The 271,454-nt window shown below is 41.2% G+C and overlaps 5 protein-coding genes across 17 annotated transcripts; 1 reads left to right on the top strand and 4 right to left on the bottom strand.

The window, feature by feature from the left end:
- Positions 1 to 40,534: 40,534 nt before the first annotated feature.
- On the bottom strand, positions 40,535 to 61,428 carry MKKS (MKKS centrosomal shuttling protein). The gene is made up of 4 exons (XM_089519265.1): positions 60,429 to 61,428; positions 45,421 to 45,596; positions 43,114 to 43,224; positions 40,535 to 42,190 (listed from the first exon to the last, which is right to left on the bottom strand). Exons 1-4 carry the CDS (start codon positions 61,417 to 61,419, stop codon positions 41,750 to 41,752), a joined length of 1,719 nt encoding a protein of 572 aa, XP_089375391.1. The 5' UTR covers positions 61,420 to 61,428; the 3' UTR covers positions 40,535 to 41,749.
- A 32-nt stretch (positions 61,429 to 61,460) lies between these two features.
- On the bottom strand, positions 61,461 to 61,774 carry LOC149313537 (uncharacterized). The gene has a single exon (XM_089519275.1). It carries the CDS (start codon positions 61,772 to 61,774, stop codon positions 61,622 to 61,624), a length of 153 nt encoding a protein of 50 aa, XP_089375401.1. The 3' UTR covers positions 61,461 to 61,621.
- Positions 61,775 to 65,761: 3,987 nt separating this feature from the next.
- LOC149313536 (uncharacterized) lies at positions 65,762 to 78,279 on the bottom strand. 5 transcript variants are annotated; one of them, XM_089519272.1, is made up of 3 exons: positions 73,684 to 73,758; positions 71,458 to 71,579; positions 65,762 to 65,970 (listed from the first exon to the last, which is right to left on the bottom strand). In XM_089519272.1, exons 2-3 carry the CDS (start codon positions 71,465 to 71,467, stop codon positions 65,762 to 65,764), a joined length of 219 nt encoding a protein of 72 aa, XP_089375398.1. In that variant the 5' UTR covers positions 71,468 to 71,579; positions 73,684 to 73,758. The 5 variants fall into 5 exon arrangements, with proteins under 5 accessions (XP_089375398.1, XP_089375397.1, XP_089375400.1 ...); XM_089519271.1 differs by lacking the exons at positions 71,458 to 71,579; positions 73,684 to 73,758 and adding an exon at positions 78,199 to 78,279; XM_089519274.1 differs by lacking the exons at positions 71,458 to 71,579; positions 73,684 to 73,758 and adding an exon at positions 77,915 to 77,997.
- On the top strand, positions 76,930 to 182,326 carry SLX4IP (SLX4 interacting protein). 4 transcript variants are annotated; one of them, XR_016280842.1, is made up of 9 exons: positions 76,930 to 77,334; positions 95,710 to 95,763; positions 138,338 to 138,427; positions 140,291 to 140,414; positions 154,028 to 154,105; positions 157,507 to 157,595; positions 175,587 to 175,696; positions 180,617 to 180,908; positions 181,572 to 182,326. XR_016280842.1 is itself a non-coding variant. In XM_089519269.1 (9 exons), exons 2-8 carry the CDS (start codon positions 95,737 to 95,739, stop codon positions 175,660 to 175,662), a joined length of 528 nt encoding a protein of 175 aa, XP_089375395.1. In that variant the 5' UTR covers positions 76,930 to 77,334; positions 95,710 to 95,736; the 3' UTR covers positions 175,663 to 175,696; positions 180,617 to 180,704. The 4 variants fall into 4 exon arrangements, 3 of the variants coding, with proteins under 3 accessions (XP_089375395.1, XP_089375394.1, XP_089375392.1); XM_089519269.1 differs by lacking the exon at positions 181,572 to 182,326 and adding an exon at positions 170,708 to 170,751 and having other exon boundaries at positions 180,617 to 180,704; XM_089519268.1 differs by having other exon boundaries at positions 157,507 to 157,574; positions 180,617 to 182,326.
- A 19,140-nt stretch (positions 182,327 to 201,466) lies between these two features.
- LOC149313534 (protein jagged-1) lies at positions 201,467 to 258,212 on the bottom strand. Of its 6 annotated transcripts, none has more exons than XM_089519259.1 (26): positions 257,671 to 258,212; positions 256,319 to 256,624; positions 241,831 to 241,882; positions 233,296 to 233,550; positions 230,751 to 230,811; positions 225,117 to 225,247; positions 224,763 to 224,882; positions 223,591 to 223,704; positions 222,567 to 222,680; positions 220,248 to 220,361; positions 219,510 to 219,556; positions 217,756 to 217,929; positions 217,172 to 217,325; positions 216,407 to 216,571; positions 214,579 to 214,692; positions 212,763 to 212,876; positions 212,013 to 212,126; positions 211,793 to 211,909; positions 210,841 to 210,868; positions 210,231 to 210,316; positions 208,760 to 208,873; positions 208,193 to 208,302; positions 207,868 to 208,104; positions 207,066 to 207,197; positions 206,273 to 206,423; positions 201,467 to 205,415 (listed from the first exon to the last, which is right to left on the bottom strand). In XM_089519259.1, exons 1-26 carry the CDS (start codon positions 258,037 to 258,039, stop codon positions 204,958 to 204,960), a joined length of 3,951 nt encoding a protein of 1,316 aa, XP_089375385.1. In that variant the 5' UTR covers positions 258,040 to 258,212; the 3' UTR covers positions 201,467 to 204,957. The 6 variants fall into 6 exon arrangements, with proteins under 6 accessions (XP_089375385.1, XP_089375386.1, XP_089375387.1 ...); XM_089519260.1 differs by having other exon boundaries at positions 208,193 to 208,296; XM_089519261.1 differs by lacking the exon at positions 223,591 to 223,704.
- Between the last annotated feature and the right edge of the window lie 13,242 nt (positions 258,213 to 271,454).

Below are 271,454 nucleotides of genomic sequence, written 5' to 3'. Positions count from 1 at the left end.
GCCCAGCTGTCATATGGTGAGAAACTGGTATCCTCTGCACTAGAAGAGGAGGAGGGGAGGCCCTCCAGTGATGAGCCTGATAGGAGATGGCATGGAGAAGACCAAGGCCAGCAGAGGGAAAGGATTCCATCCAAAGCCAAGATCCCCTGATTCTGTCAAGCCACGCCCATATACCAGCTAGGGCTTGAAGGCTGCCTTTGATAGTAACCCCCAATAAGCTGTTATTCTTCTTAATGTAAGTTGGAGGTTTCATTTTTGAATGGGAGCATACCTTTCACTTCTAAGAAGCTAAGATGTGCTATGTGTTGGCACAGCTGGAGGGAGAAGCCACTGAGTGGCTGGTTGACCTACGTGATGTGGGCACAGCCGAATTAGACTTCACTATATTTAGGAATAGATTGTAAGCCAGGTTTGAAGACCCAGCAGGAAAAAGCGTCACCAGTCTCCAGCAGCTCTGGTAGGGAAGAAAGTGGGTGGTGGAGTATGTAGTTCAGGCATCTGGCAGGCTGCTTACCCTATTGGTCTGAAACAATCAAAGACCAACGCTTTCAGAATGGCCTGAACCCAGACATCCTGGAGTGGTCCCTGCAGCAGGGATATCCAGAGACCCTGCTCAGATGGATGCAGCTGGCCCGAGAAGTGTAAGTTAAGCAATTGAGCATAAAATTTCTGAAACAAAGGCAGTCATGGGGTATCAAGTCATGAGGAGGAAGCAGCACCATCAAGAAGCCCAGTCGACTCACCAACAAGCAAGCGGAGTTGGAGCACAAGAAGCAAATGTGACTGGTCTTGTGCCTACAGTGCAATGGGGAGAATCACCAGATCACCAACTGTCTGGTAGCCACAGCCTCCCTAAACCAAGAAGGCCAATTCCAAGACTCCAAAGGGGAAGGCTCAACATGGGACCATGACAGGACAAGACCAGGGAAGTGTCATGACAGTAAGTACCCAAACAATGGAGAAAGTAGTGTGGGAGGCTGACCAATCCTATGATAGCAGGAATGAGAAAGAGCTGTTGGGAAATGAATGGAGCCTGTCCTAAGTTGTGTCAGATGGCAGATATCACACAAAGGGTGCCCTAAGACCATGTTCAGTGGTTGTGCCCCCCTCGCCCCCATTTGGGTGAGATTGTGTGTCCCTGGAGGGTGGGGAGTAAATGCGGACATTGTCAGTATGGTGTCAATATGGTGGACTCTGGCTTCACCAGGTGCTTGATCCACCCCACTGCATTCACTGGATTACACCTACAGTAGAGGAATTATTACAACCCATTACATTTGCACAAATGAATGGCCACTCAATGATGAGTGATCTGGTCTAGTACAGTACAGTGCCAGTGTAATTGGATGTGGGGAGATAGGCACAAAAGCTACAATTCATGGTGGCCCCTATAGCAGCTCATGCCATCATTCTCAGACTGGATTGTCTTAGGTTCCATAACTCCCGCATTGACTGGGCTGCAGAGGAAATGAAATTCATGAGTCAGCAGTGCCAGGACTACTTGCACTGCTGATTGGCAGACCACTCAGCATGCAGTCCCAGGGCCAGGACCAGACTCAGACCTGATGTCTGTGGGCCTGATGGCTTTGTAGCACTAGGGGATTTTGGTGCCACCCCAGCAGCAAATAGGCACCCCTATGTTGGAACCAGAGGTGGCCTGGGAATATGCTGGCCTGAGGGAGATTTTCAAACAGAATGAATCTGATATCCCCTAATCATAAGTCAGGTTGTGCAACTGAATTGTTTCTGGGGGCCAAGTTACCCAAAACTAAGGTATATTCCATGATGCTAAAATAACTGGCAGCTTTAAGAGAATTCAAAGACAAATACCTGGCCAGGGGCTTTCTTTGGCTCACTACCCATTCAGTGGGTGCCCCAGTGTTGTTCCATTTCAAAAAAAAAATGTTCCTTGAAGTTGTGCACAGACTATTGAGGTTTAAATGCCATAAGCACCTCAAACAAATACTCGTTGCACCTAATGAAGGAAATGCTGGCATCCTTGGTGAAAGGGAAATGTTTTACTAAACTGGCCTTGAGGGAAGACTATTTTCACATGTACATCAAAGAAGGTGATCAGTGGAAAGCTGTTTTTAATTGCCAATTGGGGTCCCTTGAATATTTGATAATGCTGTTTGAACTGCGTGGATCCCCAGGAGTGTTTATGCATTCAATCAGTGAAGCCCTTCATGAGTTTTTCTACCATGGGGTGTTAGTATACCTAGATAATGTCTTAGTATACTCTGAGGACTAGCAATCCCATATGGAACTGGTAAGAAAAGTGTTGAAAACATTGCTGGACAATCTGTTATATGTGACATTTTTAAATTATGTGTTCCATAGAGAATCTAGAATACCACATTTCTAGTGTGGTGTGGGGGTGGGGGTGGGGGGATGGGGAAGGCTAGAAATGGACCTGGTGAAAATCCAGGATATAATAGGTTGGGGGGGGGTGCCTAATACCAGAAGCCAATTGCAAATCTTTTGGGGGTTTGCAAATTTATACCAATAATTCATCCCAAACCATGCCCAGATAGCCCTGCCCTTAACTGACTTGTTAAAGACTAAGACTAAGAAAGGGGGTGAAGAGGTGGGGAAAGCCAAATTACTGAATTCAGTGGAATGCAAAATGCTGAGCCCTTTGAGCCTCTAAAGAGGTTGTTTGCCTTGCATGTGCTTGTCAAAATAACCACAGAACACCAACATGGGAGAAAGGCCACAACTTTATTAAACCATTGGTAGGGTTGGCACAAAGCATAAGGTCAGAATCTGTGCAATCAAACAACCACCCTGTTGTTTGATTATCCAAAGCCGGGTCCCAACCCGGTGCTTGGGATGACCTAGGGGCTAAGGAACACCGCTAGAGCGCAAACCATGCCTTGCGTTCCCCAATTCACAAAGCCCCTAGTCACCGGGAGGCGCACCTGCGTTCTGGCCCCCGCAATGGCCAGACGCCTTCGCTCATCGCCCCCGGGTACCTTGTGACTCCCAAACCCGAACTCCATAGCCCTGGTACCACCAACGTTCAGATCCTGGCCTATGCTGCCGCCACAAAAGGCCTACTCAGAGGCCTGCCGCGAACCCTGCCAAGAGCGATTTAATGTCCGCCACACTGATCCAAATGTGGGCGAACATAGCCAGCAAAAGCCTTGGATGTCCAGCGTCCCACTTGCTCGATATCCCTGGCCGGCATGCCAGCCCCAGAAGCAGCAGTGGCCGCACCAATCCGAAAAGAATGTCCACCAAACTCCCTGGCAGGGAGTCCCAAACTTGAAATGACCATTTTGAGAACAGAAACAAATTGGTATCTTGTAAGGGGAGAGCCATCCACATGTATGAAAAGAAATTCGGCCAACAAAGGCCTAACATCCCAAAAGAGTCGAAGAGCTATAACTGGGCAAACAGGTGAACCATGAAAACGACGTAGCACCACATTCTGGCCAACCCCTAACTGGTCGCACTTGGAGCGACGCAAAGTTAAAGAGACACCGTGCTTTATAAATGTTAAGTCAGAAGCACGCAGTGCCCTGCCGGATAAATCGCTCTTGGACCCAGCAACTATTTCGCCTAAACGAAAGGCGCCAAAAAAGGCCACTGAAAATGCAGCACAACAGCTGAACTTCGTATTTTGAAGAACAAATAACAGGAAGAGTAGCACAAATTTTACCGAGCAATTGTAAACATATAGGTCGTCTTGTGTCCTTATTAGAAGCATAAGCACGTTTCCAACCTTCAACCGCCCTTTTTACCAAAAAGGAGGCACATGGATCAGCAAATCCCCCAGCCTTAGAGAAAAAAGAAATACCAGCCAAATGGATGGACATCGTCTTAGGAGCCACATTATTGTGGCGTAGCCAAACTAAAAAACGCAAAACCACCTCGGTGGTCAAAGGCCAAACATGCTGAGTTCTAGAGCCATTAAAATAATCTGCCAGCTTTCTTATGGCATTTTTGTAAGTCTTTAAAGTGGAAGGAGCAATGGATCCCAAAATCCCGTCCATTATTTCAGACAGCCAACCTCCCACATTGAAGCAGGACATTGGGTAGGTTGAAGGTCTGCCTCCGGGGCTAATTGTCGAAATCGCTGAAACTGAAAACGAGAAATTGCATCAGCAATGCCGTTATCTAAACCAGGAACATGTTTAGCTAGGAAGGAAATATTGTTAATCAAACAACACAACACAAACTTCCTTAACAAACTCACTACCTTCGGGGATTTTGCTGACTGCTTGTTGATAATTGATACCACAGCTTGGTTGTCGCACCAGAAAAGGACTCTCTTATTTGAAAATTGAGAGCACCAAATGTGAATGGCCACAACAATGGGAAAAAATTCCAAGAATGTCAGATCCCTGAGAATGTCTGACCCTTGCCAGGCCTCAGGCCAGCACTCGGCACACCAGTGGCCATTGAAAAATAAACCAAAACCGATGCTCCCAGCTGCATCTGAATGAACCTGCAAAGAATCATTAATGTGCCAGGTTCTCTGCCAAATGGCAATACCGTTGAAACTCTTGAGAAATTGGAGCCAAATGCGAAGGTCATCCTTAACACCTTTTGTGATCCTAATGTGATGGTGCGGCAGCCGAGGACCTGCTAAAGATCTGGCTAATCTAGCGCAAAAAGCTCTGCCAGGAGTCACCACCTTGCATGCAAAATTAAGATGTCCCAGCAGGGACTGAACCTGCTTAAGCGTAAGCTTGGGAGCCTGGAGAGCATGCTTCAAAAGTTCACATAGCACAACAATTTTTGAATGAGGTAAGGAAGAAAAACCATTGACCGAATCTAACTGAATGCCTAGAAAGGACATGGCCTTAGCTGGACCCTCCGTCTTGTCAGCCGCAAGCAGAACCCCAATTTCCGCAGCTAGGGATGAAAAGGCAGTTAATAAATCCAGACACATGTTAGAATTAGCAGGGCCAACAAACATAAAATCATCCAGATAATGAGTAACCAAAGATGAAGAAGCCCTACGCTTTAACTCCCACTCCAAAAAGGTGCTAAAGGTCTCAAAGGCTGAGCAGCTGATGGAGCAGCCCATAGGCATAGCCTTGTCAAAATAAAATTGACCTTCAAATTGGAAACCAAGGAAATGAAAATCGTCCGGTTGAACCGGAAGGAGTCTAAAAGCTGACTGAATGTCACACTTGGCCATAAGAGCACCTTTGCCGCAGGACCTGACCAAGCGAACTGCGTGATCAAATGAATCGTATTTTACTGAGCAAAGCTCATCGGGGATGGCATCATTGACAGAAGACCCTGGAGGGTGAGAAAGGTGATGGATAATCCTGAACTCCCCAGGAGGTTTTTTGGGTACGACACCCAAAGGAGAGATATGAAAATTATCAAAAGGAGGGGAAGGGAATGGGCCAGCAACCCGCCCCGCCTGGATCTCCTTATTGATCTTTAAACGGAGTACATCAGACATGGATCTGGCAGATAACAAGTTCTTGGGAAACTGATGTGACAAATGACCAGAAATCCTAAACCCAAATACAAAACCATTGGCCAAATAGGAGGCAGCTTGTTTATCAGGATAAGCTTCCAACAGTGGAATAAGAGCCTTAGGATTTACCGGAGAAAAGGCTAACGAAAATTCTAGAGTGGTAACAACCAAATTATTTTTGGCTCCCTGCTTGACCGGCACTTGGCCCCCCGGCCCCATCGCCTTTTCCGGTGGTTGAAGAAGCAGAGCGCCCCCCTCAAAAGGGCTGGGATGCTTGAGCAGTACGGGAACAAGAAATTTTAGGGTGGGACCCTCTACAATTAGAACAACAATGCTCATATTTACATTGAACACAAGTACAACGACTGGAATTGTAATCCCAACAAGACAGAAACTTAGAGTCCTTCTTAACGGGCCCTTTTTGAGAGCCCTTGAGCCTCGCAGACGTGCCCACTTCCAAGAGCCAAATCTCGTGATGAAGAAGGTCCCAACGTTCACAAGAGTTCTGTGAGGCATGTTGGCGAAAAGCGGCATCATAGGCAATAGCAGCTGCATCTCCAGCGAAAACCCTGGCACGCTGGACGTTCAAAAGATGGCTAAGCAGATGCCAAGCACGCTCAGGGAATGCCATGGAGACTACAGCCGCAAAGATGGTGAAGCCCTCCAACCAATTAGAAAAAGTAGGCTCAGCCGGAGCCACCTTGGGCTCATGTCTGTTCTTTTTGGTTGAAGTGACAGCAACCGCCTCCTTTCCTTTAGGTTGCAGCAAGGTAAAAACATCTACGTAGCAACCTCTAAGAATGTTGTTGCGTATCTTCTTAGACAGATGAGCTCCAGGAGGGCGCTCTCCAGGAGAGCAAACCGGGAATTCAGCTGCAAGAGGATCAACCCAAACTCCTTGCACCCCTGGTCGCCAAGCTCGCTTCTTAATGGCCCACCGTGGCAAACCCGGGACCATGGCATGGTCGACCCAAAAGCCATCCCTCCCCACTGGCACATCAGGTTGAAAACCACCTGTAGAAGCTGATTGTACAGAACCAGCCTTCCGCACTCTCCGTCGCTTCCTCTTAGCCTTGTGCTTTCTCTTCCTCTCCCGGCGCCGTTGTGTCGCTGAAAGTCCGGAAAGGTCGTCCTCATCCGATGACGACGATGAAGAGCTGGAACTAGAAGAGCTGGATGAGCTGGAAAGCTGAACCTCCTGACGACGGGAAGCAGCGCCGTACGACTGAGGGCCTTGAATAGCTGAAGAAGTGGATGGCTGTACAGACACGCTGGCATCCTGTTGTCTTGGCTGAAACCCCGGAACTGCATGCGTCGACGTGTAGGGCATCCGACCAGCATCAACAGCATGCTGAATGAATTCAGTGATGGATCTGGATAAGTTGGCAATAGCATCCGGATTCATCCCGGCAGGAACAGCCGGCTGTGCAAAGTCTGGCACAGGAGGAATGCTCACACTGTGCGGGCCAACATGAGCAGATGTAGTAATGGGAGACCCATGACTGGAGGCCTGAGACCGACTCGGCAAAACAGGAGGATTTATAACCGACCGAGCCTTACGAGCCTCAATCCTTTTTGACCTTTTTGGAGACATCTCGGTTCAGATGTAAAAACAAGCAACTGCTAAAAAGGCAGTATACAATCAGAGGCACTGGCAAGCAGAATTGATCAAAGTGTGGAAAGATCCCCACACAGCAAATGTCCAAGCCAAAAAGCACTAAGAAAAGTGTCCAATCACTGCCAAAGTAACCTAAAGGGTTAAAAAGGGGAGGGGGAAACAAGAATAAAGCCCCTTAGTTCAGCAAAATGGCGATTCCCGCCAAAATTCAAATTCAAAATGGCGCTCCCGCCAAAAATAAAAAACAAAATGGCGCTCCCGCCAAATTAGGGGCTAAAATGGCGGCTCCCGCCAAAACTGGGGCCCGAGAATGAGGCCTGGCTCCAGTAGCCGCCCCTTAATGGCGCCTCCTACCCCCAACAAGCACCCTGGGGGGTGGGGGGACTTACCCCAATGGCCGCCGGGCCGCGGAGAAGCCGGCAAAAAAGGAGGCCGCGGACCAAGGCAGATGCGCCCAGTGGAATGGGGGATCCGGGGAGGGAGCCTCCCCGAACCACACCACCCCACCAACCTTGGCCCAGTCAGCCCCCAAAGGAAGGGAGAAGCTCAATGCTAACTCCCTTCCAAGCTTGGCTCCGAACAGCTCGAAGCCAAGCGCCGACTGAAAGGGAGAGGCCTCCAAGCAGCAATATATACTGCTCGGCCCCTCCCCTCTGCGTCCTTTGCGGGGCCCCGCCCCCAAGGCCGAGCCCACCAATGGGCAGCCTTGGAGGACCGGAAGCCCCGCACCAGCAAGCCCGGCTCCTAGAGCGTCCCTGGGCCGGAAGGGCCGCCCCTTCCGTCCCTCCCAGCCAATCGGGAGCCGGGGCAAGCCCCAGAGCACACTGGGGCTTGTAGTTTTGCTGCGCTGCAGCGGCAAAGCAGTCTGCCCCGCGATCGGGGCGACTGCATTTAATCTCTGAACCCATTTTGAAACATCCCAACCCCATGGAACCTTTTGTGGTTCAAGTGGATGCATCAGATGTGGCAATTGCTGCAGAAGAGGAGGAATCGATTCAGCATGCCTTGATGGCATGGCTACATTTGCTGGAGGAGGCTTCCATTCCATTTGAGGTTTGGACTGATCATGAGAACTTGGAAGCACTGAAGACCTTCCACAAACTAAACCCCAAACAGATTAGGTGGGCTGAGTTCTTTTACAAATTAAACTTGCAATTAAAGTACCTGGCAGAGGGAATTCAAGACACCTTCGTTTTTTGTGGGCTTTTTGCGCTATGCGGCCATGTTCTATAAGAGAATGCTTGCCTGGAAAGGAGTTGGATACACACACACACACACACACACACACACACACACACACTGTGTGAACCTGGGAAGGCAGGAGTGATTTGCATGTGTATTGTTTTGTTGCTGTTGCTGAGAAACACCTTGTTTCTCAGTTTTAGGAATATGTCCCACTCAGCTCTCTACAACAACGGTAACAACTGTTTTGCAGTGAACTACAGTTGGTGGATCTTGGGGTTCTAGTAAAAACAAAATAGGTACCAGAAACCTGCAATCTGCTTGCACCGTGATCTATTGGAGGGCAATTGAAAGTGGAAAGGGCAATTCCTCCCCCAGCCACTGACTTCTATGGGCCATACAGACCTCATAGCAAAGCCCATATATCTTTGTTTTTCTATGCAGTCCCCTCAACATAGTGACAGTGAATGGCATTGCAGAAAGATTGCAGGAGAAAACAGTTATTTGTGGGTGGTATAGGATTTTATGATGCTTGTGGTGATGGCGATTTTCATACGTTTTCATGCCTTTGTGGGGGATGTCTGCATGTTTGGGAGAGAAAAATTCCCTGAAGATTGTGCTTGTGTAAAAAAAAAACCAACTTGAAAGTCAAAGAAATTTGCAGAACTAGTTGGAAGATTCCAGAGCCACAAAAGAAGTGTCTGGAAACTACATGCAGGCCACAGGATGTACTGTGCACACCTATGATCTATTAATCCCTTTCCAAATTCAGTGACATTCCAGAGATCAATGTTGTGTTGAACTAGGGCTTACTAGGGACTCTGGACTCTGATTACCAGGTACTATGGATTCCCCTGTTTCCTCTATTTTGAGATGCAGTTCCCACTGTAGCCCAAGGGGAAATGGATTATCCTAGCAACAACTGCACTGCTATGTGTTATTCCTGCTGTAGTCCAAAGTAGTTTGCAGTGGCTCAGTCTTGAGTGAGCAGGGATCATTAGCTTTATAAAAGACCTCCTCTTGGTGAAATGACTTGTCCTGGGTGTGTTGTGATAGAAGGAATAGATATGGAAATATTTATACTGTGAATCAACAAAAAAGACTGGTCTTCACATGCTTACTGATGGTCAAAATGTATTCTTTTAATAAGCATGTGGAGACTAGTCTCCTTTTTCTGACAGTGTTATGATAGGGACTGCCATCTTGAGAGTTTGAGGACTACACCACAGTTGAGGATCCCATTTCTGTTCTCATGGCAATTCTTGAAGTTCCTAAGATTCTTGCAATTCTTAAGATCCCATGATTCTATGACTTACCAGTACTTTTGAACTAAGGGATTTAACCTTTGTTATATGCCAAAATATCTTGAGCTAGCCCCTCACAGAAAGATGACAAACCCCCTTCTTTCCCACAACTTCAGAAAAGGGAGCATATGCGTGCTACTTCTCATCCTTCCATACTTCCTCATGGTATAACCATTTTTTCTTATTTTTATTTACTTATTAACCACCATCACTGAACATTGTGTTTAGCAGAATACACGATTGTGAAATTCCTTCGCCAAAAAGCTCACAGTCTAAAATTGGGCACAAGGCAGGGGGCGGAGGCAGGTGGAAGGGAGGTAGATGTCAAGAAGAGTAAATGAGACATTGTTGTTTCAGTTGCACTACTACACCTTTGGTTTAGATACAGATTCAGTTACAGATACAAACCTGTGCACACCAGTATGCTTACAGACTCCTCTCTTGGTACCCTCCAGGCTCTCATCCCCTTCTTACTTTTACTTTCATTAGAGTTTAGAGATTTTATGTGAAATATTATCTAGGCATTAATCAAGCAATCAACCAGCCTGAGAGGGGTAGGAAGCCCAAAGACAGGCATGCTGTAGAGCAAAGTGCTGCTCCCTGGCATCAGGTGTTTTCTCACGAAAGTCTCTGGGTTCTGTGTGGGTCGCAGAGGCAACCTTTGGAAATCAAAATAGCAAGTTGCTTCAGCCGAGTGCTTCATTTCAAAGGGTGCCCAGTCAGCCAGAAAAAAAGAAAATGGCAAAGTGATTTCTGGTAGGGGTGCCCTGAAGATGGCATCAGGGAACATCCTGTGGTTCTAGAGGGTGATGTTGTGGCACAAGGGGAACTACTTTGCCTATGCTCTGTATCTCTATGTATTTTGTAGAAGTGAGGTGTCAGCTTGCTAATTAACTAGCAAGTTTCTATGCTCCATCTTTTGGTATAGTGTGTTTTCTCTGGAATTTTGTGTGGCCAGTATGTGCCATTGTGTATGTATGTTTTGCCTTAGCTGGGAATAGGGTTACCAGATCGAAAACTAGGGGTGATTCCTGTCCCCTTCATAGTTATGTAGAAGAGGAAATTTCAGCATGTGTTGCATGCTACCTGGTTGTATGAGAAGGAACACCTACTGAAATTTCTTCTTCTGCAGAATCACTGAGAGCAAATGAACCATCTCCAGTTTTTTGATCTGGCAACCTTACTTGAGGAGGGCTGTGAGGTATGTGTTTTGCCTGTTCATGTGTGTACGTGTCTTCTGGCTGGCTTTTAGCATGATGTGTGTTTATTGAATGGCCTCCATTCTCCTCTCATGGGCAAGAATGTACTGGCCCATGACCATTCAAGATTGCTGTGCTAGGTGACCCTGAGCAGATGCAGCACTAGCAGAGAGAAAAATTACCTAGGCAAAATATTATCCTTAGAGCCAGGATGGTGAGACAGTCCACAATAAACAAGATTCTCCTCCTCCACTGCCATTTTACATTCTTACAAGCTGAATCTCTGTTTATATATTCTAAGACTAACAGAGGGAATGAGAGAAGTGAGGGGAAGAAATGAAAGAGAAATGATGAGACCAACTAGGCACAACCGAGGCAGACTATTTTAATATTCCTCTGAAGGCATGTGATGTGAATGTTGTCTCCTCAGGCATTCTGTTGTTTTTTGGAAGGAGACATTTGGAACAGCTTGTCTAGCATTTAGCTGGAGAGGTTAAATCATATATTTTAAAATGGTGGGATGCAAGAGCAAATCTTCCTGGTTGAGAGGATTCAGAAAAATTCTTTTTTTAAAGGTCATACCAGTTAACTAGCCTCAAATTGAAATACATGTTATCCAGCACCAGAACAGACATCTGAGGAGCGATTAAAAGTAGAAGTAATCAGAAGAGCATTAGTTCCCCGAAGGGCTTCATTGTAGGGACATTAGTAGGAGAAGATGAATTAGTCATCTGTGGAAATTGACTCATAAAAACATGGTTAGCACAGACTATGTGATGCAATGAAAGGCAAAGTGAACAGGATGCTAGTAGGAATCCCTTGAGTGTGTTGGTGATGATAAAGCACACTGCTCCTGTCAATGTCTTGGTAAATCACCAGTGGCTAGAGAGAGAAATTTCCATCTGAGCTTTATTCTAAAATATCTATGGGGCCTCTGTTGTATGTACTGTTTGCCTGTACTTTAAGGGAGGGAGGATGTGATTTTAGAGGTGTGGGGATGTGGGCCACAACAGGAGCGGACCTGTGCTTCCACTCTAAGAAAAAGTTAATCACATGATTCTGAACACTCACTGAGAGCTTTGGATCCTTTGTACAAGGGCCAATTCCTGCATACAATTTCATGAACACATTTATAAGGTATGATACGGTAGGAGTATCTGAAATACAAATGGTTTTAAATATTTGTATTAAGTTGGCTTCTTTATAGAAATGCTCACATTCAAGCCAACCCATGGCATTTGCTGCCTGAGACACAGCAGCAAATTCCCTTCCTTACTCACCTCAGATCACGGTACCCAGTAACAAGGCCAACCAAGTTATTGCAGCAATTGAGGCACCTCACTCAGTCTTCCTGGCAGTAAAAGCACAATTATAAATTGCAAATTGCCTGTGTTGCCTTTTTGTGATACCCCACAAAGCTGCCTCATTTTGCTTAATGGCAAGCCAGTCATGATCATATCAGGAAATGAAGAATATCCTGACATAAAAGTGTCTGAATTTATTTATTGTATTAGTGTCAAGACAGTAAATGTGTTTCCCCCTCTATTTCCTCCATTTAACACTCAAAATAATATTGACAAGTAAGTTATGGTGAGCAAGACACTGGAATCTGTGTTACCACAAATCTAAGTCATTATTGGCTATAGTGACTGGGAGCAGCAAGCTGGGGGTTTGGAAAGGACTCCTTCCAGCCCTAGCTGAAGACTCCGGGGACTGAAGACTCGCAGGACCTTTTGCAAAGAAAGCATGTGTTCTGTCACTGAGCTAGGACCATCCAAAGTGAGCAGCTGGAAATATTTAACCAGAAATTACCCACTGATAGTATTTCCAGGTCAACAGCATCTCACTCCTGGCAATTTCAGGGTCAAAACCTGAGATCTTTGTGATGCAATCGGGATAGATCCTTGTGATGTCACAAAGGCAGGCAAGTAGGCAGGCAAGGGTTGGAGTTTGGCTAAAATGGCTCCTTGGGCAGGTATCTGTGAAAGGGGGCATAAGGGAATCTGGATAAATGGATACAGGATCTGTTAAAACTTGGGAAACCAGGTACTATAGAAACCTAGAAGTAAGAAGGAAAAATGGCAGCCAAATCATCCCAGCAGCTGCGGTCGTTGCTATTCCTTCTGGGGCTCACATCCTATATGGCCTTACCTACAGTATACAAGACACATGAGGAGTTTTTACCAATTCCTGTGCATTTGGAAGGCTCCACATCAGCCCATGGGGAAGTTTTTCTCCACATTATTTCTGCTACTGGAGTTCCTGAAACAAAAATGCTTGTCAGTCATGGCACTATCCCTCCATTCCATGCCCTATTACAAATGGAACCATGGACCCAATTGCATCTCTTTCCAGTCCTCCTGTTTCTCTCTTTTGGGGACAAACACAACTTGCCTGCAAATGCAATTCATGTTCAGCTAATGAGCTCCACATAACTGGGGATATGTGGAGATGGATGCACAGACTTTAATGCCACCTTACTCTGGAGATGGGGGGATTAAACTTGTTCCTTCTCCAGTACCACCTGCTCTGAGAATTGTCTTCCCTACTGAAGACTCAGAGATGTACAGCAATTCTCTCAAACTTCAGCTCCTGCCCTGAAACCTGGTATCTTATTCACTAAGATTCATGGCAGACTGAGGAATAAAATCTAGGGCTGTAACTAAGATGCAGCATTAATACTGTTTGTTACTGCTTGAACTGCCATGACTCAATGTATGGAATTCTGGGATTTGTAGTTAGATATTTAGTCATCTCTGTCTGAGAGTTCTGGTAGCACAATAAATGACAAATCCCAGGATTCCATAGGATAGAGCTATGACAGTTAAAGCAGAGTCAAACTGCATTAATTCTGCATGGAGAGCAGCCATAAAGTTTCACTATCAAACGTCAGCACCCTGTCTAGCACACTTTCATCTACAGTGCTAGCCTGACACACACAGCAGTTAATCTGAAGAGCCTGGATATGAATTGATTTATCTTATAAGCAAGAGTAGACTCATTTAGGCATTGTTTAATCATAGATACTCAACACATGAGGAGGGTGACATGTTAGCCCTGCTCTCCCCTCCTCCCCAATTTTTGCTATTACTTTTCTACATATGGAGGACAACTTTCTCAACCAGAGAATTTCCTATATCATGGAAGTTCTTCATAGAGTTTGGAACTCTGAGAAATGAGATTCCAAATCAAAATAGAGAACATCCATAGATAGTGGATATTCTTCTTATTAGACTGTCATACTCAGCATATAGAAGGCTTTGGAATTTATGATAGTGCAGTGGAGGTAGCATATTCAACCACCTTGTATATTGAATAAACATCATGACACAATGACTGAACAGAGCTAGTGATTCCGTTTTACACATGAAAACAGAATGCTGATTATCTTCCTAGGCAAATGGATATGGGAGTGAAAGAAGTACTATGAAGAAGGTTTTACCACCATAGAGAAGCCTCTGATCTGGTCACCAACAATATAACTGCAGAAGCTGCCCAGGCGTCCCATGAAGATTTTACATAGTGGACAGGTTCATACAGAGCATTTTTCACACCTAAATTGGCTGACATTTCTGTCAAGGGTTCTCCAGTAGCTAGACTGGGCAAATCCTGATGTTGATGCTTATTGACCAAACCCCAGTGTGCAACTGCTCCTTATCTCACAGTTAATTGTGTCAAACTTTCAACTTTGGTGTCAAAATAACGACATGCCTATCAGAAGCAGAAGTTTTGCACCTTCTGCTTCAAGCCAAGTCATAAAATCCTCATAGAATGTTGCAATATTGATATTGACAAGATTTGGGAAATAATTACTTTTGAAAATAATTAGTTATAGGACACAAGGAAGGCTTGTAACAGTAACTAATTATTAATCCAGAGAAGCAATTCTCTTTTAAAACCAGTAATGTTGCAGACTACAGGAGCCTATGACCCCAAAGACAAACTTGAAGGCCACATGAGGCTCCACTCAACCTTAGACTTTGGTGAACCTGAGGAATAAGAGAGTTCCAAAGCTGAGGAGCAACCACCAAGAACATCTCTGGGACAACAAGTACATTTGCTGAATGGACAGAGATGATGCCCTACTTTATAATGGAAAGCTGATGGATTCTCGTCAAAGCCTAAGAGGGCTTTGGGCAGCATGACGCACTGCAACTTATACATTTCTGAGATTATCTAAATTTACATGTCTATCTCTGTACATTCAGAGTAACTTTCAGTATTTTGTTTTACTGTCAAGAAGATATACAGTCAGCCCTCCATATCCACAGATTTCGTATTCATGGATTCAACCATCCATGGCTTGATTTTTTTAAAAAAATTAAAAAATCCAAAAATCAAATCCTGATTTTGTCATTTTATGTAAAGGACAACATTTTACTGCCCTGTTGTATATAATGGGATTTGAGCACCCATGGATTTTGGTATCTACAGGGGGTCCAGGAACCAAATCCCAGCAGATATCAAGGGCACACTGTACTTATTTCCTGATCTTTATGTCATCATTTTTGCCATTTGCAGTATGTTGTATCCCGTTAGTTTTGAATGAAAAATTTGCTGACACATGTTGAACTGCTCCTTTTTTTGTGGTGTTGGAACGTATCTCTATTTTTTCCATGTTAATTAACTTGCTACCAAAGTTTCTCTTACAGAAATAAAGCCCAGGAATACATCTGCTTCATAAATTGAGGAATTCTGAGGTATAGCATTCTGGTAGCATGCCAGCAATTCATTAACCCTAATCTTCGCTCTCCATATTTCATGATTTAGTCTGCAGCCTACTGGGTTGATGCAATGTATAATATGGTAATGGGGGTAGGGAGGATGATGTACTCCCATCCATTAAAGTTTGACCTGAAAATGTACCCAACTGTTTTGTTTTTTAAATGCAGCTCTTTAAAGAAAGTGCAGGATTAAACTGGATTAGCTGCCAACGTCATTTAAGCGCACGCATCATGAATTATGTAATGTGATCCTCTTTGTAGAGAATACATACGGGACAAGAGCACCATTTCAAATAAAGACAGATATGAAATGGAAGCTCATGTGACTGTCATGACATTTCTCTCTAAACTGAACAGAACACACAATAGAATGCTGGACTCAATCCAAAGGAGAATGATTTATAGTAATCTTCTCCAGTGTGGTTCGAGCATTGGACTATGACTGTGGAGACCAGGGTTTGACTCCCCATTTGGCTATGGAAATCCACTGGGTGACCTTTGGCAAGTCACACAATCTCAGCCTCAGAGAAAGAAAAAGGCAAATCCCCTCTGAACAAATATTGCCAAGAAAACCCCATGATAAATTCACCTTAGGGTTGCCATACGTTAGAAACAACTTGAAGACAGACAAGAAGAAGAACAAGAACAAGATCTTTCCCAACCTAAATCACTCCAGATGTTAGAGCCCCATCAACTCTAATCATGGTCAATGCAGACTGGACTTGATTGAGAGAGGTAATACAAACATCTGAAAGCAAAATCTGACACATTGGAAAAGAGGCTTTCTCAAAAGTCATATTTTTAAGCGGCTTTCCATGAGTGGGAATTGGATATCCCTTTCATTGATTTGGTGGCCAAGCATGGAAAATTCACTTGTTTGGGTAGTACTCTCCTCTCCTTGGGTGGAGGAGGCTGATTTTTTGGCTGAAAGTTAAATCAATAGTAGTATGGCATGCCTTCCAGTCCATTGGAGAGGCACTATGTAGCCCAATGGGGTTGATGCAAGGGTGAAATTTGCCTCTATCCACAACAACATTGCCCACCCTGTATTAGAGGAGCCAGGATTCTGTTGTAATGACTATTCATAACTACAAAACTTTGACTGGATATGAAGAGCAAACACTCTTTTAGTTTGAAATTTTGGGCAGTCCCCAGCATGGCTGATCAAATGCACTTCCCAAGCAGTTCAGTAAGGCTTACACCCAGATAAATGGGAGTGGGGTGGCAGCCTGAATATCTTTCCAGATCAGAAAGAGGATATATTCTTGTCCATTGCTTCAGGCAACAAAATTTGCCAGGTTGACACAGTTGCTTCTTGCATGGCTAGCCTGACTTGTAGCCCTGAGTGGCTAATTCAGCTTTGCTGAGGATGACAGCCACACAAACGGCTGGAGGGCTGGCCGAGCATATTTTTCTGCCTTAGGCAAAGGAAAAGTTTCCAAAACTTTCAACATTTTGCTCACCCTCCCCTGGACTTGTTCCAGCTTGTCAATATCCCTCCTGAATTGTGGTCCCCAAAACTGGACACTGGATTCCAGGTGAGGTCTGACCAAAGCAGAATAGAGTGGTACTATTATTTTCCTCAAGCTAGACACCTTCAACTTCACACTATACTTCTTTTGCTGCAGCCTAGAATTCCACTGGCTTTCTTAGCTGCCATATCATACTGCTGAGCCATATCAATCCTTGGTCCATTAAGACTCCTAGATCTCCTTTGCATGTACTACTGTCAAGCCAAGTGTCACTCATCCTATATCTGAGCCTTTCCTCCTCCCCCCCCCCCCCCCCAAAGTGTAGTACCTTACATTTCTGCCTTGTGAAATTAAATTCATTCTGTTAGGTTTGGCTAAGCTCTGTTAAAAACATTTTGAATTCTGATCCTGCCCTCTGGGGTATTAGCTTTCCCTCCTAATTTGGTGTCATCTACAAAATTTCATGCCCTCTATTCCATCTTTCAAGTCATTGATAAAGATGTTGAATAGCACTGGGCCCAGGACAAAACCTTGTGGCACACCACTAGTCACTTGTCTCCAAGATGAAGAGGAGCCATTGGTGAGTCCATTGGGTTCAGTCATCCAACCAACCAGAAGGCGACTATTATTTTTATCAGAGATGGAAATGGTTCAGACCTCCAGATGTAGTTAGACTACAACTACCAGCATGTGTCACCATTACCTATGCGGGCTAGAGCTTGTGGAGGTTACTTCCCTCAGTCTAACTACAGTCCAACTATATCTAGAGGGCTGCATGACATCCACTCCTGGTTTATACTAAGGTGAAGGATGTCCTCTAATTGTGCAAACAATGCCACATGATTTTTGTACTTTTTAAAATTTAATTTTATCCTGTTACAAAAAGGTTTTATAAAAAATAATCATTGCAAGAAGAAATCCAAAATGCATCAGTCAGCATAGCAAGAAACACAAGAAACCACAACATCCTCCAGAGCTTACCAGTTAATAAAGAAACCTTTCCTGGTTACTCTGTGAAAAAGGGGACAATATTACTGACCACTACTATAGTTTGGATCATTAAACAGTGTCACAGGAAGCACAGCATATTACTTCTTCCTTCTTAACAAACACATATGTGAAAGGAAAAAAAATGGTACAGTAGTGCCTTTATTCCTCTTTGGGTCTGAACATTTCCATTTCTCAGGGACATCTCCATGTTAACTTGTGTCACCTTACCAGTCTCTAGCGAAAACAAGTGGGTGCAGTGAACAGAAGGGGCTCTGAAATCCACATTGATTTATAAGTGAGATATCACTGCCATATTGACAGCATAAATGGGTCATGGTGCCTTTTACGTGGAACATTCTTGGCAGGTTTCCTTGCCTGCAGAGTAATGCTTTGAATTCCAATGAAGCTCGCCTTCCTCTCCGAGGTTTCTAGAGAGAGCTCCGACTCTTAACAACACACAGTGCCACTGACACATCATCCCTTGATTTTCTTATGATTAGGTTACTGGGGAAAAGAAGAAAAAATTCTCCCCCACTTTTCCCCCTCTTTTGTTCAGACAAATAGGCCCATTTTTAATCAGACAACCACAATGAGATGCTCTGTTTTCTTCCCATTGTTGCAGATATGTTGCTATGGAGATATGTGCACTTTCTTCTCCAAATATGTAGGTGTGATAGCCTTTTTTTAAAAAAAATGTTGTTACTTTACTGAAATAAATACAGTCCAGGATGGAAATGAAAAGGCCTTGATGTTTGGTGTGATAACAACCAAGAGCTTTGTCCTACTATATCAAATCACCCATTTTTGAAAGAGAATGCGGGTCTGTGAATTCAGGGAGAGGTATGTCAGGGAGCTTCAGGAAATTCACATAGCCTATGGGATGTACTTTTCTCTCCTCAGTAATAATAGTGTAAATCTGCATTAATTCTGCAATGTGGCAGCAGAATATTTTGTAACTAACACTTTCTAGTGCTGTATAGGCATTCAAGAGTGACAGACACTCCACTGTTAGGCTTATAGTCGAAGGCTGCTGCCACACTACAGAATTAATGCAGTTTGACATCGCATTAACTGTCATGGCTCCATCCTATGGAATCCTGGGCCTTTTGTAGTTTGTTGTGCCACCAGAGCTCTCTGACAGAGAAGACTAAATATCTCACAAAGCTACAAATCCCAGAATTCAGAGCATTGGGCCATGGCAATTAAAGCCATGTCAGAGAACCATTTTTGTAAGTTTTTAATTGTACTGTGCTTTTAGACTGTAAGCCACTTCAGGTCCCAATTTTGGGGGAAAGCAGGATACAAGTAAGTATCATCATCATCATCATCATGATCATCATCATCATCATCATCATCATCATCATCATCATCATCATCTGCATTAATTCTGCAGTGTAAATTCAGCCTGTAATGAAATGGGAACTGTACTGCATCCAGACCACATGTGACACTGTGTACCACATATAATCCCACATAGCCCAAAGTCTGCCCAAAAAATCAGCTGAAGAAATACTCCCCACCACCGAGAACCATTTTAAAATGCTTTCTCAAGGACCTGCACCCCCAAATAACAGGGAAACCCCCCTGGAAAAACCCCAAAAGACAACTTGGAGTGATACAATATCACTCCTGTTACCCAAAATGATGGGTGTGGTATTCATTGTAGCTCTCTGGAGTTCTGGAAAAGGCCCAAATGCTTTGGAGTGTGCCCAGTCCAGTCTAGAAGATATGATTTAAAAAGGAAGGGGAGAGGAAAGATTAAAAAATAAATAAATCAGATACCAGATCAAGCCAGAAATCTCCCTGGAAGCCAATATGACAAAACTGAGGCTGTTGTACTTTGGAGAACTCATGACAAGTATGACTCACTGGAAAAGACAATAATGCTAGGAAAGGTGAAGCAGAAAGAGAGGAAGGCCACATGCTAGATGGATGGACTTTATCAAGGAGGTCATGGGTATGAATTTGCAGGACCTGAGCAGAGCAGTGAAGCATAGGGAGTCTTGGACATGTCTCATCCACAGGTTCGCCATGGGTCGAGATCAACTTAAGACTGGTTAACAACAACAGTAAACCAAAACATTTCAAACACATGATGATGATGATGATGATGATGATGATGATGATGATGATGATGAATGGCCATCGAGGAGAAAGTTTTGAGAGATAGGAAAAAATGACAATTTTAGCCTACCCTATGAAGTTGGCCTTTCTATCTCCCCTCTCCCTACAGCGCAACCTGAATCAGTTCCAGAAAAGGAGAAGCCCTTTGTAGCTGGGCTTTGCCTAAGCCAATTTTCTGACTTTAGACCTTCTTTCATCCTGCCTACCTCCTAACATCCTTCACTCTTATGAAGTAGTAGCTTTTCTTTAAGATTGTTTTCCCCTAGTACAGACACACCAAATATAAAAGACTGTGAGATAACCGGGGGAGGCTTTGGCTGCATCCACACTAAAGAAATAGTCCAGGTTGACACCACTTTCACTGCTGTGGTTCATTGCTATGGAATTCTGGGAAATGCAGTTTTGTGAGACATTTAGCCTACTCTGTCAGAGAGCTCTGGTGCCACAATGAACTATCATTCCCAGAATTCCATAGCACTGAGCCATGGCAGCTAAAGCAATGTCAAACTGGATTATTTCTGCAATGAGGATTTGTTAGACTTCTACTTTCTTATTTTTTTGCTACTTGAACTGCTTAAGTTCTATAGACCTCAGTGCACCAAGTACATTTTTGCATTGCTTTGCTTGTCAACTGCATAGTTAGTTTTTAAAGAGAACCATTTTTGACATTTCCTTAAGTGACCTAGACAGGTTTCACTGTGCTAAACTAACATTGAAACTGAATGAGGGGGATGTAATAAAGTGATAATCTCAAATGAATCCAGTCAGGCCTTTCAGAACTTTCTTGGTACAAAGCAGCCCTCTGTAACCCATTGCTCAAAAAACAAAACACATCCGCAGTGCACCTAATTTTTTTCAGAAACCAAACATTTCTGAGCCTTGGAGCAGGAATTACTGGGTTGTGCATGATTGAATGCATTCTTAAATGTGGTTCTACCGGATATTTTAAGCAAGGAAAAGATATCTGATGACAGCTAATTTTAAGCCTTCCAGTTTCTATTATTCAACAGAGATAGTCTTGAGTATCCTCTATTTTTTTTCAACTGCTTTGAAAATTCCAGAGTTTTCCCCCCCAACTATCCTTCCCCCTCCCTTTGTTTATTGCTTATTTCAATTGCGACAAACTGAGTTCAAAGTGCAAAAGTAGTTGAGACTCCATCAACTCAGGAGGACAGGGAGAGCACAAGAGGAGTAGAATATTGCCCTTCCCTGTATGCTAAGGTAAAAGTAATGCTACAAATCATTCTAGATTATATGTTCATCCTTATAAATAACTTACCCAATCTTGACCGCACACTGATAATGCTTGAGCTTATGTCCTGGTTTTCATCTATGAAATGTTGGAGGGTATGTGGTTATGACTTACTAAGACTCATTTTTGATCATCAGGGCTTCTCATTTGGTGCTTGTCAAGGGTTCTTAACCAGGCTAAATAAATAAACAAACAAAAACAAACAGCTTCATTTACATACTGCTTCATACTGAACTAACACTGTCTAAACAGTTTACAACTATAAGCTAACTGCCCCCAACAATCTGGGTACTCATTTTAGTGACCTTGGAAGGATGCAAGCCTAAGAAAAGCTTGAGCCCTTTCACTGGTATTGAACTCGCAACCTTATGGTTTTGAGTGAGTGGCTGCAGTACGGGCATTTAACCACTGTGCTACTTTCTTGTTTAGAATTAACAGGAGTCATGTCTTGTTCAAAATGTTGATTGTATCCTCCCTCTTGGTTTAAACTTCTTTCTTCTCTGTATATTTGGCTCAGACATGGTAGAGGCTGGCTACTTGGTGAGACCTCTCTTACAAACAGCACAACAAGGGAGAAGAGACAGATATCAAAAAGCTGATGACCATTGTGTAAGAGTCGCAATGTGAAACAGTACAACACTTTGCAGAAAAAGCTAACCTTGCACAATGACAGAGCAAGGAGAAAGGAGGCAACAATTCCTAACAAAGCCAAGGCTCACTGGTAACCCAGAATGGAAGGAAAGTGGAACCCATGAATGCCTTGTGCCTGGCCAGACAAATGTCCCAATCTTTTTGCGGTACAGTCGCCCCTCCTTATATACAGTATGCATCCACCGTTTGAAAATATTCCAAAAAAGAAGTATAAATTTCAAATACCAAACCTTGATTTTTCATTTTATATAAGGGACACCATTTTGCTCTGTCATTATATTTAATGGAACTAGAGCATCCACAGATTTTGTTATCCACGGGGGATCCTGGAACCAAACCCTAGTGGATAACAAGGGCCCACAGTACTTTGTACTCCTGTATGGTGCCATATTGTGCATTGTCAACATTCTCTAAGATGGATGCATATCCTATCAGTGAAGTAGCTCTGAAATCATAAAGTTGCCCATCACATCATGTGATGCATTATCTCAGCCATTGTTACTTGTTAATTTTCTTCTTGCCAATAACTGAGGTTTAGCCACATTATAACCTGTGTAGTGTTCCTATGGAAATGGGACACTGAACATACAATCAGTTGAAGCAAGCAAGATTCCAATCCCCTCCCCCATGTGTTTATTTGTATACTTCAGAAACATCTGCACCAGACTGTCATTCATTCCAGGTCAGCCACATTTCTTTTGTGGGAACCTACAACAGAAACTTCATATTGTGCAGATCTGCAGTACAAGCACAGTATAGCCTTTAGTAACAACTTGGAGATTGCTATCTTTACAGTCAGGTACATTCACAGCACCTTAACATACTTATTGCTAGAGATTAAAATAGTTTATGAACCAGCCAGGTGGATCTATATGATCCCTACAACTTTGTATCATTAAAAACCCTTGCATTGCCTCAACAGCTCTCTTGAGACTGAAGCATCCAATTGTTTCTGTCTATCTGTGTATTTATCTATTCACACAAACACATGACTGGACAGGTACATGTACATGTGCACAAATCCAGACAGAAGGGATTTGGAAATGGATTGAGTGAAAGTAATTAATTTGTCTTGGTGATGACAAACCCTTCTACCTTTGCATGCTTTGAATCTGAAATATGTGAGTCTCATAAAATGTTGCCTGCAGCAAAGCCAGGGCAGATAATGTAGCAGTACTGTGATGGGAGCTGGTCTTCTTGATACATGTGTGGAAATATTTGATGCTATATTGGTTTCTTTAAATACTAAAATCAGAATCATTCATGCTATGGTATGTCTGACTTCTACATATGCTTGTGAAAGGTGAACGATGAAAAATGCTGACAGGAAGATCAACTGATTTGAATTGTGATGTTGGAGGCGAGTTCCATGAGTAGCACAGACTGGCAGAAACAAAAATAAATGGGTCTAAGAGCAAATCACACCTGAACTCTCACTGTAAGCCAAAATTACTAAACTCAGACCGTTGTATTTTGAACATCTCATGAGACAACATTACACACTGGAAAAGACAATAATGCTTGATAAAGTAGAAGTCAGTAGGAAAAGATGAAGACTACAGTACAAGGAGATGCATGATCCAAGCAGAGCAGTTGATGACTGGGGATCTTGGAAGTCTTTCTTGTTGGCAAACAACAACAAATTGATTTCATCATGGGAGAAGACTCTGTTGAGCTTTAAGTCTTGTTCTCTCTCCCCCAACCCCAATGTTTTGCCCCCTTTTTTCTTTAAAACAGAAGAGGGAACATCTCATCCATTATACTTTGGATGGCTCAAGAAGAAAAGTTACCCATCTTATAACCCAGCTGGAGGCCCATCCCTCACCCAGCAGCTTGTGATAAAACACACATGACCAAGCTGCTGCAAAATGCCCCTGATAGCCATTTTCTGCATTATCTCCTCAGATGGTTAACATGTAAGGAAGAAGATAGGGTTCTCCCATTTGCTAGAATGGAGAGCCCAAGATATTTGGTGCCAGAAGTGTGACAATCCAAGGTGCACAGAATTAATCTTAGCCAATTTATTTTGGAGCAAGATGAAGACAAACCCCACAAATGCTTGTCCCCATCCCTGGTGATGCAAGGATAACAGTAAGTCAAATGATGTAACAATTGGCTGCCTTTTCATGACACCTCAAATCTGAAACAACTATCACACTTGCCTAACAGTAGCAACAGCCCTGGTCATAGCTCAAACCATGTCTTGCCATCCAAACATTAGGAGAAAAGTGTGAAAAGAGAAACTTACTTTGTGCTTGTTGCTTCCCCATCACATAAAACAACCTTGCACAATCTGAATTTTGCATCACAGAACTGTAAGTACATATAGCAAGCTCCTCTCTTCCAGTAACATTGTGTTGTCTCTAAGTCTGTGGACCAGTGAATCCATTCAGGGTTTTAACATTTAATTTAGATTCACTGTGTGTTGTAGAATAGTGTAGCCCTACACAGTCTGATATTTATCAATGTAAATAGGTATGTGCTACTCTCTATTCAACAGCAGCACTAAGGAGGTTTATGTGCAGTTGCTAAATGCCCTCACACCCTTCAAAAGCAAGGGGAGGGGGAAGCAACACACTAGAGGGAAAATATAAAACAATTCAAAACATTGTGTTTGTGTGCTTTAATTCTGTTATAATACATATTAAAGCTGGAAGAGGAAGCATATTCATTTATCGAAAGAGCTTCTGTCATATCTGCCTAAGCCATCTAGATCATGGATGGGCAGAAGGTAGATGGATTTAGGATTAGATCCATGGGTGATCCGTGGGTGATCCACAGTACAGTGGAAAGCATTTCTGACATTACTATTTAAAAAGTCAAAACCCCTTTGCAGTCTCAGTGGCTCTCAGGGTTCTGGTAAATGACAGCCAAATATCTCTGTCTTTTAGGTTTGCACATGGCCTACTGTTTATGTAGATAGTGCATCTTAGGGTTCTTTTAAACATTGTTGTTAACTACCCTTGAGTCGATCTCGACTCATGGTGGCCCTGTGTATGAGTCCTCCAAGATCCTCTGTTCTCTACTGCTCTGCTCAGGTCTTGCAGACCCATGGCCTCCCTGATTGAGTCTAACCATCTACCATGTAGTCTTCCTCTCTTTCTACTGCCTTTGACATTTCCTAGCATTATTGTATTTTCCAATGATTCATGCCATCTCTTGATGTGGCCAAAGTATGACACCCTCAATTTAGTCACCCTGGCTTCTAGTGAGAGTTCAGGCTTGATCTATTCTAGGGCCTATTTATTTGTATTTTTTTGCTTTACACTCTTCTTCAGCACCAACTTGCAAATAGGTTGATTTTCTTCCTATCGGTTTTCTTCACTGTTCAGTTTTCACATAGGTACATTGTGATGGGAATACAATGGCTTGGATGATCATAATTTTAGTGTTTAATGTTATACAGGTATATTTGAACTTCAGGATCTTGTCTAGTTCTTTCATAGCTGCCCTGCCCAATCCTAGTCTTCTGATTTCTTGATGGCAGTCTCTATTCTGATCGATATTTGATCCAAGTTATTGGAACTCTGACTATTTCAATTTTCTCATCATCTAAGATCATGTAGATCTTCCGTGGTCATTACTTTTGTTTTCTTAATGTTCAGCATTACGACTACCTTGGCACTTTCTTCTTTGACTTACTTTAGTAATTCTTTCAGGTCTTTGTTGTTTTCTTTTAGCGTATGGTATCATCTCCATATCTCATGTTTTTAATCTTCCTTCCAAAGTAGATTTCCCAGTGCCTGAAATCTGCTGATGAAATATTGATCCTCCTGGTAGAAACATGGAGAAAGTGGGGGATGCTCTGTCTGACTGAGCAGCATTTCCTTCAGGACTGGAATATGAGGTTTGCAGTTCCATCAATTCAATGGGCACACTGGCCAGAGAAGGTAGTTTAATTAACAAGATTTCTTCTATTCTTTTATAAATCCAAACAGTAAAAGGCATTGATCCTTTACTTGACCCTTTCCTAACTGTAACACATTATAATCTTTGCAACAAGCTCTTTTATTATTAATGTTTAAACTGCTCTACATTCTTTAAAAAAATCAGCCTATTTTTCCCCTCTATGGAGAGACAGAGGTCCTTTTCATGTGATTATGATAAAACCAAATGCATTTTACTTTCTCTGTACAAAAATAATCCTTTGCCTGAGGCACAGAAACAAGTTGTGTCTCTGCCTCCATTTGTTATTTGCAGATATCTATTTCTCTCTTTCTAAAATCCCCCACAACTTTTTTTGTGGAGCCTTAGTAATTACCACCAGCTTTAGTGCTCCCCTTGCCTATGCATTCCGTTGCTGCAGCCAAACGTTAAAAATTAAGGAGTGTAAATAAGATTTGGGTTGGATTGCCATAGATAAATGTTTATATATTGCCAACAGAAAGAAGACACTTATAGAAGGAATATCAAATATCTCATATAGCTTTAAAATGTCTACCATCTCATGCAGTGATAAAATAAATTATGACTTATAAGTGGATTTGTATATTTGTTTCCCAGCCCTGACATCTGCAGCTGAGTCGAGTGCTGCCATTTGTTTAAGATATTTTCCAGCTGTTGTACATGAGCAAAGTTTCTCAAGTTCTGGTCCATTGAAATTGCCAAAGGCAAGCCTAATTTTGTCTTCCTGATATTTGGAAAAGCCGATGTAGCTGAGCAAATCTGACTGGGATTTTAGTTTTACAAATCTCATGTGAAGTATTTCATAATGATTTGAAGCAAGTGTTTAATTTAGGGGAGGAAATATACAGCATACCTTCCTGCAAAAGAGGAAGAACATACAAACTAGGAGAGGCTACAGCAATTTGGTTTGGCCTGAGCATACTGAGGCTCCATTCCCACTACCTCATTTGCCCTGGGTAGATCCAGTCTGAATTCACTAACCCGGTACTGAATCTACCCGGAAAGAAATGCACACTACCTTTACCCCGATCGAAGCCCCTCGGTGCAATTTGCCCCACTGATGTTCACATTTCAAAAAGTAGCACTTTAAAATGGAGCCTCCTTGTTGTCAATCAAATGATTTCTAAATCACTTCTGCTCTTGTCATTGGTGTCATGCAGCCATTCACCAATGGCATGGGTGCTTCCCCCCCCTCCTTTTTTTAAAAAACATCTGGCGGTAGTTCGCATATTCTGTCAATTTGGCACATGAGAAAAGAGAGAGAGACATGGCGAGCCTTGGCCATTGGGACACCTTTGCCTTTAGTGCCTTTCAAAAATAGTGCCATTAGTGTCTTTTTTCAAAAAAATTCAGTGGCAACGTTGGTTAATGGCATGAATGCTTCCCCCCCCCCTTTTAAAAAAAATCTAGTGCCAATGTTCACATATTCTGTCAAATTGTGAAATTAACAACAACAACAACAACAAAAACCTCCCAAACGTCCTCCCTGGCAATGCCCAGGGTTAACCCCAAAGCACTCTCCTGGTGAAAGCAGAGCCAAAAGTGCTCTGCTTTTATTTTGGCTGCCGTGCCAAAAGGGAAATGTAGCACAAGCATACACATTCTATCAATATGTATCAATCTGTAGCACAAGTATTCGCATAATCTGTCAAAAATAAAAATTACAAAAAAGAGAGAAAAGGCTGCTTGCAAAGCAACTGATGCAAGAGGGGAGGCATGTTCCACCCACTGCCCACCCTCTGACCTAAATCCCTCCCCTGAACTTGACCCGATCATGACTGGGGCCAAGTTCACATTTGCCGGCAGCAGGGAAGAAACAGGTTTTCCAAAAAGAAACGGGAAATAATCCACTTTTGGAAAAACCACTGTAAGGGGGATTTTCCCTGGATCAGGTGTTCAAACCCCTGATCTGAGTGTGTTAAAACCAGCACTAGTGGGAACTTCCCACTTTTAATCCAGGTTACAATTCGGTGCAAAAGGTAGTCTGAATGGCCCCTGAGAAGGGCAAGAATACACCCATCCTTTCCTCATCCCCTACTGAATTGAGTCCTAACTACTTTTTCGCTTTGAACTCAATTTACAGCTATTGAAATAAGCTGAGGACAAAGGGATAAAGTGGGGGAAGGGGTTAGAGAAACTGGCATTTTAAAATTAACTGAAAAGGTAGCGCAGCAGAGGATTAATTTGAAGTATTCTTGCTAAATCAGGATATTTGGATAGTAGGATAGGAGCCCTGGTGGCGCAGTGGTTAAATGACTGTACTGCAGCCATTCACTCAAAACCACAAGGTTGCGAGTTCAAGACCAGCAAAAGGGCCCAAGCTTGACTCAGGCTTGCATCCTTCCGAGGTCGCTAAAATGAGTACCCAGACTGTTGGGGGCAAATTAGCTTACTTGCTAATTAGCCTACTTGCTGTTCACCGCTATGATCTTTGGAATAGCGGTATATAAATAAAACAAATTATTATTATTATTATTATTATTATTATTAGGATACAGTTTGATCCTAATCATGTTTACTGAGAAATATTGGAATATTTGATATTATACTAGAAGAGTGCAGTGGGCTAGTCCAGTAAGCCTGCAGTTATGAATCAAGAAAAATTATTCCTGATGGTCATAATATGGTAAATGTCCTCCAACTTTATAGTTTCAGGAAATCCATTCAAGGATAGGCACAGCAGGACAAAAACTAGACTGTTATAAAAGCCCCTCAATTTGGCTTCTATGTTCAAATCTGACCCAGAAGCTGTTTTAAAGACTCTGTGTACTAGTTGCCTGTTCCAGCTGAGAAAAGAAGACGCAGGGGGTGACTTCAAAGAAAGAGGCCAGGAAAGAAAGAATAAGTATAGCAAAAAAATGCACAGTAACAAAAAGAGAAGGGAAACCATCAGGATCTGTCAGCTGACTACAGGATTGGTATTTAAATTCTATACAAGAAGAAAACCTGATTCACACCTCATTCGAACTTCAGAAATAATCCATCTTGACATGACTTTTACTGCCCTGGCTCAGTGCTATGGGATTCTGGGAGTTGTAGACTCCCAGAATTCCATAGAATAGAGTCAGGGCAGTTAAAATTGTGTCAAGATGGATTATTTCTGCTGTGTGGATGCAGCCCGTTTGCTGATCAGTGGGGTTTGCTTACTTCCATATAGGATGTCCAGGATTGCTGCCTTAGGAACCTTTCTCTGTACTGCTATCATCATTTTCTAAACAGCGTTTCTAGATTCTGAAGACATTTTTGGGTTGCTGTACCAAAAGGAAATGGCTGAGTTTAACTCTAAGTTGTTTTGAAAACTCATTAAAGTAATTGGGAAAATATACCAGGGAAAAGCTATATTTTTAGCTGTACACTAACCAACTGCTCTACAGTACATTTTATCTATCATATACACTAAAAAGAATGTTTGGTGTGGTGCTTGATATATCTGAACTACATTAATGAGTGCTGGGTTTACATCCATGCTTACTCATGGTGTCTACTGAGTGAGATTGGACCAGTCACTCTTCAGTCTCAGCTTGGCATTCTTCACAAGATTATTGTGAGCATATAAACATGGAGTTGGGACAGTTATATCGTCTTGAGTTACTGCTTCTTGGGGAAAGTTATAATAGACATATAACAGGAAAATAATTGCTGCAGTGTAGTAGTGATGGTTTGGTGCTCTTTTTTAGCGCTAATTCATTGTATCATGTTGGAGAAGGGCTTATAGATCATATAATCCAGTGATGGTGAAACTATGGCACACGTGCCAGAGGTGGCACTCAGAGCCCTCTGTGCCTTCACCCCAGCACAGAGTTTACCAGAGTTTGTTACTAGAAAGCCAGAGGGAGACAGCACTTTGCAATAAATAAGTGGGTTTGGGGTTGCAGTTTGGGCACTCGGCCTCTAAAAGGTTCACCATCACTGATATAATCCAGTTACATGCAGGAAATGGAGAGGGTACTGCATCCTCAACAGATGGTGTCTCATCTTTGCTTTAAGAGCTTCATTGGAATCTATGTGCTACTGCATGCCATTCATTGTTGAGCTTCTTTTGCATCATGCTTATATTTTCAGTTGTGGTCTTGGAGGCATACAATATAAGCACACATCTACTTCTATCTAGCAGGAATAGTTTGCACACATCGAAAAACAGCACTGTATTGGGCATTGAGGTGTTCCATTCAGTATTCCATATAAATGCCAATAGAGCTCTTCAAGTTGAAGCTAAGTCACTGACTTCTGTAAAGGCTCTAGCTGTTGTTTTCCTGCACTGAGCGAGGAGTTGGATCTGATGAGCACAGTTTTGGTCCCCAATCTTTGTGCCCATTTGTGCATGTGATAACTTCCTGTGAAAGTCTCTTGTTAGTCCTTGTAAGAGCTGGAGTGGAGAATAGGCTTCTGGCAGGTTAGAAGTGCCCTAACAGAAATTGGATATTGATTTCCTACATCCAGAACTAAACATGCACCACTACATAATTTCTTCAAGGCAATAAAACTTTCACTGTTGAGTTGTATTTTATCAAAGCTGAGAAAATATAAAAGCTCCCACTCAGACAAAATAGATAAAACAGATAAAAGAAAGCAAAAATCATTGCTTGTTTCAGAATGATTTACATTTTGTTTGCATTTCAGATGGCAGGTGAGTCCTCACACATTTGTATTTTCACATATCGATAGGTCTATAGATCAGGGATTAGAAATAAATAGTCATATAGATATATAAATAGTTAACTGTGAACTTCTTGATAGCAATTTCATCTAACTCATTAGAAGCCTTCTCTCATGACAAAAGAAAGCTGAGATGGACTAGCAGAGAGGCAGTTTTCATCTTTCCTCTCTGCATGTTGTCGTAACAGTTGCATTCTCCTTCCTGAGGGAGACAGTCATAAAAACATGCCTTTTGCCAAACAGATTTTTCCAGTGTAACAAAGGACATGCTTTTACAACCATCTCCCTCAGGAAGAGAATGGAATTGCTTCAACAGCATGTGGAGAAGCAAGGAAAAAGCCGCTTCTCTGTTGCTCTGTCTTAGATTTCTTTTGTCATGTGATAAGGCTGTTAGTCTCTGAATTTACACTAATATTAGAAATATATTTTAAGTCATTTGAATTATCGTGGCTGCCTTTCCTTCTGTCTCAATGCCTGCTATCTCGGGTGAATATTAAGATCCATGCAAAACAAAAAACAAAAAAACACACACACACCACAATTTGTGCAAAAAAAAAAAAAAAACCCTAGTTATTTTGCACAAAACCCCAACATGCTTTTCCAAAGTGTTCTGTATGCAAAAAATGTATTTTTCGCACAAACCCCACAATTTTAATGCAAATCCCCACATTTCCAGAAACACATTTGTGTTTTTGTGCAACATTTCTAGTCAGTTTGCTTGCTTGCTTGTTTTGCACAACTTCCTGTGATTTTTTATGCAAAAGGAAACGCCCCCTCCCCAAAGAACACAAATGTCTTTTTGTGCACAAACTGATTAGGGAAGGGGGAGGATCAGGATGTGCCATTACTTAGTGAAAGCTGCACAAAATATTCAGCTCTGTGTTATGCTTCCCATCGGGGTTTCATGTGTAGTTAGAACTCAGCTTGGGCAGGAAATGAATAATGGGGAATATTCTTTCCCTCCCTAATTTAACTTTGTTAAATAAATTTTCAAACCTAGCATTCCATGCTGTGAGATACATTCAGAAAGATAACAAAGTCAAAGGAAACAGGCTTCAGCACCTTTTCTTGAAACTATCTCTTTCTTCCTTTCTGCCAATTTGTATGAGTTTCAATGGATGAACATTCATGAGTTATATCCTCCAGTACGGAGTGGCACAGCTTAAACCCAGGTTGACCAGCTCAGTGAGAATGAGGCCTCTGTGACCTTAATAATGGAGGTTTACTTTGTATAGATGTGAACCCAATTAAATACCCCCTGGAATGAGTTGCATACATCTACTGGATCAAGTCTAGGGAGAATTAAAGGAGATTGCCTCAGGTTACTGAGTCATGACATTTCCTGAGGTGAACATTTCCTAAGTGGTAAATAACCTACCACATGTAATGAGATGGTCGTGTGCCTTACTTTGTAAAGGATCGTCCTCTTTTTCAAGGCCTATCCTAAAGAAATCAAAGTAAGCATACAAAGCAGGCACCCTGAGGTTGCCCATCACCACCTGGAAAGCTAACAAAGCAGACATACAGTCTCCTGGGGCCCATTCATACTACACAATTATAGAATTATTCTTCCACTTTAATGCCATGCAAGATTCTACAGAATCCTGGCATTCGTGGGTTGGTCAGAGGCACTAGAGCTCTTTGGCAGAGAATTCTAAATGCCTCTTCCTACACTGAAAATCCCAACACTGTACAGGTTATTGCCATGGCAGGTAAGGTGAAATGCAGCCCTATAACTGTGTCATGTGAATGGGCCCCAAGTCATAGTCTCCCCGTCTATGCTGAGAAGTATTGCATTTCTATTTAAATTATAGTAATACTTTCTGCATTTGCATGTATCTGTCTCTCTGCCTCTTTTTCCATATTAGTGGACAAACATTTCTGTACGTGTGTGTGTGTGTGTGTGTGAGAGAGAGAGAGAGAGAGAGAGAGAGAGAGAGAGAGTGTTTTGGTCTATGTGGCCATGTTCTGGAAGAGTTTATTTCTGACGTTTCTCCGGCAGCTGTGGCTGGCATCTTCCTTTTTAAGCTTATGCATTTTCTTCTCTCTCTCTCTCTCTCTCTCTCTTGATGTATGTACAGTAGCTGCCTAAGCACATAATTCCTTTCATAAGGTAGTAATTTGAAGCATCCAGCCAAGGCAAAGAGAACCCCCTCCTGCAAATTTCTGATCCGTTCTCTTTTCTCCTCCATGTCTACCACTGACTTTTGGTTTGGGGGATGAGGGAGAGAGGGTTATTTGCACTGCTATTATGTCTCACATAACCGAATTATCAGGTGCATCAGTACTTAGTGTTGGAAGTGAAGACAGATCCTTAAAATCATTTCATAGCATATTATTCATGCATCACATATGTCTTGGAGGCAGAGAGCTTTGTTGCCCTACATAGAGATTTTCTGAATATATTTAGATTATTATTTCTTCCCAGCCCCTTGGTAAAGAAGGATGATGTGTTTTTCTTCAGTCCCTTCTCTTTTTCCATAGCCTCCAATGTGTGATATTAAGAAACGGAAGAATTTTCAGCAATAAAACTGGAGAGAGAGAAATGGAGCTGGAATGGGGAAGTTTGAAAGAAGTTAACTGGAGCTGAAATCATAGACTCAATAGAGAATATTAACCAATTCTCAACATGTCCTAATGGCAACAGGATATTAATAATTAAAAAAAAAATCTCCCTCAGGATCAAGCTTCTTGTTCTAAATGCCTAAAAGCAAGAGTGACATCTGCTGTTTACCAACTATATCTAAAGCATACTTTTTAACACCCCCCCCTCATTTAGTAACTTTTTTTTAATTAAGCACATGACAACATAATTTTTCTAGTTGTGTGTGACATTCCTACTAAAAGAGTGATTCTTTTGCACTACCAAGGGATGAGTAGTCTGCTTAGATGTTTGTTTTCAGCCTTGAATGTGCCAACAGACAAGGCATCTTTTGTGAAGAGTTGTTCGTGCCTGGGCTGGTAGCAAACACTTATCAAAATAAGTCACAGCACACAGCATTGGGAGAAGATGCAGAATAAATTTAATGTATGCAGTGAGGGCTGGGAGAGGAAGAGGGAAGGCTTGCAACTTTCACTCTTGCACCCACTGGATGCTGAGCAGACTTCTATATGGCAGAATCCAGATCTTCTAACATTTCATAGGTGAAAATTAAGACGTGTGGCCAAGCAACATCAGAGTGTGATCAAGGTGAAAAAAGTTATTATTGAGGAAGAACACACAAGCTAGAAACGTCTGTAACAGTTTGTTTTTGCCTCAGTATTCTGGGAAGGGCCTGATTCCACCACCTCCTCCACTCCTCCCCTCTCCCACTCTGAGTAAATTGAGTGTAAACTATTTTTACACTTTGAACTCAATTTGCAGTAATTGAAGTAAGCTGAGGACAAAGAGGAAAGTGGAAGGAAGCGGCAGAAATTAGGACATTAAAAAAAAACAGTTGAAAAAGTGTAGGATTCATTGGGACTGTCCCAATCAATTCAGGACAGTTGAAGGGTATGGAGAATCCTGTTGCATGTTTTTGGGGAGAACACAATAAAACAACTGTGTTCCACATTTTCTATTTTCTATTGGCTTGCAAGGAAAGGCCTTTTTAGATTTGGATAGAGATGCTAAGTACGTCTGTGTGAAAACATCTTGGCCCTACCATTAGGCACATTAGAGGTGTGCAGAGTTATTTTTACTCACAGGGAAGGAGGAAGGCACCTGTGGAATTTTCTGCTTCATCTGCTAAACAACATGGCTGGCAGTGGGTAAATGTGAACCCTTATTTGGGTGGTGAGGGGTATCAATTGCTTCTGAAGTCATGATGGTAGTGATTGCACTTTGGTACTGCAGTCCAAACACAGAGCTTTCTTCTGCATTTCATACACTTCCTTTCTCACAAGGATTAAATCATCTTTGTAGCACTAAAGTAGGGATCTGTGCATCATCAAATGCAGGCTTGCCATTTCAAAAGGTATTCTGCCTATGAGATGGACACGATGCAGCATAAGCTGTAATACAGTATGATAAGGGCTTGGGTCTTTGTATGGTATATTAATATGGTTAGTGCTTCTGTCTTCGTGCATACACACAAACACATATGTGGCTCTGGAACTCTGTGCAGCTCTGCTCACAACCACTGGGATGGATGCTCTGGATCATTCTTTTTCTGTCTTAAAAAAAGTAAACGGCTTTAAATACCCATGCCATAATCATATCATTTTGTTGTTGCTGCTACGTGCCTGCAAGTCATTTCTGACTTATGGCAACCCTAAGGCAAAGCTATCACAGGGTTTTCTTGGCAGGGTTTCTTCAGTGGTGGTTTGCCATTGCCAAATAGTAGCATGCCATTTTAATAGGCTGCACTCCTCCCCTTGCACAACTTAAAATGAGAAAATGCTAATTTTCCAAAAATTTGAACTCGACTTCTACACTTGCATAAATCAACAAAAACTTTTTGAACCTTCTAGAGACCACTTGAAGGCTTCATCCCAAATGCACCCTAACATGTTTTTTTTCCCTTTTCTTTCAGCAGTCTCCCCTTATGATTTCCATTTCTGTGACCAAACTTTTTAAAACATGGCAGGGGGATCTGATGAGTTGGGCTTACTGCATTAGTCTTTGCTCTCTGTTTTGCTGTTCACACATGCTCAGGAAAGGATTCTGGAGGAAGCTGCTGTTTACCTTCCTGTTGTATACAGGCAGACATGGCTACAGTAGGATTGGCTGATATATTCCCAGTCTTTCCTAGCTCAAGTTTTTATTGCATAGTTTACTGCAGTCATGCTGCTGCAACCCAATAATCAAAGTCCACAGACTTTCTCTAATTCTCCTTCACCAACCTTCTAGAGCCAATGCTGCTAAAAACACCCACTAGATGCTAGACAGAGGATAAGAAGAAAAAGGGACCAGAGGCATGTGAAAAGATTTGTAGAAAGGAGCTTGTCAGAAGGTTTGTTAACCGAGGTATGCCTGTTTATATTTTTCTGTGGTTTAGTTTACTAACTTCCTTCTCTCTTCCACTCATACACACAAGTGCAAAAGGAAGGGTGATAAGAGGCTGATTACTTGCTCCTAGCTACTGAAGTTGCAGGGTCAAGGAGAAAGTAAGTTTGAGGAGGAGGTGGAGAGAGGCAAGACAAGGGCTGGAAGATCAGTGCTTAATTATATGTTTCATTTTAAATTACACAAAACGGCTTCTTACAGTCGCATCCTTTGTACAAATTGGTAGGAGCATGAGACAAAAAGATTGCCTGCATGAGTAATTCAGACCTAGTTTATGGTAAAGAATGCTGAAAACAGCTTGTCCCATGTGGGCAGAAAATCAGGCAAATTGGATGGAAAGTGGGGGGAGAGTGGGAGTCTTAACAAGAACGGTTTGATCTTGCTTGGCAGCTGGAAATGTGAAGGGGAAAGAAAAGGATTTCTGCCACTCTAGCCTTCATGTGGGATCAAACTAAACAGAGCTGGCTTCAAGCTCTGCTTCCTTTCTTGAAGGGGCTTATGCATTCAAAGAGTGAACAATAATAAATGGGATGTTTATAAGTGTTAGGACCAGTGTTGCCCTTAGGCAGTGTGAGGCAAGCTTCTCAATCAGCCAATTAAAGGTGTGATGAAATGGCAGCCAGTGGATAGTAATGTCATGTTTGTTGTTGTTGTTAACTGCCTTCTAGTAGTCCCCGACTCATGTTGACCCTGTGAAACACACACACACCTTCTCTCCGCTGCTCTGCTTAGGTCTTGTAGAATCATGCCCATGACCTCCCTGAACAAGTCCATTCAGCTGACATGTGGTCATTCTCTCTTTCTTCTGCCCTCTGCCTTCCCCTCTTTTTTAATGAGTCATGCTTTCTCATGATGTGCCCAAAGAACGAGAGCCTTAATTTGGCAAAATTTCTGGCTTTATCTTCTTAAGAACCCACTTGTTTGTCTTTTTGGCTGTCATGGTATCCTCAGCACTCTTCTCCAGTACCACATCTCAAAAGCTAATTGTCCTTTTGTCTGCATTCTTAACTGTCCACCTCTCACATCTGTACATGGTAATGGGGAATACAACGGCTTGGACTATACTAACCTTAGTGTTCAGTTGAATATCTTTGCACTTTAGGATCTTGTCCTGTTCTTTCATAACTGACCTTCCCGTTCCTATTCTTGTCTGATTTCTTGATTGCACTGTCCATTCTGGTCAATGTTCAATCCAAAGCACAGTAAATCCTTAACTTTTTTGATTTCCTCATTGTCTAGTTTGAATTTATGTAGTCCCTCTGTGCTCATTATTTTTTACCTTCTTTATGTTTAGCATGAAATATGTCTTTGCACTTTCTTCTTTTACCTTATTTAGTAATTGTTCCAAATCTAGGATGTTTTCTACTAGTAACATGGTGTCATCTGCATATCTTAGATGTTTGGTGCTTCTTCCTCCAATCTTAACTCCTTCTTCTGGATCTAAACCTGTTCTTCTTATGATCTTCTCTGATACAAGTTAAACAAATAGGGTGATAGGATGTAGTGAACTTTCTTATTTCTCTTAGGTTTTTTTTTTTTTTACTGATATTGAGCAGGAGAATTATCTTTGTCAAAATAACTGTCACCTGTGCCAATTTTCTGTCACTTGTACCAAAGTAACACTGGGTACTATATCCAGGTATGGCTGTGTTTGCCATACAGCAAAATACAGGAGCATCTAAAAGCCACAGTGATACCTTTATCAGACCAACCAAAAATGTACAAACTACATCATGCAAGTTTTTAAAGCTCCACTGGCTTCTTCATCAGGCAAAGGTGTTAAAAATCATTCAGGAGAATTTAAAAAATGAGAATGTTAGTCACAGGTCTATATTTTATCAAGATTTTGTTTTTGTTGTCAGTTAAGATGATCTGCAGAGGTATCAATGCAGGCAGATGCTACTCCTCTCTTTGGCCATATGGGCTCTGGAAGACAAAGTCATAAAATCTGACTAGATTGCTATTATCAGCTATCAAAGAACCTAATATAAAGCTTACATCCTTTGCAGACTAGTGAAGATGAAGCAGAAATGGAAGAGATATTTTATTGTTTGTATGTACAGCACTGTGCAAATCTACAGCGCTATATAAATAAAGTATAATAATAATAATAATAATAATAGTCCAAAGACTGTTTGCAGTTACTGCTGCCCTTTTTAAAAAAACAAATACAATAACCTTGCAAATCAAAACAAAGCTTTTTAGATGAATTATTCTGACCCTATAGATACATCAATATTTAAAGTTGCCAGCATTAGATGTTTGCACTTTCCCTACCAATCTTGTGGTTTTGCTTTGATTTAGCAGGACTCCTTGGCATCACTCCATTGCTACCAGATGGGATGGCATGCCTTTTAAAATGACCAAGTGAATATTTCTTGCAAAGATGGATTTTTCCAAACAGCAAGCCCTTCTCAAAATAAAGGTGCCAATTTTGATCAAGTAAAGGTTTTATCTGTAAAAAAATAATATCTATTTCTGAAGAAAAGGCTCAATAATGAGAATTAAAATCTAGCGCACAAACCTAATTTAGAGCAACATTGACCTCCTCTGGTGCTCCTTTCCTTCCTTCTGGACCTGAGACATGTGCAAAAGAGACCACACAAGCAAAGTCAGCTTAGCAGAAGGAAGCAGTTGACATAAGTTCCTGTGCTCTGGAGGGGCAGCAGGACAACTGTCCCCTATGGCCAACAACAGACATTAGTCAGAAAATGTGGCACTGGGAATGTGAGGAGACAAGACTTCATCAATGAAGCCAGAATGCCATCAACATAGGAGGGAATCAAAGGAAGTAGCTACTGTGGAACACACATCCTCTGACATAGCTGCCTTTATTGCATAAAGGAAAGAGTGCTGGCAGTGACATAAATCCTCAGGCGTGGTTACTGATTATTTTGGATGAGTGCATAAATCATATTTAAAAACAAAAAGGGCAGGAACAACTGTATACTATCAAGCATAGTTAACATTACATTCTCTGCTTCTAAATTTACCCCACACTGAAGATGTTTGGGGGTTTCTGGAAACCTAGGACTGGACTCCAACTCTAAGAACAGGTGCATGTGGACTTCAGCCTTTCTGCTATATATTTCTATAATGTTGCTTGACCTGAGCCTGAATTAAGTTCAGATGTTTCTAGCTTTGCCTGAAGAAAGATTAGAGGATGCCATAGGTGTGCCAAGTAGAGAGGGCTTACAGCAGAGACAAGAAATGTGGGTCCTGGGATGCATCTATACTGTAAAAATGCAGTTGACATCACTTTAAGTGCTATAGCTCCATCCTATGGAATTATGGAATTTGTTGTTTTACAAGGTGTTTAGCCTTCTCTATCAGAGTTCAAAACAAGAAATGAACTTTTTCCTACTCCCCGTTATTTTGGAAGGGTGGGGAAAGAGGCATTTTTCATAGTGTCAGAATCCTCTGGAGAACATTGGTCTTCCACTTAGTTGAAGGTGCCCACTCCTGGCCTCCAGTCTATCATAATCAAAGTTAAGATGGAGGTTGCATCTCCATGAACGCAGAGTGGAGGAGAGCCACAAATGCCATCTTGAAGTCATTAAAAGAATGCTGGAATATAAATGTATCAGATAAGTAGGCAAGACCTTACAATCCAACATGATGCTGGCTGTTTTTGGCAAAACATGCCACTCTGTTATAGATGGTGAAATGAGAAACTGGGACATTTCCTAAAAAAACACTGAATTTGGCGATTGCTACTTAATGGATTAATTAGGAGTGGGAGGAAACATGCTTCTCAGCATTTCAATGACAGTTTATTTTATAGATGGTCTAGCATTCATGGTATGTGTGCACTCATCAATTAAGGGCTCTTCTCTGAATTTAACATTTCCCTCTGTACATAAGATAAAAGCTGACCAATGTGCTGACCTAAACCAGTTATACGCTGGTGTATGGTTTTCCTTTCCAGTGTTTTATTTTAAAAAAAACCTCAGCAGGCTATATTTATAACCATGTTAAGACCATCTATCTGTATGCTTGAGTGTATTGTTTTCATAAGAAAGAATATAACTTAATTGAATCATGATTTTGAAAGTTCCTGTACCTTAAAACCACTCCTCAAAAACAGAAGGTTAGCATAACAGGGAGTAGACTTTAGAAACAGAGAAATATGGGTGAATAACTGCAAATCAAATACATCATAGGCTAGTTTAGAAGCAGCAGTGGATGAGGGCTGCCCTATTTCTTTTTAATTCAGAAATAATCTGATTTCCTTTCTTCAAAATGGAGAAGAACTTGGATCTTTTTTCCAAGCCAGTATTTTCCAGATTTTACCACATGCCATTCCATTACAATGGGCTGTTGGTATTCGTTAGGTTTTGGTTCCAGAGCCCCCATGGATACCAAAATCCATGGATGATCAGGTCCCATTAAATGCAATGGTATAGTAAAATAATGTCCCCTGTGCTAAATAACAAAATTAAGGTTTGCTTTTTGGAATTTATATCTCTTCTGAATATTTTCAAGTTGTGGATTGTTGAATCCATGGATACAGAATCCACAGATCTAGAAGACCGACTGGACTAGGACTGAATAATATATCCAAACTGAAGAAGAATGGCAGGACTTCTTTGAAGTGAGTAAAACTGAGCTTCTAAAACATGGTTCCAGGCCTGAGCCCAGTGAGCTTCACTGCCATTTCTAAATAGGTGAACCCTAGACTGATGATATGTCCCATTCATAGAACCTGTTCTAAAAGCTGGATGAGCAGCTTTGACATAAACCTTCCACCTGGATACATTTGAGTATGAAAAATAAAAATTATATACCTTGTCAGGAAAAAAACACACACATGAAAGTTCATCACTAAGGGGTTGAATGAACCTCACTATATTCAGACTGTGCCTATCTCACTTGTAGTCATGGACAAATCCTGCAAATTTGTCAGGAGGAAAAGAACAAACACAATATAAGTTCCAGACAATGATGAAAACATGAGCAGGATTATCATGACAGGGAATAATTTTGTTATTTATTTTATTATAATATTTATAACTCATCCTATAACCCTAAGATCTCCTAGTGGCTTCCAATAAAATATGTATAAACAATTTAAAACTGAAAACAGTAAAAATAATGGAATGGAATGTAAAATAATGTAATGTAAACCTTCCAAAAAGGCGCCTCTTAACAATTTAAACTAAGTGTTATCATTGCACCAGTGTGAAACAGCACCAAAGCCAAGGTGGGGTATTTCACAATTTGGGTTGCCACAAATTAAACTGCTATACAATACGATTACTATTTCAAAAGCCAATTTAAATTGTACCACGTTACGAGATCCAATCTGGCTAATTTTAAAGTGGGTTTAGGAAAACACACAAGCATTTTAGTCTACTTTCTCATTGTAATTATTGGAAAGCTGATCATTTTTGAAAAGTAAGAACGATACAGATCTCCAAAGAAAACAGCAAGAGCAGCACGCAGTGGGATAAGAAATTTTCCTCTTTTGTTGTTGTTGTCTTGGTTAAACTATAATCACTGAACATGAACAACACTATGAAAAACATTTTGAAGTGTTGACAATTTCAATAGAATTAAAGCAATAAATATTAATTTGACAGCTTTATCTGATCTGCCTTTGACATAAATTCAAATGAATTAGATACAACCAACAATGATTTTGACACATAGCTTGGTTTTGCATTTTCTAATTAACTTACAATGAATACACAGCTCACTTATTTGACATTTTAGGCTGACAAGTCTCTGCTATTATTTGAACAGCAATAAGATAATCTTGGAAGGTGGCTAGAAAGTGACTTCAGCTCCATTCTCTCCAGTATCACCTTGACAGTCTTGATGTAATGTGATTGTGCTTAGCCTCTCATCATTTTCCACCAATGCCTTGCTAAATTCTAGGGCTTATTAGTTTGTAAGACTTTTCAATGAAATGCTTTATCCATGTGTGTACAGATTCACTGTGGGATGAGACAAAACACATGCACAAACAGAAATACATATTTTGAATCAAGGAAAGATTTTGTCCAGTCTTTGCAAGACACCATCTTTTGGCTATGTCAAATCAACACAGAAGGAGCCATGTGCAGAGTTCTTCCATGGGTACAAAAGACGGTGAGGGATATAGACTTGCCTTACACCTGCAGCTTCCACATTGAATGCCTTTTTTTTGACACGGGTGCCTCACAATCTTCATTAAGATACTCTTCCAGGAGGATGGCATGCCTGAGAAGGTCACTGTACATAGGATATTCAAACACAGCTAATTCTGATCTTCAATTACATATGAGATATCTAGAAGCAGATTGGCTGTCTCCACAGCAACCTGAAGACCATTCTTTTTGGCAGCAAAACAGTCCAGAATCAGACTGTCAGCGGAGGTTACAGAAGACTCATTGACACAACTTTGTGGGGGGAAAGGACTGGCACAACACTTCAGCATCCTCCAATGGAGGCTTTGCTCTTTGTCACAAAGACCACACCCACACTTCCAAATTAAGTCTGACCAGTCAGACCTGCTAGGAACATCAGGTGGAACAGACCAAAAATGACCCCACTTCGTATCGGTGAGAACGTTGCCACCATCATGGTCTAGGCAACAAGCTACAGACTCTAATGCAGAGCAAAAGGAGTCAGTCGCCATCTTGAACTCTGCCCGAGAACAGCACAGTTCTTCCAAAGTACCTCCTGCCACAGTAGAGCCCTAGAACAGGAAACAGAAGACTATTAAAAGTGTCACCCAATGGTCTAGCAAATTATGGTTAAGAGAAGAACAGGCAGCACAATTCTGTGTGTTCCATTATATTCAGTGGGTTATACTCTGGGTAGGAGTAGACACAGAAAACACATCCCATAGATTCCAATCCTTCTTTCTCCTTCTACCCATGACTGTCCTACCACCCTCCATACCCCTTGCACAATTGTCCTGGACTCCCTCTTCCCTCCATTGTTCACCAGTTTTGCTGCAAAGTTTTCATGCAGTGCCAATTTGACACACACATGGCCTTAGAAACTACAGTTCAAGATCTCAGATTATGAGAGGCCTCAAAACTCACATCCCCTTACATAAATAAATAAATAAGTTCTAAATTTCATAATACAATTTTCAGTGGTTATGCTGTATGCCTCTTACACTTAATACAGCTGGGGAGTTCAACATGTCAAAAGCCAACCCTCTTCTGGGAAATTATTCTGGCTCTCAGAGGCTTTTGGGGAAAATGTGCTTGGTTTTTCTGTCCATTACTGTGGTTGGGTAAAAAAGCCATACACACAATACAGTTACTTTAAATGAGGGAGGAATAGGCAGCTTTCTGGACACCAAGGCATGTGTCTGAGGGCACCCTGGCAGTCATGGGCACTGCATGGGATAAATGCGGTGATTTTGAGCTGAGAAAAAGAACCAAGGAATATGGGGCTGAACATCTTCCCTCTACACACCCTTCTGCTCTAGCTTGCAGCCTTTCCAGGGTGTTTTGTCTTTAAACACAGAAAAGCCTGAGCAGAAGTAAGAATCACAGACATACAGAGTCTCAGTAAGGTGTTTCACCCCTTCTCATAATCTCCTATAAACTGACTGGACTTAAGTACATTAAGGAGCCTTAAATATCCTCCCAAAGCTCTGCATACCGTGTGCCTGATGTATGAGGACAAATGAGTTTCTGTGCAGCCACCGCCAAGCAATACCCAGGGATCACGGAGGGTTAACTGCAAGACATGTTCTGCAGTTTGACAGGCAAGCTATAGGACAGAAACCAAACATTTTGTTATTGAAAACAAACAAACACACACACAAACAAAGGAAGGAAGAAGTCATCAGAAAAATGAAGACTCTTTAAGAGTCTATTTTCGAAGTGGAGGTCTCCTCTCACCCATCTCCACTTTCCAAAATTCAATAATTCCACTTTGTCCAAGGAGCATTATAGAGGGCTTATCCTGTTTTATCCACATAACCAACACAGTCACTTCTGGGACACAGCAATACAGCAGATGAGTTTTAAGTCTAGGTAAGGATTTTAACCCAGTTCTCCCAGATCCAGCCCCTTTATCAGATATGTCAAAGAAAAGACAGCAAGTTGCTTGTTTAATAGAAACATTGTGCCCAGTCCTGTACTAAGCTCTAGTTAATAAGAAATGCCACATCCTCATTTCATATATGAAAGTCAGAAATCCCAATTCAGTTCTTACTGAGGGGTAACACACACGTGACAAGGACAACGCCATACGGTGTTCATGTGTTTGTTCCATTGCTATAAGACATCTTTCTCTCTCTACATAGGCATTAAATGCCCACCCATTTCCAATCTGGCTTAGGCCCAAATTAGCATTTTTTTGGGGGAAAGTGACCTTTACTTTACTTTTGATTTCATAAAAATGGACACAGCCTGTGGAGGTTCAGGAGTGGTGAAAACTGAGGTAGATATGGCTTCGGGAACAACTGAGGTTGCCCACCCTGTCATACATGAACAGGGCAGATGTATGAATAAGGAAAGGTGGGTGAAGTTTGGCTCCCAGCTAGATGTTTGGTTTTGGCTTTGGGCAAATACCCATTCAGAGCTCAGGTCAAGTAGGAGTCATGTAGAAGTCACGAAGTTGAGACAGGAGTTAGACCAGGGCTGGGGAAACCTTTGACCCGGGCAATGTTTTATACCTCCGCTCCTACTGTCCCATAACACTGATCAGGCTGAAGTCCCAGTCATCTGAAAGGCCAAAGGTTCTTTATCCCTGAATTACATTAAGTCAAAATTAAATTTGTTCAGTGAAACTTTTATTTTGAACAGAAAACCCCTAAAACCCTTATTTTCAGAGCAAGCCTATATGCCAGGGCAAGGTATCTGGGAACCCTTCACTACCCAGGGAGATGGTCCACTTTGTAGTTCCTGATGGCTAACCCTACTATGCAACAGAGTCATGCATTCCTAATTCCTAGTTCTAGCCTCAGCAGTTCCTGATGTTATTCTCTCCCAACTTAACCTATCTCATAGAGTTGTTGAGGTTAAAATATTATTCTGCCCCCCCACGCCAAAGGAAATACAACCAATACATGATAAGTACAATATTAGAGCCAACATGGTGCAGTGGTCTGAGTGCTGGACTATGATTCTGGAGACCAGAGTCTGAATCCCCACTTGGTCATGGAAACCCATTGGGTAACCTTGGGCAAGTTACACTCTCTCAGCTTCAGAGGAAGGCAAAGGCAAACCCCCTCTGAATGAATCTTGCCATGAAAAAAAAAACATCAGAAATTACTCAAGGAACACAGCAATAAACTTGCTGTGGATGATTTTTCAATGCCTCACTGTCTACAATGGTAGAAATTTGGGGACTGAAGGAAAATTGCATGTTGAGGGAAGAATTCTTATTTCTCAAAGCAGCGGCCCTCATTTTTGCACACATAGTCTATTACATCCCTGGGAGGATGGTGAAATGAAGCAAGCAGTGCTAAGGAGTGATTCTTTGCTTCAATTGCAAATCTCCCAAAGAGAGGATAGATGTTTCCTCACTCATGACAGTGGTGTCGAAACAACAATCTGGACTGGGTTTATTAGAGGTGCAGACTAACAAAAGAGGGGAAAGATATCTATTTGTCATAGCTTGTGATTTTCCTCAGCTGTGTATCTTGCATTATATGTGCTTTGTTTTGTGACTCATCACTTGGAAGATAAGCATGATCTTAATTTGCAAATTCAACAGCTGAGGCATAAATCCTTGAGGAAATCCCACAGTCCAAAGTTAAAACAAGTTAATCCATGGGAATATACTTTTATTTTTAACATTTAGTTTGACTCTAAAATGCTTGATGAACTGTCTCTTTTCTGTCAGTTAGCTGAGATGAGCTAGCAGAGTTCTTCCAGTGATTCAACATTTAATCATAAGACCCTTCAAATGTTTATGAGAGTAGGCATTACAACAGATATTTATAGAGATTACTCCTACCTTCAGTTCATCCCATGCTGTTTCATTCCTGTTACACAGCATCAAGCTGCAGACAACTGGGTCATTAGGAATTAGATGAAAGAACCATTTTGAAGCAATACACTGAGTTTGCAAGTCCTTCAAATGGCCATAACAAGCAGGAGACACAAATTGTAGAGAAGGTATTGGCTGAGAATCTGTTCAGGACAGGCAAAAAATAATAATAATAATAATGACATGCATCATCTTAGAAACAGAAAAGCCAACTATTCTATAGTGTTGCATAAAACTGAATCCAAATCAGTGAATAGGAACTGAAATGTTTCAAGGTGTAACCTAGGATGGAAATCATGTCACCCTCCAGATGTTGTTGGACTGGAACTCCCAACATACTTCCCCATTGTCTATGTTAACTTAGGCTGCTGGGACGTAAAAGTCCAACAATATCTAAAGCAGCAGTTCTCCCCTTTAGGGGTTGAACGACCCTTTCACAGGTGTCGCCTAAGACCATCATAAAACACATATTTCCAATGGTCTTAAGAACCAAAACACTGCAGTTTTATGGCTGGGGGTCACCACAACATTAGGAATTGTATTAAAGGCTCACAGCATTAGGAAGGTTGAGAACCACTGCTCTAGAACTTTCCAAAGCCAGTTCTGATCATGGTTGAAGGGCTTTTCATTGGCATAAAGCAGAATGATACCCATGAAAGCATTTTGGTGTCCTATGTAGCCTGTTTTTGGATGCCACCTGGTGATCATCCTTTGAATCAATGATTCCCAAACTTTGGTCCTCCAGATGTTTTGGACTTCTGCTTCCAGAATCCCTGAACTTCATCCTAACTGGCTGAGGGGCTTCTGGGAGCTGAAGTCCAAAACACCTGGAAGACCAAAGTTTGGGAGCCAGTGCTTTGAATCAACGAACTGGCAAACCAGCTCCATTCCTTTCTTTAAAGTACACCATTTCAATGTGGGTGAATGCCCCAAAGGAACCAGATCTGACCTGATTTTGGAAGCTAAGCAGGGTCAACCCTGGTTATCATTTGGTTGGTTGACCTGTCAATTAAATGGGTCTTTAAAACTGAGGGTCATAAAACCTTTTAAAAAAAAGTATGCTGGTTTTATAGGAATTCTTCTTCCTCCTCCTCCTCCTCCTCCTCCTCCTCCTCCTCCTCCTCCTCCTCATCTTCCTACTCTTCATCTTTCTCTTCGTCCCCTTACTCTTCTTCATCCTCCTCTCCTCCTTCTTCTTGCCCCTTCCTCCTCTTCATCATCTTCCTCCTCCTCCTCTTTCTCATTATCTCTGTCTCATTGCACTTGGGAGGGAGGTGCTGTCAAGGCATCTGGGCTGGACTGGGCAGCCTTGGTCCCCAGAGGGCCAGAGAGTGGAAGGGCCAGGGCAGAAGGGTCATTAGGGGCCCAGGATGGTGAACTTCCTGACCAAGGTCAGCACCAAGACCAGCAGCCCTGAAGATATTTCTAAGCAATGTTGGAAGAAAGACTTGGGAGAAAATAGCCAACCAGAAAAAGCAACCATGTCATCCCCAACCCAGGCCTCCTAACCTTCCATCTGGAACAAGGACCACATCTGTAGCCCACGTCTTGTACTGCTGGGGGGAGGGATGGAGGGAGTTGTGTCATCTCTGATTACAAGGGCAGGAAGGGAATCCTCAGCAAGATCTCTTCCTCTGGGCTCTTCTCCATGCAATTGCCTATTAACAGTTAACGTTCAAGAGCTATGCTCCATCCAATGAGACAAAGTAGCCGATGGGAAAGTCTGTTAGCACGCAGGTGAGTATTCCTCCCCTAGACCCTTTCATTGGATTGATCCCATGTAACAGCTGTGTATGATTTCTGAGTATGCCACATCTAACAAGCAAGGAAGATGGCAAGAACATGGCAAGGTCAAGTAGACAACAATGTCGCATTTACTGAAACACTGCAAGACATGACTTGGTATGAGCTCAAGCCATTTAAATGGTGGTGACTGTTCAGTTTTTAGGGATTCTCTTCTTTCCTGTGTTAACAGGACTTGCAAAGATATTCGAGGAACCAAAACATTTCATAGTTGTGGACATGTTGAAGATGGAGCCAACAAAGATCTATGCGAGATCTATGAAAATTTTGCTTCCCAAAAATGCATCAGAAAGGTTAAGAGCAATAACCATCAGCCTAGCTTTTACTGGACTCCATGTCAATAAAAACATTTCCACATTTCTTCAAAACTGTCTTCCTTCTTATTACCCTGATGATGTCTCCCACCACAACTCCTTTCCATTCAATTCACTTCTTCCAAACCAGCTATGAAGCCTGATTTGCTTGCTGGTTGGCATAACTAAGAGTCCAGTCAAGTGAAGCTTCATGAAACCCTCCTCATGGCTGGTAGATATGAAAGGATGAAGCTGTGCACCTATTAGAGCCAATAGTTTGGTTGGCTTCATTTCCAGGAAGGGAACCATGCTTCCAGAAATGTGAATATTCCTTAATCCCAAAGGCTGTCCAGGTAGACTTAGTCCTCCAGGTGAGTATTGTCCTCTTCACTTCTAGTCCCAGCTACTTTCTTTCAGTTTTTCTGCAAACCAACACCTGTGCATTGGTGGTTCTTCACCTCCATCTTGCAGACTTGGGTGACAACAGATGGACTGGAGCTTAGTATCCAAGAAAGCTAGGAGAATCTGAATGCAGCATAACATCACTCACCAAAAGGTGAAGCAAATGTTTGGCTCCAAAATTTTTGGAAGCCATTTGCAAGCTCACCCTTTTCTTTTTGGGAACTATAAACATTGCATAATAAATTATTTTCATTGTGGTATATCAGGCTCCTGTGGGTGACTGAAGAGAAGTCATCGAGAAAGACCATGAATTCATGTAAACATCTCGACAGAAGTCATCTTCAATGAAAACTATCACAAGGTAAGTGATGTCCAGAAATGAACCCTGTGGCTGCAGAACATTTGAGAATGACAGACAACATCTGAACAGAAGTTAACTTCAAGGAAATGTTACCAGGTGAGTGATTCTTGGAAATGAACCCTGTGGGTGCAGAACATTTAAAAATGAATGAAAACATGTCATAGGAAAGCCATAAACCCATGGGCCTACACCTGGAGGAATATGATGGCAGCCTATTTTCATGGATGAAATGCATCAGCAAGATGTCTAGAAGAAGAGAGGCACATCCAATCTTCAAACAACATAATAGCACCTTTTAAGAACTCCATGAGGTATTCTTACACATCTTTGTTCTTGATTGTTTTTCCTTCTCTTTCCTTTGTAGTCACTTTTGCTTGAAAGACAGAGGTGAACTCCATCATCTATCTGTTTTTGCTTTGCAGCATCCATTCAGATTTTCAGAAGAATCCAAAGTATAGGATGAAGATATTTCTAAGCAAAGTTGGAGCTGAGGAAGAAAGACTCTGAAAAAATTTCAGGATGCTCATCTGACTGTGGCCTAAACAGAGCAGGGATGATGCTCCATGACTTCCATTGTGATGCACTTATTGTTCTATGGCAGTTAAGGCTGTTCCAAGGTACCCAGGCTGAGGCAGTTAACTGCTGATACATGTCAAGAAAAGGCAGGTAATGGCTGGTTATTTCAAGTCTTTGTTATTTTAGCCTTCCTTCCGGGAAGGGAAACACGGTTTGTGGGATTTTTCGCTTTGGGTACCAACTTGTCTTCAGTGGCAGAGTTATATTTGCTCAAGGGAATGGAAGAGGGCATTTGTTGTTCAGCAAATCTCTTTGGTCAGCCTTGGCAGGGACAATGGTATTTGATCCATTCAAGACATTGGGCCAATTGGTGGAAAGGAGGAGAAAAGGCTGATGGAAGAGGATGGCTTAATGTTGGAAGATGAGAAGATCCAGAGGAAACCATCAAAGAAGATCTGGAGAGAACCATTCATGAAGAGTCTGACCTCCAAATGTCTCACTGCCCCTTTCCAGGTGGGCCTTACGTGACGTCCTCGTCATGTGCTAGGGTTGCCTCAGGGTACTCCGCCTACATGAGGCCTAACCCTAGCACGTGACAAGGGCATAATCATGGTGGCCTCCCGTCCAAACAGGGCCCACCATGATTACGTCACATGCGCGCCGCCTCCAAATGGGGCGGCGCGTGTGTGATGCCCTTCCACCATTTCCACCATCCCAGGCCGCTTATGGTGGCCTAGGCATGACGCTGGAAAGAGCTCTGAAACAGAGCTCCTTCTGGGGGAACGCCTCATTCCCGCAGCCACCAAACATCCCCTTTCTCTCCTGGCTGCGGCTCCCGGGGTGTCCTGGGGCATGAAGCCCCAAGGACACCCCTTTTCAGGTTCAGGGAGGAGCGGCATTTTACTGCTTCTCCCTGGTCCCGAAAAGTGCCGGATTGGGGCTTTTGGGCTGCCCCTGTGGCTGCCCAGGACCCAATCCATGCTTCAATGGAGCGGTTGCAGGCAACTGCAGCTCTAGAAGGTTGAGCAGATTTGCCTGTAAAGAATGGATAGACAGATAAAAATACATTTCCACGTTTCCTCCAAACTGTCTTACTTCTTACCTACTGCCACTATGATCCATGACTCATTTGTTTTGGACTCACTTCTTCCAAACCAGCTACCAAGTTTGGTTTGCTTACTGGTCTATATAACTTAAGAGATGACTCCAGTCAAGTGAAGTTGCATGAAACTCTCCTTATGGCCAAGATATGAATGGCTGAAGTTGTGCACCTTCAGATTCTCCAGTTGGGTTGGCTTCATCACCAGAATTGTGAGCAATTTTGCTCCCAGAAATGTGAGTATTCCTTAATCCCAAAAGTGACGGTTGTCCAGGTGGACTAAGTCCTCCAGGTGAGTATTCCCCACTTCATTTCTGCTCCCAGACCTCATCCTCTAATTTTTGTGCAAACTGAAAGCTGTGCAGAACAGAACAGAAACTATCAGCCTAGTCTTGACTGGTCTGCATGCCAGTAAAAACATGTTTCCAAGTTTTCTCCAGACTGTCTTCCTTCTGGGGCACATACTCTAAACTTCACTGGAGATGTTGGAAGTGGAGAAGACCTCAGGGTGTTCCAGTCACTCCTCTCTGACAAAGTAGTACTTCTTCTGACAGACAACACCTGTACTACCTCAACAAAGAAGGAGGAATGAAGTCCCGGATGATGCTCGAGATCAACTTCAGGATCTGGGACTGGTGCATCCACAACAGGATACTCCTCCAGTCCATTCACCTTCCAGGAGAGGAAAATAAACTGGTGGACCAGCTCAGCAGGTCTTCCAACCTGTGCCATGAGTGGTGCCTCCATCTTGAGACGGTCGCCTACCTCTTCCATCTGTGGGGTGAGTCAACAATCGACCTCTTTGCCTCTCCTCAGAACACTCACTATACAAGTTTCTGCTCTCAAAACAGGACACTGGATTTCCAGGGAGATGCCTTCCAGTTTGAGTGGTCAGAAGGACTAATTTATGCCTTTCCTTCCTTTCCACTCGTCACAAGGGTTGTGGCAAAGATGACATTGGATCGGTCCAATGCCATCCTCATCACACCATGATGGCTGAGGCAGCTGTGGTTCACCCTGCTTCTATACCTGTCTTAAAGGACCTACCTCCAGCTGGAGTTCTGTCCTGACCTTCTGTCCCTTCACAAAGGATTTGTCCTGCACCCAGACATAGAGACGTTCTCGTTGGTGGCATAGAGATTCATCCTTAGGGATTCTGCCTGATTTTATTAGGACTGTTATTCTGGCTGCCCAAAAGCCCTCAACACAAAAATCTTACCAATATAAGTGGAACAAGTTCCTGGACTTTCTCTCCAAGAGAGACATCTCTTCATCCCTAGCGTCAGTCCTGACGGTCCGGGAGTTCTTAATGTCCCTGGCGGACTTGGGACTGTGCCTGACGATCAATCAAGTGCTACCTGCTGACTATTTATTCTCATTACCATTTCAACGGTAGACCTTCCCTTTTCAAGGACCCTCTGGTAAGGAGATTCTTCATAGGATTTAACAACCTATCAGGGATGCTTTGAGTGAGAGTTCCTGCATGGCAGGGGGTTGAACTGGATGGCCCTTGTGGTCCATTCCAACTCTATGATTCTATGATTCTACTTAATGTCAATGTGGCCACGCCACATCTTCTTTCCTTTGGACTCACTTCTTCCAAATTGGCTCTGAAGCCTAGTTTGCTTGCTGGTCTGCATAACTTAAGAGATGACTCCTATCAAGTGAAGCTGCATAGACCCTTCCCTCTTTATGGCTGGTCGATATGAACAGCTGAGGGTATATTCCTTCAGATGCACCAACTGGGTAGGCTTCATGACCAGAGAGGGGATTTAGTTTCCAGAAACCTGAGTTTTCCTTATTCCCAGAGACGACGATTTTCCAGGTGAGTATTCTCCACTTCACTTCTGGTCCCACCCACCCCCCTTCCTCCTTTTTTTCCTGCAAACCAACAGCTGTGTATTGATGCTTCTTCTCCTCCATCTTGCATACTTGAATACTCAGAAGGACTAAAGCTCCAGTATCCAAGAAAGCTGAGGATATGTGGGCGCAGCATCCCATCATACACAACAAGGTGAAGCAAAAGTTTTGATCCTAAAATTTCTGGAAGCCATCTGCAATCTCACCCTTTTCTTTTCGTACACTATAAACATTGTGTAATGCATTGTTTTAATTGTTGTATATCAGGTTCCTGCAGATAAATGAAGAGAAGTCATTGGGAAAGTCCATTAATTCATAAAAATATCTCAGCAGACATTAACTTCAAATAAATTATCAGAAGGTAAATGATGTAGAAGGATGAAACTTGTGAATGCAGAATGTTTATGAAGGATGGAGAACATCTCAACAGAATTTAACTTCAAGGAAACTATCACATGGTAAGTGATGTCCAGAAATGAACCCTGTTGATGCAGAAAGAGGCTTATTCTGTGAGCTGTAAGATAAGAAGGAATAAGTTTGGCTTGAGCAAGAGCTGGCAGGTTAGTGGTCTGTGGTCCTTGCTGACATGCCCAGGGTAGCACTGACTGCCACTTTTGGGGTCGGGAAGGAATTTTCCTCCAGGGCAGATTGGCCCAAGATCCTGGAGGTTTTTCTCCTTCCTCTGGGCATCCAGCAGTGTCCACCTGTTAGGATGTTTGGAAAATTAATGTATTTTGTTACAGTTGTTGTTAACTGCCTTTAAGTCGACATTAAGTCAGGGTAACCCCATGGATGAAACACCCTCCATCCTCAACCACTCTGCACAGTTCTTTGAACTGTAGCCTCCTTAACTCAGTCTATCCATCTGGTATGTTGTCATTCCAAGCATTATTGTCTTCTCTAGTGAGTTGTGCCTTTTCATAATGTGACCAAAATACAACAACCTTAGTTTGCTGATCCTGGAAAACTAGGGAGGGTTCAGACTTGGTATGTTCCTGTACCCATGTCTTCCTGACCATCCATGGTATCCTCAGCACTCCTCCCCAGAACAACATCTCAAATGAGTTGATTTTCTATCAGCTCTCTTCACTGTCCATCTCCCACATTCGTACAGGTGATACAGGAAATACAATGGTATGGATGATGCTTTCTTTAGTGTTCAGTGTTATAGCTTTGCATTTAATGATCTTGTCCAGTTCTTTCATAGCTGCCCTTCCCAGTCCTTGTCTTCTTCTGATTCCTTGAATTCAATCTCTGTTCTGACTGTTGATGGATCCAGGCTATGAGAAAACTTTGTGATTTTCAGTGTCATCATTTTCTAGATTGAGTTTATGTAAGAAAGACCTCAGTGATCTTTACTGTTGTAAAAACCTGCCAAGCTGAACTCAGCAGAGAATGACAAGCCTCTGAAAGAAAATGAATAAAATATATGCATAGGGAATTTTTGAAATATGAAGCCCACTTTTGAAATAAGAAATGCTACAAGGTCTTCAGAGATCCAAATAAGAAAACTCTTACCATTTGGAAACAGGGTATAGCAAGATGTCAAATATCACTACAAATGATACTCCAGTAAGAATTTGCTGATCCATTTTTTAAAAAATCCTGCTTCCTAAAATATAATTAGATACAGTAGCAGCACTGTTTAATAAATTCAAAATAAAATCCAGAAGAAACATCACGCAGTCCAGACAGGATGGCTTTTCCTTGATGATGGCGATGGACTCTGGAAGATGCCAGCATGTCTTCTACACAGAGAGATGGAAGGAGGGAGCTTCACCATTTGTTTGCAAAAGGAAGGCTCTTGTCGACATGCCCAGGGTAGCACTGGCCGCCACTTTTGGGGTCGGGAAGGAATTTTCCTCCAGGGCAGATTGGCCTGAGACCCTGGAGGTTTTTTGCCTTCCTCTGGGCATCCGGCAGGGACCACCTGTTTGGCTGTTTGGGAGTTTCATAGGAATCAAATTAAACTTATAATTTTAAAACTTGCCAAATTGAACTTGGCAAATAGACATAACAACCATAATGCAAAATTAATAAAAATCAGAACCTTGGAAATAGTTCTGTTTCCTTCTCTTTTGTTTCTTCATTTTTGTGTTTACAAATACAGGTGGTTGTGCTTCTCTTGGAGTATCAGAAATTCAGAGAGAACAACATTTGCCCACCGTTTAGGTGAAATTTTATGTCACTTCAGAAACCATAGGGCTCTCCATCTGTTAATTTTTTTTTTTAATTCGGAGGCAGCCATTCCTAGATAAAAACCTGTAGATGAACATACTGAGGTGTTTAATCCCTTCACCCAGAGCCTTTTCACACTACAGTTACAACACTAGAATTCCATGGCAATTGTATGGATCCATCCAATGGACTATTATTCTTGCCTACTCAGGATTGCTCCAGTGGATGAATCCAGTGGGAAAAACAATTTCAGCACCCTCATGGCCTCAGGTTAACAATATTTAGGCAGAGGGCTGGACAAATGGATGTCCTTGTTGTGGGGAGGGAAGGCATTCTGGATCCCTGGAGCTGGAAACTGAAAAAACCAGGCAGCAACTCTTCCAATTTCCCTGCTTCCTTAGCAGAACAGATATTCCAGCCATGACAGCAGAAGAAAATGGTTTCATATGAGTTTATCACATGGGATGAAGCCTGTGCAGAAACTAAATTTAAACTGGAAACGATCCACATTTGTGGGATGTTCTTCAGACGACGTTTGTGTGATTTCTCTTTCATGCCAACGCATCTGACAAACAACACCCAGATTTTAAAATCCCGTTTGTGCATGGGATTTTACCAATTTGCCCTCCGTGTGATAAATTCCATAGTTGTTTATTTAAAAAAATTCTTAATGTGCTCTTGGGTGGTAGTGGCGTCTTGACCACCTTCTTGGAAACCTCCTGGGGAGCCAGCCATGGTTGTTACTTCATCTTGGTGCTCACTGCTTTGCCAGAGATCCCATAGACCCTCCCAGAAGCAATTTTGGTAATGGATGAAGGAAACAAAGATGATACACAGCGGTGAACAATAAAGTACACCCTCAGTGCGTGCCTGCCTGCCCACCTGCCCTTCCTGTAGAACAGTGATTCTCAACTTGTGGGTTGCGATCTCTTTGGGGCAGGTCAAACAACACTTTCACAGGGGTCACCTAAGACCATTGGAAAACACATATTTCCAATGGTCTCAGGAACCGAGACAACACAATTTTATGGTTTGGGGTCACCACAACATGAGGAACTGTATTAAAGGGTTGCAGCATTAGGAAGGTTGAAACCCACTGATCAAAAGGGATACATGATACACACTCATGGAACCGTGGATGAACATTGCAAGGGCTTCCAGGTGTTCCTAGACAGCAAGTTTCCATCATTCTTCATTCTGCATCATTGGCTCTGCCGACTAGAGTTGATGGAAGCTGCAGCTCAGCAACATCTAAAGGGCCACATATTGCCCAGTTAGCAGCTGGAGAGCCACACTTCTCTTGGTCCAAGGCTTTTCAACCATTCTGCAAGTCAAGAGAACAGCAGTGTTGTGAACAGTGGGCATTGAGACTAGGTCATTTGTGCAAAAGTAACATCAGGATAGAAAATTCTGGTTTCTCATCTGAAGAGGACATGGGAGAGAGCCTTCTTGGTGGCTGCTCCCACTGTTCCCAAGGGTGGCTTGGTTGGGCCCTTTCCTGCTCTTCTTTCATCTGCAGGAAAGAACCATTTTACTTCAAACAGATATTTAATGTGAAGTTGAAGGCTTTCATGGCTGGCATCCACAGTTTTTTGTGGGGTTTTCAGGTTATGAGACCATGTTCTAGAAGAGTTTATTCCTGACATTTCACCAGCAGCTGTGGCTGGCATCTTCAGAGAATGCTGGTACTGAAGAGAGTGGAGTATATAAACTGATCCATTGTCTGCTTGGAATCCCCCTCACCCTGGGTAGTTTTCACTTGCATTTGCTGGGTCGTGATTTTGGTGTTATTCAGGACTTGTAGCCAAACTTTTTTTACTTTAAGGGTTTCTTCTTTCCTGTCCAGGTGTTTATGTATTTCAGTTGCTTCACTCCTATAGGTCTGGCAGCCCTTCTGATGTCTGAGTTGGAGTAACCATTAGCCTGTAGAGCCCAGTCTAGGTGCTTCAATTCATCTTCCAGGAAGACATGCATCATTTAAACAGCATACCTCTGATATGACCTGAAGCAGCTTTATTTTGCCCTGTCTGTTTGGGCCCATAGTTCCCTTTACACAGCTCTGGAGAGGTTATACATATTAATGGGGTGGGGTAGCAAAACTGTTCATGGCTGTGCCCACTGCTGACATGCACCCCCTCCAACATATATCCTTGGTACTAATACAGCCTCAAGAACAGAATATTTTCCCCACTCCATATTGGAATGATCTGGTTAATCCCTGTGGGAAATGGAATGCTGGACTAAAATGAACCTTCAGATGCAATAAAGATCTCTTTCAGATTAAACAATTTATACCAAGTCGAACTTCTAAAAACTCTGTTTGAATAATAAATTGCTTTGGGGGGATTTGTTCTTGGGACTCTAAATATCGGTGGCAGCCTCAACCCAAAGCAGCCTAAACCAATCAGGGACTGGAAATAATCCATCCCACACTCCTGAAGTGGTATTTCCATTAAGATGCTGTTTCTGTGGGGTTCTTCAAGCAAACCTTGCTGAAATTAATGGAAGCATTGGAGCAACAAATCTTTCCTAATTGCTCCCTCCATTACATTTAGTCGTTTTCTGATCAGCCCTAATGAGGCAAGCAAAACAATTGTATGTATTGACAAGGGAGGAAGGAATTAGCCATTCTTCAGGACCTATGAAAGTGCTTTATTAGAAAGCCCAGACTACTGTCTATTCTGCTCGGGTAGCAGAGCTGGGAGAGATCCCAGATTGCTTCTATGTAGAAAGTGGAGGCTGACTCATATTACAGATTAACTAATTTTCACCAGTCTATGACATACAATCTAAGATTGTGATCATAAGCTCATATACAGTACTTAATGGCACTCGAAACAAATTACTTTTCTGGAAATGTGCTAGTAATTAAGATGGGAGGTTCTAAATGTTTGAACCTTACTACTATTCATTAACATTAATAAATTGTCAGCCTTTTATGAACTTGGATGCTTTTGCCTGGGGAATAGTCATTTCAACTGAATTCTTGAATGAAGTTGTATTTCTGCTATTTTAGTAGTACAGATATCACAAGTTCACATGAAATGCCTATGGTTGCTGATAACAAGATGAAAGAGTTTCACTAAAAACTACAGAAAGGGACAAAAGAAAAAGAGATTAAAATGGAGCACAAGAAGAAATACTTATACATATTCCTAACTGGCAACAATTGAAATATCCTCAGTGGAACAAATTAACATATTAGTTTACCCATCTCTGCCCAGCAGACCTTTAAACTTTCACAAATCCCATATAGAGGGTTAGGGAACCTAATGAATGGGATGATCTGAGGGAAAAGTGAGGTCTTCTTGAAGACTGGGTGAATGAGCCCTCAGCTTGTCGGTGGAATACAACTAAAAATATTTGCAAAATTGTTTTTAAAGCATTCAGCAGATTAAAGAGAGACTTCTGCATCTACCTTCCCATAAACTGAGCTACAATTTCTGCATCTGGTATAACTATATAGAAGAAAAATGATGAATGGACTCTTTGTACAGAAAACACTAATTTCTTCTGATTCTGCCTGCCAGATGTCCCTTTTACCAATCCGGGGTGGAGGGTGGTGTCCTCAACTTCCAGAAGCATGACTGAGGATTTACAATGCCTCATCAGTTGTCCACTGGAAGTCCCCTCATGTCTTTGTATTAAAGACACGGTATGATAATTATGCAGTAGAATGCCATAGATAGATTGGATTTCAGTTATAGGGTTAAGATTAAATGAAAAGCCACTATTTTCTTTATCAAAGTATCTGCTGCTGTAGATAAAATATTTTCTAGGATACTGTTGTGCAAGACAGTATGGTTTTCTCAAAACAAAATGTAAGTTTAACCATGACTAATGTTGCTCAGAAAGTACAGAGTGGCAATATTCAAGATGGACATTCGTCATTTTCTACAACTAGTAAGCAAGGAAAATGTGAAGTCAGGACTGCCCAACATTTTACCCAGCAGTTGCTAACTTCTTAAACGTAATCCGATATACACACATAAAAAAACTGCTTGTACAGTCAGCAAATCCTGTGCTTTCACCATGACCTTCTTAACTATTCTCACAATAATATTATACCAATCTAACGGTGGGGTGGCGAGCAGCCAGGTGGCAATCATAATGTGCAGAATTTCGATTTCTTTCTGCCAGCCAATGGCACTGAAAACAGCAAAGAGTGGCAAACAAATCATTTAAACAAATTGTAAACCCAAATTCAAAAAGGTGACAATGCCTTTTTAAGTAAATTTATCTTGTGTGTCGGTGTACTGAAGCATACTATAGGCAAACATGGGGAGTTAGTTCCAAAAATGATAGGTGGCAGAACTGCACATGGGTATTTCTGCCTTCCCACAACCTGTAGATGCTTTTCTCATAGGACCCTCTGGAAGTGGGCATGATGCAGCAGAGGACATGGTATCAGCAAGCTCTGACGGATGAACTGAAGCACAGTTCCTTTGAGCAAGAGATTCTTTGGATTTAAGCCAGCATCATGTGCCTTCATTTTTACAGTGCTGCCAGGGAGATGTAATGTTTCTACTCATATTTGCATTTTATAAACAGGAAAGCTTTGTGGTTTCTTGGGAGCTGTGGTTTTGCTGCAAGAGCTAGGATTCTCGAGGCTAGGGTGCAAACATTAGCTCTCCATTATGGATGGATGAATATAGTGTCTTACGGAGCTAATAATGGAAAATGTCCATTGGCTTCCCCCCACCTCAGCATCCTGGAGACATTTTTCTTTGAACTTTCTGCCTTGTAGGCAGAAGACATAAATTTAGCTTCTGCATATCTGAAAGAGAACAGCACTGTACATCAACCTCACACAGGCAAACTTCAATTGCTAAACAAAATACATACACATGCTAATTAAGAGAAGGATTTGGATTATTCTGCCTCAGCAATTCTGCCCTCATTTTCATCAAGGCAGTAAATGACACATTTGTGTCATATGCAGAAAGCAGAAGAGAGTTCACATCATTTCTGTCTTACTCTCAAAACAAAATGTAAGTTTAACCATGACTAATGTTGCTCAAAAAGTACAGAGGGCACCACAATTCAAAAAAGACATTGAGAAACTGGAGCGTGTCCAGAGGGCGACTAAAATGGTGAAGGGTCTGGAAACCATGTCCTACGAGGAACAACTTAGGGAGATGGGGATGTTTAGCCTGGAGAAAATAAAGTTAAGAGGTGATATAATAGCCCTGTTTAAATATTTGAAGGGGTGTCATATTGAGGAGGGAGCAAGCTTGTTTTCTGCTGCTCCAGAGAACAGGACCCGGAACAATGGATGCAAGCTGCAGGAAAAGAGATTCCACCTCAACATTAGGAGGAACTTCCTGACAGTAAAGGCTGTTTGACAGTGGAACACACTCTCTCGGAGAGTGGTGGAGTCTCCTTCCTTGAAGGTCTTTAAACAGAGGCTGGATGGCCATCTGTTGAGGATGCTTTGATTGAGAATTCCTGCATGGCAGGGGGTTGGACTGGATGGCCCTTGTGGTCTCTTCCAACTCTATGATTCTATGATTTACTGCAGAGGTGGACAACCTGTCGCCCTCCAAAGGTTGTCAGCCCACAATTCCTATGAGCTCTAGCCAGCATATACAATTCAACAATTGAACTAATGTTTATTATTTTTAATAAGAAACAAAAGAAAATCCTACATAGGCAGCAGGAGTTAAGAGGAAAGATTTTCACCAAACCTTCTCTTGGTTATACTATTTATCCACAGGAGGGTTTTTCGGCATTCAGTCACTTCAGCCACCACTTGTACTCCAGTACAAATTCAATTGTTGGTCCCAGCCAGTTAATGGACCTTTCGTAAGTACTTGCTTAACAAGATCCCATTGATTCAATGGGCCACCTGTACTTGGGACTAACAACAAACGTGGTCTTTCAGGCTTGCTGCCACACTGCAGAAATAAAGCACCACTTTAACTGTCATAATTCAGTGCTATGGAACCCTGGGATTTATAGTTTGGTGAGACATTTAGCCTTTCCTGTCAAAGAGCTCTGGTGTCCCACCAAATTACAAATCCCAGAATTCCATAGTATTGAGTCATGACAAAGTGGTGTTAAATTGTTTTTTTTCTCTGCAGTGTGGCAGCACCCCTAGGCAATACAACCCAGACACAGCTTTACCATCTCAATGGGAACTAGAGCATTGATGGATCCAGATTCTAAAGAAAAGATAATGGGCAAGCAGGTTCTTTGAAAGTCTGAATACATATTCTTCTGATAGTGAAAGCAACTCTTTAAAAGATTAGGATGCTGGAGGTGATCTATTAAGGTGTCACAGTAGCATTTGCTTAGCTTTATACACCATATTCAAACAGCAAATATTAATTAACAACCCAATGGCATCTAATGGAGCTCATCAGAAGAATATTCATAGCAGATCTATGCTGATGGCATGTCAAATCACTCTTCCTTGAGAATCATATTATGCAGCTATTAAGGAGGAATGTGTAGTCATTACCTGTCATTTGTTTCAGGGGCTCCATCAACATCAGTCCAGCTCTTTCTATTGCAACAACATGGTTCTCCTTCAGGTACTGTTGCAAGGCTGGGTGGATGACCTTCTGACACACCAAAACGCCTACACCATCCTTTACTATTTGCTTGCCTACATGAAGCAACTGACCTAAGACTGCTGCTTCTAAAGAAACTCCTTGAGGTACAACAATGGCTCCTTCTCCACTGTTGGACAAGTCTCCAGACAGAGACATACAGAAAAGTGCCATCTTAATTGTGCCTGAAGTATCTCTTTTGATCAGAGGTATTCTTGCCAGGTGCAGTTCTGGTACTTCTATCAGAAGTCCAGGATATACAGCAGAATCCATAACCCGCTTATTCTTTACAGGGATGTAAAGACATTTTCCTAGCACCACATGGGTGCCAATGTTCTCTGGGATTGTAAATAGAAAGGCTTCTAACACCAAAATGCTGATGTGGTCGGCTTCCTTTCTGCTAAGCCTGCAGGCAGGTTTGCTGTTTAATACACTACGGACCAGAGTCAGAGGGATCTTAGAACTCCTAAAATCCACCGGTATTCTACAACCGCATGTTTCAGATGCAAGATAGTCAATGCACAGGCTCAAAAGGTGTTGGCTGATTTTAATAAAAGTACAAGGAGTGATGTTCAAGTCTTGAAATTTTTCAAGCAGGCTGCAGCAAAAGATGGCCGTAAACAAGCCACAGTCACTGAAGCGTGCAAGATGATTCTGCACGGAAGCTGTCAGAAGCTTTAACACCGGAGGAGTGACCGAAAGGCCACCAAGCAAAGCTGAGGACTGCGATGATGTGCGCACATATCCACCTACACCATTGTGAAGCTGTTTAAGCCTACCCGTGGGGCCATAGCAGGACCTCACCATTTGACTGAACACTGATAGAGCATGGCTAAGGGGTTCCTTAGCCAAAGGTTCACTGGTACATAAGGAAGGTGTTTTGAGATCAACATGAGCCATCTTCCTCGATAAATTTCCAGTCAAGAGTTAGATGCACCCTGTGACTATAAAACACTCTTTAATGAACAATATACACACAAGTGAGAACAAGGCTCCTGTTTTCATTTGCAGTCAAGGACAAAACATATGGATACAGCTGTGCTTATCTGATATTTAACAAACTGCTATATGAGAGATCTGTGTGACACTGGTGGAAACGGTGTCATTCATCGATATCTTTTGATTTAATTTCCAAGCCAGATTTAGCAGAGGACTTTGCGGCTCTCTGTATAATGTAGGTCCCCAAATGGACGCCAACAAAGGAAAGCCCAGCCACAAGTAGCCAGTTCTTTCTAATCCAGCTGATCTTCTTCATTTCTCTTGTCCAAGTGAAATCTATCTGCAGTTTTGAAAAAATAAAATAAAACAAGAGTTCATGAGACTGCAGTCAGAATCAAAAGTAGCCATTTTTCAATAAAAATTGTGAGCAAAATCAATAAAACCAGAAAACCAATATAGAAATGGAGTGCTAAACTATATAAAAGAGATAGAAAATATGTGGTCCGCAGAGGTTGTTGAACTACAACACTCATTATTCCTCACTGCTGGCAATGCTGCTCAGATGGCAGCTAGAGTCTAACAACATCTATTCTAGAGGGCTACATGCTACCCTATTATACATCTTAACGTTAACCTCCACATTAACCCTACAGGCACATCTGGTGGGAACATGAGAAAAGACCTTCTCGGTAGCTGCCCCAGGATCTGGAACACCTATCCAGAGAGGTCAGAGTGGCACCTTCTCTATTTTCATTCTGCAGAGAGGTGAAGATTTTTCTGTTTTGACAGGCCTTTGAGGACTGAATGTACAAGGTACATCACACCTAAACAATGCACTGGATGTTCTATCTGCTATTTTTATTGTGCTGGTTTTTTTTAATGATTTAATTTTTAATTGATGTTATTATTTTGATAATTTAATCATCTTTTACAAAACTGTAAGAAACTATGTGTTTTTAGCTGCCTTGAATTCCAAGCTGGGAAAACGTGAGATGATGATGATAGTTACGCAATGATGGCCAGCAGAAATCTAGCCAGACATTTTAAAAAGTCCTTCTATATCCTCAAAGTCTAAACTGTTCATATTGCTGTATTCTATTCCAGCCACAATTCAATCAAATATCTAGCAATAAGCATATCCACAAAAGAACACCATCTATATTACTTGGAACCCATCCGTGGATAATGAATATCATACGTAGCCTTGAGGTTACTTGTGTGGTCCTTTATCATTTATGTGCCTCTGACCTTCCAAATACTATACAGTAGTAGATGCTAAGAGTCGTTGTGCATGCAAACAGGAAAACGAACTAGGTTATCTATGATTTATAAATTGCCATGAGCCAAAGTCAAGGGGCAAACCACAATATGGTATCTACTGCGGCTTCCACAATTCATGCTGGTGTGGTGGGAGGAAGAGGGGAACTCTTTGGACTGATGCCACTAGTGGATATTTGTTTGGTCACTTTCAGGCACTAAACCAGCTACTGTTGTGCTAGTAGATATTCCCCATTTGTGGTTTTGCCTTGGCTGTCCTTTGTATATTACATCAATCATGCAGAAAAACGCTGCACACACGAGGCTGGATGCAAGGTGTTTTTGAGTGCTACACTTGCCTATATAGTTTTGCTGTGGGGTTGGTTATAGGCCAGTGTCTTAGGGCAAGGTTGGGCAACTGTGACCCTTCAGGTGTTTTTGGTCCCCAAATGCAGTATATGGATGCAAAGGATTAGCTCAGGCTTTTTTCCCTCTTCAATTTACACTGACATGCCCAAGTTTATTCATCTAGGGCTGCAAACTTGCACTTAACTTTAAAAAATACTGATAACTCTCCTTCTTCTGTACTCAAAGAAACAGGTTAGAGTAGAAAAAAATCACCATCACTTTTAATAATAATCACTGAAGCTTGAAGCCAAGAAGGTCAAGAAAAAAATATATTTTGAGACAGCAACAGGTATGCGCCCCATTTAATAGCTTCAGTGTATGCTGCTATGAATTATGCAGGAAGGCTTTATTTACAGCATCTTTGTGAAGGCAGGTGGCAACCACAGCTGCACTGCATCATTTTCATTACAGATGCGCAGCCGTGCCTGAATCCAGTTTTGCCACAAGTATGAAAATATAAACAGATGGAAAACATTAAAGCCTATAAATTCAAGCAGGCAGAAAACTACATTTCAATCTTAGATTACCTATATCTAGATCTATATATTTACATGTGTGCATGTTTTGACAATTCAGTGATGCCTTTAATTAAAGGCAGCAACTTCCATGTTTGAATTTACTGTATACACTTATGCATAAGTCTGGAAATTTAGTTCAAAAAATTGACCCAAAAAACCTGAGTCGACTTATCCATCCATCAATGTAGTTACTGTACTTTAACTGTCATTTTAAAAAAAGAGAGCCATCCCCTGGTGAAAGGAAAGAGTGTAATTTGTTTTGGAAGCACTGACCTCCCTTTATTCTCTCATCCATCCAGCCTTTAAAGTGAGCACCAAGTTATGTCTGCTGGAATTTTGTAAGTTCTTTGGTATTGTTTTCCTTTGCTTCATCATTTAGATCCTTTGTTACATATCCCTAACCTGCCGTCCACTTAACATGAGATTGACCTACAGTCGAGTATGTATGGTATTTTTGCAACTAGCTGGCACACGTTCTCAAGACATTTAGTTGCTCATTTCCTCGTTAACAGTTCCTAACCCCAATACATTTTCACAGGACACAGAGTCACCTAATTAAAAGGTAGAAAATAGAAACCAGGATTGTTATGAGCGTACAATCCCTTCTTGTAGTCTGATCCTATACCACAGTACAGCAAACATCAACAATAGCATTACTCTGCCTTTGGAAATTGTTTTGCAGAGGTTTCAGCATGCTTCACAATTTGTTTTATATAACAACCTTGTACAACAAGGGTTGGGAAAGTATGATTCATACAGTTTGGGCAGCCTGTAACTATTCCCCTCCAACTTTCCTTTTTCTGGTACAAAAGGGATGAACTGCTAGTGACCCACCTTTTAAATGGGCCACAGTCCCTCCCATTTAATATTTAAAATACCTGTTTTTCAAAAGCCAAGTGGATTGCTGGCCACACCATTGTTTTTGATTTTTTGGCAGTCTACATGGCCCATCCGGCAGAAAATAGGCCCTCAGACTATAGTTGCCCCTCCTACTGTAAAATATATGTTGTATGTATTACTGATTGAGGGGTCAGGATGAGAATGGTCTTGCTAGCTTCACCTACTGTGTACATAGCAGTATTCCTAATTTGTTGTTAACCGCCATACTGAATCAGCTCTCAAAGGCTTTGCTAATGCTGCTGCAGGTTGTGGTACTGCAAGCAAAACCATCCTCGAGTTGGAAGCACAGCAGATATGCAGTTTGCCCAACCTGTCATTAAAATGTTCCGGCTGGCTGTATTGATTTACACCAGGGCTGAGCACTGGAATTCACCAATTCACTGGTCATACTCCAGCCTAGCTGCCAAAATCACCATGACAAAATGGCTACTTTTAAAACAATTTTTGCATGTCAAAAGGTAGTGATGCTGCTCTCCTCCATCCGGCAAAATCAGCAGCCAGTGGTGAGAACTCCAGCAGGGGCTATAAATATGGCCAGGGGAATTGATGTGTGCTATCTGTCACCCATGCTGATCTGGATTGACTTAGGGTGTTGGGTATGTTTAGCCTGAGAAGAGATGGTTAAGAGGCGATATATTTAAATATTTGAAGGGACGTCGTATTGAAGATGGAACAAGCATGTTTTCTGCTGCTCCAGAGATTAGGACACAGAGCAATGGGTTCAAACTACAGGAAAAGAGATTCCACCTCAACATTAGGAAGAACATCCTGACAGTAAGGACTGTTCAACAGTGGAACACACTTCCCTGGAGAGTGGTGGAGTCTCCTTCTTTGGAAGTTTTTAAACAGAGGCTGGATGGATCTGCTGGGAGTGCTTTGATTGTGTATTCTTGCATGGTTGTGGGGTGAACTGGATGGTTCTTGAGGTCTCTTCCAACTCTATGATTCTTACTCCCAGAAAGTGGAAAAGTAAATCTAAGCCTGTGTTAGAGAATCACGGCCATCTGGAAGACTTGGGGACCTGATGCAATATGCCAAATATAGGCAGTTGAGGCAGGGGGAACCAAATTGCCATTATATGGGGGGGAGGGGGGCATAAAAAGTAAGATTAGGCTTGGATTTAGCCATGCAACAAAATTCTCTTTCATTTATATCACTTCTCTCATTTTGTTCTTGCTGCAACAGGAACTTACCTTTCAGTTACTCCACAGCACTATATGTTACTTTCCTTTATTTTGTTTCTCCTGTTGCAGCACATATGTCACAATGCCAGGCTCTGGAACAATGTCATCTGTCTTGGGTTGGAAAATAGGATGGGACTTGATGTTATACCAGCCCCAGTGTATCAACACAAGGCTCGTCCCCATAACAATCAAAACTCTGTAGTTCTTCCAAATCGTTTTAAGCCCCATAGCGTGTTGGCCTCTACCTACACAAAGAAGTTGAAGTTCTTGAATACGTTCTGCTGAACACAATTCAAGCACGCTGCCTCCTAACTGTAATGATAATAATAATAATCATCATAACAGCAATAATAGCAGATCAGTTAAGTAAAACCTAAATGCTCCCATTTTGGCAGCTTGGTCCTGACAATATGTTCTAAGGATACGAATAATCATAAGCAGGTCCTACTTCCAATGATGTTGGTGAATGCAGCTTTGACTATGTATCAGCATGAAAAATAAGTGAATGGGGAGAAAGGTGGGATAAAAATGCAATAAATAAATAAAATGTATACCTCTCACAGCTGAAGTTATCACGAGCCCGTTTACAGAAACCTTGGGGAGCCGAGTTATACCAGTCCTTGACTCATGGGTGCATCTACACTATAGAAATAATCCAGTTTGACACCACTTTAATTGCTGTAGCTCTATTCTGTAGAATCTTTAGATTTATAGTTTTACAAGTTCTTTAGCTTTCTCTGCCAAAATGTCCTGGTGCCTCACAAAACTACAAATCCTAGGATTGTGTAGGATGGTGGACCCTGGCAGTTAAAATGGTATCAAACTGCATTATTTGTACAGTGTAGATGCACCTTTTCTCCTTTTCATATAAGAAAAATACTGTTAAAAAACCCCTGATAAGCCACAAGAGAGTCACAGGCCCTTTTACTATGGAGGTCTGTATCACTGTTGTGCCGACAGAAGTAGGCAAAGTACAGCCTGCAGGATGCCTTTGGCCTCTAAGGAACAAATTATTTTATGCTGGGGAGGGGGTTTGCTCTAGAATGCCTCAAAATGACCTAAAGGGGTGTGGAGGGCATTTCTAAATTTGGAGGCTCCCTGAAAGAGAAAGCAGGAAGTCACTTCCGGTTGTTGTTATTGTTGTTGTTTTAAAGGGCCCCAACCAATGGGGGCATTTTGTGGCAAATGTCTTTTTGATTTGGGGAAGGGTGAAGGGGATTTAGGTCTGGCCCTTCGAGGAGCCCTGGTGGCACAATGGTTAAATGCCGGTACGGCAGCCATTCACAGCCACAAGGTTGTGAGTTCAATTCCAGGACTCCAGAGTCGACTCAGCCTTGCATCCTTCTATAGGCCAGTAAAATGAGTACCCAGCTTGTTGGGGGCAATTTGCCTACACACTGTAAACAGTTTAGGGAGTGCTTAAGTTCACGGATAAGAAGTATAGAAATGTACTTGTTACTGCTACTTGCTAAGGTCCCCTGGGGAAAGGCTATTGCAGCCCCCTAGAGCCAGAGTGGCATAACGGTTTGAGTGTTGAACTATGGCTCTGGAGACCCAGGGTTCGATTCTCAACTCAGCTATGAAACTCGCTGGGTGACCTTGGGCAAGTCACATGCTCTCAGCCTCAAAAGATGGCAATGGCAAACCTCCTCAGCTTCACACAGCTGTCACCAAAGTGGTCAACATGCATCTAGATTATACACCTTCAGGGTGCAGATGGAGGCTCAATAAGATGAAATGCTCTTCCATATAAAAAACAAAAAAGAAACAAAAACACCCACACCTACAAAAAAAGTAATTCCTCTACACATGGGGAAACAGCATGTCAAGGAAACATTTCCTCACATCTAACCATCCTTAGGATTAACTGTTCTGTTAACTTGCAGACCTTCTAATTTTAACTGACTACTCTTTTTCGTTAGTGATTTCTATTCAGAAACATTTGTCCTGTAAGTTGTACAAAATCTAGTGAAAAAACAAAATCTGAATCCAGATTGTTGTTGTGTTACACTATTATGTTAAGCCTACAATCATATGGTTGCTGAAGAGGGAGTAAGTGCCATTGAGTGCTATGTATAGAACTCCATTAGACAACTGCTTTATCACAAGTGAATGTTGCTTTTCATGCAAACCGACATGTTAACATTTCAAAAAATGAACCCAGGAACCTATCATGCACAATAAAGCATTAAAGTTTTCTTTTCTGTGTTAAAATAAAGAGATGAGGGTGGGAAGTAAGATCTGACTTTATACACCAAGCATTGTGACAAAACACGCTAGGCAAACAGCATGGGTATTTTGAATACAGTCAACCTACAGTTAAGGCATTTTAAGTTCAAAGGGGGAGTAAGGTTCATGTACCTGTCCTTGGTTACATAAAGGCTCCACTTAGTTGTAAACCATTATGTTACAGCTGCTACAGCAAGGCAATTACTTTGTCATGCGTGAATGCATGTATGAATTATGCAATGGGAAAAATGATATAAATCAAGGACTTAATTCTGTGTTGTTGTTTTTTCTTGGTGACTTTAATAAATCCATCTTGGTTGCATATGCCAACAGGACAATGGAGGCAAATATCACTGACTTCTCATCCACAGCCCTGAGGGGAAAAAAAATTGGTGGGCAGAGAGGGGCAGGGAGCTTCCTGGTCAGTGTGCAAAGTAGTGCTAGAGGCTACAGGGGGAAGTGACAGGACTCCTCCTTGCTGCCAGATAAGCCTTTGTGAGATCAAGAGGTCACAAATGAGCAGGTATGAGTCCAACTCACTGTACAGTATTTATTTGTGACTGGTCTCACAGAAATGTAGATGAGGGCATGTATTCAGATATTGATCCTTCTTCAAGTAATGAAATACAGATGGACAGTATACATATATCAGTCACATAAAGGGTCTTGGAGATGAACTAGTCCAAATTCCACCTGCAAGTACATGTCTTGCAGATCAGGATGCAGCTGACGTAATGGTTGGAGTGTTGCACTATGACTCTGGAGACCAGGGTTCAATTTGCTGTTCAGCCATGGAACACACAGGGTGACCTTAGGCATGTCAATTGTCTTTGCCTCAAAGGAAAGCAATGGCAAACCTCCTCTGAAAAAATCTTGCCAAGAAAACCCCATGATAGGTTTGTCTTAGGGTTGCCATAAGTCAGAAACGACTGGAAGGCACAAAACAACAACATGCAGGTATACTATCCAGTCTAACCTCTGCCTAAATGCCTTCTACAAAGTAAAGGCTGTTGCTTCTGGAAGCAGTTTGTTTCCTTGCCCAAGAGCTCTGACCGTTAAGATGTATCTCCTATTGCAGGATTTGGGAACTTGTAGACTCTCAACTGGGTGTTGTTAGACTGCAGCTGCACACTACAAAGTGAATAATAAGGGATAATGGGTATTGTCCAACTATATCTGGATGCCACAAATAGCCCGCCCCGTCCAGATGTTTAGCCAAAATGTGTTTCCTTGTGATTTTTAACCACTGGCTCTACATCTGGTCATCTGGAGAAAAGAGAATAAACTTATTCCATCCTCGACATGTTATTCTCTCTAATATTTGAAAACTACAACCATATCTGCCCTTAATTAGCTCTTTTTCATCATAAACATACCCCCCTCTTTTTAAATGAGCCTTGTAACTCCACATCATCTTGGTTGCTTTCTGTGGATTGATTCAAATGTGTCAAAATAGTCCATCCAAAACTGGATCCAATTACTAATCCCAACTGGAGTGGACCAATTTAATAAACTGCACACCTAAGTAAAGTCCACTGATAAAATGGAGCTACTACCGTTAGACTAGAGGCTACTATTCCAAATGCAACTTGACAAATGTACATTATGGCAGATCTATTACTTTCCATAACCCGGACACTATGTTTTGCTTAAGGCAGCCCAGGATGGCATTAGCATTCCTAGCTGTATTTCAGTACTAACCCTATACAGCCCTATTCATTAAGACATCAAATAGCCGGAACAGATGGCCCTGACGGGCTGGCTTGAAGCCACCCCACCAAAGATGGATTGGGGCTGAGGCAAACATGCTGCAGCTCCAATCCTCCTTGAGCCCATCCCAAATAGTAGCAGAAAAGATCCAGTCCTATTTGGGCTGGGAAAGAGGTTCCTTTCCCGGCCACGCTGCAGCCCCAGCGTGACTTCAAGATGCTCTGGCGGCATGTGGCGTGTAAATGTTGTACCACTGGAGCATCATGAAGCCACCCAGCTTCCAGGTGGCTTCATGATGTCTTCGGAGCATGCAGTGCATAAATGCCATGCTCCTAACACATCCAGAAGCAGGGCTGCCTGTTTTGGCCCAAAGTTATTTTTACTTGCAGTGCTTCCAAGCCAGATTCCCCCATCTTATAGTTGTGCACTTATATTTTTTGCATCCAAAAAGTGACAGTTCTTCTCAGTTGAATCTCATCATTATTACGTGTTCCAGCTGACTTGATTATTTTGACTCATTCCAGCATACGGAAGCTTCCTTTTGCAAGCAGCATGAATTTCCTAAATGTTGCTGGTGCAGCCTATATTTTGTGATAAGCCACTTTAATGAGTTTGCACTGTGGACCACATTATCTGAAGGACTGCTTGCATGCATTGTGCTCTGACACAAACTAAAAAAAAAATATCTGTATCTGAGGTCCTAGTTCCTAACCCACTAACAAGAAATGTGAGGTTGGCAAGTGTGAAAGATGAACTTTTCTGCGGTAGCACCTGTCATTGAAATACTGTGTTCCAAAAAGTGCATATAGCCACACTTTACTGACCTTCAGGATGATTGTAAAGATTTATTTATTTCAGTATCCATTTGATTGAGCTTAGTGGATTGTGCTTTTTGTTTGATTTCAGCTGTTGATGCACTGTTTGTTATGTAATGAACACTGCCTACAATTTATATGGTTTGATTATTTATTTTAAAATACATTGTAATCTATTCTGCTAGGTTTGAAATATGAAAGGAACTCTCATAAATAAAAAAAGCAACCGCCATCTCATTGAAACCTACAATACCGGACAAGACTGTCATTATGTTAAAATGCCTGGCCAGTCATGAAGCTTGCTGTGTTTTGGTTTTGTATTCTATTTTTAAACAAATGATCTGTTTTAATACTGTAGTAGTTTAATTCCGTTTTAAATGTCCTTTTCCTAAGGTTTTAATTGTACTGTGTTTTTAGACTGTAAGATGCTTTGAACCTCATTTTTTTTGGGGGGGGGGGGAAGTGGAGTACAAATAAATATAATCATAATAATTCTGTTGTTGTGTGCCTTCAGGTCATTTCTGACTTATGCTGACTTCTGACTCTACGGTGAACCATGGGGGTTTCTTTGTAAGTTTCTTCAGAAGGGGTTTGCCATGGCTATCCTTTTGAGGTTGAGAGAGTGTTACTTGCTTAATCTATCCCAGAGCACTCTTGTCTGACATGCATGGAAGAGGAGAAAAGAGTACCTCTTGTGTACAAATGGCTATGCCTCTCTCAACTCATTCCCCTCAAGCAACCAGGGCATAAAATAGCAATAGCAAGTACATTTCTAAGCACTCCCTAAGCAATTTGCAATGTGTAATCCAAGTGCCCCCAACAAACTGGGGATTCATTTTAGCAACCTCAGAAGGATGCAAGCCTGAGTTGACCCTGAAACTCTGGCTAGTATTGAACTCACAACCTTGTGGTATTGAACTCACAACCTTGTGGCATTTAACCACTGCACCACCAGGGCTCTTACAACAAGCTACCTACCAAGCAACATGGTGAAATGGGCAGACCTTCCTGACCATAATCCTCTCTGATGATCCCAGATCCTCCCTTCTTCATCCTCTCACCCACCATAGTAGGTCAGATGCTTAGACAACTGCAGGAGGCTGGATAAAAATGAAGGGTCATTAGAAATTTGGAGTTGTGGGCAGGAAGCACATGAGCGTTTGGCTGCATCTACACTGTAGAAAGAATGTAATTTGATACCACTTTAAGTGCTCTAGCTCCATCCTCTGCAATCCTGGGATTTGTAGTTTTACAAGGTCTATAGCCTTCTGTGCCAAAGGGTGCTGGTGCTTCACAAGTACTGCAAATCCCAGGATTCTCTAGGATGTAGCCATGTCAGTTAAAGTGGTGTCAAGCTGCATTATTTCTACCGTGTAGGTCCATCTGAGCATCTTTATAAAAATATATAAAAAATAAATCATCATGGTTAGAAACTCACTGTGTGACCTTAGCCAAGTCACACCCTCTCAGCCCCAGAAAACCTCATGATAGGTTTGCCTTAGGGTTGCCATAAGCTGGAAACGACTTGAAGGCCCACAACAACAACAATGTTCATTAAATCCCCATATATACAAATACACGTCTCACATCTCTCTCTCTCTCTCTCTGGTAAGATTTTTCATAGAACACAATGACAATCTGTATGGACTCAGTAACCAAGATTTTAAAAGGTGGGAGGTAGAGAGAGAAATAGCTGCCTTTATTTGTTTCTCTTTATATCCCACATTTCCTCTAGTTGGTTCAAGACATCCTACATTTCCCTTCTCCCTACTTTTATCCAAAACTGTGCAATATGTAGGTCAGGGTGAGAAGGATGCAAGGCCCAAGATCACCCAGCCAGGTTCAGAACCCTGGGAAAACCCAAACCCAAGTTCTAGTTGAGCATTGCAATTACTACAGAAACGTCCCCCATCTTTTGCACGCAAGAGATGTCTGAAAATTTTGCATGGAAAAAGTGTTTCACTTGCTCTTCTCCGGCATTGACAAGTTCGTAAAATAAACGATAACACAGAATATTACTGGGATGTCAATGGGAGGTGGAATGTTGTTGTTCTGTGCCTTCAAGTCATTTCTGACTTGTGGAAACCCTATCATAGGATTTTCTTGGCAAGTTTCTTTCAGAGGTGGTTTGCCATTGCCTGCCCCTGAGGCCGAGAGAGTGTGACATGCCCAAGGTCACATAGATGGGAGAAATCTTTCCTTCCTCTCCTACTTGTTGTTGTGCACCTTCAAGTCTTTTCTTTTACATCAACCCTAAAGTGAACCTATATTGGGGTTTTCTTGGCAAGATTTGCCATTGCCTTCCTCTGAGGCTGAGAGCATGTCACTTTGCCCAAGGTCACCCAGTGGGTTTCATGGCTGAGCAGAAATCAAATCCCGACCTCCAGAGTCCTAGTCCAGGACGCAAACCACTATGCCATGCTGGCTTTCTAGGAGGAAAAAGAAGAAAGGCAAATCATTATACTGTGGGTCCTTGTTATCCGCTGGGGTTTGGTTCCAGCATTCCCTGTGGATAACAAAATCAGTGGATGCTCAAGTCCCATTAAATATAATGGCACAGAAAAATGGTGTTCCTTATATAAAGTGGAAAATCCAGGTTTGCTATTTGGAATTTATACTTGCCATGGATGCTTGAATCTGTGGATAAAAAAATCAGTGGATAAGGAGGGCCGACTGCATTTGCAGAATATCTCTTATTTGCTTGGAAAATATAATGGTCAAGTAAATAAAATGATCTGGTGGGACAAATGGGGTTGTTGGATCAAGAAAGGTAAAGTTGAAAAGGGGGTACGATGAAGTTAGGAAAACTATTAATTATTATTACTTTGTATTTAAGTATTATTAAATATGATTAGCTTGTACCCACCATGTGGAATTATTATTATTATTTATTATCTTTTACCTATAATGTGGAATATCTTATTAGTAATTAATAAGATATTCCACATTGTAGGCACAAGACACATTAAGTTACATTGGAGGGTTTCTTTGAAAAGCATGTGTTGTAATATAGGGTATATTTATTATTATTATTATTATTGTTGTTGTTGTTGTTATTATTATTATTATTATATTTAGTAAGGGTTTATGATATAGCTTGCATGGTATTACAGACCATAAAGCTAACAAATAAAGCAATTAAAAATGCAACATAAAAAAGGGGGGGAAGCAAATAGTTTTCCAGCTGCAAACCCTTCCCAGTACCTCTGAAGTTGTGCAGCAAAGCAATGCAAATCCTCTGCAAAACGTGATGCCCTCTCTTTCTCTCCAATACTCACACTTCCCTGCTTTCCCCGGAACTGGAATCAAGGGGGTGGAGACTACAGATCCCAGGGTGCACCAGGAGCACCAAGACCTAGGACGTGGTAAAGCTCTTCTCACGGCATACTGGGAACTGTAGTAGCTGCCCCAACCAAAGCCAGATTGCACAGAGAGAGAGCTGAGTTTGTTATTGTACAGTAGAGTAGTGCAAAAAGGAAAGGGAGAGTGGGAAATGGAGGGGTCAGGGTGAGCAGAGATGTCCTCACCACAAAGGAGGACAAGGCATGGCAAAGTGGAGGACATGCAAGAAAAAAAGGAGGACAATTCAAAGCTCAGAACACCCCAGAGATGTAAATGCATGCTTTCTGAGTCATGCTCAAAATGGAGGGAGTTTTGCAATGCTGGAAATGGAGGACTTGCTCTGAGAAAGGAGGACTCTGATCAAGGAAGACATTTTAAATGAACTTGATTTCTTTTCTCTTGGGGGAAAAAACCTGGGTGCATCAGGAGAAGAAGTGGGCTGATCTCCAGGGAAAGTCATGGCAAAAGAAATCAGTCTCAAAGGAGCTGCTCAGTTCTTTCAATTTCCCCTATTTTAGCTTTTCCATTTTAAGCTAAAGCTAGAAATAGGAAAGAAGATAGGGAAAATGTCCTTTCACACACTGAACAAAACTGTCACAGCTTCCTTCTTTAAACTGCATTAAAAACTTTTTTATCACAACTAAGGCCCAGAAAATAACACACACATATATAGTGTGTAATCTATCTATCTATCTATCTATCTATCTATCTATCTATCTATCCATATACTGTATTATTATATTATATTATACACTATGTATATATGTTTTCTGAGCCTCCTAGCTGCAACAAAAATATTGTTAAAATATATTTTATATTATATAATATAAATGCAGATATATGTAATGTATGTGTGTGTACACACACACACAAAATGTTTTCTCAAATATATATACGGTAACAGTAAACAACCAAGGCTAGTAAAACATTTAATCATACATATTTGAAGTCCTTTGTTGTTGTCTTCTAAAAATCCTTAAAGCCCCTTTGGTTTCCTTCCTCCACCTCAGTATCACTTTACAGTGGACCCTTTTTAATACACTGGGGTTTGGTTCCAAGTCCCCCCCCCCCCCCCCCGTGCCGTGTATAACAAAATCCGTGTATGGTCAAGTCCCATTCAATATAATGACATAGCAAAATGGTGTCACATAAAACATGGAAAATCAAGGTTTGATATTTGGATTTTATACTTTTTTGGAACATTTTCAAATCATGGATGCTTGAATCCATGTATAAAAAATCTGTGTATAAGAGGGTCTGACTGTATTTAGATTCCCTCTTCCTATATTCCCTTCTTATTGTTACCCTACATATTTATCATGGAATTTTCTATCTTTTTGCCATTTGGTTCCCAGGTCTTAAGATGAAAGTCAGCTTAACCCAAAGCACATACTGTATAAACATTTAGGCATATTCATATTTACCAGACCTATTGAATAGTTATCTATCTAGCTATTTATGTACTCCAATGTAGATTCTTATATTATTTTGTATGAAAAGGGAGTAAATACAGAGGTTTTCTTTAAACTGCATTCTGACCGATCAAGAAAACCCCCATGGGGAGAATTATTCTACTATACTTGAATCCTAGCCTAAAGTAATGCTTTGCCACAGCCATATTAAATGTACAGGAAATTATGATCCCACTTATGTGGATCTTGAATATATCCTCTATAAAAAAGAGCACAGATGTGTTCAAAATATCAATGCATACTAGAAAGGAGATGCTTTTCTAGGCATAATATTTTCATGCTGCGCATTGTCTCCCATTCCATCAAAGGAGGATCTCTATGGAGGAGCCTTTATTTTCCTCTGATTAATACAGTTGTGACAAAGATAAAACATCAATATTTTTCTTATTAATAATGCTCTATTAAAGTAACATTAATACTATTAATGTTTTCTTAACATAGCATTGTTAATAACAACAGCAACAGTTAGTGGGAAAATATGGTAGACATTTATTTGCGTCTTCACCCAGAAATATATATATTGGAGAGAAATCAAAACTAGAGATGGTTCTTCTGCTTTTAATGGTTTCCTCTTCTCCGTATCTTAAGAAAGCTAAAAGTAACTAGAACAAGGTTGTACAAAATCAGAAGGATTTAATGCTTGATGTTACTTTAATGTTACTTTAATACAGCATTATTAATAAGAAAAATATTGATGTTGCACCACAACTTTTTTGTTGTTCTTTTAAGTATTTCCCCCAATTTTTAAATATTACTTTTAAATATTAAACGCATGTTTTAAATATTAATAATTCTTTATTTTTTTTCAGAAGCAAGCGAGTTATTGTCTGCATCAGGCTTATGGTCTTTTAAATCAAGGATTTAAAGCAACTTTGAAAATATACTGAAAATGGCATGCAAACATGAATTGCAGGTATTTCAAGGAAAGTAACTGGTGGTGACACCGCTTCTTAGGATTCCTTGCCTAAGAAAACCCTATAGATATTTACTCCTATATATCTATTACTAGATATATGTTTATGTCTATATACTTATGACTATATATTATAGATGTATTAGATATATACATCTATATCTATTATATATATATATATATATATACACACACATACATATACACACATACATATACTGTATCTATATTATATATATATATATATGTATATATAGAGAGATACAGATATCTATAGATATCTATATAGATGTATCTAGATATATCTAGACCTGCTTTAATTTGTAAATAGGAATTATTTTAAATGGTTTTCCAAATAAAGACGCAAATCTCATGCCCAATTAGTTGGTGGGAATAATTGTGATTAAGTGTTTCTTTTCTGCTTATGTCTGACAGAGAGCCTGTACACTCAATGGCTGTGGGCATAGAAGTCACTCCTTTTGAGCCTGGAAGGCCTTGCAGGCCTCCACAGTCCACTGTCTCATTTGAACTGGAAGATTGCCTAGACGTTCCAAAGAGAGAAGAACCCCTATTGGCTGTCGCGCGTCACGTGGCCTCGAAGCGCCGCGATGTCATTCGTTCAAAGGTCGAAGCCGTTGCTGACATCTTTGAATCGGGTAAAAGGCACGGTTTGAAAAAAACGTTTTCGGCCAGCGGCCGCCATTTTAAACGTGGGCGGATCAGCTTCAGAATCAGAAGTGGCCCGGATGTAGGGCAAAGGAAGCGGATTTCCTAAGTCTTTATTTGAAGTCATGGCGCTCTTTTAGGATGTATATATACTGTAGAAACAATATAGTTTCACTCCACGTTAACTGTCACGTCTCCAGCCCTACAGAAACAGACTAACAAACTCTCTCATGTTGTGTTTTCAATTCTCCTCCCACTTATGCCGACCCTAAGGTTGTATCCACACTGGGGAAATAACCCGTTTTGGGACCGCTTTAACTCTGTGTGGCTGATGGCTATGGAATTCTGGGAGTTTGTTGTAGGGCCCTGAGCGGAGCTGCCGGAAACCAAGGATCCTCCTCTCGCCTTTCTCTCTCTCTCTCGGGGGAGGAAACGGAGGAGGACTGCTTGGGAGCTGCGCGGGTGAGTTCGCTAGGAACCTGACCCCAGAACCCGCTTAATCATAAACGGGGGGGGGGGGGGGAGAGATACTCCTTCAGCTTTATACACACACACACTATATAGATGTATATACATATACACTATATATATATACACATGCATACATACAATATATATATATACACACACACACTGTATACACATACATACTATATATATATACACACACACATTCTATATATATATACATGCATACATACACACCGTATATATACACACAGAGACATAATATATATGTATACACACACACTATATATATATATATATATATATATATATAAACACTCGCAAGCTATATATATGCTATATACACATGCATACATACACACTATATATATGCACACACACACACAAACATTATGTATACACACATACACACTATATATATATATATATATATATATAAACACTCACAATATATATATATATATAATACACATGCATACACACACACATATATATCTATATATACACACATACACACTTTATATACACAATGTGTGTGTGTGTATATATATATATAGTTTTGAAAGAGACTAACCCAGTTCTCTCCTTGCAAAGCATCAGTGGTTTCAAGTCTCCAAAGTGGGTTTTTCTTGTCTCTTTGTGTAGCTCTCCTCCCAAAGGCAACTGCATGGAGCTTCTGGTGCACCGCCTTTTCTCCCCCCCCCCCCCCCCGTGTTTGTGTATTGTGTCTAACTGCCAAGCCCTAACTTGTTTCTCTTAACCACCTGCAACTGACCAGATGCCATACAACTGCAATGGAAGGCAAGGCACTTCAAAATGTAGGACCTTCCAGCAGAATAGAGGACGTAACCCACTTACAAGCTCGAAACACTCCTGGATATGTAAATACATGCTTCTTCCTCATGCTCAAAATGGAGGGCATTTTCTAGATTACTGCACACTACCCTCTTACAGTGCTGCTCTTCCACTTTGACTGCCTCCTGTTGCATTCTGGGGTTTGCAGTTTAAGGAGGAGTATTTAGAATGCTCAGCCAGAGAGCTCTTAGGCCTCACTGGACTACAAACCCCAGAATGCAACAGGAGGCAGCCAGAGCAGTCAAAGTGGAAGAGCAGCATGAGAGAATAGTGTGGTAATTACTTTGACATTCCCAGATCCTGTGGTTTCTGCTTGGTCTCACCATGGGTCTCACCAATGATTATATTTATGCTTGGCCAGGAGGCAGGAAAAGCCTGAGGATTTTTTTTAATGTTGAATTGAAAACAATCATTTATAAAATCCACGAAGCAATAATATTTCCATTTGTTATTTACATTCATTCCGTAACATGTTGCGATCTTCATTGTGCTTCAATACTTCCTCATGATAACCCAGTTTGCAAATTGTATATGCCGAGGGCCCAGAATGGATCCCCCACAGATACGAAGGTGTTTCTGTACTGCCATACATCATTCTTATGCCATCTTCTCCTGTCTGTCTAACCTTTTCGAAATGTATTCCATAACCTCTGAGTATTATTAGTCCTCGTTGGTTTTATTTTGGATTTTTTCTTGTCTCATTAAGTACTCTTTTTTGTCGCATTGTGTTGTGTGTCTTCAAAATGTTTCCAATTTATGGCAACCCTGTCACAGGGTTTCTTGGTAAGTTTCTTCACAGTGGGTTTGCCATTGCCATCCTCTGAAGCTGAGAGAGTGTCATTGCCATCCTCTGAAGCTGAGAGAGTGTCATTGCCATCCTCTGAAGCTGAGAGAGTGTGACATGCCCAAGGTCACCCAGTGAGTTTTCATGGTCGAGATGGGAACCAAACCCTGTTCTCAAGAGTCATGCCAGTTTTTGTATGTTCCCATTCGTAATGTCTGATTTCTGTCCTTTATCCTCTGGTGCAGGGACTGGTCTGTTTGCCCGATATAGAGTGCTGATGGGCATTGATGACACAGTATGGTATAGTGTGTGGGTGATGTCATTAAATCTTGTGGTGACATTTCCTGGGTAAATGTGTGGCCCGAGCTGGCATCTTGGTTTGTGGCGAGGCTTAGTACCTGTGTCCATGTCTGTGTTGTGTGTCCTCCGGTAGATAAGTACCTGTTTGAGGTTTAAAGGCTGTCTGTAGGCAGGTAAAGGTCTTCCATCAAGAGCCCTTGAGAGGGCAGCACTATTGTCCAGAATGGGTTGTGGTTCACTGATGATGTGCCTGAGTAGTCTCACTCGGGAGCTGTATGTGACCACAGTGAGGTTCTGGCATTTTCTGTCTTCAGCCTGTTCTGTAATAGATCTGTTCTGGGTACAAGAACTGTACCCCGGCTATGTTTAGTTGTTGTTGTTGTTTTAATTCATGTGGTGGGTACTGTAGTTTGAGGAATGCTTGTTGTAATTCCTTGCGTTTGGCATCCCTGTCTTGTGGATCCGAACAGATTTGATTGTCCCATTAAGTAATTATTATTATTATTATTTGTATTCCGCCTCTTCCGGAGGATCAAGGCAGGTAACAATGAAAAGCAAATACAATTTATATAAACAATATTCTCTCAATTCCCCAGCCCTCCCCTTTCCCCAATTAAAATAAATAAAACTACAAATTAAAAAGAGAATGATAGAGGCCTTCAAACTTTTTAAAAAAATTACTTCGCCTTCAGCGATCTAATAATAAAAATAACATTTATTTATGATGTCCTTTCCACCAATGGGCGGTACATCAAAACATATACATTAAATAGCGAACAATAAACACGACACTTTAAAATACTAAAATAATATACTAATATGCTAAAAACAAAAACAAACTAAGTCTTCCTTGGTCACTGCCCATCTCGGCCACCCTGGGCATGCTCAGCGACTTAATCCGGCAAATCGAAAAGGAAAGTCTTCAACCCTTTATGAAAATGGATGAGATCCTCCTCCAGCCGGAGGTGCAAAGGACGGCTGTTCCACAAAATCGAAGCCAGATTCTGAAAGGCTCACAGCCTTGATAGAGCCATACGCATTGGTGGAACTGCTAATAGTCTTTGTCTGCAGATTGTAAATTTCTAGTTGGTACATACCATGCTAGCCGAGCTGCCAAAAACGGGGGAAGGATAAAGTGCAGGGCCTTAAATACTAGGACTAAAAGCTGATAATAACTGTTAATAATAATAATAATACGTTTTATTTATAGACCGCTATTCCGCAATGATCATAGCGGTGTACAGTGAAAATTGAATACAATACAAATACAATGTGACAATTAAAGCAGGGAGAAGTCTCGTCCTTCAGACAGTCCCTGATGTTGCTGGGTCTGCCTGATGGCTCCCTCTGAGGCCGAGATGACAGTTGAAGAGGGAGGGGCCTCTTCCTTCAGGCAGTCCTTGATGTTGCTGGTCTGCCTGATGGCTCCCTCTGAGGCCAAGATGACAGTTGAGGAGGGAGGGGCCTCTTCCTTCAGGCAGTCCTTGATGTTGCTGGTCTGCCTGATGGCTCCCTCTGAGGCCAAGATGACAGTTGAGGAGGGAGGGGCCTCATCCTTCAGGCAGTCCAAGATGTTTCTGGGTCTGCCTGATGGCTCCCTCTGAGGCCGAGATGACAGTTGAGGAGGGAGGGGCCTCATCCTTCAGGCAGTCCAAGATGTTTCTGGGTCTGCCTGATGGCTCCCTCTGAGGCCGAGATGACAGTTGAGGAGGGAGGGGCCTCTTCCTTCAGGCAGTCCTTGATGTTGCTGGTCTGCCTGATGGCTCCCTCTGAGGCCAAGATGACAGTTGAGGAGGGAGGGGCCTCTTCCTTCAGGCAGTCCAAGATGTTTCTGGGTCTGCCTGATGGCTCCCTCTGAGGCCGAGACGACAGTTGAAGAGGGAGGGGCCTCTTCCTTCAGACAGTCCCTGATGTTGCTGGGTCTGCCTGATGGCTCCCTCTGAGGCCAAGATGACAGTTGAGGAGGGAGGGGCCTCTTCCTTCAGGCAGTCCTTGATGTTGCTGGTCTGCCTGATGGCTCCCTCTGAGGCCAAGATGACAGTTGAGGAGGGAGGGGCCTCTTCCTTCAGGCAGTCCTTGATGTTGCTGGTCTGCCTGATGGCTCCCTCTGAGGCCAAGATGACAGTTGAGGAGGGAGGGGCCTCTTCCTTCAGGCAGTCCTTGATGTTGCTGGTCTGCCTGATGGCTCCCTCTGAGGCCAAGATGACAGTTGAGGAGGGAGGGGCCTCTTCCTTCAGGCAGTCCTTGATGTTGCTGGTCTGCCTGATGGCTCCCTCTGAGGCCGAGATGACAGTTGAGGAGGGAGGGGCCTCTTCCTTCAGGCAGTCCTTGATGTTGCTGGTCTGCCTGATGGCTCCCTCTGAGGCCGAGATGACAGTTGAGGAGGGAGGGGCCTCTTCCTTCAGGCAGTCCTTGATGTTGCTGGTCTGCCTGATGGCTCCCTCTGAGGCCGAGATGACAGTTGAGGAGGGAGGGGCCTCTTCCTTCAGGCACTCCCTGATGTTGCTGGGTCTGCCTGATGGCTCCCTCTGAGGCCAAGATGACAGTTGAGGAGGGAGGGGCCTCTTCCTTCAGGCAGTCCCTGATGTTGCTGGGTCTGCCTGATGGCTCCCTCTGAGGCCGAGATGACAGTTGAGGAGGGAGGGGCCTCTTCCTTCAGGCAGTCCAAGATGTTGCTGGGTCTGCCTGATGGCTCCCTCTGAGGCCAAGATGACAGTTGAGGAGGGAGGGGCCTCTTCCTTCAGGCAGTCCCTGATGTTGCTGGGTCTGCCTGATGGCTCCCTCTGAGGCCGAGATGACAGTTGAGGAGGGAGGGGCCTCTTCCTTCAGGCAGTCCAAGATGTTGCTGGGTCTGCCTGATGGCTCCCTCTGAGGCCGAGATGACAGTTGAGGAGGGAGGGGCCTCTTCCTTCAGGCAGTCCAAGATGTTGCTGGTCTGCCTGATGGCTCCCTCTGAGGCCGAGATGACAGTTGAGGAGGGAGGGGCCTCTTCCTTCAGGCAGTCCTTGATGTTGCTGGTCTGCCTGATGGCTCCCTCTGAGGCCAAGATGACAGTTGAGGAGGGAGGGGCCTCTTCCTTCAGGCAGTCCTTGATGTTGCTGGTCTGCCTGATGGCTCCCTCTGAGGCCAAGATGACAGTTGAGGAGGGAGGGGCCTCTTCCTTCAGGCAGTCCTTGATGTTGCTGGTCTGCCTGATGGCTCCCTCTGAGGCCGAGATGACAGTTGAGGAGGGAGGGGCCTCTTCCTTCAGGCAGTCCTTGATGTTGCTGGTCTGCCTGATGGCTCCCTCTGAGGCCGAGATGACAGTTGAGGAGGGAGGGGCCTCTTCCTTCAGGCACTCCCTGATGTTGCTGGGTCTGCCTGATGGCTCCCTCTGAGGCCAAGATGACAGTTGAGGAGGGAGGGGCCTCTTCCTTCAGGCAGTCCCTGATGTTGCTGGGTCTGCCTGATGGCTCCCTCTGAGGCCGAGATGACAGTTGAGGAGGGAGGGGCCTCTTCCTTCAGGCAGTCCAAGATGTTGCTGGGTCTGCCTGATGGCTCCCTCTGAGGCCAAGATGACAGTTGAGGAGGGAGGGGCCTCTTCCTTCAGGCAGTCCCTGATGTTGCTGGGTCTGCCTGATGGCTCCCTCTGAGGCCGAGATGACAGTTGAGGAGGGAGGGGCCTCTTCCTTCAGGCAGTCCAAGATGTTGCTGGGTCTGCCTGATGGCTCCCTCTGAGGCCAAGATGACAGTTGAGGAGGGAGAGGCCTCTTCCTTCAGGCAGTCCAAGATGTTGCTGGTCTGCCTGATGGCTCCCTCTGAGGCCGAGATGACAGTTGAGGAGGGAGGGGCCTCTTCCTTCAGGCAGTCCCTGATGTTGCTGGGTCTGCCTGATGGCTCCCTCTGAGGCCGAGATGACAGTTGAGGAGGGAGGGGCCTCTTCCTTCAGGCTGTCCCTGATGTTGCTGGGTCTGCCTGATGACTCCCTCTGAGGCCGAGATGACAGTTGAGGGGGGAGGGGCCTCTTCCTTCAGGCTGTCCCTGATGTTGCTGGGTCTGCCTGATGACTCCCTCTGAGGCCGAGATGACAGTTGAGGAGGGAGGGGCCTCTTCCTTCAGGCAGTCTAAGATGTTGCTGGTCTGCCTGATGGCTCCCTCTGAGGCCAAGATGACAGTTGAGGAGGGAGGGGCCTCTTCCTTCAGGCAGTCCTTGATGTTGCTGGTCTGCCTGATGGCTCCCTCTGAGGCCAAGATGACAGTTGAGGAGGGAGGGGCCTCTTCCTTCAGGCAGTCCCTGATGTTGCTGGGTCTGCCTGATGGCTCCCTCTGAGGCCGAGATGACAGTTGAGGAGGGAGGGGCCTCTTCCTTCAGGCAGTCCAAGATGTTGCTGGGTCTGCCTGATGGCTCCCTCTGAGGCCAAGATGACAGTTGAGGAGGGAGAGGCCTCTTCCTTCAGGCAGTCCAAGATGTTGCTGGTCTGCCTGATGGCTCCCTCTGAGGCCGAGATGACAGTTGAGGAGGGAGGGGCCTCTTCCTTCAGGCAGTCCCTGATGTTGCTGGGTCTGCCTGATGGCTCCCTCTGAGGCCGAGATGACAGTTGAGGAGGGAGGGGCCTCTTCCTTCAGGCTGTCCCTGATGTTGCTGGGTCTGCCTGATGACTCCCTCTGAGGCCGAGATGACAGTTGAGGGGGGAGGGGCCTCTTCCTTCAGGCTGTCCCTGATGTTGCTGGGTCTGCCTGATGACTCCCTCTGAGGCCGAGATGACAGTTGAGGAGGGAGGGGCCTCTTCCTTCAGGCAGTCTAAGATGTTGCTGGTCTGCCTGATGGCTCCCTCTGAGGCCAAGATGTTGTAAGTCACTAACTGTTGTAAGCCGCTTTGATTGTTTTAACAAAAAGCGGGGTATAAATAAAAGTTTTATTATATTATTTATTTATTTATAATGAACCCTGGCCCAAACTGGAAGCCAGTGGAGGAATCTACAAGACGAAGAGACATGTGAGTATTTGGGGAGATTTATACTTCAGCAAAAGAAAAGTAAACTGCTGATATAAATTTATTACCCATGTTTCTAGGTATGTCACCTTAAAAAAAGTGGTTCTTCCATATATAACCATTTTTTGTTAAATATAAGAGAATTAGATGCTGTTCTCTTTTTATTAGTAAAAATATTCCAATAAAATAATGTCAACATAAAGCTTTAAACTAATTTGATTATAATATTTAAACCAATTATATTAAATTAGATAACATTATAATGTAATTTAGATAACATTAGATAATAGTAAGTTAGATAACATAAATTAGATAACACTGGAAATTTTCCGGAAAACCCACATCTCTGTTAATCAGTGATGCTTAATGTGAAAATAGGAATATAAAGGCTGGAGGAGAGAAGATTAAGGGAAGACAATAGGAATCTTCAAATGGTTGAATAATCTTCAAATAACTGAAGAATTATCAGGCAGAAAAAGGGACAGGCTTGATGTTCCCAAGGGCAAGACAAGAACCAATGGATAGTGATTGTGAGGAAGTAGATTTCGGTTGGACATGAAGAAATTTCACATTGGCAAGAGCTTTTGGATAGCAGGATACGCTGACTCAGAAGGTAGTGTTTTCTCCTTCACTGGGGGCATTCAGCGCTTGTATTTGATGCGGTGGATCTATCATTAAGCAGGATGTACTGTAGATTATGGCCTGGTACAAATGGGCCAAAAGCAGTGGGCTGGCGCTGATTCTAGGGTTCTGGAGCACACAGCAACCGCATGTTCCAGAACCCTAGTTCATGCTGGTGGAGCCATGCCTGCGTGGCCCTGCCCATACGGGGTGCATGTCCATGAAGCAAGTGCGGTGCCGCATCCGCATGTCCAGGCACCGCGCTTGCATCATGGACGCACCAATGGTGCACTGATGATGTCGTCCATGTGCGCCACAAATAACCTGTTTTTTCCAGCTTTTTGGGGCGGAGGGATGCCGCACAATTTAGCTGCTGCGGCGTCCCTCCAGAGGAAAACTGAGCACCTCCAGCCCGCCCTTTTGGGGCAGTCTGGAAAGCCCTTATATAACATCTAACATCCCTTCTAACACTGTGATACACAAAACATATCCAGGGATAGCCATGTTGGCCATGTAATAAAGTACTATAATATCCAAAATCCACAAAACAGTGATACATTTATTGGCCAACGAAGATGCACAAAATACACATTGAAAGCTTTCGAAGATCCATCAGGCAAAGATGTTAAACATCTTACAGGAGAAAAAAATATATGACAATGTTTGTCTCACAAGTCTACATTTTGAAGATGTTATTGTTCTATGTTCAGGTGATGCTGATACAAGCTGGCCTCTCCTCCTTCTGGCCATGTGGGTACTTCAGGAAGAATTCTTTTAAAATAACATTAGCAGGACAAAAAGAGATGCTTCTGTTGAGATCCAGGTTGCCTCACTCTTCAGTGATACACAAGTTTTCTCATCTCTGGAGAAAACATTTTGCTGTAAGGGTGTGTGCATATGTCCAGCCAATCAGTGCAAACTAGTAAATTTAACTCATTTGAATTAAGAAACGTATCAGTTCCTTAATTGTTCAATGAACATATATAGCTGCAGCCCATCCTCAAACTGTGTAGCTGTTTATCAGGACAGCCAGATAGGGAGGGCTAAGCAAGGTGAGGAACAGTTATACAAAGACATGGGAAATCTTAATATGCTGGGACATTGACATCAGGAATATTGCAGGCAGATATCCCAATTTACAACAGTTAGACAAGTACACAAAAAAATGGTTTTGGTACCTGATACCTGAGCTATCCACTAGAAAGCAGCACTACCTTAATGGAGGACTACTGGATTCTGTGCATTCTAGTTTTGCAGTCTAAATAGAGATATCCTTTTAAAGGGATGTCTTCTCCTCTAAAGTTTGGTATTGGGGAGGTTCAGTGTGTGAACCATACATCTGGATGTATGTCTCTTTGTCTATCATCCTAGCTTCAAATTTTGCATCTGGTAGGAAGCCTTAGGCAAGCTTCTATAATCCTTTATCTGCAAAATGGGGATACTACTGTTAAGCCAATCTGGCTGTAAGAAGCTCCAAATCAGTCTATAATCCAGGGGTGTGGGGCTTGTAGCCCTCCAGATATTGGACTCCAGTTCCCATCAGATCCAGCCAGTATGACCAGTAAAAAGAAGTTATGTATTCCAGCAGATGCTGGAAGCCTACAAACACCGTAGAAATTGGAAACAGTAATTTTCATTGAGTATAAGCTTTCATGGCTAGGAGCTCATTCCATCAAATGCATGATTTGCTGTCCTATTAGAGTAGGTGAGCTATGTAATCAGTGGCATGAGAAGAAATGGAAATTGAGAAAGTATACATAATAACCATGTCTGATAAAAGTCTTTCTCTTTCAGGAAAATTGGTGATTTATACTAGGCCCTTGGTATCTGCTGAGGTTTGGTTCCAGGATCCACAAGGCTACCAAAATCTGTAGATGCTCAAGTCCCATTAAATATAATGGCATAGTAAGATGGTGACATAAAATGTATAAAATGACATAATCAAGGTTTGCATTTTTGAACACACACACATAGAGAGAGAGAGAATGTTTTCAAACCATGGATGCTTGAATCCATGGATATGGAGGACCAATTGTACTAGGTATGGAGAAGATGCAAAGATTTTCACCTGGGAGCTCATTTGCAGAAAACTCCAGATACCCAGCATCAGAGAACAATTGGAGCAGAAATAATAAAGCTGTGGTTTTATGTAACCAGCAACCCATCTTGCAGCGATAATTTTACTGAACACTAGATGTTGCTGTTGCATTACATGGAGAACTAAAATGGCCAGGTTTTCTTAATAATTTAGAATAAAATTCTGTACTGGTAAGGAGAAGGACAGAGAAGAACTTAGACTTACTTGAGATGTGAGCCTTCTGTTCTGTTCTGGCTTTGTACATTTTATTTATTTATTCATTCATTTTGTTGACTCAGGGACTGCAACATAGTGTCAAAACTGTATCTTCTCTGTTCCAGAGGTCTGATCGTGCTCAGATCTCTACTTGCATGTCTGACTCACCGTACTTTCTTTCTCACTCCCCTCCTTTCATTCTCCAACACTGAAATACACAGTAAGACTTCTGCTTATTATCTTAGAATATGAGGCAGGCTGATATGGGCAGAGGTGATGTTTCAGAAACCATGTTCTTGGGGCTTTGTAGGTCAAGACCAGCATCTTGCTTGGAAGCAAACTGGAAGCAATCTGAACATATTTAGTGTGTGTTGGGCTATCTCCACCACCACCACCCAGCTTCTTTTTAAACATCTGAAGATCTTTGATGAACCCGAGGCCTTCTTATAGCTGTCTCTTGGGCATGGATGGTGGCTACATAAGAATTCTCACTTGGAGAATGGGTTTGCTAATATGATATAGGAAACAAAGATACTGTATAGCTGTGTTAGTCTGTAGAATCAATATGTAGAGAGATCTTGTTGCACCTTTGAGACTAACTGAAAGAAAGAAGTTGGCTTTCATAGAGATTTTACAAAATCTCACCCTGCCAATGTCTTTCTTTCAGTTAGTCTCAAAGTTGCTACAAGATCTCTCTACATAATGATGTAGGATAGTGTAAGAGATAATAGAAAAGAGGATTCCCATAATCTTTTCTAGGGTAAGCTGTTTGTTCAGGGTAGGGATAAAAATAATCAATTGTTTAATTCTCACATGCAAGAATGAACAATTTCAAAAATGGTATTGGTGTGTTATATAATTTTAGCAGTTTTGTGCGTTTTTTTATATTTTATCCTATTTTATTTTCTATTTTCCTATTTGCAATTATTTTTGCAAATATCTTTGTTTTGGTACCATATTCTATTATCTGGGACCTATCTTATAGTAGCCTTATTCAGGTGAACTGCTTATGCTTTCTCTTGGGAGCAGGCCTTCCTCCCTAGCACACATGTACGTGAGAGGACTGGAGGAACCTGTTACCTGCATGGATTTCCCCAGAAGGTTTCGTCCTCTGCAGAAGTTCACTCTGGTGGGGCTTGTTTGGTATGGCCCAACTCATACTGAAAGATGTCACAAAAGGTTTCACCTGAAGAGAACTACTCTGAAGTGGTTTGTTATTGTTGTTGTTGTTGTTGTTGTTGTGTGCCTTCAAGACACTTCCTACTTATGGCGACCCTATCTCAGGGTTTTCTTCGCAAGATTTGTTCAGAGGAGGTTTGCCATTGCCTTCCCCTGAGGCTGAGAGTATGTGACTTGCCCAAAGTCAGCCAATGGGTTTCAGGGCTGAGCAGGAAATCGAACTCTGGTCTCCAGAGTTGTAGTCCAACACTCAAACCACTAAGCCACACCAGTATGACCCACAAAACTGTTTACCATTTTCACAGAGTGTGGCCTAGTCTCTGTCAAGCATGCAATTGAATCCCTGTAGTGTTTTATGCAATATGGTTTACCTGCTACTATGCCAATAAAATCCTTAATTTACTTATATAACTTAATTAGAGATGTGTTTTCTCTCTCTCTCTTAGAATCCAGAACAGGGTGAGATGACAGACGGCAGGGCATGTGAGTTGGGGAATGTATACCAGAGGAAACAGGTATATCCCCCAAATCATATGTCCATCTCGCACTGTCCTGGATTCTGTATAAACTAAATATATACCAAATTTAAGTAACCCAAATTATGGGGCCATGCTGCAAACCTATTGTTGTTCATGTTAATAAAATCTGTAGGACTTTAAAAAAATAGCCAAGGTAATAATTCCAGTCTTTACTCCTTCCACTCTGATGCTATTTATTATTTTAGATTTGTGACCTCTGTAGGTGGACTGAGAATCTAGATCTTCCCAGTCTTGGTCATGCTAGCCCGTAAGAATGTTTTTTGTGCAACAGAATTTGTGACGATAATCTAAATATCCTTATATGTTTGGTTGTCCCTTGAAAAGAAAGCAGCTTCACAGGTTTCATCCATCTTGTTGTATTTGGTTTGTCACTAGTGTTTAAACTTGGGATAATACAGTGTTCGGATGTGTTTTCTAAATCCTCCTCTCACTCATTGCCTCTATATGCCTGTTCTCCTAGCATCTGTACCACTTTGCATTCCTAACACATCATTTGTGATTCCATTATTGGTGGCAATGCCCCACTCTGGAGAGGAAATAATCTGGGATTAAAGCATGACCTGCTCTTCTGCCCTATGGAGGAGATGATCCTTGGCCTGATCAAGCAAGGATGTGACTAAGATGACATTTAGGAATAATGCCTCTAATTGAAAAGACATGGAGTTGCATTGGCAACTCTGATGAAATTGTCTCAAAGCATGGCTTTAATTTAAAGTTTCACTTTAATTATTTTGTATGTGAGCGCGCAGTTCTTGCTCGGGTCTCTGATGCACTTAGATCTGCATCAGAGCTTGCTAGTGGCATCTGCTTCAGAGTCATGTCAGATCCTAGTCTTGTAGGTGTCAGTGTGATAATTGAGAAAGTATTGTGACGTGAAAATTACCTGGATGAATACTACAGTACATGTAAAGATGACTCTGTTTTTCCAACTTCTTCCTGCCACCCTTTTAGGTGGCAACCATATAAAGTGCTGGAAAAGGAGGGCACCTCAAATTCCTTGGTGGCAACCACAAATTTTTGGCATGTGGGATTTTCCTAGTGCTTCTCTAAGCACTTTGCTGAATTGGTTGATGAATTATATCTTTATTCTTATTATATGGGGGCAGAATGACGGTTCATAAAGCACATCATTCATAGTTTAAAGAGGTTCTGAAATGTCCACTGTAAGCCGTATAGCATCTGTCACTGCAGTAGTAGCACAGACAACTAGAAAATTACTGCCCTGGAAAATCGTTCAGCATGCTCTTGCTGAACTCTTGATCAGACTTCCATTATAATTTTAGGCTTGTTTTTTTAAAATAAATAAATAAATTAGCAACTCCACCAACAAGAAGCATCTGAGCATTTTTAATTCTTTACAGTCATCCAAGGTTCTGTACAGTCTTTTTGTGTTCAACAATCCTAAATTTGTCTCACTAAGGTGAATAGGTCTTACTCCCAGCTAACATGAATAGGACTGCAGTCTTAATTGTTTAGAATTTACTTGACCACAAAGGACACAAGCAGGAATCGTAACATGAATGCAAGTGAAGCGTAAATATACAAATGCTGACTTCTTTTTCCTTTCCTTTTCTTTTTCTTTTTTGCGGTTTGAAGATGATGTGACATGCACTTGGAAAATGCTGAGATGGACATACTTGGGTTACAGATTAATTACTTCCCATGCTTGAGAAATGAAGCAAAACAAACAGTAGCAAAACAATTATTCTCGAATAATCCCAGCTTCTTTTTGCTCTTTGAGAGAAGAGGTTGTCTCAGTTGTTAAAAAAAAAAAACTTTGGAGAGACCTACTGTTTGGCTTTTGATCAGAGCTTAAACTTGGTGCAATATGACAGATTGGATTGTGATCCTGTTGGTAGGAAGAGGGTACCTTCTGTCACAGCAAGTGACTTGTTTGCTTGCTTGAGCAAAGTAAGATGTACAGTACTTGGGATCTAGGATATATGGCTTAGTTCATCAAAGGCAGTTTTGCAGATGAGCCTACCTTACTACATAAGTTTATTTGGGGCTATGCCATGCCTGTGCTTGGTTCCTACATCTCAGAAAAGTTTGGAATAGCAGTGAAGGCAGCTTGACCAGTATGGCTGCACTTTAGGAGACAACATAGCAGGGACACATCTGCTAGTTGAATAAGATTTGCAGTTGATTACCGCTTAGACACTGTTACTTCAGTATGAAGTGATATATAAATGAAGCTGTCTGTTTTATTTTTTGATTTCTCATGAAATGTCACTGTTGTACATGTAAAGATGTCTTTATTTTCCCATCTTCTCTTTGCCACCCTTTTTGGTGGCAATCATGCAGAGTGCTAGAAGTAGGGGGGGGGGCTCAAATTCTTAGGTGGAATTAGTCCATTTAGTGCCACGTCAGAAGAAGTGGGCTTATATCCATAAAAACTCATGAGAAAATAAACATTTCTTTCCCCTCCCTCTTCCTTCTTTCTTTTTTATGATGTAAAAGCTACTTTTTTAAAAAAAAAATGTAGTTGTGATGGTACCTAGTGGAGATGTGGCATGTTACAGAGCTGTAGAGGCAGTACCTGGAAAGAATCTTGAACATTTTCCAAATGTAGATCATCTTGTATTATTAAATAATGTGAGTGGCTGGCCAAGTAAGAGCAATATGAATACTTATCACATACCACAGCGGCGGCAGCTATACACCATTTGATCATAGTTTTCATACAGGTGGACAACTAATTATTTGGCTGTTCTGTCTGAGGTTGCAGGTGGGACTCATGACTGAAAGAGAATCTGCATTCGGTAACATTTCTGCACATAGAGAACTCAAACGTAGTGATGAGAGAGAAAAGATCTAGTGTAGAATTTCCCACTGCAGATTTTTCTGTACTATGTGTTGCTGCTGCCATCGCATCTGGTACAGGCCAGAAACATGTTAAGCAAACAAGGGCAGGGTGACCACACATTCTTTTTCCAGTACATGTCCTCCATTTCATCCTTCTGTCCAGGAGGAATTCCAAAATGTCCTCCTTTTTGAGCATTAAGAAGCATGCCCTTATATGAGTGTTCTTTGCTTTTATTTGGTAAAGTCCTACATTTTGTGGTGCCTTGTCTTCCTTTGGAGTGTGGACATCTGATCACCCTGAGCAAGAGTTACTTTCACATTATGTAATTATAGCACTATGATTCCATTCTAATTATCACGGTTCTATCTTCTGAGCTCCTGAGATTTGTATTTTAGGGAAGGGTTCTCAACCAGGGAATTCTAGTGCCTCACCAGACTACAAATCCCTGGATTCCACAGGATGTTGCCATGGGAGTGAAACTGGAATCATAACACTATAAATGCACAATGTGAAAGGACCTTAGTGCTTGATCTAAGGGTAAGCAGTCTACTCTCTCATGCCACCTAAGTTGCGTTGTCTCAAAACTTCTTGGCTAAAGTAATCTCAGTAATTGTATGACCCTTTAAAGTAGAATTGTGCCCTTAAGTTCTATTTCACTGTGTTCTTATTGAGTGCTGTGTTTGGTTTGCTGTTTTTTCTTAAGCCTTAAATAAATTCTGCCTGAATAGTTTGTTACAGCTGAGCCCTTTCCTGACACTGAATTGCTCTCCCCCTTGCTCTTTATTCCAAGGCTCTACTCCATAAGCTTTTATCCTGTCCTGTTTTATTTTGAATTCAGAAAAACATTTGCTTTTAATTACCGGCATTCGCCCTTCTGTCGGACTGTTTGAGTGTTGAAGTGCAAAGATAAGTAATAAAAAGAATCTACTCTATTTTTCCCATGGCTTGAGGAATGTAGAAAAGCATTTGAGTCTGCCTGATGAATGGCCTGTGTTTTCCCCTCCTTTAGCCTGAAGCATGATCAAGGGCAGCGGCTAGCAAGCCCAAAGGGAAGCTAAATACTTATGTAGTGTATGATACAGGATAAAGTATTTGGCAGCCTTTCAATCTAGGCTTGTCTTCTCTGTCAGAGGAAAATATAGGCCACGTATTACAGTGCCTAGAGAAATCCTATTCAGGCATTTTTTTCTGTCTATACCATTAACGTTCTGGCCAAGCCCATTTTGTATAATGCAGGGGTTCCCAATCTGGGGTGCAATATGGCATTTCAAGGGGTCCAACAATAAGTGTTTTGTGTCTTTGAGTAATGAGTCATCACTCAGCTCTATCCCAATGTGCCTTGAGCAGTGGTTGTGTTGCTGTGGTAGCAGGCATTAAAACAGGGCCCCCGAGTGCCCATATCTGGAGGAGGAAGCTTGTGAAGGAGAACTTCAGGAACTTCGAGAAGACGTGATGATACTGTAGGCAATGGTGCAAGTACTATTGCTGGAGAGGAATGATGGAGTCGCGGGAGTTGGTGATGGACAAGACATGGGCCTGGGGCAACAGCTACCCCAGGTGGAAATGGTTGGCAGGCAAAAGTCGGCAATCTTGCCATCTCTATCCCCAGCATTGCAGTAGCAACCCTGACCAGTCCCACAGCAACTTTAAACATCACAGCCACAAGGGGCACCCCAACCACCACCAACAGGGCCACCCCAACCTCAAGGCAACCAATGGCTGAGGGTTACATGCAATGGGAGTGCTGAGAGGCTGCCATTTTTAGACAATAGTGTCACTTGGTGACCACACCAGATGACACCCGAAAGACAGGGTGATCAGATACCTTCTTTTTCTCAGAAATGTCCTCCATTTCAAACTTCTGTCCAGGAGGAATTCCAAAATATCCTCAAAATATTTTGAGCCTAAGAAGCATGAATTTATATTTCTATGAGTGTTTCGAGCTTTTATTTGGTCATGTCCCCATTTTTTCCTGAGTATCCTACATTTCGAGGTGTCTTGTCTTCCTTTGTGGTTATGACATCTGATCACCCTGGTACATCCGGTGGGGCAATACACCCTGTGGGACTGGCGTGGCTGCTGGGTGAGCAAAAAAGCACATTGCATCCCTTTTCTGCTCGCCTAGGGACCGCTCATAACTTTGAAACAGCACTAGTCTGGAGTGGTGAGGAAACTAGCAGTTCTTGACACTATTTATTTTTTCAAATAATGACATTTATACTCTTTTTTCCAACGAGCTTAAAACAGTGTATACACCTTTCATTTTCCCCATCTTATTCTCACAAAAATTCTGTAAAGTGAATCAGGCTGAGGAAAATGGACTAACTCAAGATCCTTCACTGAGAGTCAGGTCTGTGGAGACTAGAACCTGGATCTCACAAGTTATTTTAACCAACTGAATGGCCCCACTAAGGACCCCAAGGCAGGATGCTTCAGCTATTTTCTGTAGCAGGACCCAGAGAACAAAGGTGGACCAAGCCTTCCTTTTGTAATTGTTTTGGGAACTTATACTCTTCTCCCACCAGCCCCCATTTTTCTTTTCCTATATGTTTATTTGTTTTGGAGCTCTGCTGTAAATCCATACGGTTAACCTATGTCCTTTTTGTCAGAAAAGGAGCAAATAGCATTTATGAAAATGCCTCCTCCTGCTGCTGCTTAGAGTCCTTTTTGAAATGTTTCCCAGTATAAAAAGGATAGATGATGTTGCTCCCTTAAAGCCATTATTTTTTCTTGTGAAAGACTTAGAGTGGTAGATACCCTGTTTTTAATGTTAACCAGATATTCAAGTAAAATCAAAAATGTTAATAAGAAAAATTAACATTCTCAGGCTGTTTCACACATGCTTATTTGTAGCACAGCCTCCATTGGTAAGGTGCATGAGTGAATTCAGATAACATTTTCATTTTTCCTAAATATAGGGCTTTTTAACAGAGGTATCATCATCTATTTCAGTGTGCATGCCCCAGAAAGGCACTGAAAACATTGCCCAACAGAAGATTGCACATCCCATGTTACTACAGTAAAGAATCTGAGTCTGCTCAGATTCAAACTAGGCAGCACATGAAAAACTTGGAACTATCTACTGGTGTTTTATTTTTGCTTTACTGCACAGCAGGGGGGCTCCAAATTTAATCATGGTATCTCTGAGATGAGATGTTTACATTTGCCTTCCCTCAATCTGCTTCCCTTTCCAGCAGGTGGGAAAGCAGTGGCTGGGGGTTGGGGTGATGGAGATTTTGATCAGAAACACAGCCCACCGGGATAGAGAAAAAAATAACTCTTTCTCTCCAATTATTTTTCTGAAACTATTTCTAGGCTTTCTTTCAGAGCAAAGCCCTCCCATGGAAGAATAGTATACATAATATTATAATACTGTATGATATTTAAAATAAAATGCAACAGCTTAAAACACTTATGGTAATTGTCCATACCAGTGTTCATCTAAAACTAATTATGACATTGGAACAGAATGTAAAAGCAGCAGAAAAACTATTGAATACTTAGTTAAACACAAATTAAAGTAGAATAGGTTTTGTGGCCCACTTAAAAGCCAGCATTGATTAAGTCAAATGCATATTCCCTTGGGAGGAAGTTCAACACCAGAAAGGCCCTGCCCTAGTTTACATTGTTGGGCCAATTAGATTAACAACTGTTTGTGGCTGCAGTATAAAGTAAAACACACACACCACAGAGATAGGCACTTGATTGGTCTCCCTTGTCTAGTCCAATTTGACTGCCAGTTGGACACAGCTTAGGAAAATAACTTTTCCCAGAATCAACCAGCCATCATGGTCATCACACAAAACACACAGGGTCAGAGTCAGGCGGGGGAATATTGGGAGTTTGTTGCCACTCTCTGCAACTGAGTTACCAAGTAAAAAGAAACCAGATGCTGTACACATATATGTACCAAAAGCCTCTCCATCTCTATCTGTTGTGAGCATTCTGACACTTAAGACTTTAGTGTCAATATTCATTGCCTCTTCCCTAATGTGACTCTTCCTTTATTTACCTTCCAGGCACCCTGTGAAATTGAAGAGCCTGTCATGACATCACACAAATTGGTTATTAAGGTAAGCTGCTCTTCCGAACATGAATAGCAACTGATTATTGGCTTAGTAAACTTTTCCGCCATTGAAGCCTTAAGATCCTAACTTATTCCAGTTCAGTGGCAGATTAGCATGGCAGGCGATGGCATCCGTCCAGCTGTGGCATCAGTCCAGCCACTGTTCCTGTGCACAGCACAAGCAAATTTTGTGCCTTAAGGTGGTATATTCTGTAAATTGAGGAAGGGTGTGTAAAGCAGTGATACTTATCACCATGAAAAACAAACCATATCTTTGTGATTGATGAGAGAGGAAAGGCCGCATACTGACTGTGCCATCAGATCTTGATGAAAGATATTAACGGGTTGGATCCTAAGAACGTGAGCAAAAGGTAAATAGCCAGAAGAGCTGTTCCACAAATCACTTACTGAAGAACACATACAGTGCTATAGTTTGCTGTGTAATTGGCTCTCTGCTTCTTAATGGCGTGGCTAGTGTACATGGTATTCCTTGCCTAAGAAAATCCTATGAAATTAATGGGGTTGCCATAAGTCAGCAGGCAATTTGAAAGCACGTATACACACCAACACTTGCATAAAGTACAGAAGTGCCTTTCTTGAGCTGAAGATGCTTTCTACATGTAGGAGAGCTCCTTTGGATCCTACCCAGTTTCATTTCTTTGGCTCATATCATAATTTGTTCTGTTTTTTAAATATTGCATTGAAATTAATACTTTTTTAAGGAGGGGAGGGTACCAGGGATTTTATGTTTTGTATTTTTAACTTTGTTAGCCACCCCGATTGTTCTCAGAGGGGTGGGATACAAATAAATTTTTATTATTATTATTATTATTATTATTATTATTTCATTTATTTTATGTTTTTTAAAAATGCTATGAATAATAACTTTAGTATTCATTACAACTTTGTTCTCTTATAATTCCTACATATCAACTATGAAAATCTTATATTAGATAACACATAATGTTGTCTTGGGAGTGATTATATTCTTGGGTGGTCAGTCTCTATTGCTTTACTAATGGTTGTATGGAATCTTTCATTTTCTCGCTTACACCTTTTATAGGATAGCAGATATTATTATCTTAACCCATTTGTTGGACTATCAGAGTTGAAACTTAAGGCTTTTATTTATGCTTTCCATGAACATCATAGCTAAGCTGTCTCAAGGAACAGACTAGTGGTGTTCATACTATCATTTTCTGTGACTATAAATTTACACAATGCGAAATAATTAGTGCTGCTGAACAGGTAGACTAGGGCAGAGTAGACTCGAGGTCATTAAAAACCTGTTGTCCTTAGTTTAAGAGGAGGACAGAACATGTGTAGAAGGCATTCAATACCCCGTGTATATACAGTTGGCTCTCCCCATAGGTGGGCTTGCCTTCTGCAGCTTTGCGCTTACGCAGAAGGCAAGCCCTAGAAGTAGTAATAGGGTGCATATCCGCACTGTCCCCCCCACACCGCAAGCATACACTCTATTATTTTCTATGGGGCTTGAGCATATGGTCTTTTCCCCATATGCGGGGGGGGGGGGGGGTCCAGAACAGACCCCTGCGTATAGGGAGGGTGGACTGTGTAGAATGCTTTGTCCTTGTCACTGCTTCTCTTCTCTTTTTCCACCTGGTATTTTGCGACTAATATGAAAGTATTAGGATTTTGACTTGCAAAGCTGAAACTTTGCAGTTGAAAATAATTCCAGTGATTTCAGCCTCCTTTCATTAAAGGTGTTCATCTTAAATCTTAAATGTTCTTAAGTGACAATTAAGGGTGTCATTCTTCACTGATTTCATTCTTGAAGGAAGCAACAAATAATATTAGCAATTTCTTCCAGCTCCAAGAACATCTTTGAAAACTGAAAACTCTTTCGAAGACTATTTGCAGTTTGGGTCTAATTCTGTACATAATCTGCAAAAGGAATTTTTACTCAGAAAATAGATTTGCTTTTATGTGAAACAGTGTTTTCTACACAGAGCAGTGTTTTGTACTATGTGTTTTCTATACAGTGTTTTCTACTAGGCGCAGAAGTATTATTTTCTCTTCAGAAAATGTTTTTTTCAGTGGCAAAAAAAATTGTGAATTTTGAATAGAATAAGTTCTCAATTGTGAAGAGTCTCATCAATCTAGGATTCTCCCCATCAGGGTTTCAAAACACTTGAGAAACACATATTTTGAATATTTCATAAAAACTGTATCTTTCCATTTAGTCACAGGGAGTAGGAGTGGATGTAAACAACTGAACTATGATTGCATTTTGCTGATTGAGGAGCCGTTAGAATAATAGAATCATAGAACAATAGAGTTGGAAGAGACCACAAGGGCCATCCAGTCCAACCCCCTGCCATGCAGGAAATCCAAATCAGTGCATCCCTGACAGATGGCCATCCAGCCTCTGCTTAAAGACATCCAAGGAGGGAGATTCCACTACACTCCGAGGGAGTTTGTTCCACTGTTGGACAGCCCTTACTGTCAGGAAGTTCTTCCTAATGTTGAGGTGGAATCTCTTTTCCTGTAGCTTGCATCCATTGTTCCAGATGATATTTCAAATGTCATTACAGGGTTGAGCAAAGTGTAGACCTTGGGCTGCATGTGTCTCTCCCTGGGTTCTTCCAGATCACACTGTTATGTGGCCAAAAACAGGGTGTAGTGCTCCTTTTTGAAGCGTCCTAGAGCAGCAATTCAACTTTTAATTGAGTAACTTTGTGAGTGTGCTCATGGGAGGCTGGTTCATCTCCTTCCACCAGTTTCCATGTTGACCACTGCAAGCACGTGGTTCCAATTTACTATTACCAAGTAATTTATTAATGTCCAGAATAACTTTCTTCTGGGCAGAGGGGGAGGGGGATAAAGAAGATAGTGACCAAAGACAACACATTACACACATAACTTATAAGAGTTTCCCCTGTTCCCCATTTCACTTTTCCTCAGACACTCCAACCCTGGGCTTTAACCTTTTCTAGAGGCTCCCACTCTACCTTCTCATTCCCCCAGGGGCCTAGCATGTCAGGGCCCTTCAGTTTCTAGAAATCTGACATCTGGAGATATAGGAGGGACCCATTGGTACTGTCATTTGGGACATCCATGGTTTGTTCCACCCATGGCAGATCTTACTCAAGAGGATCAGTCATAGGGTGTCTGAGGCAGTGGCCCTTCAGGGCTTCCCTTCCATACTCCTTCACTAACCTACTCTTTTCCCTTATTGTGACTGCTTCCCATTCCCCTTGGCTGCATTCCTGCCTTACCCCTAGTTCCTCCTCAACTGCCTCTCCCTCGTCTCTGTCTGGCCCCTCTTTCTCTGACCTTCCACCTGCTTCTTCCACATCTCATCCCTTTTTAACTCTCTCACTCTCACTGATTGCTCTGCCCTTTCCCCCTTTATCCGCCGATCTCTTCCCAATTTCTCTTGCTTCCTTGTTCCTTCCACCCTCCAGCCGTATATGGGTGTGATTTGTCCAGTGTTCAGTGTCAGATAAGGTCCGGGCAGGTTCTCGGTGACAATGGGCACCTGGCCACCCATGTACCAAAAATTGCATTTTTGGCAATCTTTGTGGATCATAGAGAGGAAAATCGGGACCTGGGTCCACCAAAGTTGTCTAGTATATGCTTATTCATTATTGGTTTCTTTTTTTGTTTATTGCATTTCCAAAGAGTAGCCATGATTGTTTGGGGAGCAGGAAGACAATGGGCTATGAGAATTGCAGAGAGAGGCAACTGGGTCCTTCAGATGTTTAGGACTACAGTTCCTTACCATTGGGTATACTGGTTGGCGCTTATGAGAGTTACGTATAATCAAAGACATATGGGAGTCACCCAGGTGTCTTCCCATGTCTTGGATATTAACCATAGTTCACTGCAACATGATTTTTGTGGCTGACAGTGTGGTTCACCAGAACTATGAACTAGGCATCCAAAGTCTGAAGGTAGCTTAATTTCCTCCAGAGAAACCATGCACTTTGTAAACCGCTTAGGGAGTCCTTAAGTGCACTGATAAGTGGTATAGAAATGTACAGTACTTGCTATTGCTATTGCTATCAACCTGTGCTGTGCATACAGCATAATATATATGGTGTCTTCCTGAGCCCATCCTACTATTACATAGCCATATCAAATAGCCGATTTTGGGTGTCATGAAAAGCCAACAAATTGTTAGTAGTCTAGTTATTCTGCCAGGAATGGAAAGAAGTAGTTGTGGGAATTTCTGCTTCATAATTCAAAAATAACATAGCTAGCAATGTGAAATACATGCTTGACCGCATTGAGGGCACCATAAGTTGCTTCATTTCAGGAACCAAAATGTTTTGAACCAACCATTACACTTTCCACACCCTGGTTTTGGACTTTGAGCCAGATAGCAATACACATTACTATATCTCTAGTTCATTCCTTGAAAATCTTGGATAGCTCTTTAACTATTCAGGATGCTAGAAAGTGGATAAAGGAGAGCTCATCCACACAAATTGATTGTTGAAAGTTCCTTCTGTGAAGTTTCTGAAAGACTTTCTGCCCCTATTTTAAACATCCAAAGTCTATATTGATGATATTTATATTAGGCCAACCAGAAGGTGTAAAAATCAATTTCATGTTTGTAATCACCTATATTTCAGTGTCTGAACAATCCTGGCAGAGTCCTGCCTCTGTTCTATGCCCCAGGTGGTGCTGGTGGCTTTTAGTATATTGGGGTCTCTCTCTCTCTCTCTCTCTCTCTCTCTCTGTGTGTGTGTGTAGTAATTCATTTAACAGTTTTAAGAGAACAGATGTTTCAAAATATATGTTATCTTAACAAGAAGAAATATTCTTACAGCACCCTGGCTAATGGTATTGAAGCTATGAGCTTTCACCATCGTTCTTGATGGAAGGCATGACAGTCCAGTGATCTGCTGTCAACATTCGGCATTGTTCATGGGCTACTGCATTTAATTTTCACCAGGAATGTGTTGAGTAGAGGCTGCTGCTGCCTTTTTAGATCCCCAGCAGAGCACAATGAAGTTTACCATTGACTTCCAAACACATTGTGGTCTGGAGACCGCTGACTTGTAAACAATAAACTCATCTCATGTGAACAGAGGAACAGTTTAAGAAGGGCTGTTAGCCTGACAGTGAGAGTCCTCCTGGTGTCCTTCAGAGACATGTAGCTGCCAAAGTCAATACATGGATCAAGTTTCCATACTGTATTGGGACTCCAGAAATAGTTATGGTTGTTGATCAGCCGTCTTGTGTGGACTCAGGGTACAATATAGAAATTCAGGCATTTGTTTTCCACCTCCTCATTTATTTTGGCAGTTCACTTTGACAGTGACAATATAGCAGCTTCTTCTAGAGTGCTGCTTCCTACCACACAAGTAAGTATTCTCTCAGCAGGATTTCTTCAGAACAAGAAAGACTTGTTTTAAAAAATTGTTCTTCCACTGTTCATTTAATGAAAACAAATCCAGAGGGCGGTGTACTTTGTTTGGCTTCTTTTTGGAAGAGGAAGAATTAGAACTGATCCATTGCTGCATTATTTATTCATTTATATTCTTTTATCATCTATTAGCCCAAGCTCTCTGTGATATCTTTAAGTATCTTTGACTGAGTGATGTGAGCTTCATTCAATATGGTTGCAGTCCTGAATTCTCATATGAGGGAGCAAATCCCTTTCAGTACAGTGGGATTTACTTCTGAATAGAGATCCCTAGGATATCACTGTTTTTCATTAATATTTATTCAGATCACAGATCCCAACCATTCAGATTTTATTCTGTTACTTAATTGAGGAAGCCAATGTTTTTTGTGCATACACATCTACAGCTCTATATTCCCCCCCTGAAAAAAATGTTCGTTCTTTTCTCCTTTTGAAGTGACTATATTTCACTTCCAAAAACTGTTTACTAAGAATGCCTGTCTTAATATTTTATGGTTGCCAAAACAGTAGAGGGAACGTGGGTGTATAAGTCTGTTCATTGCAATAGATTTCAGATTATAAATCAGTGCCAGTTTGTATGGTAATGTGTGTTTGATATCAAACTGAAGTACAGATTTTTGTTTTCTATGCAGATTGCAGTTTCTGCTCTGTAATATATTATTGGAAATGTTTTCACTAAGAACTGTTTGTGAGACTCTGGAAAATTCATCTGCTCATCTGTTTACATCTCAGTGGCTTCAAATGTAATTTAGGAAGAGAAGAACACCTACAGTCTTAATAGCTTTGCTTCACTGAAGCACATGGATCTTATTAGCTGTCTCTCAGAGGATTTCACAATATTTTCCTGTTGCAATAATGCAATATTTTCATTAGAGGGAGTAGTTGATCCATTTTGGGGTTTTAACCTGAAATTATCTGGTTGAAAATTAATAGTGGCTTAAATGAGGGTTGTTTTACTAATCTTTTGATGTGTTATGGGGGACTGTTTCATTCTAAATCCATGTGTTTTGGTTGCTTCTTGAACAAAGAACTATAATGTGTTGCAATAATGTACAGTACAATGTGATGCAAGTAGATGTATGTTGCAAAGCAGCCCTCGAGTCACTTAGTTGGATGTGAGCCCAGTTGATCTGAAAAGCAGTATAACCCTCTGAAATTTCAATATTATTGGCATTGGGAGCACTGCTGTTTCATTTCTGAATATTTTCCATGCCAGACTTTTCAATATGAACCTGCCACTAAAATACTATAGCAAATCAATATGGATTAGCTATAGTATTTTAGCTAATCCATATTGATTTGCTTAATGAAGTAGATATAATATAGATAGGCTGTATCATTCCACATATAGCAATTGTGTAAAATACAAGAATTATATGTAGTGCAGATGATGGTTACAGCCCCATAGACTAGGACCAGTTATAGTGGGTAGTGTAACATAGCCTTGTACAGACAGGTGCTATGTGCCAGCCTGGGGCAGATTTTAGGTCACGGCAGTTAAGCTGAAGAAGAAAGCAAAAACCATCATTATATCAAAATATGCCCTGAATAACATTTCAGATGAATTCAAGGACAATGTAAGAAACAGATTTGAACTATTGAATATAACCGACCAGGAACTTGAGGAACTGTGGACAGAAGTCAAAGACATAAGGATGAATGCAAGCAAACACTAACAGTGGCCAAACAAGAAAGATAAGAAACAATGGATAACAGATGAAACACTTCATACAATAAAGGAAAGAAGAAAAGCAAAAGCAAAGGGAGATAGGAACAAAGCCAGAATCATAGGCGGGATACAAACCGCCACTTTGCGGCGTTCCCCCGCCGGCGCCATTTGCTCCGCACGGGAGCTGCAGCAGCCAAACCGCGTGGCTCCCACGCGGAGCAAAAAAGAAGCTCCATTTCGGAGCTTCTTTCCGTGGCGCACTGATGATGTCGCGAAGCGCCAAGGGCGCATTCGTGACGTCATTAGCGCCGCGACACGTCTGGACGCTATGCGTCCAGTACGTAAAGATGGCGGCGCCCCTGTGGAAGGGGCGCCGCCATCTTGTACGTATTGTATACGTACTAGGGTTAGGGGGGTGCGGAAGCACCGCCCCTTCCTAACCCTAGTACGTATACAATACGTACTATATGGCGGTTTGTATCCTGCCCTAGAATCATAGAGTTGGAAGAGACCACAAGGGCCATCCAGTCCAACCCCCTGACATGCAGAAAATCTAAATCAAAGCATCCCCGACAGATAGCCATCCAGCTTCTGTTAAAGACCTCTAAGGAAGGAGACTCCACTACACTTTGAGGGAGTTTGTTCCACTGTCGAACAGCCCTTACTGTCAGGAAGTTCCTCCTGATGTTGAGGAGGAATCTCTTTTCCTGGAGCTTGCATCCATTGCTCTGGGTCCTAGTCTCTGGAGCAGCAGAAAACAAGCTTGCTCCCTCCTCAATATGACATCCCTTCAAATATTTAAACAGGGCTATCATATCACCCTTTAACCTTCTCTTCTCCAGGCTAAACATCCCCAGCTCCTAAGGCATTCCTCATAGGGCATGGTTTCCAAACCCTTCACCATTTTAGTCACTTTCCTTTGGACATGCTCCAGTTTCTCAACATCCTTTTTAAATTGTGGTGCCCAGATCTGGACACAGTATTCCAGGTGGAGCCTGACCAAAGCAGAATAGAGTGGCACTATTACTTCCCTTGATCTAGACACTATACCTCTATTGATGCAGTCTACAGTTGCATTGGACGTGTTAGCTGCTGCATCGCACTGTTGAGTCATGTTCAATTTGTGCTCTACTTGGACTCCTAGATCCCTTTCACACGTCTCATTCAGCCAGGTGTCCCCCATCCTATATTTGTTCATTTCATTTTTCCACTCTAAGTGCACATTTCTCTGTGTTGAAATTCATTTTGTTAGCTTTGGCCCAGCTTTCTAATCTATTAAGGTCTTTTTGAATTTTGATCTTGTCCTCTGGAGTATTAGCTACTCCTCCTAATTTGGTGTCATCTGCAAATTTGATAAGTATGCCCCCAATTCTGTCATCCAAGTCACTGATAAAGATGTTGAATAGCACTGGGCCCAGGACAGAACCCTGTGGAACTACACTGGTCACTTCTCTCCAGGATGAAAAGGAGCCATTGTTGAGCACCCTTTGGGTTCGGCCGGACAACCCATTACAAACCCATGTAACGGTTACCTTGTCTAGCCCACGATTCACTAGCTTGTTTGCAAGAATGTCATGGAGAACCTTGTCAAAAGCCTTACTCAAATCAAGATATACTATATCCACAGCATTCCCTTCATCTACCAAGCTGGTAATTTTATCAAAAAAAGAGATTAAATTTGTCTGGCATGACTTCTTTCTCTGAAACCCATGTTGACCTTTTGTGAACACAACTGTCCAACGTCTGACACGCAGGAATAAGGAGAAATACTACAATGATCAATGCAGAGAAATGGAAGAAATCAACAAAAAGGGAAGAATGACAGACCTCTATCAAAAAATCTGAGAAATTAAAGCCAAGTTTGAACCAAAGGCAGAGATGCTCTATGAAGAAAAAAGGAACATTATACAGGAACAGGAAGAAATAAAAAGACACTGGAAGCAAAACACAGAAGAGTTACATAAATGAGATAAGGGAAGATATGATATTTTGAATGAGGAGCCGTATGAAGATGAACCCCAAATTTTAAGAAGTGAAGTCAAATCTGCAATAAAGGAAATTGGGAGGGGGGAATCACCGGGAACAGATGATATCCCAGTTGAACTGCTACAGTGCCTACAGACAGATGCAACTTTAGTGCTAACTGAAATATGCCAACAAATATGGACAACACAGCGGTGGCCAACAGACTGGAAATGCTCAATATACATATCAATCCAAAGGAAAGGAGATACAAAAGACTGCAGCAACTATAGGAGAATAGCACTAATCTCACATGCAAGCAAAATAATGCTCAAAATTCTGCAGCATAGACTCCAACCATACATGGAGAGAGAAATTCCAGAGATGCAAGCAGGATTCAGAAAAAAAGGGGGCTCTAGGGAACACATTGCAAACATGCAGTAGCTAATGGAGCACACCAAAGATTTCCAGAAAAGAATCACCATGTGTTTTATAGACTACTGCAAAACATTTTATTGTATAGGTTATGAAAAGCTATGGAATGCCACTACATCTGATAGTCCTGATGAGGAATCTGTACCAAGGACAAGAGGCCATGTTCAGAAGAAAAATTGGGGAAACAGAATAGTTCCCAACAGGCAAAGGGGTCAGGCAAGGCTGCATCCTATCACCTTACTTGTTTGACTTATATGCTGAAAACATCATAAGAAAAGCAGAAGTAGAATCAGAAAAGGAGGAGTAAATATAGGAGGAAACAACATTAACAACCTAAGATATTCAGACGACACCATAACGTTAGCAGAAGACATTCAGAAATTGGAACAGTTAATAAGGAAGGTCAAATATGAAATTGCAAAAGCAGATCTGATGCTGAACATAAAGAAAACAAAAATAATGACCACAGAAGAAATACAAATTCAGGCTAGACAATGAGAAAATTGAAATAGTTAAATAATTCCCATATCTAGAATCAAACATTAACCAGAATGGAGACTGCAGTCAAGAAACAAGAAGAAGACTAGGAATGAGAAGGGCAGCTATGAAAGAACTGGAAAAGATACTGAAGAGCAAATACATACAACTGAGCACTAAAGTCAGAATCTCTATTTTTGGCACTGACTCTGTCACTTGCGCTTTTTAAAGATTGTACTGTGATTTGTGATTTATAAAATAATTAATCTGAACCAACTTTTTAAAAGGCCTGTGCACTTAGAAGAGATGCTCAATTAACAAAATAATTTAGCATTTCTTCCCTCGGCCTCAGTTTCATAGCTTGTAGGTACACTTGCCTGCCTATTTTGGCCTTAACACTGTTGTCAAAATATGGCTTTGTGCTACTGATGTAGTTTTGTCTTTCTTTGCCACAGCACCCCTTGAGGAAATGCTACTGCCTCCTTCTCAGCAAAGAAGCTCTTCCTTAACTAATGAAGATGCTGTTGTGATCTCTGATTAAAATTATAGGCTTTGATTAAAATATGAATGATCAAATGACTTCCCACAAAAACGAGTTTCGAGTTGTAAAGTCGAAGGCTTTCATGGCCGGCATCCATAGTTTTTTGTAGGGTTTTTGGGCTATGTGGCCATGTTCTAGCAGAGTTTCTTTCTGACGTTTTGCCAGCATATGTGGCTGGCATCTGGTACACAAATAATGACTTCTGAAAAGATCTTACATGCATATATGCTCACGTGAGATCAGAATTGGAATCTTCAGAGAATATCCTGCCTGATGGATGGATGATTCCCAGAAAGAACAAGCTTTCTATCTAACCCAAGGGTAGGAAACTTTTGACCTCCCAGATTTTGCTGGTTTCCAGCTCCCAACCACTGCCACCACCTTTGGCTATGTTATCTATTTGGGGGAGACTTAAGGAGTGTTACTGGTCTTTAAGACCACAAAGTGAACATCCTTGCCATAATTATTTTGATGTGTATGCATTCATGAGGTAACTTCAGAAATCATCCAAAGGTTAATTTACAATATCCTTAATCCACTCTACAAACAAAGCACAAAAGATGCTTGATACAAAGTTTATATTTTATTGTGTTTTTTATTATTGTATTATGTATTTTATTTTTTTAATTTTCTATTACTGCAGTTTGTTTCCTTTTTGTATTTTTATTTTGTATTTTATTTTGCAGTTATTTTTTAATATTTAAAGGAATCATTTCTATTTTCCCACTTAGCAAATCTCTCCCATTTCAGCTGTAAGTAGCAATTTGTCAGCAGAAATTCCATTTTAAAAGGCCCTTTCAAATAAAAAAAGTTTCATGTTACAGCGTGAGACAATATTTCCTGTGTCACAACCAAGATAAATGCAATATAATCTTCAACTGATTCACTATATGGAAGAATGAAAGATGGTATGTTTTGGCTGCAGACAGCCCTGCGCCTTTCTGCTGTAAGGAAGTATCCATGTGAACCAAGACAATATTCCAGTTGCTACAACAACAGGAATGGGAGTTCCCCAAGCTTCTTACAGAATAGTTCTGTGGGCTAAGAGAAGGAGTCTTCCTCTTCCATAACATGTGACTGAAAAAGAAACTGCAAGCCCTTGCTTGCAGAGGGAAAACAATACTCTTCAGAGGAACAATTTCTAAATATACAGAAAAGTTAAGATCATGACATCCTGAACTGACGAATAAAGTAGTCCAGACTTTGCCGACAACCAGCTGGTATAATTTGGGCTGGGCTGAGCAAACCCCACATGAAAAGTGCATGTCACTGAGAGATGTTAAAAAAAAATACATCCCTCTTCATATCCACAGATTATTTTTCCATGGAGTCAAACATCCACAGTTTGAAAATATTTTTAAAAATAGAAATTCCAAGAAGCAAACCTTGATTTTGCCACTTGATATAAAGGAATCATTTTACTGTGCCACTGTATATAATAGAACTTGAACATCCATGGATTTTGGCATCCACAGGAGATCCTGGAACCAAACCCCTGATGATACCAATTGCCCACTGTAATGTATTTTTCCTGCAAGTGAAATTAATATGTTTTAAACAGTCACACAAAAATTTAACAACAACAATAATAAAATGGTTAGAACAATCAATATACACATAGGTGGAAGATCAGTGGGTTGGATGCAGAAAATTCCTCCCATGGAGAGAAAGGCTCCAACCGAAACAAGGTGGGAGACTTCTAATAAAGCTGAGAAATCCCTCTGATGAAGCAGACGAGGCAGCAATCTTTGTCAGCCTTCTCCCCACCAGAGGATTGTAGGGAGAAGTGCATGACACTGAGGAGCTGCAGAGGGAGGGGTGAATTGTAGAAAATTGCTTGAGACTTATCTTCCTATTCCCCTGAGAAAGAGAACACAGTTCAGGGAATGCTCCTGCCAGCAGCAAAGAAGCTGGGCCAAACTACTGTTTAAAATATTGTTATGTTGGATTCAGGAGATCACTTCCAACAGCAACAACAAAAACCAAAGGGGGGAGTTAACTGCATCATTTCCTCCTGTATTTATGTTTATGCAATACTGTGTGTTGTACATACTGTAATAGATTATAATAGCTTACAAATGTAGCTGACAAATGGCAAGAATCTTCTATTTCATGGTTGTTAACAAGGTTAACACAGAAACTAAATATGTCTAACTGTTCTGCTTATATTATCTAATGGCAGCCTGAATCACACACACAGACTATAGTTTCTGGGCTTGGCTGATGCCCTGTAAAATCCTGTGACTTGGGGAGGCAACTGACCAATAAAAGCATTGCGTGGATAAACCTTTACACAATTCTTTGACTACAGTGAGCTCTAGGTATCCATGGGTTCAGTATCAACGGATTTGAGCAACTGTGGATTGAAATGAAGAAACATTCCTCTCTCTCTCTCTCTCTCTCTCTCTCTCTCTCTCTCTCTCTCTCTATCTCTATCTATCTTGCAATGGCCAGGCTGAGAAGCAGTCCTAGGGCAATAATGGAGACTGAATCTGGACCCTGGCAAACCTATGCCTCCCTCCCCCACTGGAAGTCAATCCCACCACAAAGCCTTAACTTTGTGAAGAAGCTAAACCTCTTCCTCATCCTCTTTCCCACCTTCACATCACAAAGCCACTGCCAAAATTTAAACCCCTGTTTTACTCTGTTTCCTATCCTCTCACAAGGAAACCACTGCCAGAATTTAAACTCTTGCTTTTCCACTTTCTCACAAGGAAGTCTCTTCCAGAATTTACACTTCTGCCTCACTCTGTTTCCCATTTTCTCACAAGAATGCCTCTTCCAGAATTTAAACCCTTTCCTTCTGATACACCTCCTTGCTCCATTCCTTTTGCTGCCTCTCACAGAGGCTTTTTGATGGGAATTGAGAAGGTGGGAAACAGAGTCAAGAAAGGGTTTAATTTTTGCAGAGGGTTTATGATGAGAAGGTAGGAAACACTGCAGAAAGAATGTCTTCCTGGTGCCCAGACTTTGGTGCGGGACAGACTGCCAAGAAACGGCGGTGTGCCAGCACCCATTTTTGCTCCTCAGGGATGGCACAGCCCCCAAACAGCATGCCACTACTGCGGAACAAAAAGAACCCGGAATTTCTGGGTTCTTTGTGCGCCGCTGCAGTGACGCCGTGATTGCACCATTGGCACGGGGGGCGCTGCCATTGTTACGCCTCCGCCACCACATAGTAGGGTTGCGGGGCATACAGTTGCTCTGCCCCCAGACAACCCTACTATGTGTCTAGGCCGGTGCAAAGTGCTGGTCTGGATCAGGTCTTTGTTAACCAGGTAATTTTCAATGCCAAATATTGACTATAGCAATAGTAACAGTAAGTACATTTCTATACCCTTTATCAATGAACTAACATTCCATAAGCGGTTTACAATGTATAAGCTAATTGCCCCCAACAAGCTAGGTACTCATTTTACCGACTTACGAAAGGATGGAAGGTTGAATGGACCGTGCAGCTTTGCCTGGGATTGAATTTACAACATTGTGGCTGCAGTACTGGCATTTAACCACTGCGCCACCAGGGCTCCTTGATTACAGCATCCATGGTTTTTGGTATCTGTGGATACCAAACCATGTGGAACCAAACCACTGTGAATACCAAGGCCCACGGTACATACTTAACTGAATTTAATGGGGTTTGCAACATAAATATGTAAAGGATGGGCTAGTCTCTCCTTCTTGTTATCAGTGGGATGGCCTCTTGGGAAGCAGAATGCTGGGTCATAAGGAATTTTTGTCTGACCAGCAAATCTCTTATATTGGATCAAAATATAGACCAGGCTGAGTTTCTGGTTTGTTCGTCATGTGGTGTTTTCGTAGAAAAGTTTGATATTTTTTCTGCACTTAATTCATTTTTCTTTTGTGACAATCTTGTATATTTAGCCGTGAATTAACAGAGAGAGTAAGAAAATTAAGTGAGGAAAAGGGATTTACTAGAAAAATGAGTGAGGTATAGGTAGCCACCACAGCCCAGTGCTTTCACTGTTTTGATCAATATAATATAGATGTGCATGGGTAGACAATCTAGCAAAACATGGCATATGTTCATAACTTGTGTTGACATATTTGCAAGATTAGGATAGATATGGCAATACAAAGAAATCCATCATGTACTATTTCATTTTTTAAAAACATCAATGAGAATGAAACTTGACTCCATCACAACACATTCCATGAGTCTAAACAAGCAATTGTTCTCAGGCACCATTAACGGGATGGTGAAGTAGTTTAGGTAAGATGCAGTTATTAAGGTTCGTTCTTCCTCAATGTCTATGTTCTCTTCAAAGGATGACATCCAATCTCCTATCAATCCTGTCTGCCAGAGATCATTATTATTAACTAATTTACACACACCTCTTCCCCAAATCAGAGATTATCTATCTGGGACCTTTTGCTAGGCTAGTGATACTGTATATACTCATGTATAAGTCTAGAAATTTTAGTCAAAAAACTGACCCAAAAAACCTGGGTGGACCTATTCATGGGTCAATGTAATGTAACTACTGTACTTTAACTTTTATATATGTATATATAAAAGGAGTCCTCCCCTTTCTCTGAATAGTGTGCTAAAAGGCAAGAGCTTACTCCATCCTAGGAGCACCAAAAAGAACCATGGATCCCCTCTACTCTCTCATCCATCCAGCCTTTAGGATTGGCATAAACAGTTATGCCTGACAGAATTTATTTGGCAATGTTTTCCTTTGCTTCGTCCTTTGCATCCTTTGTGACATGCCCCTAAGTTTTACTCTCGACTTATCCATGGGTCATATCAAAATCCATTATTTTGGCCCCCAAACCTGTCCTCAACTTATACATGAGGTTGACTTATTGTCGAGTATATACAGTAACTGTTGGCATCATTGTAATTCCTACTCTCCTCTCCCTTCTGCACCCTCTTCCTTTAAATTAGAAATAAAGTAAAAGGATGCTTGTAAGCATATAAATGTCCTCCTTGGAAATGTAGGCTTTTCTCTCTGTCTTATACTAGGACTCAAAAGGTTTTTTGGTTTAGTTTTGTGCTTATGGTTGGTTAGGAGATCACCAGAATGCTAAACAACCCATTGACCAAGTTTAGTCGACTGGGTCGGGTCAGATGCTTCACCAGCAGAAAGGGCCAAATAGGAGCAACTGAGTAGCACTAGCATGTTGCCTTGTTTACAATAAGCCAAAATTCTGAGCAATTCTGGCTTACTGTGATGTGTGAACTGGCCCTATAGCAACACTCATCAGAAAAACATTAAGTAGAACACTTTCCCATGGCAGATTCCTACCAGAATACTACTGTAGTTCCTCACTTTCAGAAAAGATTTTCATTTCCTTAACCTAAATAACAGGAATTTGTAGCCACTGTCTACCCTATCCCAATAAAGTAACTTGCACAATTATTGTTGCATATTAAAAATTAAGAGCATGTGCTCTTTGGTTAGATCAACAGTAACTAAGTAAAATATGAATGCACAGTTATTAACATCAGCTGACCATTAGTCAGCATTGTAAGGGGGCTTCTCTGTCATGAGTCAAAATGCTTACTAACTATAATGAAAGAAGGGAAACTACAAGAAGCGGTGTGAAATGTAGTCTAGACACATGTTGCAGAGTCATGGTACAATGTTAAAATTAGTTTGTGTGTGATGTTCAAGAACATCATGGTTGTTAGAGAAGTGAAACTAAACCCACATCCTCACCACAATGAACAAATGTAGCTTATTTGTAGACAGTGCAGTGTGGGTGGAGAAAGATCCATCAGCAAAAAATGTAAATAGCAAAAAGGAAGCTATGTGAAGAAATAGGTTCCTGTTGGAATTCAGTTTGCATGCATTACACCATGCACTGGTCCGCTCCTTTCTTTACAATGTATTGATGAGAAATGAGGAAAACAACAGGATACAGTGTTCTGGTTAAGAAATAATACTGTGGCATTATTTTGTGTTTAATGCACAAGCCTCATGTTTTTATGCTTTCCCTCTCTCCTCCCTCAGCCACAAAATTTAGAAGCATTCATTTCCATTTTCAACTAAACACAATATTTCATTACAGTTGAACTAGGAAAATCTGGTAAACACAATTTACTGAAACAAAACAGGATCATTAATCACTACTATAAGTTAGCTTGCTGAAATAAACCAGAAGCAACATTTACCACAATTTGCACAAGGCTAGGCATAACAACAAGTTACAGTTTCTTCAAAATGAAAGTTAATGTGTGTGTATGTGTCTTCGAGTCACCTGTCAATTTATGTCAGCCTCATTAATTTCATAGGGTTTTCTTATGTAAGGATTACTCAGAGGTGGTTTTGCTAGTCCTTTCCTCTGAAATATGGCCTACAACTCCTGGTATGTATTGGTGGTCTATCACCTAAGTATTAACCACAGGTGACCCTATTTAACTTCCAAGATCGGACAGGATCTGGTGCTTTTAGGCTATTACGGCCCTCAAAACGAGAGGAGGGGGCAAAATCTTATTTTGTTGTTTTTGTCTGCCCTTGAGTTGATCTCAACCCATGGCGACCCTATGGATGAGTAATCTCCAAGACCCTCTGTCTTCAACTGCTCTACTTAACTCCTGCAAATCCATACCCATGACCTCCTTAATAGAATCCATCCATTTAGCATGCAGCCTTCCTCTCTTTCTACTTCACTCCATCTTTCCTAGCATTATGTTTTTTCTAATGAGTCCTCTCTTCTCATGATATGTCCGAAGTATGACAGACCCAATTTTGTCATCTTGGTTTCCAGAGAGATCTGATCTGATCTAGGACCCATTTGTTTGGTTCTCCAGATGTTTTTGGTCTACGGCTTCCTGAAATATTTTAATGGGGTACTTTGTACAAGAACAGAGGTTGGCAACCTCTGGCCCGCGGGCCGGATGCGGCCCGCGGAGGCCTTTGAGCCAGCCCCCCGCTGCTCCTGCCACCTCCGACGACGGTTGTGGCTTTTCGCCGCTCTGGGCGCCGCCATTTTGGGAAAAAAAGTCTCAGGGAAGGTTGCACGAGATTTTGCCGTCATTTTTTTGCCCAAAATGGCAGTGCCCAGGGCTCCGACGGCGGCAGCGGGCCTCTGGGGCCTTCCAGGAGGGCTCCGATGGCAGCAGCGGGCCCATGGGAGGCCAGTTGCCGTCGCTGGGGCCCTCCAGGAGGGCTCCTGCGACAGCAGCGGGCCTCCCAGAGGCCCATAGCCTTCACTGGGGTCCTCCAGGAGGGCTCCGGCAGCAGCAGCGGGCCCCTGGGAGGCCCGTTGCCTTCGCTGGGGCCCTCCAGGAGGGCTCCTGCAGCAGCAGTGGGCCTCCCAGAGGCCCGTTGCCTTCACTGGGGTCCTCCAAGAGGGCTTCGGCGGCGGCAGCGGGCCACTGGGAGGAAGCTCCGCCCCCGGCTCAAAAAGGTTGCCTACCCCTGTACAAGAAGGTTTGTACACTGGTATTTGCTAGACTTGTTCGTGTACTGAAGCATACAAAGCTGAACACAAATTCTTCTCCCATTTACTCTTGTTCCACTTCTCTGGGAGGGTACAAGTCTGGGGAAATTTAGTGCCTTGAGGTATTCACCAACCCACCCATATTTTGTTGTGTTATGACCTGACAGTGAAATTGATTTGATTGGCATTGCTACCATTTCATGCAAACAAGACACACAAAACTCTGAAGGTATGAAATACTGCCAATTAAGTTCATTTCAGTTCCAGATTGTAACACAACAAAATGTGAAAAACTCAACGGTGGGGAATGAATGCTGCTGGAAGAGGTTGTAAGCAGGAAGTGGGCCTAAAAGGTAATAGAGTTAAGGGACCGAAGACCTGTTTTTAGAAAGAAATAAGGAATTTAGCAGGATATTGAAAACATGAGTACATTAGTATAGAAAATAAACTGATTAGGCCTGTTGTTTGTATACTAATTAGAGATAACCAGACAATTCTCTTTTCTGATCTTCATGAGTGTAATACGTGACTTGTATATATACACAAGCAAGCTTATGTATATGCTTGTATGCCACTAACATTATGAATGTTCTCAAAATCAGCTACCTATAAATCATTATCAATACAAGGTTGATCCCTTGTAATTGACAATCTGCTTCTCTTTAGAAGAACGAAGGCACTAGACTATATCAAAGGATGGACCATTGTATATATGGTGGAATTTCGCAGGGTAATCCTTACAGTGACTTTCTTCTAAATATAGCTTTTATTTATGTGAACATTTAAAAAAATACATTCTCTGTTGGGGAAAAAAGGCATCCGATAAAAGGTAGGTCATATTTCTGTTTTAGCTACACAGTTAGAAACTTTAACTTTATTAGGACCTTTAGTTTAGGCTTTTGAGACCAGCATATATGAGCTCTGCTTGATAGCAACATAGCCGTTGTATAGCTCTGACAGCACAGTACTCATTGCCCCATTTTCCCCTCGAAGTTAGTTGACATTCCTGTGCTCCATTCATCACCTGATATGTACACCACTTATAAAAGTGGTATAAAAGGCTCAGCCATTTTTATACCACCCACAGTTTATATACAGCTAAGTGATTCAGTCAGACAGAACTCTTCTGCAGGATTTATTATCTTAGCAACAACAACTACTGCTGTAATGGTGATAACTGTTTCATGTAGGTAAAGTTAAGATGGAAAACTCTGCCTCTTATCCGCCCTTTTGCGGATAGTTGGGGCATCTTGGTTTGACTTCTGTCTTCAGTAAACCCTGAAATCACTTGTTAGATTTCCTGTCTAGAGTTTATATTCTCTTGGATCATTTTTATTTAGCATGTGTGTGTTTAGAACATGCTTTAAGTTGTATCTGGAGAATTTAAGTAACCAAACTGTGGCCTCACTTGCAAGTAAAATGATTTCCATTCTGCTCTTCTTTATACTTAAAGTTATAATATTGAAAAATAGACCACACACAGACAGCCAAGGCTCTAGCTACTTCAGCATGTAAACAGTCTGGCTTCTTGCGAAGTGGAAAAATTTCTTGTGCACTGTTCTTAATATGATCAGCATGTTAAAATCCTGTGTGCAGCTATGTCAGCATTGCTTGGCATAATCTTCAGTTCTGTAGCTCCTGATAATGTGGAACTAAATTGTTTACTTGTGCAGGGTTTACGTAACAACCAGCGTCTGGAGTGAGTTAAGTGTTTTCAAAAGAAATCTGTAGTTTTGTATCGGCTGCTTTTAAAACAAAGCAATGCTCCCTACACTTGGAGAGGAGGTGACCAAAATCATGTGTTCTGAGAATGCATTTAAGAACAGTAGGGCTCTTCATACAGTCATAATGACAATATGATTGGCACACCTCACTTGTCTTTTGATAAAATTTATCTCTCACTAGTGGTGGCTAGTGGCTGCCATGTTACTGGGGTAATGCATCTGCTCTGGGGTTTGATCCAGACTCTAAAGGAGCTATTATTGAAGGTGCTGAACCAATGTTGGAGATAGGGCCCAGCACCTGAGATAGCTCCCTTCAAGTTCAAAGTAAAACCTGAAATTAATTTACTACCCCACTGACATACAAGCCACCAGCTGCCATTTGCTGTCTTTCACATCTGACATTTTTTGGGGGGTTAACTAACTACTCTCTATATTGTTTGTACTGGAAATCACTGCTTAGAACTCAGAAAATACCATCCTCTTGTCTACTCGGATATGGAATGCTGTATTTTGTTTTGCTGGCATAATTTTAGGACATCAGTGCAGGCCTTTTAGGGGTTATTCAGCTGTTTGTTTTAGTACGGCTCTGAGAATAATCTCACTCATACATTCTAGTTTTGTTGTTCACACTATTTTTTTTTTATTGGAACAGCATCTATGAGCATCTCTGCAAGTTCTGTTGCTCACATGTGTCAGCACTGCGAATAAAGATAGATGCAGTTCAAAGCATGCAGTTTTAGCCTGTTTTATCCTGGGTCTATTCGCATTGGTTATTCACTCAGCCAACAATGCAAATCTTTTAGGAAAACTCAGGAAAACCCCCCAGATCTATTATCCTGGGTTAAGTGGGGGGAGTTTGGCAGCTCCCCACAAAACTTACTCAAGTGCATTCAAAATTTTTGTAAACAACAAAGATTCAACCCACATTTTACCAGGATTATTTTCACCATCTGAATAACCCCTTAATAGGTTGATGATAACATTTTCACTCTTTTCTTGTCTTCTATGCAAACTGAGAAAGTGCTTTGTTAGCTTCGGTATGCAGTCCACCCTCTGTATTCACGGATTCAAGCATCACAGAGACCAAGCCGACAGTGAGGCTGCAGAGGAGGAAGAGGAAGAAGCAGGAGGAGGAAGAGGCGGGAGAAAGAGGAGGAGGAAGAAGAAGAAGCAGGGGGAGGAAGAGAAAGAGGAAGCGGAGGAGGCAGCTGCCCACTGGCCAGCCAGCTGCCTGCCGCCAATGAGAGCCAGGAGGGAGACGGAGGAACGAAAAACAAGTCGTATTGTCTCCAATGGTGGCCCGGCCATGTAGCCGAACCACCATTGGGGACAAAGCAGACATGACTGTCCACAGATTTTGGTATCCTCGAGGCAAGCGGGTCTGGAATGGATCCTCCATGGATACCGAGGGCTGATTGTACAGTCAGCCCTCGCCTTACGTGGGGATCTGTTCCGGATCCCTCCGCATAAGGCAAATTCCGCCTATGCTCAAGCCCCATTGGAAACAATGGGGCTCGTGCACGGCAGCGCAACGGGCGCGCACGCCCATTCAATTGAATGGGACGTGTTTCCCCTTCTGCCTTGTGTGTGCCCCGCGGCTTGAGCGCGTAAGCTCACGTCTGCGTAAAGCGCGCCCGCGTATGATGCGGGCACGCTGTATTTAGTGCAGAATAATAAGACTTACAGCACTAATTAAAATATAGTCCTAAGTTGCAACTACATTGTAGAAATAATGCACTTTGACACTACTTTAACTGCCATGGCTCCATTCTATACAATCCTGGGATTTGTGGTTTTGTGAGGCACCAGCACTCTTTGGCAGAGAAGGCTAAAGGCCTCATAAAACTACAGATGCCAGGATGCCTTAGAATGGAGCTACAGCACTTAATGTGGTGTCAAACTGTATTATTCCTACAATGTAGATGCATCCTTTTTTTTGTTTCATGCCTTGTTTCATGCACAATATATTTAAAATATGTGTAAAATGTTGTTGTTGTTGTTGTGTACCTCCAAGTCATTTTTTACTTATGGTGACTCTAAGGGTTTTCTTGACATGTTTCTTTAGCGGCTGTCATGCTATGTTTATAAGGTGTATATGAAGCATAAATGAATTTTGGGTTTAGACATGGGTCCCATCTCAAAGATATCTCATTTTGTTGGTGCTGTTGTTAACTGCCCCTGAGTTGACCTAGATTTGTAGCAACCCTGTGGATGAGACATCTCCCAGCTCTCCTGTCCTCTCCTGCTCTGGTTAGATTCAGGCCTGAGACCTCCCTGTTTGAGTCTATCCATCTGGTTCTTTCTAATATCTTCTACCTTTCTCAGCATTGTTGTCTTTTCTAACGAGTCATGCCTTCTCATGAAGTGGCCAAAGTATGACAGCCTCAATTTGATCATCTTTGGCGCTATACAGACCGGCCTGTAGTGCGCCCTCGTCACGTGCTAGGGGTTGGCCGAGGGTTCACCGCCCATACGTGCTTCATCCCTAGCACGTGACGAGGGTGTCAAAATGGCAGCGCCCTGTACACACGGGCACCACCATTTTGACACGACGGATGCTTAGCGTCTGCACGTCACGGCGTCATTGTGATGCCGCAAGTGCGCCATTGGCGCACTGCGGCGTCACAATCACGCCACAAGAAGAACCTGCTTTTTGCAGGCTCTTTCTGCTGCATGAGGGAGCTGCGCGGTTTGTCCGCTGCGGCTCCCTTACTCAGCAAAACAAGGCACCTGCAGACCACCCTTTTTGGGCGGTCTGTATCCCGCCTTTGCTTCCAGGGAGAGTTCAGGCCTAATCTGTTCAAAGACCCAATTGTTTGTGTTTTTGGCTGTCTAGAGTATACTCATCCCTCTTCTCAGCACCACATCTCAAATGAGTTGATTTTCTTTTTATCCACTTCTTCCTTATCCAGCTCTCACAGTCATACATGGTGATGTATGACAATGGCTTGGATGGTCCTAACTTTAGTGCTCAGTAGTATATCTTTACTCTTTAGGATCTTGTCTAGTTCTTTCATAGCTGCCTTTCCCATTCCTAGTCTTCTTCTGATTTCTTGGCTATAGTCTTCATTGTGTTCAATGTTTGATCAAAGGTATAGGAAATCTTTAATTATTTCTTCATTGTCTAGGTTGAATTTATGTAGATCCCTATGGTCATTATTTTTGTTTTCTTTAATTCAGCAAAAGCCTTCCTTTGCCCCTTTCTTCTTTGACTTTCATAGTATTTTTTCAATGTCTATGATGCTTTCTGCTAGTAGTATAGTGTCATCTGCATATCTTAGACTATTGATGTTCCTTCCTCATATCTTCACACCTCCTTCTTCTGAGTGTAATCTTGTTCTTCATATGATATTTTCTGCATACAAGTTATTTTACGAAGAATATTATGCAGCATTGGACCATGACTCAGGAGATCAGGGTTCAGTTCCCCACTTGGCCATGAAAACTGACCTTGGGTGAGTCACAAAGTCTCAGCCTGAGAAGACTCTGTGATAGGTTCCCTTTAGCATTGCCGTAAGTCAGAAATGACTTGAAGGCACACAACAACATATAGAATGCCAATATACTGATGAATACTAAAGTCATCCTTCACCTCAGTTATAATAATGTGACCTTTGGGGCAATTGTTCTAATCAGAAAAACAGAAGGTTTTTGGGTTTTTAGTATCAAACTGCTTTGTTTAATAGGGTAAATAATACTCATCAAAATGAAAGGGATTCTCAAATGTTATTTTACCCTTTCAGTAGCAAAATCCAAAGCTTCTGTTTCTGGATAAGATTGTTTTGAAGAGTGATAATTTTATCATTCTGTGACCGAGAATTTGTATAAAGGTTTGGATTTAATTAGAGTTCTTTATTTTATGTGTAAAATTTCAAAAAGATGTTCTGCTAATTTCAGAGTTGGATGAACAGCATTATCTATGGTGAGCAAGAACCATTCAGGGAAGCTGGACTTGAATTTAAAATGTATAATATATTATTATGCATTAAACAGAAAATTAAACATTTAATAAAGCTTCAGTTTCAAGATAACAAATCCCTGCAGAGGATATTATGTCTGTATGGCGGTGAAGGCTGGCTCTTCCCCCCCCCCCCCCCCCCCGTAAAATCTTGCTCAGATCCAGGCATCTTTTAGTTGTGTTAAAAGGCAGTCAGGCAGTGAGCAATAACACTGATCTTTACTAAAGCTTTTGCTCTGGCCATAGAGAATCTGCATTCGACAGTGGGAACCTCTGACAGAGATTTATAAAAGCTGAAAGGCACTTGGGAATCGAGACTGATGTAGACCAGATCTGTATTTCAACAAATAAGAGGGAGAAAACTAATCTTTAAAATTTAACGTGCCAGCAATTATTCATTGGTTGTATACAGGAGACTTTCTAATTTGTTTTAAAATTCAATTCTTGTTGCAATGATAGGTTTGTTTGTTGTTTTAATGGAAGAGTCAAACATTATTGGTTTTGTTGGCACCAAGACACATGGGGGTGAGGGAGGAGATTTTTCCTTGTTGAAAATCCATATTATATACTTTGAACAATGACACATATAAATGGTCTCTATCGTCTCTGAATCTCATTTATTACTTACTCCAGAGGGTACTATATGTACTCGACTATAAGTTGACCTTATATATAAGTTGAGGTCAGGTTTGGGGGCCAAAATTATGGATTTTAATATGACTTGTGAATAAGTTGAAGGTAAAATTTAGTGGCATTTAACAAAGGATGTAAAGGATGAAGCAAAGGAAAATGATAACTTACAAAATTCCATCAGACACAACTGTTTGAGCTTACCCTAAAGGCTGGATGGATGAGAAGGGAACTACAGTAAACTGTGTCTATGTGATGTGTGAGGGAGGCAATCAGACTCAGGTGAGGCTAAGAAAATGTGCAGATGTCAAAATGAATGAAGAGACCTAGCAAAGAAAATCGTGACTACATTAATATTGATTATAGCCTTTAACTTTAAGGTGATAACTTTGCCTGATTTTAACCCAGAAAAGCTGATAAACATACACAACTGTTATTCACATCTCTCAAAGCCCAATTCCTCTTGATGCTCCTTTCAGGGTAAGTGCAAAACAGCTGGCACCGCTGCCATTTTCCTGCCCAGGCATTCAAAAAGGTCAAAAGTGGTGCCATAGCGGAGAGGGTAGAAGGGCTCGGTGCTTCTGGGACAAAGTAAGTTCTTGCATTTTGCCACTCTGCTCAGAGAAGGGAATAGTTCCTTTTTAAAATAAGAGTTAAAATATGTATGTACATTGCCCCATGGATAAGTCAACTCAGGTTTTGGTAGATCAGGTTTATTTTACTAAAATTTCTAGACTTATACATGAGTAGCTACAGTATTTATTACAATGGTCCTACCTCTTAACACACACACTGAGCAGAGCCTCTGTTAATGGATTAGAGAAGGCTATGTTGTGGGGAAATTCAAAACTCTATGCATGCGGTGGCATACATGACACTCATGAAGGATGGGGAAAACCAAAAGAATTCAATAGAGCTGCCTTGTACAAGTTGAAGTACCTTTCTGTTTGAGCAAGGTATCCTTGGTGTAAAGCCAAGAATTACAGAAGAATACAGTAGTGGCTTTGGCAATGCTGGATGATTTCCAAGTGATTATTCATTTATTGATGGCAACAAAGATAATAATTACACAAGGAGGAAAAACAGCAGATTTATCTTCACTGACTGATAACCTATATTATGGGATCTGATCTTCATAATCAAACTCTGTAAGTCAGTGGTTCCCAAACTGTGCCCTTTAAGAGATTTTGGTCTTCAGCTCTCAGAAGCTGCAGCCATGTTGGCCAGTAGTGTGGGATTCTGGGAGCTGAAGTCAAAAATCCCTTAAAGAGCACAGTTTGGGGACCACTGCTGTAAGTTTGTATGCAGTAGAAAACAAAGTGAAGAGGAGAGAAAAAAAAAAAGGGGGGGTGATTTTGGCGCAGTGAAGTACAGTGAGTCCTCAGTATCTGATGGGGTTTGGTCCCAGGATGGTCAAAATCCATGGATGCCCAAGTCTCATTATATACAGTAATATATAATATAATATAAAAATGGTATCCCTTATATGAAATGGCCAAATCATGGTTTGCTTTTTGTGAATTTTTTTAAAAAAAATATTTTCAAGCCATGGATGGTTGAATCCGTGGATGTGGTGGGTCGACTGTACAATTTGTATGTAATACAAATCCGTTTTTTAGAATTATAGTTTACTACATGATTTAGTATAATCATATCTTTATCATGGCTATGATGTAGTTAAAACTATATTTCAATTAAATATTCAATTAAACGCTTAATAAAAATAGGGGATCAATTTATTTCATCAATTTCCCCCCCCCCTTTTTTTTTTTATAGCTCTCTTCATTGTAATCATAATCATCACGATTATTTGCATCCAGGGCTCTTTCTGAATTCCCCTGACAGGCTTGTATGGAAGGAATGTGTCAGGAGTCTTTCTCTGATGGGGTACATTGTGACTGTCTTTAGTAATTTTGTTATAACTAATTATATAACTAAAGTGAGATGGGTGTGAAGAAAAGTGGGCTTGTTAGATAACCTGATGTTTAAAACTGCAAATTCCACAGACTGTATTTGGGATCCCAGGCTTCTGCATGCAAAAACCTGTGCTCTGTCAGTGATCTTTGCCAGATCTTCTCTTGATTGGGAGTGGGGAGGCAGAAATGATGCAGTGAATCAGTTGTACAGAAGAATGTTCTACATGTGCTCAGATACTCAAAAAATGTTAGGTTAAGAATCTCTCCTCTTGACTCCTTGAATCAAGACCTAGCTGTACACGTGTTCCTGCATGGGTGATGGATCTGTGCCCTTTAACTGAAATAAATCATTCCCTGCTAACCTTTAACAGGCAAGGCATTTGAAGAGTCAGTGAAGTGTACATGTTAGTGGGGAAAGTTAAGAGAGATGCAGAGAAGTGACAAATTGAATTGAAGAGATTATAACATGAGATCCCATGCTTTGGGGCAGCCTTCCCCAACCTGACAGTTCCCAAACATAATGGATTTCCATAATTCTCAGGCAATAATCTTATTACAGGCTTTGTAGTCCACATGGGAAAAAATCCAAGTTGGGAAAATAAAAGGACAAAAAAGAAATTTTGAAGGAGCCAGTAACAAAATGTGGTCCTCTAAGGTGTACAATGACAACCTCCATGCCATTGTCTGTAATTCCATTGTCTGGCTCCATGGTAGTATTTGGATCAATGTGTTAACTGCAGTGGCCCTTGGTATCTGCTGTGGTTTGGTTCCAGATACTCCCAACCCCAACCCCAACGCTGTGGATACCAAAATCTGTAGATGCTCAATCCCATTAAATATAATGCCATAGCAAAATAGTCTCCCTTATATAAAATGGCAAAATCAAGATTTGCTTTCTGGAATGTATATATTTTTTGAATATTTTCAAACCATGGATGCTTGAATCTGTGGATAAAGAAACTGTGGATAAGGAGAGACAACAGTAGTAATACCTGGCCAAATGAAACCATTTTTATTATTAGTATTTCTGCTAATGAATTAACTTGTCAATTGTCACTATTTATCATTATTAAATAAATTTCAGACCTAATATCCCAAGCTCTGCATATGCCACTCCAGAGGGTCTTTTGGGTCTCAGGAGTAGCCTTGGAGAAGCACAAGGACCAGTCATTGGAGGCAGGGGGAGCTAGGAAAGTTGTGTTGCATGAGTTCATTTCCCTTTCGTCTCTTTCTGGCTCCAGCCCATTCTTTTTATTCAATGGTGCACCATATTGAGAAGGGCTCAACATCCAGGGATAGACTAAATCTGACACTTGAACTGCAATCATCATTGGGATTTTCAAAGGTGGATGGGAATTGTAGTCCAACAACATCTGAAAGGCCACCTTTTTCCAAACTTGATTTAAATAGAGAAATTGGGAAAGAGGAGAGATCTTTTAATTTATTTGGATTTCTGAATTGGATGGCACTTTCTCATCTATGAATTCAACAAGGTTCATCCATTTTTTACATCCACTTTTACATCCATTATTTTAGTTGGGCATATTTATGACACTACAAAAATACTGTATGTTGGGTTTTCACGATAAACTTTTCTTCATAAAAACTAAAAGGAAGCTATTAAAAAACAATGAAACCTGATATCCATCATTTGTTGGTGTGCCTTTCAGTTCTTGCTAATTGCTGCCCATTACCCCAACCTCTTGACTTTATAATCATTAACTGTGGGAAATATCGCTTACCTAGTAATAGAATGGAAATGAAAAAATAAGGCTTTGAAGTACTAAACCTGCAAGGGCAAGTTTGAAAATGCACTTCGCAAGAACAGCTTGCATCTTGCTTTGGCAGTATTTGTGGAAATAGTAGCCTTTGGTCAATACTATTTCTATAAATGGGACATGTGGATGCTTGAGAACATTTCTTAAATGGGAAGCCTGTGAAAATACTGACAAGTGTTGTTGTCCTTTCCCCCGCAGACAAGAGAGCTGGGACTGCGCTGCAGTCACTTAGGCTCTCAGCATGATCACTGCTAAGTTGTCTTCATCTTGGTACATGGACCTTAACCCCATCCTTTCTCTATAGCTTTGCTGGACTGGTTTTTGAAAGCACCTCATATGAAACATGTTCTGCTTCATTTCTACTGTACAATGCTTGTGTATTTGATCAATTGTAGTGAGTGCACACATGCATGAAAATCACCTTATTTCCTCTGTAACTATTGGCATTTGTCATACACTTGGTTTATCTAGTTCAGTATTGTCAATGCCCTGACTGCCAGTGGGATCTGGGATAAGAACCTTTTCTAGCCCTAGGTGGAGATGTCAGGAGTGAATGTAGAATCTTTGAGATGAGAAGAATACTTTCCCTTATTTGTTCTTAACTTGCATTTCGAAGGAATAGACTGTGATTCCTAAATGTTTATGTCCTTCATAATTAGCAAGATGAATATGCAAAGATACAGAATAAGTCGTTATAGTAGGTAGTCCTCTGTACTGCAAATGTGCATCTTGAAATAAAATTTGCATATCAAGACATTTATATGCCATTTCTCATAAAAATGTACCAGACAGCTAGCTGTCAATTAAGTATGCTGTAAGACAGTAAATTTGTAATGTAACTACTGAGAATAACATTAAGACATTATGCTTCATGTCATAATCCCACCTTAATGTCAGTCATCTTACCTTCCTCCCAGAATTGAAACTCAAGTGAGCTTACAGTTTAAAAGAGCAATACGGTTAAAAATGTACAAAAAGTGAACATTAAAGTAGAATTAAACCAGTCACAATGTTAAAAAACACTTAAGATCTCATGATAAAACAATATAATGCAATTAAAAAGATGTAAGATATTAAAAACAGCACAGTTTGAAACAATACAGCAGCCCCTAGTTGAACATATTTTCAAAAGCATATTTTCTTGAAACTGGTGTCTATAAAATATAAGTCCACTACTAAAGCAGTGAGATCTTCTGGCCACTGAAAAATAGATAGAGAATGGCCCTATACAGACTGCCCAAATAAAGCTGTTTTGGGTCACTTTGGAGGTTTGCTGTTTACTTAATGCATGCGTCCTGAGAGTCCAGAAGCTGCACCAAAGCATTCCTTAAGACTAGATTGTGGCTTTGGCATGGCTTCTGGACTCTTAGGATGCATGCAACATTTAAACAGCGTACCTCCAAAGTGACCCGAAGCAGCTTTATTTTGGCCTGTCTGTATGGCGCCACTAGCCTTGGTATACACTATAAGTATTTTAGCAACAGTAACAGCATCCAGAACCCAGCCACATTGACCGCTATTTAAATTCCCTGTGATGGGGATATAATTTAAAAGAACATGTGTGTCTATAAATATCAAAGATTTTTCCAGTACAAAATCAATACACTGCAATACACCTAACCAAAAAGGGGTAACCACTGAACATGTCCATACCATATGACATAGGTGAACGTTAGTTATTATAGTGCCAACATCAGCTGAGATGTAGGTTTTCTTTCTCAATAGGCATAATGGTATCCAATATACTTGAAACATCAATTTTGCTAAACCAAACAAAGTTTTAAGTCTAGAGAAATTTTAGATATTGAAATGAGTGCTATTTTCTGTTGGTTGATTTGTATAGCGCAATCTAAGGATCACATCTTTTGCTCAGGGATTGTTAAATGCAGCCTTTTCATCTTTCAAATGCTTTTAGTATTTTTGATCATCTGCATCCACACTGCAGAAATAATCCAATTTTGACACCATAGCTCAGTGCTATGGAATTCTGAGATTTGTAGTTTTGTAAGATATTTAGCCTTCTCTGTCAAAGAGGTGTGGTGCCACAACAAACTATAAATACCAGGATTCCATAGCATGGAGCCATGGCAATTAAAGTGGTATCAAACTGGATTATTTCTTCAGTGCAGATGCTGCCTTACTCAGTTTTGATATTTAGCTTTCTGTTGAAAATTTGAGTTTTTAATGGATTTATTATTTCATTCTTCCTCTCGTAACTGTACATGATGCTGTTCTGACAGCTCTAATGGAAATGAAGGGTGGGGTATTAAATTTTACAAACAAAACCTTCAATTGCCTTACAATGTCACATCTTCTCTTTCAAATAAAAATGTAAAATTGTTGTGTATGGCTCTGTGAATGCCCTGCTGGAAGGATGGGATTCAAGTAGCATAGGGACAAAAAACATTGTTAAGACTATCCGGCAAGGAGGAATATGAGTCAAAGACATAAGCTGAAACTGTGTAATGTTACAAGTTCATGCCTGTGTAATCAACACATCTTTTAATGCACTGAAATATTGGCATAGGAATTTAACATCTGCAGATGTTTTATGCTAGAATATGGTGTGCACATGATCACTTAATGAGTTGATTACTGCGGTAGGTAACTTCTTAAAATAATGGGAAAATGAAGAGAACTAAGTCACACGGGATATTTCCCTCCTCCTTCCTTGCATCAATCCAGTTGGGAAGCTGACTTTTCATGGGAATAATTAAGATAATTCCAAGTCTGATGATCCTGTAGTGGCAAGACTAAAAAATGAACTTCCTCTGCTTCCCAGTTTTATTTATTTACCAGACAGTTGGCATAAAAGTGCCTCGGGAGATTGACTCTTTCCAGATTTACTTGTGGGATGTGGGTACGTCCTGTTACCCTTTCATTTTGCTATTCCTTTATGAACCTGGCTTTGAAAGCGTTTTTCAGACTATGTCTGACTTTGGTGAGCTTCTTAGTATAGCAATAATGTACATCAAAAGCTGCAAAGATGATAATCTCCCTTTTCAAAATGTGTGTATTTTATTGTAATTTAATAATTGAATGTGCTGCCACACTTCATTAAAAGAGGAACTCCTAATAAACCCCTCCAGCCCTGTTGTTTATATTATTTATTTAAATGTTAAAAAAAAAAAAAAGAATTCTACCTTTACACTAAAGCAGCCCCAAAGGCAGCTGTTGTATATTTAATCTTTTTAATATAATCCTCATCATTTACAGCAGGTCTCTGAAAATCCAGCCAACTGGAATTTACGGCTTTTCCTCTTGCCTATGAACTTCTGTTTAGGTAACTTGCTTTGTATTTGTCAGGAAGACTGACAGCGTTTTAAAATGAGTTGGATGCAAAGTTGCATAACTGTGCAAGGCCATCTTTGATGTTCTGAACGACTTTTCTTCATCTTAAGGCCTCCTTCTTACGTTGGTTGTTTAGGGAAGTACATGGCAATTCCATGTGGCAATTGTACACCTCCTGTGCTAAAATTGTGTTACAAAGCAACAGCTGAGTTCCCCAAAGTAAAGGCACTGAGACAGACAAAGGCTTAGCACATTGTATGGAAGGTCCCCCAGCCACAGGGTGACCAGATATCCTGCTTTTCCAGAACATGCCCTACATTTCAACCTTCTGTCCAGGAGGAGGTTCAAAATGTCCTCCATTTTGAGCATGACTAAGAAGCAAGAATTTACATTTATATGAGCGTTATTAGCTTTTATTTTGTAACATCCTACGTTTTTCTTGAATGTCCTTGGGTGCCTTTTTCTCCTTCCCAGTTATGTCATCAAGTCACCCTACCCAGCCTGGTCTTTTCCAGATGGTTGAACTACAGCTCTCACAATACTCTAGCCAAAGTGGTCAGTGAATCTGCCATCGGTGGACCCATCCACTGGGTGTGCTTTGATTGTTTATTTCTACATGGCATGTGGTTGGACTGGATGGCCCTTGTGGTGTCTTCCTTCTCTATGATTCTATGAACCTGTATTGGAGTTCATTTTCTCTCTTTCTGTAGGTTCTTTGAGTTAAATGGGAGCTCTGACAATGCCACACTAAGATCCCTCCCTGGCCGAACTCCCATTCAAAAGAGCAGCTGCAGCAGCAATAGCAGTAAAATCCACAGTGGATTTGCTGACCTCCCACCATAGCAGATCTACTGGCTGCCCTTACCTCCAACCACCATAGCCAACACATTGGCAGTGTACCTGTTTGTGCAAGACAGGTGTACTATCATAAATTTCTGTATACAAGGGCAATGCCTCCTTCCTCCACTCCCCCACCCCAAATATTGGTGACATTGGCCTTTCCAAGGTGGGCCCAGAAATTCATAGCCTTGGATGCCTGACACTGTCTCCCTGCCCTTCAATCCCATTTTAGAATTACTTTTTTTGGACTTGGGTCCAGGATGTCCAGTCTGTTTGCAAGCTTCATGTTCTTTATGGGGTGAAGGAAGTCGGTCTGAGTTAGAGCTAACAAATTAACAAGCACATTAACTTTATTATTGCTTGTAGAATAGATGATGCATTAACAACTTCCAGTTCTCAGTTACAAACAAAGAACAATATTCAAACTGAGTTATGTCAGACTTTTTCCTTTAATCAATATAGACACCCAGCGCACATTCACTTCCCTCTGACTTTACCCGTTTTATCCTTCAGATATCTCTTTTTTAAAAAATCCCCCTTTATGTTTTTATTTCTGGTCTTCTAAAATTAGATACTGGCTTGTGTTTATCCCCTGCTGAACTTGGACATTCAGCTCCAGTTCTGATGAATTACTATACTTGTTCATGGCAGAAATGTATTAACATTTCTAGTTCATTATGTCCAATTCTTGTTTATGCATTTTTTTAATGTATTAACAATAGGGTCAACTTAGTTGTTATACCAGCGGATTTCACTTGGATTGCAGAAAGAATGTGTCTGAATTAAGCAGATATTTTAAGAGGTACATTTCCATACTCTATCGCTTTGGTGAAAGAGGTTTGCTCACCAACAAATCCTGGCATACACCATTTGGCTGATCTGCAGCCTTCAAGGCGCCTGGAAGCTAGATTTTGTTTGTTTGTTTTCATTTAGCATAATTCTAGCCCTGCTAATCGTGAAGCCACATCAAAGCAGTGTACAGCAGTAAAACAATAATAAATTCAAAACAATAAACAGCATATAACATCTAAAAAAATATAAAATCTGCAGTTAAAAGCTATGGAAAGTCTGAGAAAATCAGTGTATTTTCTGGAGACATTTCAAACACCTAGCAGATGATGTCTTCTATTTTGTTTAACAGCAGGCAGAATATTGCTAACTATGGACTGCACAACAAGAAAAGTTTGCTTCTGTGCCACTGTCAAATGGTTGTGGTACTATGGGCAAGATATTCCCAGATAACCTTAATGCACTTGTAAATCTGTAACACATGCTGAAAAAGAAAGGTCTTTTCCACAGGCAGCCTCAGTTATTAGCTATCATCAGCCATTGCAGATTTACTTTGGCATTGAAGTGCTTGGCAATATGATGCTCTAGTACACTCCCCTATTATCCTTTTTATACTGCAATGTCCATAGTAATATCAGAGCTTGTTTGATTTCTCCCATGCTTTGTTTATCTTCAAGATATTCTGATGGCATTCCCATCTCTATGTAACACAATACAAGAGCCACATGTACACACACACCCCTTGTGTTTTGCCACTGGCAAAAAAATAGATGTCATTTCCTTTATAAACAAAGCTTGTGGGAAGCATGTACTTTGTTTTCAGGCAGAATTGTTCTCATGGAAGCCTGAAGACAAGATGTATGTTCCCCATGCACCTTGTTTTTGAAAGGAAGCATTGCTTTTTCAGGCACAACTGCACTGCTAACTTTCAGCGGAAAATGTAGTACTATAGAGACAGGTAAAATGAAGGCCACAATGACTTTGGGATGAGGGAGCAGTATTTGGAGATTACTTTTACACCAAAGGATTGTGTAGACTGAGCATTAATAGCACAAACTTGTGCACATTTAATCAGGGGCATGCTGCACTGTATGTGGTGGGGCTTACTTCTAGTAAATAAGCATAAGATTGCTGCTACAATATGTCATGTTGATCCTAAACAGAAATGCCCTTTAAAAAACTGATCTACTAACTCAAGTGTTTTCTGTGTTCAGTTTTTACATGAAAGGAGCATTTAATCCAAAACAAAAAGAGGTTACATCAAGTGTGAATTTGAACAGTTTACTCCAAGAGTGGGCAGAACAGATTTGTAAGATCTACTTTGTTTTTCCCCCTGGCATACACATGTACAATTAAAGAACAGGGTCCCTGTGTCCCTAGGAATTTGTGTCGCTGGGAATTTGTTTCAAATGAACAGAGCACACAATCATTTCATACTAAAATACAATCCTGTCACACACACACAAAACAAGCTTTCTTCATTACTACAGCCACTTTTATCTGACAATTTTTTTATTGTTGCTGTTATTAACCAATTGAGAGTTGAAGGCAATTACCAATCTATTTCAAATCACTCAAAAGTCTAGTAGTAGACGTCAACATTATTTTTTACTCACCTCTCACTTGATCAGAATTTTTCTTCTTCTGGGATAGGATAGGCTTCTATTGCTTCATTAGACCTGTAATACAATCCTCCCATTTCTGTGTATGATTTTTAAAACAAAATAAACTTAGTCTGCATCTGTTACTGAGCAGATTTGGTGATTTGGCTTAGTGAAGCAGCAGTTGACTGGGATCCAAATATTCCTCCTTGGTTGCCTGGAGTTATTTTTACTTGCCATAGTCAACTAGTCTTTTGGGTCTTCATGAACTTCAGCAGCTAGGAAGCTGTCAGGCATGTAATGAGTTTCCAGGTCCAGATGTTATCAGTGTCTCTACCTTGCTCATACCCAGAGAGCGCATGCATTTCATCATCTTTTGGCATTAAGCAGTTGTTCTCTGGCAGCTTCAGAGAGGCTAACAGTTCCCAACAATTAAAATAACGAGATGAGTCTCTGGTTATGAAATACGACATCATTCATTTTGCAGATTTGGCTGCCTCGGATGTAACTGGCACTGAACTGAAACAGTGTCTGTGTGCATGGGAAGGGGGAGCAAAAATGTAGGAGAAGCACATCTCTGATACTGTTTTCATAAGAGAATCAATAACATCATATGCAATATATATCAAGGTTGTATGCTGGAAGTTGGGGGGAAGTTAGAGTCCACATCTGGCTTGGTGCATGGCTATTTTTTTTAGTTGATTAGGCTCAAACAGTGACTGGCCCAAGGCCACCTTGTCATCATCATCACCATCATCATGTTTATTTATAACACCCTTTTCACCAAAGGGCAGAACATCAGCCATATCCAATCAAGAACGAAACAATCTTTTAAAAATGACTTTTAAAATGAAGAGGAAACCTCTTAAAAACCTGGAACCCACTAGTTTGCCCCAGAGGGCTGGATTTGACTCAATTTCCCAACTCCTGATATAGATGTGTGTGTTTATATGGATACAGCTGTTTATATATCAACAGAACTGCCCACATTTTGAGGAGTGTAAGTACGACGAGTTCCTGCATTTGAAAATTTATTACTGTGGGGGCTTTGTGTTATAAATTCCCATTCCTCTTCTGACAGCTGTTTCAGCACTCCCTTACAGTGGGATGTGCATCCACATGCAGCTCACATGTTGTCAGCTCTAAGGTACAGGTATCTCACTTAATTGTATGCAAGAATGAGACACGATACATAACTGCAGCATTTGCTATTTCATTTTTGGAATCTTTTGGAAATGAATTGACAGCACATGATCCTTGTGCACACCTCTTATTTGCCTTTTCCCTCTGTTAATAACTAGCCAGCCTGAGGAGGGAAAAACAGTGGGTTGCTAAGGAAACTCCAGTTTCACTTATGCTCTAATTTGTGGCCAGTCATCAATGATTTCACAGTTCATCAGAGCAGAACTTGAGAAAGCAAAGCTGAATGTGGCTGATTGATTTCTTATTGGAAACTCTCCAAAGAAGATCCAAAAAAAGAAGCAAGCAACCATATTGGATCCATTTAGGGGGGGGGGGGGGATCCAAACAATACCAGTACTACCTGCCACAAGGAGACCTGAAAGCAATAGTGACTTTGTTTTTTGACTTTACAGAATTCTTGCCCATAGATTGGCTAAATTATATTATGTCATACAAACAAGCCCTATATAAAACTCCTTACACCATGGAGCTAAAAAAAGTCAGCTTGTCATATCATCCACCAAAATTATGCATGTTTATCAGAAGTAACTTCTGCCATGCTTAGTGAAGCTTACACTCTACTAAATGTGTTTAGGACTGCAGCCTTAAACAGTATTTTTCCTTGCTCTTAAGAGAGAACACACAGGTTAGTGGTCTCTTTTCCTGTTATTGAAATGTAGTGGCTCAGTACAGGTGTAAAAATAACAGTGCAACTACTGCATTGTCATACTGCTGCAACAATTGGCTTTAAAAAAACAACAACAGTCTTGATATCTTCCCATTATGCTGCAAGCAATTCAGATCTCCAAGAAAACACACATTTGAACATGTGGGTGTGTATGTGCCTTCCAGTTTCCGGTTGACTTATGGCAGTCCCGTTAATTTCATTGGGTTTTCTTACGCAAGGACTCACAGGTGTTTTTGTGAACTGCTACTCCAGAAATATAGCCTATGGCACCTGATATTTGTTGGCAATTTCCCATATACTAACCAGGGCTGACCCTGCTCAGCTTCCAAGATCAGATAGGATCTTGTGCCTTTAGGGTATTGAATAGACACAGAAATAAATGCACATTCATTGGAGAGAATGAAATATGTAGATAGCATCCATATGTGAGAAAGTGTATATAACATACATTCCTTATTTCTTAAAAGTTAGGATATCCAAGAAACTCTAGAGCATTTCTGTGGTTATCCAAAATGATGGGGTAGAAATGACAAAAACTCCATGTAGCAGAGAAGCTGCACACCTTAAATTAAACAATTCAAAACTCATCACAGATGGAGAAAACATTAGAAAGGCTTGGTGGGGTTGATATAAGTTGAGGGCAAGTTTGGGGGCCAAAATGATGGATTTTGCCATGACCCAGGGATAAGTCAAGGGTAAAACGTAGGGGCATATAGCAAAGTCTCTAAAGGATGAAACAAAACAATGGCCGGTTACAGACCGGCACTTTAGTGCGTGATGAGCACGCACTAGGGTTATAAAAGGGCGGTGCTTCCGCACCGCCCTAACCCTAGTGCATGCTCGTCATGCACTAAACTGCGGGGGCCCTTCCATACGGCCGCCGCCATGAGGACGTCATGGCCGCGCCGCCTCTAGACGGGGCGGCGCGGACGTGACGTCCTTGCACCACGCCAGGGCGCTTAGTGCGCCCTGAACACGGAGCAGGAAGGCGCTCCATTCCGGAGCTCCTTCCTGGTTTAGTCCGCTGGGCGCAGCCTTCAGACGGCTGCGCCCAGCGGACTAAAAGAGAAAGGGGCCAGGTGGCCCCTTTCTCTTCTCCCTGCCGCTGCGGGGTGTCCTTGGGGCTTGAAACCCCAGGGACACCCCTTTTCAGGCTGTGGGAAAGCGGCATTTTGCTGCTTCCCGCAGCCTGAAAAGCGGCAGATCGGGGCCTCAGCGGCTGCCGTTCTAGCCACTGAGGCCCCGATACTCCGGGGAAAGGGGCGGGTCCAGACCGCCCCAAATGGGCGGTCTATAACCCGCCAATGTCAAAGAACTTACAAAATTCAAGCAGACATAACTCTTTGTGCTCACTCTTAAGGATGGATGGATGAGAGAGTAGAGATGGTCAGCACGTCCAGGACAGATTATACTCTTGCTTTTCACCAGGGGATGGTTCCTTCTTTTAAATAAGAGTTCAGATATAGTACTTGCATTGACTCTTGGCTAAATTGACTCAGGGTTTTTGGGTCAATTTTTTGACCCAAATTTCTAGACTTATACATGAGCATATACAGTAAATCCATCCAGGCATGTTTCTACAATAAAAGTAGAGCACAAGACCAGTGTAGGAAAAAGCAGTAGCACAAAGTGTTATCTAGCCCATTGAAGTAAAATTGCCATGTTTCCCTCTCTTAGCACACAAATGCATATCTTGGTTGTGGCATCTCATGGAAATATAAAAAGAGCTCAAAGAGAGATAGTACAGTTCACTGAATGGTAGATTTTTTAAAAAGAGAAAGTGTTTGCTGCTAATCCAAACAGTGTACAGTCGTTATTTGGTATCAGTTAAGTCGGTGGTGCTTAGAGTTAGAAATGAAACATTTTATAAGCAAGTCTCTCTTACCTGTTCTTGTAACTGAATGAAGTGAAGCTAATCTCTCCAGGACACAGCCTCTATCACCCTGCAGTATGAAAAATGAACTGCTTTTGTGTTGGCATCTGCATTCACAGTTTTATTAATATTTCACATTACCTAAGCACTGAGTTAGGCCAGAAAGGTGTCCGCTTGCTGCTGCCATGTGTAAAAGAGAAGGAGGGAAACACACTACAGTGCAGTATTACCATTAACATCTTGGATTTCTCCTTTGATTTCTATTGATTTTCATTCTTATGTTTGACCTCTGAGATCAAGAAATCAGGGGCTGGGGGTGGCGAGATAGATTTATGTAAGAAAGGATGTATGCCTGATGTCTAATTCTATAACTGAAAATACAGCCTCAGGTGAGCATTTACTCAGAAATATCTTACTTTGCACCAGCTACTACATCTCAAGATTCTAGCAAAAAGGCTGCCCACTTTTGCCGGTTTTGTAAGGCACAAAAGTAAGGGGAAAAGATCTTTTGAAGGGTGTGTGAGAGAAGTATAGTGTCTAGATCAAGGGAAGTCATAGCGCTACTATATTCTGCTGTGGTCAGGCCCCACCTGGAATATTGTGCCCAGTTCTGGGCACCACAATTAAAAAGGGACATTGAGAAACTGGAGCGTGTCCAAAGGACAGTAACTAAAATGATGAAAGGTATGGAAACCATGCCCTACGAGGAACAACTTAGGGAGCTGGGGATGTTTAGCCTTGCGAAGAGAAGGTTAGGAGGTGATATGATAGCCCTGTTTAAATATTTGAAGGGATGTCATATTGAGGAGCGAACAAGTTGTTTTCTGCTGCTCCAGAGACTAGGACCCGGAACAATGGATGCAAGCTACAGCAAAAGAGATTTCATCTCAACATTAGGAAGAACTTCCTGACAGTAAAGGCTGTTTGACAGTAGAACAAACTCCCCTGGAGTGTAATGGAGTCTCCTTCCTTGGAGGTCTTTAAGCAGAGGCTAGATGGCCATCTGTCGGGAATGCTTTGATTGTGATTTCCTGCATGGCAGAATGGGGTTGGACTGGATGGCCCTTATGGTCTCTTCCAACTCTACGATTCTATGATTCTATTTTATTTTAGGGATTTATATACCACCTTTCTCCCAAAATTGAATTTAAGGTGGCTTATTTTAAAGCCAAGCTTCGTTGCCTGGAGAATTACGGTGACATGTCAGGTCTGTTTCAAAGTATTGTTAGATACAGAGAAGCAGTTATAGAAATGTATTAAATAATAATGAAGAAGAGAAGGTGCAGGAGCAGCATCTGTGGACAGTCTGAGGTCTGGCTGGAGGAGAGGCACTGAGAAAGACAAGATAAGTATTGACAGAGTCCCCCATCGTCAAAGAGCTGCCCTTTCGAAGTGCCTATTACTGCAAGCTGTTGCATTTTCTATACTAGATTAGCATTTTGGTGTCCCAGGTACCACTCATGAAGAGGCTTAACCTGAATCAGCCTAAACTCAATTACTCATCCCTTTTCTATGTACAGAATTATTTAAGGTAATATAAAAGTATTTAAAGTTATATGAGTACTAGGAATATCAGATCAACAGCTGGAATGTGTGTTTACAACTGAGTCATTGTGAAATCAGTTTGCTAAGCTTCCACATTACAGGTTTCACTCACTGAAAGAACAGAATGCTTTGATCTGTTTATCAAAAGCCTTCCTTCTGTTTTCTTCCAGAGAATAAAGAATTAACAGATGGCTGCTGAGTCAAAACTTAGATTCTTTTAAATTTGATGAGATAAAGAACTCATGAAAAAACACTACCAAGTCATTAGTTTGCACTGAACTAAATGTCATTACATGTTCTCTGATAATTTCCATGTACTGCCATTTAAATCATGTACTTGTGGTATAATATATTTGACAAGTGGGACCTGCAATAAAATCTTGCAATGCAGACTGCTCCCATTCAAGATATTCTGTTTAATTCCCCTTCCCTTCTGCTTTTCTTCCCTCTCCAATGTTTAGTCACTAATCAGTGCCCACTGAGCATGACAGTCCTCGCCAGTTTGTTTTAGGTTTCCTTTTTTGGATGTCCTTTCTTTCTCCTTTGAGTATTTTTTTCTCTAATGACAACCTGTTCTGCAAACCTTGGAGTTTGCCCATTGTTGTTGGTATCTGATTATTGTGTATCAATTGTGTTGTTTTTCAGCTTTCATAGAATCTGGCTTACTACTAATGCATGCAGTGATAAAATATTGGAAACAACTTAGGAATTACGTTTAGATCAAGATTGGGAAGAGTGCAGCCTGTGGGTCATGTGTGACTCTTGAAGGCCTTTTTGGGGGCCCTAAAGCCCCCCCCCCACAACATGCCCCCAAATTTCAAAACCAAGGTGCCATAGAGGGTCAAAGTCAATTGCTCCCCTAGCAGCTTTGAAACCCATGTTTAAGATAAATCACTTGATGTTTTGCTGTGTTTCTATATGCTTCCATCTAGTTTGTTTCAGTAATAGGAAAATGGGCTTTGGCTTGTATGTCAAGTTTTAAGGAGTAGCAAAAATACTGTTTCTTTAAAGCTGTGATGTTAAATGTACTTGATAAGAAGAACATAATTAGACACAGTGGAACTGGAATGGTTTCTTCAAATCTGTCTTACTTTCATTTGCTTACTATTGTGTGCCATGGGTTTTTTTAAAAAAAATATTTAAATTGTGAACTTAATAGAAAACATCCATGAGAAACTCTCTATAAATAGTACTTACGATAGGCTTGTCATGCAAACATTCCACTCTCTCTTCACAACTGAATTTATGGGATGTGCATAAATCTTTGCTGTCTGTCCCCCATTGCAAAAGAAAAGGAAAATAAAACCCATACCATTGTGAAATCCGCCAAATGTGTTTTGACACCTGTCTTCAGGAGATTTCCTACTTGTGTCATTGTTGGCTATAATAGCTCTCCCTGTGAACTTTTGAACTGGTGTAGTTGGATTCACTCATCAGCATAAAATCTTCCTGTAGGTATTTCTTCCAGTTACTGAAGTTAAACTTGTTGCCAGCTTCCTGATCCTAGCCCCAAGCTGTGGGAATGGAACAGTGGTCTGTAATTTAAAATCAGAAAGGAATGTCTCGATGCTCCCACGTAGACCTCAGCCACTGCAAGGCTACTGAAATGTAGGTTTATGAGACTGTGGAGGCGGGACACCACTTTGCATAGTGTGTTAAACCAGGGAGTTAATTCTCTGTACTGAGAAGCAGGCCACACAGGGCTTGGTTTTTCAAAAATCCACTGCATTGTGTTTCTTAGTCTTTAGTATTACATTGGCTTCTGAGCATCTGAATACAAATTAATGGTTAGAGCAGAACCCTGAGTAACTGCCATTTTTGTTTTTCTGCTTTTGATGTTGAAAGATGACATGGGCAATTGCAGTTAGTGAAGTGATTCAGTTTTACATGTGAGTCCACTGCCCTTGTGTGATGTCTATGGGGAACCCAATGATTTTGCTAGTGGGAATCACAAGGCATGAGCTGAAGATATGAGGCTTGTGAAGAGAGCTTTGTGTCAGTGTGTGGCCACTGAGTGACCAGGAGTACTGAGTATTGATCATGAATGTCTTGGGACCACAACTAAACTGAGCATTGAAAATTAGTAGCTGTATCTCTGCACAGCACTGATCTAGTACCAAGCCTCTTGCTCACGCAGTAATACATCTAACTGTAAGGATGCTGATGTCCACCTTTCCCTTGATTAATGTTTAGTGGCAGACTCCACTTACAAGTAAATATCCCTGTCAGCCACCACTGAAAAGGGGTACTCATGGGTCTTCACCACTGAGAAATCTTGGAGTTCAAAGTAATCTCTGGAGCACATTTAGCTTGCCACAAGTGAGAACTACAAGCCCCTACTTTTCCTATTACATCAATTGTGTGAGTCACAAAGACCACAAAAAAGAAGTACCATCTTTTTTATGTGTCTGTTTAGGCCAGGTTATCTTTAGGGCTGGTAATGCCAAAGGCTATCTGTTTTAAGTAGTATACATTTTCAAGTAGGATAACATGAAATGTGGAACAAAAATTGAGGTCTGTTCAAAGAAAAATCTATCAACTCACTTACATTAGAATAGTAGCTTAAATTCATGTTATAATTATCATTACTAATAGTACTGCTGCTATGATTGCTTGTGTATGTGAATTCATGCTTAAGCATTAAGATTCTAACGGTATTATATGAGACTATATTATAAGATACTGTAAGATTATATTATAAGGTTTTAGATTTGACACTATAAGATTGCCTTGCATCCCAGGGTAAATCTTCAGCCATATTTATGAACCAGTTAGGAAATTCAGGAATCATATTCTATCCAGTCTCATTGGTGTATTAAAAAACTTTTCTGTATTTAATCTTTTTCTCTACTATCCCTTCCAATTGACAAGTGTGGGAACTATGCAGTCCTAGTAGATGTCCACGTTACGCCCCAAGACTCCAGTAAAGACAATGTTTGGTTTTCTGATCATAAGAAAGAGGTAAGTTCAAGATATTTGTATTTTAAAAAATGTTTTCTGTTAAGGGGTGGGAGGAAGCATAGGACATCATTAGTTTATTCAGTTTGTGAAGATATCTAAAGGAGGTAGCGGTGAGATCTTTGTTGAAAAAGCCACCCCCAAATCCCTCTATAATGGATGATTATCAAGCAGTGTCCAACTTGCCATTTTTGGGCAAGGTATTGGAGCATGTCGTGGCCTCCCAGCTCCAGGGATTTCTAAATGAAACAAATTATCTTTCAATCCATTTCAATCTGGTGTCAGTCCTGGCTACAGGACAGAGACAGCTTTGCTCATCTTGATGGATGACCTACATATGGAACTTGACAGAAGAATGTGTGCCTGTGGTTCCTCTGGATCTCTCATCAGTTTTTGAAGCCATCAACTATGTTATAATTCTAGGTCACCTCACTGGGATGGGAGTGAAGTCAGTGAGCCATTTGTTTTATAGCAGCTCCATTACTTCCTGGTGGAATGAACCTGAAAGTGATGCTGGAGGACTCCTGCTTGACCCCTAGCTGTTGACTTATGGGGTCCCTTAGGGTTCTGTTTGGTCCCCCATGCTACTCAACATGTACATGAAACTGTTGGGAGAGGTCATCCAGAGTTTTGGGGTGAGGTGCCATCAATATGTGGATGAAACCCAAATCTACTACTCCTTTCCACCCATATCCAAAGAGGTTGCCCTGGTCCTAAACCAGTATCTGTTATCAGTAATGGACTGGATGAGGGCAAACAAATTGAAACTCAATCCAGACAAGACAGAGGTGCTGTTGGTCAGTTAAAAGGAAGATCAGGGAATAGGGATTCAGCCTGTGTTAGAGGTGGTTATACTCCTCCTGAAGTTGCAGGTTTGCAGTTTGGGTGTACTTCTTGCTCAGCTTTCAACCTGGAGGCCCAGGTTTCTGTGTTAGCCAAGAATGCTTTGCATATTTAAGGCTCATGTGCCAACTACAACTGTTACTTGAGGTGCCGGATCTGGCTGAGTTACATCCCATTTAGATTATTGTAAAATGTAACATCTACTATGGGTTGCCTTTGAAGAGTGTTTGGAAGCTTCAGCTGGTTCAAAGAGCTGTAGCCAAACTTAACTGGGACAAGTTACAAGGACCATTCTACATCCCTGTTAAAACAGTTCTGCTGGCTACTAGTTTGTTTCTGGGCACAATTCATAGTGCAGGATATGACCTATTAAGACCCATATGTCTCAGGTCTAGGTGATTTAGCAGATTAAATCCCTGTATAAGCCAGACTGTGTTTTGAGATCATAAGAAGAGGCCCTTCTCTCAGTCCTACCACTATCTCAAGCAAAGTTGGTGGGGAGACAAGAATGGGCCTTTTCAGTGGTTGCTATTGGACTCCTGAACTCCTTTCCCAGGGAAGTCAGAATGGCCCCCTCTTTGTTAGCCTTCCAATGGCAGGCTAAAACCTTTTTGTTCAGACAAAAATACTTATTTATTTGTATACAGTGATGTGAAGATAATTGATTTAATAGATTTTTAGCCATACCTAGCCCCAGATGCAAAATTACTTTGAGATAGATGAGCCAATAATCCTTTACTCTTTCTCTATATTTTCCTCTCTTCTGCTCCACTCTTCCCTGCCCCCAGCATTGCAGGCATGAGAACTTAGTAGTCTGGGTGTAGTAATGTTCTTCATATAAACTGTTACATTTATAAAGTGCTAAAATTGATTGAAATCAAGATTACCATTGCAATATTTTTTCTTGTTTCCATCTTTGCAAGCAACACTTTTCTCTGCAAAATAAATATATTTGAAAATACATGATTTTTCAAAACTTTATAGAATATAGTTAAACCTACCTGGAAACAAATTCTCTTGCAGGAAGTCTGCATGCTTCTCAAAGAGACTGTTGATTCAAGAGTGCAACAATACCTGAAAGCTCGTAAACGACCTGGTCAGTCGAAGCAAATGGAATATGCTAAAGCAACCCCTTTCTCTCTGCAAGGTAGTAGCTGCTTGTTAAAAATTAACACACCAATTTCATCTTTGGTGATTTTTAATTAACCTTTTGAATATTGAACTGTTTGATCACAATAGTTTGCTGTCAAAATGGCAGAACACTCACTTTTCAAATAGCCAAAGCTTAAAAGAAATGTTTATCAATTTATAATATGATATGCTGACATGTATGGGGGTGCAGTCATTGGATGAGGCCAACATTCCTATTAACTCAGGCATCACTGTTTAAGTATTTGTCTCATGAGTCAAGATAAAAAACAAGTTATCCCATGTGCCTACCCCATATGGCTATTCTTGTCCTCCTAAAAACAGTAGTAGATGGGGTAAGAGAAAAGATTATGCTGTACTTAGTGGGTGTAAGTGAATTAGCTGATGGGCATACGTAGGACAGATTGGAAAAATTTCAGGGCCAAATCTGTCCCTTTCTCCTTACATGTCTCTTTATTGGTTTCTGTCAGCCTCATAACTTCCAGAGGATAACAACTCCTTCAGAAAACATGAAAGCAGCTATAATAAATTAGGTGTTTATGAAAGAGTTGCTTGCTTGTTTAAAATAACCACCAATGTTGTGTAGATGTTCAATTATTCTTGTGAAAGACAGCAAGAAATTGCTCCAGGCTGCATTCTCAAGTGTTTCTTCCTGTTCTGGATTTCGTATTGTCCAGCCAGCTTTATTTTTTAGAAGCGGTATAACTGTCCATTTTGCTGTCCCAAGAGGCTACGTTCCCACAGAAGGCTAACTGCATCCCAAGTGTCTGCCCCCCTGCTCCTTCACCCAATATTGTTGCATCTGGAAGAGCTAAGTCCTAGAAGAGTTTATATATTCCTGCATGACAGGGCGTTGGACTGGATGGCCCTTGTGATATCTTCTAACTATGATTCTGGTGGTGGTTGTGGTAGTGTGTGCTTTCAAGTTGTTTCTGACTTATGACAACCCTAAGGTAAATCTATCACAGGGTTTTCTTGTCAAGTTTCTTTAGAGGGGGCTTGCCACTGCCATCCTCTGAGGCTGAGAGAGTATGGCTTGCCCCAGTGAGTATGGCTTGCCCCAATGGGTTTCCATGGCCAAGCTGGGAATCAAACCCTGGTCTCCAGAGTCTTAGGCCAGCACTCAAACCACTACACCACACAGGCTGTATGATTCTATGAGTCCTTTATCCATGTGAACCTCTCTGACTTATTAAGTCCAGAAATCTTAGTTGTTTCCCCTCCAGGAGAAGAGAGAAGGTTAGGCAGCCAGGAAAGAGAAAACCCCACTGACCTGGGAGATCCTGCTAGATCTTTCTCTGTTGCCTTATAGGCAGACCCTGAAACTTTATTTAATTTAACTATTTATTTTCATATATATATTTTTAAAAAATCTGGTTATTTTTAACTGAGAGGCTGCTTGCATTTCTTCCTTCTGGGCCTTCCATCTTATGACTGAATGGCTGGCTCAGTTGGAGTTGAATGACACCGTTTTATTAAACAACATAGTTTTATTGGTTTCCCCCTTCTTATTGCCATATTGCTTATTTTTAATACTGATGAAAAAGTATTAAATTGATTTTATCGTATCTAGCCTTGAAATAATATTCTGTTCAGAATGGCACAAATTCTCTAAGTAAACAAATAAAACATGTTATGGGCTTGCAAGTGTACACTCTAAAGGATAAAATGAGATTATGGAATGTTTGGTTTCATCACATAGAGAAACTCTCTTGTAAGTGAAACAGAAAAGCCTCATGGAATTTCTGTAGTGTGGATATAAATGGAAAATTTGCCCAGGCTGGCAAAACTCCAGGCATTTGGCTACTTCCTGTTCCTTTGTATGACCTATCCTGCATAAAAGAGACATAAATGTATCTCTAGTACCCAATAGAGATGGTGTTTTGTCTATGTTCATGGGCTGAAAGTGAAGAGTAATGGAAAAGACATTATAACATATTCGGGGTAGCTGTGTTGGCCATGCTGCACAATATAACAGGATACAAAATCCATGAAAGAGTAATAGCTTTATTGACCAACCAAAATGCACAAGAAGATGTGAGAAAGGAAGAATTAGTGTTTACTTGCAGGTGAGTGAAAGCAGGATCAGAGCTTACATTTCATTCAGGGGTATGAGATGGATCTCACCTTCTGAGAGCATGCTTTCTTGCAGATACAGCGGGTCCTTGTTATCTACTGGGGTTTAGTTCCAGAATCCCCCGTTGTAGTGAGGGAGGGGAAGGGGAGGGGAGGGTTGGTCAGGCAGAGATACAATCAGAAGGAAAGGAGGAACCAGGGGAGGAGGAAGTCGAGGAGGTGAGACCCTTGGGGAGAGGTATAAAAGGTAAGGGAGAGGTGAGCGCATGGTGGAGGGGAAGATGCAGAAGAACAGGACGCGGAGAGGCGGTCAGAACAGGGCTAGAGAAAGTAACGAGAAGCCCCCAGAGAGAAGGGTGCCCTGTGACTCTCCAAGGAAGGCACGGGTTGCTGAGAGTTGGCCCGCACGTGGAGGTAAAGTTAAGGAACCCTAAATAAGAGGAGGACTTTAGATATCCCCAGGAAGGGGAGTGGAGGAGAAAGGAAGGAGGAACTTTGGAAGGGGAGTGGTGAGACCCGAAAGGAGAACATTGGGAGCAGGGCCTGGTGCCTGCGGAACGAGACAAGTCAGAGCTGGAGTTGTTGAAAAAGTGCTTTGGGCCAAGAGCAGAGCTGGGTGAAGAGTCACTGTGAAGAAACGGAAAGTTAATTGAGAATGTGTTTATGTTCTGGGTTTGGGCGTTATTTTGTTAAGTTTGAGAAGTTCAGTAATGTTTGAGAGCATCCAAGCTACGTGTCTGCAAATTTGTAACCCATGTCTGGGGTTGAAAAGCCACATGGGTTCAAAATGTCGCAGGGTGCACAAGCCCTGCCCACACCCATGGATAACAAAATCTGTGGATGCTCAAGTCCCATTAAATATAATGGCAGAGCAAAATGGTGTCCCTTATATAAAATGGAAAATCAAGCTTTGCTATTTGGAATTTATACTTTTTTGGAATATTTTCAAGCCGTGGATGCTTGAATCCATGGGTAAAAAATCCGTGGATAAGGAGGGTCAATTGTACTTACATTCCATATTGCATCATTCAGCCCAGCTTAGAATATGTCTTCAGGACTCTTTGCAACAATTAAAGATTAGATATGTGTCTTATTTCCTGTACACACCGGCCTTAAAGGCTAGGTTGGGGGTGGAGTCGGGGCGTACTGTCTACAGGACCCCTGCCCCAGCTCCGCCCTGAGGGACATAGTGCCGAAGGAGTGCCATAAAGGGCTAAGGGTGCTACAAAGACCTGTTTTTTGTGGCTCCTTTTTGTGCCCTGGAAATGCCGGATCGGGACCATGGCGTGCGGTTGCCGCAGCCCCAATCCAGGGGAAATGGAGGCGCCTGCAGGCCGTCCCTTAGCCCTTAGTCTTCATATTTTCCCTTGCACTATGGTTAGATGTATCTGTGACAAGAAACACTTCTGGTTTTTTTGTTTTTGTTTGTTTTGTTTCGCTAAAGCGTTAAAACTTTTCAGGACTTTAAAAATAGGAATGACTTAACATGGTAACAAGAGAGAAGACATGAGAGAGAGAGAGAGAGAGAGAACTGTAAAACATCAGAACTGAAAAAAAGAAGTGGAAGTGTTAATTAAACATTTGATTTGAAGTTCAGTGGCAAGGTTAAGTTCATTTTCTCTAAGTAACTTTTACCTGCAAGCAAAAGGGCTACAGGGATAAGCAGATTTCTTCTTAAATTCATATACAGTTTCTAGAAATTGTCTACCTGAGTTAGCTTAAAACCATGTTTGCGGATCTGTAGCTAGAGTGGAAAGCTAAGGATGACAATAATGAAAATTGTTTTCTGATTTAGATGGACTGGATTTAATTGTAACCTAATCTGGGATCTGGCTTCCCAAGGTTTTTCCCCCCTTCATTATCCCTATTTTCATATTAATTACAATATGCCAGAGGTTTTTCTGACTGGCACAGCCAAAGTAAGTGGAAAAATCTTCAGTTGCAGAAGCTACAGGTGCAAAGTTATGTGCACACAGAGTCCTAGCACTCCTGTTATCAGGATCCTATGCAACAGACTGTTTGCCTCTCTGTCTCCACTTAGACTCATTGCATGGCACAGCTCTGCCAGACAGCCCAAGAAAGGAGGGGGCTGAAATCTGGTCCTTGTGCCTGCACAAAGAAGTGTATTGTCAAAGCATATCTTGTAGAATCTGGCCTTTAGAATAACTTCAGATGGCAGCATATTCATTAACAGTCTGATCATTGAAAGAGCTGTTTTGTGTGTGTTTATTTTTTAGTGCTTTGGGGTAATATATGGGCCCTGTAATTCTTATTAAACATAGCCTTAATATAAAGTAAAATGTTTAAAAATTGTTTTTCAGCAAGCAGCAAGCTTTGATGTTAATAATCAGAGCTAGGAAAATGCAAGGTATCTACACTGGTCGTCACCATGCTGGAATGAAGACTATATACTGTATATAGTTAACCAAGGGCTCGACTTGATTGAAAATCAGTAAGAAACCTACAGTGAGGAGAACATTTCAAAACACATTGAACTCTGAAACTCACTAGGGTAGGATTGTCAAAAGTTGAAAGCAAGAGCTAGGATGGCACTTTCCTGCTTCCCTTTATTTTAAGACCAGGTCTTCAGAAAGGCCTTTTTTGGACCAACTCTCTGAGATCTCAATTGGAGCTTTTCTAAGTGCTGAATGTGGATGAGATCATGCTGGTTTTAACACCCACATATGATAATAGATCTGTGTTTCTCTTAGATATTCACCTTAAAGGCAGAAAAAAGACTCGCCTTATGGCTGCTTCTACACATCTAGATAGCCTTAGATGGTGAGAGAAGATGCAAAAGACCCAAGGTAGCTCCTTTTCCACATTCTGCTCTTTCTGATTAGCTATGAAGCTAGTTGGATAAACATTTGCCAGTTATGACCAACATGCTGAGCCAAATCAGCCAATTTATGGGTGTTCATCGTGTTCCCCCCCATATCTCCCATCAGTCAATGAGAAAAACGTGTTCTTGATGTCGAGTTACAAGGATAGATGAAAAATTCCTATTCTGACCCAGCCACCGACTGGCTAATCCCATCCTGCTGATCAGGGTGAGGAGTGACCCTTCAGGGGATAATACTTTCCCAGCTAATTAGCTTTATGACCCTTGCAGCATCTTTAGGGTGATTAGTCCCATAGTTAACCCTACTAATGTTAGAGCAATAAATGTCCCACCCGCATGTTTCAAGCCAGAAAACGGCCATCTGAATATCTGTCATATCCAGAAATTTAACAGGATTAGGTATTCTGATTATTAATGGGAGAAATAATTAAGACTACTGTTTTTTTTTAAGGGGCATGGTTCTTAGATATAATTTGTTGTTGTTGTTAATTGCTGTCAAGTGGACTTCAACTTATGGCGACCCTATGAATGAGAGCCCTCCAAGTCACCTTATCTTCGACTGTCTGGCAAAGATCCTGCAGATTCAGGGCTGTGGCTTCCTTGATGAAGTCTATGCATCTTGAATGCCATCTTTTTTCCCCAACTGTCTTCTATCTTACAGTATCCGGGTTTAATACTGGAATAATATTAGGAGTAACAAATGTGGCACTTATCTACCAATCTGAATCTAAGCTTAAGCATGTTTAAATGGATTTGTGCATATTCATATCCTTTCTGTACCCAAAAATAATTTTCCCCCAGTTTCTGGGTTGTCAATGGAAGCTCATACAATTGGGCATAATAATTTTACATCTGGAAAACTCAAATGTTATTAGAAGAGCTCTTGGCAGGCTCCCTCACTGACTATTCATTTTTTTACATGGATGGGTTTTTTAATTTTTAATTTTGCTATAACTATTGATTATTTATAGCATTTTTTAAACCCTTCTCTCCCTCAAAAGGCTCTTGGAATGACTTGCATACAGTCAAGAAAAAGACAAGAGTTTATCCCTTCAGACTTACAGGCTGATAAGGCAGAACACCAAAGGAAGAAGTAATGGGGAGAAAAGAGGCAGGCCTTCAACAGACTAGTGGAATAGCCCTACTTCACCTCTTAGCACCCACTGCTACAGCCTGCGGAAATGGCTGCTTGTGAGGACAATATGTGTGAAGGAGCATTCTTTCTAATCCTATAAAGTCCCAAGTCCCGTCTGAAGAGTTCCAGTCCAGACAGAAATTTACCACTCCCTACTCTGTGAAAATTTAGCCAGTTTGTTGTTTAACTTGTTTCTGTATAGTATTTCCATCAAGAGCTTCAAAGCAGCATGTTCTGTGATACTGAAACAACAGCATCACCAGAAAACAGTTAGAAAAAGACAAAAACAATACGGTAGACTTTTAGCAAATTCTTCAGGAGCAAGAGGCATGAATTCCTTGGTTTCTTCTTTCCTGCCTTCCATCACAACACACCTCTCTTCATCTTCCTTCTCTCCTCTAAAGGAGGAGGAAGAAGAAAGATTAGCCTAACAATTTCAACAGGCCATTGATAATCCCTGAAAGAATTATACAGTCTGTCCTCGCCTTACGCAGGGATCCGTTCCGGATCCCTGCGCGTAAGGCGAATTCCACCTATGCTCAAGCCCCATTGGAAACAATGGGGCTCGGGCGCGCGCGGTGCGCGGTGCGCAACGGGCGCACGCACCATACAATTGAATGGGACGCGCCGCCCCTTCCGCCCCGCGCATGCGCCGTGGCTTAAGCGCATATGCTCAAGGCCACGTATGGCGCGCCCGTGTATGGCGCGGGTGCACTGTAGTTCTTTGTGGGTTTTTCGGGCTATGTGGCCGTGTTCTGGAAGAGTTTATTCCTGACGTTTCTCCAGTACCTGTGGCTAACATCTTCAGAGAATGCTGGCATGGGAGTGAGTGGGGTGTATAAACTGTGTGACCCTTGTTTGAGAGGAAGTGATTTATATGTTAATCTGTGTCTTGTAGCGATGGAGCTGCTCTGCTACGTACAAAACTCTGACCCAGAATCGGTTGTCTACAAATGATTTAGCACCAGGTTCCCTGCAAACATGCGCTGCTCTACAGGCTAGAAGCAGCACCCTTCTGGCTGCACTCAGTCAAGTGTCTAATTAATGGTCCATTGTCTGCTGGGAAAACCTCTGACCCTGGGTAGTTTTCATTTGCACTTGCTGGATCTTAATTTGGTGTTTTTCAGCACTGGTGGCCAGACTTTGTTTCCCTTAAGGGTTTCTTCTTTCCTGTTGAAGTTGTCTAGGTGTTTGTGGATTTCAACAGCTTCCCTGTGCATTCTGACTGGAAAGAACTGCTTGACCTTGGCTTCTTTCCTTTGCCTTCCATCACGGGATACAGATTTTTAAAGGATGAGTTTTTCTAACCTAATTATCTCATGTTATTAGGGGGGAGGCCTCTTGAGGCATAGAAAAATATCAGGGATCGGTCGTTCCATTTCAGATAACTATTACTTTTTATTGACTAGTGAGCCCAGTTGATGTATAAAGTAATGCAAGGCTGATATAATAGTAGAAAGCTGATGTGGTATAGTGGTTTGAGCATTGGACTATGACTCTGGAGACCAGGGTTTGAATCCCAACTCAGACATATAAATCCACTGGGTGACCCTGGTCAACTCACACTGTCTTAGCCTCTGAACAAATTGCAAATCCCCTCTGAAGAAATTTACCAAGAAAACCCTGAGATAGGTTCACCTTCAGGCCACCATAAGTTGGAAGCAACTTGAAGGCACACAACAATAAACAACAACAACATAGTTATTTTTACAATTACTTTTAATTTGAAACATGTGGAGCTTTTCTTGATGGTCCTAAACTGCTCCTTCCATGTGCTTTCCTCTCTGTATATGGGATGCCTTGAATTTTTGAAGCAGATTTTTTAAAAGGGCCAGCGTTTTCAATTCAATTGAAAGCTCTTTTCTGTAGCTCCATGCTCAGTGTTGAAATGTTCAGTGAAAAAAGATAATTAAGGGATTAGTTGTAATTGAAAGCACCAAAAATGTGGAGTAGTATATGCAAATAATGTTCACTACTGATATGTCTGTGTGAGTGAATGAATATTCTGTTTGGGGAAAAAAGCCAGAGTATACTAAAGTCAAGTATGTCTTTTAGCCCTTCCACTAGGTTTCCTTTTTTTAAAAAAAGAAAAAAAAACTTTCAGTTTTATCAATTTGTTCAGATATTAGAGTTTTTCAGCACCTCTCACACAGAAAACAAACACCTTTCAAATAAAAATGGAGGAACAGAGAATAGGTTATTTGAAATCTAAAATTGCTGGGTCATAAAGGGAGGAGGAATAGATGCTTTGGGAGGGGGAAGCATGAAGAAAGCCTTATGATCTGAAATATGGGAGTGTCAGGTACAGAAAACATTTTGTGAACACTGTGGGCCTCCTCAGTCCTGTCTTGTGGTTTTGGAGAAGACTTTGCTGAATTCAGTCACAGAGCTATTCAGGTGCCAGATTTTGCTGGGAAGTGAACACCTGCCAGGCTACTCCAGATAACTCAGCAGCTCAGAGGCATTTTCCCAGGCTCCCAGGTGAATGGTCTTTAATAGCCGTGGGAGACAGCTTTCCACTGTTATCCGCCATACCACAGACTCTTACTGGCAACCTTATAGATGCTCAAGTCAACTGGATTGTTGACTTCTTCAGTAAACACATGTTGCTAGGTGGCTTAACAGAGGAGGCTGACACGATGATACTTCCTCTGAGCCTTGGGACTATGCAGGCATACCAAGCAGGTTAAATTACTTCTTCTTTTGAAAACCTTACTTATGGTAAAATTCCACTACTTACAGCGCTGTGCTAAATCTATCAGGTTGTGGTTTCTCTTTAAAAAGAGGATTTAATGCATTTTTAAATGTTGAAAAAATTGCTGTTGGATGCCTGTCTCATTTCACCCTAACGTCCGAATTGTGAGCAAACAGTATTGCCTGAAAAGATATAGAGACTATTTCCCCTCCAAGGATGAAATTGCTGCTGCTGTTGTTCCCTTAACAATTCTGTATAGGATTATTCCCTATTACCATGTATGATGTATGGATGGTGAGAGCTGGACAGTTAAGAAAGAAGATAGGAAGGAAGTCCATTCATTTGAAGTATGATGCTGGAGAAGAGTCCTGAGAATACTGTGGTCAGCCAAAAAGACAAACAAATGGGCCCTAGAGCAGATCAAGCCAGAAATCTCCATGAAAGCCAAGTTGCCAAAACTGAGGCTGTCGTACTTCAGACACATCATGAGAAGAGAGGACTCATTACAGAAAACAATAATGCTAGGAAAGGTGGAGGAAAGTAGAAAGAGAGAAAGGCCGCATGCTAGATGGATGGGCTCAATTAAAGAGGTCATGTGTATGAGTTTGAAGGAACTAAGCAGAGCTACAGAGGACAAGGAGTCCTGGAGATGTCTCATCCACAGGGTAGCCATGGGTTAAGATCGATTTGAGGTCGGTTAACAACAAACAAACAAAAATAGGATCATTGGTTGAGTCTAGAAATGCAACCTTGCATTGTACAAAATGCTGTGATGCCTTCAAGAGTTACAAGAGTTTATTGTGACATAAGCCTTTGTGTCATGCCATAGCCTACTTGGTCAGCGTGCATGTAGTAAGATACCTGGGTAAGTGATTGCTTACAAAAGAGGTCCATCTGGCACTTAGAAACTGATATTTATTATTATCCTTTAAGGTGGCTTAAGTCACTTACGTTTACTGCTTGACAATAAGATGGCTGCCCCCTCTAGAATGTGTTCCTTTAACTGAAATGTATTCTATTTAAGTATCTCTTTAGAGTCATTCCAGTTAAGGCATCAATCACACCAGCAATGCAAGGTGAGGCTGTTGATTAGCCCCTGTTTTAATTTTCTAATCTCTAACCACAGGGGTGTGAAACAGAGTGATGAAGGCCTTTGTCTGTGGCTGTCATTTCTGAGGCACTTTTCCAAGTGAAATTTATATCATTTGAATGAGTTCCAACTCGCAGAGGAAAGCTTTCTCTCCCCCACCAACCCCACAATACAGTTCATATACTTTCCCCTCAAGCATCTATGCGGTGATGAGGAATCAGGCTTAATGGAAACTCTTAATTTTTGTGGATATTTTTAACCCTCCTAAAACAGTAAAGTAATATTTGATTGTTCAAATGGGTTTCCATAAGAGTGTATGCCAGGAATAGCAGTTTCTGTGATTGACCAACATGTGCCAATTGATTTGCAGCAGTTTCTTAGAGGAGCATAGACATAAAAGAAGAATCTGAAATGGAGGAATTCACATAGGGAGGCAGATAGTTTCCAAGTATAGTTGTCATTACAATACGAGCATCCTGAATGAGTCATTTGTATCGGACAAACAGGCTTGAGCAAAAGAGAAGGCCAGCTTGCTCAGGATACACATCTCTGTGCACATCAACAAAGTGTTTCTGTGTTCAGGGAATAAGCCTTTTCAGATCATGAATGACAGGTGAATCAGATATGCTGGGGTAAACTGTTTTCCCACCATGATCTTGGTTTTATTCCTCCAGAATCCTGTCTTGTCATCACAGCTGGCCCCAAAGCTAACACTTCCCCCCCAAATACATAAATACAGTGTGCATGGCTTCAATTTATTTAATCACAGTAGTAGAGTCCTCTTATAAGGTACACACAGTAGCCATGAAAACAGGATCAGAATTTTTCTTGAAGATGAGTTTTATTGAGAAAGTAACTATAATGGCAGAGTAATGGCTATCTATGTTAATTTTATGACAGTTGTCCCTGGAAGAGGGAGGGGATGATGAATAGTGAAATGTCTGTTAGACATGTAGACTACATAGTGATTAGTTAGAGTCTGAGAAGGAGAATTGTTGGTGAGAAAAGGAGTGAGGGAATGCTATGCCTTTCTTAATGTTCCGTCTGGACATAGGAAGTGGGAGCATTTGTAGCTGTGGTGTAAATCTAGATGAATCCAAAGACACAGTAGGGAAAAAAGACTTGGGATGTAAAGTAGGGTAGCAGAAAAGAACTCTCAGAACAAGGATTTCAGACCACCTTGGGTGATGCTTTTCATGGATCTTTCACCTAGAATTTTCTGAAGATAGGGAAGGGTGCAAAAGCAGTCAGCCAGAAATTCCAAAAATTTAGGCAAGGTGTTTGCTAGCAAACCCAATGGAAAACACTGTTGAAAGACTACAGAGAGATTCTTGGAGGATTCAGGACACTTATTGAGCTTAGAATGGCCCAGGGAAATGATTTCCAAATGCTCCTTCTTTACAAAGGAAAATATTGATCAAAGACAAAGGATTAATTACTGAGAATGGTTCCACAATCAAGTGATGTAACTCCTCAACTATTTTGTCCTTATATGTGAAGACAAATAATTAGGGGTATTTTTAAGAAGTGAAACATTTAAAAAATGTATATTTGAAAAAAACAAACACAAATGTTCCCTTGCAGTATTCTTCCTGTATTTGACTGTCCCAAAGTATTTCACAGGAATTATTATGCAAAGAACAACTACACTTTTGTCAATAATTTTTAATCATATAAAACAATATATAAAATGAAACTATGGCCCCATACAGACAGGCCAAAATAAAGCTGCTTAGGGTCACTTTGGACGTATGCTGTTTAAATGATGCATGCGTCCTAAGAGTCCAGAAGCTGTGCCAAAGTCACGATCCAGTCCTAAGGACTCGAGCACAGCTTTGGAGCAGCATCCGGACTCTTAGGACGCTTGCATCAATTAAACAGCATACATTCAAAGTTACCCAAAGCAGCTTTATTTTGGCAGTCTGTATGGGGCCTATATATGTACAATTATAAACAGAAGACCAACTCTTCTACACACTACCTACTAACCACACAAAATAACAACAACAAAGGGGAAAACATATGACTTCCAACTTGCCACCTAATGGTAATAATTGTGATGGTTGTAAAAATCACATTGTTTTAGCACAAAACCCCTGCAAAATTCTTAATGCTCTATTAGTCTTTCCAATAAAATGTCCTGACTGTTGAGAAACCTGTTTTCATCCTAAAAACGAATAATTGTGAATTTTTGCATTAATCAATTTCAAAAGAGGATTTTTGAGAGAAACCTTGCAGCCTATTTTGTGCAAGTTTCCTATATCCTTTCCAGAGGTCTCCAACCAAAACTGACCTCTTGTGTCAAAGTGTTTGTGAGAAGACATGTGAAATGGGAAAGGTGGGATGGATTTCTAGCAAAGCATCAATAAAGAACTTTTAAAATGAGATTAAATGCTAGATATCCACTGCATATTTTAATCACATATTGGCCCTGATGGGAGATAAACTGTGAATGAAGATGGCTCCATGGAATGCACTGGAACAGCAGAGCAGCTGTTGAGAGTTGCATTTCAGTTCTTTTAAAGTAGGGCACAATGAAGTGCCTTGCAGTTTCTCATCTGTGTGATTGGGACAAGTGTTTCAGTAAGCACAATGATGTTCACTTATCTCTGCACTGATCTGAGATGAGCTAGGAGCTTCTGAACAACGTGTAATTAATTTGGTGTTAAGGTGATAAAAAGTAAGTAACATGCAAATTAGTTATTTTAAATATATATGAAAAATATGAGTGGTTTAATACAAAGGTCCATTCAAGAAGCATGAATTGTGTCATTTGGTTTGTTTATTGAGTCAGTTGTTCACCAAACAGTCTGTTTACTGAATACAGAAAAGGCCATGGGAAACGATTCTGCTGTATTTTGTAACAACTTTGTCCATCTGAAATAAATTCTTGAAACAACCAATTCAAAAAATGGTAACAGCAGGTGCCATGATGAAAATGGCTGAGCATAGTTCTCTGTAATTGTATCCCCCCCCCCCAAATGGTTTCCACAGTTCTTTAACCTGCTCCCAAACTTCTTTGTAGGATATAACTTAACTCCTCATATCTTGACTTAATTTACGAAGGGCATTCAGATATAGAATTCACTTTCATAGGAAAAATGTAAGAAATTTTGATCAGGCAAGAATTCTCTATGGTTGTGGAACATGACAGGATGTTATTCTGGGAGGGGGCAAGAGTAATATAAGGCATGGATGAAGGAAGGATAGCTTCAAAACTAGGTCTCAAATTTTGTCATAGCACTCATACCTAGTTTGGAAATTTGAAACTCATCCAGAAATAAAGGCAAGGGAAAAAGGTAGAATTTAAAAGTAGCTAACCATTTGTCCACAGCATCATTAGGTGATGTAAGGGTGGTTCATTGCCTTATTTATGCCATTAAAGGTTGGAAAGGGAGAAGTTTGGTACCCTGCTTTTGTGACCCCAGTTATTTGACTGGCCAGCAATGATAAGGAAGGAACATTTGCTGCCCTTTTCCCAGTGTCTGATTAAGGTATAACATGTTTCTTGGGAAATGATAATGAATTCAATATCTTGTCTTTTAATTGTTATGTATTTTTATTTTACTTCAGGCTGGCTTTGGTGGCTGACGTTAAGATAGTTGGTACAGAGTTTCTCAACTTCCCTGCCTCTCTCTCTGTTATTTACTTCGTGTATTTTAATTACTTTGTTTTATATGTATGTTTTTAGTCCAGATAGCTTCCTCATAAATCTGTGCTTTTTGTGTGTAACTAATAGGACTAAATAAACCCGTCTTCCTTTTCTGTTGCAGCTGGTGACTTTCACATCGAAGCCTACTTTGTCAAAAGATGGGTCAATCTGCGATGTATTTGGGGACAGCAGAGTAGAGGTAAGCTATGTTTTTGTTATTTAGGGCATTTTGTAGAAATCAGAGAAAATAGGAGAAGTTTTGTTTTCATAAGGGCTCTGCTCCAGTGGTGGTCTTGAACAGAAAATATACAGTGTGGAAGGATCTCTGTCCCCACACAACTATCCTTGCTTGTAGTGTCTTCTCTGGGGCCACTAGCTATATCATTCGTTCATTCATGCAATCTTCCAGTTGGTTTGCAGTGATTAGAAAGTATAGCATGTGCAAAGCAAGAACCAGAGCTTGGAAGGAACAAGTTATATGTAATGCAGTTACCTATGAACTAGTCAGTTGTGGCAATGAAGTATATATATATTTATACAATTATAACCAACTTTATTGTTGTTATGAGTAACTAATTCTAGTTGCTTTCAAAAGTTACATTTAAAGAGTATTTTAGGAACATTTTAACTTTCTGTCCCATTCTCTCACCAATTAAAAGTTTTCCCTACAAAAAGAAAGGTGAGGAAGCCAATGGAAAAGTAAGAAGCAGCATGCTATGTAACATAAAAAGCTACTTTTCCAATAGTGTAACACTGTAGTTGCAACAGTTTCTTTTTCCAAGGCTATATTGGGAACACCCACATGAGTACCCAGGTTGTTGGGGCAATTAGCTTACACTTTATAAACCGCTTAGGGTTTAAGTACACCCTTAAGTACACTGATAAGCGGTATAAAAATGTATTTGCTATTGCTATGTTCAAAAATCAGGACCAAATAGCACAACCAGACCCTTTGGGAGCATGAGGCAATATCTGATGTTCCTTTCCACAGGGCAATTGCTGTCGGTTGGGCCTGTGGAGGTGTCAGGAACAATACCTTCAAGCAATCTACCATGCAGAGGCTGTGAGGAACTATCACACACTACACACAATGATAGCACTAAGATACCTCTAACTACCATGACTGCACAATATGGAATTCTGGGGTTTGTAGTTTGGTCAGAGGCACCCGAGGTGTTTCCTGTCTTTCTAAAGCTCCTCGCTCAACTGCCAATCCCAGGAATCCATTGGATGGAACTGTGCCAGCTAAATTGGAATCATAGTGGTATAAGTGGTACAAAAGGGCCCTTAGATTCTCTGCTCCCTACTGCCTTCCACAAAGAATATCATGGTGAGAGGGACTGGTCTTGCCCAGTGACCAAAGCAGGAGCAGCTGAAGACGTTTGCTTCCCCACTGCCCCCTGCCAGAAAGAACGCTTTGCTGCAGTGGCTCTTAATACAGCAGAACTGAATGCTGCTGTGTGGGTTTGGATCTCTGTGATTAAAATCTGTTGTAAGCTGCCTTTAGGATCATTCAGAAGATAGGAGATGAATCTTTTAAATAAATGAGTTCATTAATCATTTGTTAGGGCGTGGTTTGAGAAGATCCCTATGAACAGCAGCAAGTGCACAGGACTGTCTTTTCAACATGCATCTCTAAATCAGAGGTAGTGTATCTCAGCACTAGAAGCAGAGTTTGTTCTATCTGTGGGCATCTCATTGCATGCCAAGAGCCTGATCCTGAAGGGCAACCCACATCCAGACCGCATTTGCTTGCAAGTACTAGAGAATCCTGTCTACTGGACTGGGAGAAATATTTTTGTCACGATAATGTTCCAGTTGCTTTATGGTTTAGTATTTGCTATCTCATTAACTTTTCAAAGTTTGTTTATAAGTGCGATCAGAGTAATGGGCTGTGCCACATCACATCAACACAATGGTGAGACTCAGCATTTTGTCAAGTCTCTGGCTCTGAATCAGTAGAGGTTGCCATATGAGTCAGGCCTATTGTTAAAAGTTGGTACAAGTACATGCAAGAATCTACTTTTGTTCAGGCTGCTTCTATAATGCTGTTTCCAGGTGATGTCATTGTTTCATGTTTTCCCCAGCCTAGGAGCTCCAGGAGGAAGTGACATCAAATCACATGTTGCCAAACACAGCAAGCCACTCAAAATATTTAAGAATTAAGCTAAAAACCTACTGGAATCATGCCCATCGTTTAATATTATAATTTTTTAAGAACATTTGTTAAATCTACTAGATAGGTTAACATTTACTTGATAAAAGTGTTTAGTGTTTAATTGCAACAGACGGTTCCTATTCCCCTTCCCTTTTTAAAAAAGATTGCTGCTTATATGCCTTACTTGGGTTTTGGCCATTCATGCTGTGGTTACCTACAGGGTAGATTGCTTCAGTTAGTATTGCATGACATTGCCTTGGAAGAGAGTCCTGAAGCTACAGCTGATTCAAAATGTGCTTGTAAGGGTACTGAGAGAAATTGTCCATTCAAATTTTGCTGCATCAGTTCTCCCTGAATTTCCACAGATTGCCTCCAGGCTTGAATCAAGATTTTGGCTTTGGTCTTAATGGCCTGAGTGGGATTGGATCAGGGTATTTTTTGAATTATATCCCCAACACCACCTTTCCAAAACCTTTGTTCCACTTCAGTGGTCTTCCAACACCTTCTAACATGAGGCACATGAGTTTCCAGGAGCAAGCCATTTCACTGTGGTGTCAAGGATTTGGAAAAGCATGCAGAGCAGAAAAAAGTACTGAATCCCTTCATGTCAGCCTTTAGGCAAGCCATGAAGGGTATTTTATTTGATATGTGTGATAGGATTTCACTGTAAGCTTGTATCCCAATGCTATTTTACATGGTTATGGTGTTCCTACTGTGATTTGTGGTGGTTTTAGCTATGGTACCTTGTTTGGTAGTCATATGTTTGTTAAGATCCTTCCTGTGAGGAAAAAGTTTAGTGTTATTAAATAAATACATACATACATATATACATACATACATATCTCATCAGTTATCCCATCTGAGAAAAGGCAAGAGAGAAGCTTCTGCTGGCTGCAGTGGGAGTTTCCCTTGAAATAGAAATGGCAGCCTTGGAGATATTATTGCTATTGTTACAATGCTGGCATAGTGAAGCTTACTCACAGCTATTTACCTAAGGGGGGAAAAAGCTGCATTTTGATTGTGTTCATGCAATTAATGTCACATCTACCTTGTCCATTTTAATGCTACATAGTATGGTATGGTATGGTATGGTAGTCAGACAAAGAAACAGTACTTCAGGATGTGGTGAGGGGGAGGACTTGTATTGTAGTGGCTTTATAACTTTAGGAAAACTGGATTGTTTGGCCTATGTGTATGCATGTGGTAAAACCTTTCTATTTTGTAAGATCTTCCTCTTTTCTTAGGAGTTATTCTGGCAATGTGCTCTTCTCTATTCAAGGGGGAGTAAATAAGGAAGAAAGCCTGACTTTAGATTGAAAAAACAAAATGTAATGCATGCTAAAACATAACTCAGTTATTTTAGAGCCTGACATTTTCACTGCCAGAGAGGAGGGGGATATCTGAACATACACATGATATCTTTGCGCATTCTTCTTTTACAGAGTTGCGTGTATTTCCGGACCGATTTGTGATTTGTGTCACAAGGCTTGAATCCAGTCCACCTCCTTGGGTCAGTGAAAGTATGGCACCAGTATGTATGAAAGAGTATTAACAAATACCATATTTTACTGTGCACTGGTTAGGAAACGTGGGTGGCTTTATATAGGTCTTTGCCATTCATAGATTCTTGGCACATGCTTTGAGATGGAAAATGTTACATAAATGCTTGGGCCAAGATGTTTAAAAGTTGGAGTCAAAAATTGTTCGATGAACTCACAAGCTACACACCCAGGCAAAACTTCTGATGAGGACAGTTACTGCGAAGCTGACCACTTGTGAAAATCAGATTATTCCGTAAGGTTGCAGAATAAGACAATTTTTGAATTTGAATTATATAATTTAGTTCTGAGTACTGCTTCTACTCATAATTCAGCTATATTGGACTTCCCAGGAGGAAAATGTAGGATGAGCGAGGGAGGCCCTTTAACATCTTTTCCCCCTCTTCCAGCCCCGGACCAACTCGGCATGGGCGCGGGCCATAAAGCCTCAGGCGATACTATTATTTTGTTGTTAATTTTTAGTCTCCCCCCTTTTTAGGGTATTAGATTGTAATCTTTTAATTGTAACTTCTTAACTGTAATCTTGTAACTTGCTATGCTGTATTAGTTTTATTATTTCATTGTTTATTGGCATTTGCTTAGTTAATCTTTGAATGAGGGGTTGGAAATGGGATTTCCTTTTGATAATTATTGATTTGAATGTAATATTTTGTGTTATTCTTTGTTATTATTGAATTGTTATGAAATTATTATTCTTATTATGATTTACTATGTATTGCTATGTTATATTGTTTTATTATTTTCATGTCTATTGTTATTGCTTTGTATTATCCCCACAGTTGGATTCCCAGTGATTGGGCGGGATATAAATAAATCCTATTATTATTATTATTATTATTATTATTATATTAAATATTTGTCATGTGGCAGGAGGATTAAACTTGAAGTTAACTCTTCGATTCTTCAGTCTAATTAAGCATTAGTTGGGGATTTTTTTTTCAATTGTGTTTTACATTTTCATATTGGTCATAAAAAAATTATTAGGACTGGGTGTGTTTGTATGTTACATTGCAAACCTCCAAATTTAATGAATCAGGCACTGGAAATTATCACTTAACTCATCCTTGGTTCTGTTCTTGGCACTGCCAGAACCTAATTCAGATACAACAGAAGTTAAAAGTACTTCTGGGGTAGTTTTATTTAGGCCTGAAATGACAGCCAAATGACATGGCTTCCAGCAGCGTTTGGGGCATAATGTTTAGATGTTGCATACCCCAAACATGGGCAGAAACCACGCCAATGCTGTCTCTTCCGAGAAGAACTGAGCCAAAAAAGGAGCAGAAAAACCCACTTCTTTTTGGTGGCCCAGTTCAAGTCTATGACAACAGCTTGAATCAGGCCAGGGAACATGCGGTAACAGTGACCCCAGCACAAACCAGAATGGAGCTGTTGAAACTCTATTCACAACCCATTTTAGAACTGTTAGTGTGAAAACAACTGCTCCCTGACAGTTCTTTCAAAATTAATCCTAATTAGTTAATGATTTCCAAATAAAAATTGATTGGTTGGTTGATTGGACTCATATCCCGTCTTTCTCCCAAGCAGGGATCAAAGAGGCTGACAGGAGCTCCCATCAGTTTGTTAGGTACCAGGCCCAAGGTTGTGACCGTAGACAGGTTTTGTTACTCCCTGTCACTGTAGGAAGCGTTACTTTCAGTGGAAAAGAATTTGACACATAGGGCTCAAGCAGACGGGGCTAAAGGAGGGGCCAGAGGCTGCTCCTGGCCTGGGACCACAGCAACCAGATGCCACAGTCCTGAGGATGCCCACTGCCGTTGGTCCTCAACAGGCCATAAAAAGGAGCACTAAGAAACTACTCTTTCGCAGCTGCTTTTGGGCCATATTTGGCAGCCTTGATGCAGCCACCGAGCGATCCGAGTACATGCATTATGTGCATGCCCCACTCCTGGATCAGCCCAATAGCAGCCCTTTTGGGCTGTCTGTTTTAGGCCATACTTTTCCAGCATCCTCACATTTGTTACCACCTCCCTTTGTGATCAGCAAGGTGATCTTTAGACATGGGCTAGTGAGGGAGCTAATGGGATTCAAATATCCCAAACGCTAGTACTTTAGGGATTATTAATTGCAGTATAATCTTTATTCCTTTGTTTCTGGTCCTGTGCCTTCGTGAGCCATATAACAAGATTGTTGTTTGCAGACCACTGGTTGTGTTTATACTCCTATCATCATTTCTTGTTTCTATATTAACCCTGACCTTTGTTCTTGCTCTTGGCTCAACAATTTCACTTTCTTGGTACAGATCAAAGCACATTTCTTGTCTCTTTTTTGAAATGTAGATATCCATATGTGAGGTTCATTTAATGGGATTTTGAAAAATGTTTGGTAATAGTTGGTATAAAGTTCATAATAAGATAGGCTCTTACTTCATGCAAAGTATATGTTTTGTATGTCCAAGGATTTAGATTCAGTCTGTGGCATTTCAATGGAAGATGGTCTTGGGCAGAGGCAAGCTCTTGCCTGAGACCTGGAAGAGCTGTTGTCGACTGAATTCTGGGTTAAGTGGGCCCAGTGATCTTACTCACTATAACAGCTTTGTACACAATTTATTTTTTGCTTTGTATGTTGGATGTGTGTTACCTTGTTGGATGTATGTTACCTTGTGAACACTTTAGTCTAGCATCTTTGATTTCATATGTGCCACAAAATTGCTCCTTATATAGAGTAACAGAAAAATTAACACTTCATGACATGACTAGGTTCTATCCTTGATACTGAAGAGGGCAGATTTTGAGAAAAACTAAAATTTGTCATCTCTTGTGTTTATGTTTTCATAAATGAAGTGTTACATGAACAGCAAAACTCCTATTTTTCTGTTGAAAATGCATATGATGCCAGACTGTGGGGTGATGGTAACTCCTTAGAGTATTTTCCAAGCAGTAGGAATGTAGGGGGTGTCCTAATCCTGCGGTTAAGGTCCCTTGTGTCCATTGTTCATACCACTCTGTCCCTGGTCTGCAGAGTACAACAGCTGCATAGTACAGCAGCAATTGCCCCATCTCTTTCATGACAAACTCTTATTTCCTCCCCATTACATTGGGCTCAGAAATCACACATGCAGTATCTACATATTCACCCATCTTGATAGTTTTCAGTGCAGACAAACACAGAGGCACACAAAGAGAAAGAGGAACATAGCAGACTGCCTTCTGTTCAGTCAAAAACTGTTGGTCCATCAAGCTTCCACTGTCTGTTCTGACCAGGATCACCTCTGCAAGGCATTCTTTCCTACTTCTATCTAGATATCTCTGGTGGTCTCTAATCCAAGCGCTAATCAGCCACAGTACTTCATTGCTTCTGAAATCCAATTGGATGTATTCAGGGTAGCATACACACAAACAGAAAGAACATAGCACAAGTTGAATACATTATAGGGTCATTCAACAATAAAAATGGTAGTTGACCCAGTTAATCAAAGGCAGAAAATTTCAATAAAGAGTGGAGGTTTGTATTAAAATTCCTAGAGGAAAGTTGAGGAATGTTTGCAGTTTTGGAATTTAAGGATGTACAATTGACTGATTTAAATGTCTTAAATTTGAAAAGGCTGCAAAAGGGGAAAGGGAAACAATAATGTTAATTCACATAGGCATAAGAATATATTTATGCTTAAATAAGAAATGAAAAGCAATAGAGTCTCAATATAAAAATCCTAAAATAGCCAATAGATGAAAACACAGAAATGGTCATGTCTAGCAAGAAGGATGTCTGTATGGATGATGGGGTTTGTGAGAGAGGATAAGAGAAAATGTATAAGAGAATATGAAAAGGAAGGGAAAGGAAGAGGGACTTATTCTCATGAGAAGCAGGGAAGTGAGATGGGTGAGACGGATATTATGAATCAGTTTATGTGTGTGTAAATATCTTGATTTTGATAACAGCAGCAACAAAAAACCTAAAATGGTGATTGGAGACATTTTTGCTCCACCAAATGTTCAGAATGCCAACTGCCCTAAATAGAGCATAGCTTTTATATCCCATGACGTAAATTGAACTATGGCTTCTAGCTGGAGAACTCAGTTCTTGGTAAGTTTGTGTAATTCTCATTGATTCAAATGGTCTGTTCTAGTGGTGATTAACAGTTCATTTTAGACATAGATATTTGAAATATATCTGGTGTTTTATTTTTAAATAGATGACTTCTAAAATAACCAAGATCTATTTTTACACTTACAATACACTGCTCAGCCAAAGTTGGTAAGATCTATTTTAGATACAGTAAATCTTAAGTTTCCACTTTTCAAAATAGATAGAAACCACCACCACTTTATCCACGCACTTTTATAACATCATTAATGTTCTCAAAGATCAAGGAAAGTAAAAGCATCTTGATCTCAGGGAAAGATGGTGTTTTGCATTGCCAAGAAATAAACTTGAAGTAGTAAGAGAAGGTTTTATTTCGATCACAAGAGAAAGCAAGAAAGAAGGAAGGAGAAGGGGCTGTAAAAATGGAAAGCAAGTGAATTCTGGAAGGTGTTGTAGGAAGTGAGATCTTACTATGCAGGATGATATGTTACTGCATACTTGGTTGAGCAAGTACTTACCTGAGTAGTAATAGACTATAGAATGTAACTAATAGACAATTGAGAAAATAGGCAGATTATAAAGGTCAACTCACTTTCACCTCCTTGGATACACAGACCAAGTATCAAAGGATTTTTTTTAAGAGTCAAATTGAACACACACACACATATCTTACCATTAATGCCTTTAGCCTTAGGTGATCCATAGGGCCCTATTATAGCAAGAGTATATCTCTGACAAGCCACTTCATACTACAGTAAGAGGCTGTATGTCTCCTCTCCTCTCATTAAAATTATCATTATAATTATTTCATTCATTTATATCCCACCTTTTTTCTAGAGTAGGATTCAAGGCAGCTCACAAATTATTAAAACCTGTTCAGATTAAAAACCAGTCTCTTCAACAGTGTGATGCGGCAGCTAAAAAAGCCAATGCAATTTTAGGCTGCATCAATAAAAGTATAGTGTCTAGATCAAGAGAAGTAATAGTGCCACTGTATTCTGCTTTGGTCAGGCCCCACCTAGAATATTGTGTCCAGTTCTGGGCGCCACAATTCAGAAAGGACATTGAGAAACTGGAGCGTGTCCAAAGGAGGGCGACAAAAATGGTGAAGGGTCTGGAAACCATGTCCTATGAGGAACGACTTAGGGAGCTGGGGATGTTTAGCCTGGAGAAAAGAAGGTTAAGAGGTGATATGATAGCGCTATTTAAATATTTGAAGGGATGTCATATTGAGGGGGGAACAAGCTTGTTTTCTTTTGCTCCAGAGAACAGAACCCGGAACAATGGATGCAAGCTACAGGAAAAGAGATTCCACCTGAACATTAGGAGGAACTTCCTGACAGCAAGGGCTGTTCGACAGTGGAATGCACTCCCTCAGAGGGTGATAGAGTCTCCTTCCTTGGAGGTCTTTAAACAGAGGCTGGATGGCCATCTGTCAGGGATGCTTTGATTTGGATTTCCTGCATGGCAGGGGGTTGGACTGGATGGCCCTGGTGGTCTCTTCCAACTCTATGATTCTATGATTCTGTGTGTGTGCGTGCGTGTGTGTGTGTTATTCAGGAAAAAAAACTGTAGAATTAAAATCTGTAGAATTAAAATTAATTCAAAGACAAAATAATAACAAAAAAGCATACCTTTAAAACCCACCAAAGCCAATTCCTTAAAGCCTGAGAGAATATGAAAGTTTTCACTTGGTGGTGGAAGGAGTGCAAGGAGGGAGCCATCCTAGCCTCCCTAGGGAGGGAGTTCCAAAATCTGGGAGCAGCCACCAAGAAGACCTTCTCCCTTCTTCTTACCAAGAAAATTTAAGAAGGTAGTGGGACAAACTCATATAGGGAGGTCAAGTCATTCATATAACCTGAACCCAAGCTGCAGGCTGTGTAAGTCATAACCACGCAGCAAAGTTAAAATAATATGAGAAGAAGGATTTCAGTTAGATGTCTTCTTGGTATGATATTTTTCATTGTTCACAAGTTGTTGTTTTTATCATAGGGAATAATTAAAATAAGGGCCTTCACTCTGTAAACTGAAAAGTTGCAATCTAGTAAGAGATTGATTAAATGGCTAAATTGGCACATAGAGTAGTTGTAAATGTGAGAAAAAGTGAATTTGGACATGGATAAGATAAGTAGCAATGAAAGTACAGTTGGGAAATAATGATCACAGATATTTTGGAAATAATGCTGCATGAAAGAGCAGTTGAGACCCTTACACTAAGAAAATTATACATTAGACGATTTCAGCTTTTTCTGAAAAATCAATTTTGTGCAGTGCTGAAATAATAATGGAATAAGACAGTGAGAATGAAGAAACCGGAATAGTTTCCGAATGAAACAGTGTTACTTTGGGGGCACACCCATCCTTGGGTTAGTTTAGGAAAGAACTGAAAAAGTAATAATATATTTCACTATCTACAACCATGACTGATGGTTGTCAGTACCTGGGGCAGGAATAATTATCCAATGATGCCTTTTAATAGAGCTCTTGGAGAGTGGGCCACCAGAAAGAAAACTGTCTTTTTGCCATAGATCAGTTTACAAAGATTAGTGGTAGATCTCACATGAAGTTAACATTGTTTAAATTAGCACCAGAGTCCTTGTTTGTTGTTCAAAGATACCAAGATAGTAAGGAAAGGAAAGCAATCAGATTGTGTAACGTGTTCATGGTGTCTGCTTCAGTGTTAGCTGGAGCTTGACACGAGGAACATGTCTGTTTAGATTTGCTATATTAAGCCCCTTTCATTATCTCACTTTACAATCAGTGCTGAAATATCTGATCTTTATTTAGCTTTTTGGTGGTTGATTATAGCCTTCTTGTATGTTGAAAATCATGCTGTATAGGGAAGACTGTGCTGTGTTAGAATGAAAACAATTTCGTGAACATGTGTCCCTGCAGAGCCCTCTCATATTCTTGAAGTCAATATCTTGATTTCTAATGACTTGCAAAAAGAATTCACACTTGGAAAAACATCAGAACACGGGAAGAGCTGCATTGGGTTAGACCATATTGGGCCTTAGCTAGTCCAGCACTCAGTTGCTAATGAGGCTGACATGACTGCAACAGTACCCTCTTCAGCAACTATCGAGAGGTTTGCTGCCACTGACACTAGAGGGAGTATAGATCCATCATGGCTAATAGCTAGTGATAATCCCCATCCTCAAGACTCTATTTAATCTCTTTTTAAATCTGGATGAGTTGGCAGCCATCAATTAACTTGTGGTAGCAAATTCTACAGTTGAGTATGTGCCATGTGAAGAAATATTTCCTTTTATCTGCCTTTTAACTTCTCAGCAAGTTACCCCAAATTCTAGTATTATGAAAGGAGAGAAAAGCTTCTCCTATCCAGGTTTACCAAACTATGCATAATGTTACACCACTTATCATCCCTCTCATTATTCACCCTTTAAAATGGTAAGCAGCACCCAACATTGCAAATTTTCCTATATCTCTCTGAGTATCCTTTTTTTCCTAGTGTGGTGACTAATATTCCAAGCATGGATGTATCATAGATTTATATAACAATGGGATGAAGCAGATGGGGCAAAAGGAGTGGCCAGAGGCCACTTCAGCCCCAATCACTCCAAGACCATGGTGACCAGACGCTGCAGTCCTTAAGCTGGACACTGCTGCAGTACTGCACAGGCTACCGACAAAAGCAGCTTTTTGCCACCACTTTTTGGACCGTCTGTTTGGGAGTGTGCATCATTTGAACGCCATGCCCCCAAAGCACCTGGAAGGCACTGTTTGGCTGATATATTTTTGGCCAGCAGTATGATATGGGCAGTTAAAATATTTTCAATTTCTAAATATGTCTCAAGTGGAATTTGTCTTTTTAGAGCACCTACATACTGAGTTCATGTTCATTTTTAACATGTCCATCAAATGATACACTACACTGCAGAATCCCTTTCTTGATCTGTCACTACCACATCAGATCCCATCTATGTCAAGCTGAAGTTAGAGGTTTTTTATTTTTTGGCCCTGATATGTATCACTTCACAGTTGCTAGCACTGAATCTCATTTACCATGTTAATGTCCAAGTTTGGAGAGATCCTTCTTGAACTCTTTGCAATCTGTTTTTGTTTTCTTACTACCTTGAACATTTTGATGCCTTCAGCAAACTTGCCAACTGCACTACTGATGCCTAACTCCAGAAAGTTTATGAGCAAGTTATAAAACACTGGTCCCAGTACAGATCTCTGAATGACCCCACTGTTTGCACCCTCCATTGTAAGAAGCAGTCAACTACTTATTCCTATTCTCTGCTTCCCACTCTTTCACCAGTTTTCAGTCCATACAATGATTTCTTCTCTTTTTCCATGACTGCTACATTTTCTTAGGCGACTTTGATGAGGGACTTTTTCAAAAGGTTCTTGGAAGTCTAAATAAACATTGGCTGCTGGATCACTCTTGCTTTTGTGTTTATGGATATCTTCAAAGAATGTGAAGTTGAAACTTTCATGGCTGGCATCCATAGTTTTTTGTGGGTTTTTCAGGCTATGTGGCCATGTTCTAGAAGAGTTTATTCCAGATGTTTCACCAACATATATGGCTGGCATCTTCAGAGTCACAGATGCTGGCCAAACATCAGGAATAAATTATTCTAGCCCAAAAACTTACAAAAAACTATTTTCAAAGAACTTTATAAAACTGAATAATATCTTTACAGAACTGGCCAGTATTGATTTTTTTTCCAGAGGGCTTGCCCTTCTATATACTTGACAATATATAGGTGGTGGCGAGGATGGCTGAGGGGCAAGTGTGTCCCTTGTTGCTTTGCCACCACCCTGGCTCTTCCCCCAGCTTGGTGACACTTGCTTCTGCACGCTGCTAAAAGGACAAATAAATGGGCCCTAGAGAAAATTAAGTCTGAAATCTTCCTAGAAGCCACAATGACAAAACTTTGATTGTATCCTGAGAAGACATAACTCACTAGAAAAGAGAATAATGCTTGGTAAGCAATAAGAAAAGAGGAAGGCTACATTCCAGATGGATAGACTCAGTCAAGGAAGCTATGGCCCTGAGTCTGCAAGAGCTGAGCAGGGCTGTTGATGACAGGGTGACTTGGAGGTCTCTCATTCATGAGGTCAACATAAGTTGAAGTCGATGGAAGTTAACAACAACAAATTTGTCAGTAACGTCTAGAGCTTTCTTTTTTCTGTTTCCACTATTTGCCTTATCTAATTCTGTCCTCCAGTAACATCAGTTCAGGCATGGGTACCTGCCCTACATCCCCAGATAAAGGAAAAGAAAAAGAGGAAAAGAATTCATTTAGCTTCATGGCTGTCACCTTATCCACCTTTAAGTCAACTGCCATCCAGTGACCCAGCTGACTTTCCAGCTATATCAAGCAAAACTGAGAATTCAGGTGGGTTTTTTTGTCATCTTAAATGTCACGTGGTGGTTATTATTTTTAAAAGCAAGGTTTTCAGTGCAGATAATGACTTTGTGATCCAGAAATAAGAATTTTGCCCCTCCCCAAGAAATTTCCTTCAATCCCCAATTTTCTAACACTGAAAATCATTCACACCAACAGCTCTTACATTTGTGGCATTCGCATTTCTTTGATAACCTCGCCTGCCTAAACCATATTTCTGAATGCTCAACTGAAGGTTTGAATTACTAAAATGCTAGAAATCTGGGGACTGAAGGAATATTTAATTGGGGGGACAAAATTCTCCTCACATTTCCCTACACACACACACCTACACCCATGCCATAATCCCATCACTTGAGGCACTTTCCCCCCATTCAGGTTACTTACAATGTCAGAGCCAAGCTAAAGGAAAGGGATTAGTTCCTGTCATTGATATTCCCTTTTTGTTGAACATAAAGATAGATCCTCCTTCCCTGCATGATCTGTGAATGAGGTAGGCACATGTCTGGCCTTGTGAGTTCAGCATTCTGCTTCAAGCAAGAGAGAGGGAGATGATGAAAGGAAATCTCCAGAAATACAAGGAAAGGGTTATTTGTTTAAAGCAAAACACATTATAAAACATGCATCTGAGGAAGCAGGCTCAAGTCTATGAAAACTCATGCTACCAGCTTCTTTCGTTCAGTTAATCTCAAAGGTGCTAGTCTGATTTTCCAGACTAACATGGCTATGCCTTTGAATTCTTACATTATAAAACTGATATTCTTTCTTTGAGATCCCATGTATACAAACACATACAGTGGGCCCTTGTTATCTGCAGGGGTTTGGTTCCAGGACCCATCGTGGATACCAAAACCCATGGATTCTCATGTCCCATTAAATACTAAATAGTGTCCCTTATATAAAATAGCAAAATCAAGGTTTGCTATTTGGAATTTTATAAATATATATATTTTCAAGCCATGGATGCTTGAATCCATGGATAAAAAATCCATGGATATGGAAGGCTACTGTATAGTAAAACAATAGTAAATATAAAGCAAACCAAACATACAGAGCAAAACTACAAATATAGCTCATGAAACATAAAACGAGACTTTCAATACAAAATTAAAAATTATTCAACAAATTCAACATTTTAATATGCCTATATATTCAATATACTAATATGATCTCTAAATAATTATTATCCTAAAAGGATAAATAAGATTTCTTTAAAAAAGACTTTGCCTCATGTCAAAAAAGCAATTCTAAAACTAGGAAGAAGTAGGTCCCAAATAAAGCCTTAGTAACAAAGCTCAAATACAGGCATGTGTTGCTTAATATGGCAGGTTATGTTCCATACTATCACCATAAAGCAAATACCACTTTAAATATCACATTACAGCCTTTCCCCTCACTTACCAGTGCATATAAAAGCTTAAAAACATATGTACACTATCATTTATTAACTTCGCAATAGCTCTAGGCCTATGCAAAAGTAAAAATAATAAAACGAGGTCAGACAGTGACACTGAGACACAAAGTTCACAATTGATGTGAACAGACTGAGCATAGGTAACCAAAGGGTGCAATACCGTAAAATTGAAAAGCAGCACATTAGCGAAGTGCTCAAAAGTGAAGTGCCTCAAATCGAGGTACACTTTATAGCAAAAGGTCCTACCACTTACAAAAGGACCACTATCCTCCATTATCTTGTATCAAAATTGAAAGCCGTAACCACTGTCTTTGAAATGAATGCATGCATCATAAAAACTGAACATGCTCTTGAACAACAATTTTCATTCTAGCTAACTAATGTTATGGACATCCTATTTCTAAGGGAAGCAACCAGGATGATTGTCTGTTGCCTGCCGCTTGAGTTAGAACTAGGATAAAAGGCTGAAAGGTGGGATTTCTTTTCTTTAAGATGTTCTCCGTGTTTAACCACCATGCTTATCTGAGGCCAGTTGGCTCTGGCTTCTGAGTATAAGTAATCTAACTATAAATGGCAAGATCAAGGATAAGCACTGTTGACCTTTGAAGTCATCAACAGTTATTGTTCATGCTACCAGAATTAGAACAACAAGCAGCCGCTACTACTGCTGTTCTAGAATTTGCCCTTGTAAAATAACAAAAGTTTATTTCTAGCAACAGTTTTTAAGCTACATATACTCTGTTCAGAAATCTAACTTTTTTTTCCACCAAGAGAATAGTCTAGTGAGATACGGTCATGACAGATGTCTGGTGGTTGTTGCATAAATTAACACACTGCAAGTTGACTTGCAGAACTTGTAAATTGTGACGTCAATGTTTGGAAAGATGTAGCTTCTTTCAGGCTGCATGCACACCGCAGAAATAATCCAGTTTGACACCATTTTAAATGTCCTGGCTCAATGCCATGGTATTCTGGAAATTGTAGTTTTAGCCTTCTCTGTCAGAGAGCTCTGGTGCCAGAACAAACTTCAGTTCCCTGAATTCTATTGCATTGAGCCATGAATGGGAGTTAAAATGGGATTATTTCTGTAGTGTGGATGCATCCTTAGTGAACTTTATTCCATGTTGGAGTCCACATTTACATCTTGTTTGCAGGAGACATTTGCAAGTGAAAATCAGAAGGAGGTGGGCTTAATCATTATCCTAAGAGTTCACAATTCTCCTGCCCTCCCAGATCTGGAGTTACCAGTGTCTTGGAATTTGCTGGAGATAAATGAGGAAAATGGACTGCAGGGAAGAGGCGAGAGAAGCTGTGCCAGGGAAAGATTTGCCATGTCAAGGAAAAAATCAACACCTTTTCAGTGGCTGCCAGTCTTCACAGACCCATGACACAGCAGGAACTCTATATCTGCCATGGCATACGTAGTTCTTCTACAGTATACTAATATTTATTTGGATTCTGTGTTTTTGCTTCTGATGTAGACAAAAGTCGTTTGGCCTTCCTCAGTGTTTCTTTAACCAAACAGTAACAGAAAGCTTTCAAAATTGCTAAGCTAGAAATAGGAGGGTTTGATCTTCACCTCTTCCTAACCGTCTTCTTTCTGTACTCTAAAGAAAACTTCTGCCTGAAAGGGATAATAATTCAGGAAATAGAAGAACATCACAAAAAACCAGAAAAAGTAACACTCTAGGGATTGCTATGGCTTGAGTTTTCTCTGCATGCCATCAAGAGAATGTTGTCCTGACTTATTTTCTTTAAGTTAATGACCTTTACTCCTTTTTATGTTGTTAGTGAACAATAGATTCATTATCTGCAAATATTCCCTCTGGTTCCACTATGTATAGTCATGTGACCTCATCATCATGCAATCAGAAGTAATTCTGCCTGAATTAACATCTTAGCCTTGGAGTAATAATCCAAAGGGTGTGTTGCATATAGCACATAAATTGCATTATTTATTTGCACTTACCCACAAGTTCTTTTCTTGATGGTCAGCATAGCAGAGAAACAAACTATTCCTCCATAAAGTTAAAAAAAATACTGTACTTTGTCAATTTATTTTGAAAAACAGTGAAAACTTCTTTTTGTTTCTAAGTATATCAGTCCTCTGTGAAAGATTCATTCTATGCCCAACCTTTGGTGATCATGTGAATCCTAGTGTTCTAGCACATAGTAACACTGTATAGTTATTTATGTTCTACATTGCATAAAAATAACAGAAAATTCTTTTCTTGTTCTATTCCACGGCCAGATTTTCTATGTCATGTTCTTGTTGGGATATTCATCATCACTCAGGTATCCAAATTCAGACATTTCAAGTAGTGGTCAGTACATTTACTGTAGTAGTAGTCAATAATATATAATAAATTGTCCCTAATGTAAGGAGTATGCCATTCACTTACCTGTTGCTTGCTGGTTGCTTGCAATTAATTTCCCATTCTTTTGACAATAGTCAGAATATAGTCAAAAGATAAGGATAATTTGTATATTCCTTCCACAAAATATGTCTAATCTAATTAAATGCAAACTCAACTTTCCATGGAAAAACTGAAAAGTAATGTTAGAATTTCAAGGATAACTTTAAAATAACCTTCCTTGCCCTGGCTGTGGTAGCTGAGGATGATGAAAGTTGTACAGTTGAACTTATATGCAGAGGACTAGGTTGGAGGTATTTGCTGTAAATTATCTAGGAAGGGCTTTAGGTGATGCTTTAAGATAAATAGAAAGGATCTGGGCAAACACAGGAGACCACATCTCCTTAAGCACCTCTTCTTTCTACATAGTGTGATACACATTCCAGAACACAGAAGAGGAGAACAAAGTCCAAAAAGGCTGTACTTGCATAGGTGTGGAAACTAACCTCGAGTCAGGAAATGAATCTTCTTGCCTCATTTACTCTTAGTAACCATTATCTAGCTCAAATCACAGACAATCTCTAAGTTTGTGGGGGGGGGGGGGGCGCACGCGCCATTAAGTTACCTGTCAACTTATGATGACGCCATGAATTTCAAAGGGTTTTCTTAGCCAGGAATGCTCACAGGTGATTTTGTCAGTTCCTTCCTTTGAAATGTAGCCTACAGCACCAGCTAGTCTTTGACTCTCTCCAGTCCAAGCACTAACCACAGTGGACCCTGCTTAGCTTCAAAAATGGGATCTGGTGTCTTTGTTTTGTATAGGCTTTTGTCTTTGGAGACCCAAGCTGCTCAGGGTAGATATACAACCATGGTATAGGGGAAATTGGGAGTTATTACTCAGTGATGCAATGGTCACTTTTACAATAGGTGTCCACAACACCGAAAAATAAGTAAAATCCCTTGCTAGTTGAGAAAAGAAATAGCATTTTCCTAGCATTATTGTGAATGTGACATTTTGTGTGTTAGGCAAATTTGATATATTTGAAAGAAAACTATTTCTTTGGGGAAAGACTTATGGAGCCAGCAGTGTATTTCTTGCACAGGAAAAGAGATGCAGTGGCTTAGTGGTTAAGATGCCAATTCAGAAGATCGGAAGCTTGGCAGTTCAAGGCCCATGTCCTGCATGATGCAGTGAGCTCCTGTCATTAGTCCCAGCTTCTGCCAACCTAGCAGTTTGAAAGCAAACAAATGCAAGTAGATAGATAGGTACCACTTCTCAGTGGGAAAGTAACAGCGTTTGATGAAGCCATGCTGGCCACATGACCACCAGAGCAGTCCTCGGACAATGCTGGCTCTTTGGCTTAGAAACAGAGATGAACACCATCCCCTACAGTTGGTTACGAGTAGACATTCATGTCAAGGAACTACCTTTACCTTTTTAAATGGATAACATAAAAAACCCTTCTTTTCTCAATGTCTGTCAACTATGTCCAAAATAATAATAATAATAATAATTCTGAATATTGGGAATAACACCTTGCCTCATGGATATGGCACCCAAAAGGAGTAGGAAAGCAGCTGCATTTTTGATGTTCACTTCCCAAGCAGATATAAATACATTTGCCATAAGTTTTCCAAATGATGTGTTCTTAATTTATTGCTGCTACTGTTACCTCTCTGTCATTTCCTCCATTTCTTTATCAAAGAGTAATACCACTGTTTTTTGGCACATTTTGATATTTGAGTATGAGAAAAGGCCTGCCAAATCCAAGTGAACATACATTAACCTTAGCATCCTGCTTACAACAGTGGCTAGCCACCTGCTCCTAGGAAATTCACAAGAAGGTGGGGAGTCCATAACCCCTTTCTACTGTTTGCTTCCAGCAGTTGGTATTAAGAGAGAGAGACTGTGTTTGAATCAGAAACGTCCTTTTAGCTATATGGCATATTGATGCTTGTAGACTTCTTCTCTTCCATGGAGTTCTCTAATCCCTTTTTAAAACCATGTAAGCCAGTGGCCATCACTACACCTTGTGCTATTGAGTTCCACGAGTCTGTACTGTCTGTAGAAGGACTTCTTTTGTCTGTCCCAACTCCCAAGCATCTTGCTAGTCATTGAGTGGCCTCAATTCTATTTTTATGAGAACAGAAGGGTGGAAAAGTTCATACCATGCATATTTAAAAAACAACAACTCTGTAATATATCCTTTCTCCCATCATCCCCAACCATCCTTTTACAACTCACTCCCCCCTATAGCTTGTCCTCTTCTGCCGTGGTACTATTGTTTGTATAATGTCTATCTCTGGAATCCTTTTTATGTCTGTAATACTTGTCTTTATTTTACTGACTAAAAGGAATTTGGGATTACTGAACAGGATGAGAAAAGATTTAATCTTTCCTTTCTCTTCCACAAGACTAGGCATTCCCACAGGAAATAAACAACAGTACTCTCAAAACAAGCTTCCCCCTTCTCTCTTTCTCTCCCCATTTCACCATTTCCTAATTAACCAATTGTTAAATTGAGTGTCACTATTAATACTACATTGACCTTACTTATATTAAGCGTCTAGTTTTTACTAAAGTTTTTTTCCTCCTCCTCTGTTGTGGAGTTATTCCAGCCTCAGGCCACTTACATCCCTCCGAAAAGCAAGAGGCTCTCTGGTTCCCACAGAGTGGTTCAAAGAATGACTCATATTCCTTAGGTTAATTGTTCAGTTCTCAAAATATAGCACTTACAGGGTGTGGCTGGAAGGGGAAAATCTACTGTACTTATAGGACATGTTGAGAAGTGTTTCACATGTGCATCATTTTCTCCTTTTTAAATCACTAAGCTTTAACCATTTTCTGTCACTTCTTTAGGGGTCTGATATTTTAAAGCAAAACAAAAATCCAAGTGTGCCATATTTTTTACTTGGCAAAATCCTCAGCGTTTAAATAACTGGTTTCAAAGCAAATTTTAGGTTACAGCTGAAATAATATGTGAGGCACAGTCCAGGCTTCCCCATCCCAAAGGCTTCTGGATGTGTCAGACAGACTACAACTACCATCACACAGGCTCTGCTGGCTGCTGATACTCGACATTGTTGTCAGATGCATCAAAAAGTCTGATCTTTTGCACAAGTTGCTAAGGAGCAACTAGACTGACATGGGAAACCTTTGGAATGTCTCCAGAAACTTTGTTTGTTTGTTTTTACTTTAACACAGCTGTGAATAAAAGTTTCTCCATATTTTGATCAGTGCAGAGGTGATGGGGAAATGCAGAATTTCAAGCAAGCTATTTTTCCAATCAAAATAGCTCCAGACATGTTTATTTTTTTTTCTGCACAAGGGAAAACACAAATGAATGCAGCATGCCCCCCCCCCCCCTCCTTAGATGAAAAGGCAGACTGGGAAATGGAACAATTTTGATCCTTTGCCTTGGTTCTGATCATATTCTGATTCCTCTCCACAGCCAAATTGAAGTAGTAAAAACAAAAATCACCAGGTGACATTTCTATGTCTAGTATCAGTCAAATAAAAGAAAGTAAACAGGTTTCTCATTTTATGTCATCAGAGGGCTATAGGCTTACACAACTGAATGCTCCTTTGCATAGAAAACTGGATGGCAAGGAGAAAACTAGATAGACCTACACACAGATAGATAGGGCATCATTAAAGCATTTGAACTACCTTCCCCCAGCAGTCCGAAATAGCCTAGCTCAGAAACAAGCGGACCACCTTGTGGAAACCATGCCAATATCTCATACATTTCAAAAGCAGATTGCAGTGTGGCACAGCAGTAATTGGGGAAACATGTGTCTACTCTTCTCATTCTTCCCCTAATAGATCTTGTGTAGTAATTTGGATCTTAGAAACTGATTTTCACCTGCTGATAAATTGTCCTCGGCATTACTCTTTCTAGATCCATTGAAGCATTCCATTAGGTATTTATTATATTTGCTTTATAGGTCCAAAAATACACCGCACATCTTGGTATATTGACTCTTAACATGTTCAGCAGTTATGGAAGCAGTGAAACAATACACTGAACTTCCAGTTTGTTGAGTTTTAATTTTCATGAGAATCATCAAAGGTAGAGGCAACACTTGGAAAGTTAATGTTTAGAAGAGTGAATATAATGATGTGCTGAAGCCATCCATAACCGAGCAGCAGTAAGATAATACTCTGGGCCCCATAACTAAGAATTAGATTAGGTATGGGAATGTAATCTTTACAAGGACATTGGATAGAATGGGTAGCATTTTATGAATTAGATCTGATCCTGTTTTAAGCATCCTATTTGAATTATTAATTGAACAATCATGTAGGTGTGTGTTTCTTATGAAAGATACAAATATGTGATAATGTTTCATTGTATCCATGTAGTAAATATGGACATCCTTCAGAGAACTGTGGTGGAGACCACTGCCTAACTTTGTCTCTCTCCTAGTAACTGAAAAAGTCTCCTGCTGTCTGCTACACAGACTCCTGGCTTTTGTCACAGTTTGAGCCACAGTAACATCAAACAGTTGCCAACAGTTTCTTCACATGGCATGGAGTCTAGCTTGTTGACCCTGTTTGCTTGTGGCTCAATTTAATGGCTGAAAAATGTACAGCAAAAGATAGTTGCAGGAGAGTCATCCCAGGGTTTTTATAGGATTAAATAGTTCACTTTTGAGTCTGCTTCTCTTCATCTAGGAGAGCACAGGAAGCAACTTGCATTTGGTATCATTTAGGTAGCTGTATGGTTACTGACTGGAACATACCTTTAAAACCTGTGTTATCTTTTGTGTTAGAAACAGCCCCATTCCACTGGGACATCTGGATATTTTGGAGAATCAGCTGAAAATGGAAAGTGCAAGATTTCTCTGACTCAACAGGAAAAACAAGACATCCTGAAAAAGATGTAAGTGCTTTCCCACCACTGTCACACAGTGACTTATGCCTCTTTAAGATGTGAATATAAAACATAATAATTAATGTTAGGGCTTCAATAAGGTACTGAAGGTGCAGTGTCGCCTCCTTGCTGTAAACCCAGAGATACACATGTATGTTTGTGATGAAATTAACATTTACTAAAATCAGTTCTCTAGAAGGAAGTAACATGGACCAGCCAGAACCCTCGGGGAGCTAGAAAAAGGAAATCTAAAAAGATTCCCCCTTTTCACACAATGACATTATTAGGGGGTGAGGGAGGGAAAAACCTGCTCTGAAGCACTGATAATGGGCCTAGTCATCTTGGGTAAGAGAAAGTAAGAAGGATGAGAAATGGAGACGTGCCAAGGCCATCATGAGAAACAGAGAGAATCTGATTACAATAAGCCTAGTCTCTCTTCAGCTTTCTCTTCGTTATTTCAAGGCTAGAGGAAGGTTGCCTCACTCAGTGCCAAGAACAATTGTCTCAGGTGGTGATGGCGAACTGGGTTCATGAAAACCCACGTTTAAGTCTGTTCATCACCCACAATCATTTTGTAAGAAGTGAAGGATGATGATGATAATGACTAACAACAAGAACAATAGGAGGGGGAATCCCTTACTTCTTTTTCCCCGTGGGGGACAACAGATGTTTGTTTTATTCCAGAGGGATTATTTTATCCCAAACATTTCAGTATGGTGAGGGGCATATTTGTAACCAAAAGTAGGGCAAAGAGATAAAAGAAGACTCATAGAGGTTTTCATAGCATCCTGTTGAAAAAAATAGTCAACCTCTGCATTTTTTTCCCTGCATTTAGGGACTTATTTAGCAGAACATTTGCCCAAAATATACTTTTTCCTGTGCAAAAATGTTGGAGTGTATGAAAATGAAGTTTTCACATAAATGTCTTGAAATATAAATAAATAAATATGAAAACGCTCCCATATTATTAACTATTGGGAAGCAAAATGTTCACTCAGATTCTTCATTCTTGCATGAAAGAACAAATTATTCACCTCCCTAGTAGTGCATGACTGAAAGAACAGCATCAAGCACTTTGGAGGATGAAAGAAACCTGGCACCACCCTCCCTGAAGAATGACTTTTTCCAAACTTCCTCCAGTGAAGAAGAGAAGCCACTTGTGGTTGGAAAGGACAGTGCTTATACTTCCTTGGGCCTTGAGGGAATCAATGTCATTTAGGTTTGTCTGTGCCTCCTTCATGATTCCCATTCTAAAGGGCTTATACTAAACCAAAAGAAAGCAAGTGGCCTATTACCATGCAAGTAGCAAGCCCTAGCCATTTGAAGACAAGCTCCTGAGTGCTAGTCTCTGCTGTCAGCAATATTCTCTGGGAACACACAAAAGGCCCTTGCGATTAAAAGTTTTAGGAACCAGTTGAAGTTATTCTGCCCCCTCATTTTTTAAATATATTTTTGGAAGCTATAGAGTATGGGCGGGCAAAGTGCAGCCTGCAGGCCATAAGTGTTTCCCAAGGGTCATTTCCCCCCCCAAAAATGTTTTATTTATTATTATTATTATTATTATTATTATCATCATCAAAATACCCAAAAATTACCTCTAGATGGTATGGAGGCCATATTCACCACATTTTGTGTCTCCTTGGATTCCCGGGGGTCAAAACAAAGTTCTGCAAAATTTTCGTCAAAAAATGTTTCCCCCTGAAAATGACTCTGAACACCCCAAAACAATGTAAGAATGCCTATTTTGTCACCTAGAGGGCATTTAAGTGCAAAAAGAATTGATTTTTAGTAAGAGCTGGTGCAGTGGTGCGTATGCCCCCCCAAGCCCCCTAGCCTTCCACAGTTGCCCATCTCTTAATGTAGAGGAGAATTATCCAACTCTTTATGTGCTCCCATCACTGTACAGTGAACTGCTCTAACAGCAGCTAACTTTGGTTGAAAGTGATCACGTAAGTGTGAAATACATTGTCACTCAGTGGTTTCCATGTCAATTGTGTGGTAAACCATTCTCATAGAATAATAGAGTTGGAAGAGACCACAAGGGCCATCCAGTCCAACTCCCTGCCATGCAGGAAATCCAAATCAAAGCATTCCCAACAGATGGCCATCCAAGGACCTCCAAGGATGGAGATTGCACCACACTTCGAGGAAGAGTGTTCCACAGTCGAACAACCCTTACTGTCAGGAAGTTCCTCCTTATGTTGAGGTGGAATCTCTTTTCCTGTAGCTTGCATCCATTGCTCCGGGTCCTAGTCTCTGGAGCAGCAGAAAACGCTTGCTCCCTCCTCAATATGACATCCCTTCAAATATTTAAACAGGGCTATCATATCACCTCTTAACCTTCACTTCTCAGGATAAACATCCCCAGCTCCCTAAATGGTTCCTCATAGGACATAGTTTCCAGACCCTTCACCATTTTAGTTGCCCTCCTTTGGATACGCTCCACTTTCTCAACATCCTTCTTAAATTGTGATGCCCAGAACTGGACACAATATTCCAGTTGGGGCCTGACCAGAGCAGAATAGAGTGACACTATTACTTCCCTTGATTTAGACACTATACTACTATTGATGCAGCCTAAGATTGCATTGACCTTTTTAGCTGCCACATCACACTGTTGACTCATGTTCAACTTATGGTCTACTTGGACTTCCAGATCCTTTTCACATGTAGTCTCATTGAGCCAGGTGTCGCCCATCCTATATCTGTGCACTTCATTTTTCCGTCCTAAGTACAGTACCTTACATTTCTCCGTGTATTAGGTACTCCTCCTAGTTTGGTGTCATCTGCAAAATTGATAAGTATATTCTCAATTCTGTCATCCAAGTCACTGATAAAGATGGAGTCACATTCATACTTTCAATTTCAGATTAACAATTGAAGGTGCTGAAGCCTAGCTAGAAAAAAAAATTCAGCACACAAGTTAGCCTCTTTAAAGTTTGGAGTGAAACCTAATTTACTATCGCTCTAACGTGGACCACCATCTGCCACTGTGGAAATTTTTGGGGGGATTATGGGAGGACATCATATTCTAGATGAGCTTTCTTTACCTTGATGTCCACCAGAAGTGTTGGGCTTCAAATCCTATCGCCTTGCCCACTAGCCAGACTGACTGGGAATGGTAGGCAATCTGAAGGGCATTCCATTGGGGAAGGCTGCTCTAGAGGCAAGGGCAGAAGTGAGCCACTGTAAATCATGTGCCCAGTTACGTTAGTTGTGGGATTCTGAGAGCTATTATCCCCACACACATACACACACACATACATAAAAACCACCTAATGTTTCCAAGCTCTACCAAGAGGTTATTTAGGACATACTTTTTTTTAATCTTGTTAGTATTGGATGTGTATCAGGCTCTGTCCTTCACAAGAACAGGGATAAATTTGGTAAGAGTGAGAATATGAAATAGCATTAGGGAAATGGGGGATTTGTTTCCAGGGCTGGCTGAACCAACTTCTCAAATGTAGCTTAACATGATGATAGTGGGAAAGGTTGGAGATACAGCTCCAGCAGTGCCCATTAGCCAGCTTCTAGCTTGTCATGGGTAATGCAGTTCTGATTTTTCCTAGAGTTCTTAAGCCACCATATTTTCTTTTCTTTTAAGGAAGTTTATTCTGTGTTGTAATGTGCTAACACTGTGTGCCTGGTAGCTGCCTCAAGGGCCTGTCATCAGGAAGAAATCCAGGAGATGAAAGCGTGAATTAATTAATTAAATCAATAAAGAGCAGCAATAGGAAGACCTCTGTTTCAGTCCTTGGAGGACTGCTGTCAGTCAGATTAGACAATCCTAGGAGGGACCAGTGGTCCAACTCAGTGATTGTACAGTGGACCCTTGTTATATGCTGGGGTTTGGGTCCAAGATCCCCCACGGATAACAAAATCTGTGTATGCTCAAGTCCCATTAAATATAATGACATAGCAAAATGGTGTCCCTTATAAAAAATGGAAAATCAAGGTTTGATATTTGAAATTTATACTTTTTTTGGAACATTTTCAAACCGTGTATGCTTGAATCCATGTATAAAAAATCTGTGTATAAGAAGGGCCAACTGTATTGTATGTTTTGAAGCTATAATGCAAGCCAACATAGATACACTTAGAGCCAATAGGGAGCATGTACTGTACATCTTCATAAACAAATAAATATATCTCCAATAAGAAATAATTGGATTGGAAAATAAATGTGGTATGTTCACCTGCTATAGGATAACTTCTGTCATGTTCAGCCTTACACAGACTGTTGTCTCATGAGTGTACTGGACTATCACTTCATGTCACGAACTGCAACTGCATTCTAGATAGGAAGTATGGGAAATGTAGTATGGCACATCTGGAGAGTGCTAGGCTGGGGAGAATGGCTATATGCATGAAAAACAGCATGTGGTACATGGAAGTGAACTAGTCACACTGCTGTTTACCCTAGTTCTCTAAAAGTGAGATCTCTCTCTGTATACACAGAAGGATTTAAAAACTACATGCACTGGATATTATAACATCCACATAAAATCTCCTTCAGCCCTGTGTACTTAAATTCAAACTCTCGCACAACCCATTATTTACTCAATGGCTCAAGTTTGGAAGCATTACTTTTCAGACTACATGTTCCAGAGTCCTCTAGCCACCACAGTCACTGGTCATGCTGTCTGTGGGATCCTGGGAACTATAGTCCAAGACAGCAGATTTTCCAGGCATTAAATTAATTACACACACACAAACAGCATCAGTGGAGGTAGTTACTACTTGTTGTGTATTACTTGTTGCCCCTTGAATGATGAAAAGCAAGCTTAACATTTCTAGAAAATGAGACTGCCTTGGAGGCTATTCGTAGAAATGGTGAGCTAAATTCATAGAAAGGATGAACTGAAGCTGTCATGAGATCTGTGTTACGAAAACAAAACTTTAAATGTGTGTGTGTGTTGTTTTTATTAGAGTGAAGAGGACAAAAGCAAAGAAAACTAATGAGAGCAAACCTCAGACCAGCAAGGACACCATGAAAGTATATCTTGGCTCGCTGTGCTCAGACAGGGAGTAGGAAGAATGCATTTCAAGCTCCTTCCAATCCTGGGCCTGAAGCAAAATGTGGGCGTTCAGCACAACCAAAGGATTGCATAAATACAGCTGAGAGCAGCTTGGGGCTTCCTGTTTCAGAATGGGACACTGATGTGAACTGGAGACAGCCGAGCGATGCTTGCAGCCAGCAAAAACTTCATCTTGTGGCATGGTTAGACACAGTTTCTACGCAGGAGCCCTCAGTGGTGGCTGTGAGTCAGCACTGCCCCTTCCAAACCAAAGTCAAAGGGTGACTGAAACAGCAGAAATGCTGTTCTGAGCATGCAGGAGGAGTGAGGGTGTCTCTGAGGCAGGATCAGTCACTTCCCAGACATGCAACAGGGCTGGTTCTTTGGAGCCATCTTTTGGAGAAATCCCCACCAAATCCCACATTTGTTTTTTAAGTGAGGCTTGGCAGGATCTATGTCTGATGGAAGAGTTGCTTACTTAAAGAAAAAACTTCCCCCGAGACTTGTTTTTGTGAGAAATACTATAGCTGTTGTGCAGACAAACCCAAGCCAACCGCAGTCACCAAAGAATAACCCTTAATGCTGCTTTCCCCTATATGCCAAGCCTGAAGAGAGAGACATTTGAAAGGGTGGGGGCAGGGGACAGAAAGAAGAAATCCAAAAAACAGGAAAACAAATCCCTACATTCAAAGGAATGGGAAGAAACTAGTAATGTTTTGTATAATTGTACAGATGGTTGTGTCACTGTAGTTTTATATTTCGGCCCCAGACCTATATCTGCTTAGTTGCTCACAACCCAGTTTTCATTGTTTATTGTAATAGCGAATGAAAGGAAATTCATGACCCTTTGCCCATCTTTTTCTTAGGTTTTATTCCTGCTTTATCATATAACTTTTCAGAGGCAAAAGGAATTCAGAAGAAACACAGTATGCTTAAAATAATATATTAGCACAACTAGCAGGTTGGGAAAAGAAAGAGTGAATAGAGAAGATGAAATCAAACCACATTTGTGTCTCAATTCTACCTAAATTGGCTTTAAGCTAAATATCCATTATTCATTTATTATGAGCGTTGTCATTTACTTGACTCATTTTCCCTTCCTTCCTCTGCTGCAATAAACGTTTATGAGGAAATAAAACTCTGTCAGAATTGCTTTCATGAGGCTAAGAACCCTAGTGGCCACAAAACTCATCAGTGCAATTGATAATGGAAAGAATATACTTGTCTTGCTTTGTTTTCTTGTGCCTTTTGTCCTTCTTGAAGCAGCTCATTTCAAGGGGAGGTTACTTTTATTTTATTCTGACAAAAAAAAACCTATGAAATTGGTTAGGTTGATAGAGTATGACTAATCCAAGGTCACACAAGTGACTTTTTTTGGCAAGCGGAAATTCATACCCAGATTTTCAGTATCTGATACCATTACAGCCTCCTGATTGTGTGTCACCCTGTTCTGTCTAAGAATGCTCACCTTTGATGGTTTTGTTATTACTAATCATAAATCTTATTTGGTTTTAATTTGATATTTCAGCAGTATTCATTTTGCTTAATCTATACACTGCCTTTGGTACTTTCTGCACATAAAGTAAAGTAATAAACATATGCATAATAAAATTCAGCAGAGCTTCCAGGGATGTGTGCTTCTAAATTGTTGTTGTGATTGATTGATTGATTGATTGATTGATTTTATTGGTATGCTGCCTTTCTCCCAAAGTGAGACCTAAAGCAGCTCCCCAAAAGAGCTACTAAAAAAACCAGAACATTTTTTTAAAAAAATTAAAATCAACATAAAATAGTGTAAAATTATTTTAAAGGCATACACATTTTTTAAAAGAAAGATAATACCCACCCGATCTCGTAGAAGACACACAGATCCACGTTCTTGAACAGGATTGGAATATCTTACTTCACAGTCGCTTTTTGATACCTTGTTGTTAATTGTTAATTCTTTATGTATTCTATATTTGTGCTTATACTTGTATTTTTATACTAGGTTGTAATTTCACCTCGATCCACCTGGGAGAGGTGGGAAAATATAAATTAAAAAATATATATTATTATTATTTTTAAATAAAATTTCATAATAAAAAGCTTCCCTGCTTATACATTAAAAGCTGGTTTAAACAAAAAGGTCTTTACCTGCTGGTAAAAGAAAAGCAGGGAGGAAGACAGCTTAGTCTCATGGGAGAGAGTTCCAGGGGGTGAGAGGAGACACTGAAAAAGATCTCTCTTGTATCCTCACCAAGTGAGCCTATGGTAGTGATGGGACTGAGAGAAAGCCTGCCTTCATATAGGGAGATACAGTCTTTCAGCTACTGTATCATTAGCAATAGCAGCTTCATTTATATACTGCTTCATACTGAACTAAGTCCTAAGCAGTTTACAACTGTAAGCTAATTCCCCCAACAAGCTGGATACTCATTTTAGTGACCTCAGAAGGATGTAAGCCCAAGTCAAACTTGAGCCCTGGTTGGTATTGAACTAGCAACCTTATGCTTTGTGAGTGAATGACTGCAGTACAGGCATTTAACCACTCCACCATCAGGGCTAAACCATATAGGGCTTTATAGGTTATGACCAGCACTTTGAATTGTGCCCAGAAACAAACTTAGTGAGTGAAGCTGTTTTAAAATGAGTTATATGCTCCCTATAACTGGCCCATATCACCATTCTGGCTGCAGCATTTTGAACCTGCTTATCTCAGAACAGTTTCCAAAGGCAGCTCCATGAAGAGTGAGTTACAGTAGTCAAGAAACAGGTGCAGTTGGTGCATAGTTTTAGCTGTGCTAATACACTCCAGGTCACTTCTGGAACCTGGGCATCCATGCTCACAGATGAATCCAAGAGAACACTCAAACTGTGAGCCTGACATTCATTTCAGAGGGAGTGTGACCTCATCCATCACAGGCAGAGTCCCTATTCCTTGATCTTCCTTACAAGTGACCAGGACCACCTCTGTCTTGTCTGGATTAAGCTTCAGTTTGTTTTCCTTCATCTAGTCTATTACTGACAACAGACATTGATTCAATACCAAGACAACTTCCATGAAACCAGGTGGAAAGGAGAGGTAGTGTTGGGTGTCGTCAACATATTGGTGACACTGTACCCCAGAACTCCAGATGACCTCTCCAAGAGGTTTCATATAGATGTTAAAAAGCATGGGGAACAAAACAAAACCCTATGGGATCCCACAGGCCAATGGCCAAGGAGTCAAACAGCACTGAGTATGCCCCTCCAAGAAAGACCAGAACCATTGTATAACAGTACCTCCAAGTCCCATCCTTCAAGTTGACTCTGACTTATGGAAAAACTATTATAGGATTTTCCTGACAAGATTTATTCAGAGTATGGAAATTCTTCACTTGTTTAATTCTCAAAGGAAGCAAGAAGTAATTTTAGCAATTTTCTTCCAGCTGCAAGAAAGTCTTCGAAAAATGCAGTTTTCAGAGACTATTCACAGTTAAACTGTTAATAAAAGTTGCACCTTTTTTTTTTCACATAGAAAACAGAATTTTCTGTGCAGGAAACAGAAGCATCTATTGAGAAAATAATTTCTTCTTTGTAGCCTCTGCGAATCATACAAATGGGTTGTACTGTGCTTGCTCAGTGCTGCATAGAAAAAGCTGTTTCCAGTGCAGAAATACAGGGGCAGTAGTAGAAAATGCTGCAACTAGGTACTCAGTCTTTGCAAAAGTCACACATTTTGGTGCAGTAAATAGCATTTACAAAAATGCTTTTTCCAGTGCAAAAATGTGTTTTTCCCTATGCAAAAAAACCAAACAAACAAACAAACAAAAAAAGTGCAATTTTGGCACGGAATAAATCTTGAACTGTGAATATTGACATCAGTTCAGGATCCTCTGTCAGGGTTTATCAATACTCAAGAAATATTTTAACAGTTTTTTTTTTAATTCAATATGTTTTTCCTCACTGCTTCCGAGGAAGTTAGACAGGAAGGATCATGAGAAATTATTATGGGGGAAAAGGCCTTTACACCAGTCACAGTGGAGGTGCCCATCTTAGGATGGTGAGTTTGAAAGGGCCACATTGCAGGCAGAAAAATAAGTTTAGAATCCTCAGCAGGAGGAACATGTATTAAGGAAATACATTCTTGGATAGAATTAGCCTGATCCTTTCTTAAACTAGTCTAAAAGAGAAAAGGATGGGAGGGAAACATGTTGCAGCATGCCCTCATCAAAGAGCAGATGGGAAGAAAGCACAAGAGTTCAGTCTGGGATGCTTCTTTTTCGTTTACAACAGAGAGCAGTCACTTCATTAGCTCTAACTGAACCAAACCATGTTACCTGCCTATAAAACGTTTTGGATAGGTAAGGAAAAGCAAGCAGGAAAGGGAGACGAAAGATCCTAATCCCTCTGTCTAAGCCATTTCATCCCTAGTAGACAACAACATGAACAAGTTCAGAAGCTGCTGTTTCTTCCAACAGTGATTGCCTTCCTCTACATCTGCGGGAGGGTGATTTTCACAAGGGCACCCAATGTTCCCTGGCCAAATGGGCATTCAAATTCTCATCTCACAGAGTCCTAGTCCAGTACTCAAACTATAACACACTGGCTCTCACCACACTTCTGAATACAATACCTACATGAGACCTTGGCCCATTTGTAAGTCTCTCTTGAGTCAGAGTTCACAGTTTTCCCAGCAACGGGGAATCTGGAATCTCTGGTTTGGATGTTACATCCAGAGTTTTGCCCATAGTACATCTTGGCTCTCAAAATCCTATGTCAAAAGAAAATCTGATAGGTTGGTTTTGCAAGACTTTCTTCTCAGATGGAAATGCATGCAATTTTTTTTTTTAAAAAATACATCTTTCCTAATTTGAAGATGTCTGTGCACAGCTTGCATAATTTGCCTAGAAGACTTTCGGGGAATCTTACAGATTACAGTCAGCCCTTCTTATACACGGATTTGTTATACACGGATTCAAGCATACACGGTTTGAAAATGTTCCAAAAAAGTATAAATTTTAATGATCAAACCTTGATTTTCCATTTTTTATAAGGGACACCGTTTTGCTCTACCATTATATTTAATGGGACTTGAGCATACATGGATTTTGTTATACACGGGGGATCTTGGAACCATACACCAGCGTATAACAAGGGCCCACTGTACTAACAACAAGGTAGCCTTTGCCCTTTTACTTTCTATCTGAAAAAGAAAGAAAGGGAGAAGAATGAGTGTTAAGACTGTGGTCCAGCATCTGGAGGCCCAAGGTTGGCAACCACTGCTTTAAATTGGTCCCTTTGCTATTTCTCAGCAAATATGCATATTTTTTCCTAGGTTGACATACTCAGGTATACAAATTTCAGATAATGAATGTCAAATCATAATTCTTAAAGGGGGAGTTTTGATTGATTGATTGATTCTACCGTGATGATATTTATAAATGGTATGTTTTCTTTCAAAGCTTCAGCTGTTTAGATTCCACTTTAACCTTCAAAGTGCAGATACAGAAAACTGTTGACAGTCACTACGGTCTGCTGCCCACTTTGATTTCACTGTATTCTCCTCTTTCCCATGTGCATACCTGTATGTTTTGCCCCAAGTGATAAATAGCTGCTGTGGAAAGTGAATCCATGTAGGAAAATATTAAAGCCCATATCTGATATACCACAACCTTGGTAAGAATTAAGGGGTGGTGAGGTTGGTTTATGGCTGACTTCTTCATTTCTAACAAGCAACAGAAATCAGATCATGGGTTGACCAACATCCTGCCTACTTTGCCTCTAAATTGTAACAGAGAATTTCCTTTATTGAAAAAATTAAATGGGCATGCAATAACTTGAACATGGAAAATCACTCTAATCCCCCCACACACACATACTTTCTAAAAAATCTTTTTTTGTCTGTGAAGAGCTTCTCTGCCCAGTTTGTCAAAGCTCATTGACTAGATTTATTTTATGAGCTTTACCATGTCTGAGCAAGCTGGGCTCAAGCACCCCAGCATTAGTTCAAATCTTTCCCTTGCACGGGAAGAGAAAAATGACATAGTATGCCATTTAAACAATTACAGAAGGGAAATGTCTCATCACAGGTAGGTGCATCATATATTATTCATCTGAATATTTGGTCCAAGAAAATATTTTTCAAAGAAAAAAAATTGCTGCTTTTAATTAGATTTCTTAATTGATTAGGATGAAATGAATGTGTGTTTACCAAATATTTTCCATCATAAATTTAGGAAAGGGGTGCATCAATAAATTAATGCCAGAGCAAGCCTATACAAGTCTACTCAGAGGTAAGTCCCATTATGTTCAGTGGAGTTAATCTCAAATAAATAGGTAGAGGATTACTGTCTTAATCATGGTTTTGTCTAGAAATATTTAATTTTAGTGCTACAGTGCACCCTTGCTATCTGGGGGGGGGGGGATCAATTCTAGATCCTCCTGTGGATAGCCAAAAGTGTGGGACCTTAAATCCCATTCTCTTCAATGGGCAGACACCCCAGTTCATGATACCGCATGCGCATGCGCCCATTCATAAAGCCAGGGATAGAATAATTTAAAACCATTGTAACCAATTTATAACATAGGGAAGTGGGAATTATTTAAGATATGTGGGATCCATATATGTAATGCTTTGCCGTTTAAATGATGGCAGAACTAGTTCTGCTATAGAAAAGTTTCAGAAAGCCTGGATTTTTTTACCCAGATATCCTTCTTACATAGCCATACCCCAATCAAAAGCCACTTTCAGATTCAGGAGCCCGGTCTTTTAATTTACCAAAATCTGGTAAATTGGTTTGTAGAATGTCTAGCGTTCATAGAGGATTCTTTGCGTATTACTCCCATCACCTATATTATTGGAGATTTAAATAAACAATTTAAATAATACAGTGGGCCCTTGGTATCCATCACAGTTTGATTCTAGGACTTCCCTGTAGATACCAAAATCTGTGAATGCTCAAGTCCCATTTTATACCGTGGGGTAGTAAAATGTCGTTCTTCATATAAAATGGCAAAATCAAATATTGCTTTATAGATTTTTTCAAAGATATATATTTTCAAGCCATGGATGGCTGAATTCATGAATGCTGAATCCACAGATATGGTGGGCTGATGGTATAGCACAAACAGTTGTTATAAAAAGTTGTTTATCCATCAAGGAAGAAATCATGTGGCCCTCCAGATGTTGGTGAACTACAGCTTCCAGCACTGCTAGCCAATAGAGAGAAATGCTGGGAGTTGCTTTCAAACAGCATCTGGAGAACTTTATGGGCCTCAAGCCTGCTGTTAGTTATTTCTGATATATGCCTTCAACTTGCCCCCAATTTATGGCAACCCTATCAAGTTTGTTTTTCCTGCCCAGAATTGTTTAGAGGTGGTTTACCATTGCCTGGTGGGTTTCAGTGGCCGAGGGGGAATTTGAATCCTGGTCCTCCAGATTTGTAGTTCGGTCCTCAAACAACTGTACCATGTGGATCATAGAATCATAGAGTTGGAAGAGACCACAAGGGCCAGCTACCTTTGTTGTATGGTGTAGTTATTTTCCTAACCTTTGTATCCCTCCCACCAATCTGGACATGGCAAACTAACAGGCATAGATTAGCATTCAATGGTTATATTAGAATGGCTAAGATCCCACAATGAAGCTGTGTAGTATAAATATCTACATGGAGTTGCACACTGACTGGGCTGAGCATCGCTTGTGTTGAATGGCAACACTTTACAATTGAATGCACACTCAATTTTGTAACAAAATGCACAACTAAATAGACAGACCTCATCCCATGCACATCAGCATATGCAGTGGCATTGCATGTGCAAGCACTGCAGTCTTGAACTGAATATGTATATTCCATGTTGAACAAAAGCGCCCAGCCACCTTGCATTGTTGAACTTATGCACGCAGAGGACACAAGTGGGACTCTTGCCAGCATAGAATCAATCTATTCAATTTTAAAAACGTGGAGTAAATAATAGAGAGATATAAATTTACATTTTTTCAACATAATAAAGAAGATACAGATATTAAACAAACATTGGAAGTGAATTGAAGATTCTTTGGACTAACCTTGCCAAAATACTTCAGAAATAGATTCCAGATCCCCAAATATACTTCTCAATTACCCTTTTTTTCCATAAATAACTTTTCTCTCATTGCTCCATCTGTCAGTTGCACAAGCATTGTCAGGACTGAAGATAATCATCTGTCCCCTCCTCTCATAAAACCAGAGTGTCTTGGTATTGCACAGATCTGATGATCCGGTTCAGGAATTCTGGGCCCTTCTTAAACAGACAGACATCACTAAACATTTGCAGATTTCCCCATCAGAGGTAAAGTGGCCAAGAATCCAGGTAGAACCTCATATAAACAGGTAATATGGCGGTCCAGGGCTTGGGGGAAGGAAGGATATGTTTTAGCCAGTCAGACAGGTGGCAAAATATGTCCACCAGTTGTACTGGTTACCACCATCCACACTAATGCTCCCTGCTCATATCCCAGGTGGTCTTAGCTACAGCACACATGGGCCAGCATCCTGTTAGTGACATATGCAACCGTAAATCCAGTGTGCACCCGCATATGCTTTTTTGTGAGCATTGCAAAAGTTAGTATTTTCTTCTTTCCTCCCAAATGGCCAAATCACCTGCCAGACTTCTTGTTTAACACTGTAGCACCTCCAATGGTTGTTTAGTAGTTAATGGAATGGGCACAGGGAGTCAGAAATGTCAGTCTATGGAGATTATCACATGAAGAAAAAGGATGAGATAGAAACGGGATGTTCCTGTCTTATCACGTGATTGTGCAAAGTTTGTCACACGACATCCCATGATGTCTCACTTATTCCATCCTTCTCCTGTCAGTGAAGTGGAATGGTCCTGTCATTTTTTAAACAGTAGTTTCCCATTAATGAAAAGTGAAGGATCATTCCACTTCACTGACAGGAGAACGGGATGAGCATGGCATAGCAGGACATTGTGTGATAATCTTCATGCAATCACACAATAAGGACCAGAGCATCCCACTTCTCTTGCATCTTTTTTTCTCCATGTGATAATCTCCTATATCCTAAATAGGCAGATACAAAATGATTACATTATTCATCAGAGCCTCCAGAAGATCTCTACTGAGTCTTCTGATAAGATAATCTGAGCAGATGATGTCATTAAGGTTCACTTTCATCCTGTGATGCCAGGCTTGTGCAACAAGAAGACTTGTGAGTTGCAATAGTGGTGTATTCCTCCCTGCTTTGTTCTACATGGAATGGCTAGTGTGTCCAGAAATGGAAAGAGGAGAAGAACAAGGAAAGCCTATATAGGTGGGATAAAAGCCTAAACTCTTGGCACAGTCTGAGGGGGAAATCACCCAGCTACAGCCAAAATAATATACACAGCAGAGTACAAAAACAAAACCCTCCAGCTATTAGTATTAACAATATAATAATAATAATAATAATAATAATAATAATAATAATAATAAGCCCTCCTCTCCTTGCGGATTGAGACGGGTTTTGGCAGTGCACTGACCGCTTTTCACACTTAAAAGAAAAACTCACAGACAGTTGATTCATCCAAAGTTCTGGAGGCTTTTATCTTCAGGTTGCAAAGTGTAAAATATGATACAGTACATATATACACACACACTCCTGACTTCCAATCAACTCCAATGTCTGCTTTCCAGCTCCACAACAACACCCTGCTGCTTCAACAATAAGCCACAACTCACAACTGACAAGTGACAACAGCATCCTGGTCCACTTAAATAGAGTGTTGGCTATGAGTCATCGTTCAATGTCCCCATAGCATGATGTAGTCCTGTAGCAACCTTGCATCATGCCATGTGCTCATGATTTGGCAGTCAGTGGCTGCCTCACAGAATACATGTCATGTGTCAATCAAAATATTTAAAGACATATTACTCTAACGTGGTGTGTGTGTGCATAGATAGATAGATGATAGATAGATAGATAGATAGATAGATAGATAGATAGATAGATAGACAGACAGACAGACAGACACACACACACACACACACACACACACATATACCCACCATGTCTCTTCTCCATTCCCTGTCTCTGTCTTTTTGGTGCACCAATATTACAGTAGCACAACATAAATAAGCACTTTTGTGCTAAGCCAGAGAACCCTGGCATCAGCTGGAAATGGATAGAGGCAGGTGCCAAGGCTTTAATGCCACCTCACACTCAAAAGTTCAATCAATATATCAGTCAGTCTTTCTCCTCTGGCATTGCTTTCTCTGAAATTAATCTCCCTGCCCAGAGACTGGGAGAAGCATAACAATTCTTCAAAATCAGGCAGTGCCATGAGACTTGACAACCCTATCTGATGGTGGTGGTAGTGGTGGTGAGGAAGAAATAGAATATTGACAAAGGAGATAAGAGGGAAACTGTTATAGGAGGAAGTAGATGTAAAAGCTCCAAAAGGGGATGAAAGAAACAGGTAGGTAGAGATGTATGATCTAAGAAAAAAGGGAGAAGATATGACAAAGGATGAGTAAGAACATTTCAGGAAGAGTATAGAAAAGACAGGAAACAATATAAAATAACACATCCTCTCAACGTAGAACCCCTAGTTTAGTAAATTCTGCCTGAAATGGTATGGCTGAGTCATGACAACTCCAGGGCCAATAGCAGTATTTCACTTGAGGAAAGCTGAACTACACAATTCTCTGCTACTCTGAGATTGGTGCAGGAGAATTTTGGCTCTTTCAGTGCTAGCATAAAATGATACCAGGAATTTCTTACTGATTATGCTGATCACTGTCTCCAACTGCCACTGATTTATGACAAACTACACTAACATTTTGTGATTGGTGGACCTCAATCTTCATCTCTCTCAAGGAGGTCCTGTTCTGGGAGTACACTCTGTGAGAACCACGCTATAGAGAATTGAGTGATGATTGATTTTGCTGATTGTTATATACAAAAAAGGCTGTAGTGTGTAGCAAGTCTGCTGGAAGCACAGAGAAGCTGGATGGATGAGTCCAATTCTAGGTTGTGGGGAAAGGGGCTGAGATAGCCATCAGGGACACAACAAAAATAATCTAGAAATGTTAATGAGTAGGTGTCTAATGCTGTTCAACAGGGAGTGTCACTTCATCCTGGTTGGTCCAGATGCTTCCATCAGAGAACTAAGCTTTTATTATGTTCAGGATCATTGCCTTGTGAACTTTAGTTTGGCACCAGAAAACTTCAGCCTTCCAGTGCAAACATTCTTTTGGGAAGTCATCAGGGTGTGCTTGTAGGTAATCATGACAGTGGGGCATCTCTTTTAAAGCACAACTTAGCAGTATGTTGTGCAGAGAAAAACACTTTCTGAAGAAAAATCTGTTCTGCATATGCTTGTAACTTACTTCTTAAAAAAAAAGGCCAGAATTCTGCCTAGGCTAGTTATGTAGGTGTAACTAGGCATTGTCCTGGCACAGGTGTTGATATTTCCACACCTCTCTCACTTGTGAGCAAGGCTGCAACTTGGAAATGCATAAGTGTTGTGTTTCTGATTGTCATAGCCTTATTCACTGGCAGGGGGGAGAGGGAAACATCGTCCATCCACTCCTGAAGTAGCAGCAGAATAGGCCTCTTCAGTGTGGCTGATGCCAAGTAAAGTAGGTGGGGAGCTGGGGAAAGTTACAATTGTGCAATAGTAGAACGCTCATGACTCTGCAGAGATTGTAAATAGAGATCAGTTACAGATGCTTAATGCCAGATTACATATCCATAAGTGTGATAAAGTCAGTCTTCCTTACCCTTGGATTTTTTATCCATGGATTGAAGCATCGACAGCTTGAAAATACCTTAAAAATATATCAATTCCAATAGGCAAACCTTGATTTTGCCATTTTATATAAGGGACGCCATTGTACTATGCTATTAAATTTAATGGGGCTTGAGTATCTATGGATTTAGGTATCCATGGGAGGGGAGGTCCTGAAACCAAATCCCAGGGGATACCAAGGGCCTACTGTACTAAATTTTGGGCAGCGTCCGTCCGTCCGTCCATCCGTCTGTCGGATAAATATATGATTCATTTGTTTCTGGAGCACACATTAGAAGTGAACCAACAGTAGTCAAACTAAACATTTGGAGACACCTACAAAGTTTAGAGAATCTGAATGTGTATTATAAAGATGTACAACTGGGAGCCTGCATGAAACTGGTGGAGGCAAAGGACAGCTTCGAAATCCTTCTCTGCTGCCACTCCCTGTGCCAGTATTCCTAGGTAAATGTTGATCAGAGAAGTTACTTTTTGCAGCTGTTCCTAGGAACCTTAAGTCAACATTCACTTTGTGGGAGATGAAGCTTTTCTGGGAGATGAAGCTTAAAAAAAAGAAATGTTTCCAAGCTCTCTGGATTCCTGCTCACTTCTGGTGGGTCATTGAGGAGACCTTTTCAGATTAATCAGCCATTCTGCTTTGTAACATCAAAGCTAATAAAATTTAATGTTGGCTTAGCCTGCAGTAAAACTGTTTATATCTAAACTACTATGAATGAGCATGGCAGTGAGGAAAAGATTAATTCGGTTCCATAATCAGACGCCACTTTACATAGTGATCAGAGGAGTTTATTGTGACACTCTTGTCTTATATGCATATTAGAGATAATGACTAAGCTCTAGTTCCATTCACTCAGTCAATAAAGTGGATTAGAATCTCTTCTCTGTTATTTAAATAGCTTTTGAAAAGACTTTCACCATCCTGCCTGAGGGCCAGTTTGAACAGCTTGCTGTATCATGCACCATGGATAAAAGTTATGGTTATGCTAGAGATGGTGAACCAGTCTCCAGCAGCACTCATGGTATACCTCCAGAGATGTCATTTCAAAATTCAGGGTGGAAAGAGAGTTTAAAGAATGTGAGATTTTAATTCATGTGAGGTTGGTATGGGTAGAGGTTTTGAATAAGATTTAGTGCAAAAGCAACAGTGTGAAGAGAGAATTTTGTATGCAAGGGATCTTGCAGCACCTTTGAGACTAACTGTACAAAAGAAGTTCTAGCATAAGCTTTTGTAGACTTTGTTTACTTCCTCAGATGCATCCTCCATGAATTTCGTAGACCTGGTCTGTAAAAGCTTATTCTACAATTTTGTTCACACAGTCTCAAAAGGTGCTACAAGATCCCTTTCCATACTGATATTCCAGACTAACATGGCTATATCTATAAACTACCTGCAAGGAGACAACATGTTGTGGTAACACCATTATACTTTCTTATGGCTATTATCAACAGAGAGCACCCAGCTGAAGGAATGTGTGGCATTGGCGTAATTTATTGCACGTATATGTTACTCAAGACTTGTTTAACAGACTACTGCTTCCAAGGTTAGTCACTCTGCATGTAAGTGAGGCATTTATCAGGGCTGTCAAGAACAGGTTTGGGTCCAATGGTGGGGTGGGAGACCACTGGACAGCCTTCACAGCTGTTTGACAGCAGCAGATCTCCGTAATGGTTGGACCAGTGAACCAGCTAGTAAAGCACCTTTGGGCAAGGGAGGCAGCTTTGGACCAAGTGGGAAACAAGCTCCTGGCTGTGCATGAAGGAGGGAGACTGGAGGAAGAGGTTCTTCTCCCACTCTCTTCCCTCCTTGGCTTCTTGAAGGGTAAAAAAAGGCTCTGGTGGCATCCCCCTCCACTTCAGTTAAGCTCAGCTGAATAGCCAAAACTTCTTTTGAGTGGTAGGCTCTTCTCTAGAGCAAAAGCAGAGCATGCCTCTGAATATGTGCAGAACACATGTCCCTTGGATTAACCATGATCCCTGCATGCAGAGCTAGGATTAGGACTAAAGAGGCCAGATCAGTTTGTGTGACTGGCAAATTAACCTGATTTAAAAGAGGCACGTCTCTCTCCAAACATGTTGGTAGTTCCACCAAGTTTGAATAAATTAATTGAATAAATGGAGTGAAATACATTTAATTTTTTTTTTGTAGGAGTTTTGCAGAGGAAAGTGGATGAAGCTATTTTAATGCTAATGCCATTCCAGATATCACTGTTAATGCAAGATGTTCTCAATACTGGGAGCAGGCAAAGTTCATGGTTCGTTCTTCTTTCAGTGTGTCTTTATTTCCACACATGTATTGTAAGCAAAGGTCAGCTGTGACCGTCACAGTTTTGAAGCAAATTTATTTTTGAAGCTGAAGATGGAAGCTATGTTTCCCCTATATTATCCATGCCAATTCTTTCCCAAGCACAGGCTGAAAGAAGAGAACTCCATTGCTGCCTCCAACGCTTGCCAAGCCAGAGGCCAAGGGTGGTGATGAGGGGGCAGAAGGAAACAGCTTTTGCATTATGCTTGTTCCTTCCACTGTAAACCTGTTGATGAACCATATTCTCTTCTTTGTTCTTCTCTAGCTGACTCTAGAGTCTGCACCTACACTACAGAATTAATGTCATTTGAACCCTTTAACTGCTATGGTTTAATGCTATGGAAATCTGGGAATTGCCGTTTTGTGAGATATTTAGCTCTCTCTGTCAGGAAGCAGTGGTGCTACAACAAACTACAAATGAAACCATGGCAGTTAAGCAGGGTCAAACTGCATTAATTCCGCAGTGTGGCAGTAGCCTCTGTGGGAATTTGCTCAGCTGCTTGGAGTACATTTTCCTACAGGACAACATGAAATTGTGAGCATCTGTTTTGGTGTCCTTCCTGGTAAATGTAAGGCAATCTTTACAAGTCTTGCCCCAGTGATTAGCTCCTAAATGAAGGAGACAGGGTCTGTGACAACCCAGCAGTGGTATATTGCTGCTGCATGACTTATAGGCCTAAAAGGGCCACCACAAAACACACACAAATACACACACTTGACCAAAGATGAATAAAGGCTTGATCCTTGTGAGATTTTTAATCTTATCTGGCACAAGAGCTTCCTGAAATGGCTGTAGCAGTTGAAAGAGAAGTAAATGGAAAGTCAGAGCAATGCTCACTGAGATTAACTGAAAGACTGTGAGGCAGTATAGTCTCGCACTTTGTGCTGGCCTGACTGCATACTAAGGGTGAAGAAGGACTGAGTGTTCACACACTCCAAGCCCTTCTTCCTACACCGGGGCACCATCTTGGCATGTGCCCATTTACACAGGGTGTGCCAAGATGACGTCCCTCATGCACTGCTCCCAAACAGCGCCACATATAAGGGGTGTCATAATGCCACACCACGGCGGTTATGGCACCCTTCTATGGTGCAAAAATGCACTTCTGGTGCTGAAAGGGGTGGTGTTGAGCCGCCCATCTGTCAAGCCCCTGTATCTCCCTATATGAAACTGCCTGAACTTTAAGATTCTTGGGGAAGGGCTTTTTTTTTTGTCCTACCACCTTCACAGACCCAACATGGGAGAGAGCCTTCTCAGTGGAATTTCCCCCTTCCCAGAAAACTAGGCTACCCCCTTCCACTCTCCTTTAGCCAGTGCATAAAGATCTTTCCATTTAAATAGGCATTAATTGTTTGTAGGGAATCTATTTTATGTGTATTTTTTTTAAAGAAAACTTTATTATGATTTTAAAAGATTTTTTATTTGTTAAAATTAATGACATTTTAATATGACAATTTGTTTAATGGTGCCTTCTTATCAGGTTCTTAGCTTTAGCTTGTGTTAGCCTTGTTGGAAGGCACTTTGTGTCCCATGTTGGGAGAAAGGTAGAATATTAAATATATTAACTATATAGCCATTGATACAGCCCTCTGTGTCCATGAGTTTGGCATCCATGGATTCCACCATCCATGGCTAGAATATATATATATTTTAAATCCCAAAAGTAAACCTTGAGTGTTTTTTATATAAGGGTCACCATTTTGCTATGCCATTCTATATAATGGCGCTTGAACAGCCACAGATTTTGATATCCACAGGGGGTTCTGGAACCAAAACCCCATGGATAACAAGAGCCCACTGTATGTACATGCAATATCTCAATTATTTTCTGTGTAACATTTGGGTTGATGTATTCTCTGCTGGTGCTTGGGCCTAATGTATCTCTCTCTAATCTAAAGTCTCATATAATGCATTTTCAGATCAAGAAAAGAGGGCCCCCTTTTTAAAATCATCAACAGATGTGTTCCAGTATAGGCCACTGAACACACAGAGAGAGGGGAGGGGCTTCACCATGGCTGACCCATGCAAGTCATGAGGATAGTGTTGAATAGCCTTTCCCAAACCGCTGTTTACCAGCTCTTAAATCCAATTACTAGTGGAACCATGAATCAATGAGACTCAAGTAAGTGTTTCATTGGATCTACTCTAGTTCAGACCAAGAACTGGATTTAAGCCCAGATGTGCTGGACTGCATCTCCTTTCTTCCAAGCCATACAACCAACAGCCCTACCAACTGGCAACAGTGAAAATTGTAGACCAATGGAAGAACACCAAATTCCAAGGAAGCTAGGGCAACTCATGATCTTTTTTTCATCTCAGTTTGTCCTTTTCTATTTGTTGTACCATTACAAGATCAAGAGTTCTTGAGTTGGCTAGGAACCACAAACAAGCATGGAAAGAAGGCATATGCAATATCTGGCTCTATTTTACATAATGCTTGTTTGAGTAGGTGAGATTTCATTGAGGTGGATGGACTGCATTTCATGACAACAAAAGTGACAGAAAACAAATTTGTTGATTAAGTAACTCTAGGAACAAACTTTTTTCAGCTTTCCAGTGATTATTCGAAGCACAAATGTTTTTTATTCTGAATGAGGCTTCTAGTGATGTGCGTGTGTATCCTCATACAATCATCATAATCCCTGGGTGTCTTCCAGACTAGTATACTGTGACATAGCAATATGCAATTTCCATTCAAATAAACACATGTATATGTCTTGTTTCTTAATTTGAAACATTCATTTCCTTCCCTGTTGTTTCTACAGCAGTGGAAACTACTAACCACGATTGTAGTTTTGTATTTCAGAATCCTGTTTGTTTTGAATTCACTCCTTTGGCAATTGTGAAGCTGTTGAGCATCTGAAAACTTTTTCTTACATTACAAAGGGGGCACTGTGCCATTTTAAAGAGTGCAATTCCTTATCTCGTTTTTCTTCAAAATGATGCTATATAAGGTCAGAGTATTCCAGCTATCTTGCAGAGGAGAGAACTGAGGCTGGATGACTTGATCACAAAAAATCACAAAGAAAATGCAAAGAAACCCTGCTCAGTATGTCTCAGCAGAAGTCTGTATCAGAGATGTTCCTGAGCCCTTTCACGCCACACTGTTATAGTGCTATGGCTCCACTTTAATTTCATGGCAATACCTATAGAATATTGGAATTTGCAGTTTAGGGAGGGACATTCAAAATTCTCATGCCCTACCAAGGAGCCTTTCATAGTACACAGTTATAGTTCTATGATCCCACTTTAACTGTCATGGCTGTGTTCTATGGAGTCCTGGGATTTGTAGTTTGACCAGAGGCACCAAAAGAGCCATCTGGCTGAGAATTCAAAATACTTTTCACTAAACACCAAAGTCCAACAGGCTCAGCTTTAGATACGTTAAAGCAGTCTTGCTCTTGAACCCCAGAGATGCATTTGTCTGAATAGTCGAGGTATAGGCCTATGTTTATCTTCTATAGGACAGGAGTTGCAATTGTGCCTTCTTCCAGATACTATTGGATGCCAACTTTCCACATTCTTTATGCTTCTGGGATTCACGGGCCCACAAATTTGGAAGGCTGCATGATGGTAGTTTTCCCCACCCACCTCCATTCCCACTTATGGTACCTAGGTTTTTGATATTTCAGGGAAGGGGGTGAGCAGGTGGATCATTATTACAATTTGTTTTTCCCCCTCCTCTATTTGTGTAGAAAGGCAGGAACCACTGATCAGTGCAACATTTCAATACAGAAGAATTCTTGCTTTAGGGTTGGAGTGGGCAACATGTGGCCCTCTAAATATTGGCTGACATTCAGTTAGGGTCATAGGCATATGGAGCCAAAAAGTTATCATTGCACAATTGATGTATTCTGCTGATAGTTGTGGAAGTAGAGTTGTGCAGACTGTATGTTCCTTTATGCCTGGTCTTTGGAAGTTGCAATTTGCCTATTGTATGTTGCATTAACCCATTTGCATTGTGCATTTCAGTTTTGCATTGTGTATTATGCACTGCAGTTGTTCATCATATATTGTACTTTGTCGTTGTGTAGTGTATAATGTGTATTGTGCATTACACAATGGCACCTAGTAATAGACATGTGTTATTCTGCATGGGAGTTGCTAGTGGAGCATATCTCCATGTGAGGATATTTATGCTACATGTAAATATGTTGGACTACAGCCATTGTTGGACTCTACCTCCCAGCAGCCCTAGCCAGCATAGCTAATATCTGGAGGGCCACAGCTTGCTCACTCCTAGTTTAGAGTTTGCTTTTTCCTGTTATTTCTGCCATGCAAACCCAAAATTTACAAGGAAAAACCACCTGTTTCCATTGATCTTACACTGAATCATGACCCAGAGAAAATTAGTACAAAGAGCATGCCCATTCTTATCAAACTTTTCCAAGATATTTTGCTGCCTGTGGCAGAGGACAAGGGGACACTCTCACCCTAATTTTCTATCCAGCAGTTGACTAGACAGGCCATTGAAATAATGGTAACAGAACAGCATTACTTAGCACTAGATCTAAGGGCAGCAGGTGCAACACAGGCTTTGTGGCCCACAAAATGTCTGATAAGGAAAATGTTCATGGGATTTAGGAAAAACGACTTCCTTCCTCCTGGTGCAATGGCCTCACTTTGATGGAAGGGTTACCGTTAAAGAAAATGTTTATAGCAGGAACGTTCTGGATATTTTTCACTTACAATTCCCATGTCCCCCATCCAATATAGCTACAGATGAGGGATGATGGGAGCTGCAGTCCAAAACCAGCTGGAGGGTCACAGTTGCCCACCCTTGGTTTATAACAAGTAACAACTTTACATGAAGTGGTGTAAGTAGCCTATTGTCTTTGAGTCATTCAAATGTCATGTTTTTTAGTGTGATGATGCAAATCATTTCACTCACACCTTTTGGATTTGTTAGTCACACCATGGAATTGCATCAATGCACATCTCTGCAAGTTTGGTTGCCCGCACATGCAAGCATTCTAATCAAGATGGAGTCGACAATGCAAATGCATTCAGAACACTTTCAAGACATTTAGCATTTTATCCTGGGTCTGTTTGCATTGGTTATTCACACTACCAATGATGCGCATCTTTTTTAAAAAAAAATTGAGGAAAATCTGATATCGATTATCTCAGGTTAAGTGGGGGTTAGCCTCCCCAATCTTAATCAGGATTCACAAGCATCTGCAGAGATTCAACCCAGATTCATCCTGGATTATTTTCGCAGTGTGAATAACCCCTTTGTTCACAGAGGAGAATACCTTGCTCGCCTGGGTGATGCCCGTCAGGTTTCACAAAGGCAGAGGAGACATTTAGCATCTGCTCAGCTTGCTCTTCAGCCTGGTTCACACTGTGTGAGCATGATGTGTCAGCCAGTTAGAACTCATTATCTCTAATTGGTTTCTTTGAACCCGTAATGGGAGGCAGCCCAGCCATCAAATGAACCTTCCTTGTGACTATGGCAGTAGATGCAATCTGATGAGAAGAAGCAGGAGTTTGGTTTGAGCAGTGAACTGAAAACAGGGGTGAAGCTGCTGGGAGGGGAGGAGGCAAAATGAGGCCATTAGCTAAATAAAAGTTCTACTCCCTAAACAAAATTTTCAGTCTCCAAATTTCTAGCATTGCTGAAATACTGAAAATTGATCACAATTACAACTCCTTGATTTGCTGTATTTGCAGTTCCTTGGTAACTGTGCCTGCCCCTTTTCTTTGGATATCTAACCCTGTTTGTAAGTGCTTCCTGGAAGTTATAACTGCTAGAAATGTGAGGACTGAAGGAAAATTTCATTTGGCAGGGAAGCATTCTTATTTGGGGGAAATTATCATTTTGCCCCCCCCCCCCCAGCTACAACACTGAATGAAGCCAAGACTATGCTCCTTAACTGCAAGTATATTTCCTTAGGAAAGCAGTACAGCTACTCTAAGGAAGATCTGGAGGAGGCAATAATTTACCACCAGTTAAAATACAAGGACATTCTAGAAAAAAGTGCGGTCTGTAAGGAGAGGATAGCAGTACTATTTCCAAACCCATCTACAGACCTACAGGTGACAACTAAGAGAATTAGTTTTAACGCTAGCAACCTGACACTTGCTTTTATTTTAGGAGCTCATGGCCAGGATAGGAAGCACTGTGGCCATGACTCACTACAAAGTCAGAAAAATAATTTGTTGTTGCTATTTGCTGCAGTATTTTAAAAGCAACAAACTACATAGCTCATTATTTTTCAATGTTTTTTGTTACTTTAGCCAAGATCGTGTATGTGTGTGTGTGTGTGTGTGTGTGTATTATAAATGTATAACTACAATGCACATCTTCCACAAAGACCTATGGAAGAAACTGGGAGGCTCTAGAGGGTATTTGTTGTCATGCTTCCAGCCATAGGAAAATAGCTGGATGCTCCCCTCCCCACATCTCCACTGGCCAGGAAATGTTTGTGTTGGGGAAGAGAGGCTGCCGTAGGAAAAAGGTGGTGGTGGTGGTTTTTTGTTGCATCACCTCCCCAAAAAATGACTTTAGATCGTGTAAGTTGGGTGTGTGCCATCATAATTCACTAACAGGATGCTTTGCCTAATGGCCTGAAATAAAAGTATGGCTTGGAGTGTGTAACAAGATGCCAGCCTTTATTTTGAGGGGAAAAAACTGAGATGATTGGAAACAAAACATGAAACTTGAAAAATTCAGTTCAACACAGCTTTAACCCTTTAAAAGTAAGAAGAAAATGTTACCCACAGTGGATTTGCTCCCACTCAAACATTATTTCTGAAATGTAACTTAGGTGACCTTGGGCAAGTCACAACTTCTTAGCAATGGCAAAAGACCTTTGAGTAAATCTTGCCAAGAAAACTGTGATAGGTTCAGCTTAGGGTTGCCATAAGTTGGAAATTATTTGAATGTGCACAACAACTTCACTGTACCCTGAAGCTGCCAGAGTGTAAAGTGTACTTATGCTTCTCTGGTGAACTCCAGGGACATGTACCAGTGATTCTGTTTAGCTGCTGTTTCAGTGCACTATTGCATAAGGAGGTACTGGTACAGCAATTTTGAAAATGCTACTGATGGTAATTATTACAGCCAAACACAGTTTTCCAACACCGTATGTTGATGTATTCTTTGGCCAAAATACTCTTGCTTAATTTACAGTGATATAACTAGCAGTTGGGTGCAGCTCTGCCCTGTCTCCCAAGGAACAGATAGGTGCCACCCAGTTGTAATGCTGAGAGAGAGGGGTAGATTCTACCACTGAGGGCCACAGGTTCCATAACCCATCCTAGACTGTAGGTGGGATCAGAAATAACCTTTTTAAAAAAGTAATAATGGCCAATGTTGTTAGTTTTAAATGTTTTAATTACAATTAACTATAAGCTGGGGTGGGTGGGGTTTGCTATAAGGTCGGGTGGGGTTTGCAACAATACATTTTAATTCAAATTTTGGACCCCCACTTTACACCATTCTGTTGAACAGGGTTATAAAAACTAAAGCTGAGGATATGTTACTTGTGCAAAACACGTTATACATAGGTAAAAGCTAAGAAACAATATTGATTATAAGGTCTGGATCATAACGGAATAGATCTGAAAGGGCTTTTGTCGTTTTGCATATGCTGTGTTTTGTACAAAAATATCCAATTAATCCAGAGATACCAAGTGAAATTACAGATTCAAATAGTTTTCAAAAGGCAAGCTCAGGCACACTAGTAATGGCAGGGTACGGTGCTTCCCAACACAATAACAAGCACTGGCTGGAGAAAAGAATCCTTGTTCAAAGCCAAGGTATGGCCTGGAGGCACATGATACAGCAACCTTGCTGAAGCAAAGCCAGTCTGGCCAGTGCTGGGATATTCTGTGCCTGCCACCTTAAGTCATAGGATGTGAAAAAGGCAAGATATAAATAGTCTTCAGGCTTAAGAAAGCCAGGCCAAAGGCCATTAAGAGACAACTGGGATCATTCCATCTGTTTCAAGCTTCAGTGCAAAATGGTAATGGAACAGAGATTCAACAAAAATGAGGTTAAGTACAATGTGCCTGCGTCATACGTGGCTTTCATCTTATGCTGAAGCTGCATGACGGAAGGAGCAATAGTGCGCACGCCAAATGCACAAGCCCCATTGTTTTCAATGGGGCTTGAGCATATGCGGTATTTCCCTTATGTGGGGGTCCAGAACAGATCCTTGCATTAAGGGAAAGGCTGACTGTACTACCATTAGTACTGCCAAACATGGATTTTCAATACACATATATTGGAGTAGTTCCATTGGGCTCAGTAGCCATACACCAGAATCCCTTTAAGCAAGTTTACCACGCAAGGTGGTCCTATTCTGGATTGGTATACAGAGCATAAATCTTAAAATGCATACATGCAACCCATCAAAGCTTAGCACAGTGGAAATACAGGCCTACATGTGAGATGTCTCATGACAGGAGCCGCTGGTGGAGAAGAAGTCATAAGGGTGTTGACATTATCCCTTCTAGTCTACTTGTGGGTGATACTCAAATTGAAAGCATCTCAAATGAAGCTCAACCTTCACACTTTTTTATACAAAAAAAATTTAATAAATATCTTTCAAGATTTATTGCCAGGAATAACACATCAGAGATGTATTTTCATGTTCATGTAACACTAATATTTCCATACTAAGATATCCTCATGATCTCAGTGGTTACCCCACAGAGATAACGATGTGTGAAGCCTTTTAAATTCCAATTTTTTGTAATAGCACTTTGATTTCCTCACTTTTTCTTTTTAAATTTAAGGCGGGCAGTGGAATCTATGGCAAATCTACACAGTGATCTTACTGGACATTCTACTGTTCAAGTATTCAGCAACTAGCTTATTAGAATACTTTCTACATACAGTAGATTACAAAGAAAAGAAATCAAATCTACAAGTGGTTCAGCATTACCTATTCGTGGTGGGGCAAGGAAAAAAAATCAAGAGTTTACAAAATAAGATTTCGGTGCTTCCAACTTCACATACTAATTTGGTATTTTTAATTACATGCAACCACTCACATCTCACATTTCATCTACAGAAGGTTATAACTCCTTTGTGTTCCCATAAACTGCTCTGAAGCAGATCATCTGCCTGTCATCCTTTCCTTCCCCCCCACCCTATGTCTAAAGCAGCCAGAAAAAAAAAATCTAACCTAATTCTAAACTGCCTCAGCTGGTATTTAACAAATAGTCTTAAAGTGATACTATGGAAGGTGTTTTCAAAGGACAAAAAAGAGACAACACACTTGACATTGTACAAAAAGCCAGCATCAAAGGCTTGATTGAAAGCCTTTCCTATTGTGTTAAAAATTAAACAAATCTGATTTTTTTTCAGAACACCTTAAATTTTGGCATGTAGGCAACAACATGTAACAATAAAAAAACACAAGGAAAAATAGTAAAAAACGTAAAGAAACTTTTAAGCTTACAATGCTATGAAAAAAAACCTTCAACTCTAAACACATACACATAAATAAAAAAGGAATGATATTTAAGGCTCTTGATTATTAAGTTAATAAATCAAATATACACAGTGATTAATAAAAAAGAATTATTTACATAACTATACAAACTTCTACTTTTGACACATTTTCCTCTCAATTCTTCATTTTTTTACCAGCAATTGCTGACAAGAAGCCCCCTTCCCACCCCATCCCTTCCCAAACATAAAAATACAATAAAAAAAAATAAATAATAAACTTTTCCGATAGTTGCTGTGGTTCTGAGCTGCAAAGGCACTTTCAAATACAGAACTAGTTGTACGTCATCATAAAACCAATATACAAAAGAATTCTAATTCAATAAATAAATAAAATGTATTTTTTCTAAGACTATAAATTGTGACATCTTGAGAAAAAAGATGAGAAACGGTGGGGTGGAGGGTGTTTTGCTACAAGAAAGAGCTAAATAAAAGACTACAACATACCTTAGGAAAACTCTGCAGGACGCATCAGCTGCAGCTGAATTGACACGGGGCACTTTTGACTAGTTTTGCATAGATGTGAAATGCAGCACTTGGTAGTCCAGCCAACCACAGCAACTATCACTGCCAGTGTAAGCCAGCTTGTCAAAACTTAAATTAACACAGGGATTCTAAGCAAATAATAGCCTTAGACTCAAAATATTACACAACCATTTTAAGAACTACAAGCTCCAAGTTGCCTTGAATGGATAGGTAAAGGCCCTGCATAGCAGCACCTGCTGTCTGCTATACAATGTATTCCATTCGGTTTAAGCTTTGTGCGCTTTCTAAGTCCCGGTTGTCTTGTTTGTTTGTCCAGTTCGGGTGTTTTGGGGGAGTGCCGTTGGGTGGCTTTTCGTCTCTATCTACCAGTGTGTACGTTGCCTGTTTGGCAAATCGGGTTTTTTGCTGGTGCTTGTCCATGTCGTCTTCCTCCACCTCAGAGTTGTGTGTCCTTATTTTGGCAATTTTTGAGTTCTTGTTTTCATAGTCTTTGATAGGGACGGCATTCGCACCATGTTTCTCTATAGGGTTCTTGATCTGGTTCAGCTGTTCCCGCACATTGTTGGTGGTGTTGTCGTCTGACGCTGTGTGAGTGTGGCTGCTCTGCTTTCGGCGCTTCCGAATGCACCAGTAGAAAGCAGTCACCAGACAACAGATCCAAGCCACAGTCAAAACAGAACTCAGTAAAGGAACCAAGAAATCTGCAAGGGAAATTGGACTTACATTACCACAAAAATCCTTCAAAGCAGCATACGTGATTGCTTTTGGGAAACACCAAAACATCCTTTAACTTTAAAAAAGAGGGCATTAACAAAAGGAAATTTTGTATATTTTATTCATGGTGCTTATAGACCAGGCAGTAATTGTAGATAATAGGTTAAACAAGTCTCCAAAGGTGAACAGGAATCCTACTGTTATTTCCTTTGTTGTTGTTTTTAAATTAAAATAAAAACCCTCAAAGTCAAGGAGATCTCTTTTTCTCAGCAAAAGTGACAGAACAGGATTGACAGAATGAAATCAAGGATCTGAAGGCTTTTTCCTGGCTTAAAGGTAATTGGCTCCACACTCCCATTTTCTACTATCGCACTTTCAATTGAGTTATTGATGTACTCTGATCAATATTCTAGGAAAAGCAGAGCTCTTCTTAGCATATCCACTAACTAAGGAAACTGAAACCATCCAAATGAGTACATCTTCCCTCAATACAGTATGTATTTTGTTAAAAGCTGAGGAAATCAGTAGTCTTGGCCATGAGGGTAGAAAAAAAGTATATCAAGGCTCCTCATAGCTCTGATTCAAATTTAGAATTTTTTGCAAGGGTATTTTCCCCAAGGCCAAAAACAATACAAGCTTCAGGATGTATGGCAAGTTTATTCAGTTGCAAAAACAATAATCATTTAAAGTCATTCAATTAAAGCTTAAATGGGTACTTTCACTTGGAAGCATGTATGTCTAGAAACGAATAAAGTTATTTTTTAAGAAGGAAAATGCATCACTTTATTATTGTTTTAAACATGGGAAGAGAAAACCATCACTCAATCTTCTTCTGAAGACTCACCTGTTTTATTTTTAATTGGCCGCTTCTGTACTCGGACTTCTGCAACTGCAGCAATAAGCGTGCTGTTTCCATCACGCTTGCTCACCAGATCAATTATTTTATCAGTTATTTCTTTTATTGGGTTTTCTTCTTCCTGGATATCTTCAGCAGACTGGGAAAAAGTATGGTTGCATATTAGAGACAATCTGGTTTCATTACAAAGTATAAACCAGTGCTTGCAACAGAGGTACATGGATTCCAGAAGAAGCCAGAATGTAGTACATGGCTCAAACCCTGAACATAGGAAAGCACTGACTTCTACCATCACAGACATGCTTAAAAGGCAACAAATGACCAGGTGCCAACAGCAAGCCTGTTAATCATGCTGTTAAACCAACTTTCCATTTTCCAAGATCATTTGACTCAAACACATCACACAGTTTAAGACAGTTGCCAGTGTTCGTTCATTCATTCATTCATTCATTCATTCATTCATTTATTCATTCAAATGAATATGGACAAAAGAAAGCTAATGGCTAAATAAATAAAAAAACCCACCAAGTTTAATAAAGGAACACAAAGCAATCACTGTACCAAGAAAAGGGAAAGACACTTGAGAAAATGGAGGATGTGACCCCACCAGTGCTGCCAAAAATGACAGCAATTTATGGATGTAGGAGAGAAGAAAAATGGAAAGGTCCCTTGCTTCGCTGGCCTAAATCCAAATTAAATCCAGATCCATCCTAACTGTGTGATAGCACAAACCATTTCAAAAGCCAGGTAGGAACATACATTAACCAGAAGGCAGACTTACAATTGCAACATGAATTTCATTGTTTGCCAAGTGTGATGGTTCACATGTGATGTAGATGGAATATTCAACAGAGACGTTCTTCAAGATACTCAGATTCCGCAGCTCATTACAGATATGCTCAGTAGTAAGGCCCTGGAGGAAAATATAGAGTGTGAAACTGGACAGGGAAGGATTCAGGAAGAATATAAATCACCTGTGTTTCTTTTCACTACCAACTGTACCTGGCTGCAATCACATACAACTCCTTGTCCCTACCTACGAGACCAGATGCACTGACCACAAACTTGCCCTTCAACAGACAGGATCATTACACATAGGCAAAAGCAAGTTCAAGGAATATAAACTGAATGCAAAGATGAAACTTATCTCAGTGCCCAAAGAAGTGATGTCCTTATAAGCACACTAAATATTGTTAAGGTAGGCTTTTTTAAAAAATGCAGTGTGTGACATGGTCCTGGGACAGTTAAAATGAGAATTTGGCTAGGGGAAATCCCAATGCGTCTTGAAAGAGCTTACAGTGCTTCATGAAGCTTCTTAAATAATCTTGGACAAATTGCATCCCTTTACCTAAAACAACATCAAAGAGTTGCTGCAAGGATATAGAGAAATAGTGCACCTGGTCTTGCTCAAGGCATGTCACTCATACAGAGATAAAATGCACATTGTGGAGATACAAATGTTTTTACCAGTTCTTCTATGCCATTGATACAAGTCAGATTATAACATGGTGATTCCAATAAAGTTACCTGTATATTTGAGTTGTTTGGTGGGGCTATATAAACTGTAGTGAAAATTTACGTACCGGAGTCATCATCTCTTTGTTAAAGGTGAAGGTGATATTAGCACAATTGTCTTGGTAATAAGAATCAGAATTGCATGTTGTTTTCACTGGCTGTTGATTTGAAGGCCAACATTCACCAATGTTGTCACAGGGACGTACAAAGCAGTGGTCATCTTTAACGGGCTGACAGGTATGGCCTGCAGGACATTCACTGTGACCTTTGCCATTTATCAGGCAAGGCTTAGGACCACACCAGACCTAAAGGATATTGAACACTCTATTAGTAACTGTACTTTTGCATGAAAAAGGAATAAGAACAAGCTATGTAGGAGTCACAGGGCAGTACCTTAGAACAGGTGACCTTTCCATTCACACACTGACAGGCATTGCATTCATCATCCCATTTTGATCCATCTGGAATAATATGCCCACTGGAAATACAAGGCCTTCCTGAAACTAAGAGACAAAGAAATTAAGGTACTAATCAAAGATCAACAACTCAAATTTATATGAACTGCAATATTGGCCTAAATCCTATTATATGTCCCATTTAGATCAGACCAAGGATTCAATGGGATTTGCAAACATTTTGAGTCAGTATTCAACAACTGATTCAATGGTCTGTTCTAATTGGGATTAACCAACGGGATTCAGGCCACTGTCTGTCAAATATTTGAGGAGTACTGAAAGGAAGTTTCCATGTTACTATAATACCTTGCAGATTGGACACATGGGGAATGTGAGATGAGGATCTACTGACTTCCACTAATGTTTGCTGTCTGATTAACCCCACTGCCAACTGGAAGGGCCAGACAGCGGGCATATTTTTATAATGGTGTGCCAGATACAAATTTCACAAAATATACTTTGTTCCAACTAATTCCATTATGAAATTTATTCTGTTTTGGGCTACCTTCTTGGCATCTTGGACCACTGCGACCAGCTGGACAGATGCAACGGTATCCATTGATTTCATCGACACATGTGGCTCCAAAAGCACAAGGAGAAGACTGACATTCATTGATATCTGATGTGTGGTGACGACAGAAAGACAAGGGGGGAAATAAAAACACACCATTATTATTATAGACTACAGAGATATATCCAGAGACAAAATCTAAAGTTCAGAACATTGCTTATTAAATGTTAAAAAGGGGAGGGGGGGTGTTCGGGAATCAGGATCTAAGACAACATTGTTATTTCAGAATGAACACCAGTTATTTGTGGACATCAGAAGCATCCTCATGCTGGGTCAGAATGACAACCTTGGAAAAATTCTTTTTTGTCCTGTAACTTCCAGAAATCCCCAGCCAGCACAGCTTGTGTTGGTGCCAGATGAGGTATTTTAGAAGCTGTAGTCAAACTCTCCCCCCCCCCCCACCACCAAGTTCCCTAGCTCTGGACTCAAAACCATGTGCAGTATGTGGGATTTCTCATGTGGAATTTTAGGTATAGCAACTGGAGAGTGAGTCTGGATCCTTCTAGCATTTTCTATACTACTAATTAAGTGTCTTCCCTTCAACATATATAAACTTTCAACATAGTATCTACCTCTGATTTTTACTACCAATTCTATCTTCACTGTTATCACTCTTGTAATTAAATACTAATTACAGGGAAGCAGGCAGACTATCTCAAGTTCTCAAGGCAAAAATAATAATAAATGAAGTATGCTTTCTTTTGTGCATTTCCCCATCAAAAGAAAGCTCATAAGCAACAGGCAAAGAGATTATTTCAAAGCCCCCCAAATTACTTCTCTTTGGACAGATGGAGCTGTGACTCTCAGTGAAACATATGGGACTCAAAAAGGTAATACCCAGTATCACCTAATGAAGCTTAATGGCAAATTGTTTGCTTATGCCATAGGTGTCTCTGTCAACTTTTTTTACTCTGGACGAACCTTGAAATAATTTTCACATTCTAGGAAGCTCTCCATAAAAGTTGCATCTACATCTTAAAAAAAAAAAAACCTTCTCCTGTCTGATCACAATCTCTCACGAGTCCCTAACAATCTCTTGTGGAACTCCAGGGTTCCAGGAAGCCCTGGCTAAGAAACCCTGTGCCACAGAATTCAATACACTCATGGCCACTAACACAGATAACATTTTTGTGGTTAGCCAAAGATGGCGGCTATAGGCTACCTCCAGTATCAGAAACAGCCCATCTCTCAATTTCAGCTGCTAGACAATGATGAAATTGCATTTTTGTTTCATCTAGTAAAGATCACCAAGGGAAATCCATTTGATATGAGTCAATTCCACCGCACTTTTTGCTCAGATGACTCAAGGGATTGCTTTGCAAATCATAATTTAACAAAACCTCATAGTCTTCTTCTATTAAATGTTAGGTTAGACATGAGGATAAACTGAAATACAGCCACGTACTTATCCTGCAGTCAGGACCTGCAAAACCTGGAGCACATTCACAACGGTACCAATTGTCTCCATCTACACATGTTCCACTGTTATAGCTGTATGGCATGAAAGGATGGGAGAGAGGGAGAGAAACCAAGCAAAGATCATCATCTTAAGTTCTTATGTTTACAAAACACACTATAACACTCAAAGTTATGAAAACGTTAGTCTGAACAATATCTCTAAAGCTACTAGAAAGCTCTAAATAACAGACATACCATCTACTATAAACAACATTAATTTCACTAACTATAACAACTGAGATGCTGTCCAGCCAGGTGAAGTGGAAGAATGTTTAATAGATCAATTAAACTATTTGTTAGTGGGTTACGGGTAAATTGAAAAAAGTGAAGTAGAAAGCATGGGAGAGCTGAAGACAACACACTTAAGTACAGTCAAAAGACTGAAGGCGGGGGAGAAGGTCACTTCCCCCCCTTTTAATCTGCCCTCCCCACTCTCAAAAAAAAAATCCAATTCCTTCTAAAGGTCCCTCAAAATAAACAGAAGTGCCTTTCTAAATAATGATTTATGAGGTACAAACAAATAAAAGCCCAACTTGCTGCCAGGTCTTACTGCTTACCAAGGGTGCGGGCTGCAATCATTTGTATCTGCAAAAAGATCAGAGAAATGTAAAATTAGGGGACTGTTCTCAATGTTAAAGCAAGAAGTTATTAAGAAAAGTGGCAGGTCCTAGCTTCAGATTATCTGCAGAGAGCTGGACTAGAAGATTACCAAACATTTCACACTCTGGATTTCTACAGTGTTGAATTCTAACTACCACTTCCAAATCAATTTGAACTATACTGCTCACCACTAAGTGATCAGAAGCTAGATCTAGATCACCCAGGAGATACTTGGGCGATCTCTACTACACCAAGAACAATTTCTGTCTCTGAACTGCTTAGGAAGAGCAACAATTAAAAGCCTCTCCCACCCTATTATAAGACTGAAATGAAGAAAGCATGGGGTATAATTGGTAGTGAGCTTTTTCTAGGAAGGATAGTGAGCTCAGTTCTAGCACTCAAAAATGAATTCTTGGAATTTGTTTAAGTTTAAATATGTGATTTTTTGCACCAAGTCCTGGTTGGTGAATTTGGAGTCTGCAAAAACAAAACATATCAACAAAAAATCACCCCCTAAATGAAACAAAAATAGCTACAAGCCCAATTTTCCCCTTCCTCTAGCTTCATATACACAAGCATAGAGAAAAAAGTGAACAAGAGGCAAAACTGGGTGGTGGCTGCAAGCAAATGGGTAATGCAAACCCATGTGAGGGAAGCAGCAGTGTGAAAAAGACGACATCTGTCTCCACTTATCTCATTTGCAACTTTCTCATGCCCAGGTCAGAACTCCATCCTACAATGTCATTAAAGCCAAACGATTCAGGTGATGCTAAAACCCCACATCAAACAGTTTGCCTCTTCTGGTTTCAATCTCAAAACCCCAAGGGCAAACAGATGAGACAGTTTTCTCATCAACCACCCCTTCAGAAGTATTTGGGTAGGGAAAAAAAAGAGATGGAGAGAACTTACTCTGAGTGCAAGTCGGTCCTTCCCAGCCCTCTTTGCAAACACATGTAAAAGAATCTCCACTGACCACACAAGTCCCACCATTATGACAGGGGTTTGGTAAGCAACTGCTGTTTCTTGCTGTAACAGAAAACAGACCAAAAACATTTGTTGCTAAGTTCTCAAAAAGAAAAATAGCTGAACACATGGTGAACAGAGATCTCCCTCTCTCACACACACATACCTATGTTGCAAGTGGCTCCTTCCCACCCTACAGGACACATGCATTTAAAGGCATCGCCCTCATCGTAACAAGTTCCTCCATTATTGCATGTGGCTTCATCACACTGGCTGTCACCTGAAAGAAAGTGAAAAACTAAGTAACTGAGAACTAATATCTGTGACAATTTACTACCCATTTGAAAGTGATTCAAGACCAAGCAGATCTCTGACAAGTGTTATGGGGAAAAATCTGTTTGTCTGAGAATTACTACATTTTTATCCCACTTCATGATCATAGAATCAGTACACATGGGTCCAGTGCAACACATAGATGAGATCTGACCCACAGGAGCAGCAGTTTGATTGGGTACCTTAAGTGTCACCAGAATGTGCTCTGAAGGTGAGCACAGCAAGTGTACTGGCCTAAATACCCTCTCTTCGTCCTGGCCCCCAGTTTATTTGTTCAACCAACACATAAATACTGTGTAAAATTACATGCTAATTTAATTTAACATGCCATTTAAAAGAAGATTTGCATCAGTAAGTGGGAAAGACTTGCATTAAAGAACTCCTGTTAAAACAGCTAGATCTGAGATTTGATCTGATGAACACCAATGACATTTGGGGTTTGGGTGAGAGACAGAAATGACACTTCTGTTTGGAAAAATTGCAAGTCATCTGAACTGGTCAAGGTTTTTCACTGAACCAGGTACTTCTGACTTTTATGGACAGTGCCAATCTGGGGGTATAACTAGTCTCTAAAAACACTCACGTGAGTGGCAGGTTTTCCCTTTCCAGCCGTTTTTACATTCACAGAAGAAATCGTTGACCAAGTCTCGACATGTCCCTCCATTGTGGCAAGGGTTTTTACTGCAGTCATTAATATCTGGAAGTAACAGGATAGGAAAGCTAATTGAAAAAAAAAATGGCATTTGCAAAAACTAGGAAGTCTGATTTGTCCACATGTAGGCTTGATCCCTCTTTCAAGCCTCCAGTCCCAAGCCCAAATTATTAAATGCTTGAAAATGTCATCACCAACTATATCATGTTTATCCTGAAAATCTCTACAAACATCAGCTGAGTCCCTTTCAAAAAAGATAGCAAATTAAGCTAAAATCAAAGGAGGTCTTATTACATAATTATACAGTTTCTAGGCCAAAGGATAGCTGTTCAAGTGTTCTTTTTTTTTTCCTGCACTAAAAAAAAAAAAATAGATATTCCAAAATGGAAAACTTTTGTATTTTGGATTAGGACTACTGCCTTGGAATTATCTAAAAATTAAGATAACTCCCTTCTCCTTTTGTGTCGTGTCTTCTTAGATTGTAAGCCTGAGGGCAGGGAACCGTCTAACTAAAAGATTGTATGTACAGCACTGTGTAAATTTACAGCGCTTTATATATAAATAAATAAATAAATAAATAAATAAATAAATAAATAAATAATAACAACAACTCTCTTTCCCAGCTTTCTTCTGACTGAACTTCCCTAGGTCATTGCCTTTACATTTATTTTTTCCTAGACATGTTCTGTTTCTGACATGGAAATTTTAACTGGGTTAGTAACAGGTGAGTTAGCAACAAAATTATTCCATTCTTAAGACACTCAGCCCTTCTGGACAAAAATCACTGGAAGGATAATCATGTTCGCCTAACTGTGAAATCCTTCTTTAAAAAGGCATCTTCAGTGACAGAAGAGCAAAAATCTTGTTAATGACTCTGGCACAAATTAGCAAGATTAAAAGGGGCTGGTCTGGCAAGCCAAATTCAGGTTGTAGGTGATGATTGAGGTGGCTTGGTCAAACAAAGCTCCAGCCCTCCATGTTGGGTTGAGGGAGAGGAGACAGGGCAGCAAAGGGGCTTAGTGAAGCAGCAGCACAAAGTAGTCGTCTACTGTCACTTTCTGGCTCCAGCATTAATTTCTTCCTAATCCTGGATGGCTCACAAGAAACACAATCAACAGGAGGAGGCAGTGTGACTGCAAGGCTTCATAGGAGCATGAGGAGGGCACCTGCTACTAAGTCCCTCCACTGTTTTGTTTTGTGTGGCTTTAAGGTGAGACCTCCTCCTGAGCTAAGGCATTAATGCAAAAGTGGGACAGCGTGGTTAACCAGTGATGGCACAGAGCTGCAATGCCATCTTGTTCTGCAGTGTGCCTTTGTACCAGCAGTGTTAAGTGGCAATGGTGATGTGTATTGGCATCAGCCACTAAGCAACAGCTTATCTTTCTGCTTCCCAAGCCTTGTGGCTGTGGTGCTTCCTCCCCTTTCTTAGATTATGCATTTTGCTGCTGATTTTTGTCCAAAGATTACACCACTGATTTTTCAGCTGTAGTTTTTGAAATTTCTGGTTTTGTTTCCATGGGAGCTTGGGGGGGGGGCATAAAAAGTGATGGGGAGCAACCTTTTCCTAAAAGCCACATTTCACACACCCCTTCCTTTAAAAATCTACCTCTTTGCAGGGGACTGTGCCTCAAATTGTGCAAGGCAATCAAGCGTGAAAGGTCCCAAGACTAGCAGAATCCCTCCCTTCCACATACACCCTCCACACACACACACCATTCATTAGCTGGGGAAAGAGGACCCTACTTACTTGCTTCACAGAAGGTGCCCTCCCATCCATCACTACAGATGCATTTGTAAGAGTTGATGCCATCAATGCACGTGCCACCATTTTTACATGGGTTGCTCTCACAGTCGTTGATATCTGTAATTAATTAATTAATTAATGAAAGAAAAGGTTTTAAAAACAGGGGCTGGGGGTAGAGAGGGGAACCTTTTAAAGTTAAAACAAAAAATGTGTGTGTGTGTGTGGGGGGGGGGAATCCTCTTTTGCAAGACTTGAACACAGAGAATCTGCCAGCCAGCATGACCACTGGTTTCCCTGATTCCCATTATATATTTCTAGAAGGAAATACAAATGTATGTCCGTGGTTGAATAAAGCAATTGAACAGCACCATTTTCAGAACAACTTGGTATCATAAAATTGAAAGAGATTTAATAAAGTGATTGAAATTAGTATTCTACATTAATAATTTATCCAATGTTTCAGCTTCTCTTTCCCTTGGTAATGTCAGTTAAAGAAATGGGAGAGAAAAACAGCATCCAGTAGCAGCTATGGAATTCCCAGGGTCTCAGAATGGAATTCAGAGTGGTTGTGTCCTCTCAATAAAGGCCATATGGGTCAAGATATTCTGTTCATTTTGTTTTATTCATATCTCATCTTGGTCCAGGATGCAAGGCAGCCACCATCCAAATTTCTCTTTCCTTAAGCATGGTAATATCATATACATTTGTGTCCCCTTTCCTTTTCATAAATGTAGATGTATGTGTTTATACATATGGATATGGATATATCCATTGATTTTGGAAATTCTAGCTGTGTTCCATCTGTTTTGAGCTTCAGGTGAGCTGCTAAAATGGTGCTGTTCTACATGCTCTATTGTGTCTAAAACCACATGGTCTGTTTTAATAGTTTGTTGTAAAATTATTTTAAAGACTAATTTTAAATGTTCTTAACATAGCATTTTAATTTGTTTTTGTCTCTGCATTCTTTTAAATGTTTTCACCTGTTGTATATCACCTTAGGGGGCCTGACAGTTTGGGAGCCAATATATAAATACTTTAAAATAAATAAGTATGTATGTATGTAAGACTGTATTCTGGATAGACTCAATCAGAGAAGCCAGGGCCCTGGGTCTGCAGGAGCTGACCAGCATAGTTAAGGATAGGGTGACTTGGACTTCTCTCATACATAAGTTTGCCATGGGTTGAGTTCGACTCAAAGGCAATTAACAACCACCAACAAATATAAATGAATATTTTATTTATTTGTAGAAGGAAGAATCTTGCCCAGTACTGTCTATTCCATTCAGTTCTCCAGGGTCTCCTCCTAGCCTTACTACATCGAATTCTTTGTAATAGAGATGTCAAGATCACAACCCAATTCTTCCTATATGTAAAAACATGCATGTTACTAAGCCATTCCCTGAAAGATGGTAACAGTAAGAGAGCTGGCCTAATAAAAGCCAATAAACTCTTAATATCTCTATCTTTTAAACTCTTTTAAAGGCAAGTCATAACCTGTCAGTGTAAATTTGCTATATGCTATCCCCAGGCCTTCTGTACATAACACAAAGTGGAAGTTACAATATATAAATGGTTGCATGTTTAAGGGCAGGGGCCTTTTAAAAGGAGCTTCCACAAGGCCAAGAAAACTTGGGCCTCAATTCACGTAAGGAGGAAAGAAAGAGCCAAAAGCAAAGTTCAGAATGTTCATTGTGCATTACAGTCAACCCTTTGCTTCCAAGGACAAATAGGCTATTATTTCCAAGGTATTTACACAGGCTGCTATAAAATAAAACTCAGGTTTAAATGAAAGAGGGATGGAAAGGGGGAGAGGGGATTGTTCAAACCTTACTTTCATGACAGTAGGTGCCAGTGAAGCCTTTGTTACATTCGCAAGTAAATTTGCCTCCTGCCTGGCTCTTACACTTGCCGTGTGGGCCACAAACATTGGAAGAGATGTAGCGAACCCCTTCTGGGGTGCTGTTGGAAGCCACCGCTACTGTGCAGCTGTCAATCACTACAGAAGGAAGAAGACATGCATACAGAGTGTGCTCGTGTTGTTTCCTCACAATATTCTGACTTCCTATACCCAACCTGCTGCGAGTGGTTTTCTCTGTTGTTAAAATAAGCGTTTGGAAAAGAAATAAGCCTTGTATTTTCTGACCACTCACAACAGAAGTGACCAAAGAGATACAAGAGACAGTGACTACAGCCATGCTGTGTGGGGGGGGGGGGAGGGAACAGGGGAAGGGCTTCACAATGAATGGCATCCTCATAAAGTCAGAAAGTCTTTGGCACATGAACTGGGACAGAAAGTTTCTTTCCCCCCAACCTCAAAAGCTATTGTGAGGAAAACAAACAATCTTGCTTTCTTTTGGACAGAACTAGTAATATGATAGTTGGGAAAAGAGGAGTCAGACCACAGGTCCATCCAGCTAAGTACCATCTACACTGGCAACAGTTCTTCATGGTTTCATGGAGAGGTCTTCTCTAGCCCTACTCAGGCACATTGGGCCTTCGTATGAAAACTATGGGCTCCACTTCTCCCACCCAGCGACCTGGCCTTGACTAAACTATGTTGTCAAATGGCTTGGCAAACTGCCCAATGTAAACATACCTTCACAAGGAGTCGAACGACAGTGATCTTTGAGATGGGAGCAATTCTTTCCTTCATAATCTTCAGGACAGTTGCTACAGAAATAATCGTTCTCGTAATTGAAGCACTGGGCCCCATTCTGGCAAGGATTGGGTTCGCAATAATCTATGTCCAACTGGAAGCAGTGAGGTAGAGAGCAAAGAGGAAGAGAGAGTCAGTCTTAAAACAAAGGGGTTATTATTACTCATCCCACTGCCACAGGCAGGAAACACTATGGAATCTGACCTTTTTTTAATCTGCTGCCTTTATTACTTGTGTACAACACAGTCAACATGACGATTGCCAACTTCATTAAAATAAAAAGCTTATCAAGCAGCAGGCAAAACTTTAATTTGCAACTTTTAAGCATGCAAGCTATACACAATTCAGGTATTTTCCAAACCTGGGACAATTTCTTTTTTAAAAAATATCCCAAATACAGTTTGCTGATATATACATACACATACACATAGACATATATACATACACATACACAATAAACAGGTCCAGAGACTGTGAAGCTTAAGGTGCCTCTTATCTGGAGCTTGTATTTCACCAGACCTCACCTGACAGACATTTCCTGAGAATCCAGCAGGGCAGAGACATTGGAATCCATTGATTTCATCCTGGCAATGACCCCCATTCAAACAAGGGTTGCTTACACATTCATTGATGTCTCTTTCGCAGTGATCCCCGGCATAGCCAGATGGACAGGCACAGCGATAACCATTAACCAAGTCCTGAATGGGGAAAAGAGGGCGTGAAGCTCAGGTCAGTCCATTCAGAGCTGTCAACTCATCTGAAGCTTTTTTACAAACAGAATATTGAGTAAGATGGGGGAGAACTGGGCCCAAAGTCCCAAATGGAGTCCAAATTGATGGGATGGTGGCAGGTGGGCACTATAATATTTAAGATTTCCTTCCCCACACTTTGCAGTTCTGAGAATTTTTTTCTCCTAACATTTTTAGTGCCAACAGTGGAACAGCTGGGTAGAGAACACAGATCTAATGCAGGAGTAACATAGGAGGTTGAAGCAGCACAAAGTACAGTATCCTCACCCATGTCTCTCTCAAGCTGCTGCCACACTGCAGAATTAATGCATTCTGACACAGCTTTAACTGCCATGCCTCCATCCTATGGGATTCTAGGATTTGCAATTTGTTGTGGTACCAGAGCTCTCTGACAGAGAAGACTAAATATCTGATGCAACTACAAATCCCAAAATTCCATACCATTGAGCCATGGCAGTTAAAGCAGCATCAAGCTGCATTAATTCCTCGGCATAGATGCAGCCTCAACTGCAGAACATTCTCAAAGTGCCCTGTCACCACTCCTGCAAGTGTACATGCATAAAGGAACAAATTAATGCAATAATGTATATTATTTCCAACAAGAAAGACTTGGTGATTAAAAGATTGACAAAGAGACAGATGTATACAAGCACACACACATATAATATAATATTCCTATTTTACATTCTAAAACACAGAGTGTTTTAGAAATGCTCCAATCACTGTTAACCCTCACTGCACACTTGGGAGATAACTTAGTGTGTCAACACCAAGAGTGAAGTAATGATATTAAAGCAGACAAGTGTAGTGAGAATGGGAAGAGAGTAATTGTTCTGTTCATTTAGGGAAGGAAATGGAAGGATAAGGAAAGATATCTGTCAGAGAGAAGGGGGAAAAAGCTCTGAGTGGAAGTAATCTAGTAATACAGTAAGCTTCTGAAATCTCTGATTCTGATACTCTGGAGGTTTTAAAAAGAAATCTCTGGACAGAGATTTATCTGGGATACTTTGGGGATGGAAGGTTTTGTCTTGGAGCAAGACAGATGGACCTCCAATATGGTCTTCTGTAGGAATGATTTAATTGTTCTATCCTTGGAACTTATAGTAGGAACTAGCATGATCCAGACCTCCCAAAGTGTGGATCAGAACTATATTTGCTATTTTTCACACTTCCTCCAATGATCCGAAGTACAGAGCAGTCTGCTTTAATAGAAAACGCATTTAGAAATCACTATTTAAATGAGGATTTTATGGAAATACTTTAAATAGAAAATAGAAAATTAATGCAGAACAGGACTGGACCAATGAAAGCAACACAGCTGCACCTCCTATTTTGCTGGACTATTTTCTGTTAAAAATTGCTTCAAAGGATACTTTTCTGAACAACAATTCCCAGATTCCTGCAGTCAGTTTCCATGCTGGCTTGGGAAGTGTGACCATAGTAGACCAAAAAGGTACTTTTCCAAGTTTTGCAACTTTCTATTAAAACCCTGGTACTGAAGCCATATCCCACAACTAAAAATGACTTACCCTGCAAGTCCCTCCATTCTGACATTGTCCAATACAATCATCAATATCTGCAATTAAAAAAACAAACAAACCACACACGCGGAGTTAGCCAAGCCTGCAGAAGGCAATGCACATTGAAATCCAAGAGAAAGAATCCAAGTGTCTCCACAACACAAGCTAGATAAACCCTTTGTCAAGCTTCCTGCATGCTTTCCTCCCGATAAGGTTATTATAATGGGTGGGAACCTTCAGCAATTCTTGCAGTGGAGTTAAGCTGAAACTTCACATCATTGTTTCTAGTCACCTTATCTGAATATAGCCATGTTGAGGACTAATGGATTTGATAAAATTGCCTCTCATTCATGCCAGAATGACTACTCCCTTTCTAATAACATCAGCTACTGTTCCCCTCCCCCGTCCTTTTGCAGGCCAATGCCAAAGGCTGAGTTGCAAACTCAATGTCTGGAACACAGAGTGACATTTTTGCCTCTGGAAACCCAAGGAGAGCGAATGACAAATGTACTATTATTTACATTGTGTATCAGGGGTGGAGAAGGTCATGGAGTACCTCCAGATATTGTTGAACTTCAGTTGCAATCATCGCTGACCATTTGTCATGCTGGCAGCTGGGGATGATGAGAACTGGAGTCCACAACCTGGGCCTAGTGAAAGCTTAAGTCTATTAACCCTGGAGGGATGCATGTTCTCCTAAGGCTGCCGAGATAGCTCTATCCACATACTGCTTTCATAAACACTTACTTATATCACAGTTCTGGCCAGTCCAGCCAGCAATGCAGTCACAATAGTAGCTGCCAATCAGGTTCCTGCAGGAATTTGCATTAAGACAAGGTTTCCCTTCACATTCATTTGCATCTGAAAAGAGAAGGTGAATTTTTCAATACAGTAAACAGGGAAGGGGAGATGCATCCATCTCTTGTTTGCATAGCAAACAGTATTTAAGTTTATTAAAGACAAATGGATGCTTAAAGATTACAGGAGCGGACTGGCAAGAACTCAAAAAAGGAAAAAGAAAAAGGCAGTGTTTTAAATGCTGAAGGACCTTTCTTCATTACAGCCTCCATTACAGCTTTCTCTCTCCATTACAACTTCAATAATTAGTAGCACCCTTATTTATTTTAAAGAATGGAAAAGAGATGGGTGGGTGAGTAGGAGAGAAAGAGACCAGCGAGGTGGAGAATGCCAAAGCAGTGGAGCAACCTTAGTCACTGGGATTAATAAATTGCACTAAGAATGTAGACGGCTCATTCTCCATGAGATCATCCACAACTTGGAATGCAGCTGTGAATTCTCCAGTCTGAAGGAGTTAATGTGACTGGAGAGATGGAGTGACTTTCCCACAAGACTGAAAGGGAGGGGAAAAGAGGTGGGAGAGGCAGCAGAAGTACACGATGGTTTGGGAAGAAATGTCAGCATTAGGCTTAGGAAGACTAATCACAACAGATCCTGTGAAGATAAATGAAACTGCTTCAGACTTCAAAGGAGCCACTTCCCATGCTGCAAGTCAGGGGCAAAAGACTGCTGCAAGCAATGCTCCTGTGCCCATGAACAGATTGCAGGAAGCCTCCCTCCTCTTTTTGTTTTCAAGGCAGACAAGAACACTCCCAGATCTGCAGATCAGTGCTTCCCTCCTACAAGAGCCAAGGATTTATGGCTTCAGTGTTCCCTCAGCCCAGTGCATCCCAATCACATAGGCTCGGTTAGATCCTAGCCCCAATGCAGGCATAATCACTGCCTTCTGTTTCTGTGATGGCTGTGGCTGGGTAAGGGAGGAGGAAATGGGAGGGGGAGGGAGAAGAGAAAATACAATATCCACAGGTGACCACAAATACAGAAACAGCTTCTGGAAGGCTGCCACTGAAATCATGGAAGAGCTGGGAAACACTCTCTCTGTGAGACTGTTCCTCCAGGGATGGCCAACATCTACCACAGAAGCAAAAGTCCAGATGTCTCTGAACAGTCCAAGAGATCAGTAACTCTCAATCTTTAGTCCTCCAGACATTTTGGATTAGCTCCAGTGAACAAGGACAAGAGTCGGGGAAACTGGAAGTCTAAAACACCTGGAGGACCAAAGGTTGAGAAATACTGACACAAAACTTACACCCATTTCATTGTTGAAATTCAAGAACAATAGACCGGAACACTTCAATGGTTCTGACATACAGGGTGATAAGAAGTCCTCAAACTCCTAAGCCTTGTATTAGTTGTGAGAATTATGTGGCCTTCCAGATGTTGCAGAACTGCAAATCTCAGTATTCCTTCAATGGGCTAGGTTGGCTAGGACTGCTGGGATAGGTTGGCTAGGACTGCTGGGATTTGCACTAAAACATCTAGAAGGCCACATGATTTCCCATTACTACCTTATATGCTCAGTGTCAACACATTTGATACTATGTTGAAGATGCAGTATCCTCAATCCTCTAAATAATATACCTTAAAATAGGTAGGGGGAAAATGAACTTTGAAATAGGGGCAAGTGAGGAGAGGAGACAGAAAATGACTTAACACCTTCTCTATACCTTGATAGTTCATAATCTCAATACATTGAGGACTTTTAATTTGCCATAGCTTCAAAAGCATGGGCAGGTGTTTTGTGAACTCTTGAGTTTAATACCATTTCTGTATCAGTTATTTAAGAGGAATATTGATCCAAGACCTGTAAGTACTCTAAACTGGGCAGGCCGCAGCTGACTTTTTGCACTGAACATGAATGTTCCTCACAATTAAATATTTACACTTCTTTTCAGAGCAAAAGCTTTCTCCAGTGTCTTATATTTCTGTTCCATAAATCTACAGTTAGCCACCTAAATACCCTAAGGGCACCAGATTCTACCTCATCTTGGAAGTTAAGCAGGGCCAGGCCTGGTTATTACTTGGATGGGAGACCATAAATAAATACCAGGGATTGTAGGATATGTTTCAGAGAAAGGAACTGGCAAGATCACCTCTGAGTATTCCTTGCCTAAGAAAATCCTATGAAATTCATGGGATCACCATAAGTCAACAGGTGACCTGGAGGCAGGCACACACACACACTACAACCCTACAGTTAATACTTACCTATCTGGCATGTTTTGCCAGTCCACTGAGATGGGCAAATACACTTAAACCCATCTACTAGATCCTGGCAAGTCCCTCCATGGCCACAGGGATTTGGAGAACAGTCATCAATATCTACCAAGAGAGATTGAACTTCAGATCAGAAAGCCAACACCTGGCAGTCATATTAAGCAGCCGTGCACATCTTTGTCAAAGGCCATCCTTGAGCATTTTGGACCAGATTCAGGACATGTCTGCAGCTTTGCTTCCAATGTCTCCTCTACCCCCTCCACAGCCAAATCTTTAAAAGTTGAGACAGTTCACTTCAGTGGTTAACACAAGGAACTCCAAATAGATCTATCAACCCTCCATTTAATATCCGAGTCCCACAAAATCTCTTTGAAAGATGCAAATGGCAACAAGGAAGCCCATTAAACAAACACCAAAGTCAGAAGGTCCCAATCCATCTTTTCTCTGTATCAGTTGTTCACCTTTACAGCAACTTTATAGATAAATAAACTTTAAAATGTTATGCAGATCACAGTTAGAATAAGTTATACAGCTGGCCCTCTGTATCCACAGATTCTTTATCCACAGATTCAAATATTCACGTCTTGAATATATATTCCAAAAGCAAACCTGAATTTTGCCATTTTATATAAAGGACACCATTTTACTATGCTATTGTATTCAATGGGACTTGATCATCCATGGATTTTGTTATCCAAGGGTAGTCCTGCAATTAATCCCCAGTGGATACCAAGGGCCCACTGTATAAGTCTGTAGAGTTGAGACTTTACAGAATTATAGACTACCATGCCAAGCAGTTTGTGTAGCATAGTGGGATTTTAAAGGTATTAGGACATCCAGTGTGCAAACCATACAGTTAAAAAAATAAAAAGAACTGAAAGTTGTACTGCTTTTCTGGTACTCTTATAAGAGCCACCATGAAAAGCCACCTGGAAATCTATACTGTTCTCAAGATGCATGCAAACCCATTTAGTGAGATTTAAAGTTATTAAGGTGGAAATTTACATGAACTTACTAAGTGTGCATGTTGGTGCTGCCCAGCCTGGAGCACAGACACACTCAAACCCTGTAGAGGTTTCAAGGCAGCTTCCTCCATTGTGGCAAGGATCCGAAAGACAGGCATGCTCAGCTGCAATGGGAACAGAACCCTTTTCAGCATAGCCAAGGCCAGCACTATGAGTAACTACCCTTTTTATCATGCCATTGAGATTTCCTGCCTTCAGGAGGGGCAGGATTTGGACTCTGATGGAAGATATACCATTGTGCCTAATACTGGAAAACAACCACTACCTCTATATGAGCCCTGGTGGCGCAGTGGTTAAATGCCTGTACTTCAGCCACTCACTCAAAACCATAAGGTTGCGAGTTCAATACCAACAAAAGAGCTCAAGCTTGACTCAGGCTTGCATCCTTCCAAGGTCACTAAAATGAGTAGCCAGATTGTTGGGGCAATCAGCTTACAGTTGTAAACCGCTTAGACACTGTTAGTTCAGTATGAAGTCATATATAAATGAAGCTGTTTATTTTGTTTGTTTGTTTGTTTGTTTGCTATTGTGTGTAAAGATGACAAATACTGTCACGGCTCCTGCCATCCCCCTATTACCCATCTCCAAGCATTATCTGGAGGAGGACAATGGGCTACAGATATCAAACGCTCATCATGACAACCCGCCATTCCTATCATTCAGGGACTCAAAACAGAGTTCATTTTTCCACTTTTCACAGACATTATTCACATTCAGTGCTTGCCACCAGGAATTATATACCCTAAGGTTTTCTTCCTCTTCTAAAATGCATTGGGCAAATCCAACAGTAATTCAATCCTAAACAAACAGCTGTTGCAGCACCGTGGGGAAAAATGTTAACTCCCTACCAGATTTTTCTAGAGGAAAACTTCCATCAGCCTTAGTTAGCATAGCCAATAGGAAGGGATGGTGGGAGACGCACCTTTTAGATGTTACTGGAAAGCACTCACCATTGGGTCTAGCTACCATGGATTATAAGGGCAAATGATGGGAGTTGCCATACAAAAACACTTTGAAGGCCATACATCACTATCTAGTATTGGAAACAAGTTTTTGTTTTCTTCTCCTTTAATTCTGTCATGTTCTGCTCAGCATGCAACCTAAATATGCAGCCAATAACATGTACCTGAAGATAAAAATTGCAAATGCTTTAAGTCCTTACCAATTTCACAATTTTGTCCTGAGTAGCCCTCTGGACAGGAACACTGATATTTGTCAGGTCCAGTGTTGCTGCAAGTACCTCCGTTCAGACAAGGGGGGTGGGTGCCACAATAATTGAGATCTGCAACACAAGCCAAAGAATGATCAAGAGTTGCCTTGCATATATTCTATCGTCTCTGCAAAGCAACCAAAGCACAGAATGCTGAACAACCCATAGACATACATCTGAGACCTAGAATCAAAGTTAAGGGCAGAATTGATTCTCAGGGCATCTTTCACCCCCAGTCTCCAATCACCATCAGGCTTAGCAGCAGTTAATGTTTCACACGTGGCTTCCTGTTGGTTTCAGCCTTACCTTTATTGCAGAATTGGCCACCCCAGTTGGTTTCACAGAGGCACTGCCACGGTTCATTGCAAGTGCCATGGACACAGCCCGGGTGTGGAATGCATTTGTCACAGTATTGGCCTTGCCATCCATACTGACACCTTCAAAGAAACAGAGCTTGCAATTATTTCTCTCTCTCTTTCTATCTCTCGCTACAGACAAAGACTACAAATCCTTACTTTTATTTTCTATTTAAAGATAATTTTTCAAGGGCTATTTTGGTGGTTCCTTATAAACAAACAGTTTTAACCAAGGTCTCTAAAGGCAGCCTTTTCACAAAAGAATAACTGTTCTGGGAGGCCCAGTGTGGTGCCATTGAAGACAATACTAGGCTATTCTGAAATGCATACAAATGGAGGCAGGGGGAGAGTGAGTGGGTGCACACTATAGATCAATCTCTGGGCTTTGACAAATGGATTATTAAAAAAAGTGTGGGAGGAGAAAAAGTGACAGGAGGAGCAACAATTCTCTAGGGATCCTCGTGAATTTTAGGACCTGGAGACACTTTAGCAGAAATACAAACAACTCAAGTAGCAGCTAACTAAAGCTGTCCTGACACAGCACCTCACCATGCTGCTGAATTGCTTTTTTTTTTCTTTTGTTCAATGAGCATCATATGTTAGGAGAAAAAGGAGCAGCTTCTTCCACGAAAGAGATATTCATCTGTGACAGCAGTCACAGTACAACTAAAGTTATGCGACTGTTTCCATTTTGATAACATTTAGCTGCATATCCATTACAAAATTGGTTATTTAATTTTTATTAATTTTTTAAAGTATTTTAACTGTAATTTTCTCCTCCAGATATAGCTGAGCACAGAAAATCCATACCCAAGATGATTTTATCTCAAGTTTGGCTCAAGAGCTTATGTCTTCAGCTAAATTATTATTTTGGTGCAAGAAACCAATCTGATATAATAACAGAGCAGGCAAAAGTAATCCATTATCTAAAAACTAAATAAAACAAAAAACCCAGACTCTTCCCCCCACACATACTCTCGCAAAGCAAACATGAAGCTTTAAAGAAAACTCTCTGGTATGAATATATTTCATGATGAGATACTGCCATCTTGTTTTAAAGTTCAATAATATTTCAAAGATGGAAAAAAGTGAAAAAGTTTGAAGCATGAAATCATGGGTTAGCTGAAAGTGCATTTCATTACTGAGACCTGGGAAGCAGCGATCAGCAGCAATTACTCCCTAAGCTGGCCCTAACTTATCAAAATAAACCTTTTCCATCCAAGTCAGTAGGGCTTTTGATTTTCAAAGACCTCCCCTGCCCAGCAAATCCTTGTCATGGGAAAAGCGATAGGGATCTTTCAAAGGACTAATCACTCACAGCAAGCAACCAGGTTTAACTCTCCTTCCAAAAACCTCAGACGACAAACCACTCCCCTAATTAATTTTTAAGAGCAACTCTGAGGGAAAGACCTGTTCAAAAGCCTCTGGATGTCTTGATGCTCCTGATAAAAACAAAAATGAAGCAAAAAATGCCAGGCCCAAACTATGCAGCCTCCTTTGTCAGAGGAAACAGAGGTCTCCTTTTTGTTACAGAAGCCACACAGGACATAAAAAGAAGAGATTCCATTCTCAGTCCAGCAAACTTCCACTGAACTCTTTGCATGCATTAAGTTGTTGCCAAACAAAAGCTTACAGAACAGACAAGCCGAGAGTGCTTCAGTAGCCTCTGCAGCATGCATGGCTTGGACCAAGAGAGGAGCAGAACTCCTTTAAAAATAAATTTTCTTCAAGCTTTAGAGCGTGCCTCCAAAATAGTCTGACCTTACTTTTAAAATGCTGGGCATAGCTCATCTTGATAGATCCGTTCCAAGAACAAGTGATGGCCAATTTGAGAAAAGCCAAGCTGTGCTAATATTAGCAGAAAAAATTATTAAGTCTTTCCACATTAACAACATACGCCATCATCCTGTCATGTGAAGCAAACCTGGCTTATAAAAAGGGTCGGGAATCCATTTTTCATTTGATCAGACAGTCCCTTTCTGCTCCAAGTTGCTTCCAAAATCAATCAGAGAGAGAGGGGGGGAGGGAGACAGAGGGAGAGAGAGAGAGAGACTGCGACTTCTATGCATTATTGTTTCAGATCTTAGAACAGCTTTGGCTGGTGTTTTATTTTTAAATGGTTGCATTTGTAACATAACAGACCATGAGTCATCCTAACTTAATGGAAAAAGAATTATAATCTTGTTCCGCTGAGTCCAAAAAGATAATTGAGGCTGGGGGTATCAGGAAGGACAGCTAAACCGCTAGAGGACTATGCAAGAGAAGTGTGGGAAAGTTGCACCTTAAGTAAATAAGGGCACTAGTGCATGTCTGGGCAGTGAGTGGGAGGTGAGAGACACAGTAAGGCTTGAATTCTGGAAACAAAGCCTGTTGTTCTGGCTAGCAAAGAATGTGGGCAAACCCCCGTAAGGCACTTTCTAGCTGGATGACAGAAGCACAAATCTTCTGGAGCTCTGGCTCAGGCACCTCTTGGTATCCAGCCCAACTAAAACGAGGGGAAAATAAATACTACAGCCTGATGTGGCACAGAGAAGAGAAAGCTGCAGAAACCCACCACGCCCCTCTGCTCTTCTGCGCTAGGGAGTGTCAGATTTTAACACTACCATTGTCTGAGGGCTGATTCATGGCTTACCAAGGGCTCTGGTGTCAGGGGAAGGAAGCAAGCTAACACAGGTTTATTACCCGGTGAGAAAAGAAGAGGCTCATCCAAGCCCAGTTCCCTGAACATATAACTGTACATGGCATGCACATGACAGGGCTCAGGATACAATGTAATTCAGCACCCACTTACGGCCCATGGCCACCTGTATAAAAACCACACAGGAAAATCACAGGTCACATGGGATTGCATGCTCTTGCTCTCTCTGGCATCAGATTGTGCATACTTTGAGCTCTGAGGGAGAAAGGGGGTGATAGCAGAAAGGGTACTTTGCTCTCTCTCAGTCTCTCTGCAGTGGTATGAACCTAGTCTCACAATATATCTGGAAGTGGAACACATTGGTTAAGACAGACTCTGCCTAGAACTCTCAACAGCTGCTCTGTTTTCAGGACTCCGGACAGACACAAAGCACAGACACAAACTTCACTCAAAAAACTGGATATGCCAGAAGAGAGCATTCTGTCAGGGAAAGACATGTTTGAATAGTGGTGCACAGAAACCTGCTGCCAATTCCTGTGCACCTACAAAACTGGAGGGATGCCCTCCCCCACTTTTCCCCTGATGAGGGGGCTACTGGGAGAACATTGTTCCTGGGTTCACAAGATCTAGCTTGTCCTGGTCCTGATAGCAGGAGCAGTCTCAGTGGTGATCAGTGAGGAAATGGGAGAGGCTTTTATTATTTATTATTATTTATTTATTTAGAGTATTTATACTCTGTTCTTCAACCACAAAAGCTCTCAGGATGGCTTACAGATTGTTCATTTGACAGTTCCCTGCCCTCAGGCTTACAATCCAAAGAGACAGCCTCCTTCATCCCACCTGGGATCCCCAAATCTCAGCATGGAGGAAAGAAATGGTTGAACATCTCCATCACTGCATGCTGGAAGCTGTGTGTGTGTTTTTGTGTGTGACCCTTGATGCTACCCCCCACAACTGATACTAAATGTAATCTTTGTGAGAGAGAACGTTGTGCACCCCTGCTGCAGTGTGTAACATGTGATGCCCACTGTGCATCCCCCTGCTGTGGCACGAAAGCATCTCCCTTAACCTCTTTGTGATATGTGAATAATGTGTTTCATTTGAAACCCCACTTTCCAGTACATAACAAGGCAGCAGCAGCAGCCAGGGTAAGTATTTCTCACCACATGCAAGAAAGTGCCACTGTAATCATTGCTACTGCTGGCCAAATCCTTCTGATGCCTTACAAAGGCTGCATCCACAGAAATGAACAGGGACTGTACAGACTGTGTATTACTGTAGCCTCCAGCTCAGCCAAGGCAAGATGAGTCCAGATCAATGCCTGAGCATCTAGAGGGCTATCATTTCTCTCTACTCACTCATCTCTTCCCACAACCCTACTGTGTCTCTACATCCAGGGACTACATGCTCCAGTTTTTGTCTATAGCTCATGATTCATTGCAGACCTCTTTGGCCTTCACAGGCTACTTCTCACTGGATACAAAATCCACTTCCTTATCTCCATGTTGACACAAAGGGATGCCTATGCCAGGACCAACAGCGGACTCCCCTGGTGGTTCTACTGTGGGATTTCAGGCAGGCTCCTCTACCTTTGGAAGATGTATAGTAGGCCAATGTGTACCAGGTGAAAATGATTCCACTTTAATTGCCATGGTTGCATCCTTTCAAATCCTGGGATTTGTAGTACCCTTCCTTCAACTCCCTATCCCTGGATTCCACAAGTTGGAACCATGACAGATAAAGTGGAATCATAGTACCATAACTGTGTAAGGTGAAAGGGCCCTGGATACTGGGCCCAGGACAGGATGAGGACAACATTGTGCCAGAAGCCTCTCATTGACCAACAGGGGAACTGCTCTATGATACTTCCATGTTCAGTGTTGTCAGTCTTTTATGAAGCATGAAAAATTGATGGTGGTGGTGCAGCCATCCCCCCATCACAAGGGGGCTGAGGCTCTCATTTGACATATAATGATGAAAAGACAATAATGCCAGGAAATGTGGAGGGCAGTAGAAAGAAAAGAATACCACATGCCAGATGGATAGATTCAATCAAGGAGGTCATGGGCTGGGGACAACTACATGGCTGTTAACAACAACAACATGCCCTATGCACTTGAGCCCCTGGAAGGATGGAGGTGGTTTCATGGTGTGTTTGAAGTTCATTCATGAGAGACAAACATTATGCCAATCCGGAAAGACCTAATCAAAAGATGAGGAGGAAGAGAAGGAGAAACAAAGCCCTGCTATCCAACAACCCTACCTAAATCCAAAAAAGGAAATAAAAAATCCAACTCCTAGAGTATCGAAGGAACACACCATGATTCTTAGCTTTCTAAAGGAAACACTTCTAGTGCTTGGCTGCAGGCAAGCCATTTCTTCCCCTCTGTCTGTTCGCCAGAACAGAGGAGAGACTTCAAAGAACAACAGCAATGCTGGGCCTTCATCAGTATCTACAGACAAGATTCCATCCCAGCTATTAACCTCTCATCACTCTGAAGTCTGGCTCCCAAGAGCAGAGGAACCAAGAGGCTGCATTAATCCTATTCTAAAGAATGGCTGACTTTTGCCTATTGATGGGAAAAGCTGAGGGCAGGGGGTGAAAGGAGGGAAGAAGTAATGTCATTAAATTTACTCGAGGAAAATGCCTTGATCAGCAGATTATACACCAAGTTGCACAGAGAATGTAGTCGCAGCCCATTGTTATACAATCACAATGCATTTGTCTGTTTGCCTCAATACTCTAAATTTATCCAACGCTGACATTCTTAGGCAAGCTTCCCAAAGATAGGTCTCCAAAACATTTATATTTTACCTCACCAACAATGGCATGAAAAACATGCACTTAACATTAGAAATGTAGAAGGGAGGAGTGAGGCCTTAGTCCTTCCCTAGCGTTTAATTCAAACAGTTTTCCCTAGTAAAAAGAAGGTTGGTTTGGTTTACCTGCACTCTCCTGGAATTTTGCAAGTGCCATGTTTGGGGCTGCAACCTTGACGACAGATGGCTGCAAACAGAAAAGAAGGGAGGGAAATGAAGAAGTGGGTGAATGGCACAACAGAGATCCTTTCCCGGACTCTCACCCTCGTGGGAACATTTTAATCTCTGGCTAGTACTATAATCCCACCAAATCCAAGGTTTAAACTACTCCTTGGATCAAGTCTACCGGAAAAGCAACTGAGGTAGTCAATGCATCATGACAGTAAATCCAGCAAACTACAAAAATGGGATCACATAATGATCCTGATCAAAGGCCTTGTATTTGCACAGAAAGACTACTTAAAACCAGTTTTTAAAATGTAGAGCCTTTAGTATCCTGTAACATTCCCCCTCTCAACATTCTCACAAAAGACTGTTCGCGTATGTGTGTTCATGCAGTATGTGAGTGTATAACCAAAATAATTATCCATTTAAACTGATCCATTATTTTCATGTCCTGCCATTCTGATAAAGCAACAGTTTTTTAAAATGAATCTTCCACTGAAATCAGGGCACACATTATCAATGAATGCACATCAGGGTTTACTGTTTCCAAGCACCACTGTCAACATGAGGTAACAAAACCTGAAATATCAAGTGTTTTGTACTTGCAATCTCAATATTAAAAGAAAGAAGTTCCGATTCTCCCTATACCACATGTGACCACATGAAGTTGTGTCAGAGCAGAGGAAGGGAACCACCACACAGTCTATATTGTATTGTGGTTAACCTTCCAGAGTGTGCATGACAGATGTTGCTGAAGCCCCCTGAAATAGATGGAGGCCAAAGATAAAGCAATCATAGCCATTCTACTTCTCATATACATACTACCCCTTCTCCCCCTTTGTTAAACACACACACACAAAAGCTCCCGTATTGTCCCACTGGAGCAATGACATTTGAAAAGAGCTTCTTACTAAAGACAATGTGGGAGATTCAGCAAGAAGGCTGTAGTTCATGGAGACTGAAAACTCTCCCCGCACAATTTCTTCTTTACAATTTGATAAGGCTGTTTTTAAGCCCAATGGAGAAATATGGGTAGTGGAAAGAAGTAGGTAGGATCACTATAATAGCTATGTGATTCTTTGCTAATTTTCCTCTCAAAGGGAGCAACAAATAATTTTACAATTTTCTTTCTACTGTGAGACAGTCTTTGAAAACTATGCTGTTTGGGACTCTTCACAAATTTTGCCCAATGCATTTTTGCATAAAAAGCATTTTCTGCATGGAAAACAATAATTCTGTGCACAACTACGCCACATGCAAATTTTGCACAGACTATGTGCCAAAATGTGAAGATTTTTGTCAGTCCAGTATTCTTCTCATTAAGGTTTCTCAACTCTGGAGATATGCTTTTTCCAACCATTCTTCAAATATTTTGAATATTCCTTCCATCCCTATAGTGTGATGTATGAAGAGGGCTTGTTGTGACAGGGACTCCATGTTTCCAGAATGCACTACTAACTGAAGTCCATTAAACCTTGTGGAAAGCTGTGGAAAGCTGTGGAGAGCTTTAAGGATGGTTCATAAACCTAATATGGCACAGAATGAGGATGCCAGGTATAAGGTGCATGCAACATCTATACTCCATCAGCTCAACAATTGCCCTGTGTTTCAAAAGCCCAGTATAAAATCTTTAAACCTTCAGAGTCTCAAATCTATCTGGGATCACATGACCTGAAAGAGTGTCATCATCCATACATGGCTTTTCTCATCCTGCCACATCTGAGAGGTGTCAAGCTGTAAAGTAAACGAGGAGGGCCTTCTCTGCAGTGACTCCAAATCTCTGCAATGCACTGACACTGAAGCCTTTTAAATCTAAAGGCTTAACGGAAAGCCTTCAAGGCTCATGTGTTTTTCTTGATCTTATTCTGGGACTTCTGATGGTTTGAGTTACAATTGTTTTTGATTTTACTATTTTGAGGCCATAATGTCTGTTTTGATATTGTCAGTGGTGTTTGTTAATTCTCATGTTTATACCTGCATTAATTTTATCTTGTGATAGAGCTGCAAAGAATATTCATAAATGTTCTCATACCTGATGAGAAAGGTGCCTCAACATGTCAACAAGAAATGAAAACAAAAAAACCTGTTGTCAGAGCAGCAGCAATTAAAAAAAAGTTGGGTTTTGCTTCCCCCCCCCCCAATTCCTTGTGTCAAGAATTATTATTTTTTTGTTGAAATGCCAGGAAATTTTCAGTAAATGCGCTCCAAACACTCAGAACTCACCTAAGCATGGAGAAATCTTAAATTTTTGATTCTCACATGCAAGAACAAAATAATCTAACATTTACATCCCAAATTTATGAGCTAACATGCCACTGAGGTTTGGATTTTGCAAGGGAGTCTAAAGTGTGTGTATGTAATCCAACTTTGTCCAGAGATGCAGAAAAAAATCCTTCCAAGTATTTGGTTGTTTATTTGGTCTGTTATGTTTCAGTAAGCCTCAACTGATCACACTGAACAAAGATACTATACCCAGCCAAGGAAACAAAATGTTGGAATCACAAACCTTTGTTACAGTCAGGGCCCATCCAGCCTTCCAGACATGTTTTGTTACCATTCTGATCACAGGTATAGTGTCCAAAGAAGTCATCTCTTGGTCGACAAAACTTGTTGCAGCCAAAACCATAATAATGTTCATCACAAGTGACACGGATCTGGTATTCAAAATGGGCCACCCCTGCATTTTGCTTCAAGACCTGCCACTGACGGCTTGGGTTGATCATACCAGAGTGAGATGCTTTCTCAATAATGCTATCTGCATCTAAAGGGAAAGAAAATAAACAAAGATCAATAGGAAAAAAAGAACATATTCTAAAGTGTTCAGATTAATGCAGGAGGATTGAAACAAAAAAAACATAACCAAGTGAATTAGAGTCCAATGATGTTGTTGGACTACAGCTCCCCACTGTCCCTAGCCAATATGGCTGAATATGAAGAATACCTAAAGATCTAGAGGGCCTCGTGTTCCCTGTTTCTGATTAAGTTGGTAAGTGTGTGGCTTCCAAATAAGATTAGGACCATCTCCAAAGCTCAGACCTGCTTGACACATTCATTCCCTCTGCTTGCTTTCCTATGTGCTACATGTGTGCAATCCTGTGCACTAATTTCACATCTTCCAATTTGTTTGCACACTGCAGGAAACCACTGGTGGACACGGATTTATTTCTCATGTAAGACAGACAAGAGTTTTAAGCACAGCTTCATTTAGCTGCATAGCAAGACACCCAAATCACTTAGAGCGCTACTTACGCAAGACTCATTTGCTTGTGGGAATCTTAGATAATATTTACCCCCATTAAACTATAAATTAGGAACTGTCCTGAGGTTTAGGCACTGTTGAAAAATAAGACTGGTCCTTCCTGTAGGCTTAAAATCTTGTGACTGAAAGATATGCCATGTTTATTCCAGCTGTGTCTGCCCAACATGGGAATGGGCCCTCTTAAGGAAACACATTCTCTTTCTGTCAAGTATTCCCATCTGTATCTGCTTCCTTGGGTTGGAAAACCACCTGGAGCAGCTTTGGGGAGGTAGAGCAGGAGAAAAGAGAAGACTGCCCATGAAACGTTGGATAAAACCTTTATTCTTCTCATACTTTGATGTTATCTCCTCTCCTTGCTTGTGCTCTATTAGCTCTGACAATTGATATCCTTCTGCACATTAAACCACTCAGACATTCAAACAGAAGTCAGAGTCAACATGGCCAAAACAACTCTTATGGAGAATACTCAGTCTAAAGTCAGAGATAGAAAGAAACTCAGAATATGGGGGGCAGGCAGCCAAGCAAACAGGCAGATGGCCTCGCAATTTGGCCTAAAAGCTGGAGCTGCATGTCTAAGAACATGAACAGACCTCTCTAGTTATTATACCCTGCATTTCACTGTAAGAACTCATCCAAACATTCAGGCATCCTTCTTCGGAAGAGTACAGTACTTTTAAAGCCCTCAGGCCATATACAGTAGTAGCACTGTTACAACAGCCTATTTGCTCTTGGCAGGCAAAGTCCAAAACTTTCCAGGCAAGCAGGTAGAAGCTTCTAGGGGACACAATCCTTTTTGAACAAAGCAATGACATTATTTACATTTTTCAGGTGCCAGAGCTCAAACAACAGCTTGCAGTCCTGGTACACATACCTACCTGGGGGTTAAGTCCCACTGAACTCAATAGGGCTTACTTCTGAATAGACATGTACAAGAATGTGCTAGAAACGTGTGTTAAAGAAAATTATGACAAAGATTTCCTCCATGCTCCCTTTCAAAACAGAGACCCACATCAGGCTGTTCTTCCTAATGTTTAAAGAAAGCCCTGCAAAGCTAAATAATATGCCCCCCAAACTCTGGATTTCACATTTGCTTGGAACATTGTGTATACATCTGTGGTATTTCACTTTACAGTCCAGTCTTGTGACTTCAATGATCTGACACTGCCTTACTACTTGCTTTCTGGTAGTATTTGACTGCAGTATGAAAATCTGTCATAAAATAGCTAAAAGTTACCTGCAGACAGTGTGCAATGACAGAAGGTGGGGGGGGGGGGGAGAGAATGGGTGGGGGGGGGAAGTCAGATATAATAAAGTTTGTGGAAGGCCAATTATATGAAATATGAAATACCATTCAGAATGACAACAAACTGCTGAGAAGTGGGGTTATTTTGTAATGATATATATATATCATTCACCCTGCTCCTTTACACCATCCCTGAACGGAGGGTCATGATGCTTGCAAAAACATGCCACAAACCATGGGCTGTGTGCCAATTCAATCAGCAGCAGCCAGCCCTTTTCCCAGGCTCCTGCTGGCATGCCAGTCCCCAGAGGCTACTGCTGCCACTGCAGTCATAGCCACACAGGGCTCTGTTTGCACTGAGGTTTCCAGACCATGCTCTGTCCAGGCAAAATCAAGAAGGATCTTGTGGAAAAATCAAAGGAATGGGGTGAACCTGTGTACATGCACTGCCCCCCTTGTACGTGGCACTGCCAGCCAGTTATTAGCAACCACACAAGAAAAAGCAGACAGACACTCTAGTAACCAGATGTGGTCAATATATTTTCCACATATCCTTCATTCCCTCAGCCCCCCCCCCCTTTCCCTGGCAGCACACCCTAACCAAAAGGAAATTAGTTCAGCACTCTGCAAACCTTCCATTACTAGGCCACAAAGAGGGAAGGTTAATGACTAGCAATCCCGTGGCGGCAGACAGGGTAACGCTAAAGTCAGTCAGCCTAGAGAGAAAACAGTCATCCTACTTCTCATCATTTACATGGGAATCAGAACTGAATCCAAAGGGTCAACAATTGGGGGTACGGAAAGAGGGGATGCTACTCATGGAGTCAAATATCTGAGAATATTTTGTGGTAAGCTAATGCATAAGTCCATTCCTACTGATGCTGAAAATCAAGATCCACAGAATCCACAATAAGATTTCAATCACAGCATACATTCTAACTCAACCGTATTGACACCTCAGACTTCAGACAGGCTTGCAGAGAGTAAGTAAGAGCACTGGTCCACTTAGCCCTTATTGTCTACTTTCAGACATTTGCCTTTTTCCCAACAGGTGTTTCTTGCACCCTGACTACCAAAATCCTTTAAACATGAGATCCCAGGAAATGAACCTAGATTTTTGTGCTTATTGGGTAAGTGCACTACAACAAAAACACACTCATTTTCACAATATGTTGTCTCAGTTTCAGTTTGAAGATGCCCAATGATGTTCCTTTTGTGGTGTTTTGTTGCTTGTGACTGAAAGGTATGCTTCATGGGGGAAAACTGTAACCACACCTACCATACCACAATCCCCAGCACAGGTGCTATTTTGTTGGCTATGGTGCTTTGAAAAAGCCAAAGATTTTCACTAATGTCCACAACCAAGTACGTCAGCTTGGTCAGAAACACTTGCTATGACAAACGCCAACAAATAACTGTTCAGGACAAAAGAGCCTTTACCTGGATCCATGTAGATGACAAGTCCAAATATATGCAAGCAGTGCTTTTAATTTAAGGGTAATGTCCCATCTACTCTACTCTGGAAGAGCCGTTACAGAATCAGTGACTGAAGTCAGGAACAAGATATAAAAAGAGCCTCAATACCATCTTCATACCAAAGTATCAGTCATATTGGCAGCAAACCAAAGGTCTGTGAGGTCATACTAGCAGACCTCTAGTCATACCTTTTGAGTATCTGAAATTCACCCAAATGGGAAAAACAGTAGCAGGCAGGCAGGGTGAATGGCAGAAGCAAAGGTGATCAAACTGAGCCAAGAGAAAAACACGAAACTGTTCCTTTCACAGTGGAGAAAGCTATCAACGAAGACATGATAGGCCCACATGACCTTCAATATCAGGAGCAGTATGGCTCTTTCAGCATCAGTTACTGAGGAACTATGAGCAGGAAGGTGCTATGGGGCTCATGTCTTTCTTATGGGCTACCAAGAAGGCACCTGGCTAGTCACTATTAGAAGAGAATGCTGGAATAGCAAGACCTTTAGTTAGATCAAGCAGGTCTTATGCTTTTATGAGTCCTACCAACAATTTGACCTACTAATACAGTCGCCCCTCCTTTCTTGCGGACTTGAGATCTGTATTCTTGATTACTCACGGAGGGGTGACCTTTGCTATCCTCAATGGGGCACAACCCATTCAAGCCTATGGGGCTTGAATATGCGTGAGTCTCAATTTTCACATGGAGAATGGATTCCCCATGAAAACGGAGGGCCGACTGTACATCCAACAATGCACACATCTGAATAAGAGACTCAGAACAACTGTCTTTATTATACACCTCTCTTCAGCCAACAGACGGAAACACATTTCCTCCCACACTGTTTTAAAGAGGGTGTTCCAATCCTGTGTTCAATCACACTAGTAAGCGAGAATAAGATAATCACGTGCCATGTTTGAACAGAATAGCACATAGAGAAAGATATGCATTGGATACCTTGCAATAACAAAACTTCCTTTCCTCCAGGATTGGCAAATATATATATATATATATATATATATATATATATATATATAATGAGGGGAGAGGAGGTTGACTTGATTTTTTGCTTGAGGTCTTCTTGCTAACCATTGTTGGAAGTAAGTTCTCAAACTAAACAGGTCTTCATATTCTGGTCAAGCAAAGATTCTCTAATTGATTCAGTTTTGGAAACTAATACTGTACTTTGAGAGATTTAGGCCTCTGATTAATTGTTAACTTTGTACTTGGCAAAAAATGTGGTTTGCTATTTAATCTGTCATCCAATATAACAACTGGAGATGAGAAAAAGCATGCATCCACTTAAAAAAGAGCACTCTCTCTCTCTCTCTCTCTCTGTGTGTATAGTTTCTATAAAAACGTATAGAAGTTGAACCATGCTGTTCTTAAAAAATGAGGTAAGAACTAATAATAATAATAAAACTAGGATAACTGTATTCTAATTCATCACCAGATTCAATGAGACATGAGAGGTTTGCCAACAGCAAATAAGTTACAAACTAAGGAAATGAGGAAGTATTCACTGGATGGGTAATCAGTGTGATCAAATTAAAATATACAACACTGAATCTATTGCAAGTTTAATCATGAACATGTGCAAATCTACATCTGAACTTGGTCAAACATGTTTTTCAGGGGGAAAATGCATTTTAACATTTTGTTGGAAGACAGCTTTACTTCCAGAATGTTAGAACAAATAAAGGATTCATTGTGAAGTCTTGGAAATTCAGTTTCATGAAATAAAGATGAGATCTATTCAAAGGAGAGATAGTACAGACTCTGAATGAAAAGAACTGGGATTCTCCAGCAAACAAGAGCTTCTTTCAAATGCAGGCATTTCCCAATACAGCCAATTGAACAACACCTGTAAAAGATTTTCCTAGCTTTCATATATTGTTCAGAAAGGGGCCGACATAAGCATCTGTGCCCACATATGAGCCTCATCAGTGCATGAAAAGTATACTTGGTTGGAATCTTCCTGGACCTTATGCAACAATATTGTGACAAGAATCTTAAGGCTGAAGAGAATTTTAATGGAAAAATTGACAACAAGATAAAAAGTTCACCTTATGGGGTCCACTTGGGATACACCATCCAGAAAGCTCTCCATAGAGGAGAATCTTTCACAGTGAATTGGCAATAGAAAAATCAAGACTTCATAGATGGAAATGACAGGCACAAGGACATCACAATGAATAGACACTGTTCCTGGTTCTCAAGACACAGTGTGCCCTTTTTATTTTATTCACTTAACAAGGTATACAGTGATGCTTTCCTAAGGCTTCAGATAACTGTGTGGACCACAGTGGTTAAAGCATAGGCATTTGAATAGCCTTCCTCAAACTGCTGCTCTCCAAATTTCGGACTACAGCCCTTGGGAATGATGAAGGTTGTAGTTCCAAATGTTGGGAAGGTGCCTGACTAGGGAAGGTTGTGCTAGAGACTTCCCATTCCTTTTATTTTATCTCTGTTATGAATTCATAGGGTGGCCATGGGGAAGACACTACCACCCACCCGCTGACTCCAATAATATGGGATTAATAGCAATACTGGTCTTATAAGGCTCTTTTAAAGGTCAAGGGCAAAGACTCAAAGCAGTTCATACACATCAGGAAAACTGCTCTGTTAAATGTAAGTATTTATACAATTTTGGCCAAACCACATTGATTTCATCTACCTTCAGTTACAGAGCCTGCTATAAACAGCAACCTAAAAAAAGTTAGACATTTTTATCTTTGAAAGCTGGAGGTGGGGGTGTCTGGAGAAAGCACTTCAATCCAACTCAGTGTAAACAATTCTGACATATACACCATTTAACATTTAAGGCTTTAAAAGAAGGAGGGCAGAAAAAAGGAGCAGCAGCACAGCAAACCTCAGAAAGCCATTTACTTTTGTATTCAAGCCAAGATGCAACACTCACAGCAAGCCTCAAACACACTGTGGAAGTTTCAACATTAGAAAGAGGGTCTCCAAGGTTCCTCTTCCCCATGAATTCTTGACTTCTGAAAAATAAGGGAGGCTGCAGATGCTGCTAAGGTCGCCTCTACAGGGGGGAAAAAACCATCCCCTTCTTCCCACCACTGAACTGCCAAGTTTTGAGAGCAGTCTGACAACACCTCTCCACACAATCATTTCCACCACAAATGGCACCCACTGCCACTCATTGTGGGATTTACCCAGTTTTCCTTACTGCAGCATGAAGCTTTGGAATCAGCCACTGGGATATCCATAAAGTGCAACAGGACAACTGTATGGTCAGGAATCCAGGAGGGTTCATGTGCAGGAGCTTTTCATCAACCTGGTGCTTTCCAGATGGGAGTTGTAGTCCAACTCATTTGGAAGAGGGCACAAGGTTTTAAAAGAGCTGATGCAAAGGAAGGGCGAATGACATCTGTGTAAAGTGGAAACTATACATTTCAACGGGGGAAAATAGAAAGATTTTTGTGGGACAATGTCTCCTGAGCATACAAAAAATAAAGAGAACTTATACATTTTCAGTGCATTTTTGAGAAGCAGCACCCACTGGGACTCATGTGGACTTGTTGGACTGCAACTCCCAGTAGCCTTCGTTAACACAGTCAAAGATGAGGAACACAGGATGGCTTGCACTTAGTTCACCACAGTTACTCTCTTGTGGGAACACTTCAAATGACATGTGTGACTTCATTGCTTGTGGAGATGAAGTTCTCTGAGAAACAGAAGGGTGGGTAAAAACTGAGATTCCAGATGATCTGTAGAAATGACTGTAGTGGAGCCACAGTAGCTGTATGTCAAACTTCTTCTAGGTGGCCTCTATGGAATATAGATAGCTTTAATGTTCCTCAGCAGGGTTACAGCAAGCTAATTTGTGAAAAGATGACAGACAGTGCCAATTATTTCACTACTTAAAGTTAAGTCTTAAGATCAGAGTCATCCATGGGTGGGAGGCCCACCATCCACAGCCTTGAGAACCTTCAGCTGAAACATTGGGGAGAGAGAAAGGAGCTTCCCGCATCCTTCTCTCATAATGCTAAAACCCATAGTACTAAAACTCAGGGCTATTCATTCAAACTGAATGCTGGGAGAATCAGGACAAAGAAGAGGAAGGCATGTTGCTCAAAGAAACTCACTGCCAGAAGATGAAGTAATGGCTGCCAACTTGGACAACTGTAAAACAGGGATGGGAAAATTTTGTGAGGATGGTGTTATATGGACACTAGTTGGGAGGGATACATGTTCCCTCCAATACCAGAGGTAGTATGCCCCTGGATCTCAGTTGCTGGGGAGGAAGCTGCTGTAGGACCCTGTGGGCTACCCATGAGGCAACTGGGTTGGCCACTGTGAGAAAAAGGAATCTGGACTCAATCCAAGCATGGCTTTTTGTGTAGTTTTAATAAGACATTCCCTTTCCTTCCTGGATCTCTTTCGTGGGATAAAAACCCTTCTTTTCCTAGATTTCCACCACATGGTTTTCCTGAGGGCAGCCTCGGGTCCACATTCCCCTACCTTTGGCTTCAATCTATATCACTTCTCTTTAGGTGAGCCTAGGCTTGGACAGTAGCCCCCTGCCCTGATGAGGCTCCTTTTAAGTAGGGTTTGCCATGAAATTCTGGGAAGGAATTGTCTGTATGAAAGTAAGGCCAAGAGAGGTATGTTCTACCCACATCATTCTCCCTTTTGCCACCAAGGGCCTGGTATATGGTGTTCTGATCCAAAACCCCCACAGAGGCACATTTTTTTTTCTCTAAGAAGTGTGCTTCTCAGAAAAAGTCTGTTTTTTTTTTTAAAAAAAATCACTACTGAGGCTGTCATACTTCAGATGCATCATGAGAAGGCAGGACTCATAGGAAAAAACAATAATGGTGGAGGGAAGTAGAAGGAGAGGGAGGCCACATGCTAGATGGATGGACGCTGTTAGGGAGGCCATAAGTACGACTTAGCAGGAACTAAGTAAACAGTGGAGGATGCACAACCTTGGAGATGTCTCATCCACGGTGTTGCCATGGAATCGACTCAAGGGCAGTTGACAACAATAAACTTGCTTTTAAGTAATTTTAAGAAATAAATTAAAACAGGTCATACTTACTAGCACTGTCGTTGCTGTAATCCCAGGCCTCAACAAGCAAAGTGTAGGATCTCTGCAAGACAGTAACAAGTTATCCGTTAGCATTTTTTAAAAAAAAATATGGTAATGACAAGAAACTTGGTTAGAGTTACCACCTTAATTTCTGACATGCAAATTTTATGAAGGCACACCATGCATCTTCTTTAAAATTGTTGCTGCTTTAAAACATAAATAGGCAATAGATTATAGCCGAGACAAATGTGATCCTCTTGCAGCTGCTTAAGCTACCTTATCCAGTCTGACTAAGCTACCTTATCCAGTCTGACTGAGCAATTTAAGGTGAAAGGTCTCTTATCTTTGTCATCACTAATGCATCTTACATACTTAACCAGGAAGTTCAACATCGACTGTTTGATGCCATACATAAGAAGGTGTTTATGTTGTTGTTGTTGTTCAAGTTAAACACATTGCAAAGAGAACAAAGTGGTCCAGGAGTGAGTGTATGTGTGATTAATATTTTGCACAACATAGAAATATTTCTCATTGAGAAAGCCTAGCAAGGTTGATAGGATTGTACTGGCAAGGTTCAGAATCATAATCTCTGGAGACTCAGGTTTTCAGCACCCCTTTGAACACTTTGTCTGCGCACAGGCATAGCAGCTCCCACAAGTATCAGATAACAAAAGGAAAGAAGGGATGAATTTGCAAAGGGAAGGGGTGTGGAAGAGCGAGAGAAATGCATAAAGGTTTTAAAGGAAAAAAGGAACTCATTACTCCCCCCTCGCCATGCAAATCTCAAACATACTTGTAAGAGGAAAGAAATGAAGGAACTAGTGGTTACTGCATGCTTAAGAGACCAATAAGCTGTGCAATTAAGGGATCCTAAATTTCACTAATCATTGCAATGCACAAGCCAAATGGATTCAGGCTGGAAGGATGCCAGCTACTCTAGCAGAACCACCTTCTCTTTAACCTTGAAAAGGGTATTAAATAAATAAAGAAATGATCATGGACAAATCTCACCTTCTTCATATATACAACCTGCTCCTAATATATTTCAGCACTACAATTCTCCAAAAAAGAAACTGATCTACTTCAGGGTGTTTTATTTAAGAGAGACAGTTGCATGCAGTGGATGGACTGGGAGCTGAGCAAGTTGAGTTCAAAGCCCAACTGAGCCATGAGCTGTAATAGCTGACCTTGAGCCAATCTTGTCTAATCAACCTCACAGGGTTGTTATGAAAACATAAAGGAAAGGAAGACAGGCATGTATCCCCACTTCAGGAATAGCATGTTATAAATGTAACTGGTAAATCAGTAATAAAAATGTGAAAGCAGTGGAAAGCATCCACACACACCTCCTCCACAGAATAGTTCAAGGAATACTATACCAAGCCTATTGTTGAATGCTACAAGTCGCTACACCTTCTAACCCTTATGTAGAATGCCAAGTCAACCCAGACTTGCACAGGGAATATAACCAGCAAATCAGCATACTTCAGTCTTTTTCTCTGCCCCCACCCCCACCCTCAATTCATTGAGACTAGCTGCCTGGAGTGATCTTGCCAAAACAAAAAGACAAAGGCACAGACGGCCATTCATTGTGAAAGCCCTAAAGTCCTGCAAACCTTAAATGAATGTTTTTGTGGCTGAAAAGTTCAAAATCTTTACAAGATCATGAGGAACAGAAATTTGGGTAAACATACACAGACACACACAGCACAATTCTGATCTCAGTCATCTCACAAGTCTGCATATTAACAGCCTGCCAAATATTGCAGTGACCAGTGGTAAGTGGTTAGGTCAGCGTAGCTCTGTGGGAGGAGTGAAATCACATTCAAGACTCCGAATGTAGGCAACAAAAAAGAAAGGTGTGACTCAAAAGATTTAAATTTGCCTTACGCCTAATAACACTGTTAGCACTGGCTATCAATCCATTTCCAAGGGTGGCAGAAGGGATTGAAGCATTACCAGAAACAAACAGCTTTCCTGAAAGAAAAGTAAACAACTGCAAGGTGTAGGCATAAGGCTGCTTGGAAAAAGAAAAAGAGAAAGAAGTCAAAAGCAAATTCATTTCTCACGACTTCGCTCAGCATGCAGCCTCTGAATAAGAAAAAGTGTCGAGTTTTTTTTTTTAAATAGACAGTGTTGGACTGCTGCCTAAATATGTTTCATATTGAAAGCAGACAAGGATTCCATTTCGTTCACTGATAACTGTGGGAAAATGCTTTGAAAAGTAAGCAACGTTGGGCAAGCAGAGACTTGCACCCCACCTTGCGATGAGTGGCCAAACCTTTATTATTATTATTACAGCATACATATTTCCTTACCGCCATCTCACAGGCCTTCTCTGTGGGTCTCAGATACACATGTATATTTAAAACAACAACAACAATAACAAAACACTCTCTGTTCATATCATCCCCACTTGAGAACGCACACACACTGAAAACACACGATGCCAGAGCCAAAACGTAAATATACATTCCTGCTTAACTTGTAAGCAGTTCTACCTGTCAAGGCACCCTTCCGCCTTGGATTAATTGCAGCAACACTCAAGTCTATGTCAATCCAGAAAGCCACAACATGTTGGAGCAAGCTGGAAGCCTACCGCACAAAAACAAAGAGTCAATTATGGTCACTCATGTTACCTCCAGTTAAGAGGATGTTTTCACTGTAGGCTTGCATAATCGTCTCAGCAGCAGCAGAAGATGATAATTCTGTTTTAACACACAGCAACAATCCTGGATCCTTAGGAGCATTGTTTACTAGCACACCCCACCCCAGGGGAAAAGGAAAACGGGAAGAAGAAAAAAAAACACAACAGTCTTTACTCCAAGTGCTACTGTAACTACACACCTGTGTGACCACGTTCCAACACTGTAGAGATCTGCCCTCGCATGTTTGGTTTATTTGTTTAAACAAATAAACATCTGAGAACTCAAGCAAAGCCACTTTCTCCAGAATGGTTATTTCAACTAATCCCGTTTTTGTCTTGCAGTGAGAGTGTCTCTCATCAGCAATCTCAAAACTGGTTTGACAATCTTTAATTGCAGCCCAAATTTAAGAGGTCTGTGTCAACTTAACTGGCCTAGGGAAAGTTCTCTCTGAGCAATCCTTTCCAGTTGTAAAAAAGGGACACTCAACCTCCAGTCCAATCAAAGCCTTTGCGTTGTCTGTTCTATCCCAAGTTATTAGGAACTGGGAAATCTCTTCCTACACCCAAGCTCTTACTTTTCTGCTTTAAAAGCCCTACACCACCAAGATGTTAGAGGGTTAAGAGGTGTGCATCAATCCCCGCTCTATACAGATCAACAATTAAGATAGCCAAGGAATGCATGCACACAGCACAGAGGCTTAATTTTTCCCATGCCATGTCTGACCTTTGCACATCTTTGAATGAATACACCAGTCAGACACAAGAATTCCACATCTTGAATCTTAGTCCATCAAACCAAGGTACTAGGCAACAAGTCAGCAATAAGCTATGGGGGTTGCAAGATAGACGGAGAGAAAGTCACCCCCAATTTACTGTTGCAACTCTAACCTTGACCAGAAGGCTAGGGCTCCATACAAGCTTGTCATTTAGGTATGGGAACGGAGGGACTACTCTGAGCCAAAAATACATGTGCCCCACATCAAAAATTAGGGTAGAGAATGATATAAGGTTAACACATGCTACCACCCTGATTGGCTAGGTCTTACTGTGGCCATCAACTTGTTGTCTGGGAAGCACCAGCTCAGGCTGCAGATAGAGACATGTGTGGTTTCAATGGCTAACCATATCACTCACAAAGAGTATTAGCTGGGAGAACACAAGATATGATTTTGATGTCTGACATCTTGCTTCTGGTATAGAAGACTCTTCCATGACAGGAGACCACAAGTACAGCTTGAACTGGTTGAGCCCAAGCACAAGGAGAACTAGACCTGCAATTGGCACCATGTTAACTGGTAAAGATGGCTGACAAAATCAACAAAACCATTGTCCACTACTTTTTTAGCAAGTATTTCCTGGATCAAGAAGCATCTGCTTCCCAATAAACTGTCCTGCCCCTGAGAATAAGATGTGATGGATAAAGCATCATACTATTCTTGCAGCACCATTTAATTCCCGTTCACTCCCCACCACATACACCAGAAACACAAGCCAACAATCTCAAAGCTATCCAACTGCAGCCCCTCACCCAAAATGTCTCTTGAGCACCCAAGAGGGCCCACCACTGCTCTTTCCAGCAGTGTCATGCGATGGAGGTAAAATGCCACCTGCTTTCATTGGCTTAAAAGGGGTCCTTTCTAAGGTAAATTAAAGTCATCATGCAGTGCTGCCACAGTCAGGATATGATGTTCCCAAAGTTAGGGGTGACAATGCAAAAACCATCCCAGTAGCAGCAGAGTCAAGGCTAAAGAAGTAGAAACAGAGTGAAAAGCCAGTGAGTTCCTTACTCCTAGCAGACGACTGGAGTGGCAACACATGTTTTTAAATTGGTGCAATCCTTCAACCCCTGCAAAAATTCTATATGGGTTTTCTGAAACACCGATTATCAACCCCCCCCATTTCCAGCAACTACTACACATTCTCAAGCATGGAGGAACTTTTAAGTGTGGGGGTGATCAGATGGTGTAGTGACAAGGGTGGTTAAGTTATAGCTCTGCAGATGTTGGACTACAATTCCGATGGTTCCTCAACAATGGTTAAGCTGGTGAGGGCTGAACAAAGTGGTAGTCTAGCAACATCAGGAACTACCCACCCTGGCCTAAGATTTGAAACATCTGCATGGATATAGATAAGATACAGTTTCTAAAAGTGTTTGAGAAAACTGTCCACATGTCCAAAATAGATATCTCCAAAAAGCTGTCATTGGCCACCTCACTGAAGCCAAGTCAAACCAAGTTGTGCTGTGACCCATTTTAGGCAGGGAAAAACACATGAGCTAACTCAGAAATAATTCAAGAGCATGAGAACTGTTACTGACATTCACTGAAAACAGTTCTAATGCTCCCCCCCCCCCAAATATCTGAAACTAAACTTTCCTTTCAAGTCAAGTCATCGTATGGAAACACATTCCCCCTTTCTATAACTGGTGCATACCTTTGTGGCCCTGACTGCATTTCATGAGCCTGGGAAAAGCAAGGACTTGAATCCGAGTCTGGCTGTGGTTCTTGTTCCCACGCACCTCACCCTTGTTTTGTGTCCCCCCTCCAACAGCCATAATGGCTTACTGTAACTCAGATTCTTATCTGAAGGTCCCGGGTTCAAGTCTGGCCCATGTTGAGTGATACAATGTGAAGATGTGGCAGAGCCTGATTTTCTAGCTCTTTGAAAGATTGTCTCACCCACAAACCAGGCTTGCCAATGCCTGGCTCCAAGTTTTTACAAAGTACTTTTTCTTAAAGGCAACATCTCAGTAGAATACTGGCAAATCTTTCCCACCATTCAGGCTTATTAAAATAGTATAAGAGAAGACCCTTTCCTATGTAAGAGCTTTCCATCCCAATTTTGTGCCTTGTGTGTATGCAAGTGACACAGGTATACTTATGACAACCCTATGAATTTCACAAAGTTTTCTTAAGCAAAGAATACTCGAAGATAGTTTGCCATTGCCTTTTTCTGAAGTGCAGACTATACTGTATCACTAGATATTCCTTGACATTCTCCCATCCAAGTACTAACCAGATCTGATTCTGCTTAGCTTCCAAACTCAGACAAGAATCTTCCCTGTTTTTTAAAAGATGTATAGTCTAGAACAGAACTTTGGAAAAGTTGCCTGTTTGGACCATGGCTCCCAGAATGCCTCAGCTAGCATAGGCAGTGGAACTGTAGTCCAAAAAAGAAACTTTTTCGAACTGTGAAGGAGTCTGGATTTGTTGGGAATCCAACAGTTGGGTAGCTGGAAATGGGTAAGACAGTAACAACATAACTGGGGTAAGAAAACAAGAGAGATCTACTGTTTGCTGTGGTGGTGGACAGAGACAAACTATATTGTCTTGATGAAATAGGTACAGTAGAAAAGAGTTCAGTAGAAGACTACATTAGAAAAGACGACAAGAAGTCTCAAACCCCATATCCTTGGAGAAGGAAATATGGTCATTATTTGCCAATATGCTCCTGCTGCATAAAAACTCCTATACTTTCTCAGGCTTCACAAAGTAAAGTATGGCAACTTCTTCTTCCTCCTTTAACTCATTACACCACAACAAATATGTGGGATGTGTTCATATTTCCAATGGCATTTTATGGACAAAGAGTGGACTGGCTTACTCCACATCCACCCTGCTTTGGTGGATGAAAGGTATAGATTGGGCAAATGCCATGGGACAAGATTTTCCCTCAAAGGCCTCCTCCGGGGAGGACGCCCTGTATGCACACACTGCTATCTCACAGGGAGGAGAGAAACAGCAGTGCTAGGTGCAAAAATCAGTTAATTGACAAGTACAGCAGAGAGTGCCAATGTTGACTTTGCACATGTTTCTGGCAAGACAAAAGAAGCCAGGGGTGAACCACAACCAGTCAAACCCAGCCCTCAAGAGCTACACAACAGTACTGAGAGAGGTTCAAGCAGAGCTCCTTCTCACCCTCCCTGTCTTAACTGGCAGTGCCATTACTTGCTTGAGGCAGAAGAGCAAGTCAGTGAAGCAGAACTTGTTAGGCCAGTGCCCCATGTCAACTCCTTCAACATCACTAAAGAAGATCAGCATCACTAAAGAAAAAGGTACCACACACCTTTTGCCCTCCTCCTCCAAAATCGACAAGGCTGTGAAAAGTCCCTGTGGAAATCTGGGTGCAGGGCAGCGTGAGCATTGGTTTAACAGCTTCTCAGCCAACAACATCCTTATGAATTCAAGAGTTTTGTTGGATCAGACCAAAGGCCTGTCCAGTCCAGTATACTATTCCCACAGTGACCATCAAAGCAGAACAGCCTGGGTTAAGAGTGGCTCTCCCTTAGTATTGCCTGGAGTAGCCCCAGCCATATTTGAAAACAAAGAATGTGGTAACAATCTTGGTTAAGACATGATGCCACTGGCAATCCTCCAGACTCCTCAGTTCTCGAAGACAAGAACAGAAACAAACACATTTACAAACACGTACACTATTGAACATTCTGTGCTTTTTGTTGTTGCTGCTGTGAGTTCACATTAGAGGCTATGAGCATAGAGAACCTGGGGTTGTGTATGGAAACAATGACACCAATACCTCTACTGGTCACTACAGGAAGCAAAGAGATTAGTTATGGGGAAAACAAAAATCTTACAGGATTTGTGCCACATTGTTGTTCCTTCAAATCAGTTAAGTGAATGTGCCTTGCCCTTCAGTGCATTAAGGAGCAAAGATCCTGTTCACTGTTAAAATGAGTGCACAATGAAATCAAAGAGCACAACTTCCCTCTCTTCCCTTGCAGGGCAGCTCAGGAAAAAGAGAGCCTGAGAGAGGACATCACTTACTCCTTCTGAGTATGTGTGTATGCTTCCCTCTAATAAACCAAGCTGATCACTGTTCTGGCAAGCCTGATGGAATAATGACTATCCTGTGAATACATGATGTGCTGAAGTTGCCATTGTGTGGAGCAAGTCCATGGTTTGTCTGGGAGCCAAACTATGCTGAGTCTACTGCTGCTTCCTGTTGCTTGCCCCCTATGAGCATTATTTTTGGATAGGCCCCATTATGTCCTGTAATCCTCCCTGCCGTCAGTATGGCCACACTATTGTTATTGGTTAATATTAGCCATCAGTGCCTCCGTCTGGGTGGCCGGACTAGAATTATTCTAATGACCAAACTGGAAAACTTTAAACAAAAGGAAGTTTGGCACTTTTTAAAAAAGGAGGAACTGTGGCACCTCATTTCATTAGACTTTTGCCTCTCTAAATAGGTCTCAGCTGCAGCAGGCTCAGTAACCTTTACAAACCAAAAAGCCTTATCTGGTTACAAGTTTGTCTTTTCCCATCCTCCTTATGACCAAAAGGAAATACAGAAAGCTGGCCAGGATGTCAGTGGTCAGTTTAAAACCCTCAGCACCAAGAAGATTACACTATTCTCAGCATTTAGCCTTTCTAACTGTTTAAAGCATTGCTTTGATAATTAAATGCACCAGTTAAAGCAGGGTGACAAGGTTAATGGACAGAATACCTAGTAGCCAGCCAAGCAAAAAGTCAGGTTTGCACCCAGTAAGACTTTTTTTTAAAAGGTTTCCCCATACCCATTCAGTGTTAAGAAAAATCAGAAAACATTAGTAAGGGACTCATGGTACAATTTATTGGAATCCCTTTAACCATTTCAGGGCATACTGGGCCATTATGAACATAATATTATATACAGCACTTCTTAAACTAGGCATATATCCACTTCCATCCTTCCAAATACATTGGAAAACTGCTGAGTCCACCAATTCAACTGTCAAGAAGTTTTCAACTCACAGTAAAGTCCTTAATGTCAGAAGCACTATTTTACTTTCCAATATCAGCATGGTGAAATGTTATATGGGCTATGGAACAAAGCAGTACCTCTCAAAACACAAGTTTTCTTTATTTCTGCAGAGGCTGTTCATTGACTTAACCCTCGATAAAAGTTGAGAGTGGTTTAGTCCCACCCAAAAGAAATGCTCACCTGAATTTTATTCCCTAATTGTGTATAGATGAAATCTCAGCCTTTACTTATTCTCTAATTATGAACCATCAAAGATAACCAACAAGACTAGAAGAAGAAGAAAAAAATCACTACTACTACTATTCAGGTTTTGGCCCCAAACACAATCCTATGTAGAATACATTCTAAGAAAGTCTACAAGTGAGTAATTCCCATTAAACACAGTAGCACTTCTTTCCAATGAAGCCTTGACAGAACTTGGCAGTTAGGTCCTTTGATTTCACTGAACCACAACCGGGGAAAGGGGGGGGGGGGGGGGACAACAGCACCAGCTCCATTTCAAGCTAGTATCACAGTCAGATGACAAAAGTATATGCACTTTGGATTACTGGCCTCACCCAATGAACTGCAACCCAACACTGGGAAACTTGGTTACTTTTCAAACACTTAATGCAAACAATTATCTACTCCAGTGTGGTTTCTCTCTCATTAAAAATACCATTAGTATTTTCACATTGCACAACCTTTCCCACAATGTCCTCGGTTCTTTTCCCAAAGGCGGGCTTTCACGACACCATTAATTCTATGCTTGGTGCCACAAATTTTACTCTCAGAAGTTAATTTGAGTAACCAATCTTGCAAAGTCCGAATGGGAGAGCATTCACAGGCTGAAGGATAATCTGATAGCACCCACCCACCCACCCCCTGCCTTCCTGGGGTCAGAGACCCTTCGATAGATCAGACAAAAGGGTTTTCTTTTTTGGAAAGGCTGCTTCCAAATGAAAGCCTAGCATAACTCAGCAAGATTTTGGTTTTCCTCCAAAGCAGATCCTAGAACAAAATAAGTCTTAGCAACAAATCCCTTGGGAGAATCTTATGGAAAAGGAACATAACTAGTTAAGCAGTGGGCTGTTCTTAGGCTCTCTTACCCCAAGGGTGTACAAACACAGGAAATTTGAAACTTGTATTTTTATAATTTGCAGCAGAGCAATTGAGGCATTTTATCACTTCATTAGGCATCCAACAGGCTGATGCATTTAGCCCCTAAATTAGGGAGCCTTGCAATCTGCTATTGTAAACTCTTCAAGAAAAGAAAAGCCACCTCAAGGCTGAGTAACGCACTGGAAAAGCTGCCAACTTTGCTCACTGGGGGAAAAAACACCTCAAGACGCAAGCATCTCCTGCTCAGCATCATTTCATGAAGCAGTCTGAGTTCAGTGAAATAAGGCAGCTCACCCATTCCAGAGTGTCAAAGCAGATCATGGATTAATCTACGTGTATTGTGTGGCAGACAGTTTCAAGTAATAGGACACTGCTGTGTGAGTGGTAACAAATAAAATGAGGGATTCCTTCAAGTAGAGAACAAGAGTTTATGAAGGATTTTATGATGACATAGGCTGCATCCATATTGCAGAAATAAACTGGTTTGACACCACTTTTAACTGCCATGGCTCCATGCTATGGAATCCTAGGAACTGTAGGCTCCAGTGGTGTCAAACTGGATTATTTCTGCAGCACAGATGCTGCAACAGAGAATACCTGTCAGTTAAAGTGTTGGTCACGCTTACTAAGTGCACAACTGGATTTCCACTTGTACCATTTTAGTCTTTGTTGCTGCAGGTGCAGTCTTTTGGATGGCTCCTTTACTTCACTCAACCTCATCTGATGCCCTGTTTCTTAGCAACCTATTCAAACTTCCAAACTTTTAAAAGGAAATTTATGGCCCTCCATCTTTCAGCCATTACTCACAAGGGTTACATCAAAACCCAGACCAGGCAGTGGGAAGTTTTAATAACAAAAGTCCAAAGCCAAACCAAGTTCCCACTCCTATTTCTAAAACCAACAAAAGTTAACAAATTTTTATAGGTGGAGAAAGTGTAGGTTCTCCAGTTCTATTCTGTATTGGGATTTTTCTTTGTGGGTGAGGGTAAAGAGAAGGAGACAAAGAAGTGTATTTATCCAAGATGACTGAATTAAAACTATCTGAGGCTATATGGAAAAAAGCTTTTGGGGAAACAGATGCAAGGCATTTCTTAAAATGGGTTCATTCTAAATTATAGAAAGCCTCCTCCAAGATTACAGAAAGTGAAGTCATGGTAATTCTAACTTCAGTATGAATTGCTCCAATAGAAGAAGGGAACAGATCTTTATTCTCTGCTAGCTTCCAGAAACTTTTAAAGGACATCTCGTTTGCAAAGTGGAGACTACCCATAAAAAATGAAGGAACACAAGAATTTGTCTGGATGTCTCAGCAGCACCAAACCTTCTGAGCAACGACAGCTCAATTCAAAGTTCACAACTGTGTGAATTGTGTAGACAGATTCTCTTTCTAGCTAGACAGCCACACAGATGACTGGGACAATACCAACTACAAGTTGGCCCAAGTTCCTTGACAGCAGCCCTTGTTCAACAGAAAGAAGGTAGCAACAGAAGCAAGAGCTACATTACAAACACAGGTGTGGTCAGCCAAGAGATTTTCCCCAGTGGCTGGGAAGAAAAAAAACCTTGGAGTACTATAAAGCCCTGCAGAAAGTGTCTCAGGTCTGTCTCTGAAATGTTTGCCTTTATTTGAAGCAGATATTTTGTTGAAGGTGTGTTGTGCCAACTTAAAACCACGCATAGTATTTTGTTGTTGTTTTGTTCTCCCAGTCACCCATCACAGTGGTGTTAAATGATGTAGCTGAAAGTTTTAGGAGTGAATAAACAGGCAGCTGCTTAGAAACACACCTGGTGAAGCTACCTGGCCTGTCTAGGAGTTCAACACAGGACTGACTCATATCTTACTCACACAGGACACACACACACTTTCCACAAGGCTTTTTGTACATGCCATCCTGTACATCCCACTGTGTCCATCAGAGAGACAGAAGAGCCTCATGTTTCCTTTGTTCATCTCAAGGAAGAAGGGCATTGTGTGCTACAGCACCTGCCTGGTGGATCTCCCTCCACATTAACCTCAGGCAAGCAACTACAGTGGTTTGAATGTTGAACTAAGACTCAGGGAGATCAGGGTTCAAATCCCTGCTCAGCCATGGAAATGCACTGGGTAACCTTGGGCAAGTCTACTCTGTCACCCCAAGAGGAAAGAAATTGCAAACTTCCTCTGAATAAATTGTGCCAAGAAAAACCTATGAAAGGGTCAACACACGCCAGATATGACTTGAAGGCACACAAGGACAACAAACCACATACAGTGCTGATTTGTGTATGCTAGTTTAAGGTCTATTTGCTTTGCTTTGCTTTTTTAACTAGAATGATACATTGTCTTTTGGATTATGTTTGACAAAATGTACATTGCTTTATTATGGTACAAGGTATACTAATTAAAAAAAAACCTGGCAAACTGATGCTAATGTCCCCCCCCCCAGGGGGACAAGAAGGAGGGAGAAAAGAAGAAAATTAGATATTGAATTATTATTTTGAAGGGACAGCTGCAACTCAGTTTTACAATGATGCAATCCTAAGCAAGCCCTACTGGATTTAAGTGAGGTGTGCACTCAAGTTCAGGCACCAGTTCTGTCCCCACCTATTTAAGGCCTGTTACAGACTGCCAAAATAAAGCTGCTTTGGGTCTTTGGAGGTATGCTGTTTAAGTGATGCATGCATCCTAAGAATCCAAAAGCTGCACCAAAACTGCACTCCAGTGCTTAGGAATGGAGTGTGACTTTGGCGCAACCTCCAGACTCTTAGGACTCATGCATCATTTAAATAGCATATCTCCAAAGAGACCCGAAGCAGCTTTATTTTGGCAGTCTGTAACAGGCCTATGAATAAGTTACAATTAACTCAGTGGGATTTACTTTCATGTATACCTACAGAGAGCCAGCATGGTGTAGTGGTTTGAGTGTTGCATGGGAAACTAGGATTTGAATCCTGGTTTGGCCATGGAATCCTACTGGGTGATCTTGGGTAAGTCACACTCTCTCGGCCTCAGAGAATGGCAACCCCCTCTGAAGAAACATGAAAGAAAAACCTATGATAGGTTTGCCTTTGGTGTGAAACAACTTGAAGGTACACAAAAGACCTACAGAGGATTGTACTGCAAAGTGTGCAAACATAGGAGTGCAGCAATACTCAAGTGATTTCAAGGGAACCTCTCAAAGCCTGCTTGTCATCACAGAAACACAAATCAGTTTGGACTATGTAAGAATAATCAGATTCCTGATAGACAAGAAAGATTTATGTGCCAAGACGTTGCCCCTCAAAGAAGTGGGGAAAACAGGGGAGAGACTGAATCCTTTAACAGAGATATGACAGACGCTGGCAGTACTTCAAATACCACTCATTTTCCTCCAAAAACATTTTAAAATATGCCTTTGATAGTGTATTTGATAACACTTTTATCTCTTTTCATGCAACCCTGAACCACAAGGCTTCCAGAGAATACAGAGAATACTTTTGTGGAATCCACAATTGAACTCTGCAATGCTGTCTCCTGAAATGCATGCACTTGGTTTCACCCTTTTAAAAAAAGAGGCAGCCACCCCCCCCCCAAAAAAAAAACACCATAGAAGTGACAAGGAGCTGACATTCGCTACACAGGCAGATAGGAGGCAGTAGGAGAGCACATGGCTTAGCATTGGTGCTTCTGCTTTGAACGAGAAAGAGAGCACACAAGAAAAGCGAGGTGGGACTTAGAAGTCCCTCCCATCAAATCCTTTCCACTTCAGTAACATGAGCCAATAAGAAAACGATGTCTTGTGTTTGGGTACAACAGTTGCATCTCCTCCCGAAGGCAACAAAGTGGGTAAGGAATACTGCTTTACCCTCAAAAAGAGAGAGCCATAAACACAGAATGTCCCATCTCTCAAGTTAGTTTGAAATAATCAGAAAATGCCCATCCTCACCACTAGGATCTGCAACTGCTCCACATCCTTCACAGGGATATCAGATAGCTTCCATATGTCTGGCTGGGATTCTGAAGGATGCTGTCCGTCTCCACAGCTGAAGAGACAACCCAACCCCGATATATTGTGGAACAACCCTCACGCCACTTTTGTTTCTACAGAAAAATGGCCCCAAATCCAAAAAATAAAGACAGGAACGTACAAATGTTAGAATGCATGAACCACTGTGAGGATGCATGAACTACTGGAAGACCCCCTCACACACAGTCCATGCTTCTCCAGAGCCTAATCTAAAGATCAACTATAGTAAGGATCAAGCCTTCCACAGTGCATGCCTATTTTCAGGCGTCCAGGGGTGCTACCTTAGCCAAAGCCAGAGAAATACAACCGTTCGTTCCAATTCTCTTGCAACCCTTAATGCTCATGTGGACAGTGGGTGGAACAGGAAAGCAACAAGGTGGAGAGCCAAGCCTCCTTTTCTGTCTTTATCTAGTTCCCAGGGACACTGCCGTGCCTCTAAAATGTGCAAACAAGATTCTCAGAGACCCTGGCATTGAGCGGCTCCTCGTGAGCGCTGGAAAGCACATGGAAATCCCATCAAGCATTGCCAAGACAGCTCCCTTAGCATTCTTCCCTTTTCTAGCAAGCATATTTTCACCCAGAGACCTCTAAGACACCCTTCCTCCTGGTCTTTCTTTCTTTCTTTCTTTCTTTTTTGCTTTGCTTTTTGCTCAGGGAATGAGAACTACTTAGGAAGAAAAATGAATAAAAATCAGATGACCCTGTGATTTTTTCATTCTAAAAGGGACTTGCAACCTGTTTCCACGGCAGACACACATGAAAATGGGCCCATCCCACTTCAGCTCCCTTGCTGCCATTCTTAAGCTAGAGATCAGCAGCCACCAGTCTCTAGCTGGCCAAAGTTTGTGCACTCCCCAGTCTTGCCAAATCCATGCTCTCTGGGGCTGGACAGAGAGAAGTCAAACACTGGACAGCCGGCTTATGCCATGGGAAAGGCGCACACATGGGAAAGGCGCACACACACAGGGAGAGCAAGATGCCTCAGCATAGAGTCACTCACCGGCCAGGCAAAGCTGAAAGGGAGAACAATTCGGTTCCTTTCATTATTCCGACTGTATTTCAAATTGAAGATATTCCCACCGACGACTGGGGTAGATCCGGATCCAAAGCTGCAAGGGCCCCCAGAGGTAACCCGGGACTGATACTCCTTCAGGCAAACTTTGAAGTAAGTGTCACACTCGTCTCGGGTGCATTTGCGATCAGCTGGGTTCCTGGTCCCATCGCAGCAATTCCCATTTTGCAATTCGCCATTGACATTTTGCATGGACAGGATCTCAAACTCGAACTGGCCCGATGCTAGAGTCACCTGTTGGTTGGTTGGTTTTTAAAAAGCACCCCCCCCAAAAAAATGAGAAAGAAAGAGAAAAAGAGAGGAACAAAATGTTAGTACATGGTTTGTACAGAAGAAGAAGAAGAAGAAGAAAAAGAGGTACATGAGAACTGAAGACACACAAAATGTGATGGAAGATATTCCACGATTCCCAAAAGGTAAAAGGGGAAAACAAGAGAGAAAAAACCAGTTGCCCCCTCAAGAGGTAAAATTCAAAGACATGGCCATATTGAAGTCTGTAGAATCATTCTGTAGAAAGCTCCTGTAGCACCTCTGAGACAATATGTGTGAAAGAAACAAGTTGGCAGCAAGAGCTTCCCTAGGTTTCAGTCTCCTTCCTCAGATGCATATAATGCCTCAGATGCATAGGTTTTACAAGGGACTGGTATGCAGAGAGCTCTTGGAGTCCCTTTGGAAACTAACTGAAAGCAAGCAGTTGGCAGCAGGAGCTTCCCTGGGCTTCAGTCTCCTTCCCCAGATGCATATCATCATCCAAAGGTAATAATAGTCTGTAGAAACAGTATGCAGAGAGCTCTTGTAGCCCCTTTGGAGACTGAGTGAAAGAAAGAAGTTGCCAGCAGGAGCTTCCCTAGGCTTCATTCTCCTTCCTCAGATGCATATTATTATTATTATTATTATTATTATTATTATTATTATTATTATTATTCAAAGGTAATAACAGTCTGTAGAATCTGTATGTGGCGAGATCTTGGGGCCCCTAGGCTCCAGTCTCCTTCCTCAAATGCATATTATTATTATTATTATTACTCAAAGGCAATAACAGTCTGTAGAATCAGTCCGTGGAGAGATCTTGGAGCCCCTTTGCGCTGGGGCTTGAGCCTTGAACTCTGGAGAGCCGGGTTCGAATCCTGCCTCTGGCTGAGCAGACATCCCCACCTTGGGCAATGGAGTCACACTCTCTCAGCCTCAAGGGAGAAGCAATCTTGCCTAGAAAAACCCCTAGCCACAAAGGAGGGAAGGAGGGAAGGAAGGAAGGAAGGAAGGAGAGAGAGGGGACTTACCTGGAGTGTCCAAGCGAGGAGGAGGAGGAGGCTGAGGCTGGCGAGGGGCGTCGGGGGCGCCTGGGCGAGCTGCATCCCTGCCTTGCCTTGCCTCCAAGGGCTGCTTCTCCTTGCCTTGGGGCTTTGCAAGCGCTGCTCTTCCCTGCAGAGCAGAGCAGCCCAGCCTCCTTTTATTCGCCCTCTCTCCTCTCCTCTCCCTCCCCCTTTCTTTCCCTTTCCTTTCTCCCTTTTCTTTTGATTCTTCTTCTGCTGCTGCTGCTGCTGTTGCTGTTGGAGGAGGAGGAGGAGGTCTCCCTGGGCTGGGTGTCCCGCCTTCCTGGCCCTCCTGGGCACAAGGACCTGGCCCCTGCCCCAGCCCCCTTCCCACATAGACCCCCTGAGGAAGAAAGGGGAGAAACAATGGGGCACAAAAGACAGAGAGAGAGAGAGAAAAGAAGACTGAGGGGGAAGGAAGGCGAAGAGGGAGGGAAGGGAAGGGGAGAAAAGAAAAGAAAAGGAGGGAAAGAAAGGAAGGAAGAGAAAAAAAAAAGAGGCCAGAGAAGGAGGGAGACCCGGTCCCACTCCTGTGTGAGTCCCACTGAAGTGACTGCCTCTCAGCTGGCTCGCCCATGGCCAAGGGGAGGGGGAGGGAGGGGAAAGGGAGGGAGGGGCCTGCCCCCTTCGTTAATATTCATGAAGGAGGAGGGAGGGAGGCCCCGCCCCCTGGTCCCCAGAGGATTGGGAAAGAAGGGAGGGAGAGTAGGAAGAGAAGAGAGAGGGAGGGGGGCAGAAGGGGGCCAACCCTGAGGCCCCCTCCTTCCAGCTCAAAGCTAGAGCCAGGGCTGTAGGGAGCTCTTGGGGCACCTTTGGAGACTCACTCAGAGAAAGAAAGAAGGGGGCAGCAGGAGCTTGCCTAGGCCCCAGGCAACTTCTTCAGGTGCAGTTGGAGATGGAGCTTTAGAATAATAATAATAATAATAATAATAATAATAATAGAGAGAGAGTGAGAGAGAGAGAGCTCTTGGAGCACCTTGGAGCCTCACTGAAAGAAAGAAGGGGGCAGCAGAAGCTTTCCTAGACTATAATAATAATAATAATAATAATAATAATAATAATAATAATAATAGAGAGAGAGAGATAGACTCCATTCTACTTCCTCTCTATTTAAAAATGCACCTGAGGAAGTAGACTGAAGTCTAGGAAAGCCCCTACTGCCCCTTTCTTTCTTTCAGTGAGGCTCAAAGGTGCTCCAATAGCTGTCTCTTCTTATTATTATTCTTATTCTTCTTCTTATTATTATTATTATTACTATAAGTCTAGGAAAACTTCTGCTGCCCCTTTCTTTCACTGAGGCTCAAAGGTGCTCCAAGAGCATACACACACTCTCTCTCTGAATTATTTATTATTATTATTATTATTAAAGACTAGGAAAGCTCCTGTTGCCAACTTCTTTCTTTCAGTGAGTCTCCAAGGTGCCATAAGAGCTCTCTACAGACTGGTCTCAAAATGGGCAGCATTTTTAGGCATCCTCCTCCTTATTTCTTACCCTATCATGGGGTTTTCTTGGCAAGACTGGCCCAGAGGAGGTTTGCCCCTGCCTTCCCCTGAGGAGGCTGAGAGAGTGTGACTTGCCCAAGGGTCCCCTCAGTGGGATTCCATGGCCAAGCCGGGATTCGAACCCTGGGCTCCAGGGCCTTGGTAATAGGAGCCCTTGGCCACATGCTGGGGTACACAGAGGCAGGGGAAAGAGGGGTCTTGTGTCCTTGGATGCAATGGGGACAGGTCAGACAGTGTTTCTGGTCACCCTGCATGCTTCGAACAAAAAGTCCAAGGCAGGTGGAAAGAGGGTGACCAGAGGTCCTCCTTTTCCAGGGCATGCCCTACATTTCCAGCCTTCAGTCTTGAGCATTGTTAAAAAGCAGGGATTTACATTTATAGAATAATAATAATAATAAATTTATTTATATGCCGCCTTTCCAAAGGATCAAGTCGCTTTACAAAAACACATAAACAAATACGTAACGGGACTAAAATTTCACCCCCTTATCCTTTACTTTAACTAAATACCCACATCAAATACAGTTTAAAATAATAAACATTTAAAATAGATAAGTGTTTATTGCTTTTGGCCATGCCCTACATTTTTTTTCTAGCACATCCTACGTTTTGCGGGGCCTTGTCCTCTGCGGTGAGGATATCTGGGTGGAAAGAGTAACACAGCATACACAGAGAGTGCTTTTCTCCAGAGAGAGATACTTCCAGAAAGCCCCCCTGCCTTAGCCCTCCTCCACTTGTGCTGTTAGGCCACTTTTGCCTGGTGAAATCTGCTGCTCTGGCAGACAGGAGGCAGTGGAAGTCGCCTGCTGGCATGACAGGAGAAATTGCCAGCAGGCTCCATCATCATTGCTTTGGCCCTGAAAAGACAGATGAGAGGCTTAACACTGCCAGCCTCTGCCCTGATGCTCAGCAAAAAGCCCCTCTGTTTTGGTGTGGCTTACTCCTGGGGTGCATCTACACACTATAGACATATGCCTGTACCTGGCTTCCACTCCATCAAATGCATCTGAGGACACAGACTGAATTCTACGAAAGCTCATGCTGCCAAGTCTTTCTTTCAGTTAGTCTCAATGGTGCTCAACATACTGTAGAAATAAGTTTGAGCCCAAACAGACAGGTCAAAATAAAGCTGCTTTGGCTCACTTTGGAGGTGTGCTGTTTAAATGATGCATGCATCCAAAGAGGTACCAAAGCTACGCTCCACTCCTAAGGATGGAGCGTAGCTTTGGCGCAGCTTCTGGCCTCTTAAGATGCATGTGTCATTTAAACAGCATACCTCCAAAGTGACCCGAAGCAGCTTTATTTTGTCCTGTCTGTTTGGGCCCTTTGACACCATTTTCAGTGCTGTAGCTCCATCCGATTTGCAGTTTCACTGGGTCCTTAGCTTGCCATGTCAAAGAGCCAACGTGACATAGTGGTTCGGGTGTTAAACTTCGACTCTGGAGACCAGGGTTCCATTTCTGGCTGGGTCATGAAACCCACTGGGTCACTTTGGGTAAGTCACATGCTCTCAGCCTCAGGGATAGGCAGTAGCAAATCCTCTATGGAGAAATCTTGCCAAGAAAACACCATTATAGGTTCGTCTTATGATCACCGTAAAGCAGAAATGACTTGAAGGCACACAACAACAACAAGAAAAGAGTGCTGGTGCCTCACAAAACTATAAATGCCAGGATTCTGTTGCCATGGCAGTTCAATGCATTATTTCTACAGTGTAGATGCTCGCAAGGAGCTTAAAGCCCTCTTGCTGTTGCTGTATGGCATCACCCCTTTGCAATTCAATGCTCTTACCTGCAGAAATCCAAAGCCCCAGGTATGGAAATGGACATAAAAATGCTCCATTGATTCTTGCACATAGAAATCCAGCAGGTCAAGGAAACCTCTGGACTAGGAATCTCCTTGATCAATTCATTTTTGAGTTAGAAGATTTGTTTCGCCTGAATGAGAATTTAATCAAGGCACTCTCTTTCGCCTTGGGCCTGTTACAGACTGCCAAAATAAAGCTGCTTCGGGTCTCTTTGGAGGTATGCTGTTTAAATGATGCATGCATCCTAAGAATCCGGAAGCTGCACCAAAGCTGCACTCCTGTGCTTAGGAATGGAGTGTGGCTTTGGTGCGACCTCCGGACTCTTAGGACCCATGCATCATTTAAATAGCATACCTCCAAAGAGACCCGAAGCAGCTTTATTTTGGCAGTCTGTAACACGCCTTGGTTTCTGAAACAGAGCAGCCCCAGAGACAAGCTAATTTGAGTGCCTTCAAGTTGACTGTGACCTATGGCAATTTATTCTAGGGATTTCTTTGCAAGATTTATTCTGAAGAGGTTTGCAGTTGCCTTCTTCTTGCCCAGGGTCACCCAACGCCTTTCCTTAGCTAGGTTGGGATTCGAACTCTGGCCTCCTAGAGTCCAACTTGCAACACTGTAATACACTGGCTCTCACAAGTTACTTATCTCAGTGGAAAATAGTGCTTTTGCCCCAGAGAGAAAGAATTAATCTCTCCTTCATCCTCCTTTATCTTTGCAAGGCTGCAGGGTGTCCAAAGCATCTTTAGGAGGGGGAATAGGAGGGGGTAGATGGATGAAAAGACAATGGCTTTGGCTGAGAGTAGTGCTATTCTGTTCACCATATATTTTATTAATGAGCACAGCACTGAAAGACGAAAAGATAAATCCCAGTGTGTTAGCTAGCGTGAAGTAAGCATGCAGACACTAAACCAGATAATCCTATAGAACAATACGCTTCAAAGTGGTGGTCTGTGGGATGCCAGTTCCAACTATCTGCTGGCATCTGCGGTGAGTTTCCAGGAAATAAATGGTTTGTAGTCAGTGGAGCACAGAATGGTGCTACTAGTCCCTGGCAACATTTGGGGAGGAAAAACCACCCTGCTGGTTCTCTACATTAGGCACTTTAAGAAGTGCTGATGTAGAGCAGCTTGAGAAAATTATTTCTTTTGGTAACTGTGTTTGAGAGAACCTGTATCTATTTAATGTATCTCTCTTGTATGGAAGAAAGATGTGTGCATGAGGGTAAAACAGAGAGGAATGATAAAACAGGCTGGTGTGCTAGAACTGAGTGTCTGAAACCTCTGCTGTATGCCTGCTTTTATAGCCATTAATAATAGAGACATGGCTTGTACTCAATAGGTATTCCTAGACATAGTAGACCCAAACAATCTAATGCTGAATGGTAAATCAATACTTATGTGAATCTGGTGGATTCAGTGGATCGGCTGTAATTGGGATTAGCAATTGGATTTAGGTCAATATCTCTGAGCATGCTAAGAGTGCCTTTCCCTTATAATTGGCAGCCATCTCATCTGCAGGAGCAGGGAACAGAAGTGTGTGTTTTTAGAGTTTAAAGTCCCTCTCTTTGCTAACTACTGCAGACTTGTCAGGATGGTATTTTTTTTATCTGTAATAAATAAATACATTGTATAAACAAACACAATAAGTTTAATTTATTCAAGTTTTATTTATTTAATACCACAAAATTGGGGCAAGAGCAGAATCTTCATTGGGGAAGGAGGTGCAATGTAACAAGCCTGCAGTCCTCTACAGCCCTTGTTACGGTTGTCGTTGTGATTTCTAACATATGGCAATGCTAAGCAAAACCTGTGATAGGGTTTTTGTGGCAAATTTCTTCAGAGGGGATTTGCCTTTGCTTTCCTGTGAGGTTGAGAGTATATGACTTGCCTAAGGTCACCCAGTGGGTTTCCATGGCTGAGTGGGGATTCAAATCCTGGTCTCTAGAGTCAGAATCCAATACTCAGCCCACTACACCACACAGCTTCACTTGGGAGTAAAATAAACATGCACAGGATTGGCTCATGTGCAGCAATCGCTGGAGGAAAGGGCTGTGTAAGGGAGAGAGGAGATAATCACACTGGGAAAAGAAGGTGTGTGCTGGAAATGATTGTCTCAAGACAAATCATCACCCTGAGGAGGAAAAAAAAGGGGTGTGGATGTGTATTTAAGGGTTACTTTCTCTGCAGTGAAGGTGGTTTCTCTGCAGCAGCATTCACCTTCCTGGAATCTTACAGAGTGAGTGACATCTGTGGGTGATGGCAGATCATTGAGGGAAAACACTTTCTGGCAATTAGAGAGATTTCCCAAGTGTTTCTTCCAAACCGAGGAGGAAAAGAAAGCAGTGCATGGCAAGGAAGCATTTCTTTCTGAGTGGCTGTATTCTCCTTTGGCTGATCCCCAACCTGGTTTGGAAATGCAGCTGCTGTGGAATTTGCACCTGTAGTGGGGTCTTAGGCAGCTGTGGGAGTTAATCATATAAGGAGATGGTGCCATGAAACATGCTCATTAGGAAGTGAGTCAGATTGCCTTCTGTGGGACTTCCGAGAGAAACATCTGGTGTCCAAAATGATAATTTGGGAAGGAGGATCCTGGGCAGTGGAAATATAAACTATTCAAAACTGGCACAACACAGGCCCTGTCATGCTTTTATTTTCAGTGTGTGAGTTGTCAACTTTAATAATGGTACTAAGCCACTGTTTACTAAGTCTGAGTTTTCTTTGACTGCTCAGAACGTTTCATATGGCTCATACAATAACCATAATGCAGGGGCAAGAATAATCCAGATTGCTGTTGGACTGTGATTCCCATCAGTCCTGCCCAGCATAGCTAAATTGTAGCTTGAGGAAATCTGTAGAGATGCATGATTTCCCACCCCTGCTACAGAGGAAAATTAATATAATAATAACCCTCATCACGGTCTTACAAATGTGCGTGACGCTGAGGGATAGACTGAATGCCTACTCGACTGGAAGACCTATATCTGGACTGATACAATCAAGGTACATTTCAGTAAGAAACACACCAATAATTGCGCAGACTTTGAGCAAATGAGCCTGTTTCTGAATACTCCTTGGAATCTAGCATTGGGGCAAGTCACTTGCAGGACTTGGAAGAATTAGTTTACAGAGACAGCTCACAAGATCTCACAGCTAGTATGACCAGTGGGGATTTGAGAACTTGAGGTCCAAAAAAGGAACTTTTTCCAAGCTCCAACAGCCTAACTTCCTTTACAGGATTTGTGATGTCCATGAGAGGAATTAAAAATGAGTTCCCTAACCACCTTCAAGGAAGGGTGGAACAAAAATGTTATCACTCAAATAGACGTTGATACTTGAGAAAGCCAAGACATGAGACTTCTGCTCACTATTTAACCAGTGACCTTAAGGAAGGAGAAGGAATAAGGCAACTCTGCAGCTATAAATGGACTACAACTCCCAGCAGCTGTATCCATAGCATAGCTAAGAGTGAGGAGTGTTGGGAGTTGCAGTTGAATAACATTTGATCCCATAAATCCTTCCCATGATTTAAGGGATATTTGGAGAGTACTGTAAGTGAGTGGCCCCTTGTCTGTAATTAGAAGTCCTCGCAGACTTTACATCCCAGAAATGTGTTTGCAGTCTAAGAAAAAAGACAAAATGCCCTCCAATCAAATTTTAGTAGTTGTTGCTATTACCATGTTTGGGGGCTCAAGGCAGCATGGAGGGTGTACATACAACTCAAATATTTCATCAGTCTCTCCATCTCCTAGAATGTGTTGACCAATGATATAGCACATAATGTTAGGGCTGGCCCTGCCCACACTTCAAGTGTCAAGTACAGCAAATTTCTTTCGGCAGGACTATAATGAGCTCTGTAGCATGTTATTGTAAAACTTGCTAAGCTTCATTTATATAGATCCCTGTTTCTTTTTATTTTGGCAGGGATGATCTGCAGGTTCTAGTGGACCAGGCAGTCATAAGAATTCTGTAGCATCAGGCCTGAAATTTCTCTTGGCTTGTGTCTTGTTTCCAAGACAGATCAGCTATTTGCTTCTGGGAAGCCCACAACTCATACTTACAGGTATATTGCCTCATAGCTATGTAGGCTTTGATAGACCTCTTCCCTTCCTTGATGAATTCGTCTAATTTCCCTTTAAAAACCCCACAGTCACATTTTGAGACTGCAAGCTTTAAAAATCTGTTGCATATTGTATGAAGTTATTTGTCTTATCCTGGATTTACACCCCATTTGTTATATTGTTCACCTCAAATGCTATTATTACTGTGTATGCATGAAGGTGTGTGTCTGTTTCTTTTATATTTGTTGCCAATAAATAACTTTATTCGTACTCCACCTTTTCCATGACTGGGACTGAAAGTGGCTCAAAGATCCATTATGTGCAATGGGATCCTACCTATTTATAACTAGTTCAGTTATTCCACTGCACTTACAGAGTGAAAACATGATCATCCACAGGAAACAAAGGGGAGAATCTCAAGGTTTGCAGCAGTACCAAAGAGAGAGAGAGAAATGCTGTAAGAGTAGCATGAGACACTACCAAAAAAATCTGTTGGGGCTGGGTATGCCCAGCTTGAAGGGGAAAAAAGGAAGTAAGCAAACTGAATTCAGTATCTTAGAGGACACATGGCTGGAACCCAACCTAGAACCTTTGGTTGCTTTCAAGTCCCACATGCAAAGCAATATATCCCATTCTGTTTCTGCAGGTTGAATGAGGATGTTATGACTCCTCACTAACAAATAGCCACTAACCTAGAATAACCACATGAAATACAGAACAGGCCACCTGTACCTTTAATATTTTTGTGTTACTTTGAACAGGTGCACCTTGACAGGCAAACCACCTTTGCTAAAATTCTCTACAGGTGTTGATGATATAGAAAGTCTGCCTTCTTATTCATGTGGCTACTCTATGCCACAGATTTGGTGGATCTCTTGCACCTTCACATTTTTAAGAACACAAAATGTTCTTAAGGGGGAAGTTATGAACCAAGAGGGCATGATTTTGTTAGTCTTGACATATTCAGTTTCAAGAACTGTAGAAGCCAGCTGGGGATTTGACTCTGGCAAGGGGAATAGCATCACACTGCCCAGTTTCATTATGACTGCCAGCTATTTGATGGTTGCTGATTTTTTACCTATGTACCCACTTTGTTTGTCTTGGTCCTTGGCAATGCCAACAGTGTTCTAGCAGTGCTTGAGATTCTACATAGCATGTACAGAAACAGCTTTTATGTCCATGCTGGAGCTACTGGATGTGGTGTGATCTGTCTTGATTGTAAATGTCACTTTTTCTCACTGACATTTTCAGAGTCTGTGGGGAATTATACACTGTGAAGGTCAGATGGATTGGACTTGAAGGGAAAAGCCATTTTGACCAGCTTAACTGTCTATGAGTTTCTTTTTGTTCTTATTAAATTCTTAGTGATGAGTAGAGTTACCACTCTCTCCCCCAATTTGATACCTTTATGATTAAAAATAAAAATCTAGGAATGGCTTCTCAGTGGTGCAGCTGAAGAAAAACCTGCAAATGCTGGTTTGTTGCTCTTAAAAGTAAAGCAGGAGGTGACTTCTAAAGATCTCCTGACCCACATTTGATGCACCATCCCTTCATCATTGTAAAAACAAACAAACAAATAAAGTTGGATTACAGCTTCCATTAGCCCTTACCAGCATAAGTTTTGGATGGCATGATAGGAGAGATAGTTGAACTATATCTAGATGGCCACATGTTCCTTCTCTCCAAGTTACAGCTTATTTTGACTGACCTTCTTAGCTGGATAACACGGAGAATCAAGGCATGATTTGGAGTAGCCAAGCACAAAGAGAGACAAGGTTCCCGCCTTAAAGAGGAAATTGGTAAAACAGGTTACATCTACTGAAATTCCCTCTTGATAGTTAATCTTAATGGAACAAGGGCACAGTAGCACTGTGAACCTAGAAGACTGCTCTTAACCAGAGGGGCTGGAATCTCTGGCCTTCCAGGTGATGGTAGACAACAGCTCCCATCATTCTTGATTAGTTGTCATACTGATATCAGCTGTGGAGGCTGACAGAAGTTGGAGTCCAACACCAACTGGAGGACAAGACAGAGTGCAGCTATTATGGTTCCTACTCTGTTCATTCACTGATCCACCTATCTATTCCCTTCCCCTGCCCTCTCAGCTTAATTTGCAATCTGCCTCTAACCTGACCTTCACTGAGATGAGCTTGTTGTTCCTGGATTGATCCATCTGGTGGGTTGGGCTTATATGGCTGAATGCTCTTCCTACAGTAAAAAAATCCTAGTACCAAGAAAATAAACATGTCAGGAGTATGCTCTTTAATTTCAGGTGGTGGTGGTGTGGTTATTCAGGAGTAACCATGTTTGGCCATGTAGCAAATACAACAGAATCCAAAATCCACAAGCAGTAATGCCTTTTTTGGGTTAACTCCAAAGCATAAAATAGATTCTTCATCAGGCAAAGGTGTTAAAATCATATAGGAGAAAAATGGTGACGATGTTAGAGTCATATGCCTATATGTCTAAGATATTGGAGATTATCATACAGGGATGAGATAAGGACAGGATCGCTCCCCCGTCCTCATCCCATCCCTGACTGCGATAACGTGAAAGGCTTTCCGATCATAACGCTATTGTCCCGTCATTGAAGCACCATTGAATTAACAGAAACTCCTGTTAATGCAAAATGCCGGGCAATGCCGCTTCAATGATGGGACAATGACAGGATCTGTACGATGTCATTTGAAAGTTTTTCACGTGACCATGGGCAATCGAGCTTTCCGGATGGGATAATGTGCAGATAAGCGTGACGTTGTATGAAAATTTTCTTGAGATCGTGCTATGAGAATGGGAAAAGGACAGGACAAGAATGTTTTGTCCCTCGTCTGATAAACTTCATTGTCACTTAAGATGGTATGGAGGGATTTCAAGGCAGGCAGAGGCCTCTCTCATTATTGGCCATGTGAGGACTAAAGACAAAAAGCAATAAAAGGTGGTAAGAAAGTCAGCATGGTGTAGTGGTCTGAGTGTTGGACTATGGAGAGCACGGCTCGATTCCCTTCTTGTCCATAGAAGTCCACTCAGTGACCTTGGGTGAGTCATGCACTCTCAGTCCCACAAAACCCCATGATAGGTTTGCCTTAGGGTCTCCATAAGTTGAAAATGACTTAAACATGCACAGCAACAATAACAATAATATAATTTAAACTCCCATTAGCAACAGAGAAGTACCTTCTTTTGAATTCCAGATGTCCCTGTCCTGTGCAAAGCTAACTGGAGCACTTGTTTTTTGTTTTCTGTATGAGGGTATTATGTTGTACGGAGGAGCATATGGGGGCTTCCCCATCAGTACTCTAAAGTGATGCAGCCTCAGCACAACTTTAGATCACTTGTTAATCTCAGCCTTTCCATCCTTGCTTTGACAGACTGGCTTGATGTAAAAGTGTTTCCCCCTTTATATCAGGGATGTTGCTGGGGGTGTTGCAAACCTTTAAAAACGATACATTGTGTGGAATTGTGACCTTTAGTATGGGTAAAATTACAGCCTTTAGCTCCTTTCCTGTACTCACTTATTTTGGAGTTCATCCCGTTGAATTTAATAGGATTTATATTAGAGCAGATATGCACAGGACTGTATTGTTATGGTCATCACAGACTGGCAAATTTCCCTCAACTGCTTTTTAAGCTGTTTGTAATTATAGCTTGAGCTGAAGCCTAAAGATGCTACGCTTAGCAAACCAAGAGTGGCACAGACAGCTTGCTTGTCTATCCAAATGATATGGGGAGTCATTGGTAAGCTCGGGTAAAACCCCAAAGGCATAATTCTCAGTCTCTTACTGCAACCACTGGAGCTGGGGCTTAACATGATACAGCTCCGGTGAAATCAAAAGAATCACTCCAAATAAACACCAGCTGAAGCGCTGCTGTATATTTAAGATGATCTTCAATGACATTAAAAAGTGAGCATTGGATTTTGGCATCATGATTGCTGTGGGAGCCCTTTTATAACTGTCAGTTGAAACAGGAATGAACATTAGTTTGTTTTGGTGTTGGCTCAGTTTGGCTTTATCCTTGTTTCAGTTTCAATAACTGACTTTAAATGTACATACAGAAACTCATTGCAGATGGACTCAAAAGTAAATCTTGTTAAATGTGGTGGGGCCTACTCCCAGGTAAGTGGGCACCAGATTGCATCCTCAACATCTGAACTTCAGTTTATTTATTCAGATTTTTTTAAAAAATGGGCAAAAAGATCTTCAGATTCTCTGTCCTGATATGAGTATGGTAGCAAAGCTACAGTCTCATTCATATGTATGACCAAGTAGGTTTAACTTCTCTGTTAAAACTGAATAGGCTCACAGTAATTCAATCAATTAGGATTTAGGAAGAGATTGGCAAAGTGAAGTCCTCCAGATGTTGTTGGACTGCACCCCCCGATCAGTCTTGCTCAGCATAGCCAAGGAGGAGAATGATGGGAGTTGCAATCCAACATCATCTGCACTTTTCTCACTCTTAATGTATTGCTGACAACAAGTAAAGGAATAACTCCACATTCATATTTCCAAGTGCTAACTTTGGTATCAACTGTGTGTATGTGCCTTCATGTCACCTGTTGACTTATGTTGAGCCCATGAATTTCATAGGGTTTTCTTGGGCAAGGAATACTGAAAGGTAGTTTTGTCAGTTCTTTCTTCTGAAATATGGTATATATCACCTGCTATTGGTGGTCTCCCATCTAAGCACTAACCAGGGCTGACCCTGCTCAGCTTCCAAGATCAGACAGGATCTTCAACTGTGTAGTCTCACAAATTGTAATTTACTAATCTGTATCTTGCCAGTGTTGTGTCATTGTTTGGGTCACACTAGGACTCTGAGAGACAAGATTTTTAATATCCACTCAGCCATCAAAACTCACTTGGGCAAGTCATACACTCTCTCATCCTTAGACGAAGGCTAAGTATCACCCAGAAAATCCTAGGATAAGGCCCATAAATCTGAGCCAACTTGAAGGCACCTAAAAACAACAACTGATACATTCTACCTTTTTCTCCCAAGATTTTGTCACACAGTAGTGTGATTAAGAAACTAAACACAGACTGTGTGTAGGGTAGGGTAGCTGGCAGGAAAAGATGACAGGACTCCTGCCCCTTTAATGCTTCTGCAAAAGAAAGATTTTCAGCAGGTGTAGCTTTTCATGTGCTAGAATAGGTTTTTCAATGGCAATGCTTACTCTTGGCTTGCAGTACTGCACTTCTCAGCAGGGTCATATATATGAAGTGTTACAGCTGCTCACTAGAACACCAACACATAATGATCTGCCCTACCTCATTGTTGGGTACTGTATGTGAACAATAAGGATTATATTATCTTGTAGCATATCTAGGACAAAGCCAGTATCCAAATGCACTGTGGACATAACCTGTGCCCCTAAACAACGCAGTGAACAGTATTACTGAATGGCACACTCCTGAAAAATCCTAGTTTTGTCTAGTCACTAAGATGTGTGAAATGGAATTTTATGTACATGCTGATCTGGTGGAAAATGTATGACTGCTCTTGATGCTAATAAGTACCATCAGGGCCTAAAATATCTACATGGTGACTTTTACAATAACCAAATTGTAGAGAATGTTTTCAGTCTGGGTGGGGAACTTAACATTTTTCTGAACATTGTCAAACTGAAAATCCCATAGCTGCTTACCTTTTCCCAGACTGGATGGGCCAGATAAGAACTGGAGCCCAACCACATCTGGTGGGCCACAGGTTCCCAGTCACATTTTAGGTGCTTGGTGTCATTTGAAGAAGGGCCCATTGGCACTATGCAGTTACATTCTATTTTAACTGCCATAGCAACATCCCAAGAAATCCTGGGATGTGAAGTTTAGGAGGGGCATTTTTGGAAAGATAGTAAGCTCACATGGTGCCTCTGACAAAACTACAAATCCCAGCATTCCATAGGAAGGACCTATGGCAATTAAAGTAGAATAATAGCACTATAATTGTATAGTGTGTATGAGCCCCAGATGAGGCTATTGAGCTATAGCTCTTATCATCCCCAAAGTATCATCGAGCTGTCTGGCGATGATAGGAGTTGCAGTACACCAGATGTACAGAGCATCTGACTATGGAAGGAGCCTCTAGTCTTTTAAGAAAAGTTTTATCTCAACAGTATAAAATGTCCCCTGCATGAAAAAAAAACCATAAACTTCATTATATAAGGGAGGGCGGAATAAAATTTCAAGTAGTGTTATGTTTGGCACACCAATCTTGTGAAGGCTTCAACATCTCAGTCAACTCTCTAATTATGGATGCTGATTTTCCCATTTGTTAAATATCATGTAATTAAGGGACTAAGGGAAGGGGGGAATTCACCAGTAAAATATCTTCCAATTAGTTCCTCTGCCTCCCTTCTTTTAGCTCCCCCAAGTGCTAAGCGGTTAT

The sequence above is a fragment of the Sceloporus occidentalis genome, unplaced genomic scaffold, assembly GCF_023333645.1.
Source record: "Sceloporus occidentalis isolate IW3139 unplaced genomic scaffold, rSceOcc1.0.p SCAF_4, whole genome shotgun sequence".
NCBI lineage: Eukaryota > Metazoa > Chordata > Lepidosauria > Squamata > Phrynosomatidae > Sceloporus > Sceloporus occidentalis.
Note: the sequence above shows the minus strand (reverse complement) of the source record. Positions and strands in the feature narration are given on the sequence as shown.

Excerpts from the sequence above, each read along its gene's own strand:
- LOC149313537 (XM_089519275.1), bottom strand. The coding sequence starts at position 61,774 with ATGAAGAAGATCAGCTGGATTAGAAAGAACTGGCTACTTGTGGCTGGG.
- LOC149313534 (XM_089519259.1), bottom strand. The coding sequence starts at position 258,039 with ATGTGGGAAGGGGGCTGGGGCAGGGGCCAGGTCCTTGTGCCCAGGAGG. Across the intron at positions 219,557-220,247 it reads TGGCCAGAACTGTGATATAA|ATATTGATGATTGTATTGGA; the intron begins GTAAGTGTTTAT and ends TTTTAATTGCAG. Across the intron at positions 205,416-206,272 it reads GCCAATTAAAAATAAAACAG|ATTTCTTGGTTCCTTTACTG; the intron begins GTGAGTCTTCAG and ends TTTCCCTTGCAG.
- SLX4IP (XM_089519266.1), top strand. The coding sequence starts at position 95,737 with ATGACATCACACAAATTGGTTATTAAG. Across the intron at positions 138,428-140,290 it reads TTTCTGATCATAAGAAAGAG|GAAGTCTGCATGCTTCTCAA; the intron begins GTAAGTTCAAGA and ends ATTCTCTTGCAG. Across the intron at positions 154,106-157,506 it reads TTGGGGACAGCAGAGTAGAG|AGTTGCGTGTATTTCCGGAC; the intron begins GTAAGCTATGTT and ends CTTCTTTTACAG.
- MKKS (XM_089519265.1), bottom strand. The coding sequence starts at position 61,419 with ATGGCTCATGTTGATCTCAAAACACCTTCCTTATGTACCAGTGAACCT. Across the intron at positions 43,225-45,420 it reads CAGCATGGGATGAACTGAAG|CTTGCCTGTCAAACTGCAGA; the intron begins GTAGGAGTAATC and ends TCTGTCCTATAG. Across the intron at positions 42,191-43,113 it reads CCTCATACATCAGGCACACG|GGCTCTACTGTGGCAGGAGG; the intron begins GTATGCAGAGCT and ends TTCCTGTTCTAG.
- LOC149313536 (XM_089519270.1), bottom strand. The coding sequence starts at position 74,100 with ATGCATTTACATCTCTGGGGTGTTCTGAGCTTTGAATTGTCCTCCTTT. Across the intron at positions 65,971-73,757 it reads TCCGGGGAAAGCAGGGAAGT|GTAGAGGCCAACACGCTATG; the intron begins GTGAGTATTGGA and ends TTCTTTGTGTAG.